The sequence below is a fragment of the Chiloscyllium plagiosum genome, unplaced genomic scaffold (assembly GCF_037043375.1).
Source record: "Chiloscyllium plagiosum isolate Xiang-an unplaced genomic scaffold, Cpla_swu_hap1 HiC_scaffold_14, whole genome shotgun sequence".
Classification (NCBI taxonomy): Eukaryota; Metazoa; Chordata; class Chondrichthyes; order Orectolobiformes; family Hemiscylliidae; genus Chiloscyllium; species Chiloscyllium plagiosum.
This window is the reverse complement of record NW_028270152.1, coordinates 71,987,574-72,214,283: the sequence shown is the minus strand read 5'-3', so window position 1 is coordinate 72,214,283 and position 226,710 is coordinate 71,987,574. Positions and strand designations below refer to the sequence as shown.

The following is a 226,710-nucleotide window of genomic DNA, read 5'->3' as shown; positions in this document are numbered from 1 at the left end:
AAGTTGTTCAGCATTTATCACAACACGTGCCTGCTCTACGATGGGCCACCTTCATTTCCAGGCTCTTGCTGAGACTGAAATGGTTACAAGGAAGTTTGGTTTGGAAAGGAGCATCAACCCCCATCATAAATGTCAGGTCTCATCACTTACCATAAACTAAAAGCCATTAATACATCAAGATTGTGTTTGTATCTGCGCAAGCTTAGTGACAGTCAGACTCAGGAGGAAACAATACATCAGCTGGCAGCTTTTGATTCCCTGTCAGGCCCTGAATAGAAAGCATTGATGGCATTGGAAGGGATCTACATAAATCAAACAGCAGGAGAGCAGCTTCCCATCAACTTCCTGCTTGATTTACTGGAGTTGTATAAATTAATTTCTTAAAAGCAACTGCATGCACAGGTTATGGCACTATCAATATAATTGTTTTATTGGGTACAGTAATAATAAATCTGTAACATGCCCTTCCCCCACTTCCACTAGCTCAGCATCAGGCTCTGCATGACAGAGCAAAGCATCCTCTGATTGGAAGAGCAGGTCAGAGTCATACAGCATGGAAACAGACTCTTTGGTCCAACCAGTCCATGCTGACCATGTTGCCAAACTAAACTAGTCCCACTTGCCTGTGTGTAGTCCATGTGTGTACCTGCATCCACGACTTCCTCTGGCAGTTCATTCCACACACCCAGTATAAAAGTTACCCTTCATATTCTTTTTAAAACTTCCTTCTCTCACCTTAAAAATAAGACCCCTAGTTTTGAACACTTCACCCTGGGGAAAAGAGCCTTGCTAGTCACCTTATCTATGCTTCCTTTTAAAATTTTCCTATTACACTTACCTGGGTTTTGTACAAAGGCACTTGAGGCCATGAAGGATCACATGGTTGACAATGGACCATGAGGAACCCCTGCGCTAGTCACATTCTGGCCTAGGGACCTTGAAGGAACTCTTAGTGAACAACAGGTCATGTATTGGATAATCCTTTTGTAGATGGTGCACACCGCTGCCAGTGTTGGTGGGACATTGGTGGATGTGGTGTAATGTTAATCAAGCAGTTGCTGGTTGGTATGAAGCTTTGTGCATGGTGTTAGGGCTGCACCCATCCAGGCAAGTGGGGAATATTCCATCACGCTCCTGACTTGTGCCTTAAAGATAGGGTAAAAACTTCAGAGAAACAGATGAGATACCACAAAATTCACTGTTTCTGACCTGCTCGTGTCAAGATTTGTTCTGAATCATTCCACTTAGCATAGAACCAGTGACAAAACACAGGAGGGTGCTCCAGTGTAAGGATTCGACTTAGTCACTGATGTGCTGCTCCTGACATTACCAGAAAACACCTGGCAGAATTAAATGCTGTTTGATAATTGTCCTGCAAAACATTCTTGGACATTTTACTATTCTAAAAGATGTCCCAGACCCAAATTGATAACATCTCCTGACCAAAATTAAGCCCTCAGTTCAAAAGACAATTTTCCAATCATTGCCACCTCTTCCTAAATGTACAGTGCTGGGACCAGACACTGCACTGTTATTGCTGCTTTTGGATAAGGCAAGCTGAAGTGGATTGAGAATAGGACATGTGTTTTTGGCCCAGGACCACAGGGACTAGCATATTTTACTAATGGAGGCACAAAGCAGCCTTTCTTTTCCTGTAGCCACTAAATATAAGTTATTGCTGCAATCATAAGATATAAATCCACTTGTGACAATGACAGCCTCATAATTAAACGCGACAGTGAGTTACTGAGTTTAGCTTCAGACCTGGAATACCAATCTTGTCTCTGCATTCTGATACTTAAAAAGGAAATCACAAAAGAACCGGAGCATAGCTTCCCTGTGTTGATCCAAGGGACTGATGGCAGGATAAAGGGAGAGATATACACACACAAGATGATAAGCTTGGAAAAAGTCACAATCACACAGAGTAGCCACCAACAGACAGAAAGGAACAGGCTGGGTTGTATCCCATTCCTGGGTCCCCAGCTTTCACTCGTCACCTGTGTGGGCTGATATGATCTCCACTGCAGTGTACAACTGACCTCAACCTAGGAAAAAGAGGCAATCAATCAGTCTGCAGTTCCACAGTGAGCAGTTTAGCCTATTGTGTACACAGGTAAGGACAGGGTAAGAGTCAACTGGGATATTTCTCCATGGAGAAGTGTAGTCCAAGGCTCTGTGATGGGTCAGACAATATAGAGGGCAGCGCTGAAAATGTGTTGCTGGAAAAGCGCAGCAGATCAGGCAGCATCCAAGGAGCAGGAGAATCGACGTTTCAGGCATGAGCCCTTCTTCAGGAATCCGATTCCTGAAGGGCTTATGCCCAAAACGTCAATTCTCCTGCTCCTTGGATGATGCCCGACCTGCTGCGCTTTTCCAGCAACACATTTTCAGCTCTGATCGCCAGCCCTCACTTTCTCCCAATATGGAGGGCAGCTACTATACAAAATAGCTCCAGAAGTAGGTAGGGCAGATTCATTATCAGCCATTTCACTCATCCAGAACAAGCCCCTGGGAATCTAGGGAGTTTCCTGTGCAGTGTCTAATTCTTGATGGATTAATGTACCATGCTTGAAAAACCAAAAGGAGGGTGATGAGGAGGCTATTTTCCCGGTTTTAAGATGCATCGCTGGAGATACATTTTCAGTGGGAGTTGAGTAAGAGGAAACCAGAGTTAAACCCTCACTATTTCATAGCTCACCCCACCCCCTTTCTGGACCTAAATTTGCCTCAGTGCAGTCTTGGGAATAACTGACAGAATGGGATCACAGCCAAAATCATTAATGCAGGATTTGATCTGTACCCTCTAAAATCTTCATTCTTTTTCCACTAAATTTATATTTAAAGCTCTGTGCTCACACTCTGAAGCTAAATTAACCAATGCCAAATAAAGGTAGTTTACAGGCTCAGCCCTTACCATCAGCTTTCAGATGATTTAACAAAAAAAAACAAGAAAGGTTCTGGAGGGGGGTACTGGGCCCAAAACGTTAACTCTGTTGTCTCTCCACAGATGCTGCCAGACCAGCTGAGTTTTCCCAGCAATCGGTGATTTTGATTTCAGCTTTCAGTTGATGTTAGATTCTCCATTTAGTTTGCAATTAAAGTTTTGCTTCATTGCCTGACAGTCTGAAGCGTGCATCAGATGTTTATCTAGACAGAAACTGGTTTCCACATTATCTGAAAACATCAAATTATTTTTGTGGCTGCAGGATTCCTTTCCTATACAAGCACCATTCATTCTGAAACCAAATTACATTGTATCCCTTTCAGCATTCCTTTGTTTTAAAATGGTACAAGGGTGGCTCTTTACCTGAAATTCTTCATGCATGTGTCTTTTTTCCTCCCCCGGTCCTTGGATTGTGTGTATCACTAGCTAGGACAGCATTCATCGCCCATCTCCCAAAATGTTCTCCAGAGGTGGTGGTGAGCTGCCTTCTTGAATCATTGCAGTGCACTTAACTTATGACATTATGGGTTTATGCCCTGAGGATTTGGGCTCAATGACGAGTGAAAGCACTTGTCTCGTCCCAAGGCAGGATGGCTTGTGACTTGGTAAGGGTCTTGCAGCTTGTGGTGTTCACACACCACAGGACAAGGGCAGCAGTTGTGTGTTGACATCACTGGTTTGGAAGGAGTCTTGACAAGTCGCTACAGTGTATCGTGTAGATGGTACATACCGCTACCACAGGCATTCTATCATGACAGTAATCACAGCTATGACTCCATTCAAGTGTCCTTATCAGTAAATATCACTGGATCAGTGATCAAAAGCAGGAGCAATGGGCCACTTTCTCTCCCCACCACTCCGATTTAACAGTCCTGGGCAGTTCTCTGACAACAAGCCCAAAAATGTGTGATGCATTGCTCAACAATATCTCACAAACAAGGTGGAACTTCCAATTGAAAAAGGAACCTTAAAAATTAGACCAAAAAAAGGGTCACACAAGAGAACTCCTGTAATGTGCCAAAAAACTTTTATTAATATTTTATAAAAGGAATTTGTGTCGCATAAAAAACTTTTATTTAACGAAACATAACAGGAAATATAAAAGAAACAACTGCAAAGGAAAATGGAGAGTGAATTTGAACACCACCAACACAAGAGGATGAGGGCAGAGGTGGGACAAGGGAACAAAGAAGTGGGTCTATAATATTAGATATGGCTGTCAGCCCAGAACCCTGTGCATTCACAGTGTCTGCCTGTACCTTTACACAAAGCTTTCCTCAGTGGAGGGGCCCAACAAGTTGGTACCCCTCTGAACCTCATCATAGGCGCAACTAACTAAACACCATCTCGGCGATGTAAATGACACAATTGAGATGCGAATGTCATCAAAGAGACACGGTCCTTGCCTTTACCTACAGGAGCCATAGTTTTCACTGGGCAACCCCACCCCAAAAAAAAAGGACATATTTCCTCTTGTTGGAATCAGAACAAAAATTATAAAAACTAAACATTAACTTATTCTTGGGTTGAGCAAATATCTTCTGCCAAAGCGAGGGATACCTGTCCCCAAACATTCTAAGGACAGTACAGCATGGGGTTAGATTCAGAGAAACGTTCTCTCTACATTGTCCCCAAACACCCCCAGGGCAGGTCCAGCACAGAACTGAATATCGGGTAAAGCTCCTCTATGCTACCACATTAATGCACTTCTACACCAACAACAGAATCAAGTCCCTTACTGCATGTGTGACATTTTATTCATCTCCCACACCAGCAATTTTATAGCCTACAAGAGTGACTATCAATTTGTACCATGCAGTTTACTTGTGCCCAAAAGGGAACCAGGCTAAAGGTGCCCAAACTAATTTCACTTATGGTCCTTCACAAAGACCAGGTCTGGGATTCAGCTCTAAACGCAAAAAAATTAAAGAAAACAACATTTTTCCCCAGCTTAGTGAACCAAGCACTTTTTAAATGGCCCCATGTCAAAAAAATTGTGTAAGTGGGGATGGAATGTCCAGCGCAGAAGAGAGCATGTGCACATGTGTCAGTTTGAGAGCGATGTGTTGCATTCCAATTACACCTATAGCTCATGAGGGAGGACAAAAAAAGTTTGTTCCCTTCTTCAATCCTGTCCTGCTGTGTTTCATCAAGTTTGAGAATACAGAAGCCACAATAGAACTTCTGGAAAAAGGGATCCTCTTTTCAAATAAATGAGAAAATGCTTCCAGTTCCAACGAGCAAGACAACTCTTCATTTAAAAGGAAAAAAAGTCAGCCTCTGTGACGGCAGAAGTCAAATCAGTCTTTGAAAATTTCAGTAGATTTTGAATTTTTTTTTTAAACAAACAAACACTTAAATTTTGCATAGCTTGCCAACGGTGATTGATTTAGGCCTGTGCCTTAAAACCAGATAGCAATTGTTTGGGGGCTGCCAAAGGATATCATTCAAAATATAAATGATTTAGTGACTCGAGACTGGACTGTGCTGTGAGAGCCTGGTGTGGTCATTTGATGCTTGTAGTTCTTATCGGAGGGGAAACAAAGAAAACAAACACTGAACAGCTTTTCTTTCATTATAATTATTTGATATTGAAATAATCCCTGAAGTTATCAGGTATAATAACTAAAATCCTTTAAACATTTGATTAATCTGGAGAAGTACAGCACAAAGGAAGTAGTTAGATTACGGAATGTGCCGAGCCCCCTCATGCCCAGTGACTTCTACATGGCTTCCCTGATTCCCAGAATTCACAGCGAGCTGGCATCAGTAAAAACAAATCCTTGCCGGTTTCCAAATCGCCTTTACATTAAAAAAAATCAACGTTCATTTTTCACTTTGGTGCCTTTCTTTCTCAAAGGCAGTGACTCATGCTGGGTTAGAGTTCCACAGAACCTGTTCCTGTGCCTAACATTCATACTGGAAGCCTGGACTACAAGCATCAGTGGGCTAATTGACCAGGTGGGGTTTGGGGAGGGGAGGGAAGGGGAGGGGGGTTTGAACCCAAACATAACTTGGATGGCCTCCCCTTCCCCCATGATTGATCAGCCTGCCAATACTCGTTGGTCTCTTTCCAGCAGGGGTCATGACACCAATTAGGAGTGGGAACAAAGGCTGAATTTCCAACCCCCCTCCCTCAACCCAGGGTCACTGAGGCCAATTGGTACCCTACTTGAGATTGCATGTGAGGTCTTTGTGGACCACATGGTTCAGTTAGACACTGAACTATGCACTCATCCTCTGGGCCACAGTATCAAACTCAATTAACTGACAGGAAATTCAATTTGTAAAGTCCAGCCAGCTTTCAGAATGTTGATTTCTTTTTGTTTTGAACACTGAGGGAATCAGGTAAAGGCTATTCAGCCACTTTTAGGGGGTTAGTCTGCAGGTATGGACTTGTATGAAAACAGACCTCCTAAACAACAAAATTCACAAATCTGAATGAAACTCCCAATGACTCCTTCCCGTCACTCGTTACCTCACTAGTTCTACACAGGGTCTGGGCAGCTGCACCATCCTTTCAATACGGAGAGAACTTCTGTCGCTCAGACTTCTTAACCCCATTGGATGAGGAGATTTTGGCCGTATAAGCTGATAGGCTCCCAGAAGGCCCCGAAGTGGCCGCAGACAGTGCCAGGAAAGGTACGCTTTTCATGCCAAGGAGGCTGGAGATGGGAATGGCATAGGGGGCATTCAGCAGAGAGGATGGGAGGGTGGAGCTCATCGATGCCAGTGGGGAAGAGGCAGGGTTGGTAGGTTGAGAGAAGGTCATGTTGAGGTCAACTGGGGTCGTGATGGAAGCATTCTGGGAGGTGGTTTTAGCCATCTCTAAACTGTAAAGAAAGAGAGGTGGAGAGAGGTCAGGGTTATATTAGGTGAGAGGAATAGAAAAAGATTTGAGTTAAGGAAGGGTGGTGAAGGATGACAGTAAAACAAATGTACGGATACATTATGCCTCAGGTTCAATACTTGCGTATTGAATTAAACATACACACACACGCACAAACACCACTAAATACATGCAAGGGAACCATCACAGCTTGACAACCTTTGACCAGCTAAAACCCATGTTACCAAGAACACGCAGAATGAAGCCAGACTCGAGGTTCACAATACCTTCAATGTGTACAACTTGATCAAAGTTCCACTGAGGTGACTGTTTGCTGGAGACACTGGCTCCAAAGAGCAAATCCCAGTGCTTTCCCCAAAGCACAGAAGGTGCAGGCTTGTTTAGGGAGATGCCGAGATTAGATTAGATTCCCTACAGTGTGGAAACAGGCCCTTCGGCCCAACCAGTCCATACCGACCCTCCAAAGAGCAACCCACCCAGCCCCATTCCCTCCCACTTTTGAACAGGTCATCTCCTAGACCACCTATACACTGGTGAAACCTACTAAATTTGGAGGCTAAGTCAAAACCAGAATCCTCCTCCCTTTCTACCAATTGAATCTTCTTTAACCCTCCTCTTTTCTAATTGACCTACATTAAACTCTATTTTCTATAACACTAACTTTTGAAGCTGTCATCTCCCTCCAATTTTACAATATTCAGGCTTTGTTGAAAACAAAATTTCTTAATTGGTCTTAGAACCAACTGTATGTCATCTTGCTGGCATCTTGTGGTGTGGGCCTTTACCTAGGCTTCTTGATAATACACACCGACCGTCATCAAACTGAGCACTGGTTAGGTAGAGGAGTGTGCAGACAGCCAGCACATTAGATGATCAGCCAATACAGGGTGCACAATGCCAAAGGCTGAAAGGAAGGAGGTTTGCACTAATTGTGACTAACACTGAGCTTGAGGCTTTGATCTGTCTCAGGTGTCCCATGCCAAATTCCCCCGACTCCTATATTGGCCCAACATGGCCTAGGGAGAGGAGATACAAACAGGAGGATAACAAATGAGTGGGAGGAACAGTGACTGGTGCAACCTAGAAATGGTACCAACATGCTTTACTGATGAAATGTGGTGATTCAATGATTTGGTGCACTCCATTTGTAAAGAGTTCAAAGAGACTGCAACGTCCAGTATCTGAAAACTCGCAAAAAGTCTTCACCAAGACTTGGTGAGTAGCCTCATTGACCAACATAGTGTCTGATCTGAGCTGAATTAATTGATCTTAGGCGCATGGCAGTGGGTAATCTCCTCCAGCACTAATTCAGGGTGGATGCAGAAATTCAGCCAGGGTTCCCAGTCCTATTACCCTCCTGTCTCTTAAACCTCACCACCTGCTGGATCCAGTCAGTGGAAACACTCAGTCAAATCAGGCAGGGCTGAACCTCATTATACCCATGGTCAACTAGCCCTTTGGCACTTGCTGCCTAGCTTGCACAGGTTAGGCCATTTACGTGGTTTACCAGAGGTTGAACAGTACCCGTGGAACCATACCCCAAGCAAGATAAAAGGAGAGCAAAAGTGAAGAAACCAATAAAGGTGCTGTCACAATTCATCCTGAACATCAGTGCAAGGAGTGACAGGATACTAGTGTCTGATACAATAATCAGGGCTGGGAAGAGCAAGAGTAGAAGCCAGTGTTTTCAATTAAGAAAGAGAAAGGAACAGTGAAGAGTGATCCAACTTCACCTCTCTCCTGTCTCCTGATAATTGAGGGGAGAATGGCATTGACTGTTCTCTGGGTGGTGGTTATGGCACCGGTTTATCTCAGGATACATGAAAAAGCATGGATCAGATGTCAAAATTAATTACCTACTCCAAACATGACAAGCTGTGGATTTAGATAAGCGAGTCCACTTAGTTCTACACTGTTTCCATCACTATTCAAATAGCTCACTGCAACCCACTACTAAAACTGTGCTGGCAGACAACTACAATGCGCGGTATTGTTCTGGGGTAGACCTCCAGGTTTGCTTACCATGCGTTTATGAGGTACTGGGCCAAGTTGACATTCAGGGGTCCCCCTGTGATTGTAACAAGTCGCTCGGTTGAACCGTCAACCTGATTGTCAATCTTGATTTGAGCACCTGACATCTGCCGGATTTCATTAATTTTACTGCCCTGCCTTCCGATGATGCAGCCTATTAACTGTTGAGGAAAAACAGGCATGGATTAGTCAAGAAAATGCAACAGCCTATCCTGACAATTATTTAATTCTTACATTTTTCATTTAGAAAATAAACTAAACAGTTCTTGTGCTCTACCAGACACTGAAAAAAGCAATACGCATCTCAGTCAACCTACATCATTGGTGACATTAAGTTACTCAACAGGTAATGAGGAACAGCAAGTTAGATACAGAGTAAAGCTCCTGCTAAACAGCCACCAAATACTCCCAGCAGTGCAGGATATAGTCAAGCTCCCTCTCTTCTTTTAAAGTGAAATATTTCAAATCTTTAAAATATTTCAAACTCAATCACAAGAGTGCCCATAATATAACCTGACATTTGCCCCATTCCTGATAAGTGTCTGATTAAGACTGAGCTTTTTGAAGAAGTAACAAAGAGGATTGATGAGGGCTGAGTGGTAGACATGATTTACGTGGACTTCAGTAAGGCATTCAACAAGGTTCCCCATGGGAGACTGGCTAGCAAGGAATACAGGGAGAACTAGCCACTTGGATACAGAACTGGCTCGAAGGTAGAAGACAGAGGGTGGTGATGGGAGGGTTGTTTTTCAGACTGGAGGCCTGTGACCAGTGGAGTTCCACAAGGGTCGGTGCTGACTCCACGGCTTTTCATCATTAATACAAATGATTTGGATGTGAACATAGGAGGTATATAGTTAGCAAGTTTTCAGATGACACCAAAACGGGAGGTGCAGTGGACAGCGAAGGTCAGATTACAACGGGATCTTGATTAGATGGACAATGGGCCGAGGAGTGGCAAATGAAGTTTAATTTAGATAAATGTGAGATGGAAAAGCAAATCACAGTAGGACTTATACACTTGGTGGTAAGATCCAGGGGAGTGTTGCTGAAAACCAAGACTTTAGAGTGCAGACTCAGTTTTTTGAAAGTAGAATCACAGGTAAATAGGATAGTGAAGGCAGCGTTTGGTATGCTTTCCTTTACTGGTCAGAGCATAGAGTATAGGAGTTGGGAGGTCATGTTGTGGCTGTACAGGACATTGGTTAGGCCACTGTTGAAAACTAAATGCAATTCTGATCTCCCTCCTATTGGAAGGATGTTGTGAAACTGGAAAGGGTTCAGAAAAGATTTACAAAGATATTACCAGGGTTGGAGGATTTGAGCTATAGGGAGAGGCTGAATAGGCTGGGGCTGTTTTCCCTGGAGCGTCGGAGGCTGAGGCTTATAAAATCATAAGGGGCATGGTAGAAGAAATAGACAAGGTCGTTTCCCTGGGGTGGGGTCCAAAACTAGAGCGGAAAAATATAAAAAGAACCCAAGGGACAACTTTTTCACGCAAAGGGTGGTGTATGTATGGAATGAGCTGCCAGAGTAAGTGGTAGAGGCTGGTACGATCAGTGTTTAAAAGCCACCTGGATGGGTACATGAATAGGAAGGGTTGAGAGGGATACAGGCCAAGTGCTGGCAAATGGGACTAGTTTAGTTTAGGATATCTGGCTGGCATGGATGAGTTGGACCAAAGGGTCTATTTCCGTGCTGTACATCTCAATTACCCTAAACAGAATTATTCTGGTCTAAAATTTGGAGCTAAGAAAGTTAGGGAATTGAAACAAAATCTGGTCTTTATGGTATTTTGCCTAGATCTTTCACCTCAAGAATTATAACTGTGCATTTCTGGCACTTTGTCTGCTTTACCAAGATAAATTTGTTTTTCGTCTTAATCATGTTACAGCACAATCTCTATAGCTTATCTCGCTGAATAGCAAAGAACAGCACTAACGCTTGGATTGGAAATAATCAGAGACAACGGAAGTCCAAGTGCAAGAAGAACAGCTCTACTGGCAAGACCCAAGACCAGCATCAACTTTTGGTATTTCCTCACTAAATAATTTTCCAAACAAGACAAAAGCACAAGTTATTGGAGGTAGAAAAGTTAGTGTTTGAGGGGAATGGGCCGTCCTGAGAAATGCAACTATTGCACTATTCTAATTGAGAACTCACCAACTAGAGGAAATATTTTTTCCATATCCACCTTGTCAAGAACATGCAGAATCTTAAATTTAATCAAACTACCCCTCATTTTAATGCCAGTGAAGCCAAGTCCAACCTATCCAATCTTCCCTCATAGGACAACCACCTATTCATTCCAGGACTTAATCTAGCAAACATCCCTGAACCACCAACTCATTTACATCTCTCCTGTTTAAAAAAAAAGATTTTACGACAAGCTGGCTCTGCCTTAGAATACAATAATTGTTAGTTATCTAAAATCTCCAGATTCTTTCATTTCCTGTGTCTTAGAATCTGTGGGTTTTAAAAAAACATCTTCCGAATTACTGAGCATTCACAACTATTTGGTGTAAAGAATTCAAAAAACTCATGTTCGAGTGAAGCAATTTTTCACTACATTCTTAAATGACTGGCCCCCTATCCTGAGACTGTGATCCTTCGTTTCACATGCTGTAGCCAGGAAACATTTATTCTGTCATATCTACTGGAAACATTTTAATAACATTGGTCAGTAAAAGATGGAGAAACAATATTCTGGCCTGTTCTAATTAACCCACTCAGAGGGCAGCCATCTCATTCTGGGAATCAATCTAGTGAGCTTTCATCAAACATCTGTCAAGGCAAGTAGTCTCTTCTGTAAGTACAATCACAGAAGTGTATTCTAGGTATGGTCCCACCGAACACTTATGATAAGCGAGACCACTTGAAATCAGATTTGTTTCAGCATTCCAAAGCAGTTGGAGTATCAAAGTTTATGTACCATTTGTCTTCCCAATTGGTCATTGCATTGGCACTTTAACTGTTAAAAGCACAAGAAGCCCAAAATCTTGATTTTAGCCAACACTGGCTGGTCTAACCTTTTAAAAGAAAATTCTAATTCTTCCAAAGTGCTATTTGCTATTTCACCTCATTAAACTACATTCTTAACATTTATTTCACCCATTTAAACCTTTTTTTCTGCCTCCTTGCATCTCCCAAATGGTTTAGTTTACTACCTACCTGTTTAAAAAAAACCACTTAATTGGACTGAAGTTGACATATTCCTGAAGAAAGGCTTATGCCCGAAACGTCGATTTTCCTGTTCCTTGGATGCTGCCTGACCTGCTGCGCTTTTCCAGCAACACATTTTCAGCTCCGAAGTTGACATATACCATAAAGAGGAGACCAGAGTACTGTTCCCTGAAGTTCTCCATTTCACTCACCGCCATCCTGAAAATGTTTTTTTTCCTGTCTATTTCAGAAGCTTTAACCTTGTATAACAAGCTCTTATTTAGCCAATGCCTTTTGAAAATCAAATGATAACATTAACTGGTTCCCCTTTATTGTTCCTGTACTTACAACCTGAAACAGATAATGCACTCTGGCAGGGCAAAACCAGTGCATCCACTATTATTAACACTTCTCATAAACCATAGCCGAGCTGTCAGCTCCAAAATAATGCCAGGTTTTAGTCCCGCTAATTTCTCCAGAACACTTTCTTCATCATAATTTTCTTTAAGTCCTTCATTCTCATGAGACTCCAACTGTGGGCTCAGATCTCACCCCAGTCACTATTTAAAAGCTGACACTTCAGGGGAGCATTAAGGGAGGCTTTTTTTTTTTAAATCCTCAGTTGAAACATTAGCTGGACCCAACATGGTAACAGAAACGACACTTCAAATACTTTTTCATTACAAAGTAGCATCAGATGTACAATTCTGAAAGGTGCAATATAAATACAAGTCTTTAAAAATGATGTGAATGCTGGGATGTAGTGTCCAAGCTATGGATTCCTAACTGTACTGTACACCCTATGGATATGGAAGCCTGACTTGCACAACAGCACTCAAACCTCCAACAGTTAGTGTCTCTCCAGTATTGTCCTGTCATCCATTTTATGAAACAGACACCTCTTCATTCTGGTTTTGAATTTCAAAAGCCTTATGGTGTGTGTTGTCTGGTTGGCATTCTTTTCTGCCTTTGTCACTTGATACTTTTGAGTTTTGAAGAGAGCATTGTGTTGCCCTGCTGACTATTTATAAGCAGAGTCCTTGCAGGGGCTGTGAATCCACCTCACATTCATCACATGCCTGGAATTGCAACTCAATTCCAACTGACATGAACCAGAGAACTGTCCTTCAACAGGACAGCAGCAGCAACAGACCAGAGGATGACAACATCAGCCTCACAGCAATAAGTCATTACCCAACATCATAAACACGAGTCCAAATGAGGCATTGTAATAGTGCCTATACTAGATATAAGTGAGGTCCTTTCATTGTGAAGGGACAGTCTGTATATTATATGACATATAATCTCCCTGGTTGTCGGTTCATAAATTGGGAAATACTCACTATACATAAAACAGTGCAATATATCCACTTCATTTCCACAGAACTACAAGTAAATTATAATAAGTTATAACTGTCCCATTTAAAGAGGTACCTATGCAATTGCATATATGAAATTATGTGTGAGGCATAATCACTATTTGTAGTAAGAGGTACAGTCACCCTTGTTCCAATGCATTGTACAGTTACCCTATAGCCTTTCACTAGTATAAACCTACACTGCACCATGGTACGGAGGTTCCTTTCACCACTGGACTTTTTAAGCAACCCCGTACCGCTTTTGAAGCTATTGCCTGAAAATGAAAAATGTGAAAGAAAAGATCAGAGGTCACCACTCCAGGAATGGCTGCAGATTAACTTAGCCTTGGAAGGGTTCAGTTAACCTCAATGAACAGGCAGGGTATGCGACAGCAAGCTGTGCAGCAAGTGCCTGTGCTGCATCACCTCTCTGTTAGTGAAGATGGCTGAGTGCTGCCTGATTAATGCTGACTGATCTGAGATTTAATGCAACCACTGGCTCAAGGAGGGCGATTTGTCAATCAAAGCTTCATACTGTTACTGATCCATCACTAACAGATGGTGAGCTATCTCTGCTGCCTCATCTCACATTGAGTCAGTTTTGCTATACCGCAGTAGTTTTGTTCTTGTGCAATCCCATGTTACAAGAAAATTGCGCAAAAGCAGCAGCATTTAAAATAACGGGATTGGAATCGTGTTATAACCAATACACGCTTTAAAACTTGGCACTTTAGAAATAGTGTCCCCATTTTATCAATCGTGTTATAGCAAATTCATGTTAACGAAATCTGCATTATAGTAGGATGACCTGCTGGCTCTGTGGCAGGATGGGGGAGAAATCTGTAGCAAGTGCTCTTTTCTTTTCCCCTGTATTTATTTGGAAGGGTAGAGACTGATCTCCAAATCTTCTGGATAACGTCCAAATATGTGGAAGATAAGATTTATCAGTTGTGATGAATCCATTGGTAAACATCCTGCTCTGTTCGCCCTCATTTGATTTTTGCTTTCTGTGCAGTGTTGTTAACTCCAGCCCATCTTTAGCATTATCCTCTGACCACACACCACTCTGTCTATCCTTCACTCACTCCATCTTTTCTTGGATACTGCATAACTGAGCAGGTTAATAATATATTAGATAGTGGTTAACAAATCACATTTGACATCAGTTGGGTATCCAGAAGACAACTCGGGACTTGCTAACACAACAGGTTCAGTTCAACCAACACTGAATATTTAAAAAGTATTTGATATTTCCGAAGGATGGGAAGAAATGAAAATGACATTGTACAGCTCTCAAAAGAAAAATAATTTTGATTTAAAAGATCAAGATACAGTATTGTTACAGTCAAGTAGTAAATTCATTGATAGTATTTGTAGGCCCCATTACTACACTGTTGGATAGCACATACATCAAGAAATAACATGGTCTTATGAAGACAAATTGGAGGAGTCAAATTGGCAAACACAGCTTGGAGAAGGAGTTTACACAGTTATTTCAGATAATTATTTAAAATGATGTGTGCTGGAACCAACCATTAAGAGGCTATTTTAGGCCTGATAATGTGCTCTATGAAAGCACTAATGACCTCATTGTAAAAGGATCTTCTAGGTAAGAATGATCATAACATGGTAGAATTTCACATTCAGTTCAAAAGTGTTAAAAGTCGATCTGAAGCAAGTGTCTTAGATTTAAATAAAAGCAATTACATGGTATGAAGATAGAGTTGGCTGAAGTAGATTGGGAAAATAAATTGGAAAAATAAAAAGACAGCAGAGAAGCAGTTAAATATTTAAGGAAAACTTTTTAAATCTCAAAGATATATTCCATTGGGAAAGAAAACTTATGAAAAAGGTGCATCATCCGCCATTAATTAAGATCAAGGATGGTGTCAAATCAAAAGATGCAGCATGCTACAAAAATTGGCAGCATTCTTCGGCAAAATTTAAGAAATTAGTAGAGAATTACTTAAAGTGCGAAATTGAAGTACAAGACAAAAACAAATGAAATGTAAAAAATACAGTAAAAGCATTCACAAGATTATTAAAAAGAGTGTGTTGGTCCCTTAAGAGGGGGAGATTTGGGAATTAACAATTGAAAAACAAGAGAATAGCAGAACCTTTGAACAAATATTTTGCATCTGTTAGCATAGTAAGACACAAAGCAACAAAATTGTAGAAAATCAAGAGGCAAAAATGGAAGAAGGAACTTAATTAATGATCACCAGAGAAAAAAATACAATAAAAATAATGGGACTAAGAAGCCTTCCAAGTCTTGTGACATGAATCTTAAAAGGTTTGAAGGAAGAGGTTGCAAATTTTGTAAAGGATCAGTTGTAATCTTCCAAAATTCTCCAAATTCTGGACCAGTCCCAGTCAATTAGAACCAAATATTAACACCTCAATTCAAGAAAGAAGAGAGATAGCATGTCGAAATTCAATTAAGGGGAAGGGAGTAGCAAGGTATTTAGAAAATTATGAAACATATCAGAGTCAATATGATTGTGAGAAAGGGAAATCATATTCAGCAGTTAATACAGTTGACTGTAAGTAGTAGGGTGGATACAAATGTTTTAGAATTTCCAAAAGGTATTTGATAAGAATAAAAAAAGTGATCAAATAAAAAAAAACTTACCGATCAAGAGCTCATGCTATTGGGATGATATTTTAAAATAGAGGGGGGATTGGCAAACTTACAGGATTCAGACTCAGGAATAATTGGCAATGCTCAGATGGGCAAAGGAGTGGAATGTCATGTATCAGTATTGGTACCTGAACTATTTTCAATCTATATCAGTGACTTGACTGAAGCAACAGAATGGACTACAGACAAAATTTGCTGATGTTATATAGATAGGAAGTTATGAAGATACAAAGGTTCTGAAAAGGACTCTAGATAGAATACAACGCAAGAGGCCTAACAGGAAACACAGATGAACTCAGGGCATGGTTAGGAACACGGGACTGGGATATCATAGCAATTATAGAAACATGGCTCAGGGATGGACAAGGCTGGCAGCTTAATGTTCCAGGATACAAATGCTACAGGAATGACAGAAAGGGAGGCAAGAGAAGAAGGGGAGTGTATTTTTGATAACGGATAGCATTACCGCTGTACTGAGGGAGGATATTCCCGGAAATACATCCAGGTAAGTTATTTGGGTGGAACTGAGAAGAAAGAAAGGGATGATCACCTTATTGGGATTGTATTAATAGACGAGGAGATCTCGGTTACCTGTAAGAATAGTAGGGTAGTTATGGCAGGGGATTTTAACTTTCCAAACATAGACTGGGACTGCCATAGTGTTAAGGATTTAGATGGAGAGGAATGTGTTAAGATTTTACAAGAAGATTTTGAGAGTCAGTATGTGCATGTACCTACTAGAGAAGGTGTAAAACCTGACCTACTCTTGGGAAATAAGGCAGGGCAGGTGGCTGAGGCGTCAGTAGGGGAGCACTTTGGGGCCAGTGACCATAATTCTATTAATTTTAAAATGGTGATGCAAAAGGATAGACCAGATCTAAAAGCTGAAGTTCTAAAATGGAGAAAAGCCAATTTTGAACAGTATTAGGCAAGAATTTTCAAAGGCTGATTGGGGGCAGATGTTCACAGGTAAAGGGACGGCTGGAAATTGGGAAGCCTTCAAAAATGAGATAACAAGAATCCAGAGAAAGTATATTCCTGCCAGGGTGAAAAGGGAAGGCTGGTAGGTATAGGGAATGCTGGATGACTAAAGAAAAAGAAGGAAGCATATGTCAGGTATAGACAGGATAGATCTAGTGAATGCTTAGAAAAGTAGAAAGGCAGGAACATACTTAAGACAGAAATCAGGAGGGCAAAAAGGAGACATGAGATAGCTTTGGCAAGTAGAGTTAAGGAGAATCCAAAGCGTTTTTACAAATACATTAAGATCAAAAGGGTAACTAGGGAGAGAATATGGCCCCTCAAAGATCAGCAAGGCGGCCTTTGTGTGGAGCAACAGGAGATGGGGGAGATACTAAACGAGTATTTTGCATCAATGTTTACTGTGGGAAAGTACATGGGAGATATAGAATGGAGAGAAATAGATGGTGACGTCTTGACATCCATATTACAGAGGAGGAAGTGCTGGATGTCTTGAAACGCATAAAAGTGGATAAATCCCCAGGACCTGATCAGGTGTACCTTAGAACTCTGTGGGAGGCTAGGGAAGTAATTGCTGGACCTCTTACTGAGATATTTGTATCATGGATAGTCAGAGGTGAGGTGCTGGAAGACTGGAGGTTGAGTAACATGGTGCCACTGTTTAAGAAGGATGGTAAGGACAAGCCAGTCTATAGCCAACTATAGACCAGTGAGCCTGACATTGGTGGTGGGTAAGTTGTTGGAGGGAATCCTCAGGGGACAGGTTGTACATATATTTGAAATGGCAAGGACTGATTAGGGATAGTCAACATGGCTTTGTGTGTGGGAATTCATGTCTCACAAACTTGATTGCGTTTTTTGAACAAGTAACAAAAAGATGATTGATGAGAGAAGACCGGTAGATGCAATCTATATGGATTTCAGTAAGGCGTTCGACAAGGTTCTCCATGGGAGACTGGTAAACAGGTTTCGATCTCAGAATACAGGGAGAACTAGCTATTTGGATGCAGAATTGGTTGAAAGATAGAAAACAGAGGGTGGTGATGGAGGGTCGTATTGAAGACTGGAGGCCTGTGACGAGTGGAGTGCCACAAGGATTGGTGCTGGGTCCACTACTTTTCATCATTTATATAAGTGACTTGGATGTGAGCGTAAGAGGTATAGTTAGTAAGTTTGCTGATTACACCAAAATTAGAGGTGTAGTGGACAGCAAAGAAGGTTACTTCAGATTGCAACAGGATCTTGATCAGATGGGCCAATGGGCTGAGAAGTGGCAGCTGGAGTTTAATTTAGATAAATGGGAGGTGCTGCATTTTGGGAAAGCAAATCTTAGCAGGACTTATACACTTAATGGTAAGGTCTTAGGGAGTGTTGCTGAACAAAGAGACCTTGGAGTGCAGGTTCATAGCTCCTTGAAAGTGGAGTCGCAGGTAGATAGGATAGTGAAGGTGGTGTTTGGTATGCTTTTCTTTATTGGTCAGAGTATTGAGAACAGGGGTTGGGAGGTCAGCTGTTGCAGCTGTGCAGGACATTAGCTAGGCCACTGTTGGAATATTGCGTGCAATTCTGGTTTCCTCCCTATTGGAAAGATGTTGTGAAACTTGACAGGGTTCAGAAAAGATTTACAAGGACGTTGCCAGGGGTGGAGGCTTTGAGCTATAGGGAGAGGTTGAATAGGCGAGGGTTGTTTTCCCTGGAGCGTCAGAGGCTGAGGGGTGACCTTATAGAGGTTTACAAAATCATGAGGGGCACGGATAGGATAAATAGACAAAGTATTTTTCCCTGGAGTGGCAGAGTTCAGAACTAGAGGGTGTGGTTTAGGGGGAAGAGGGGAAAGATACAAGAGACCTATGGGGCAACGTTTTCTCGCAGAGGGTGGTACATGTATGAAATGAGCTGCCAGAGGATGTGGTGGAGGCTAGTACAATTGCAATATTTAAAAAGCATCTGAATGGTTATATGAATAGGAAGAGTTTGGAGGGATACATGCCGGGTGCTGGCAGGTGGGACTAGATTGGGTTGGGATATCTGGTCAGCATGGGTGAGTTGGACAGAAGGGTCCGTTTCCATGCTGTATGACTCTATGACATAGACCATAGAACAGTACATAGCACAGGAATGGCCCCTTCAGCCCACAATGTTCCACGTAACATGATCCAAATTAGACTAATCCCTTCTGCCTGCCCTTCAGGGTCCATATTCGTCCATTCCTTGCATATTCATGTGCTCAACTAAAAGCCCCTTAAAAACGTCCTTATTGTATCTGACTCCACTACCATTCTTGACAGTGTGCCCCAGACATCACCACAAAAAAAACTTGCTCTTCATATCTCCTTTGAACGTTTCCCCCTCTCAGCTTAAACGCATACCCCCTAGTATTAAACATTTCATCTGAGAAAAAGATTCTGACTGTCAACCCTATCAATACATCTCAATTTTACAGACTTCTATCAAGTCTCCTCTTAGCCTATCCACTCCATAGAAAGGCTAATTTTTCCAGCTTCTCCTTATAGCTCAATCCCTCTAATCTCGGCAGCATCATGGTAAACCTCTTATGCATCCACCCCAAAGTCCTCATTCTTCTTCTTCTTCATGTGTAATATGACCAGAATCGAACACAATAGTTTAACTGCAGCTTAACCAAAGCCTTACAAAGCTGCAGCATGACATCCTGCCCCGACCAATAAAGGCAAGCATGCTATATGCCTCCTTTACCACAACCTAGTTGCATGGCCACTTTCAGGGAGCTATGGACTTGAACACCAAGATCGCTTTGTACATCAATGTTGTCATTAACTGTATATTTTTCCTTAACATTTGATCTCCCAAAGTGCAATACCTCAGTTGCCTGGATTAAACTCCATCTGCCATATCTGCCACTGATCTATATCCCATTGTATCCTTTGACAACCTTCCATGCTAGCCACAACTCCACTGATCTTCGAGTCATCGGCAAAGTTACTCACCCACCTGTCTACGTTTTCATCGAAGTCATTTATATAAGTCACAAACAGCATGGGTCCCAGTACAGATTCCTGCTGAACACCACTCATTATGTACCTCCAGCCAGAAAAACACCTTTCCACCACTACCCTCTGCTTTCTGTAGGCAAGCCAATTCTGAATCTGAGCGGCCAAGTCACTACGCATCTTGATCTTCTGGATGAGCCTACATGAGGAACACCTTGTTGAAAGCCTTAGTAAAATTCATATAGACAGCACCCATTCTTCTACCCTCAACGATCATCTTCATCACCTCAAAAAATTCAAACAAGTTAGTAAGACATGACCTACGCTACACAAAGCCATGACGACTGTCCCTAATTAGGCCATGCTTTTCCAAATGTGCATAAATCCTATCCCTCAGGATTCTCTCCAATAGCTTCCCAACCACCAACGAGAGATTCACCAGTCTACAGTTTCCTGGGTTATCCCTATTCCCATTCTTGAACAAAGGAATACTAGCTACTCGCCAGTCCTCCAGGATCTCTCCCATGGCTAACGATGACACAAAGGTCTTGGTCAAGGCCGAAGCTATCTCTTCTTACCTCTCCCAATAAACAGCGTGGGGCCCTGGGGGACTTATCCACCTTAATGCATTTCAAGAGACTCAACACCACTTCTTTCTTGATCTCAAAATGCTCTAGTATATCATGCGCCACAATAATTTCACAGTCCTCCATATTGTTCTCCTGGGAAAATACTGATGCAAAGTACTCATTTAGGATCTCGCCCACATCCTCTGCCTCCAAGCAGAAGTTGCCTCCTTTATCGTGGAGTGGTCCTACCCTCTCCCTAGTTACCCTCTTGTTTTTAAGTGTACAGAATGCCTTGGGATTCTGTTTAACCCTACTTGCCACAGTCATTTCATGACCCCTTCTTGCTCTCCCGATTCTCTGCTGGAGTTCTTTCCTTCTTTCCAAATGAACTGGTTACTTTGATAAGAACAACAGAAAAGCTAATAATTATTATTTAAATGGAAGATTATATCAATCAAGAGAGAAACCTGGATGTCCTTGCGAGTCTATCAGAAAAAAAGTATATGTCAGTATAGCAAGGCAACGAGAATGTTGTGGACACATGGTTTACTGTGCACAGTTTTGGTTTCTTTCTTGAGGAAGCAAAAGACTTGGATGCAACTCAGCAGGTTCACCAGGACCAATTCCTAGGATGAAGGGACTTGTTTTGAGGGAAAGTTTAGCAGGTTGGGCCTTTACTCAGTGGAGATAAGAATGAGTGGTGGTCTTATTTAAATACAAGAGTTTATTAAAGGGTTCGACAGGGTAGATGTGAATATGATCTTTCCTTTTGTCAAGGTATTTGGAACTATGGAAATGGTTTCAGAATATAGGATAACCCCTTAAAGACAAAGATGAGGATGAATTGTTCTGAGGACGTTAGTCCTTGAAATTCACTTCTCCAATAAGCGATGGAAGCTAAGTCATCAAATATCAGTGTTAGGTAAATTTTTTGATCAATAAGGAAATGAGTGAAAGGGCAAGAAAGTGGAGTTAAGATCACAACCAATCACAACAGTCATGATTTTACTGAATGCAGAGCCATGGACCAATTCCAAGAACGGAAAACCCCAGGCCCATCAGTCATGCAAGGACCCCAAAAGCTCATAACCAGTGACTGAAACTTTTTGGATAGACAGTCATACTCCACGAACAATTGCAGAATACAACAAATGCAGAGTTTGAGGGGCTGAAATGTGTTATTTCCTTTTCCTTAGATTTTATGATTACTTACATCATTTGGAACCAATAGCTCCTGAGATGTAGCCTGACCACTGTTGTCCAAACCTGCAGGAGGAAAGTAGTAACCAATTAATGCTATGGACAAAGGAAAATGCAGCCATACACAGAATGAGAGCATGCAAACGTGTGACAGAAAGTGAAAGCTAAGTAGGAACAGGGAGCAGACAGGAAGAAACAGAAATTATTTAGACACACCACTCAAAAGAAGGATGCAGCGCAGTTTCAATCCATCAGTGGCAGAACACAAATCTATTTAATGGCCAGAGGAAAGATTCAAATTCAGCTAGGTTTTCCTAGCTCACAGTAAATTGACAGAACTCAAATCTTAACAACCCATCAACATTTCCACCGAGCTGCAGACTTGCAACCTCCAAGGTTCTCCACCAGCCTCATTGTCAGAAATAATAAGGGCAAAAGAGTTTTAAGGCACTGTCACCAAAAACTGGCCACATACAATGCACCCCACATTCGTAACAAAGGACTCTTTAAAAGGTCTTTGGATTTAAGAAGCCCTTCAACTCCACATAGCTCCTAACAACTATTTCTCATTCATCCATTAACGCCCAATCCCATTCTACCAGATAACCCATCAGCATAACTAAAAAAACTTTAACAATATTTTGAATAATTTTACACTAATACATCTATAGTCTGTCTTAAATGCCAAGTTTTACACAGAACCGTTAAAACATTTACTATATCTCTAACATTCTGCATTGTCAGGACAGCTTTTATCCCACACTCAATAATACTTGTACTAGAGGACAATTACTGCCCCACTCTCTCCAATGCTCTGTACTAACAATACTGTTAGAATTCCACTCTAATACTCAGTGCTGTCAGGACAGTTACCACCCACACACCCATTTTTAATACATACCTGTAAATGAAGAGGATGACTGGTTTACGGTGTTGAAGGAAGCATGCTGTGCAGCCAGCTGGTGAAGTTTGGAGAGCTGCAACATCAACCAAATACCAACCATTAAAAGTAGCATCATGATTGTAGCATGCACAGCTTGCAACTATCTCATTATCAAACTTTTTAAACACATGCATTACCGACTCAACACCATTACCGCTTTGCACAAAGAATGGGTGCACAATGAATCCCGAGAGAGAGATAGGCTCCCAGCATTTGAAACAGGAGGGGACCAATATGCCTGCCCAGGTGGTGGCAGCGGGATGGGGGCCAGGAGGATGTTACTGCTCCATTTAAAGCTGATGTGTCTGGTTTTTTTAGTGGGCTCTCGGAGATGTGGCATCAAGAAACACTCCCTGCAACAGTACCCACTTAGGCTATTCCGGTTAGTCAGCTAACCGATCTTAGTGAACTCCAGTACAAGATGGAATAACCAATTATTAAAATTAACTAAGATATTTTAAACCGTGGACTTTTTCCTGCTCAATCCTCTCTCTATTCTAACCAATAAAGAGGCCTCAGGCCTAGTCACTGAAGTATTTTTTTCTTTGCTAGTATAGGAATTGACAACAGAGCCAATCAGGATTCTCCGTGCCATCTGGCAATGAAAAGCAGTATTGTGACAGTGGGCTGAATCCATCAAACTCATTCCACAAGAGACCCTTAAAAGCCATGCAGTGGAGACTCCTAGCCCATACCAGATACAAATTCAGCCCTCAGGCTCAAATGCCAAAGCATGATATTTGATTTTTTTTTTAAGTCTAGTTGCTGCAGGATTCTAGAAGCTTGTCTCTGATTCAGAGAAAGCAGTGTGCCAGAGTCCAAATAAAAACAGCCCAATTATAAAAGCATCAAGTGTCCAACTATCTGGGCTGCCCTTCCTCCTCTGCTCGGTCCTTTCAATAGAAATCTTTATTCAAAGATGAAAGCTTGTGACAAATTGTCATTTTGGGAATGGTGTTCAGCTGTAGAGGAAAGAAAGCAGGGATTTGATTTGACAGGGCTTGTGAATGAAAGCGTGGGCCCATGGAATTCACTCCTCAAAAGGACAGCATTGTGTGGATTTTTTTTTCTCTTGATGCCGGCCTTCCCTTAATTTGCTGGCTCACTCTGGATGCCAGAGGCTAAAAGGAGACTACTGGCAATGAATGAGACTATTCAACTGTGGAAGGAAGTCACAAATCTTGACATCACCCAAGATGACCATCCTGGTTCTCAGGATAATTGACAGCAAACACAAACAAGTGTGCACTCGTGCGTACAGAAGAGTACAAAATATGATTGATCATCCTACGAAGAGATTAGTTAACAAGATAAATGCTTGATCACTTCCTTGATCAGACGTGCAGCAGACCCAGCAGCAGCTTGCTCAATGACTGAATGGACAAATACACTGTCCAGGAAAGGGTTAGGGCTGTGTATTCACCCACAATGAGTAGTTTGAAGCTCCATGTTTAAATTGAGAGCCCAAAGGCCCCATGGAGAGAGGGGAAGGGACAACTAATTGAGCAGATCCTCATTCCCAGCTGGTTCTCAATACAAAGTTTTCTGTACAATAAGCTACAATTATTTGAATTTCACTTACATCTGGATGAGGGACTGCAAACTGCCCCTGGACAGTGTAGGCCTGAAAGAGAATTTTACAGAATAAAGCACTGTTTGAATATGTCTTCCTAACAGCTATGATAGAATCAGCAATCTAGCCAGAATTAAGGGGCTCGTGTCCCTCATCACCCCAAAAGCTCTGAAAGTTACCAGAAAAACTGAGGCACAGCTGACTCTTATACTTTAAATGAAAATGTAGAACTCAGGTCAGTGTGGCATAAATAAAAATCTTACACAGCACAACTTTAGTTGGCAGTATAAAAATTCAAGTCCCACTCTAGAGAACTGGTTAAAACAAATCTAAACATTCCAGTACTGTTCCGAGTGCTGTACTGTTGAAGGTGTTGTCTTTCAGTTCATACCTTAAAGCAAGTTCTATTTGCCCTCTATTTGTGGATTCAAGAGCAGAGAAGGATTCAGAAGCAAATTATGCGCTCATTAACACATTTGTTGTTTATTAGATATTGTCATGTGCAAATAGACAAATCAAACATCCTATACTGCACAAAACTCTACATTTCAAAAGGTATTTCCTGTAGATGTCCTAACATTCTGAATATGTAGGGTGTAGGTTTGCTCGCTGAGCTGTAGGTTTTATATCCAGATGTTTCATTACCTGGCTAGGTAACATCATCAGTGGCGACCTCCAAGTGAAGTGAAGCTGTTGTCTCCTGCTTTCTATTTATATCTTTCTCCTGGATGGGATTCCTGGGGTTTGTGCGCAGATTCCTCAAGAACAAACCATGACAAGCAGACCAAACACAGCCAGAAACCCGAACCACCTTACCATACAAAGTCATTTCAGAAATGACAGCCAGACTACTAAGACCCCTCTGAATCCTAGTAGCACACAAACCCACCAACACTCTCAAAAACTAACAAACTTAAAGACCCAGTACAACCCATGAACAAAACCATCATCTACAAAATTCCATGCAAGGACTGTGACAAACACTACATAGGACAAATAGGAAGAAAGTTAGCCACCAGGATACACGAACACCAGCTAGCCACAAAAAGACACGACCCTCACTCCCTCGTAGCCCTACACATGGATGAAAAAAAACCACCATTTCGACTGGGACAACACATCTATCCTGGGACAGGCTAAGCAAAGACATGCCAGAGAATTCCTAAAGGCCTGGCACTCCAACCACAACGCCATAAACAAACATATAGATCTAGATACCGTCTATCAACCCCTCAGAAAACAAACAGGAAATGACATCACCACAAACCCCAGGAACCCTATTCAGGAGAAAGATATAAATAGAAAGCAGGAGACAACAGCTTCGCTTCACTTGGAGGTCGCCACTGATGATGTTACCAAGCCAGGTAATGAAACGTCTGGATATCAAACCTACAGCTCAGTGAGCAAACCTACACCCTAAACCTCAACCTGAGCTACAAACCTTCACAAACCTTGCAATTCTGAATGTGTTTTTCAATACCACTACCGTTCATCCATAGTTGTGAGGGGCATTAGGTCAGAGCATGAAAGTAACCTGGCACTGTCAAATGCAACAGTACGGACCAGCAGGTAGCTTTATATTTAAAGCACAAAATTCAGTTGCAATAGGAGAGTAATCAGAGTGGCAAAAAACCGCCTCAAACACTTCAAATTAAATTGCTCATTAAAGTGAGTCAACACTTCAAATTAAATTGCTCATTTTAATTCACCCTACTTCTCCAGCTTCTGTTTGTTCCCTAAAGTCTCAACTCTCAAGGAAGGGATTCCAATTAAACTACAAAACAAGTGAATTGGCCATCATACAAACAGTTTACTTAAAGCACTTATTGAAAAAGCCCCCGCTCCAATAGATGCCACTTAAGCCCCAGCTTTACAAATTGAGCATTGCAAGTGCAGAGCACACAACAAATCTTAGCCCACAGAGTGAGGTTAGATACCTGATGATTCAGTATCAGGTGACACTCATTTTTCACAGAATCAGAAGGAAGCCAGCAGACTTGGTACACTACTCAGAGTGGAAATCTTACACTGGAGTCAGTTCCAGGGCAAACACAATTTCAATGATGTCTGAACATGATTACACAACTGTACAGATTAAGAATAAAAATTGAAGCCTAAATTCAACTATTACTCTGGCTATTTAAAAAAGGTCAACACCTCAAAGCAGAGAGGGATTTTCATACAAATGCAAAATAAGGTTCGCCTATCAAAAATTGAAGTTTTTCAACCGATCTTGGATTGATCACTCTGCCTCAGTTAAAGGATGATCATCCAAGAGACTAGTCAAATCCCACTTCATTTGCTGAACCTGTGTAGATCCCAAACTTGTGCATGAGTGACTATGCCATCAGTACCTGCTGCAGCTATTCCCTCATGCTCAAACTTGACCTGATCAAGGTTTGTGCCCCAATATCTTGCGTCAAGGCATGAACCTCTTGCCTAGGCAGCACCTGAGTTCTGTCTTAAAAAGGAAGGGGGAGTCCACTGAGATATATCTGGTCACCTTTCAAGTTGACTCCAGGTGACACCACAGGTTACTTTGTTGTTAGTAAGGGAAGAAGAAATGGGTACATGCGTAGACCAGGAGTTGGTGGTCAAGTGCCAGTCGTACTTACCTGCCCACCGGAGAACACAACTGGTCCAGGTCCAAGACTGGGACGGTAGGGAATAGTGGCACCCTTGGGTGGAGACTACACAGAACAAAAAAAAACAATAATTAGTACCATAACAGCACAAAAACAGGTGGTGGCCATTTGGCCCCATCAGCCTGTTTTGCATTTAATCTCCTACCTCAACACTTTGTTCATGTATTCAGTAGACCTCAATGCCTTAGTGTTCAAAAATCTATCCACCTCTTGTATAAACTCGACCACAGAGCAACACCACCCTCAGTCATATAGACCATGAAAAAGGCAGTGATCCCTGTCACCATGCAAAGATTTCAACAGAATAAGAGGACACAGGCCTCAAGCCTGCCTGTAGGTGTTTACCTTCCAGGCACAGCACCAGAGATTGGCTCATTCTAATGTAGAAATATCTGCATTTTGCAACATGTTGGCTTTAGTCTAGTCTCAAATAGGTTCTTAGCAGTTTCAGTCTGCAGTTCCTCCATTACTAAAGCTAATTTTGTCTCAAAGCCACCTTTTACCCCAGCAAGGAACTATCTAGAAAGACCCAAGCTTAAGAACTCTTTTCAAAGCAGACAGGGCTTCACACTGAAAACAGTACTTTATTTCAGAGGTAACATCTTTCCCAACTCCAGCTTCCAAAACTTAATTTCATCAGGACTACCTTCCAGAACTGAGATGAGGAGAAACCTCTCCAGCCAAGGGTGATGAATCTGTGGACTTGGCTTCTGCAGCCATCTGTGGCAATGAGCATATTTAAGACAGAGGTAGATTGTTGATTAGTAAGGGAATCAAAGGTTATGGGGAGAAGATAGGAGAATGGGGTTGAAAAATTCATCAGCCCTGATCAAATGATGGAACAGATGTGATGGTCAAAGGGCCTCATTCTGCTCCTACATCTTGCAATCTTTCCCATCTGTCTATTAGTCTTTCTTTAAGTCATTGCCACCTCAGTTCTGAGTTTTCTCTTCATTCTCCTCAAGTTGAAGGTACAGAATTCCAACTGCATTCCAACAATAACCAGAATCAGAAGTCACTGCAGTCTGACACCAGTTCATTCTTTTCCAGCTGTATCTTTCTTCAACCCTTTCTCCTCCAACCCATAGGTTTTTAAAAGAGAAAGTTAGGTATCTGTATATCAGTTTTGAATCTTTGTGCGCTGTGCCAAAAATTGGTCTATCAGCAATTCGTATGTAATGACTTAATTTATATTGTATTTGATACTTCTCTGACCTGGCCTCAGCTTGTAGAAAGTTCCACTCAATTCATCTTCTTAACCATTCCATTGTTTTTACAGACCAAGATTATTTCAGCCCTTTAAATTCCCAAACTAAAGGGAAGTTTCACTCCACCAGTAATATTACTGCTGGGAATAGAACACAACAAGATCAGGCACCAAGTAACAGCAAACACTCCCTTGCAGATATAGCACCATATTGCAAAGTAAACTTCCCTCTACTCTTAAACTGAAGGTAAAGCTGCCTCTACACTGTCCCCAAACACTCCCAAGTCACGTACAGCAATGTGTTTGATACAGTAAACCTCTTTCTGCACTGTTCTATCAAATACTCTTGGAACATTTAACAGCACAGAGTTAGACAGAGCAAGGTTCTTCCATGCTGTCCTAAACACACCAGTCACAGAACAGGTACATAACACTTCAAACGGTTTCCCATTCTTTAGGGCTTCTCCTTCCCAAAAGTTAAAATACCTAGAAGCACAAGACAATTGCAATGTTGCACGACTTCCTAAAGATCGCCCAGGTCAGCAAGCAGGAGGCTTCTGCCACAAACCAGTGCTGTCCTGTCCAATTCCAAGATATGATTTTACCTCCAGAATAACTGCACAGATCTGCCTGATGCAATGAATGATGGCATCCTGGGTCCCAGAGATGGTGACTGCACGCTCAGTCGAGTTCGGCAGCAAGTCTCCAGCTACCTGGACCTGAGCTCCAGTAGACTGTAGAAACAAGAAAATTGAGCTCTTTTAAAAACAAACATTCTAACACAAACACACATCAGAATATTGGGCTGGCAGGAACAGCAATCTCGGTATTTTGATTCAGCAAATCTCACATTGCTCTCTCCTTTTAATGGGCTCTGGTGTCAACTCCTCATTTCTACCAGTAACAGATCCTGAATTAATTTCTTGGACCCTCTTGGGAAATGGGAGAACAGAACTGTCACCCTGTATCAGGCAGCAGTCAAAGAATCTGACAGCACTGAAGCAAACCACTTGGTCCACGATACCAGCACTGACTCTTTGATACAACTATTTAATTACACCAACACTTTTCCCATTGCATCTCTTCCCTTTCCATATCTAATTCACATCTGTAAATTATTGAATCCGCTTCCACCACCCTTTCAGGAAATTAAATCCAGATAGCAACTCCTGGGTAAAAATTCTGAACTCCACCCTGCTTCTTTTGAAGAGTGGGTCCTCTGCTTCAAACCAACAGTGAATATTTTTTCCTTACTTACTCATGAACCCATGATTTTGACACCTCTTAATACTCCCCTTAAATCTCAATGAAGGAGATGGGGAGAGCAGCAATAATCTGGTTCATTCTGATGCCCTTGTGTTATTTTCTACCTGAATTAGAGACGCCGGTGTTAGACAGAGATATCCAAAGTTAAAAAATCACACAACACCAGATTATAGTCCAACAAGTTTATTTGGAAGAACTGGCTTTTGGAGCGCTGCTCCTTCATCAGGTGGCTGTGGAGAATAAGATTGTAAGACACAATTTATAACAAAACCTTACAGTGTGATGTAACAAATTATATATTGAAAAAGACCTGGATTGTTTGTTACGCCTCTCACCTTTTAGACTGACAATGAAATCAACATGGTCATTCTAAAAGGTGAGAGACTTAAACAATCCAGGTCTTCTTCAATATATAATTTCAGTTACATCACACTAAGCTTTTGCTATTACTTTTGTGTCTTACAATCTCTTTCTCATATTGTGTCTGCTTGGCACCCAGTTATTATTAGACTTGGCATCAGTTTACGGAGTATCAGTACGGAACAAATCCTCTGTAATTGCTTTGACGGCACAGAACTAGAAATGAGCAGTCCTCAGCTACAGCCAGATTCCTACATTTGGTGCTGGTCAACAAACTACCCAAATGACTCACCTCTCTGATCTCCTTGATCTTAGACCCTCCCTTTCCTATCAGCGAGCCACACTGACTTGCAGGAATCACCAGGCGTAGTGTTACAGGGGGCTTGCTCCTTGCAATATCACTCATGCTGGATGTACTGAGATCCTGGAACCAAAGGATAGACAGAACTATCATGGTGTACAAGGTTAGCAACAATGGCTCATTGGCATTGAAGGAGGGAAGGACTGGAAAAACAGCTGATACTTAGTATTGGATTTGTGCAATAATTAAGTGATTCACATAATTGCAAAGACTTTTCCAGAATGTTACTGTAAACTTGGATCGAGATGGTCATTTAGAGGGGGTTGTAATAGAAAGAATAAACAAAAGAGATAAGGAGGCAATTCTATGGCATGTGACATCTGCTGTTAAAATAAAACCTGAAAGAAAAAGTCTACATTTAAATAGAAGTTTAAAGTACAGAATTCAGCAGAGTGGCAGGGGTTACAGAGAAATAGAGGGATTTAAAGATCAGAGTTACAAAATTTGAACTTCTGAAAGCCAAAACAAGACAGGAAGGAAAAGAGGACAATGAGGGATAGCATATGAGAACCAGTTCTGTTCCATGCACACATGAAAACTTCAAAACGCGACTCAAACTGCCATTCTTTGAGCGACACACTAAAAAATCTGCACTTCATACAGAATCCACAGTTCACACAGTTTAAATTAGTTAGCCCATGCAGAGGTCCATACGTCCTAGACCCTCTGCATCTCACTATTCCAGCCACTCTGCAGGTTGCTTCACACGACAACACACAATGTGCACATACCTCCTCAAGTTTGCCTGTGATCATTGTGAATGCTTTGAAGACAGCCTCCATTGAGCCAGTGATCGTGATGATGCGTTCAGGACATGAGCCTTCAGATACATTGATACGGGCACTGCTCTACAGAAAAGAAACAGGACACATGTACCTGGATAAACAGTGTAAAGTAAACAATATCCCAGCTTGTGACTCACTTCCAGGTAAGTAATTCCAATTCCTCTAGCCTGTAGCTCACATTTTGGTATCCATTACAATATTCCAACTTCAAGTCAGAATTTGCAAAGGCACTCCCCGACATCTGTTATTCTATTTAAAATTATCTTTATTTAAAATCTTTGGTTAAAAGTTGGTGGTCACGAGCCAAGTAGTTATGAAAAGACAATCTAAATCAGGTAGTGAGAACCAATAAAGGGGGGGTTAGTTCCTCTGGCCTTACCCCAACAAACCCATTTTCATGCTAACATTGATAGGATTAACCAGTGCATATATCAGGTGACGAGAAGTCTTATGTCCAGAGAGGGTGCCCTACATCTTGAAGTGTAGCACTGCTGCTCTACAATATGCAACAGACCTAGCAGCCCAGGACTAACACTGCACTACCAGCAACAAGAGGTTTGCAATCTGTACCCTCATGGCTCTGTGCCAACAGTTGAGCTCCCAAGCCTCTAACTACTAAAGAAAGTTTAAAAAACAGAGGACTCACCTCCTCCCGCATTCTCTTTATTGTATCACCTTTCTATGAAATAAAAGCATGAGATAAGTGAAGTCATCAAGACAGTCCAGGAATATCCAAGAAATAAATCTGTTCAATGTAGTGGAATCGAAACGGGCACTTACCTTTCCAATGATGCTGCCAACCTCCTGCAAGGGAAAAGGGGGAGAAAAAAAATAATGATCAGATGAAGAAAAAGTGTATTTAGAGCCTAGCAGGTCAGCTGGATTTTGTGATGCCATATAGGGACCAGGATCAAAAGGAGAGCGATTTAGGAGATTTGAAGACTGCCCAAAGTGGAGGACAGCTACCATCATGAACCACTGGTTGACAATATTAACTGCACAGGACAATTATAAGTCAACCAAGTTGTTGCACATTGTATGTCTGAAATAGATGAGGAAGACAACTGAGTTTTTGACAGTCTCACAGCTGTTTTTACTTTTACCAGCTTTATCAAACTAGTGTGGAACTGAAGACATGATCTTTAGAATATCATCACAGTACCACATCCACAAATTACCATCCAAATTAATTCCAAAAGCACTGTGCTTGGTAGAGTGCCCTCATCCACATGTGCTCTCATCAGCAACAAGTCAGCACAAGTTAGCGGATGATGCTGGAAGCTAAATAGAAAACATGGGTGAGTGTGGGCACTTGTGGACCTTCGCATCTCCTCAGTCAGTTACCTTGCCATGCATGAGCAGTCGGAGTGTCAGTGTAACATGTAGCCCTCCATCAGAAGTATAATCCGTTTGATCCATTGTTGTCTGCACCTCAGTGTCAAGGGGCATCAAACTGTCACCAAGCATCAAGAGACCGTTCCTAATCTGTAAAAAGAAAAGCTTCTGAAATAAAAGGCTGAGATTAACAGAGAAATGCAAGATGGAACAGAATTAAAGCGCGGGTTGACGTGAAAGTTTATTTAGGTGATCCATTCCCATTGAATGAGCTAATATGGCACATTGATCACAATGACAGTGGTCAAGAGAGGACCACATCTAACCTCAAATTTAGAGACATGGCAGGGGAGGATACACCCTTTATTGGGTGGACTAGACAGGGCCCTTTATCTCCAGCACAACTAACTGAAGTGTTTACAATACCCAGAATAACATTAGTCTAACACCCAGAACAGAGGCTTAAGGATTCACACAACTGCTATTCGTTTATTACAAGCTGACAGAGCAGCTGTATAGGCCTACACCCTTTTGATCTCCTTCAGCTGCTGGACACAGCTTGTTTACTAGAATGTCAAGCTTATTTTAACATGGCCGATGATAGGCAACTGGGAGCACAGAGTTTCCCTCAGATTGACATCAAACTTTCACACACACCACTACAGAACAATTGAGATTTGGAGAGGTCAGAAAGCATTCCACCAGTTTCCTTGTGTGTGCTCAATCATTGGGAAAAGCAATAGGGGTAACAGGAGGGGCGAGCGTGGGGGAGGGGTCGGAGGAGGAGGAGGAGGGGGGGGGTCGGAGGAAGGAGGAGGAGGGGGGGGGTCGGAGGAAGGGGGGGTCGGAGGAAGGAGGAGGAGGGGGGGTCGGAGGAAGGAGGAGGAGGGGGGCGGGTCGGAGGAAGGAGGAGGAGGGGGGGGTCGGAGGAAGGAGGAGGAGGGGGGGGTCGGAGGAAGGAGGAGGGGGGGGGTCGGAGGAAAGAGGAGGAGGGGGGGGTCGGAGGAAGGAGGAGGAGGGGGGGGGTCAGAGGAAGGAGGAGGAGGGGGGGGGTCGGAGGAAGGAGGAGGGGGGGGGGGGTCGGAGGAAGGAGGAGGAGGGGGGGGGTCGGAGGAAGGAGGAGGAGGGGGGGGTCGGAGGAAGGAGGAGGAGGGGGGGGTCGGAGGAAGGAGGAGGAGGGGGGGGTCGGAGGAAGGAGGAGGAGGGGGGTCGGAGGAAGGAGGAGGAGGGGGTCGGAGGAAGGAGGGGGGGGGTCGGAGGGAGGAGGAGGAGGTCGGAGGAAGGGGGGTCGGAGGAAGGAGGAGGGGGGGGTCGGAGGAAGAGGAGGAGGGGGGGGTCGGAGGAAGAGGAGGAGGGGGGGGGTCGGAGGAAGAGGAGGAGGGGGGGGTCGGAGGAAGAGGAGGAGGGGGGGGGTCGGAGGAAGGGGAGGAGGGGGGGGGTCGGAGGAAGGGGAGGAGGAGGGGGGGTCGGAGGAAGGGGAGGAGGGGGGGGGTCGGAGGAAGGGGAGGAGGAGGGGGGGTCGGAGGAAGGGGAGGAGGAGGGGGGGTCGGAGGAAGGAGGAGGAGGGGGGGTCGGAGGAAGGAGGAGGAGGGGGGGGTCGGAGGAAGGAGGAGGAGGGGGGGGTCGGAGGAAGGAGGAGGAGGGGGGGTCGGAGGAAGGAGGAGGAGGGGGGGGCGAGGACGAAGAGGAGGAGGGGGGCGAGGAGGAGGGGGCGAGGAGGAAGAGGAGGGGGGGGTCGGAGGAGGAAGAGGAGGGGGGGGCGAGGAGGAAGAGGAGGAGGGGGGCGAGGAGGAGGGGGCGAGGAGGAAGAGGAGGGGGGGGTCGGAGGAGGAAGAGGTGGGGGGGGCGAGGAGGAAGAGGAGGGGGGGGCGAGGAGGAAGAGGAGGGGGGGGCGAGGACGAAGAGGAGGAGGGGGGCGAGGAGGAGGGGGCGAGGAGGAAGAGGAGGGGGGGGTCGGAGGAGGAAGAGGAGGGGGGGCGAGGAGGAAGAGGAGGGGGGGGCGAGGAGGAAGAGGAGGGGGGGGCGAGGAGGAAGAGGAGGGGGGGTCGGAGGAGGAAGAGGAGGGGGGGTCGGAGGAGGAAGAGGAGGGGGGGTCGGAGGAGGAAGAGGAGGGGGGGTCGGAGGAGGAAGAGGAGGGGGGGGCGAGGAGGAAGAGGAGGGGGGGTCGAGGAGGAAGAGGAGGGGGGGTCGAGGAGGAAGAGGAGGGGGGGGTCGAGGAGGAAGAGGAGGGGGGGTCGAGGAGGAAGAGGAGGGGGGGTCGAGGAGGAAGAGGAGGGGGGGTCGAGGAGGAAGAGGAGGGGGGGTCGAGGAGGAAGAGGAGGGGGGGTCGAGGAGGAAGAGGAGGGGGGGTCGAGGAGGAAGAGGAGGGGGGGTCGAGGAGGAAGAGGAGGGGGGGTCGAGGAGGAAGAGGAGGGGGGGTCGAGGAGGAAGAGGAGGGGGGGTCGAGGAGGAAGAGGAGGGGGGGTCGAGGAGGAAGAGGAGGGGGGGTCGAGGAGGAAGAGGAGGGGGGGTCGAGGAGGAAGAGGAGGGGGGGTCGAGGAGGAAGAGGAGGGGGGTCGAGGAGGAAGAGGAGTCGAGGAGGAAGAGGGGTCGAGGAGGGGGGGGTCGAGGAGGGGGGGGTCGAGGAGGGGGGGGTCGAGGAGGGGGGGGTCGAGGAGGGGGGGGTCGAGGAGGGGGGGGTCGAGGAGGGGGGGGTCGAGGAGGGGGGGGTCGAGGAGGGGGGGGTCGAGGAGGGGGGGGTCGAGGAGGGGGGGGTCGAGGAGGGGGGGGTCGAGGAGGGGGGGGTCGAGGAGGGGGGGGTCGAGGAGGGGGGGGTCGAGGAGGGGGGGGTCGAGGAGGGGGGGTCGAGGAGGGGGGGGTCGAGGAGGGGGGGGTCGAGGAGGGGGGGGTCGAGGAGGGGGGGGTCGAGGAGGGGGGGGTCGAGGAGGGGGGGGTCGAGGAGGGGGGGGGTCGAGGAGGGGGGGGTCGAGGAGGGGGGGGTCGAGGAGGGGGGGGGCGAGGAGGGGGGGGGCGAGGAGGGGGGGGGCGAGGAGGGGGGGGGCGAGGAGGGGGGGGGCGAGGAGGGGGGGGGCGAGGAGGGGGGGGGCGAGGAGGGGGGGGCGAGGAGGGGGGGGGGCGAGGAGGGGGGGGGCGAGGAGGGGGGGGGCGAGGAGGGGGGGGCGAGGAGGGGGGGGGCGAGGAGGGGGGGGGCGAGGAGGGGGGGGGCGAGGAGGGGGGGGGGGGGAAGAGGGGGGGGAAGAGGGGGGGGGAAGAGGGGGGGAAGAGGGGGGGGGAAGAGGGGGGGGGGGGAAGAGGGGGGGGGGAAGAGGGGGGGGGGAAGAGGGGGGGGGGAAGAGGGGGGGGGGAAGAGGGGGGGGGGGAAGAGGGGGGGGGGGAAGAGGGGGGGGGGAGGGGGGGGGGGGAAGAGGGGGGGGGGGGAAGAGGGGGGGGGGAAGAGGGGGGGGGAAGAGGGGGGGGGGGAAGAGGGGGGGGGAAAGGGGGGGGGGAAGAGGGGGGGGGGGAAGAGGGGGGGGGAAGGGGGGGGGGGAAGAGGGGGGGGGGGAAGGGGGGGGGGGGGAAGAGGGGGGGGGGAAGGGGGGGGGTAAGAGGGGGGGGGGAAGAGGGGGGGGGGAAGAGGGGGGGGGGGAAAGGGGGGGGGAAGAGGGGGGGGGAAGAGGGCGGGGGGGAAGAGGGGGGGGGGGAAGAGGGGGGGGGGGGAAGAGGGTGGGGGAGGAAGAGGGGGGGGGAGGAAGGGGGGGGGGGAAGAGGGGGGGGGGGAAGAGGGGGGGGGGGAAGAGGGGGGGGGGGGGAGAGGGGGGGGGGGGGAGAGGGGGGGGGGGAAGAGGGGGGGGGAAAGAGGGGGGGGGAAAGAGGGGGGGGGAAAGAGGGGGGGGGGAAAGAGGGGGGGGGAAAGAGGGGGGGGGGAAAGAGGGGGGGGGGAAAGAGGGGGGGGGGAAGAGGGGGGGAAGAGGGGGGAAGAGGGGGGGGGGAAGAGGGGGGGGGAAGAGGGGGGGGGAAGAGGGGGGGGGAAGAGGGGGGGGGAAGAGGGGGGGGGAAGAGGGGGGGGAAGAGGGGGGAAGAGGGGGGAAGAGGGGGGGAGAAGGGGGGGAAGAGGGGGGGAGAAGGGGGGGAAGAGGGGGGGAGAAGGGGGGAGGGGAAGCGGGGGGAAAGCGGGGGGAAGCGGGGGGAGCGGGGGGAAGCGGGGGGAAGCGGGGGGGGGAGCGGGGGGGAAGCGGGGGGGGGGAAGCGGGGGGGGGAAGCGGGGGGGGGGGAAGGGGGGGGGAAGCGGGGGGGAGCGGGGCGGGGGGGGGAGCGGGGGGGGGCAAGCGGGGGGGGCAGCGGGGGGGGCAAGCGGGGGGGAAGCGGGGGGGGAAAGCGGGGGGGAAGCGGGGGGGAAAGCGGGGGGGGAAGCGGGGGGGAAGCGGGGGGGAAGCGGGGGGGGAAGCGGGGGGGGAAGCGGGGCGGGGGGGGAAGCGGGGGGGAGAGAGGGGGAGCGGGGGGGGGAGAGAGGGGGGGAGGGGGAAGCGGGGGGGGGGGGAGGGGAAGCGGGGGGGGGAGAGGGGGAAGCGGGGGGGAGAGGGGAAGCGGGGGGGGAGAGGGGGAAGCGGGGGGGGGAGAGGGGGAAGCGGGGGGGGGAGAGAGGGGGAAGCGGGGGGGGGGAGAGGGGGAAGCGGGGGGGAGAGGGGGAAGCGGGGGGGGAGAGGGGGAAGCGGGGGGGAGAGGGGGAAGCGGGGGGGGGAGAGGGGGAAGCGGGGGGGGAGAGGGGAAGCGGGGGGGGAGAGGGGAAGCGGGGGGGGGGAGAGGGGGAAGCGGGGGGGGGAGAGGGGGAAGCGGGGGGGGGGGGAGGGGGAAGCGGGGGGGGGGGAGGCGGGGGGGGGGAGGCGGGGGGGGGAGGCGGGGGGGGGAGGCGGGGGGGAGGCGGGGGGGGGAGGCGGGGGGGGGGAGAAGAGGGGGAAGCGGGGGGGGGCAAGCGGGGGAAGCGGGGGGGGAAGCGGGGGGGAGAGGGGGGAAGCGGGGGGGAGGGGGAGCGGGGGGGGGAGGCGGGGGGGGGAGGCGGGGGGGGGAGGGCGGGGGGGGGGGAGGCGGGGGGGGGGAGGCGGGGGGGGGAGGCGGGGGGGGGGAGAAGAGGGGAAGCGGGGGGGGGAGCGGGGGGAAGCGGGGGGGGGGAAGCGGGGGGGGGGCAAGCGGGGGGGGGCAAGCGGGGGGGGCAAGCGGGGGGGGAAGCGGGGGGGGAAGCGGGGGGAAGCGGGGGGGGAAGCGGGGGGGGAAGCGGGGGGGGAAGCGGGGGGGGAGAGAGGGGGAAGCGGGGGGGGAGAGGGGGAAGCGGGGGGGGAGAGGGGGAAGCGGGGGGGAGAGGGGGAAGCGGGGGGGGAGAGGGGAAGCGGGGGGGGAGAGGGGGAAGCGGGGGGAGAGGGGAGCGGGGGGGAGAGGGGGAAGCGGGGGGGGAGAGGGGGAAGCGGGGGGGGAAGGGGGAAGCGGGGGGGAGAGGGGGAAGCGGGGGGGAGAGGGGGAAGCGGGGGGGAGAGGGGAAGCGGGGGGGAGAGGGGAAGCGGGGGGGGGAGAGGGGAAGCGGGGGGGGGAGGGGGAAGCGGGGGGGGGGGAGGGGGAAGCGGGGGGGGGGGAAGCGGGGGGGGAGGCGGGGGGGGGAGGCGGGGGGGGGGAGGCGGGGGGGGAGAGGCGGGGGGGGGAGGCGGGGGGGGAGGCGGGGGGGGAGGCGGGGAGGCGGGGGGGGGAGGCGGGGAGGCGGGGGGGAGGCGGGGGGGGGGGGAGGCGGGGGGGGGAGGCGGGGGGGGAGGCGGGGGGGGGAGAAGAGGGGAAAGCGGGGGGGAGAGGGGGGAAGCGGGGGGGGGGAGAGGGGGAAGCGGGGGGGGAGGGGGAAGCGGGGGGGGGAGCGGGTGGGGAGAGAGGGGGAAGCGGGGGGGAGAGGGGGAAGCGGGGGGGAGAGGGGGGAAGCGGGGGGGGAGAGGGGGAAGCGGGGGGGGGGGAGGGGGAAGCGGGGGGGAGAGGGGAAGCGGGGGGGGAGAGGGGGAAGCGGGGGGGGAGAGGGGAAGCGGGGGGGGGGAGGGGGAAGGGGGAAGCGGGGGGAGGGGGAAGGGAGGGTAGAGCGCGGGGGGGTGGGGGAAGGGAGGGTAGAGCGCGGGGGGGGTGGGGGAAGGGAGGCTAGAGCGCGGGGGGGGTGGGGGAAGGGAGGCTAGAGCGCGGGGGGGGTGGGGGAAGGGAGGCTAGAGCGCGGGGGGGGTGGGGAAGGGAGGCTAGAGCGCGGGGGGGGTGGGGGAAGGGAGGCTAGAGCGCGGGGGGGGTGGGGAAGGGAGGCTAGAGCGCGGGGGGGGTGGGGGAAGGGAGGCTAGAGCGCGGGGGGGGTGGGGGAAGGGAGGCTAGAGCGCGGGGGGGGTGGGGGAAGGGAGGCTAGAGCGCGGGGGGGGTGGGGGAAGGGAGGCTAGAGCGCGGGGGGGGTGGGGGAAGGGAGGCTAGAGCGCGGGGGGGGTGGGGGAAGGGAGGCTAGAGCGCGGGGGGGGTGGGGGAAGGGAGGCTAGAGCGCGGGGGGGGGTGGGGGAAGGGAGGCTAGAGCGCGGGGGGGTGGGGGAAGGGAGGGTAGAGCGCGGGGGGGGTGGGGGAAGGGAGGGTAGAGCGCGGGGGGGTGGGGGAAGGGAGGCTAGAGCGCGGGGGAGGTGAGAGGGAGAGTTGGGGAGCTCGGTTGGAGCTGAATCGGGGAAAGGAGGCAGCGCGGAGAAGAGGACGGGCCCTCAGCAGCGGGTCTGAGTGCGTGTCCAATCTGAGGAACGGAAGCCGCCTCTACGGCCCCCAGCTCTCGTCCTTCACGAGGCCGAGAATTGGGAATCGCCGTCGGGCATTTACCTGCGTCGCAATCCGCTCTCCGAAACCGTTCTCACCTACACCGCTTCCACCGAGCGCTGGAAATTTTTAAAAATCGTTTTCAGAGCAACTTCCGGCTGTCGAGAAACAGCTCCTGACCTCGCGGCTCCACTGGACTCCGAGCGCGATCCCCTCCAACCCCTCCCGCGCTGCTGCCCCTAGCGGCCAGGACCGGCTGCCAACGGTACTGCTCCTCGTGGCCTGGACGAGCCTCCAGTGTTACTGCCCCTAGTGGCCAGGATGAGCCTCCAGCGTTACTGCTCGAGCTGCAAGGCTCAGACTCCGCCGTTGCTGCCCCAAGCGGCTAGGAAGCGCCTCCAGCGTTACTGCCCTTTGCTGCTACGCCCAGCCTCACGCTATGCTGCCTCCAGCGACCAGTAGCTGTTCGTCTAATTGCAGCCCGAACTGCTGTATCTGGCCTCAGTCCCCCAAGCAGAGAAAAGTAAGCTATTCCCTATATTTCTCAATGTGTGGCTTATTACAGCAATAAGTTACCCATTAATCGATATTTTGTTCTAACATCCCCTACCCAAAATGTATTATTAATTCTTTAAAAATTTAACTGAATGGGGTGGTCAGGCAGTTTTTTTCCGTTTCTTTTCGGAAAGTGTTTGTTGACACTCCTACCTCAATATCATATGATAGTAGTTTAAACCAGCTCAATCTCATAGGGATGACAATACACAACCAAGATCAGGCCAGAAACCTGAGTGGTGTCATTACGTGTCCACTGTCAATGGCCTTTTGAGGAAAGGCAAATTGCCCCCTCAGTGAAATAAGCAACTTGCCTTCTTCCCTTTTACTCAAACAAAGCGATTCTGAACTAAAAACTAGCAGACACCATTCCAAAATGGGTTGCCCCAGAACAGGATTTTTCCCCTCTGAGGATCATAAATCTACGAAACAAGCACAGGGTAAGCTGGAGAAACTCAGCAGATGCCATCTGTGGACAGAGTTAAATGTTTCAGTCCAAGACAGCGACCCGGTACAAAAGACAAAAAGGAGTTTTTAAAAGAGTAGTGAAAGAGAAAAAGAAATGTAAAATGGGTGTAGATTATGGTGTGAAAGAGAGGGAAGGGGTCCTCTCAACTCAGTGCAAAGTAAAATTCAACACTGAGACCTTGAGGCTGTCAAGTGCCAAAGTGAAAAATGAGGTATTGTGCTTTTTGGAACATTTCAGCAAGCCCAGGACAGAAATGTTAAAATGAAAGAAAGGTGGTTTATTTGCAAGCAACTGCAAGGTCAGAATTATTCTTACAGACAGCATGAAGTCTGTGTTTGGTCTTGCCAATGAAAAGAGGAGACCTCGGTGTAATCCTTTTCCCCAGAGGTGGGATCTTTTACTACTTTAAATCAGAGGTAGATTGGCTCCTTGGTTTGTAAAGAATCTGAGGTAATGAGGCGTAGTTGTGAATGCAGAGTTGAGGCCATGAACATCAGTCATGTTCTCACACAGTGGTAGTTGTGAATGCAGAGTTGAGGCCATGAACATCAGTCATGTTCTCACACAGTGGAATAGATGGATGTTTGATGACTGGAGTGAACATGATGGACCAAATGGCATACTCATGCTTCTAATTCATGTGTTTGTATGATTGTACAGTTAAAGCAAATGGGACTCACTTCAGATTCGTCCTCCATCAAAATTTGCCAAAGCTGCAGTTCCACAGGTTCTGGGTCTTCATTCATGGCTGTTTTTCATGGAGTCAATACCAGTGTTTCCTCTCAAACTCTGTAACATCACCCAATCTGTGCATAACCATGCTCCCTTCTGGTTTGAAAATTGCCTGTTTCCTTGGCTCATTTTCCACCCTTTGTAAATTTCAAATCATCAAAACCAGGCACCAAAGTCCCATTCACCCTTTATTCCAGATTATACCACATCTCAGTTGTAAACTTCTTATTCTCATTTCCATATTCCACCATGGAGTGTCTCCTTCCCTATTTCAGCGTCCTCTTTCAGTTCCACAGGGTGTTAGGATCTCAGCATCCTCCAATTCTGGTCTCTTTGACTGTCCTTGCCTTTGAATTGCTACATCATTGGTGCCCCCAGTTTCCTGGATCAAAGGTTCTGAAACAAATAGCTCTGTGCCTTTGATACCTTGTAGTGTATCTCAGAATGTGCAAAGTATCTCTTCTGTGGCTCTGTGTCAAAATCTGTTTGGAAGTGCTGTTAGGTTATTTACATGTTTACAGGTGCTATATAAATGCAAGTTGCTTTGCTGTAGTCATGAGAGAGAGGGGATGTTGAGAGGGACCCTCACTATTTCAGATAGGAAGTAAAAATGCTCTACAGGAAGATTGGTTGTTGGTTTGGCCAGCAATAGTGAAGGAACAGCAATATATTTTCAAGATGGTGAGTGGCTTGGAGAGGAATTTGCAGGAGAAGGTGTTCCCATGTATCTGCTACTCTTGTCCTTCTATATTCTAGAGATCATGGGTTTGGAAACTGCTGTCAAAGGAGCCTTGGTGAATTATTCAAGTGCAATGTGTAGATGCTACTCTGTACAGCAATATGATGAACGGAGCGGATGTTGAAGGTGGTGAATACGGTGCCAATCAAGCATGCTGCTTTGTCCTGGAATGTATCAAGCTTCTTGAGTGTTTTTGAGAAGGGGATGCTCTTCAGACGGTCGGTGTGGACTCATGGGCTGAATGGCCTGCTCCACAGTGTAGCAATTCTAAGTCCCAATCTTGTGACCGAACATTCAGGCTGACAGTCCTGCTCAGTACTGAAGGAGTGCTACACTGTTGGAAGCCCCATCTACCTCAACATAGATGTCACAGCAATATTTTTCTTTAAAAATACTGAAGTTCTTGCCAGTGTTCTGATTCAACAGTCATCCTTCAACTAGACCCAAAAAAATTATTCTCTCACAGGAATCACTTTTTTCTTGAGAGGAGAGTGGAAAGAGTTTCACGCACACACAAACTGACTCCCACAATTTCCCCCAATGGTGACTACACGGACATCCTGATGTCTCGAAGCACACTTTACAAACTCATGGTTTTTTTCATAGTTAGATGAGCTGATGAAGAGGCAGCACCTCGAAAGCTAGTGCTTCCAAATAAACCTGTTGGACTATAACCTGGTGAGGTGCGATTTTTAACTTTAAACTGGAAACACACAGGATGTGTATGGGGGCAGGAGGAGAATGGGAGAGAATTGCATGTTTACAGTGTCAGCCTTTAGGAGCAGTGATGGTATAAATAGAGGGTTTTGTTTAGAATAAACCTGCGACTTCTCAATGACTTAAATGAACAGAACTGTAGAAAAGGTGGCAAGCAGAGTGCGGCACTGCATAGGAGCTGGATGGGGAGGATAACATGAGGGGACAGCCAGAATCCAGTGAGTGAATGGCTCATTGCATTCTCATTATCTTTGTTAATGTTGAAGATTCATTGAAATCTCTAATAAGCTTAATAAGTGACAACTCTAATCACAAGAGACAGAAATAAAAATAGAAGTCTGTTTCCATTCGGACATGGGAGCGTGGGTTGCAATTCAGACATTTCTGTACTGCTCACAAGGGTGGCTCAGTGGTTAGCACTGCTGCCTCACAGCACCAAGGACCTAGGTTTGATTCCCACCTCAGGCAACTGACTATGGAGTTTGCACCTTCTCTCCCTGTCTGCATGGATTTCATCCCACCATTTAAAGATGTGGAAATTAGGTGGATTGGCTATGCTAAGTTGCCCATGGTGTCCAAGAATGTGCAGGTTAGGTGGATTAGCCATGGAAATGCAGGCATAGGGTAGGGAGTGGGATGCTTTTCAGAGGGTCAGTGTTCTCAATGGCCTGCTTCCACACTGTAGGGAGTGCTTTATTTAAAACCAAAGAGCTGGTAAATCTCTGCAGAGAGAGAGACTGGTGTTAAGTCCCTATGCTGATGCTAAACCTAAAAGGATAGACAGATAGAGACAGAGACAAAAGACAGAGCTCAGAGAGAGAGAGAGAGAGAGAGAGAGAGAGAGGCACAGACTGACTTCTATAGTGTGCGTGCCTATGGAAACTGGGTTGAAATGAGGCAGAATTGTCCACAGTTGCTGCAGTCTAATGGGCACCTAATTTCCATCATGTTACTCAATGCCCAGAAACAGCATCAAACTGCATGGGCTTAAAGCTCATCGGGGCCTATTTCCTGTTCAGTTTGGAGAACCAGTCACCATACAGATTGAGACAACCATTGACAGGTACCTGTCAAAGACACTCACCCAACACTGAGCCTTCCCTATTGATGAGGTCCCCACATTACTCACCATGTTTTCTAAGTGGGGAAGGGAGGGGAAGAGTCTGGACAAATTGTTAATTCAATCATTAGCAAAACCCCAACACCAAACATCGCTTCCTGATCTTCTTCCCCTCCACTGTCCACCACACCTCACTGTTCTTTTGATCCATTAGCCTTTTAATTAAGTTTCAGCTAGGTATTCAACCAACGAGGGCATCACAGCCACATCCAAACCCAGCTACAACTAACCCCTACCCTGTCAGAGCCAAGGTCAATAGATCTGGGAGCAGAAACATAAGCGTAAACCTTTCAGTTCCTGGAGGCTGTTCTGAGGATGCTCTGTTTGCTCATCCTTGTTCCACATTCCTTTGATACAATAGTCAGGATCATAGACTCATCACAGCACAAAAGGGACAGCATTTGGTCCATCAAGTCTAGATCAACTCTGGACAACAACCTAGTCAGTCTCACTAACCAATTTGGTCCCCAATGTCCCCATCCAGTTTCATTTGGTGAGTTCCAGATCATTCTCACTCTGCATAAAACATTCCTCCTCATATTTGCCCCCTACACCTCTTTACACAAAATTTTAAATCTGAGTTCCCTACTCCTTATATCATCAGCTCTTTGAAAGACCAATCATAACATTGATCAAGTCTCTCTTCAATTTCCTTTCCTCCCCCCAGAACTGCAGCCTTTTCAATCTAACCTTATGGCTAAAACCCCTAATTGCTGTAGCCACTGGTAAACCTCCTCACCTTCTCAAGAATACTCAATTAAAATTGTAATGATCTGAACTTGGTGCAGTTCCGTTCTTGGGGCCCAACCAGAATTTTATAAGTGTTCGCATCAGGAAGCCTCAGGCATTTTCTTCCCCAGTCGCTGCCCTACAGCTCCACCCATCCTGTGGGCTCCAAGTATAGGGACAGGAACAGAAATCACAGACACTGGTACTGCTCCTTGCCCAGAACCCAGATTTACACTCCACAACCCAAAACCAGCTCTCTGCAGCCTCCCTCCCTCCCTCACATTGTTTCCCTCCCTCCAACCTCCCACATGAAGGGGGATCATTTACCCTCCCGAGCCAACTCCACATTGAGTCAAAGGGACCACCAAATGGAAACCACAGACCAAGTGGGACAAATGTTTTTATGTGGACATCGCAAGCAAGGCCAGCATTTGCTGGCCCTCCCTAACTGTCTTTGAAATGAATGCTTTGCTCAGCCACTTCAAAGCTCAGTTAAGAGTCAACCAAATTGCTTTGGGTTTGGAGTCACATGTAAACCAGGCCAAGTAAGGACATTGGTGAACCAGATGAGTTTTCATAACTACTACCAATGGTTTCACGACTACCGCTACCTAGACTCTTTTCAATTACCAAATTTTAAAATTTAATTGAATTGAAATTCCATGCTGCTGCAGTGGAAATTAATTTTCTCTCCCAGTATGGTCAACTCAGGTTACAAAGTGAGTTCAATGTGGAGGATATTGCAGCAGTTGGCTGCCTGTGATCTGTTCAGTCAAGGCAGCATCATGTTACAGTTACTAACAGAATCTCTCGGGGCAGAAAAATTCAATGACATGAGGAGATCTGTCTGCGGCACAGACAGCTAAATCTTTCCTACTCCCACTCGTCCTTTGCACAACTCATTCTCCCTTTCGATCACTTCTTAGACAAGCTGTATTCAGGAGCAATTACATTCAGATACCAGAAGAGAAGATGGGAAGCCACAAAACAATCATTTCCACAGCAATGCCTGAATTTTCAAACGTTAGAGGGCCCAGTGACTGTACAACTTAACAAATATAGCACCTTTCATACAGTGAAACATTTCCCAAGCCAGTTCACAAGAGCATTATAAAAATAACATTTGACATCAAGCCACATAAAGAGATATCGGGTCAGATGACCAAAAGCTCAGCCAACGAAGCTTTTAAGGAGCAGCTCAAGGGCGGATAGCAATAGAGACAAAGTATTGGGAAGGAATTCCAGAATGTGGGGCTGAGGCAAAATCTAAGATACACAGGTATTCCAAAGTGGTGAGAGGCCAGAGGAAATCATGGAGATAGGCAGGTGCAAGGCCATGGTGGGATTTCAAAACAAGGATGAAAATGTTAATTGAGGTGTGTTACAAGAGCTACTGTAGTTGAGTGAGCACGGGCAATTGATAACTCCGGGCTCAGCAGCTTTGTTTTTGGGTAACCACAAGGTTACAGGAGGTAGAATTGTGGCAGATCAGCTATGCCTGCACTAGAAGAGTCAAGACTCACGGCAATGTAGGTGTAGATGAGCATTTCAGCGACAGCCAAGCTGTGACCAGGGATTTTGGGTAATAGAACAGAGGTAGAAATAGGTCAGAAGCTCATCTCTAACATCAAATATGACACCCAGGTTTTAATTAGAATAATTACAGGCCATAAGATTGCTTAATGTAAAGACTGGGCTCACCAAGAGTATAACAACCTGTCATAACCATGTTTCTGGTTGGTAGAGACAGTCTCTCACACATCCAGGCCTAATCAGCACATGATGGATGATAGGCAAATAATAGTGGCCTTGGGAGAAAAATAGGTTGCTCCTATCAAGTGACCTTGGAGCAAAAGTTTGTAAAGACTGTTTCAGAAAGAGGAAAAACCCACAGATGCTGTGTGCACGCGTTTTTTATGCTAGAACGCAGGAAATACGAGCTGGAGTGTGGGTCTATTCAACCATTGAGCAAGCTGTTTTATTATGGCCTCTACGCTACTGTCCCACACTACTATCCAACACCCCCCCAACCCGCCGCCATCACAAAACAACTCAAATCTTTTATATCTAGAAGTCCATTGGTCTCGGTCTTCATGACTGTGCTTCCACAACGATCCAGGATAAAGAATTCTAATAGTTCACTTCACTCCCCCTCATCTCAGTCCTAAATGGCTTGCTCCTTACTCTGAGACTGAGTTCCATGGTTTGAAACCCCTCCTACTCCAGCCAAAGAAGCATCCTTCCTGCATATACCCTGCTAATCCCTGTAAGAGTGAAGATACTGTTGAGGAGTTGAACTGTGTTGTGAACAGACTTTCATCCTGCCATGATCTTTCTGATACTGGTGGAGTTTTAAAGGTGGTCTTTCAAGCATATCTATCACCCACCCCCAACTTCAGTTCTTTCATTTGGGCTGAGTTATCCCATTTTGCAGGCTCAGCATTTTGTCACGTGAGTGTGGGTGGGTTGGTGGGTGTGGTGGGAAAGAAAAAGGCAGAGGCAATGTGTTCACTTTCCTTCCCAGTGAGAAAGCCCACTGTACTGAGCCCCAATCAGCAGAGATTGGCGAGATGTTTCTTTTCAGTGACCCTGATACTGAAGTCCTGCCAAACAGAAGACCAACAGCTTCTGGGTTCTACAGACAATCACTCATAGCCTACTGTTCAGGAGATCCAATGGTGAGAAGATAAGTCTTTTACTTTATTTTATAGAATCCCTAGAATGTGGAACAGGTCCTTCAGCCCAACAAGTCCACACTGACCCTCTGAAGAATAACCCACCCAGACCCATTCCCCCACCCTATTATCCAACATTTATCTCTGACTAATCCACCTTACCTACACATCCCTGAACACCATGGGCAATTTAGCATGGCCAATTCACCTAACCTGCACATAGAGTCATAGAGATGTACAGCACGGAAACAGACCCTTGGAATGAGGGGAAACTGGAGCACCCAGCAGAAACCAACACAGACACTGAGAGAACGTGCAAACTTCACAGGCAGTCGCCAGAGGCTGGAATCGTACTGGGTCCCTGGCGCTATGAGGCAGCAGTGCTAACCACTGAGCCACCGTGCCACCCTATAAAAGGATTCTATTCTTCCACTTTCAGGTCTCCCCAGCATTCCCCACACAAACAAATACTCATATACACAGAATCAATGCACCAGTTTGGAGAAAATGGAAGCTTCTCCATCCCAAAAAGCAGCAGGCTAGTCACCAGGCAGGAAACCAGTCACTTTCTCACCTACTGGGAGGTAGGTAATTGAGCTGGTGACACATTGAAGTCGTCAATTAACTTAAAGACATTTATCTCTGGTAAGTCAAGAGTTCCTCATTCTCTCCACCTCAGCAGCTGAGGGACAATGAAGAGACTACCTCTGTAGGCCAAATGAATAATCATTTGACCTTCTTGACACTTCCAGTGAGGGCAAGATTGTGCCCTCTAATATCTTCCCCCAAAACCATTCATAAAATTGGAGACTGACACCTTGACAGGCTGAACAGGACCCACTGTGTATACAACCTTACTCCTATTTCTGTCACATAATGCAATGATTTTGATCGGTTGAATGGTCTACTCCTTCCTGCCCTATTTTTTATGATCCAAAAACATTTATGTACAACAGAACTCTGTGTGCAAGGACCATTACATCATCAAATCTCCAAAGCCAAGACAACGTGACCAGTCATACTGTTGAACGGGAGAGGATTAAACTGTGGGTGTATTAAGGTCAAGTATTCTTTCACTACAACACTTGTGTAGGAAAAGCTTCAAAGGCCAATATGACCATTTGGCCCATCAAACTGTTTCCTCCCATAGTTTGTATTTTCAAGCCCAGTCCCAATGGTAGCAGTATTGTCACCGGACAGGTAAACATCCAGGTAATATTCTGGGAGTTAGTTCAAATCCTACCATAGCACATATGGAATTTTAATTATAAAAAACCTAGGATTTAAAGCTTCATGATGATTATGAAATATTGTCAATTTCTCTTAAAAAAACCTGTTTGTTTCGCTAATCCCAGTAGGGAAGGTAATCTGTTGTCCGTACCTACTAGTTTGTCCTAAATGGAAGTCCAGACCCACAGCAATGCAGTTGACTTTTAATTACTATCTCAAATGGCCTAGTGAGCCATTGTGTCCTATCAAACCAATAAAATATTGCGGTCATACTGCAAGTGTTTTAAGTAGGCCATGATTCACAATCACGTTCTCCAGGACAATTAGGGATGGGCAATAAAAGTTGGCCCAGGCAGCAAAGTGCACATTACTGAATGAACATGTAAAAACATGCTCAAGGCAGGTTAGAGACTGCAGTAGACCAGCCTCCCACAACCCCTCTCAGTTCATCTTGGCCAGTGACACTGCCACATTGGACTACGACGATGGATTTTAAGCTAGAAGTGCCAAAATGTATCCCCATATGTAGCCACTCATCCAACTCTTCACAGCTCTCTGATACTGGGCCTGTATACAGGGTCCCCAACTGGACAATACTCTAGCTGAGGTTTAACTGCTCTTTATTAAAGGTTTCACCTGGAGTATTGACTGAAGGAAACATCAGGAACAAGAAATGGAGTTATTAAGATAGTAAAATATTTGATAGGTACCCTGTAAGAAACATTAGTCACACTGTTTTTAAGCTTTAGGTGTTAAAGGGAGACTGGAAACAACAATTACACAGCAAGAGTTGCTTCACACTGCAGCATTTGAGAGACTGATGGAAATTAGCACTGTCTGGTTAATATCACATAACTGGAGCAGCCAGTCCCCACTCCCCTTGTTTCCTGGCACTGTAATTGTAGCTCACTCTTAAATAATCCCTCAGCTTTCTGAGGGCTAAGGCAGCTTTTGCCTGATTTGTCTAATTCTGCTCCCGTCTGTTTAATTATACACCAACAGAACAGGGCACCAGGGCCTGTCACAACCTCCTGTGTTCAGTGGAATCTGCAAGAGGAACAGCAGGAGGGGGAGGGTTGTAGCAGTGAGACATATCCAGGGTGAGAGAAAGAAGAGATACACAAGGGAGAGGGGGAACAAAAAAAAGAGGAGAGATGCTAGGGGGAGAAGAGAAGCAAGAGATAAGGGGACGGAACAGAGGGGGGAGGTAGAGGAGGGGACAGAGAGAGAGAGACGGGGAGGGGAGGGGAGAGGCAGAAAGTGATAAGGGGATGAAGGGGCTGAAGAGGGAAGGAGTTGAGAGGAGGTGAAGAGGGAAGGTGAGGTGGTGGGATGATGCTGAGGAGCAAGGTGAAGGAACTGAGGGGGTCGAGGGGAATGGGGAGGGGACGAGTTAGAAGAAGGGATGAATGTGGGAGTGAGAAGAGGGAGTAGTGGAAAGAGGAGAGTAGGGCAAGGGAGCTTGTGTGAATCCAGTTGGTGCTGATAGCAATGGGGTTCGGAACGCATTGGGTCCCTCCCTGAACACAGAGAGATTATGGCACCGTGAGTAGAGGACTCAAGAGGTTTGCTAACTTTGAGCAAGTGAGGGAAGAGCACTGGTCAGCAGTATGGAGCAACCTTCATCTGGGGCTGAGGCTATTGTGCAGACTCAGCTAAAAGCAGTCAGTTCAGTACAAGCAAGCACCTTTGCGGGCCCATTCTTTAAATCATGCCGACGAGTCATTTATCTCGGGAAAATTTATCGTTCTTCACGATTTCATCATCCCTACACCATTCCAGGATTCTCTCCAAGCAGTTTGCCAATCACAAAGTACAGCTCAGGGTCTTCCTGCATAACCACCAGAAGCTGCACTGTCTCAGGACATCTGAATATGTCAATACCAAATTTTGGAGAGGTGTCACCGCTGGCACTGTAGAAAATACAACAGCAAGCGCACAGCAAGATCCCACAACGGGATGTCAACCTTTTCTTTTTGATGATGTTGGCGGTGGGGTGAATTATGGTCTAGCAACCCGATGTCAACACAACCTGTTCGCCTTCGAAGTACTTCCGTGGACTCCCCTACAACAAAAAGGAGGGCGCCTCGGTCTAACGTGCCATCGGAAAGGCAGCACCTCCGACAGTGCAGCACCCACCCTCCAGTGCCTTCCTGCAAATCTGTCCTCAGGCCCCCTGTTGTGTTCAACACAAAACTACTGGCTCTGAGGTGGCACCTCGTTCACTCATAACGTAAACTTTTGGACGGTCCACATGAAAAACGCCGCCAGGAAATGCCTACCCACTCCCACCCATGGGGCTACCTCTTGTTCGAAACTATGACCGACAGCAATCAACCCGCTCTCCAAGCGTTAAAACCCGGGGGGGTCCACACTCTTCACCAAATTCACCCCGCTTTTTCTAAATTCCGGAATGTCATGATGAATTACCACGGCGAATCCAAGCCCCTCCAAATTGCAGTCCCGAAGTGACCCGGTTTATAGATAAAGCGTCACGTTGACGGTACACAGACCCGACCGCAATGACCTTTGGGGCTTATCAGCTCGGGTCAGTGTGTCTGAGCTGCCAGCTGCCACCTTCCACCGATTCATTGTAACAGCAATGGGGCTCAAGTGGTCTCTCATACACACACACAAAATGGAAACGGGTCCCAATTAGAGCTGGTAGGGAGGAGGATCCTGCTTCTGATAATCCCTGCCTCCCCCTAGACCCCTCCCCTTGATCTGCCTTGCTCCCACCCCCAAGGCAACAAAGGACGACTCCTCCCGGGACATCTGCTCCCATTGACGATTAGAGCCGATGCATAGCTTTAGCTTAAGAATCTGCGATGGATGGATCCAACATTTATATTCAGCAAAAAAAAAGGCTCTCGATTAATACCATTTCTGTTCAGAGAGAGACTAATGAGTGAGCAAAAAAAAACAAGCGATTAAAAAACAAAATGGGGCTCTGCAATTTCACTTCTAACAAAAAAAAACTTCCAGGGGAAGCGTATCAAATCAGAATGCCATTGCGGCAGGCGATGGTGCCCCACAGGATTTAGCGAGTGCCTTTGCCGCAGTTCAACAGAACCTTCAGAGGGGAGCGGCTCAGAGACTAGGTCCCACAGGAAGATGAACACAGCCTGTGCTCAAGCGACTCGATTCGCACAAGCCCTGAGGGGTTGGAGGGGGAGGGGAAGAAACAGAGCGGGTTTCGGGAGGGAATTATCCCAAAAGGTACGGGCACCTTTGACAACGGTTTCAGATCAAAAGGAGGGGAGGGAATGCAGAGAGATCCGAGAGGATTGCAGGGCTGGAGGAAGTTACGGGGATACCACACGGTCAGGCCGGAGGATGTCGGAACACGAGAGAATGAAGGAAGGTTTCTTTCCCTCCCATCCCCCTCTCCCAGATCCAATCCCACTCCATCCGGGGCAGATCCCGTCCTGTTTTACCCCACTCCGCAGACTGTGCCTACCTTCGCTTTCGAAAACAACACAGGCAATTCCTCTCTTCTGCTCGGAAGATGCTGTTTGATATCCTAAACTTACTTCCTGGGGTTCAGTGAGTTTCACACCATGAGGCAATACTGAAGAACCGGCGATGACGCGTCTTACTCACATCTACTGTTCCGCTGAAATTAACAAAGAGAGAGAGAGAGCAATAAAAAACCCTCCCCCACTCTCAAAAGATGGGCGGTCGCTGAAGTGCCAGCTTTCATTAACCCTTTAGGAGTCAAACGCGACGCCAGTCTTGTCGGCCACATCAATCCTACAATGGCCCATTTAATCTGCTCAATAGTGTGTGTGATTGTGGGGAGGGAGGTGGTTCGAAACCCCAAATCACAGACTGGGTGTGAACAAAAATAAACAGCAAAACGCAAAACAATTTGTAGAAATGGAACGGCACCTACATTTAAGAACGGAACAGAACAGATCTTGAGAACAAAAGAACCATCTGCAAATAAAATTGACAAAGCAGTGCGAGGGTGCCATCAGGATATTGAAGGAAAGAACCAGTTCAGACTTGGACCATAAAATGGAGGAGCAAACGTAAGCCGTGTCAGGTCTGTTCCACAATTCAATGAGATCACGATTAATCTGATAATGCAGAACTCCACTTGCCCGCTTTATCATCATTACGATTGATTCCCTTACTGATTAAGAAAAAAGCTATCTCAGCGTTGAAAATGCTCAACAGCCCTCAAAATGGTAACGAATTCCACTCATTCACCACCTTCAAAAAAAGTCCTTAACTCCATTTTAAATGGATGACCCCTTATTCTGAGATTATGCCCTCTGGTCCTAGACTTCCTCACAAGGTAAGACAACCTTTCTGTATCTATCCTGTCAAGATCCCTGAGAATCAAGTATGTTTCAATAAGGTCGCTTCTCCTTCCAAATTCCAATGATACTCAATCTCTCCTCAAATCAGAGCCCCTTCACTCCTGGGATCAACCTAATAAAACGTCTCTAGGCTACCTCCAATGCCAGTATATCTTTTTGTAGATAAGGGGCCCAATATCTTGCATAGTATTCCAGCTGTAGTCTCCCAATGTTTATAAAACTAAAATACTGTGGATGCTGGAAACCTGAAACAAACAAAATTCTGAAGAAACTCAGCAGGTCTGGTACAGAAGCATAGAATCATACGGTACAGAAAAGACAATTTGGTCCAGCAAGCCTGTACTATGAAAAATACAGAGATGGAAATGTGTTGCTGGAAAAGCGCAGCAGGTCAGGCAGCATCTAGGGAACAGGAGAATCGACGTTTCGGGCATTAGCCCTTCTTCAGGAAGGAGCAACAGAGTTGACATTTCAAATCTGATAGGACTCTTATTCTTCTTCTGAAGAAATGTTAACTCTATTTCTCTTGTCACAGATGTTACCAGGACTTCCTATTTTATATGCTGTTCTTTCTAAAATAAAGGCCAATATTCTACTTACTTTCCCAGTTGCCTGCTGAAGTTCGATACTAGCTTTATTGTGATTCATACACAAGAACTTCCAAATGCTATAACTTTCTGCAGTGTTCCTTCATTTAAATAATATTCAACTCTATTCTTCCTGCCAGAGTGCATAACCTCACATTTTCTAACACTATTCCATCTTTCAAGTATTTGCCCACTCTGCCCACTCACTTAACCTGTCTATGTTCCTTTGTAGACTCCTTGGGTCATCTTCACTACTTGTCTCCCTGCCTATTTTATAGCTGTAGTATTGTATACTGATTTCAGTCATCCAAATCATTTATATATTGAAAATAATTATGATTCCCAGCACTGACTCTATAGAGTCACAGAGTCCTACAGCACACAGACAGGCCCTTCAGCCCAAACCACTCCATGCTGACCAAAATGTCCATCCACATTAACCCCATTTCCCTGCATTTGGCCCATATCTTTCTAAACCTTTGCTATCCATATATTTGTCCAAATGCCTTTTGAATGTTGTTAGTGTTCCCCCTCAACCACTTCTGCTAGCAGCTCATTCCATATGCGTACTACCCTCTGTGTAAAAAGAGTTGCCCCTCAGGTTCCCTTTTATTCTTTGCCTTCTAACCTTAAACTGATGCCCTCTAGTTCTCAATTTCCCAACCCTGGGAAAAAAGACTGAATGCATGCACCCTATCTATGCCTCTCATGATCTTATATATTTTTATAAGAGCCCCCTCAGTCTCCTAGGCTCGAAAGAACAAAGGACCTAGCTTGTCCAACCTCTCCCTATAACTCAGACCCTTGAGTCCTGGTAATGTTCTTGTAAATTTCTTCTGCACTCTTTCCAGTTTAATATCACCCTTCCTATAGCAAGGTGACCAAAACTGAACACTATACTCCAAGTGCAACTGCAACATAACTCCCTAACTTTTATATTCAATGCCCTGACTGATGAAAGCCACTGTGCCAAAAGCCTTCTTCACTGTTCTGCCTACCTGTGACTCCATTTTCAGAGAACAATGCACCTGAACTCCAAGATCCCTCTGATCCACTACACACCTTAAGGCCCGACCATTCACCATTAAACCCCTACCTTGATTTGACTTTCCAAAATGCAACAGCTCACTCTTAGCTATATTAAACTGCATTTGCCATTTCTCGGCCCACTTCCCCAGCTGATCAAGGTCCTGCTGCAACTTCTGATAACCTTCCTCACTGTCCATGTTACCACCTATTTTAATGTCATTTGCAAACTTACTAATCATGCCTTGGACATTCTCATCCAAATCACTGATATAGATAATAAACAACAATGGGCCCAGCACTGACCACTGAGCTACACGACTAATCAGAGGTCTCCAGTCCAATAAGCATCCTTCCACGATGATCCTTTGCTTTCTGCCATCCAGCCAATTGTGTATCCATTTTGCCAGCTCCCCTTGGATTCCACGAGAAAGTGAGGTCTGCAGATGCTGGAGATCAAAGTTGAAACTTTATTGCTGGAACAGCACAGCAGGTCAGGCAGCATCCAGGGAACAGGAGATTCGACGTTTCGGGCACAGGCCCTTCTTCAGGAATTCTTCTGGCCCCTTGGATTCCATGCAATCTAACCTCCCAGAATAGCCTACTATATGGAACTTTATCAAAGACAATACTGAAATCCATATAGACTACATCTATCACCCGCCCTCATCAGCCTTTCTGGTCACTTCATCAAAGAACTCATAACAAATTTGTGAGGCATGATCTCCCACACACAAAGCCATGCTGACTACTCCTAATCACACCCTGTCTTTCCAAATGCATGTATATCTTATCCCCCAGAAACTTCTCAAGTAACTTATCCAACACAGATGTTAGACTTAATGGTCGATAGTTCCTAGGATTTTCTTTGCAGCCCTTCTTGAATGAGGGCACAACATTCGCTACCCTCCAGTCTTCCAGGACCTGACCCGTGGCTAATAATGATGCAAAAATATCAGCCAGAGGCCCGCAATTTCTTCTCCAGCCTCTTGCATGATTCTTGAATATATCTGGTCAGGACCAGGAAATCTATCCACATTCATACATTCTAATGCATTCAACACCTCCTCTACTGTGATATGGATTGTCCTCAAGATATCACCACTAACTTCTCAAGTTCCTCAGTCTTCATGTCTTTCTCCATGGTAAAAACAGATGAGAAATATTCATGGAGGACCTTGCCCATCTCCTGCGGTTCCACACATGCATGTCCACTTTGGTCCTTGAGGGGTCCTATTCTCTCTCAAGTTATTCTTTTTTCCTTTAAATACATAAAGCACTTCTTTGGATTCACCCATATCTTCTAGGCCAAGGTTATCTCGTGCCCCCTTTTCGCCATCCTGATTTCCTTCTTCAGTAAATTCCTGTATCCCCTACGTACATCCAGGAATTCCCTTGATCCCATTTGCCTGTACCTGAGCCATGCCTCCTTATTTTGGACAAAGCCTCAATATCTCTTGTCATCCATTGTTCACTATTTCAGCTAACCTTGACCTTCACCCTCACAGGACCATGTAGACCTTGAATTCTAGCTATCTCACTTTTAGAGGCCTCCCACTTGCCAGAGATCTCTTTGTCTGCAAACAAACTACACCAATCAACCTCTGCAAGCTCCTGTCTTGAACTTGAACCCGTGGACCAGTTTTGTCCCTCTCTATAACTATTTTAAAATTAATAGAACTATGATCCCTGGTCCCAAAGTGTTCCCCCACTGTCACCTCAGTCACCTGGCCTGCCCTATTTCCTAAGAGTAGATCGGATTTTTTCCCTTCCCGAGTAGGACCCTTGATATACTGCTTGAGGAAACTTTGCTGAACACACTTAACAAATTCCACCTCATCTAAGCCTTTAACCCTCTGGCACTCCCAGTCTACGTTAGGAAACTTAAAATCCCCTACTATGACAACCCTATTGCTCCTGCAAGTCTCCTCAATCTCCCTGCATATTTGTTCCTCTAATTCCCGTTGACTATTTGGGAGCTTATAATACAACCCACATAACGTCACTATCCCCTTCTTATTTCTTAGTTCCACCCACAAAGCCTCACTGGATTTCATCTCTGATTACTGCTGTGGTACTTGCCTTATTCAAAATGCAACTCCCCCTCCCCTCTCTCCATCACTTCTGTCTCACCTAAAGCACCTGCACCCGAGTACATTAAGCTGCCAGTCCTGTCTCTCCCTTAGCCATGTTTTTGTAATTGCTATAATATCTCAGTCCCACGTACCTATCCACACCTTGAGTTTATCAGCCTTACCTGCCAGCCCTCTTGCATTGCAATACATTCCTTGCTCCCTGTTGTGTTCCAGCCTGACCTGTCTCTTCAACTTACTACTTCTGATTACTGTATCTCCTTCCAGCCTTGCACGTGCCTCCCTGCTGTTGAGGATTCCACCCCCTGCCAATGTAGCTTAAATCCTCCCTTATAGCACCAGCAAATCTGGCTACCAAGATATTGGTCCCCCTCCAGTTTCAGGTTGTTATCCTGAAAATGCCCCCTCTATCCCAACTCTCTATCTTCAGCTAGTTGGATAATCCTCTAGTCTTTTATTCATGCTAATAGATATTTCTAAATCAACCCTTTTAGATACAGTCTGTTCTGATATATTCCTGCATTATAAGAAAATCACGTAATAGCAACACCATTTAAACCAATGGGGCCGGAATTGTGATATAACCAATACAGGTAAGGAAAGTTTGCGTTCTACAAATCATGGTCTAAATTCTTCAATTATATTATAGCCAATTTGCGTTGAAGAAACACGCGTTAAAGCAGAACTGACTATATTATATAATACATGTCTAGGGCAGAGGGGACTTAAATCTGAATCTATTGACCCAAAGTTAGGACACTACCATTGTGCAATAACATCCCTCTCTCCATGCTCATAGAGTCATAGAGATGTACAGCACGGAAACAAACCTTTTGATCCAACAAGTCCATGCCAACTAGCACTTGGCTCACATTCCTCTAAACCATCCCTATTCATACCCATCCAGATGCCTTTTAATTATTGCAATTGTACCAGCCTCCACCACATCCTCTGGCAGCTCATTCCATATACACACCACCCTCTTCGTGAAAATGTTGCTCAGTAGGTCCCTTTTAAATTTTCCCCTTTCATCCTAAACCTATGCCCTCTAGTACTGACTCCCCCACTCCAGGAAAGGATCTTGTCTATTTACCTATCTATGCCCCTCATGATTTTATAAACCTCTATAAGGTCACCCCTCAGTCTCTGATGCTCCAGAGAAAATAGCCCCAGCCTATTTAACCTCTCCCTATAGCTCAAACCTGCCGACCGTGGCAACATCCTTATAATCTTTTCTGAACCCTTTCAAATTTCACAACATCTTCCCTTTTGCCAACAGTGGCCTATCAAATGTCCTGCACAGCTGCAACATGACCTCCCAACTCCGATACTCAATTCTCTGACCAATAAAGGAAAGCATACCAAACGCCTTCTTCACTATCCTATCTGCCTACAACTCCACTTTCAAGGAGCTATGAACCTGCACTCCAAGGTCTTTGTTCAGCAACGCTCCTGAGGACCTTACCTCAGTAAGTTTGGAAGCCCTGCCCTGATTTGTCTTTCCAAAGTGCAGCACCTCACATTTATCTAAATTAAACACCATCTGCCACTTCTCAACCCATTGGCCCATCTGATCAAGGTCCTGTTGCACTCTCAGGTAACCTTCTTCACTGTCCACTAATTTTGGTGTCATCTGCAAACTTACTAACTAGATCTCCTATGTTCACATCCAAATTATTTGTATAAATGATGAAAAGCAGTGGACCCAGTCCCAATTCTTGTGGCATTCCGCTGGTCACAGGCCTCCCAGTCTGAAAGGCAACCCTTCACCACCATCCTTTGTCTTCTACCTTTCTGCCAGTTCTGCTAATTTACCATCTCCAACACCATGGGCTCTTTATGGTATAAAAAGGCTTACATGCAATATCTTATCAAATGCCTTTTGGAAATCCAAATATATGATATCGACTGGTTCCTCATTACCTCCTCAAAGAAGTATAATAAACTTGTCAGACATGATTTCCCCTTCATGAAGCCATGCTGACTCTACCTGATTTGTACTAAGTATTTCTTAATGCCCTGTTATTACACCATTTATAATAGACTTTAGCATTTTCTCAATGACAGATGTTAAGCTAACTGGCTTACAGTTATCAACCTCTCTGTCCCTTTCTCTTTTTGAATAAGAGTATTATATTGGCAGTTGTCCAGAATTTAAAGATTTTTGATAGATTACCACCAAAGGATCCATTATCTCTGTAGTTATTTCCTGTAAAATCCTAAGATATAATCCATCAGGCCCAGGAGAGTTATTGGTCTTTAGCCCCACTTGATTCTCTGGTACATTTTCTTTAGTGTGAGTTGTTGTATTTATGTTCTCACCCACTTATCCATGTGTGTACATTTGTGTCTCTGTGTCTGTTTCTATGTGGGGATTATTGTCCCAATGGGGGGGAGGGGTAGTATTAATAGTCCATGGGGGAGAGGTTGTTAGTGTCCCATGTAGGTAGATGTTAATGTCCCATCTGGCAGAGGGGATTAGTATCCCATGTGTGGAGGGATGGTTAGTGTCACTGTCCAGTGTGAAGAGGGGTGTGTTATTGTCCCATAGAGGGATGGTTAATGTTTCATAAGATGGTTAGTGTCCAATATGGGAGGAGTGTGTTAGTGCCCCATGTGGGGAGGGGAGTAACTGTCCTGTGTCGGGCAGGGGAATCTTTGTCCTATATGGGGAGGGGTGTGTTAGTGTCCTGGGTGGGAAGGGGGTGTTAATGTCCTGTGTTGGGAGAGGGCTGATAGCATCCCATTTATGGGGAGTTGGTGGTTAGTGTCCAGTGTCAGAAGAGAGGGAGATATAGTTCCAGAAAGTGTCATCGACAGTGCTATCAAGCAGCACCTGCTCAGCAATAACCTGTTCAGTGACGCCAAGTTTGGGTTCTGCCAGGGCCATTCAGCTGCTGATCTCATTACAGCCTCGGATCAACATGGACAAAAGAGTTGAATTCCTCAGGGTAGTGTCTGAGAGCCAATCATCTTCAGTTGCTTGTCAGTCACCTTCACTCCCTCATAAAGTCAGAAGTTAGGATGTTTGCTGATGATTACATAATGTTGAGTGCATTTACAACTCCTCAGATACTGAAGCAGTCCATGTTCAAGTGCAGCAAGGCCTTCACAAATCCAGGTTTGGGTTGACAAGTAGCATGTAATATTCATACCATACAAGTGCCAGGCAATGACCATCTCCTGTAAGAGATAATCTAGCCATCACTGCTTGACATTCAAGTGGTATACTTCTGCTGTTTTTCTGATAGATTGTTGTGTAGCTTTTCACCTTTACATTTTTCCCTTAAGAAAGGACTGCGTAGTGACATTGTGGATGGTGTTGCAAGTATTGTTGCTCTTGTTTGTTGGTACTGACTCATTGGTTGGGAGCTGTAAGGATTTGGAGGCTGATTCGGTTCTGACAGGGGGATGGAAACACCCCTTCATGACCGTATCCATCTTTATACTGGCCAACAGTTGGTGCTATGTAGAGAAGCTTTTAAAAGATTCCCACTATACAGACTGGAGTTACAACTTTTGTTGCCATTCACAGGAACACATGGGGATGGTGGAAGGGGGGATTAGAACTCTTTCCCTTCTGTATTATAGACTGACACAGGCTAAAAGATATAGTGTACAATACCCACCACCATCCCCTGCAGAGTCACATTGACCAGTTTTGTTCTCGATTTCATGATGTAAAGGCATAAGAGGCCATTCAGCCCCAAAATCCTATTCAATCCGATTGCAGGTCTGCTGTACCTCAACTCTTCTCGACATCCCTCAAAACACTTGAGTAGCAAAAAAATCAATCAATTAATCCTTGGCTAGCGAAGGTGAACATTTGCAATCTTTCAGAGGAGTCTTCCAGATTTCCACAGCTCTGCATGAGATAGTGCTGGATCCCCAGCAGACTGTGGAATTCCCTTTTGTCAGATAGGCTAACAGATACAGAAATGCCTCCGTCTTAATTCTGTTCAACAATAGGTGAAGTCGGAACATACCCATGCATATACTGTTCAGGGGACTTGCAATTTTCTGCTAAATCTGATTGTGAAACCTTCCCGAGCAGCAACAAAAGAAGCTACAGGGTCATCTTGAGGAAGATATGAAGACCAGAAACATCAACTCTTGCATTTGGCAAATGCCTATGTGGAGAAAGTGAGGTCTGCAGATGCTGGAGATCAGAGATGGAAATGTGTTGCTGGAAAAGCGCAGCAGGTCAGGCAGCATCTAGGGAACAGGAGAATCGACGTTTCGGGCATTAGTCCTTCTTCAGGAATGAAGAAGGGCTAATGCCCGAAACGTCGATTCTCCTGTTCCCTAGATGCTGCCTGACCAAATGCCTATGTGACCCAGTCCCCTCCCTCCATTCAAACCAGACCTTTTCTTGTGGAAACCCAAGTCACGTTTTGTGATCCCACAAGGGAAAAAAGAATCAATGATGTTGACAGGGTAAGATAAAATAGGGTGGGAGGAGCATGATGTTGAGCCTGACCCGTTGGACAATCTATGCTATTAGTTCTGTGTAACTGAGTCTTCCAGTCAGTGAAAGCTTGGCCACCTTCCAAGAGTTACTGTGGAGCCTCCAGCAATTAAAGATTAATGCCTTGGACACTGCTGGAAGCAATGCAGGAGAAAAAATAATTGGTGCATTAAAGAGATTGAAAGTTGTTTTTCTATTCTCATAGAGCACTTAACTTTATCAGTTACAAAAATATTGAAGATGGGGCTGGGGACAAGGAGAAGTGCTGCTTGATAAATGAGTGGTTGAAGACGGAAGGATTGTGATCAAAACTTCCAGGATTATGTTCGGAGGTAGCCACGTAGAGAAATACCTCCCTGTCATAGACAGACCATCAGGAATGTAACCTTCTCAGTGAATCATTAACGTGGCTCACAATTTTTTCCCAAAAGAATAATGAACTTCGGGAATAGATGCCATGGGTGTTGATTCACTGAAATTATCCCCCACCCCCCAAAGTTCTGTACCTGTACGTCATTCTATGTACAATAACATTGTCCAATTTCAAATCTAGGATTTGGCCTTTTGTGTCTCATTGAAATACTGACATGTAACAAATGTGAGCTTTTAGGAGGCAATGCTAAAAAGAGAAAGGAAGACAAAACGTTTTAGTACTAAAACATAAGAAAGCCAGCTTTAGAAAGGGAATAACAATTTATACAACATGGGAAGAGTGGACTGATAGATTGGACAATGGTTGAAGTACAAATGCAGCAGGAACTGTGAACTGTTTTAGTTAATTGATTAAATTCAAATAAGGTAAGTTGACTCTGGTTGGTCAGGGGATTGCCATGTGGGTGCATCAGTGAATGGCTGTCTCTATTACCCTTTTTTCTACTGAGGATAGGACATTGTATGGACGTTTATAAACAAAGAACGGAACCCTGAGTCTGAATACATGTAGCCTTGAATACATACAATGAATTACATGATGAGGCTGATTGGTAATCATAAAATACTTTCTGGTATTATTCTTAGCTGAGTCAGAATTATTTAATAAATGTTGTCCAATCACAGAATCACATCTAATGTTGGATACTGTGTTCTGATCTTTGCAAGCACGTGTTTGACGAGCACGTTTGGCATGCTGCAATATAGTGAACTCCATATCGTGTATCCTCAAAACAATCAGCATCTTCTGCTCTCACTGTATAAATTGCTTTATATAAACTTTTTACTGTTGGTTTTCCTGCATTTCAATCCTGATGAGTGCAAGCCAAAAAGCTTCAACTTCATGTCTCTTTTTAGACATGTTTTAAGTTAAGTACCACCAAACAATTATTTTTACAAGATGGTTACATTTTGGGGCTGTCAGTAAATTAGGGTAACATAAAGGCAGATTTGAATTTCACCGACAGCAAACTGGATTGTTAAGATTAAAGGTGTCCCTTAGTTGTTTTCGTGGGAAGGTATTCACACTTGTAGACAATGGTAGATTGTGTTAAAAGTGAATAGACTGTTAGTCTCCAAGTTTCAGGTATTGAGAATGCCAGACTATAATTTTTTTTGCTTTAAATTAGTTACTTGAGTCCAATAGTTGGAAACTAAAGGTTAGCTAATGAACATTTCTATCATGCTGCCATGGAGATTGACCTTGACAGAGGAGGGGTCTACAAAAAGCCATTTGTAGGACTAGGTTATTGGCTTTCCAAAAGATATCCCAGAAGTTCACAAGTTAATCTGCCAGAATCGAAGAGGAAGCCAAATAGCAAAGTTAACAAGAACAAGTTTCTATGGTTTACCTTGCGGGAATGCAGATGGAACCTCATGCTCAAATTGGAAAGGCCAAATTTTTAAGGATTTAAAATGAGGCTGCAAGATTTGCTTAACTTGAGCTGGGGAGATAATGTCCCGGAAGCTGCTAGAAAGAAAGACTATTGGCAAAAATATGACAGAACAATTAGAATTTGAACGTGAATTCCACATTGATTAGACCCAAATACTCCATACAATGAAGGTGATGAAGGGTGATTTAATTGGATTGTTTAAGATAACTAAAAGAGTTGAAAGGGCAGACAGAGAGAAATCATTTCCTCTGGCAGGAGAATCAAGAGCAAGACTGTGTAAAATTAAAGCCAGACAACAAAATGATAATGTCAGGAATCATCTCTTCACACAAAGAGTAGAAGAAACCCTAACCTTTCACTTTGCAAAAAGCCTTGGACCCTGCAGGTCAATTCAAAATGTTTAGACTCAGAAAAATTGATTTGGGTTGCCAAGGCTACTGAGGAGCAAAATTAAGTGGCGGTACAAATCGGCCAATATCTAACTGACAGCCTACTCTTGGTCATACATTCCTAAAGGAGAGAAAACTGGACAAAGAATAAGTAAGAAAGAGGAATTGTGTGGATCTATTTCTGAAGGCGTTAATGAAAGGATATTTGTCCTAACAGCTCAATAAAATTGCCACATTGCATCCAACTCCCAAAAAGGAGAACTCTTGCATTTATATATTGCCTTTCATGACCTCAGAATGTCCAAACTTCATAGCTAATGAAGCACTTTTGAAATGTAATTACTGTTGTAATGCAGGGAATGCAGGTGTACAGCAAGATCCCACAGCAGGAATTAGATTAATGACCAATTTTAATCAAAGGATTAGTACTGCCAGGAGAATTCAAAATAGTCTTGTAGGCCCTTGTGGAGCCTCGGTTTAGCATCTTACCCAAAAGACAACACCTCTGATAGCATATCACTCTCATCATGTTACATTGGACCATCAGTTTAAGCTGTGTGCTCAAGAGGGATTGACCCCACAAACATTTGACTCAGAGGCAGAAGGCTGAAAGTTTCCATAGAACAGCCCTGTCCGCACCACTCTATTCTCTCACCCTTTCTGAACAGGAATGCAAGAACATAACGCCCAGGAGTCAGGAGACAGGAAAGACCATCTTCCCCCACGGAGCATGTAACCAGCTTGCAACATAGAGTCATAGAGATGTACAGCACGGAAACAAACCCTTTGATCCAACACGTCCATCCCGACCAGATATCCCAACCCAATCTAATCCCACCTGCCAGCACCTGGCCCATATCCCTCCAAACTCTTCCTATTCATATACCCATCCAGATGCCTTTTAAATGTTGCATTTGTACTAGTCTCCACCACTTCCTCTGGCAGCTCATTCTATACATGCACCACCCTCTGCGTGAAAAAGTTGCCCCTTAGGTCCCTTTTATATCTTTCCCCTCTCACCCCAAACCTATGTCCTCTAGTTCAGGACTCCTCCACCCCAGGGAAAATACTTTGTCTTTTTATCCTATCCACGCCCCTCATGATTTTATAAACCTCTATAAGGTCACCCCTCAGCCTCCTCTGCTCCAGGGAAAACGCCCTAGCCTATTCAATCTCTCCCTATAGCTCAAATCCTCCAACCCTGGTAACATCCTTGTAAATCTTTTCTGAACCCTTTCAAGTTTCTGAACATCTTTCCGATAGAAAGGAGACAAAAATTGCACGCAATATTCCAACAGTGGCCTAACCAATGTCCTGTACAGCCACACCATGACTGCCCAACTCTTGTACTCAATACTCTGACCAATAAGGGAAAACATACCAAATGCCTTCTTCACTACCCTATCTACCTGCGACTCAATTTTTAAGGAGCTATGAACCTGCACTCCAAAGTCTCTTTGTTCAGCAGTGACTGGAGTGGGTGAATATTTTAGTTTACAAAGGCACATAACAAAGTTTTATTTTAGAACAACGGCTGTGAAAGCCTCCTGATGACAGCATGAACTGCATAAAATGCTAAACAGTTGGGCGGCAGTGTTAAATGGGGGGAAATGAAGGCCTTGATCCTCATTAACAGGGTTGTTTGTTCCTACTTTCACCATGGAAACATCATCAAGCTCATCTCTTCAATTCTGGGGAGTTTTGTCCCAACTGAAGCAGAGTTCCTGTGCCTAATTCTCAATGAAGCCTAATTCCCTCTTACCCAAGTCAAATAAGCATCATCGAGGCCACAGCTCACACTCCTGGACAGGGCACAAATTAAGAACTAATTGAACTAACGACAATCATTTCTATCTTTCTATCCACTAAGTAAAGCCACTGTTCTCTCTGAACATTGACCTTAGGGGATCTCGTTGCTGGTCCAAACTTCCATCCCTTTGTCCTCTCAAGCATAATGCCATTGTGCAATTGCATTGTCCCTCAAGCTTCAAATGATCATATTCCAATCAGATTTCATTCTCTCAGCTTTCCTTCCTTTTATACTGCCACCAATTGAAGCTGGGGATCAATTACTCCCTGATTCACCCGGTTAAAACAAAATCTGGGGATCAATTAATCTCCAAAATTTCTGATTTATCAGTTTAAAACGACCTTGGCAAACACATTGAGGTGTCAAAAGGTAAAAACAATGACTGCAGATGCTGGAAACCAGATTCTGGATTAGTGGTGCTAGAAGAGCACAGCAGTTCAGGCAGCATCCAAGGAGCAGCGAAATCGACGTTTCGGGCAAAAGCCCTTCATCAGGAATAAAGGCAGTGAGCCTGAAGCGTGGAGAGATAAGCTAGAGGAGGGTGGGGGTGGGGAGAAAGTAGCATAGAGTACAATGGGTAAGTGGGGGAGGGGACGAAGGTGATAGGTCAGGGAGGAGAGGGTGGAGTGGATAGGTGGAAAAGGAGATATGCAGGTAGGACAAGTCATGGGGACAGTGCTGAGCTGGAAGTTTGGAACTAGGGGAAGGGGAAATGAGGAAACTGCTGAAGTCCACATTGATGCCCTGGGGTTGAAGTGTTCCGAGGCGGAAGATGAGGCGTTCTTCCTCCAGGTGTCTGGTGGTGAGGGAGCGGCGGTGAAGGAGGCCCAGGACCTCCATGTCCTCGGCAGAGTGGGAGGGGGAGTTGAAATGTTGGCCACGGGGCGGTGTGGTTGATTGGTGCGGGTGTCCCGGAGATGTTCCTTAAAGCGCTCTGCTAGGAGGTGCCCAGTCTCCCCAATGTGGAGGAGACTGCATCGGGAGCAACGGATACAATAAATGATATTAGTGGATGTGCAAGTAAAACTTTGATGGATGTGGAAGGCTCCTTTAGGGCCTTGGATAGAGGTGAGGGAGGAGGTGTGGGCGCAGGTTTTACAGTTCCTGCGGTGGCAGGGTAAAGTGCCAGGATGAGAGGGTGGGTTGTAGACAGTTCCTGCACCTCCTCCCTCACCTCTATCAAACCTGCACCCACACCTCCTCCCTCACCACTTCAAACCTGCGCCCACACCTCCTCCCTCACCTCTATCCAAGGCCCTAAAGGAGCCTTCCACATCCATCAAAGTTTTACTTGCACATCCACTAATATCGTTAATTGTATATCCAATCCCTCTACACCTCCATCCGTCATGACCAGTGTCTCCAAGCCCTCCGTTTCTTCCTCTCCAGACATCCCCAACAGTACCCTTCCACCGACACTCTCATTCGTTTGGCCGAACTGGTCCTCACCCTTAACAATTTCTCCTTTGAATCCTCCCACTTCCTCCAGACCAAAAGGGTAGCCATGGGCACACGTATAGGCCCCAGCTATGCCTGTCTCTTTGTTGGCTACGTAGAGCAGTTGATCTTCCGTAATTACACCGGCACCATTCCCCACCTCTTCCTCCGCTACATTGATGACTGCATTGGTGCCACCTCGTGCTCCTTCGAGGAGGTTGAGCAATTCACCAACTTCACCAACACATTCCACCCTGACCTTAACTTTACCTGGACCATCTCTGACACCTCCCTCCCCTTCCTGGACCTCTCCATCTCCATTAATGACGACTGACTTGACACTGACATTTTTCACAAACCCACCGACTCCCACAGCTACCTGGATTATACCTCTTCCCACCCTACCTCTTGCAAAAATGCCATTCCGTATTCCCAATTCCTCCGCCTCCGCCGTACCTGCTCCCAGGAGAACCAGTTCCACCACAGAACACACCAGATGGCCTCCTTCTTTAGAAACTGCAATTTTCCATCCCACGTGGTTAAAGATGCCCTCCGACGCATCTCGTCCACATCCTGCACCTCCGCCCTCAGACCCCACCCCTCCAACCGTAACAAGAACAGAACGCCCCTGGTGCTCACCGTCCACCCTACCAACCTTCGCATAAACCAAATCATCCGCCGACATTTCCGCCACTTCCAAAAATACCCCACCACCGGGGATATATTTCCCTCCCCACCCCTTTCAGCCTTCCGCAAAGACTGTTCCCTCCGTGACTACCTGGTCAGGTCCACGCCCCCCTACAACCCACCCTCCCATCCTGGCACTTTCCCCTGCCACCGCATGAACTGTAAAACCTGTGCCCACACCTCCTCCCTCACCTCTATCCAAGGCCCGAAAGGAGCCTTCCACATCCATCAAAGTTTTACTTGCACATCCACTAATATCATTTATTGTATCCGTTGCTCCCGACGCGGTCTCCTCTACATTGGGGAGACTGGGCGCCTCCTAGCAGAGCGCTTTAGGGAACATCTCCGGGACACCGGCATCAATCAACCACACCGCCCCGTGGCCCAACATTTCAACTCCCCCTCCCACTCTGCCGAGGACATGGAGGTCCTGGGCCTCCTTCACTGCCGCTCCCTCATCACCAGACGCCTGGAGGAAGAACGCCTCATCTTCCGCCTCAGAACACTTCAACGCCAGGGCATCAATGTGGACTTCAGCAGTTTCCTCATTTCCTCTTCCCCCATCTCACCCTAGTTCCAAACTTCCAGCTCAGCACTGTCCCCATGACTTGTCCTACCTGCCTATCTCCTTTTCCACCTATCCACTCCACCCTCTCCTCCCTGACCTATCACCTTCATCCTCTCCCCTAATCACCCATTGTACTCTATGCTACTTTCTCCCCACCCCCACCCTCCTCTGGCTTATCTCTCCATGCTTCAGGCTCACTGCCTTTATTCCTGATGAAGGGCTTTTGCCCGAAACGTCGATTTCGCTGCTCCTTGGATGCTGCCTGAACTGCTGTGCTCTTCCAGCACCACTAATCCACACATTGAGGTGTCAGGCTCCCTACATCAGGGTTACTCAATACGGGGCAGAGTTAAGCTGCCTCCCTCGCTTGCGGCTGTGATGCGAACAATGAGGCACTTTTTACTATGCACTGGGTTCTGTGTTTGGGGCCAGGCACAACACAGGGCCTGAATTCGACTGCTGTGGATGCTCATTGAAGAACACGATATTCCTGACACTGACTGACTAAACATCAACTCTGCCTGTAGAAAAAATGCTGAGCTGTGTTCCAAGCGGAGTTGCTCAAACAGCAGCGGCAGAGGCTATCATTCAGTCCACCCTACCTGTCTGTGAGACTTCCCGAATCACACCCAGCCTTCTGTGTTTGCTCTCCTCTCGGGCACTGGTTAGTGCTGGGCCCTGTTTCTGACTCCCAATGCAGCAAACAAACACACAGCTGACAACAGACAATACACTGTGGGCAACGCCATCTGTCATTGAGTGCTTGACCTCCCCACCTCCCCCCTCCCCCTGCCAAGGAAAGAGAAACAGCAAGAGAGAGACATCTGTCCTCTACTTCCCTTCTTCCTGACAGGGTTCCCAACAGAGAAGCTCAATTAGATTTACAGATAAACCCATTTCAGCGGAGGCCAGCTTAGTTTTCATGTCTTGCCTCAGGCATCAGTTTATTAGTTAAATTCTTGAAGGTGGGTACAAATCCTTCTCTACAACTTGCATTTATATAGCACCTGTAATGCAGTACATTGGTCCAAAGGGATTTGATTATGGCTTAATCAAACAAAATCTAACACTGAGACACACAGGGAGGAGGACAGCTAACCACAAAACTGGGTTGGAGGGGGAGGAATTGAGGAGCCTCTTAAAGGAGGAAAGGGAGGTAGAGAGGTGTAAGGACAGAATTCCAGAGTTTGTGGCAAAGTGGTCACCAATGATAGAAAAGTTAAAAAAATGGGATGTTCAAGAGGGCCCTCAGTACTATTGACCTTCAAATACCAGAAGACCAAACACATTGAGAGATTTGTGGCTGATCACACCAGTATGATATTCCTCCCTCCCTTAATTAAAACCCCAGTAATGACATACTCCCAGGTCAAATTGCAGAGAATGGAGTAATTCACAAGAGATCAAAAGAGAAGTGAAAAAAAGAATCAACTCGATCACAGTGCTTAGAAGCCTCACAACGTTCTTCAGCCACAATGGAATTATCTCTCATGCAGCTACTCTTTGCATGTGGATAGACATGGCAGCCATGTTTTTTGGTTGGCCAGGATGCTGGGGAATCTGCACTTTTACCAAACCCCAGGCTCCATTCTAGAACCACAGGGTCTTCAACCTCAACCCAAACAGACTCAATTCACTTTCATTAATTTGATATTTCAAGCAAAAGATGACCAGTTGAACAGTGCAGCCCTCCCTCAGTACTGCACTGGAGTATCAAAATGGACCACAAGTGGGGTACTCCCACTTGTCAATTCCAATTTCAGACCAGAGAAGTGTAGAACACTCCGAGAGTCTCATAAATCTCTGTGCAAATTCACTCCCTGTCTGCCTGAACTGAGTAGGATCTAGAAACAGGAGTATGCCACACCATTTGAGATCAGGCAATCAGTTCTTCAATGACATTCCCGCCTAACTATCTCTACATCCCTTGATGTCATTAGTCTCCAGAAACACATTGATTTCAGTCTTGAACCTGTTCAGTGGTTGTGTCCATAGCCCTTAAGATAGGGAATTCCAAAATTCACTACTCTCTAAGTGAAGAAATTCCTCCTCAGTTTTAAACAGTCTACCCCTTATCCTGAGATTATATTTCTTTTTATTATTCATTCGTGGGATGAGGGCGTCACTGGCTAGACCAACACTTATTGCCTGTAAGAATCAACCACATTGCTGTAGGACTGGAGTCACATATAGGCCAGACCAGGTGATAGTTGACAACAAATTCTTGGTCATCATTTGACTTTTAATTCCAGATTTTCATCAAATTAAAATTCTACCATTTGCTAAATTGGGATTCAAACCCAGGTCCCCAGATCATTGCCTGGGTCAATGGATTAACACTTCAATAATACCACTCGACCATTGCCTCCCCTAGAGTCACTGGCCATCCCCTCTCCTAGAGTTACCAGCCAAGAGAAACATGCTACCTATGTCTCTCTTTATTTTGTAGTGAGATTTGAACCCATATTCTGCATGCTGAAGAGGCACTAATACAACATCTGAGGGAGGCCCTTGGCTCCATCTTGGGCCTATCTTGAGTTAGCTGATTTTATCAGCTAATATGTGCTGCAGTTTGTTCCCAGTGCAGCTGGCTTAGGGCCTGCAGTCTCCGGTCCCCATTTCTAGTATCATTGTTTAGATTAAGCAGGTGCAGCACATGTTAAAAGAAAGAGCAATTCATTTTGTACCATTTACAATCAAAGGGAATTCACTTTACAACCAATTAATTTCTACTAAAGTGTAGTTGCTTTATAATGTAGGAATGACAGCAGCCAATTTGCACCCTTACAATGTGAACCCCAACAAATAATTCTGATCAATTTAGTTATTTTAATGCACATGTTTGTGGCATAAACCTTGGCCAGGGCATCAGGGTGAACGCCCTGCACTACTCCATAGTAATCCACAAGATTGTTAATTTCCCCCAAGTACAAATGGTTTAATCTCTCACCCAAAGGATTTCACCTTCACCAACACTTCCTCAGTCTAGCATGCCTCATCGAATAAAAAAAAACAAAAGAACTGTGGATGCTGAAAATCAGAAACAAAAACAGAAGTATCTGGAAAAAACTCATCAATCAAGCTGAGTTCTGAAGAACAGTCACTGGACTCCACACGTTAACTCTGCTTTCTCTCCACAGATGCTGCCAGACCTGCTGAGTTTTTCCAACAATTTCTGTTTATGCATCATAAAATGCTGGAAGTATTATTTGAACACACAGCTTTACTCAGGCACATGTCCAATCAAGCCCGGTCTATCATGAAGGAAAGGATATGAGGATAGAGGATACAGGTGTTCAGTATAAGTCTTTATATTTCTTCAGCAGGATTGCAAGGAATTCCTCCTAGGATTTAAACTTCTTTGAACTTCCATTACGAGCAGATAAATGTGTGATTCAAACCACCTCTTCATTAGCTTTATATTGTTTCTCTGAGAAGTCACCCTGAACAATTCCTGTTGCTCCTGTTCTGTACTTGTGCTTATTGGGTACAGCCCCTGGAGAAGGCCTCTCACTGCTGTGCATGAGAATATCTGTCAGGAGACTGTTTCCACTCCACTTCTACCTCATACATAATTGACGACTTTACATTTCCTCTCTTTGAGTGCGGCTTCATGTTCCTAATCAATCCTCTCAAGAAAGACATTCTGGGAATTTTCTGTCCAGACAGTGATGCCATTCCCTAACTTCTGGTGTGTGTGGCAATTATGAAATGTTCCCTGATGAACAGGCTGTTCTGATCCTGGCTTACAAATACCTCAGGCTTTTCACTGCACTGTATGATGTACAATGTGTGTTTCTCTTTGATCTGATGTCTCTGCTCAGTCAGTAATTGGTTAAAACAAAATGGTTACCACGCTACTGGATTGAAGCATCCAGACTCCCACATGTTCTCTTTTATCATCATGTACTGCGTTCAGTTCACTGGTCTAGATTAGAATTTAAGTGCATAAAGAGTGGAGCTGGAAAAAGCACAGCAGGTTAAGCAGCATCAGAGGAGGAGGGGAGTCAAAGGTTCAGGTCAGGACCTTTCATCATGACTGGAGGAGGGGAAGGGGGATGCAAAATAAATAGAGGGAGGGGTGGGGTTGGGGAAAGGTGACTAGGATGGCGATAGGTGGATGCAGGTAGGAGGAGGCTGTGATTGGTCAGTGGGGAGGCAGCGGATTGATGCGAAGGAAGATGGGCAGGTAAAATCAGGTTAGCAGGATGGGGGCGGGGAGAAACAGGGAGGGCTAGGCCTGAGATGAGGTGGAGGGGCAGGTGGGGAGATTTGAAAGCTTGTGAATTCAGGGTTTAGACTGCATGGTTGTAAGCTCCCGAGGCAGAAGATGAGGTGTCTTCCTCCAATTTGTGTGTGGCCTTTCTGTTGACAGTGGTGAGGCCGAGGATGGACGTGTTGCTGTGGGAGTGGGAGGGGGAGTTGAAATGGATGACAACTGGAAGGTGGGATTGATTAGCATGTATAGACCATAAATGTTCCTTGAAATGCTCCATGAATTTGTGTTTGGTCTTTCCGATGTAGAGGAAACTACATCAAGAGCAAGGGATGCAATAAATCAGGTTAGAGAAATTGCACATGAACCTTTGCCAGACTTGGAATGACTCTTCGGGGCCTTGGATGGAGGTGAGGGGGAAGATGTGGGGGCGAGATTTGCACCTCCTGCAGCCGAAGGGAAAGGTTCTGGATGTGGAGAAGGGGTTGGTGGGAAGTGTGGACCTAATGAGGGAGTCACAGAGGGAACAGTCCCTGCAAAAAGCAGATGGGGTGGGGTCAGACAGCAGGTGACAGAAGTGGCACGCCTCCCCCACCTCTGTCGAAGACCCCGAAGAGTCATTCTAAGTCCAGCAAAGGTTCACTTGCATCTCCTCTAACTGGATTTAGATTAGAATTTACACTCTGCCACAAGCTTCCACTCATTGCATCTATCTCCATCAGTATATCCTTCTCATTTCTTTTCTCTTAAAATGTATCTCAAGTTCCATCTACACTGTTCCAAGCAAACACTCCCAAGAGAGGTACAGAACAGGCTTAGATATAGAGAAAAGCTCCTTCTGCACTGTTGCCGTCAAATACTCCCATGATCGGTACAGCATGGGGTTAGCTACAGTGTGAAGCTCCCTATTCCCTTTTAGCCTTTAAAGGAGGAATGATATGAGTGGAGTCAGAGAAAATGGGTGAGAGTCTTAATGAGTACTTTGCATCAGTGTTCACCGAGGAAAGGGACATGGCGGATGTTGAGGTTAGGGATAGATGTTTGATTACTTTGGGTCAAGCCGGCATAAGGAGGGAGGAAATGTTGGGTATTCTAAAAGGCATTAAAGTGGATAAGTCCCCAGGTCCAGATGGGATCTATCCCAGGTTACTGAGGGAAGCAAGAGAGGAAATAGATGGGGCTTTAACAGATATCTTTGCAGCATCCTTGAACACGGGGGATGTCACAGAGGACTGGAGAATTACTAATGTTGTCCCCTTGTTTAAGAAGGGTAGCAGGGATAATCCAGGTAATTTCAGACCTGTGAGCCAGACATCAGAGGTAGGGAGGCTGCTGGAGAAGATACTGAGGGATAGGATATATACTCATTTGGAAGAAAATGGGCTTTTTAGTGATAGCCAGCATGGTTTTGTGCAGGGAAGGTCATGTCTTAGAAACCTAATAGGAGTCTTTGAAGAGGTGACAAAGTTGATTGATGAGGGAAGGGATATAGATGTCATATACATGGACTTCAGTAAGGCGTTTGATAAGGTTCCCCATGGTCAGCTGATGGAGAATGTGAAGTTGCATGGGATCCAGGGTATTCTAGCTGGATGGATAGAGAACTAGTTGGGTAACAGGAGACAGAGAGTAGTGGTGTAAGGGAGCTTCTCAAAATGGAGACCTGTGACCAGTTGTGTTCCACAGGGATCCATACTGGGACCACTATTATTTGAAAAATACATAAATGATTTGTAGGAACGTATATGTTGCCTCATTAGCAAGTTTGCAGATGACACTAAGATAGGTGGAGTAGCAGATAGTGAAGGGGACTGTCAGAGAGTACAGCAGAATATAGATAGGTTGGAGAGTTGGGCAGAGAAATGGCAGAAGGAGTTCAAGCTGGACAGATGTGAGGTGATACATTTTGGAAGAAGCAATTCAAGAGTGAACTATACAGCAAATGGAAAAGTCCTAGGGAAAATTGATGTACAGAGAGATCTGGATGTTCAGGTCCATTGTTCCCTGAAGGTAGCAACGCAAGTTAGTAAAGTGGTAAAGAAGGCATTTAGCATGCTTTCCTTCATCAGATGGGGTATTGAGTACAAGAATTGGCAGGTCATGTTACAGTTGTCTCAGACTTTGGTTCAGCCACATTTGGAATACTACGTACAGTTTTGGTCACCCCATTACCAAAAGGATGTGGATGCTTTGGAGAAGGTGCAGAGGAGGTTCACCAGGATGTTTTCTGGTATGGAGGGCACTAGCTGTGAGGAAATTTGAGTAGATTAGGATTATTTTCATGGAAAGACAGAGGTTGAGGTGGGACGTGATTGAGGCCTAAAATCATGAGAGGTGTAGACAGAGTGAATAGCAAGAAACCTTTTCCCAGAACGGGGAACTCAATTACCAGGGGTCATGAGTTCAAAGTGAGAGAGATAAAGTTTAAAGGAGATATGAGTGGGAAGTTCTTTACACAGAGGGGGGTGGGTGCCTGGAGCGCATTGTCAGCAGAGGTGGTCAGGTCGGGAACGATAGCGTCATTTAACCTGTATTTGGACAGATACATGAATGGGTAGGGAGCAAAGGGATACAGATCCTTAGAAAATAGGCGGCAGGTTTAGATGGAGGATCTGGATCAGCGCTGGCTTGGAGGGCTGAAGGGCCTGTTCCTGTGCTGTACTTTTCTTTGTTCTTTCTTTTTTCATTATGCTTTCATAGTGAGATAATGATTTACTGTTCTCCGTTACATTAGCTGCCAGTTTCCTTTCCCAATTCCTCACCATTCCTAATCTCTCCCTTTCTCCCCTTAAAGTTCTCAGTTTATCAATTATCCCTTTATATTTATCAGACCATTTGAACTGGATTTTTGTACTGATCTTTCAGTGAGTTTTACACCCATATATGAGTGAGATGGAGCTCAGGAGGGACTTATGACAAATGATACTTTACAGCAAATAAAACTTCATTTAAATGACTTGTTACAGCCCACAGTCTAAATTAAAAAGCCTCTGCAAACAAACTCATTCCTGAAACTGTAACAACATCTCCTGACAATGGCAGGATTAGTCACTGGACAGGAATAGTCACTATGTGCAGCCTTAATCTTTACTTATCCACGACACTTCAGTCGTGCACAGCTCCCAGTTGGAATGTATTCCAAATCTTATTCATTTATTTTCATATATCCTACTAATTTGATCTGGTAGTTCCTTTTGAGCTAATTAATCTGCATTTAGTACCTCTTTCATCCCACTGAAGTTTGCCAATTCCCAGCTGCTGGCTCTTACATTTCATCCTCCAGGGGAAGTATTGTACAAACATCCCCCAATCCCCAAAAGAGCCAAGGAACATTCCAGGATATTTAATAATTAAGCCCTGTTAAGTGGCTGATCCATCCTCACTTTCTCAGTACCTCCAACAATCCATCTTCAGTCTCACCCACTGAACTCTTGAGGGGGCCTTCCCTCCTGCCAAACCATTCCCTCGAGCCAAAACCTTCCTCCCTCTAGAGGATCTTGTTTACTCATCCCTAATCCCTCTCAAAGCCAATTACTGCTTTCCCAGTATCCACATTAATTTTCTGCAGAGCTTGTATTTCTGAGTACAACAGGAACATTAATGGTCTTTGTTAACCCCTCAGCTTTCTTCTTACATGATATTCTGTGGCTTAACATCAGTCCTGAATTTCCTTATTCTGTGGATCATCTTAGTCGAGAGTGTAGTGCTGGAAAAGCACAGCAGGCCAGGCAGCATCCAAGGAGCTGGAGAATTGACATTCCTGATGAAGGGCTTATGCCCAAATCGTTGATTCTCCTGCTCCTCGGATGCTGCCTGACCTGCTGTGCTTTTCCAGCACTACCCTCTTGACTCTGATCTCCAGTACCTGCAGTCCTCCTTTTCTTCTGTGGATCATCTTATTTTGTTTCCAAACTGATCTAATTTCCAACCATATCTTGTAAAAAGGAAGAAAGAATTACATTTCTATAGCACCTTTCACCAGATACCCCAAAGTGCATGACAGACAATGGAGTACTTCTGAAGTGTGACCACTGTTGCTATAGACGTAGCCACATGAAATTAACCATTTTTGTGAGATTGACATGTCAGCCAACCAATGGAGACAGTTATGTGATGGAGAGCTCTGCGGATATGTCCAATCAGAATTGTCATTTCCACAACATTCTCCAATTTCAGGAGATGTGGCAAAGCAGGATCTGTTGATATTTTATAATCAAATTGTTCAGCATCGTTATCTGGAGTAAGTTCAGGACTTGAACCCAGGCCTCTTGGCTCAGATTTAGGGGCATTACCACTGTACCACATGACCCCTTTAGGTCTAATCCTAATTGTCCTTGAACTGAGTGGCTTGCTAGTCCATTTCTGAGGGCAGTTAAGAGTCAATCACATTGCTGTGCATCTGCAATCACATATAGATGAAACTAAGTGATGAGAGATTTCCTTCCTAAAAGAATATGGGTGAAGCAGGTGAGCTTTTAAACAATAATTGACAATCGTTGTCATGGCCATTGAGCCTACATTTTAGGTTTATTAATTAATTGTTTGGTAGTAGAGAGTCTAAACATTGCTAAAAGGAGAAGTCAAAGCTTTTCATCTTGCAGTTATCAGGGCTAGGATGCAAAAAATAGACTTGAAAAAGGAACACCAATGTATACAGCATGAGATTTATTAATTCAATTTCAAATTCTGCAATAGGCAGCTTTTGATTCTGCCAGAAAGAAAAAAAAAGAATGCAACATTTGAGAATGACTTACTTGCACACTTTAAAAATGATCAACTGGCATATTCATTGTATGACATTGTTCTTACTGATTTTTCCCTCTGGGATGATTCCAGAACATTAGCCTGGTCCTTTGGTTTATAATCCAGTGACATTTCCACTAGGCTATCTGATAGACCCCAACAACAGGAATCATGGATATACTTGCAGCTAGACAAGCACTGGGTATATTCAGGGTGGCACGGGGCTCAGTGGTTAGCACTGCTGCCTCACAACCAAGGATCTTGGTTCGATTCCACTCACGGGCGACTATCTGTGTGGAGTTCGCACATTCTCTCCGTGTCTCCGTGGGTTTCTTCTGGGTGATTTGGTTTTCTCCCACAGTCCAAACATGTGCAGGTTAGGTGGACTGGCAATGGGAAATTGCTCATACTGTCCAGGAATTGTGCAGCCAAGGGTCAGAGTCATAGAGATTTACAGCACGGAAACAAAGCCTTCAGTCCAACTCGTCCATGCCAACTAGATATCCCAATCTAGTCCCATTTGCCAGCACTTGGCTCATATCCCTCCAAATCCTTCCTATTCATATACCCATTGCCTTTTAAATGTTGGAATTGTACCAGCCTCCATCACTTTCTCTGGCACCTCATTCCATATACGTACCACCCTCTGCGTGAAAAAGTTGCCCCTTAGGTCCCTTTTACATCTTTCCCCTCTCATCCTAAACCTATGTCCTCTCGTTCTGGACTCCCCCAAACCAGGGAAAAGACTTTATCTATTTACTCTACCCATGCCCATTATGGTTTTATAAATCCCTATAAGGTCATCCCTCATCCTCTGACGCTCCAGGGAAAACAGCCCCAGTCTACTTAGCCTCTCCCTATAGCTCAAATCCTCCAACCTTGGCAACATTCTTGTAAATCTTTTCTGAACCCTTTCAAGTTTTGCTACATCCTTCCGATAGGAAGGAGAGTAGAATTGCATGCAATATTCCAAAAATGGCCTAAGCAACATCCTGTGCAGCTGCAATATAGATATCCCAACTCCTATACTCAATACTCTGACCAATAAAAGAAAGCATACCAAATGCCTTCTTCACTATCCTATCTACCTGCGACTCCACTTTCAAGGAGTTATAAACCTGCACTCCAAGGTCTCTTTGTTAAGCAACACTCCCCAGACCTTATCATTAAGAGTATAGGTCCTGCTCTGATTTGCTTTTCCAAAATGCAGCACCTCGCATTTATCTGAATTAAACTCCATCTGCCACTCCTCAACCCATTAGCCCATCTGCTCAAGATTCTGTTGTAATCTGAGGTAACCCTCTTCATTGTCCACTACACCTCCAACTTTGGTGTCATCTGCAAACTTACTAACTAATTCTTATGCTCACATCCAAATCATTTATATAAATGATGAAAAGCTGTAGACCCACCACTGATCCTTGTGGCACTTTGCTCGTCACAGGCCTCCAATCTGAAAAGCAACCCTCCACCATCACCCTCTGTCTTCTACCTTTAAGCCAATTCTGTATCCAAACACTAGTTCTCCTTGTATTCCATGTGATCTAACCTTGCTAACCAATCTCCCACAGGGAACCTTGTCGAACACCTTACTGAAGTCCATATAGATCACGTCCACCACTCTGCCCTCATCAATCTTCTTTGTTACTTCCTCAAGAAATTCAGTCAAATTTGTGAGACATGGTTTCCCATGCACAAAGCCATGCTACATATCCCTAATCAGTCCTTGCTTTTCCAAATACATGTAAATTCTGTCCCTCAGGATTCCCTGCAACAACATGCCCATCACTTACATCAGGCTCACTGGTCTATAGTTCCCTGGCTTGTCCTTACCACCTTTTTAAAATAGTTTTACCATGTTAGCCAACCTCCAGTCTTCCGGCACCTCACCTGTGACTATCGATGATACAAATATCTCAACAAGGGGCCCAGCAATCGCTTCCCTAGCTTCCCACAGAGTTCTAGGGTACACCTGATCAGGGTTCTGGGGATTTATCCCCCTTTATGTGTTTCGCGGTTAAAAATCACACAACACCAGGTTATAGTCCAACAAGTTTAATTGGAAACACACGAGCTTTCGGAGCGACGCTCCTTCATCAGGTAATTGATGATCACCTGATGAAGGAGCGTCACTCCGAAAGCTAGTGTGTTTCCAATTAAACCTGTTGGACTATAACCTGGTGTTGTGTGATTTTTAACTTTGTACACCCCAGTCCAACACCGGCATCTCCAAATTATGTGTTTCACGACATCCAGCACCTCCTCCTCTGTGGGTTAGCCTCGGTGGATTAGTCATTGCAAATACAGGGTGATAGGGTAGTGGAGTGAATGGCCTGCTTTCACACTGTATGGATTCAATGAGTTATGAAGCTTATATTATGGTCCCTTGTCTTTGCCACTTCCCAACAAATTAAGCCTCACCCTACAAGCAATCCACAGCTCAGCAACCCATCACTAATTTTATAACAACATACTGAATAAACAAAATATTCAGAGAAAATTAAAAATAGTGCACCTTCTTTAATGCCACTATGGTTTTTCTCTCTTGCTGTTCTCAGCAGATTACCTCCGGAGATTCCAGGCTAAGCCGAAGGTACCAGAGCTTCCTGGTAGTTTCACAACTTTATCAGTATCAAGGGCTGCAGCATGATCCCCGACACAAACATCTGGATCCAATTTCCACACCACAACCAGGAGGCAATGAAAGAATGTGTGCTCCTTGACCTTGCTAAGAGCAGGCAGGAGCTACGTGGCTCAGGAAGCTCAGAATCGCTTGCAGCCATGAGGCTCTACCAGTCTCAGGATAATGAGCAGCTTCTCAAAGAGAAGCAGCTCATGTTTTATTCAGGTGTCGAACAGGCTTGGCCTTGAAAAGCACAGAGGGAAAGAGAGAAAGAAAGAGAGAGTTATGCGTGAAATGTTCTCCTGAAAAGTAAGCAGACAAGAGGACACGTGGAAAATCGTCATCCTGTGAATCTTAATCTTCCCCCTTTGGGAAGAGGGAGAGATAATGAGAGACAACACCAGCTTTAATTTCAGACTGAGCAAACAAGAAGAGCGTATCAAAGACTGACCCTTAGTCTGTGCCCAATTGGCATGTTGTGGCAGGTAGCTAACCAGATATATATATATGTGTGCATGCATGCGCGTGTGTGTAGTGAACACCAAAAGATAATAAGAATCCAATTACTAATTGATGCATCATGATCCCATGTGCAAATTGACCTGTCAAATAAGGAAAGTCAGGCTTGGCCATGATGCCCCCTCAGAGCAAGTACAATGCGTGCATCCAATTATGCTCGTACACAAATGAAAACCTTGCACTTCTATAGCGCCCTCCAAGAACCCTGGCTCTCAAAGCACTTTGCAGCCAATTTTGTTTTCACAATATATTCACTTTTGTAATGCAGGAAACACAGCAGCCATCTTGCAAACAGCAAGATCCCACAAAGCAATGTGATAATGGTGTATGAGGGATAAATATTGGTCAGGACAATTGCATCATGGAATCTTTTACATCGACCTGTGCAGTACTTAATTTAGCATCTCATCTGAGAGGATAGGAGCTCTGGCAGTGCAGCACTCTCTCAGCACAGATTGGAGTGTCAGCCTTGATTTTTTAATTAAAAATTGCTTGAATCCTGTAGTGGTATTTGAACCCAGCACCTTGTGTTGGAAGGTTTACTTAACGGGCCATGGCTGACTCTAGTGGACAGGGTGGTTACTATATGTTAAACAGTACAGCTTCCTTCTGTATGCCGTCTTTAGGGAGGGGGAAATAATGTGACAGGCAGAGCACTCAAGTACATTACAGAAGCAAAGAGAATTCTTGATGCGCAATGAACTCTAAACCTTCCTTTCACATCCCATAGAAAAACCACTATCCTCATTCTAAATTTCACAGACTCCCTTGCTGAGGACCAGTTTCAGGACCCCAGCATTGGACACTTGTTTATTCAAAGGAGGGTGTCCAAATAGTGTCCAAAATATAGGATAAAGAAACCTGAAATTTAAAAATAATCAATGCTGCATCTTACATCAGTGATCCTAGGAGATGTCTGTTGTTATTTAAGGGTGTGGATGGAGGTTGCTAGCCTTGTGATCCACTCTGTGTTTTGAAGTATTGGGGGGGAGGTTGCTAGCCTTGTGATCCACTCTGTGTTTTGAAGTATTGGGGGAGGGGGGGGGAAGGGATGGCTGAAAGGGAATAAGTCAATGACCTGTGAGTCTCAAGTGGAAAATTGGAAGATATGCATTGACTTGCTCTTCATGAAGCAAGGATCACTCTGTGCCAGATGCATCTTCAGCACTAAAAGGTTGTAAATGAGATTAGTTCCTATCTCAATATAATGGAAGGCGAGAAACCCAGCCAAAAGCTCCTCTCTATCATTCCCAGCTGACTGAAGCCAGGTTAATGTGGTTCCCACATTCAATACATACAGAGGAAATTACAGACCCATTACTCTTGTTTCCATTCCACACAAAATAATTCAATTGTCAGGATCAAGGTTGACCAACCTTTTTGCATGAGATTGTGAATTTTTCAGAATTTCATAAAGATAAGACTTTCCATAACAGTAGGCATTAATTTCAGAAAAAAAGTTCCAAAACAACAAATTGATCATTTAAATGAGTCGCTAAAAAAAGACTGTTAAAAGTGACAAGCAGCAGAGATAACTAATAAAATCTTTTCTTAATGATCCTTCTGGTTAAGAAGCAGAATTAGGGAGAGAAAAAAGACAAGGCTCCCCAATCCCAGGGTTGCCGTTGGAACCAGAGCCAAGTTCAGAAGCGGAGATTAATTAACACTGACCTTCTTTCACTACTTTTGGCATACAGTTTGAGCTGGCCTTGTCAAAATGTAAATAAAAGTGGGGGTGGAGCTTGTTGCCTTTCAATGTGGGTTTTCTTCTGCTACCACTCTACCGTGTGGATAGTTATTTTGGGGGTAGGCAGAGGTGCTAGGGAGTTGAAACTTTATTGCTGGAACAGCACAGCAGGTCAGGCAGCATCCAGGGAACAGGAGATTCGACGTTTCGGGCACAGGCCCTTCTTCAGGAATGAGCAGAGAGTGTTCAGCAGGAGAAGATAAAAGGTAGGGAGGAGGGACTTGGAGGAGGGGCGTTGGAAATGTGATAGGTGGAAAGAGGTCAAGGTGAGGGTGATAGGTCGGAGTAGGATGGAGGCGGAGAGGTCAAGAAGAAGACTGCAGGTCAGGAAAGCAGTGCCGGGCTGGAGGGATTCGGCTGAGACAAGGTGGGGGGAGGTGCTAGGGATAAAAGCAGCATGGAGGTACCCTTTCTTGCTCTCACATCTAATCATTCACTCACTCATTCATCCATTCACTCAACTCCTTCAGTCACTCAATACACCACATCTCCTCACAGATGGTCCACCTGACTCTCATTGCCCTGTCCTGTCTGAATCTCACCCCTACTAACATCCAGCAATCAGACTGAGACCCCTCAGTTAGCCACACAGGGCCCTTTGGAGGAGGCCACATTATGATTTTTGTGCCATGTCTTCAACAAGCCTGATCAGGAGTGTACCAAAGGTCTATCCACATAACAACAACCTTGCCAAAAAAATGTAATGGCAGGATAAAAATCACAAACAAGGAGTTCCTTCGTTGTACTGGGCACAACAGCAAGAAAACCACCCTCTAGAAAACTCAACATCAATGGGCCAGCCATTCATTCTTCAATGATGATTACAGAATTCCCAATACGATCTCCAGTGGGGAACTTCTTTCAGGACAAATACATTCACTTCACCTGCATACCAGATCCTAACCAATTGTTGTGTCAAAAAGCTCCCCCTCAAGTTGCTTTTTTTGCTTCTTTTGTCAATTACTTAAATCCTTCCACCATTTGAAATGCTTTCTTTCTATCTATTCTGTCCAGACCCCTACTTCCGGGACATAAGCTTTGGTTTTGAGGTTTTCTCCAGGAATTGTTAGCCACAGAGCATGGCCAAACAGGTCGATTACCAACCTGTAAACCATTTCAATACACTTAATGGCAGGTGTCAAGTGTGGGAGAGTCTCCTGGTCAACCATCTTGTAGAAGATGGTAAACCATTGCAATACTTTAAGAATAAGCATGGTCTGATCCAATTGAAATACATAGTCCAATGTTCGGAAATGTGAACAGGAAGGAAAAACAGATTGAAGGGCTGCAAGACTTTATGGCGAATGGATGTGAATTACATTGAGATGCAGATCAGCACTGCTGTAATTGTGTGGCTACCAGGTTAATATCTACATCTCTAATCACCTATTGTCATTCTTAATTTTGTGCTTATAATTTGAAGCCTTCACCTCAGTTAATTTGGACATGTAGTTCAGAAGTGGCACACTTGCCTTTGCCTCAAGGGTTGAGAGTTCAACTCCCACCCAGAGATTTGAGGACATATCTAGGCTGGCACTCCCAGACAGGCCATCTATTGGGTGAACTGTGCAGCCTTTTTTACAGGCTGTGGGGGGCCCCAGTTCCTGACCATTGATACTTCCAAGCTCCTGCTTGGTCTCCAATGTATCACCCTCGGTCATTGAACCCTGACCTTGCTTCCCTCCCAGCACCCCTAAACTTACCTTACTATCTGGCTCCACCAATGATCATTGTGAGAAATGTCTCCAGTCGCCAGAGTGGCCACTGCTCCTAGTAGCACTGGGTCAAGAGAGAGAGACAGACAGAGAGACAGAGAGAGAGAGAGAGAGAGAGAAGCGCACAAATCATACGGTTTGGTTGACCAGCACTTATAAGGAAGGGGTAAAGGGCAAGCCTCTATGTAAAATTGCAGCCTATAGTGTTAATCATCATTTGGTGCTGATTTGGGAGCTTGCTCTGCACAGATTGGCTACCATGTTACCTACATTACAACAGTGATTATACTTCAAAAAAAATATACCATGGGGAGGCAATGCCGAATGGTATTATTGCTGGACTATTAATCCAGAAATTTAACCAATATTCTGTGTGTCAATCCTTTCTTGGCAGATAATGGAATTTGAATTCAATAAAGAATCTGGAAATAAAGGTCTAATGATAATCTTGAAACCACTGTCAATTATAAGGGAAAACTCATCTGGTTCACTAATGTTCTTTAGAGAAGGAAATCTGCCAATCTATCTGGTTTGGTGTATATGTAACTCCAGACCCATAGAAATGGGGTTGAGTCTTTACTACCCTCTGGGCAATTAGGGATGGATAATAAATGCTGGTGCACATCCCATGAGTGAAGAAAAACATTGGCGATTGCTTTGTGATAACTGAAGTCATGGAGGAGCCATAAAGAAATATTTGCAAATGTATTTTGGTCAATTATTTCTCAATGTTGAAAGCTGGTTACTTCAATTCAAAGAATTCTAAGAAAAACAGGCTCAGGAACTCTCATCTCTCTTTTCATAGCTCTCCCCTGCCCTGATGGCTGGAGGTAGGGAGGGGTGAGTGCCAGTGGTTTGCTGTTTACGAAAAGACTGCGGAGTCAATGATTGTAGCATGAGGTCCACAAAACCTCTCCAGGAGGAAAACAAGTTCTGGAAAATGGCAGCATTGTGTACTATTTTGTAGAGGCAACAGCCGGCTGTTTGCTTTGTAATCTTCATAATGGAACAGTTGTGACAGGAAATCTAAAAACCGCTTTCAGATTTAATTGGGTTCCTCAGGCACAGTGCAAAGGAAAGCTTATAAGAGTGAATGTTTCACAGGACATTGCTTTCCTCTGTACTCTCTATTGCCTTATTTTATGCTCCCTGAACTTGACTCTCTGCTCCCCTTACTTGCCTCCGTGGTTTCTGCTCCTGCCTCCATGTTTCCTGTATTTGCCTCTATGCTCTTTGTTCTTGACTCTGTGCTCCTTGTTCCTGACTCCCAGCTCCCTGTTCCTGACTCTATGGTCCTTACACTTGCTTCCATGATCTCTATTCCTGCCTCCGCGCTCCCTGTATTTGCCTCTATGCTCCTTGTTCCTGACTCCGTGCTCCCTGTACCCGACTCCGTGTGCTCTATACTTGCCTCCATGCTCCCTGTGCTTGACAATTTGTTATAGAAAGGATGTGAATGCTCTGGAGAGAATGAAGAAGCAATTTGTTAGGATGGATTAAGGGATGAGAAACGTCAGCTATGACTATTCTCCTTGGAGAGAAGACTGAGAGGAGCTTTGATAAAAGTTTTCAAAAACTTGAATGGGCTGGACTGAATAGATAAGATAAAGCTGTTTCTGATGGTAAAAGAAACAAAAAACAAGAGGGTGTCATTTAAAATTATGTGCAAGCAAAGCAATGGTGATGCTAAAACAGCTGATATAAGGTTTGATAACAAACCACATAATTATATCCCCTATGAGGTGCCTTAGACAACTTCACTGTTTTAAAAAGGAGCTCAAGAAATTCAAATTTCTTTTGCATGTCATTAAGTAAGAATTCCATTCCGTTTTTGATGACTGGATTCACTTGAGGTCCTGTTTTCAGTCAGAAAGAGCAAACTATCGTAGATACTGGAAATCTGAAATACAAACAGAAAGTGCAGCAGCACCTGGGTCTGTGGAAACAGGAACAGAGTTAATGTGATCCTTTTCTGAGCTCAGATCACAATTCCTGTCAAGGAGTTTAACAGCCAGTACATGTCTGGCCCCTGCTGCTCATAAATAAATATTAAAGTCACGATTAGCCTATGCTGAGAAATGCATCTGAAATGTTTCAGAAATGAATTGTTAATTTCCAGCCAATGACAGATAGGAACATATTTATGTCCCTTTCCTATTGACTCTCATCCTGCAGAATAACAGTCAATTTGTTTTACCTTTACAGAGAGAATTTTATAACAAAGGACCAATCTCCTCTCTGTCTCAACTGTTTCCCGTCCACACACCTTCATACTGAAACATGCATTTATATGGCACCTCTAATGTAATAACATGCACCACAGTACTTCAGAGGTTCATTATCAGACAACATCTAACACTGAGACACTGTTGTATTGTTATATCATTCATAAAGAGCTAGAAGATGCACAGAAGGTGCATCCAGGGTGTCATATGTACTGCCACACTGCAGTCAATGCTAAACAACAACTTGTCAGTTCACTCACCACATGGAAAGCAACATGAAATATGCTCGAGGAGGCTTTGGCATCTTGAGTCTAAAAGCATGAATGTTTTGAACTTATGGAAATATCAAGTCACAACATGGCTGCAGCAGGTGTCAGTGAGTGAGATTCAAACCTTAAAATGGATTGAACATTGAATTAGATTGAGAAAAATCAACCCAGAGACAGAGAGAGGACAAACTGAGGGAATCACGTGAAAAAACAAATGGCCGCCACTGCAAATGAGTGTGCAGCCCCAGCTCTTGGTGAATGAGAGGCTGATGAAAGAGCAATTTCAGTGGTTTAAACAAAATGTAGACTGACATTCAAATAGATTTCTGGAAGGCATTGGCAAAGAAGAAAGGGTCAGCTACATTCTCTTTGGGCACGAGAGAATGCTTTACATTTTTTTAGTAGCTGGTGGGCCAATGAGGATAATTGTAAGAAATCCAGAGAAAGGTTTTTTTGAAAGATTCAACACACATCTCCAGTCAAAATTAAAGCATGGGATCCAACAATATGAATTTCAATTCCTGAGACAGGAACCAAGTTAGGCAGTTGACATTTAAAACAAAAATTAAGAATTTGCATTTTTCTGACTGCATTTAAGGAAGCAGTTGAAAGACTGATAGATCAAGTTACTGGTGCTCTGTACAGACTGTAGCACAATGCAAAGGGCAAACCCACTGTATCACAAGCTAAAGACACTACCAGAGCACATGAGGCCACAGAATAAACAGATGATGGTACTGACTGCCGACATAGCTAGATCTCAGTTAATTCAGGGGAAAAGGTTACCAATCGTTGACACAGTGAAACAGCAACCTAAGAATGCACATCACAAAGGGATAGAATTGTGTAGAAGTTGTGGATGATATGCATTAGAAAATGACTTGCACATGGATCAAACTGCAGAGCTACTGTAAAACCTTAATCCCTGGGGAAGGACGTGCAGAACAAAGATCAATGGTGGTAAAGGAGACACAGCAACAGGGGAAACAAAACAAACCAAAACACCTAGCTGCTGGAAGATGACAATGAGTCTGAGAACGTGACAGACATCGGAACCATATAACTATAGAAGAAATGTTTGGATTCAGATCAGGAGGTGTAGCATAGTGATAATGTCAAAGGGCTCGCAATCAGGCTAATGGCCTGAGGATATAGGTTCAAATCCTGCCCAGTAGATAGTGAAATCTGAACTCAGTTTAAAAAAAACTGGAATGAAAAGCAAGCCTAATGTCAACGCTGCTGATTGTGGTAAAACAGTTATTTTGGAGCTATACAAGACTTTGGTCTATAGGTGGAGGGACAGATAGTGTTGAAGAAGCAGGGAGGCTGCAGAAGCACTTGGGCAGGCTAGGAAAGTGGGAAAAGAAGTGGCAGATGGAACACAATATGGGAAAATGTGACATTATACACTTTGATAGGAAGAATAGAGGCATAGACTATTTTCTAAATGTGGAAAGGCTCAAACATCTGAAGCACAAAGGGTCTTAGGAGTTCCTAGTTAAGTTTAACATGCAGGTTCAGCTGGCAGTTAGGAAAGCAAATGTAATATTAGCATTCAGTTCAAGAGGGCTAGATACAAGAGCAGAGATGTACTGCTGAGTCTGTATAAGGCTATGGTCAGGCAATGTTTGGAATATTGATCAGTTTTGGGCCCCATATCAAAGGAATGATGTGCTGGCCTTAGAGGGGCCAAAGGAGGTTTGCAAAAATGATCCCAAGATGAAGGGCTTGTCAAACAATGAGTGGTTGAGGACTCTGGACTTTTACTCAATGCAGTTTCGAAGGTTGTGGGAGAATCTGATTGAAACTTAGAAGCAAGGATAGACTGGATGTGCAGAAGATATTTCCACAGGTAGGAGAGACTAAAACCTGAGGGCACAGCATCAGAGCTGAGATGAGGAGGGATTTCTTCAGCCAGAGGATGGTTAATCTATGGAACTCATTGCCACAGCTGGCTATGAAGGTCAAGTCATTGACTATATGTAAGACAGAGATAGATAGGTTCTTAATTAGTAAGGGGATCAGGGGTTACAGGACAAAGGCAGAAACTGGAGTTGAGAAATTTATTAGCCATGATGAATGGTGGAGCAGGCTTGATAGGCTGAATGGCCTAATTATGCTCCTATATCTTATGGTCTTTGGATAGGCCACAGCTTACATGCTGTGGGCAGTCCTTGTCATAACATTACAGGAAGGATGTAATTGCACTGGGGGAAGTGCAGAGGAGATTCACCAGACTGCTCCCTGAATTGGAACAGTTGGGCAAGGAAGAGAGACTGAATAAGCTCAAGTTATCTTCTTTAGGGTTGAGAAAGGACTTGATTGAGTTGTATAAGATTATGAGGTACAAACACAGGGTATAAAAAGCAGGGTCAAAGCAGGGTTAAAGTGAAGAGCAGAGGTTGAGAAGGGATCTAAGGAAAATGTTTTTTCACCTAGAGGGTGGTGGGAATCTGAAATGCATTGCCTGGGAGGAGTAGTTGAGGTGGGAAACCTCACAACCTGTAAAAAAATACTTGGACGAGCACTTGAAATATCATAACATGCAAAAAGTGCCAGAATATGGGACCCATATAGATTTAGAGTAGTTTTTGTCAATGCAAAAAGATCTCTCTTGTACCTGTGTGATTCTGTAATTCGAGATAAAGATTCCCAGAAACTTAAGACATTCAAAGATGAAAGTTGTCGACCTAGAAAAACTAAAAGTGAGCAAGGCATAATGTGACATTTTGAAGACGAACATGTGAGAAGGGAAACCACTGTCTGTACAGTTAACAGGGAGATTCTGAATCTTGGGTCAACACTTCAAATTCAAATAGAAGAACTTGAAAAAGAAAAGAATGACAGTGTTGTGTTCAGACTGCAAGTTTGTGAACAGCAGATTCAGCTTGACACTACCTCAGAGAACCATTTACTGCAAAAAAATAACAAAGAAGGAAATACTGGACTATTTAAAAGAGAAAATCAGAAATGCAAGAAGTCAAGCGGAGCAGGCACAGCAGGAAGTTGGAAAAACTGGTGTGAGACTGGTGCACAGAGTGGGTTGGAAGAGAAAAACAAGCTGCAGAATCAGAGGGCAGAGCTTGAGCAGAAGCAATGCCAGACCAAAAACCGACTGCTGCATATTGCCTTAGCTCAGAAGAGGCACATTTTCACAAAAAGTATTTTTGCAGAACGTTTAACAGACTCTAAAGGCATTCAGGTTAATTATAACAGTAGATTGTTCATTTTCTTTAAATTAGCCAAAATATAAACAGAATTATTTGTTATGTGAGCATTCCCCTCAGAATGCCACATTTACTGCTGCACTGCAGCCAGCTAACAATGTACAAGTGGACTCACCATGAGAGATTAGATGAATGTCCAACATTTTGAGTGTAAAGGTGTGCTTATTTCAAACTTACTGGAACCAGAAGACATAAGTGACCCTCTTAGAGAATTTGGAAAAGTAACAATCACCTCTGTATCTTAACTGATTGTCCTTCATACACCTACCTCCATAACAAAATATGCATTTACATACTGCCTTCAACATAGCAATAAAATATCACAAGAGCACCGTCAGACAAAATTTGACACAGAACCACATAAAGTGATAGCAGGGCAGATGACCATAGTCTTAGTTGAAGAGATGGGAATTAGAAGTTGTGCCTTATGGAGAAGACAGCAAGGCAGAGAGGTTTAGGGTTGGATTCCCAGAGCCTAGAGGCTAGACAGCTGAAAGGAAAGCCTCCATTTGTGGAGAAATTAAAACTAGTGATGCTCATGAGATCAAATGAAAACACTAGCGTTTTCAGAGGGCTGTAGGGCTGAGGAAGTTTGAGAATGACAGTGATGGAGGGAATTGGGAAGTCAGGGAGTTGAGGGGAAATGGCAGGTAGAGAGGGAGTGGGGTCATGCAGGAATTTGAAGATAACAATGAGAATTCAAAAACTGGGAGTGGGAGCCAATGTAGATCCACAAACAGAGGAAGGTGTATGGCGCTCAATGTGAATTAGGAAACGGGCAGCAGAATTTTGGATGAGTTCAGGTTTGCAATACCTTGACAGCTCAGATTGAAGCTGAGAACACCTCTTTGAATACACTGAGTATCTCCCTCTGTGTTTAGCTACAGACTGCCCCTTGCAATGTGGCCAGTTGACATGTGATCAAGCTTTATTCTAATAAGTCAGGTTTCACCTCAGCCCTGTTATCAATACCAGTGGCTCTGCCTTGATTACCATCAGGGCAAACCCCTTAAGCTCCTGAGCTCCACTTCATTCAAGAACCTGATGCCAATGTTTTGCAGAAAGGATACAATGCCTTCTCCATTGCCATCCCACCCATTTAATGTCAACGTGCATTTATTCTTTGTTTTCCTCCCACCAAGCATTGTATTCAAAAGTCTCCATCTCATTGCCTCATTCTCTCCACATAGACCTCACCAGATTTCAATGTCCAGAGTGTGGTGCTGGAAAAGCACAGCTGGTCAGGCAGCATCCAAGGAGCAAGAGAATTGACATGTCAGGCATAAGCCCTTTATCACGCTCCTGATGAAGGGCTTATGCCCGAAACATTGATTCTCCTGCTCCTTGGATGCTGCCTGACCTGCTGTGCTTTTCCAGCTCCATACTCTCGACTCTGATCTCCAGCATCTGCAGTCTTCACTTTCGCATAGTTGATTTCAATGTCCATCCATCTTTCATTCTCCTTCATGTGTTCAGCTAGTTTCCTCTTAAGTACACCTTAGCTATACACCTCAACTATTCCCTGTAGTGGCAAGTTCCACATTGCCATCATCTATGAGTAAAACGGTTTCTCCCAAATTCCCTATTGGATTCATTGTGAGCCCCTAGTTCTTGTCTCTCCCAGCAGTGGAAACATTTTGTCCACAAATATCCTTTCGAACTCCTTCATAATCTATGTAATTTTTTTCAGTTCATCCCTCAATCTTTTCCCTGCCAACAAAACGTCCTGAAGTTGTGATGGGCGATATGGCAATGTAAATCTGTCCTTGCAGCTTTCTATTTCAGTCTGTTCCTCAGTACCAACACCAAGAGAACTATTTGTTACTGATAGCAATGGGGCAGTGATTGGTTTGACACCAGATTATGTAGAACAGCAGGTTTCCTGAGACACCGGTCTTAGCACTTGGTTTTCAAGGGCTGGCTGAGATACAGCTGCATTAATATAGTGCTCCCCACCAACCCCCAAATCCAAGTGTGAACAAAGCATCAGGAAACTGGCATTGTGCCAGCAACTATCCTTCTTGGTACCCTCGTAATGTTTGAAAGATAAAGAGGGGTGAGACACTTATTTAAGCTACAACTCCGCAACACTTATTAAATGATTAATGAACAAAGCAATATCAATGAAACATCTCTATTCAGAATACGTCGCTAAGCTCAGCTAGCTGTTGCATAGAATCTGCATCTTCTACATTGTTTCTCTTTGATACTTTCCCAGCTTCTGAAGTAATTGGTTAATCCTCCTTAGAAATTTTCAACCCATTCATTTGGAAGTTTCCAGGAAGTCTCAAAAACCCCAGCTGAACTCTCAGAAGAGAACATTTAGATCAAAGTTTAAATAACTTTGATAGAACTAATTTATACATACCACAGAAATGAGCTTGCTTATCTTCTTCCTGGGACAAGCTGTCCATGTCTCTTAAATATTGTCATACATAATATGATGAACTAGGAACTAATTAACCAGGGGCCAGTGTGTGCAAGTGTTCTAGTGGGCAACATTCAGGGCAGCGCTGGAGAGTTTGGTTTATGTGTGACAATACCAGTCTGAACAATCTTCTCGCACAAATAGCATGGCATGTTCAAAATTAAACAAATAATCCTTTTCTTTCCAAGCTTAAAATTGTGATTAATTCAAATATCATGGAACAAGACAATCAGAACACAACAGCATGATTAATTGACTCTCGGTGACTCCCCCAGTTCTTTCAGCATTGTTTCCCTTAAAATTATCGTCATGTATCATGTCATAATTGGCTGATCTGTGACCTTTAACCCTCAACACTGGAGTCATTGTTCCTTTTTCACTGTTGGAATGTATTTCCTGCTTTCACTGACTACCTTCAGGGTATACTTGTCCTTTGAATGTCTTCTGGACTGTCTTATACCAAAAGTCCAACACAGCGATCTTCCATATAATAAAATACAACTGCACACTGATCTTTGATAGGACTTAACAAAAGTAAATAGAGCAACAGCAAGACACATTTGAAGAGATTATAGGGGTGAGATCCATCCAGCCCCTTAAACTTGTATCTCAATCAGATGATGGCTGATCCCATATATAAATTTAATTTAAGCTTCATAGCTCGTGATACTCATACCTAACAAAAATCTAAAGATTGCAGTCATGAAAATTATGTCTGCCAGCATTAACTGTCTTTCAGAGGAAGTGAGTTCCAGATTTGCAAAGTGTCTGTGTAAAAACATGCTTTCCAATTTTGATTCCAACTGGCTTAAAATCAACTGATTTTAAAACAATTTCCCATTAAAGGAATTAGTTTCTCTCTATCCATCTGATTGAATCCTGTTAACATTTTTAACCTCTCCTTTGCATTACCCCTTAATCTTCCAAACTCAATGGGATACAAGCCTGTGCTCATAATTTAACTCTTTTAGTCCTGGTACCATTCTAGTAAATCTGTGCTGTAACTACGCCGAGGCTAATATAACCTTGCCGAGATTCAGTGCCCAGAATGAAATGCAATACTTGTTAACAGCCTGACAAAGCCACTGTACAGATGAAGCATCACTTCCTGCCCTTTGTTACACAGCCCCTCAAGATAAAGACTGTTTTGTGCCACACAGCAGTCATTTCTAAACAAGGTCTTTATTGAGGTGCCTGTAAAATGGCTGCTTTTAGTCTGTGCATCATGATAGAGGTCACAGGACAAATCTGGAAGGGCATTTGTATGAGATTGCATTTCAATCTAAAAATTCCTCATCTTTTCATAACAAACAACAAAAAAAAACAAGCCGAGTTACCCATGTTATCCAGTAAAGAATGAGCATTCTCATGCATTAGCAATTCATTATTTCCATCCATCTCTTCACATGTATTGTGTACAGTCTTTACATTCTGCTTGTATTTTAATGGCATGTGTGCCTGCTGTCATTGGTGGTTCATCTCAATGATATTCTTTCCCTGGGGTGTGTTGTTCCCATGTCTTTTGTTATTGTTTCACTCCATTTGTTAGATTTCTGTGAACCCCCAGGGTCTGATGGTAGATCTGTGGACTGTGCAGTTATTGAGTTCCCATCTTCTGGATCAGCTGCCTGTACTTGAGGAACTGCTTCTCCAGTTGTGTATATATGCCTGTGGTTGCAACAGAATAGCTGGCTGCTCACTTTCACCATTTATGTTTGCAGTGACAACAATTCCATAGCAGTCTCAAATTGTCACTGGGCTTACTCTTGTTGACAGTGTGTTGAATGCTTGTACCCTGACTAGCTCTTAACTCTGCCAACCCATTGTCAATCTTGTCAAAATAAAATATTGCTTTCTATAATTTCATCCTAATTTATTTTTACACTAGCACCTGTTAGTACTTTTGGCTTCAGTAGTTCTTTTGGTATTGAAAGAGTAGTTTGGGTGTGATGCAACAATAGTCTTTGTACTAGACTACTTTCAATGTTTCATGCGGTGTGTTTCTCAACTTGACGATTGTCTTGTATACATCTGTCTTAGATTTCCTCAATTTCTTGTGATTCCTTTGGCAATTTTCATTGTTGCCTCTCCATTTGACTGGAAATAGCATGGAGATGATGTGTGGTGTTAAATTTCCTGATCCTTTTTGAGTCAGTGGCTGAATTTTTCACTCGTGAACTGAGGACATTGACACTCATCACAGTGCTTGGGAATGCCATAATGGTTGAAGTGTGCATTCAGGCATTTGACCGTCTCAGTAGTCGTCAGTGAAGTCAACTGGACCACCTTCCAGTAGCTAGAATAGTAGTCTAGAGTGACATATCTTTAGTGTCGAGAGTGTGGTGCTGGAAAAGTACAGCGGGTCAGGCAGCATCCGAGGAACAGGAGAATTGATGTTTCGGGCAAGAGTCCTTCATCAGGAATGAGGCTTGTGAGCCAAGGGGGTGGAGAGATAAATGGGAGGAGGGTGAGGGTGGGGCTGGGGTGAAGGTAACTGAGAGTGCGACAGGTAGATGAAGGTGAGGGTAATGGTGATAGGTTTGAGGGGAGGATGGAGCGGTTGGGTGGGAAGGAAGATGGACAGGTAGGACAGGTCATGAGGGTGATGCTGAGCTGGAAGGTTGGATCTAGGATAAGATGAAGGAGAGGAAAATGAGGAAAATGGTGAAATCCACATTGATTCTGTGTGGTTGGGGAGTCCCAAGGCAGAAGGTGAGGCATTCTTCCCCCAGGCGTTGGGTGGTTAGGGTTTGGCATGGAGGAGGCCCAGGGCCTGCACGTCTTTGGTGGAGTGGGAAGGGGAGTTGAAGTGTTCGGCCACAGGGCGGTGGGGATGGTTGGTGCAGGTGTCCCGGAGATGTTCTTCGAACCGTTCTGCAAGCAGGCGTCCTGTCTCCCTAATGTAGAAAAGATTGCATCGGGAGCAATGGACACAGTAAATGACATGTCTGGAAGTGCAGGCAAAACTCTGATGGGTGTGGAAGGCTTCCTCGGGGCCTTGGAAAGAGGTGAGGGGGGAGGTGTGGGTGCAGGTTTTGCAATTCTTGCAGTGGCAGGGCAAGGTGCCAGGAGGGGAGGGAACAGTGGGTTGGTGGGAGCCATGGACCTGACAAGAAAGTCGCAGAGGGAATGGTCTTTATGGAAAGCAGATGGGGTTGGGCAGGAAAATATGTCTCTGGTGGTCGGGTCATTTGTAGGTCGTGGAAAAGGCAGAGGATGATGCAATGTATACGGAGGTTGGTGGGGTGGAAGGTGAGGACCGGGGGGCGGGGGGGGGGGGGTGAGATTCTGTCCAATTTGTGGTTGGAAGGGTGCGGTTCGAGAGCAGAGGTGCGGGAAGTGGATGAGATGCTGGAGATGCCCGAAACATTGATTCTCCTGCCCCTCGGATGCTGCCTGACCTGCTGTGCTTTTCCAGCACCACACAATCGACTCTGATCTCCTACCTGATATGTTACTAGTCCATGTGAAAGTGAAGAGGTCTACTCCCAGCTTTATCCATGGTCAATCAGAGATGCCATATTAATTGCAACAATAACCTGCTCAGCTTGATACTCATTACAAACACTGCACTGGCTCATATGATCCTGGCTTTCATTGCTCGTGTTAGTCTAACAGTGTTGCTTTCCTCAGACTTGACTTGATTCCTTGGTAGCTTGCAAGATTGCACTTTAGCACCTGTCCTTTCAATTCCTTTTGGGATAATGATTCCACTTCCTGTGTACATCATCTTGTGCTGTCAATTCATCCCTGTATGGCTAACACTCTGGTATGAAAATAGGGGTGACATTGATGTGTTTAGGCTATCCTGTTATCACTACTTCTTGCAACACTTGGGAGAGTTGCAGTTTGTTGGGTGGCTTGACTGAGCAAAGTATTTGTCTGTTAGAGTCAGCATCCCTGTTGAATTGATGACTTCCAGGTCATTGTAAGCTGTGTCTTCACATTGAACCTGGAAGATTTTGCCATCTATTGTAACATCCTCTACTTTCTTCATTGGGAGCGCTGCTCACACGATATCTACAATGCATATCTGCTTCCCTTGCTGGTTATTTACATCCATCATATATCTTTATAAACAGAGTACCATTCTTTGAAGAGGCTAAATGAGCAGAATTAATGGCTTAAAGAGAAGGCATTGAAGCGGCCTGTGGTTGGATCCAACTATCACTTTGTCTCATGGAATAAAGGGAGAACTAACCATTTGGATACAAAACTGGCTCAAAGGTAGAAGACAGAGGGTGGTGGTGGAGGGCTGTTTTTCAGACTGGAGGCCTGTGACCAGTGGAGTGTCACGAAGATCGGTGCTGGGTCCACTACTTTTCATCATTTATATAAATGATTTGGATGTGAGCATAAGAAGTATAGTTAGTAAGTTTGCAGATGACACCAAAATTGGAGGTGTCGTGGACAGCAAAGAAGATTACCTCAGATTACAACGGGATCTTGATCAGATGGACCAATGGACTGAGAAGTGGCAGATGGAGTTTAATTTAGATAAATGCAAGGTGTTGCATTTTGGGAAAGCAAATCTTCGCAGGACTTATATACTTAATGGTAAGGTCCTAGAGAGTGTTGCCGAACAAAGAGACCTTGGAGTGCAGTTTCATAGCTCAATGAAAGTAGAATCGCAGGTAGATAGGATAGGGAAGAAGGTGTTTGGTATGCTTTCCTTTAATGGTCAGAGTATTGAGTACAGGAGTTGGGAAGTCATGTTGTGACTGTACAGGATATTGGTTAGGTCACTGTTGGAATATTGCGTGCAATTCTGGTCTCCTTCCTATAGGAAAGATGTTGTGAAACTTGAAAGGGTTCAGAAAAGATTTACAAGAATGTTTCCAGGGTTGGAGGATTTGAGCTATAGGGAGAGGCTGAACAGGATGGGGATATTTTCCCTGGAGCATCAGAGGCTGAGGGGTGATGGTATAAAATCATGAGGGTCATGGATAGGACAAATAGACAAGTCTCTTCCATGAGGTGGGGGAGTCCAGAACTAGAGGCCATAGGTTTAGGGTGAGAGGGGAAACATATAAAAGAGACCTAAGGGGCAGCTTTTTCACGCAGAACGTGTACGTGTGTGGAATGAGCTGCCAGAGGAAGTGGTGGAGGCTAGTATGATTGCAACATTTAAAAGGCATCTGAATGGGTATATGAATAGGAAGGGTTTGGAGGAATATGGGTAGGTGGGACTAGATTGGGTTGGGATATCTGGTCGGCATGGACGAGTTGGACAGAAGGGTCTGTTTCCGTGCTGTACATTCCTATGACTCTACGATTCTAAAAATATGGTTAAATGAAAATATTCGCAAGCAAAGAAAGTGGCCGGACACACTTTCTCTATCTGAAAGTAGCACTATTTGATTTATGTTAGTATCTTGGATGCAAAATACAACCAGTTGTCCTTGCTACATTAATGACGTTTTGAGTCTGTCTTGCTGACATCACACTAAAGGGTGAATTGATTATTTACATAGAGTATTTCAGCACTGGTTTTGCTGTCACTACTTGCTTGATTTTACTGAATGCTGTTTCTTGTTCTGCATCCCAATACAATTGCACATCCTTTGTGGAAACAAGTCATTTGGTCCAACAAGTCCACACCGACCCTCCGAAGAGTAACCCACCCAGACTCATTCCCCTATCCTACTACTCTACATTTACCCCTGACTATTGTGCCTAACCTACACATCCCTGAACACTACGGGCAATTGAGCATGGCCAATTCATCTAACCTGCACACCTTTGGATTAAGGGAGCACCCAGAGGAAACCCATGCAGACCATGGGGAGAATGTGCAAACTCCACACAGATAGTCGCTCAAGGCTGGAATCAAACCCGGGTCCCTGGCGATGTGAGGCAGCAGTGCTAACCACTGAGCCGTCATGCCATCATGAATGAGAATAATGTTGGGATTCAGGTGAAGGCCTTTTGCTGTCAGTGCTTCACATATGTACCTGACTTTGATCATCTTCAATTGTAAATCTTGTTTTATTCAGCTTCAGGTTCAATCTGGTGAGATCTGATTAACATTTTTTACATTAAATCTTGATAGTGGTCAGCAGTGGCTTCTTCTGTTGTTTCTCTGTATTCATAAACTGGATGATCTACTATAGTTCCACTCTCGGAAGACTACTGTAGATCCATTCTAGGAAGTTCACAAGCTGTCACATTGTCTCTATTGATATTCTTTTGGAATCATGGATATGGACAACAGTAAATGTGCCATCGATATCTCTGGAAAGACATCCAGAATGTGGTTAGAAAGCTGCTTTGTTTCTCCAGCTTCAATTGGCAGTAACCATCTTTCACATTTTGGGAAGTTAAGATTTTTGCCTTTGGACATTGTGGCAAAATACCTTCAGTGGTTGGTGTGGAGTAGTGAGCAATGTTCCCTCAAGCTGCACAGGCGTGTGGACATTCTACCTGCACCAATTGGGTGCTGATACATCGGCTTCCCCTTCCAGAAGCTTCTGCCATACTCAGGGTTTGTGCAGCAGAGAACAAAAAAATGAAGGAACTTTAAAAGGGAGATCCCTTCAGCTCCTTAGGTCGATCCCTACTCTCAGCTTCCCTGAGTTGCTTCACTGCTGTCATGATGCTAATCCATTCTGAAGGAGTTGTCCCTTTCTTCATTACTCCCATTCTTTCCAGTTCTTCCATCTGGTCTCTTAGGACAGCAATGAAGATATGTAGAATTTCCCTTGGTAGATGCTAAATTGGTCTTAGACTCTCACATATTTTGCAATTATATTCTCCAGAAAGTTATCCTAAACTCGTAAACACAGAGTTATACTTCTCTAATTTCTGTTCGATGGTCAATGCTTTAGTGTGCTGCAACACATTCTCATCTTTTGTGGCAAATTGAAGTTACCAATCCCCTGACCGAAGGGGATAGATTTTGTTTGCTGTCTAAGATCTAGAACTCCAAATCTTTGATCTTGTTAATGCAATGAGCTCTCATTGTAAATTGGGAGAAAGTGAGGACTGCAGATGCAGGAGATCAGACTCGAAGAGTGTGGTGCTGGAAAAGCACAGCCAGTCAGGCAGCATCCGAGGAGCAGGAGAATCAATGTTTCAAGCATAAGCTCTTCATCAGCATATGCTCAAAACGTCGATTCTCCTGCTGCTCGGATGCTGCCTGACTGGCTGTGCTTTTCCAGCACCACACTCTTCGACTCTCATACTCTCAGCACGAGAATGATGCTATTATTTAACCTCAACCTTACTTTTGAGGGCTTCTTTGGGTTTTTACGTTTTTACTTCATACACTTCTGTGAAAGTCATGATGTTGCATGATGCACCACTGTCTATCTGGTACTTGATATTCAGGACTTCTGCAGTCATCACTCCAGCACTCACAAACCAATTTTTAAATATCTATCTGTTTGAACTACTTTGTGGCATGGAGTAGTTTGATTTGTCAAGGTCTTCAGGTGATACCTCTCCATGGACACTGGTACTCACTTGCTGTGTTTTCTCCTGGACAAACATTTGTGTGTGAAATGATTTAGTTTCCTGCAGTGAGAATACTGCTTTTTCAAAGTTGCATATTCCTTCTTTTCCTTTGTGTGATATCCTCTACAGCATTTGCATTCAGTTCTTTGTTCACGATTATTCTGCCTATGGGGCCTGGAATATCTTTCAGCATAATGCAAGGTCTACTCTGTTCTGCAATGAACATGTTCTAGCTGCTGACCTATAACCTCAGCATTTCACATAAGTTACCTTCCTGAGAGTATCTTTCTTCTCTCTCAGTAGACGTGCTCTTAATGCAGAATATTTTATGGGCTGTCCAATCCCATCTTTAATAGATTAAATTTTGGTGGCGCTAATTCTTAGGATTCTGTGACCTGAGTTAATGAAGTCATGAAGAAGAGTCATTGGACTCAAAACTTCAACTCTGTAGCTCTTTCTGCAGGTGCTGTCAGACCTGATATTTCTCCACCACATTTTTAAACAAAAATTTCGAACTCCAGTGTCTCCAATATTTTGCTCTTACTGATCCATGGATTCTTTTTCATCTTGGGTCTTACTATTAAATATTGTCCATTTCAGTTGCCCTGGGGAAGTGGTGATGAGCTGCCCTTTCAAATGACTGCAGTCCATGGGTTACTGTTAGGATGGGAATTCCAGGATTTTGACCCAGCAACAGTGAAGGTATGGTGATACAGTTCCACTTCAGGATGGTGTGTGGCTTAGAGAGGTCCTTGCAGAGGGTGGTGTTCCCATACTTCTGCTGCCCTTAATACTTCTGGACAGTAGAGATTGCGGGTTTGAAATGTGCTTGTGAAGGAGATATGGTGAGTTATTACGGTGCATCTTTTTGGTGACTTTATATGCATCAATGTTGAAGGTATTGGATGGAGTTGGATCAATTGGGCTGCTTTGTCTTGGATGATGTCAAGCGATTTGAGTGTCATGGCTATATTCACCAGGGCTGAAATAGCTTGAGGACATCCTGAAGGTGTGAAAGGTGCTACATATATAAAACACAACTCATGCCTTGCACCTAAAAGGCTGTCTTCGAACACAACAGGAGCTGGAGGTCAAGGATCACTGTGGAGCTTGATCTATTGCAGACTGTGAGGAACATCTGGACTCTGAGAACATATGAGACCAAAATACTCTGAAGTACCCTGTACCCTGAAGGTAGACAGCAAAGCCAGAAAATACATTTTAAAAGAGTAAAAATCAAATAATAACTCTTGCATAGACGTTAAAGGCCACATGTCAACTCTCAATCAGTGAACTGATTAGAACATTATGATCTTGAGGAGAGGGAGACAGAATTGATTCACTGTTTATAAATCCAGTGAATGTTTTCTGTGCAGTTGAAGGACCATGTTCAGTCTTGCCCCATCTTTAACTGTAATCTTACATGACCACAGTCTGGGCTCTGACTCCAATAGTTCACTCGACAAAGGTCAGCTGATATGGTGAGCTATTCTGTTATAGGAGGATCATATTCAAATACCTCACACTAGCTCAATGATCAGGATGCAGATTCCCTGGCCCTTCCTCAGATGCTTGGAGGTCAATTGTATTTCCCGAGGAAGTACACAATGGCTCAAACCCTCCTTTGATCATCAGGAATGGAATTTGACTCATATCACCAGGTAAGAAATAAATGATAGCAGAACAGATGTTTCTACCGTTTCTACCTCAAATATTTAATTCTCTACTGACACACTCCATATCTTTCCCAAATCCAATCTCAATCTTCTAACCCCACCTCCAATCAACCTTTCTCAACCCCTTTCAACCCTTTCCCAATCCTAGCCCTCTCCCAATCTCATTTCTCTACTAATCCCAATCCCATCCCTCTCCCAAACACCACCCCTCCCAATCCCATCCCTCTCCCATCCCCATCCCTCTTCCGAAATCATCCCTCCCACATCCCATCCCTCTCCCAAACCTACCTCTCCCAATCCCAACACCCACCCCTGTTCCAAACCCACCCTTCTCCCAGTCCTCTCTCAACTGTCTCCCACTCCCATCTCCAACCCCAGTCCCTGTATGTTAAATAGAGAAATAATTTCAGTCTCATTCTTTCTCAGGTCTTCAATATGTTGCAGCTCCTTCCTCCCCCCCACTCCATGTCAACCACTCCGACAGTAATCGCATTTCTTCCAAACGCAAGCTTGCACATCCAACTAGCATTTAATTGAAATCAACCTTCCTTTTTACAACCTCAGAGGATTATGTGCACTTTGACCTGAGACTCAGCACGTAGTTCTCACCACATAAAAATTAGACAGGGTTGATTTTCAGGCTGCAGTGGACACTGGGTCCCGGAATGCAGTCAGCTTATTGCCCAGAGCCTGCTCCATCCCTGTGTTGAGACGGACACTCATCCGGTTTCCCCTCTGAAACTAACTGTGGGGAGAGGGATACCAGATCTCCATGGCAACTGACTGGTTCAGAGATTTCACGAGTGTAGAATCTATATTCTAGGCTCTGTGTGAATGAATATGGCACCCTTGTGGACTGCTCAACTCCGGAAGCAGCCACCGCTCATAGCGGCCCATTGAGCACTAGAGTGTTGCTGGTTATTATAAAACAACTTCTTCACATTCTACAATCCTACAGGTCCTCCCTTAACACACTGACCTTCAGTAATTGGCTGCTCCCTGACCTCTTCCCCAACTCCCAGCAGCTGGGAGCCTGCGGCTGAGGCAGGGGTGGTGGGGGGAGCCTTCGTGCAGTGCAGTTTGATTGCAGTCACCCTCACAAAGAGTTTGACAACTAAATGTCAAGCCCCTTGTCTGAAGCAGTCTCTTCACAAAGACTGCTTTGTATTCAAGACTCCCACTCTGTTCTTAAACGAAGAAGGCAGTACTTCGACTGACAGCCTCAACTTAACTGCTTTAGTCTAGGCTCACCACCTGATGTGCTAATTCTGACTCTGAAGATCGAGTAACACAATCACCTAGTTTGCAGGTGCGGCAGCTGGTTATGGAAAGCAAACAGAACATGTTGCTTATTGCATGGGGAATGGATTGTTTTGCTTCAGTGGTATAAGGCACTGGCAAGACTACATCGAGAATGTACAGCCTTACTGAAGAAAGTACATCAATGCATCGGGAACAGTACAGAGAAGGTTCACTTAACTGATTCCTGGGATAGTGGGGGAGTTAGCTTACAAGGAAAGATTGGACAGACTGAGCCTGTATCCACTGGAGTTTAGAAAAACTTTCCTAAGAGGTGATCTTATTGAACATCCAAGATTCTGAGGGGATGCTGAAAAGATGTTTGCCCTTGTGGGAGAGATTAGAACTAGAGGATAGTTTGAAAACAAAGGGAGAGTGAGATGTGGAGAATACCTTTTCTTTCAGAGATTCACAAGTCTGTGAAATTATCTTCCTCAGAGAGCAGTGGAGGCAGCATAGTTGAATAATTTGAAAGCAGGAGCAGATAGATTCTTGACCGACAAGGGGGACAAAGAGTATTGGAGGTAGACAGGAACATGGAGGTCAGGGGCCACAATCAGACCACCCATAGTATTAATGAGGGGCTGAATGGCCTACTTCTGCTTCCAATTTGTATGTCCTTCTTTATGTGGATTCAAGTCTGATTCAAGAGAGACTCGAGCACAAAATGTAGACTGCACAGGGTGTGTCACAACATATTAGAATTCTGTAGAAATCCTGTTGTTTCATCCTGTTGAAACAAAAGGAATCCCAAATCCTAGTTATTTAATAAAACAAACAAAATCAAAAGTTTCCACAACTTAACACAGAAGTATTTTGACTAGGTAAGAGTCAAACAAAGCAAGTGCTGCTCATTACCTTAGCTAACGCTTAATACTTTAAAGGCCAGAACAACATAGATTAAACATGAATTAACAGGCAAATTTCAATCGATTATAAACAAGAAATTATCCACTACCCTGTCCCTTTAATAAAAATAAAGAACTGTGGATTCTGGAGATCCAAAACATGAACTGAAAGCAAACTGGAGAAACTCAGCAGGTCTGGCAGCAGCTGTGGAGACAGAAACAGTGTTAAAGTTTCAAATCCTTTGACTGTTCTTGAGAAAGTGCAGCTTCAGGCGAGGAAACAATGTGAACTATCTGCTTTCCTTCTTCTGTCTGCTTTAATTTTGGCTGCGCAAATATAATCCAATGGAAATCTTTATATTAATTAGATCTCTGTTGGCATTGCTCATAGGAAACCAGATTATATCCCTTGTGCAGGCAATGCAGAGAGAGTATCATTCTGCTGTTAAGGTAAACCGGAGTCAGTGTAAGGTACCACTTGCTGACGGTTATGTAACTTGTATCTGTGGTCAGAGGCAAATTACTTTTCAGGCTGAAGGTCACGATTCTGACTTTACATCCTTTTTCTCAAGAGAGCAAGGATAAAGTCAATTCAAAAATTAATCACGGACATTCCTGCTCCCGCGTCAAAAGTCAAATATTTTTAATTGCTGAAGAACTTTATACGTTAAAAATTACTTCACTTAATAGAAGTGCAACATGAGAATAAGCAGTGTGATACAAAGCGCAGGAAAGGTCTTAGATGCACAGCTTCTACTGTGAAGTCACATTACATTACTCATCAAGTCAGATGTTTTGTAAGAATGTGCCAACTCATTACTAACAGCGCTTACCAGCATTAGGACTTTAGGATGGGCAAGCACTGGAAAAATGTCAGGGTGTATTATAATATTGCAAGCTCTCTGTCATACTGGAACAGTATAACAGACAGACTCTACACACGTTTACTGCAGCACAGACAATGAGCACACGCAGTCTCTGGGACGACTGGGAATGGGAGATTCTAGCTTCTGGCAGCTTTGGGGAGTCAATTCTAAATTAGAAAGTGCAAGAGGGATCTCAATATCTGGTGGCTGTCGGGGAGCACTGGAGTGGGGTTCATAGGAATTTGGTTACAGGGCAATTCATGGGTAGAGAGAAAAACAGCGGCGAAAGTGAGGACTGCAAATGCTGGAGATTAGAGTCGAGAATGTGGTGCTGGAAAAGCACAGCAGGTCAGGCAGCATCCAAGGAGCAGAGAGAAAAACAGTATCCAACTGGAACAGGGATGAAGGCCCAGGGGTATTGGGCTATCTTGAGGTGGCAGGAAAATGGGACCCAATCCACCCAATATTGGAACTATTTGGAGTAGAAATGATTAACTCTACAATTCAATGGAAATTTAGCCCCTCACCCCACTCTACAGCTAGATATTCTCCAATTACCTTCCTGAATACAGATCCAGTTGATGTTTTCCTGGGGTTGCTTGGAAAGGTGGGGGATGTGATGGTAGGTATTAAATAATGATATGACGTGACTCGGCAAGCGGATTAAAGAGGAGATTACTGGAGAAGGAAGATTTTGCTAATCTGGGACAGCTTGTTCACAGTGGCATCATCTCCTTTTTGAGGCTGCCCTTGTTTATTCAGCAACCCACGCTAATCAGGGCATACAAATTCAGCGACATAGGATTAGCAAATCAGATATTAGGTCAAGTAGAGGTCTTTCACATAGCATCAAATGGTTCAGCAATTCCTTGAACCTTAGGCAGTTTAGCAGGATCTCAAAGCTTACTGTACATCAGTGATCTCACTTGCGACGAGGGCTTGTGTCAGCCGTTGATCAACCTGATGCTAGATTCCTTTCATGATCTTGCCCCTCTCGACTTACCTCCAAGATATCTGTGCTGCTTCAATTCTGGCTGATCCCCAATTTAAAAAACTCCATTGCAGGCCTAACTTTCAGCCACTGACCTCCCAGCAGCTCCTCTGCAAATCTTTTCTGAAGAAGGGTCACTGGACCCGAAACATTAAATCTGCTTTCTCTCTCTCTCTCCAAAGATAGTGCCAGACCCGCTGAGTTTTCCCAGCAATTTATGTTCTTATTTCTGCAACTCCCCCCCCCCATCTAAACCTCTCTCTCTCTCTGTCTCTCTCTCTTTTAAAATGCTCCTGAAAGATTTCCTGTGCCGAGTTTCTGTTAATCTAATCCAATCCCGCCCTTAAGTGGTTCAAATTTTGTTGGACAACTTCTACAGGGTTGGAATTTGTATCACGTCAGAAACGCAAGCTGCCTACTTTGGCATCCCACCTCTTCTGAAGCTGGGTTTAGGAGCCTGACCATCAAGAGGCTGGGGTTGAGAAATGGGGGGCAGGGAGGAATTATGGGGGTTTGAGTGGAGGATGTGGTCAGATTCCTGAATCTCACTTGAGAGGTAAGCTCATTTTGGGGGGAGGTGGGGGGCTGCAGGGGGATCACCTCAAATCAGGTTCAGACGTATGCTCTTGCTCTTCTCATGCTTTGTCAGAGGTTTTTTGCTAGCACTGACTGGGTTTGAAGGAGACAGCTCCCTGCGTTTTGTTTAATTGCTTCTCTCCATAAAGGGAGACTGCCGATGAGGTCACCGCAGTCTGCCTAATGCTGAGCTCATTACTATTTCAATCCAATTTAAAGTTGGATCATTTTCGGTCAGCTCTGATTTTATAGAGGGCACTGCTGGTGCAGTCCTTCTCTCGTTCATCAAAGTGCACTCCTGGAATGAGAGCTTGTCATTCTGATCGCAAGGAAAACTGCCAAAGTACATTAACATTTCCAAACCTATGCACCCCAGAACCTCCATCTGTGGGAAAATTGGGGATGGGCAATAGATACCAAACTAGTGACACAACAGACTGAAAATAGAAATGGGAACCGTGGAAGTCCAACAAATCAAAAAGCATCCAGCGACAGAGAGGGCAGGTACTGAGGTCTGTCATCCAATTTGCAGGAGCTAATGCAGGAATTAAGAAGTACGAATATAAGGGTATTAATCTCCGGATAACTGCCACTGCCACACAATAGTGAGAGTAGAAGTAGGAAGATGGCAGAGGACATTGAACGGTTTCAGGCATAGTGCAGGAGGGAGAGATCAGATTTCCGGGGCATCCTGGGATAGGAGTCAACTAAAGGCAGCTCAATGGGACTGGGACCAATATGCTCATGGAAAGGTTCACCAAGGTTTTTGGGAAGGGTTTAAGCTTAATTGATAGGAGTGGGATTCTTCTTTCACCACACAGTGAACAGCTCTGGTCTGGAATTCTTTGGCTGGAATTGTAGTAGAGATAGATCTAAGGCATTCAAGAGGGCAAGAGATCATTATCTCAATAGAATCATTGTGGGAGGTTGTGGGTAAAATGCAATGGATTGGCACTAAGTCATGATATTCATTTTGAGAGTGGTGCAGACCAAATGGGCTGAATGGCCTCCCTTTGCACCATAACAATTGTGACTGGCACCAGGATGTGGAATAGTAGAATAAGGTGTGTAAAGTGGTTGTGGAACTTTGAAGGACATAGTGCCTTATCAGACAGGACATAATAAGGAGGAGTATGAGAAATGCTTAGTACACTTTATATGCAAACACACAAATGTGGTGAAAATGGTTGGATGGGCAGTGAGCTACCAGCACAATAGAATCATCAGAATATTATGTGCAAATAATAGAAACATGGTTTCAAAATAGTGAAAGTTGGGCATTTAAGATTCTTAGACACAAAGTGTTTATAAAAGACAGGGAAGGAAAGAAGTTTACAGTACTGATTAGAAGAGGCAAGATTCAGAGACCATTTTCTTAGAGCTGAGAAACAAAACTGGGCATGATGATGTAGCCCACAGTCCCTCCAACATTGAGAGAGACAGGGGAACAAATCCACAGGAAATTGGACAGATGTGAAGAACTACATAGCCAACTAGAGTGTGCTTACAGTCCTCATTCCAAACTCTGTTCCTTACCTGTCATCTCTCTCCCTGGCAAGTCTGAAATTAAATGAACCTCCATGTCAATATTTGACTCTGATCGAGTTTCCAACTTCAAATTTGTGCTAAGACTCCCTATTTCCACCTATGTAACATTGCTTACTGTAGTGATTGGAATGAGGTTAGTAAGGTGGATCTCATTGAGTTCCCTGACTGGGGCTGTTAACCTGGGCCAATTGGAGAGCCCTGGCTGACAGATATAAACAGGAGTCTTGGGGTTCTCCTCACTCCAGGCACTGGCTCTGAGCTAGCTGGTCAGAGTCCATATACTGTGCATGTGTAAATAAAAGGTGACTAGGCCGATGGAGTTATTTCACTTACCTTCACCCTGTCTCAGATCACTTGCTGCTGAAAATCTTTTCAACAATCTTTTCCTAGCTATAATCAGTTCTGAAGAAGGGTCACTGGACCCAAAACGTTAACTCTGATTTCTCTCCACAGGAGCTGCCGGACATGCTGAGCTTTCCAGGATTTTCTGTCTTTGTTTCTGATTTCCAGCAATCTTTGATTATTTTTTCCTCCAGAACATTAGACTGGGTTTCTGGATTATTAGTCCAGTGACATTACCACTATGCCACCACTTCTCCGCATAACACTGCATTTTATAATGCTCCTGTGGAGCACTGCTGAAGCTTTTCTAACGTAAAAGGCACTGAATAAAAAAGTTGCTACTGATGATGGTATCGGGGTGCTTTACTGACCCAAATAACAATTGAAATAACATTTAAGTAAGGAAAATGAAAGGACGGGATTTCTGAAATGTGTTTAGGTAAACATCTTTGGTTCTTGCTGAATCTAGTGCCGAGGAATGAAGTGGGCTAAGTTGATCAAATCTCTAAGGGGAAAGATTTGAATTAAAGTTGTTGTATATTGTAAGAGATTAGATTAGGAATGGAGAAGAGAGAAGGAACACTCTAAAGTAGAACTTTTAACTCAGACTGTGAGGAGGGGGGATTAGTCAGAGCAAAATGAAACTAAAAACTGACAGGTAGACCTGTAACGGAATGATGGATGAATTTTAAGAAGAGATTTCATCTCCAGGTCAGGTAGATAGCAACAAGGGCAAAAAGATGGGGGAGCCAAAGCCTAGGCTTCTAGAATCACAAGGAAGATCAAGAATATCATTAATCAAAAAATAATGAGATATACTTGTTCATGTGAACTTTTCACATGAACAAGATGAATATCTCTTTGAGAAAATTTGATAAGGAGAGACTAGGTTGGTTAAGATTATATTCAATGGAGGATTATTCTAACAGGACCTGACAGGGTAAACGCAGGAAGTATTTTCCCGATGACCTGGCAGTCTAGAACCAATGAACATAGGTTAAGAATACAAGGTAGGCCATTTAGGTCTGAGGTGAGGAGATGTTTCTTCACCCACAGAGTGGTGAGCCCACGAAACTTGCTGTCAAAGCAGTCAAATCCAAAACATTGAATGTCTTCAAGAAGGAGTTAGATACAGTTCTTAGGACTAAAGGGACCAAAAGGGTATTGGGAGAAAACTGGAGCAGGGTACCGGATTGGATCATCAGCCATGATCATATAGAATAGTGCAACAGGCCAAGGGGCTGAATGGCCTATTCCTGCTCCTATTTTTATTGATTCACTCATGGGACATGGGCATTGCTGACTGGCCAGCATTTATTGCCTGCCTCTCGTTGCCCTTGTGAAGGTAGTGATGAGCTGCCTTTTTGAACCATTGCAGTCCACCTGTTGTAGGTTGACTCACAATGTCATTAGGGAGGGAATTCCGGGTTTTTCACTCAACAACAGTGAAGGAACGGTGATATATTTCCAAGTCATGATGGTGAGTGGTTTGAAGGGGAACTTCCAGATGGTGATGGCGTTCTCATGTATCTACTGCTCTTGTCCTTCTAGATGGAAGTGGTGGTGGGTTTGTTAGTAGTTTATAAGGATCTTTGGTGAATTTCTTTGGTGTATCTTGCAGACAGTATACATTGAAGAGAGGTTGTGTAGGTTCGGATTGTTTTCATTAGAAAAAGGGAAATTGAGGGGGTCCTGATAGAGGTCTACAAAATCATGAAGGGTATAGACAGGATAGATAGAGATAAGCTTTTTCCCAGGGTGGGGGATTCAATAACGTGAGGTTACATGTTCAAGATGACAGGTGAAAAGTTTAAGGGGGAATATATGCAGCGATTGGGTGGTAGGTTCCTGGAATGTGTTGCCAGCAGAGGTAATAGAGGCAGGCACAGTAAATTCATTTAAGGTGCGTCTGGACAGATGAATGAGTAGGTGGGGAGCAAAGGCTTACAGATGTTTAGGAATTGGGCAATAGGTTTAGACAATGGATTTGGATTGGCTTAGGCTTGGAGGGCTGAAGGGCCTGTTCGTGGGCTGAAAATTTTCTTTGTTCTCTGTGTATTGCTGCTAGTGGTGCTGAACATTGTGTAATTATTGGTGAACCTCCCCACTTCTGATCTTGTGGTGGAGGGAAGGTCAGTGATGAAGTACCTGTAAGTTCCACCCTAAGGAACTCCTGCAGAGATGTCCTGGAGCTGAGATGACTGACCTCTAATAACCATAACAATCTTCTTGCATGTCAGATATAATTCCAACTAGTTTGACGTTGATTCCCATTAATTTCACTTTTGGTAGGGCTCTTTAATGCCACACTCTGTTGAATGTGGCTTTAATATCAAGGGCAGTCACTCTCACTTGACATCTGGAATTCAGATCTTTAGTTCATAGTGAATCAAGACTGTAATGAAACCAGGAGCTGCTTGGCCCTGGCAGAATTCAAACTGGGCGTCACGGAGCAGGTGCTGCTTGATATCACTGTCTATGACACTTTCCATTACTTTACTGATGAGCGAGAGTAGACTGATGGGACTGAGTTAGGTTTTTCTTGCATTTTGTGCACACGGCATACCTAGGCAATTTTCTACCTTGTCAGGAAGATGCCTATTCAATCTCTCCCTATAGCTCAAATCCTCCAACCCTGGCTTATCATTGTAAATCTTTTCTGAATCCTTTCAAGTTTCACAACACCCTTCCGATAGGAAGGAGACCAGAATTGCATGCAATATTCCAACAGTGGCCCAACCAATGTCCTGTACAGCCACAACATGACCTCCCAACTCCTGTACTCAATACTCTGACCAATAAAGCAAAGCATACCAAATGCCTTCTTCACTATCCTATCTACCTGTGACTCCACTTTCAAGGAGCTATGAACCTGCACTCCAAGATCTCTTTGTTCAGCAACACTCCCTAGGACCTTACCATTAAGAGTATAGACCCTGCTCTGATTTGCTTTCCCAAAATGCAGCACCTCGCATTTATCTAAATTAAACTCCATCTGCTACTTCTCAGCCCATTGGCCCATCTGATCAAGATCCTATTGTATTCTGAGGTAACCTTCTTCACTGTCCACGACACCTCCAATTTTGTATCATCTGCAAATTTATTAACTGTACCTCTTATGCTTACATCCAAAGCATTTATATAAATGATGAAAAGTAGATGACCCAGCACCGATCCTTGTGGCACTACACCAGTCACAGGCCTCCAGTCTGAAAAACAACCCTCCTCCACCTCCCTCTATCTTCTACCTTTGAGCCAGTTCTGTATCCAAATGGCTTGTTCTTCCTGTATTCCATGAGATCTAACCTTGCTAATCAGTCTCCTATGGGGAACCTTGTCGACGCCTTACTGAAGTCCATATAGAGCACATCTACCACTCTGCCCTCATCAATCCTCTTTGTTACTTCAAAAAACTCAATCAGGTTTGTGAGATATGATTTCCCACACACAAAGCCATCGTGAGTATCCCTAATCAGTCCTTGCTTTTCCAAATACATGTAGATCCTGTCCCTCAGGATTCCCTCCAACAACTTGCCCACCCCCAACGTCAGGCTCACTGGTCTATAGTTCCCTGGCTCATCCTTACCACCTTTCATAAACAGTGGCACCACATTAGCCGATCTCCAGACTTCCAGCACCTCACCTGTGACTCATCGATGATACAAATATCTCAGTAAGAGGCCCAGCAATCACTTCCCTAGCCTCTCACAGAGTTCTAGGGTACACCTGATCAGGCCCTGGGGATTTATCCACCTTTATGTGTTTCAAGACATCCAGCACTTTCTCCTTTGTAATATGGACATTTTGTAAGATGTCACCATCTATTTCCCTACATTCTATACCTTCCAGTCCCTTTCCACAGTAAACACTGATGCAAAATATTCTTCCTCTCTTTGTTTTCCTAATATTTTAAAGTATTTTTTGATAAGAAAACTTATCTTCAAGCAGCTAATAGCCAGAGTGAAGTGGGCTGGAGGCCTGGAGTGGTGTGGAGCGGCTGAGAGCTGGAGTGGTGTGGGCTGGAGGCCTGGAGTGGTGTGAGGACAGCCGTTGGACTGGGATCCAGCGGTCAGCTGCTTGCGAGGCAGGTCAGGCCACATGTGGAAGCCCCTGCATTGATCTACTACAATGTAATCTTTATCTATAATCTGTTTATCTGACTGTAATGTTTATCTTTTTAACTATGTCTTATTTCTAACGTATACTACGAATCATTTTAAGATAATGCAACTTCTTTTTCTTTTTTATTCCTCGTTCTCTGTCTAAGGTTTATACTTAAGATGGCACAATGTAAACTTTTCATTGTACTCCCGTATTTGAGTACACGTGACAATAAAACCTAATTCTAATTATAGATGGATCATCTACTCAGCACTTCTAGCTGCAGCTTGAATGTGAATACTTCTGGCTTATCTATTACACTGATGTGCTGGTCTCTTCGATCATTGACGATGGGGATATTTGTGGAGCCTACTCCTCCAGTGAGTTGTTTAATTATCCACCACCATTCACGACTGGCCATAGCAGGGCTGCAGAATGTAGATCTGATCTGTTGGTTGTGGGATCTTTTAGCTCTATCACTTATGCTGTTTGCAATTAGCTTCAGCAGGTTGACACCTCATTTTCAGTATGCTTGGTGCTGTTCCTGGGATAGTCTCCTGCACTCTCCATTGAACCAAGGTTGATTCTTGGTTTGACGGTAATGGTTGAGTTGGGGATTTTTTTTTAAGATTCCTTACAGTGTGGAAACAGGCCCTTCGGCCCAACCAGTCCTCACCGACTCTCCGAAGAGTAACCCACCCAGACCCATCTCCCTCTGACTAATGCATCTAACACTATCGGCAATTTAGCATGGCCAATTCACCTGACCTGCATATATTTGGATTGTGGGAGGAAACCGGAGCACCCGGAGAAAACCCACGCAGACACTGGGAGAATATGCAAACTCCACACAGATAGTCACCCAAGGCTGGAATCAAACCTGGGACCCTGGTGCTGTGAAGCTGCAGTGCTATCCACTGAGCCACCGTGCCGCCCATATGCTGGGCCAGGAGGTTGCAGATTGTGCTGGAGTACAATTCTGCCACTGTTGTTGGCCTAAAGCGTCTCATGGATGCCCAGTCTTGAGTTACTATTTCTTTTTGAAGTCTGTTCCTCTTTTTCTTTTCTTTCCCTTTCTTTTTACCCCCACACTACCGCCTAACTGTGGTAGTGCTTATTTTTCCCCCAGCACCCATGTTGTGTGTGTGCAGGTGTGAGACACAGTGAACGACGCAAGGTGTACAACTCTTTATTCAATTTCCACCACCAGGAAGAAAGAAAACACCCAAGTGGCCAGTGACAAGCAGTGCTCTTCACATCAAATGACAATGCTGTGTGATCAAACAGTGAAGGGGAGGGCAGGGATTAAATCAAAACAGAGTTGGAGGGGGAAATAATACACTCCATTCGCTGCGGTGCCCATCTCTCCCTGAACAGCTCAAGGGTGTTGGTAGACACTGTGTGCTCCTTCTCCAAGGACACCCAGGCTCTGTTAACATGGTGATAGTGCCACTTAGCACTATTCCATTTAGCATGGTGATAGTGCACACAACACAATGGAGGGTATTCTCAATGTGAAGGCAGGACTTCATCTCCACAAGGACTGTGCAGTGGTAACTCTTACCAATACTCTCATGGACAGATGTAGTTGGCAAATTGCTAAGGATGAGGTTAAGAATGTTTTTCCCTCTTGTTAGTTCCCTCCCCACCTGCTGCAGAGCCTGCTATGTTATTTGGGACCCTACCAGCTTCATCAGTAGTGCTGCTGCTGAGCCTCTCTTGGTGGTGGACATTGAAATCCCCCACCCAGAGTACATTTTGCGCTCTTGCCACACTCAGTGCTTCCTCCAAGTATTCAACATGGAGAAAGGCTGATTCATCAGCTGAGGAACGATGTGGTGGGGTCCGGAGACAATGTTGAAGACTCCCAGGGCAATGACCTCCCAACCGTATACCATTGTTGCTGGGTTTGTCTAGCCAGTGAGACGGGACATATCCAGGGATGGTGATGGTGTCTGGAACATTCTATAAGGCATCATTCCATGAGTATAACTACATCAGGCAGTTTGATGACAGCTCTCCCAGGTTTGGCACTAGCCCCAGTTGTTACTGAAGTGGACTTTGCGGGGTCATCAGGGCTGTTTTTGCCATTGTTATTTGCACTATCTAGGTTGATTCCAAGTGGTCCACCTGGTTTCATTTCTTTGTTGAGACTTCAAAGTGATGGATACAACTGAGCGGCTTGCTAGGCCATTTCAGAGGGCAGTTGAGAGTCAACCACATTGCTGTGGGTCTGGATCACATGTAGGCCAAACCAGGTGAGGATGGCATATTTCCTTCCCTTAAGGGCACTAGTGAACCGGATGGATTTTTCTGACAATCAATAATGGCTTCAAGAGCATCAGTAGATTCTTAATTCCAAACACTTTCTTATTGAATTCAAATTCCAGCATCTGCCATGTCAGGATTTGAACCCAGCTCCCTCGAATGTTAGCTGAGTTTTTGGATTAGTGGGATAATGCCATTTGGCCATCACCTCCTATTTTCTATGAATCATATAAAAGGATGGTTTCAAAAAAATCTGTCACTTGTGGATAAATAAATTACCTTGAGGATTGGTAACAGCTGATCATGGTAAAAAGTCTTTATTTCAGACTACAGTATGGTTGACAGTGGGGTTTCCCCAGGGATCAGTGCTAGGACACTACTTTTCTGATACAATACTCATGGAGACAGAAGAGAAAATAGAACTGACAAAGATAAGGAGAATAGAATGGCAGTTAGTATAAAAGGAACCCAAAAATCTTCTATAAATGTGCAAGTAGTAACAGGTAGAGTCCTATTAGAGGCAAAGAGGATAATGCATTCTTAGAAGCATCAGTCAAAGGTAGAATCCTTAATGAATGCTTTGCATCATCATTTACTGAGGAAGCTGGCAAACACTGAGACATGGGGAGATGGATGGGGTGAAAATTAGCAGACAGGAAGATGGCTGAGTTTAACGTGCAGAAATCACCAGGTACAGATGGCTTGCATCCCATGTGTTTCTCCCTGGAGGTGGTGGTGGTGGTGGTGGTGGTGGTGGGGGGAGGGAGTTAAATTTGGTAGTAAAAATAGGACAGTGGCACATGTTATTCAGGAATCAGGGCATGGAGACTTCAAGTAAATGCAGAAGAGATTTAAGACCATAAGACCATAAGGCATAGGAGTGGAAGTAAGGCCATTCGGCCCATCGAGTCCACTCCACCATTCAAACATGGCTGATGAGCATTTCAATGCCACTTACCCACAGTCTCCATGTATCCCTTAATTCCTTGCGAGATTAAGAATTTATCAATCTTTGCCTTGAAGACTTTTAACGTCCCGGCCTCCACTGCGCTCCGTGGCAACGACGTCCACAGGACCACCATTCTCTAGCTGAAGAAATGTCTCCTCATTTCCGTTTTAAATTGACCCCCTCTAATTTTAAGGCTGTGCCCACGGGTCCTAGTATCCCCGCCTGATGGAAACAAATTCTCAGCCTCCAACCCTTCTAAGGCATGCATTACCTTGTAAGTTTCTATTAGATTTCCCCTCAACCTTCTAAACTCTAATGAATACAATCCCAGAATCCTCAGCCATTCATCGTATGTTAGGCCTACCATACCAGGGATTGTCCGTATGAATCTCCGCTGGACACGCTCCAGTGCCAGTACGTCCTTCGTGAGGTGTGGGGCCCAAAACTGGACATGGTATTCTAAATGGGGCCTAACCAGAGCTGTATAAAGTCTCCGTAGCACATCACTGCTTTTGTATTCCAATCCTCTTGAGATAAATGACAACATTATATTTGCTTTCTTAACCACAGACTCAACTTGCAAGTCAACCTTTAGAGAATCCTGGACTAGTACTCCCAGATCCCTTTGTACTTTCACTTTATAAATTTTCTCACTGTTGAGAAAATAGTCAATCCCTGTATTCTTTTTTCCAATGTGCAAGACCTTGCCTTTGCTCACATTGAATTTCATCAACCATTTCTTGGACCACTCTCCTAGACTGTCTAAATCTTTCTGCAGCCTCCCCACCTCCTCAGAACTACCTGCCTGTCTGCCCAACTTTGTATCATTGGCGAACTTCACCAGAATGCCCCCAGTCCCATCATCCAGATCATTAATATATAAAGTGAACAGCTGCGGCCCCAACACTGAACCCTGCCAGACACCACTTGTCACTAGCTACCATTCCAAGAAAGAACCTTTTATCCCAACTCTCTGCCTTCTGTCAGACAGCTAATCCTCAATCCATGTCAATAGGTCATCTCGAACACCATGGGCCCTCATCTTACTCAGCAGCCTCCCGTGAGGCACCTTATCAAAGGCCTTTTGGAAGTTTAGATAGATAACATCCACTGGGTTTCCCTGGTTAACCTACTTGTTACCGCTTCAAAGAATTCTAACAGGTTTGTCAGGTACAACCTCCCCTTACTAAATCCATGCTGACTTGTTCTAATCCGACCCTGCACTTCCAAGAATTTAGAAACCTCATCCTTAACAATAGATTCTAGAATTTAATCTAAAACCGAGGTTAGGATAATTGGCCTATTATTTTCCATTTTTTGTCTTGATCCTTTCTTGAACAAGAGGGTTACAACAGCGATTTTCCAATCATCTGGGACTTTCCATGACTCCAGTGATGTTTGAAAGATTACAACCAACGTCTCCGCTATTTCTTTAGCCACCTCCCTCAGAACTCTAAGATGTGGCCCATCGGGGCCAGGAGATTTATCAATTTTTAGACTTTTAAGCTTTTCTAGCACTTTCTCTTTTGTAATAGCTACCATACTCAACTCTGCCCCTTGACTCTCCTTAATTGTTGGGGTATTACTCATGTCTTCCACTGTGAAGACTGACACAAAATATTTATTAAATTCTTCAGCTATTTCCTTATCTCCCATCACTAGTTTTCCTGCATCAATTTGGAGCAGCCCAATTTCTACTTTTGCCTTTCTTTGTTTCTTATGTATTGAAAGAAACTTTTACTATCATTTCTAATATTACTGGTTAGCTTACCTTCATATTGGATCCTCTCCTTCCTTATTTCTCTCTTTGTTATCCTCTGTTTGTTTTTGTACTCTTCCCAATCTTCTGATTTCCCAGTGCTCTTAGCCACTTTAAAGGCTCTCTCTTTTTCTACGATACATTTCCTGAATCCCATTGTCAGCCATGGCTGTCTAATCCACCCCCACCCCCAGATAATCTTTCTTTTCTTTGGGATGGACCTCTGTACTGTATCCTCAATTACACTGAGAAACTCCTGCCATTGTTGTTCTACTTTGACAGAAGTGTGCAGGATTATGCCCATTCTGGATGAGGTAGACAAAGAGAAACTGTTTCTATTAGCTGGTGCTACAAAGACCAGGGAATGCAAATATAAGATTTTGGGTAAGACCTGCAGGAGGAATATGAGAAAGGACTGCTTTGTTTGCAGACAGCAGCAAACAGTAATGATTTGGAACTTATTGCGAGGGTGGAGGAAGTGGAGAATTCCATTGATTTTTAAAGGAAATTAGGATGGGCACTTGAGAGAAATAAGCTCACAAGGCTACAGAGATTGAGTGAGAGAACTGACTGGCTTGCTATCAAGAGCTGGCCCATCCTCAATGGCCCAAACAGCCTGCTGTGGTTCTGTGACTCCAGTACAAAAACACATTGATCAGCTTGCAAAAAGTACCTCGCATCAGCCTCCTGCCGGGAGTTACAAACCCCTACATTGGAACCATCGTTGTTGCATTTTCAAGACTGGCCCTTGAACAAAACCCTGGTTAGGCAATGCACACCTGCTATCCCCACATTTTTCCCAAGCTCACTCCTCCATTGGGGAATTTGTTTTTCTATGAGCCCCATGAAAAGCCTTTCTGATGTCTATCACTTGAAAAGGGACTATATAGTTCTAAGTTGTGGCTGATTGATTTGCCAAGAATCACATTCACAATAAAAAGGAACTTGCATAAATAAAGCATCTTATCAAACACAGAAACAAAATGATAGCCATTTTTAGGAAGTGAAGCACTTTGAAGCAAAGTGAACGCTTTTATATAGCTTTTACAGAATCCAGTTTATCGCATTTAGATGAACAATTAACCAATCCTTATTCCCTGTTGCTCTCTCTTTCTGTGCACAGGATCTTTAATACTGCACCAAGTCTAACAAGCTCCAGTTTAATATCTTATCCAGGGACAGCACTCCTGCCAATGCAGCTCCCTCAGTTTTGAAGTGTTAGCCTAGATCACAAAAAAATTCTGGTACAATTGCCGATTTCACAACATCCCTGCCAAGAGGCAAAAACTGACAATTCATTACACCATAATCTGCAAATCTTTAAAAGCTTTGCTTGAAGATCTTTGTCAAGTATCCTCTGATGATTCAGTAAATCATATCTTCTGAAATTATCAACATGACCTGTCACATCTATAAATCCATTTATTTTGCACCAGTTTTAAATGTGAACACACCTTATCGCAATACTGTCCGATGCACAGATACTGTGTGAAGAGCTGCTTTGCGGTGCCTCAGTTTGTGACTTCAGTTTTCATGGACTGGGTGGTCAGAGCTATCACAAACCAACAAGGCAGGAGGAGCAGGCTTGAGACTTGTTGTCTTGAGAGAAGATTTCAAAACAATGCACCACAAGAGGTGCAACACTGAAACTCAGATAAGGAGATCCCAGTGATTCTCAGCAAGGCAAGTACAGGCCCATCATGGCTGGACACAAATCATTAAATCTTTAAGAGACTTGACAAGGAAGGCCTTGTAACCATCTCCTTAGTGCTCCCCCTACCTTTCTGTTCATACATGTTACTCCCACTCTGAGTCTGGTTTAACCTCAGTATAGAAGATCTGTAGTGAAGTGACCACAGGGACCTCAATAATCTCTGACACGAATTAACCCAAATAAGAATGGAAAAGGAATGGCACCAAGGCAGATGGGGAGTTTAGCATCAAGTCCCATGAGCTCAAATCCTTTCATCTCAAAGCTTTTTCACAATAAGGCATGTGATAAACTATGGCAGATAGCAGCCCACACACAAACAAAATATTTCAGAAAGAGCTTCTAACAAAGGAATATATCCTAAAGCAGTCTGCAGAGGCATAAACACACTCACAAAGTCAAACTAACACATGTCAAACCTCATTATTTTCAGTGCACTGCACAAGCTTACAAACTCTCGTGCTGAGCATCATTCACACACATGCTCTCTTTGAAAAGGACAGTGTACTCATTGCTCTTCTTTTGACTGGAGCTGCTTGGCTATTTTGAAGGCACTGACTGACCTTCAGTGGCTCATTGAAGGGGCCATCCTGAGTGAGAGTCTAACAATGAGGGAACCAAACTTTACTATATCCTTACACAGTCTTCAGGCAGTGGTCAAGACTGCAAACTGAGAGTAACATTGTTCATCCCTAACCCTTAGCCATTGAGTTTAAAGGTAGCGTGATCACCTCATCAGAAACATTTGCATTTAAAGGGACCACAGCCTCTTGAAAAGGACATCACTGTTTAAAGGGAGTGCATCCCTTCAACAGAAAAATCACCATTTAAAGGGGCAGCATCCCCTAAACAGAAATTAGATTAGATTACATTACAGTGTGGAAACAGGCCCTTCGGCCCAACAAGTCCACACCGCCCTGCCGAAGCGAAACCCACCCATAGCCCTACATTTACCCTACAATTTAGCATGGCCAATTCACCTGACCTGCACACCTTTGGCCAATTCACCTGACCAGAACACCTGGAGGAAACTCACGCAGACACGGGGAGAATGTGCAAACTCCACACAGTCAGTCGCCTGAGGCGGGAATTGAACCCGGGTCTCCGGCGCTGTGAGGCAGCAGTGCTAACCACTGTGCCACCGTGCCACCCACTAATGCCACCATTTAAAGAGATCGCATCCTCTGAACAAACTGTCACCATTTAAAGGGATTGCATTCCCTCAAAAGAAACATTGCCCTTTAAAGTGACCACATCCCTTCAACGAATCATCACTATTTAAAGGGAATGCAGTCCTCAACAGAACCAGTGCTGCTCAAAGGGACCATGTCCCCTCCACAGCTTAAAGGGACTATGACTTCTCAACAAAGTTCATGACGACTTAAAGGATTTGCCCCTTCTGCAAACTCTTCACTGCTTAAAAGGAATTTGCTGCCCATTAAACCCAACTCTGTATATGTTATGCAAATGCACCTCCACTTAAAAAGAGCCACACCTTCAGCAAATCCCAATCTGTTTAAAGGGACAGCACCTCCTTTATCAAAACCCTTTCTGCTTGAAGGAGCAATACTCACCAATAGTAAACTTCTTGCTGTTCAATGAATCAGTGTACACCTCCAGCAAATCTGCCCATATCTTCAAGAGTCTACACACTCTCAACAAAACAGCCTGTGCTTAAAGGAACCAAACATTCACCTACCCCTCCCCTCCCACTAATGGGGTTATGTAGAACATTAACATCTGTTTCATCTAATTAATTAAAAATACCTCTTCTTAAAGGACCTTGCCCATCCACATCAAGCTCCCTCCACTTAAAGGGTCTATTTTTATATTCGCTCTTGGGATGTGGGCATCACTGGCTGGTCAGCATATATTGCCTATCCCTGAGAAGATGATGGTGAGGTGTTTTTTTGAAATGCTGCAGTTTACGTGCTGTAGGCTGACCCTCAATGCCATGACGGAGGGAATTTCAGGATTTTGACCCAGTGACACTGAAAGAACGGCAATATATTTCCAAGGCTGGATAGTGACTAGCTTGGAGAGGAACTTGCAGGTTGGTAGTGGTGTTTATGTGGCAGGTCCGGTTGAGTTTCTTGTCGATGGTAAACCCCAGGATGGTAATAATGGGGGAGTCAATGACAGCAACACTATTGAATGTCAAGATGCTCTCTTATTGGAGATGGTTATTGCCTAGCATTGTGTGGTGTGAATGTTACTTGTCAGCTGAAACCTGGGCATTGTCCAGGTCTTGTTGTATTTGGACATGAACTGCTTCAGTATCTGAAGAATCGCAAATGGTGCTTAGAACTGTGCAATCATTATGCACATCTTCAGCAAAATGCCTCTGCTTAAAAGGAGGCAAACATCATCTGTTTAAAGGGTCCAATTGCACCTTCAACAAACACCTCCTTGCGCAAACACCTATGGTTTAAGACTCTGCACCTACCCTCAGCAGACCCGCTCTTTGGTTCTAGGGTCCTGCCTATCCTCAGTAGACACCTCTCTGTTTGAGCATCCTGCTTATTCTCAGCAGACCCCCCCCAACGCCACCGCCTCTAGTTTGAGGGGCTGCGCTCACCGTCAGCAAAGCCTCTACTAGTTTACTGGGGCCACAGTCAATTACAGAAACTACTTTGCTACTTAAAACAGCTTTGACGTTGTAGAGGGCAGTTCCAAAATGTAGCAATATTTCACTCCTGAAATGTTTTTCTCAGATTTTTCTTCTTAAGTTTCAAATTTTTTGATCCCTGAACCCCTAAATCCATTTAAATGGTTTTGTTAGCTGTTCCCCTCAACATCTTGAAAGGTTTCATCTAACCAGACCTTAAGTTTCGAAATTCCAGAGATTATAACATTTTCTTATTTAATTTTCCCCTCATACCATTCTGATAAATCAGAGCTACAAGACAAATATGTTCTTAAAATGTGGTGCCCAAACTTCATAGAATCTCACAAAAGTGCTTTGTGTTTCGGGTCCCCACTCTTCCCTTGAATTCCAGTCGTCCAGTTTTCCATTAAACATTTGATTATTTTCTGTACTTATCCACAACATTTTAATGGCCTTTCTACCACAAGTCCCCAAATCTCTTTGGAGCACCTTCAAGCCTTTTTTTTTAGCTTTTCACCATTTATAGAGCACTTTGTTTTGTGAATTTTTTTAGGTGCAAAGTACATAATCTCACATTTGCTGTGACTGAAATCCATTTGGCACAGTCTTGCCCACCCACTTAACTCTATTGACATCACTTTATAATGTTATGTTTCTAGCGACACTGTTTAGAATGCCTCCTATCTTTCCAGCTGCCCCAGTGGTTTCTTTCAATCCCATCATCTGAATCGTTCATAAATTTAATGTTTAAACAGTGAGGCCCCAACACAGATCCTTGTGGGACACAACTAATCACATCCTGCCTTTTCGAGTACTTGCCAATTATCCCTCCAGCCTGTTGCTCAGCCAGTTTCCTAAACAGATCACTAATTTGCCTTCCGTTCTATCAACTTTAACTGTGTATAAGATGTTCTTTATTAGTGACTTTATTAAATACCACACAGACAGTCTATGTTCGTCTCCTGTTTCTTATGGTCTTGGGGTCTAGCTTGAATTAACCTTCCAAGTACTGTTTCCTGAGTCCATGCTCTGGATAGGGTTTAATGAAAACATGGATAAATGTCTGAGGTATGCTGTGGTGTAAATGTGCCCCAGTGGTTATACAATAACTCTGTGCTAGAAGATTGGAATTTGTAGTCTTACCATTATGTAATTATTGTTAATAATCACTGTTTAAAGGAAACAGACAGCACTGTGGTTCAATGGTTAGCACTGCTGCTTCAGAGTGCCAGGGACTTAGGTTCAATTCCAGCCATGGGTGACTGTGCAGAGTTTGCACATTCTCCCAGTGTCTGCTTGCTTTTCCACCAGGTGGTCCAGTTTCCTCCCACAGTCCAAAGATATACGGGTTAGGTGGATTGTCCCATTGTGTCCAGGGAAGTGCTGGCTAGAAGGATTAGCCATGGGAAATGCAAGGTTACTGGGATAGGGGTGGGGGTCTGGGTCTGGGTCTGGGTGGGAGTCTCTTTGGAGGGTCAGTGTAGGCTTAAAGGGTTGAATGGCCTCTTTCCACACTGTAGGGATTCTATGAAACTGCGAAGTTTGACATGAACTTCTATGAAGAACAGCAGAATCCACATTAAAATACAGGGAACTTTCTCTGAGAACTTTTTACACCTTTGTAAACACATTGCCTGGAGACCCCTGCTCTGTTTACATAATCAGGTGACACTGACTACATCAGAAGAGCATTGCTACATATTATGCTGATTCATTGACAATCTTTGTGAAAAATTTGATTAGTGGGGTAGCACGGTGGGTTAGTGGTTAGCACTGCTGCTTCACAGTGCCAGGCTGATTCCAGCCTTGGGTGACTGTGTGGAATTTGCACATTCTCCCTGTGTCTGTGTGGGGTTTCCTCAGGTATGCCAGTTTCCTTCCACAGTCCAAAGATGTGCAGGTTAGGTAGATTAGCCATGGGAAGAGGGTGGGATGCTCTTCGGTGGGCCGGTGTGGACTCGATGGGTTGAATGGACTGTAGGGATTCCAAGGTTTGTCAGCAAGACTGACTCTCTCCAAATCTACAGAAGCAGAATACTACAGATGCTGGAAACATGAAATAAAATTTAAAGATGCTGAAAAGTATTCAGCAAGTGAGACAGCATCTCACAGAAACACAGAATTATTGACATTCAGGATGAGGCCATTCAGCCCACTGCTCTATTATCTAGAACCAATCCCATCCCTTTTTCCACATATCCTTGTACACTATTTCTATCCAATGACCCTCTTGAATGCCTCAGTTGTACACGTTTCCAACACATTTCCAGACAGTGCGTCCTACACCCTAACTACATGCCGTCATAGAGATGTACGGCATGGAAACACACCCTTTGGTCCAACTCATCCATACCAACCAGATATCCCAACCCAATCTAGTCCCACCTGCCAGCACCCGGCCCAAATCCCTCCAAACCCTTCCTATTCATATACCCATCCAAATGCCTTTTAAATGTTGCAATTGTACCCGCCTCCATCACTTCCTCTGGCAGCTCATTCCAGACACGTACCACCCTCTGTGTGAAGAAGTTGCCCTTTTGTTCTATTTTATATTTTTCCCCTCTCACCCTAAACCTATGCCCTCTAGTTCTGGACTCCTTGATCCCAGGGAAAAGACTTTGTCTATTTATCCTATCCATGCCCCTCATGATTTTATAAACCTCTATAAGGTTGCCCCTCAGCCTCCAACGCTCCAGGGAAAACAGCCCCAGCCTGTTCAGCCTCGCCTTATAGCTCAAATCCTCCAACCTTGTGAAAAGTTTTTTTTCCCTCACATCATCTTTGCTTCGGTTGCACATCTCTTTAAATTTATGCCCTTTTATTCTATTTTTCTTTTATAAGCTAGGACAGCTTCTCCCCATTTACTCAATCCAGCCTGCTCATTATTTTGTAAAACTGCATCAAATCTTCTCTCAATCTTCTTCTCACCAAGGAGACCAATCCCAACTTCTTCAGTCCGTCCTCCTGGCTGAAATATGAATCATCTATGGAGAGAGAAACTCAGTTCATGCTTCCAGAACCTTTATCAAACCTCCTAATGACAATTAGGTAATACAGATGGATTGAGCAACCTCAAACTTATAAATGCATGCTGGTTCTCTCTGATCAGCTCAATTATTTTCAAGGTCTTCAGTCACTTTGTTCTTAGTTGGGAATTGGAGTACACCCCCGACCAGCAGGGGAATTAAGGGTGTGAATACAATACTAAAGAAGATTTGGTCATAGAGACATAGAGATGTACAGCATGGAAACAGATCCTTCGGTCCAAGCCGTCCATGCCAACCAGATATCCCAACCCAATCTAGTCCCATCTGCCAGCACCCAGTCCATATCCCTCCAAACCCTTCCTATTCATATACCCATCCAGATGCCTCTTAAATGTTGCAATTGTACCAGCCTCCACCACTTCCTCTGGCAGCTCATTCCATACACGTACCACCCTCTGTGCGAAAAAGTTTCCCCTTAGGTCTCTTTTATATCTTTCCCCTCTCACCCTAAACCTATGCCCCTCTAGTTCTGGACTCCCCACCCCAGGGAAAGGACTTTGTTTATTTATCCTGTCCACGCCCCTCATGATTTTGTAAACCTCTATAAGGTCACCCATCAGTATCCGATGCTCCAGGGAAAACAGCCCCAGCTTATTCAACCTCTCCCAGTCGCTCAAGTTCTCCAACCCTGGCAACATTCTTGTAAAGCTTTTCTGAACCCTTTCAAGTTTCACAACATCTTTCCGATAGGTCATTATCATATTGCTGATTGTGTGATCACACTGTGCTAAACAACCACCTGATGAAGGAATGCGCTCTGAAAGCTAGTGCTTCCAAATAAACCTTTTGTACTAGAACCCGGTGTTGTGTGATTTTTAACCTTGTCCACCCCAGTCCAACACTGGCACCTCCAAGTCATGTACATAAATCGGCATTTTCCCTTCAGAACGAGTAGTGACTTCTCTCAAAGTGTACCTGATTGGCTGTGGTCATGAGAGGCGCTACAGAAACGCAGGTTCTCATGTCCACGGATACCTGATTATGGGGCCGATTTTAACCCAGAGTGAGCAAATGGGAGTTACAATTGGGTTCAGCTCTCAAGCACTCCTTTGTTTGATGCAGCCTCCCCGCGGTATTTTCCTTGTTTATTTTTAAAATCGAACTCTCGTCCAGAAATGGATTTGGAGCTGAACGAGTCAACATGAAACGGCCTCAAGGTTATTCCAGGTTTGGAGTGGGGGAAGGAAGGTTGCACTGACAGCTGGGAGGCTCAAGGGTCTGGAAGTCCGCGTACCCCCCTCCCCCAGCCATGCCGAGATGAAGGCCTGTGGCGTCTTTGTATTTAGCAGCCTAAAGAACAATCTTTCTCTCCCTCTCTCTCTCTCTCACACACACACACAGAAACGGCCACTGCCAGTTAAGCTGCTAGTATTTCTTTCTAATTGAATTTAGCCTTGCCTTCTCGCTCTCTCACACACACACGCACAAAATGCAGGGATTGCAGGAAGGGACTCAGACAATGTGCCACACTGCCTTGCACATTCACTCTTGAGCGAGAATAGTCCATTGTACTTTAATGAATAAATCCATTCAACACCCACCCCCATCCCCTCAATCCCCGTCTGTTTGCAAGAGACACACAGCAAGGACTGTGAGAAAACAGAAAGCCTGCTTCAGGAGATTCTCCTCGCATTATAGACAGGGCGATTAAGCCTCCATCGAAACTGTTTCCCTGCAGGAATGACATGTGCTTCCTTCTTTTTCTTAACCAAACAAGGGTCTATTTCCACGTTGTACATCTCTATAACTCTATGTAAAGTCTAAGTTTCTCAATGGCAAGAATGAACATGGTTGCAATGCCAAAAACTAAGGGGCGTGGGGAGAGTCAGCTTGGCAGGGTCTGTGTGTCTTGTCTAAAATAGAGACAAAAAACCCCTGCAGATGCTGGAATCCAAAGCAGACAGGCAGGAGGCTGGAGGAACACAGCATCAGCATCAGACAGGCAGCATCAGGAGGTGGAGAATTTTGGGTGTAATCCATAGTTCTGAAGAAGGGTTACACCTGAAACGTCGACTTCTCCACATGATGCTGCCCGGCTTGCTGTGTTCTTCCAGCCTTCTGCCTGTCTGCTTTGTCCAAAATAGAGACAGCCTTCACCCATCCCCCAACTCTCATTGATTTCATTCTCTCCGTCATTTCCGCTGTTTGTGCTTCAAGCAATCACTCTCTACCGTGACAGGCCAGGGAAGAATGTCACAAGATTTGATCAGACATTATAGCATTTACTCCCTGACAGCAAAATACTGAACCAAAACAACATGGCAGCTAGCTCCCTACATGGGAGATAAGCTTTGGTAACACATTGCTGGCACCCTCCACTGTATTTATCTGGTTCTGTCAGACCATAAGTAGGAATCAGCATTGTCCTGTCAGAATCTTTACCCACTCCCTAAAAATTGTTCATTGAATCTGCAAGAAGCTACTTGGTGGCCATTTTGTTCAAGAAGTCATTGCGTCATTTTTGTGACGATGCAAAGTACAGCTAATGCTGTTGGCATTCAAATCCCCACGCCTTTAAAAAACCTGAAAGAACTGCAGATGCTGTAAATCAGACACAAGAACAGAAATTGTTGGAAAAGGTCAGCAGGTCTGGCAGCACCTGTGGACAGATCAGAGTTAATATTTCGGGTCCTGTGACCCGAAACATTTGTTCTGAGGAACGGTCACTGGACCTGAATCTTTAACTCTACTCTCTTTCCACAGAGAAAATGAGGTCTGCAGATGCTGGAGATCAGAGATGGAAATGTGTTGCTGGAGAAGCGCAGCAGGTCAGGCAGCATCTAGGGAACAGGAGAATCGACGTTTCGGGCATTAGCCCTTCTTCAGGAATGATTCCTGAAGAAGGGCTAATGCCCGAAACGTCGATTCTCCTGTTCCCTAGATGCTGCCTGACCTGCTGCGCTTCTCCAGCAACACATTTCCATCTCTCTTTCCACAGATGCTGCCAGACCTGCTGAGCTTTTCCGGCAATTTCTGTTCTTGTGTCTCCAAGCCTAAAGGTTCAGTGGCATACAAAACCTAATATTTGGTCTGTGAATACACTGTAGGCCTATTAGCAAGTGAAGAAGAAAGGAATAAGTTAAAATTTGGCTGGCAGACTCAAGTTTTTGAACTCCTGCTAAAAGCACGTTATGAATCTTATTTGAGAAACCAACTGAGGATAAAGACCCTATATTTCTCATCACATCTGCAGATTATTTGAAATCTGCTTTACAACCAAATTTCAATGTGTAGGCACTGTTAACCAGGAAAAGACCTCTGAACATTTGTGCACAAGTTCACATAAACCACACACAAAAAAGGAGATTAATTCATTTGAGGTGGTGCTGGCAGGTGTAAAAATGTTTGCCAAGTCTGGGTGGGGTGAGATCTCTAATTTTCAATCTTTGCCTAAACACAATGTTGGAACCAGTGACCAACGGCACTCCCTTGATGTGAAGTGTCAGTACAGACTATGTGCTGAAGTCTGCAGTGAGGTTTTATCAAAGATTGACTGGCTCTCTCAAAAAGATTCCTTATTCTGAAACACTTTTCATCTCCAAGATTCATGGGTCTGATTATGATCAGCAATGCAGACTTCTATAAACTGCCTTTCCCTCAGGTAATTACTGTCCCAAAAGTATAGCTTTCCAGAGTCCTTATTTAACTAATATTCAATAACATCCTAGTTCAAGCTTTGGCCAGTTTTGGGAAGACATCCAACCCTTTAGTGTCTCTGGCCTATTCACACAGTTTTCCAGATGCTATAAAAATGTACTTTTCATTTTGGACTCATCAGGAGAATTCACAAGAAATACAGGGAAACCGATTTTTATACAGTAGGAGAATGTTGATTAGTAAATTCTCCATGGTAACACCTCTGTTAATCAGAGACCACTTCCCAACTATTTTTGCACAGCAATCTTTGATGCCTCGCCTTGTCTAATGCCTTCTGGAAATTTAAATATCATATATCCACAGGTCCCTCTTTTCAACAAGTTGCTTCCTACTTCATCAAAGTACTCCAAATATGATTTCCCTTTCACAATACCATGTTGACTCTGCATTGCATTGGTATTTTCTAAATGCCCCACTATATTCTCCTTAATAAAAGATTACAGCATTTTCCCCTTGATGGTATTAAAGTAACTGACTTAGCTTGAAGAGTTACATTTGGTATTTTTCAATCTATTTTTCAGGATTTAGAGCATTTTGAAAACTAAAAACCAATGCATCTACTATCTGAGGAGTCACTTGTTTTAAGATAGTAGGACTTATAAGTTTTTAGTTCTAATAATTCTCAGTTCCATTTCCCTGGTGAATGTAATTGTTGTACTTCCTCCCTTTTACTTTCTGATTCACAATTATTTAGTCATAGAGTCATAGAGATGTACAGCACAGAAACACACCCTTCGGTCCAACCCGTCCATGCCGACCAGATATCCCAACCCAATCTAGTCCCACCTGCCATTACCCAACCCATATCCCTCCAAACCCTTCCTATTCATATACCCATCCAGATGCCTTTTAAATGTTGCATTTGTACTAGTCTCCACCACTTCCTCTGGCAGCTCATTCCATACATGTACCACCCTCTACATGAAAAGGTTGCCCCTTAGGTCTCTTTTATATCTTTCCCCTCTCACCCTAAACCTATGCCCTCTAGTTCTGGACTCCCCCACACCAGGGAAGAGACTTTGTCTATTCATCCTATCCATGCTCCTCATGATTTTACAAACCTCTATAAGGCCACCCCTCAGACTTTGATGCTTCTGGGAAAACAGCCCCAGTCTGTTCAGCCTCTCCCTATAGCTCAAATCCTCCAACCCTAGCAACATTCTTGTAAATCTTTTCTGAACCTTTCAAGTTTCACAACATCTTTCCAATAGGAAGGAGACCAGAAATGCAAGCAATATTGCAACAGTGGCCTAACCAATGTTCTGTACAGCCTCAACATGAGCTTGCAACTCCTGTATTCAATACTCTGACCAATACCAAACACCTTCTTCACTATCCTATCTACCTGCGACTCCACTTTCAAGGAGCTATGAATCTGCACTCCAAGGTCTCATTGTTCAGCAACATTCCCTAGGACCTTACCATTACGTGTATAAGTCCTGCTAAGATTTGCTTTCCCAAAATGGAGCACCTCACATTTATCTAAATCAAACTCCATCTGCCACCTCTCAGCCCATTGACCCATCGGATTAAGATCCCATTGTAATCTGAGGTAACCTTCCTTGCTGTCCACTACACCTCCAATTTTGGTGTCATCTGCAAACTTACTAACTATACCTCTTATGCTCACATCCAAATCATTTATATAAATGATGAAAAGTAGTGGATCCAGCACTGATCCTTGTGGCACTCCACTGGTCATAGGACTCCAGTCTGAAAAACAACCCTCTACCACCACCCTCTGTCTTCTACCTTTGAGCCAGTTCTGTATCCAAATGGCTAGTTCTCCCTGTATCCCGTGAGATCTAACCTTGCTAACCAGTCTCCCATGAGGAACCTTGTCGAACACCTTAGTGAAGTCCGTATAGATCACGTCTACTGCTCTGGCCTCATCAATCCTCTTTGTTACTTCTTCAAAAAACTCAATCAAGTTTGTGAGACATGATTTCCCACGCACATAGCCATGTTGACTATCCATAATCAGTCCTTGCCTTTCTAAATACATATACATCCTGTCCCTCAGGATTCCCTCCAACAACTTGCCCACCACCGAGGTGGGCTCACTGGTTTATAGTTCCCTGGCTTGTCCTTACCACCCTTCTTAAACAGTGGCACCATGTTTGCCAAGCTCCAGTCTTCCTGCACCTCACCTTGACTATTGATGATACAAATATCTCAGTAAGAAGCCCAGCAATCACTTCCCTAGCTTCCCACAGATTTCTAGGGTACACCTGATCAGCTCCTGGGGATTTATCCACTTTTATGCGTTTCAAGACATCCAGCACTTCCTCCTGTGTAATATGGACATTTTTCAAGATGTCACCATCTATTTCCCTACAGTGTATATCTTCCATATCCTTTTCCACAGTAAATACTGATGCAAAATACCCATTTCGTATCTCCTCCATCTCCTGCCGTTCCACACAAAGACCGCCTTGCTGATCTTTGAGGGGCCCTATTCTCTCCCTAGTTACCCTTTTGTCCTTAATGTATTTGTAAAAACCCTTTGGATTCTCCTTAACTCTATTTGCCAAAGCTATCTCATGTCCCCTTTTTGCCCTCCTGATTTCCCTCTTAAGTATACTACTACTGCTTCTATACTCTGCTAAGGATTCACTCGATCTATCCTGTTTATGCCTGACATATGCTTTCTTTTTTCTTCTTAGGCAAAAACAATGACTGCAGATGCTGGAAACCAGAGTCTAGATTAGAGTGGTGCTGGAAAAGCACAGCAGTTCAGGCAGCATCCGAAGAGCAGTACTTCCTTTATACTCTTCTAAGGATTCACTCGATCTATCCTGTCTATACCTTACATATGCTTCCTTCTTCTTAATCAAACCCTCAATTTTTTTTAAGTCATCCATCATTCCCTATACCTACCAGATGTTTCTTTCACCCGAACAGGAATATACTTTCTCTGGATTCTCGTTATCTCATTTCTGAAGGCTTCCCATTTTCCAACTGTCCCTTTACCTGCGAACATCTGCACCCAAAAAACTTTTGAAAGTTCTTGCCTAATACCGTCAAAATTGGCCTTTCTCCAATTTAGAACTTCAACTTTTAGATCTGGTCTATCCTTTTCCATCACTATTTTAAAACTAATAGAATTATAGTCGCTGGCCCCAAAGTGCCCCCCCCTCCACTGACACCTCAGACACCTGTCCTGCCTTATATCCCAAGAATAGGTCATGTTTTGCACCTTCTCTACTCACTCAAGGGTAGTAATATCTGGATTGCTCCCAGTGCTATGAGCTAGTGAGGGCAGGAATAGGAGGATAGAGCAGATGAATGCGTGGCTGAGGAGCTGGTGTATGGATCATTGGAATCTCTTTTGGAGTAGAAGTGACCTGTACAAGAAGGACAGATTGCACCTAAATTGGAAGGGAACTAATATAATGGCAGGGAGATTTGCTAGAACTGCTTGGGAGGATTTAAATGAGTAAGGTGGGGGGGTGGGACCCAGGGAGATAGTGAGGAAAGAGATCGATCTGAGACTGGTACAGCTGAGAACAGAAGTGAGTCAAACAGTCAGGGACAAGGTAGGACTAATAAATTAAACTGCATTTATTTCAATGCAAGGGGCTGAACAGGGAAGGCAGATGAACGAAGGGCATGGTTAGGAACATGGGACTGGGATATCATAGCATGGCTCAGGGATGGGCAGGACTGGCAGCTTAATGTTCCAGGATACAAATGCTACAGGAAGGATAGAAAGGGAGGCAAGAGAAGGAGGGGGTGTGGCATTTTTGATAAGGGATAGCATTACAGCTGTACTGAGGGAGGATATTTCCAGAAATACATCCAGGGAAGTTATTTGGGTGGATCTGAGAAATAAGAAAAGGGATGATCACCTTATTGGGATTGTATTATAGATCCCCAATAGTCAGAGGGAAATTGAGAAACAAACTTGTAAGGAGATCTCAGCTATCTGTAAGAATAACAGGGTGGTTTTGGTAGGGGATTTTAACTTTCCAAACATTGACTGGGACTGCCATAGTGTTAAAGGTTTAGATGGAGAGGAATTTCTTAAGTGTGTACAAGACAATTTTCTCATTCAGTATGTGGATGTACCTACTAGAGAAAGTGCAAAACTTGACCTACTCTTGGGAAATAAGGCAGGGCAGGTGACTGAGGTGTCAGTGGGGGAGCACTTTGGGGCCAGAGACCATAATTCTATTAGTTTTAAAATAGTGATGGAAAAGGATAGACCAGATCTAAAAGTTGGAAGTTCTAAATTTTGACGATATTAGGCAAGAAGTTTCGAAGCTGACTGGAGGCAGATGTTCGCAGGTAAGGGGACGGCTGGAAATTGGGAAGCCTTCAGAAATGAGATAACAAGAATCCAGAGAAAGTATAGTCCTGCCAGGGTGAAAGGGAAGGCTGGTAGGTATAGGGAATGCTGGATGACTAAAGAAATTGAGAGTTTGGTTAAGAAAAAGAAGGAAGCATATGTCAGGTATAGACAGGATAGATGGAGTGAATCCTTAGAAAAGTATAAAGAAAATAGGAGTATACTTAAGAGGGAAATCAAGAGGGCAAAAAGGGGACATGAGATAGCTTTGGCAAATAGAATTAAGGAGTATCCAAAGGGTTTTTACAAATACATTAAGGACAAAGGGGTAACTAGGGAGAGAATAGGGCCCCTCAAAGATCAGCAAGGTGGCCTTTGTGTGGAGCCACAGAAAATGGGGGAGGTACATAAATGAATATTTTGCATCAGTATTTACTGTGGAAAAGGATATGGAAGATATAAACTGTAGGGAAATTGATGGTGACATCTTGCAAAATATCCAGATTATAGAGGAGGAAGTGCTGGATGAAGTGCTGGATATCTTGAAATGGTTAAAGGTGGATAAATCCTCAGGACCTGATCAGGTGTACCTGAGAACTCTGTGGGAAGCTGGAGAAGCGATTGCTGGGCCTCTTCCTGAGATATTTGTATCATCGATAGTCACAGGTGAGGTGCCGGAAGACTAGAGGTTGCAAACGTGGTGCCACTGTTTACGAAGGGCGGTAAAGACAAGCCAGGGAACTATAGACCGGTGAGCCTGACCTATGAGGTGGGCAAGTTGATGGAGGGAATCCTGAAGGACAGGATGTACATGTATTTGGAAAGGCAAGGACTGATTCGGGATAGTCAACATGGCTTTGTGCGTGGGAAATCATGTCTCACAAACTTGATTGAGATTTTTGAACAAGTAACAAAGAAGATTGATGAGGGCAGAGCAGTAGATGTGATCTATATGGACTTCTGGGAGACTGATCAACAAGGTTAGATCTCACGGAATACAGGAAGAACTAGTCATTTGGATACAGAACTGGCTCAAAGGTAGAAGACAGAGGGTGGTAGTGGAGGGTTGTTTCTCAGACTGGAGGCCTGTGACCAGTGGAGTGCCACAAGGATCGGTGCTGGGTCCTCTACTTTTTGTCATTTACATAAATGATTTGGATGTGAGCATAAGAGGTATAGTTAGTAAGTTTGCAGATGACACCAAAATTGGAGGTGTAGTGGACAGCGAAGAGGGTTACCTCAGATTACAACAGGATCTGGACCAGATGGGCCAATGGGCTGAGAAGTGGCAGATGGAGTTTAATTCCGATAAATGCGAGGAACAACATTTTCGGAAAGCAAATCTTAGCAGGGCTTATACACTTAATGGTAAGGTCCTAGGGAGTGTTGCTAAACAAAGAGACCTTGGAGTGCAGGTTCATAAGTTCCTTGGAAGTGGAGTCGCAGGTAGATAGGATAGTGAAGAAGGTGTTTGGTATGCTTTCCTTTATTGGTCAGCGTATTGAGTACAGGAGTTGGGAGGTCATGTTGCGGCTGTACAGGACATTGGCTAGGCCACTGTTAGAAAATTGCCTACAATTCTGGTCTCCTTCCTATTGGAAAGATGTTGTGAAACTTGAAAGGGTTCAGAAAAGATGTACAAGGATGTTGCCAGGGTTGGAGGATTTGAGCTATAGGGACAGGCTGAACAGACTGCGGCTGTTTTCCCAGAAGCATCGAAGTCTGAGGGGTGACCTTTTAGAGGTTTATAAAATCATGAGGGGCATGGATAGGATGAATAGACAAAGTCTCTTCCCTGGTGTGGGGGAGTCCAGAACTAGAGGGCATAGGTTTAGGGTGAGGAGGGGAAAGATATAAAAGAGACCTAAGGGGCAACTTTTTCATGCAGAGGGTGGTACATGTATGGAATGAGCTGCCAGAGAAAGTGGTGGAGGCTGATACAATTACAACATTTAAAAGGCATCTGGATGGGTATATGAATAGGAAGGGTTTGGAGGGATATGGATTGGGTGATGGGCAGGTTGGGATATCTGGTCGGCATGGACGGGTTGGACCGAAGGGTGTGTTTCTGTGCTGTACATCGCTATGACTCTACTGCAGACTGTCTGTAAGGCCACGCTTAAAATATCTGCTTATCTGTTTCTGTGCTGTGACCTCTCCCAATAGGTTCCTCCAAGATTGGTTGTGAATTTTACTCTTTGTTCATTTTCCCAGATGCACTCCAATGTCCAGTGAGACATGAATTCAAACAGCAAAGACAGTAACTGTGCAGGTTCACTGCTGTGTCAGTTAGCAATGTGAGTTTCTTTCTTTCTCTCTCTCCCACACTGACCTCACCTTGTGCTTCCTTTTTCTGTACCTCTCCCTTTTAAAAGTGTTGTTTTGATTTTTTTTTCTCCAAAGTTCCAAAACAATGAAACAGCATGTAATTCTGGGATGTTACTTATATCTTCTATACCATGAAGACATGTAAAATATGTCAATATATTTTCCATTTCCTTATCTTTCAATACTAATTGCCTGGAATCACTCTTTGGAGGATCAAAGCTCAATTTACTTAAGTGTTTCCTTCTTAAATTCCCATTGAAACTCTTCATCACTTGTTTTTATATTCCTAGCTTGCTTTCCCTTATGCTCTAACTTCTCATTCTCTCTTATTGTTTTAGTCATTATTTGCTGTGGTTTATGTTTTGATTGATCTGCTACTCCGCTTTGTGGAATTCTGTGCTTTCTCTTTCAAGTTGATACTATCTTTTATTTAGTTACTTAGCCAAGGATGGTACATTCTTCCCTTGGAATTTCACTGGAATGTACCTTTTCTAAGTGTTCTGAAATATCTCTGAAATGTCTGCCACTGTTACTCTGCTGATCTATCCTGATACTCAATTTCCCAGTTCACTTTAACCAATTCTGCCTTTATGTCCTCAAGGTTTTTATTAAACCTTTGAGCATTACTCGGAGATCCACTCCTCTCTCTCTCAATTTGAATGTGGTATTCAATATTATTATGATCACTGTTACCTAGAGAACCCTCACTACAAGGTCATAAATTAATTCTAGCCCATTGGACATTATCAGACAATGCATAGCCTGCTTTTTTGTTAGATCTGAAACACTGTTCTATAAATATTCCATGGAACTTACTGTTCAGGCTACTTTTGCCAATGTGATTCATCCAATTCATACACAGATCAAAATGCATTACTGCCATACAAGCCCCTTTTATTTTCTTCTAGAAATTCTACAGTATGATTACTGTCTTGGGAATGGGGAGGGGGCTTTATGCCACTCCCACAAGCAACTTCCTACCATTCCTATTTCTTATTTGTACCCAAACTAATTCTACATGTTGATCTGTAGAACTAAGATCATTTCTCTATTACAAAAGGGTTATCCTTAAGTAACTGAGCTATGTCTCCACCTTTTCCTAGATTCCGATCCTTTATAAATATCATGTAGCTTTGAATAGTTAAGACACAGACTTTGTCATCATGCAATTATGTCTCTTTCATTGTAAATAAAAACAAATATATTACCAATGTCAATTCATCTGTTTTGATACGAATGTTATCTGCATTCAGGTACAGAGCTTTTAGTTCTTTTGTTTTGCAATGTTTAACTTTGTAACCTCGTCTTATCTTCAATGTGTTCTTAGGTTTGCACACTCTCTTCTTGGCACAAATTGATCATTTCTTTTGTTGCTACCTTGCTTGCCTTCTCTATTCATCACATCTTCCTAACCTTTATCCACTGCACCCACTATTAAAGAATTAGTTTAAAGATTTCTCGGCACGATGGTTCCACTGGGTGTAAGTTTACTCATCCACCTTGTAGCCACCACTTTCATCTATATAAATATGAACTTTGGACTTGTTGGACCATTGCAAAGGTTTAGGATCTTCCCCTTCTACTACTCCATACCCGCCTCACTTGTAACCACATTGCCCTGTCCTTGCAGTGACCAAATTGAAAGACCCTATCCTAACAGCTATTACTGCCTCCTAGAACAAAAGATCTAGGTAACACTTGCTGGAAATTTGCTTGCCCTGGATTACACTGGTGTCCAGCACCTCCTGCATTCTGGAATTGTAACACATCAAACACAATAAAGCTGGCAAGGAAGATCATTAGGAAATTATTTTTTCCTAATTATTAAATTCATGCCTTTACATCCAATCACTTATTGTACTAAATTAAACTTGAGTAATCCAATTAAAATACTACTCAGGAATAAAATAAATAATAGAATTTCCAGTTTTTGACAGGAGACTAAAGAGAAGATACTGTTTTGAACCAAGAAAAAATTGTGAAAGATATTTGTAATTTAAAAAAAAAGAGATTACTAGAATACATTGGTCTATATTAATAATATAGCCCTATCGAAGTAGTGAAGGGGAAATCTAGATGGAATGGCACCACATGGGTTTGTTCAGAGCAATTTTACCCATAGTCTATTGATTGGTTTTTCAGTCATGAACATTGTTGTGGGCTCAGGCAGGTTCAGCATAGTGATAACCATTTGAGTGAATCCTGAGCAGATGACTATAGCATTGGGTCTGGGCAACAGCAGAAACACCCATACTGCAAAAGGAAAGCATCCATCTCCCTTTCTCGATTCTGTGTGGGGAAGTAAAAGTAAATCCCTTGTAGTTAGATACCCTTCACTACTTTGTGAGCTACTCTGCCTACAAATTGTCTGCTGGAAGGTAAAAGGGAAACAAAAACCGCTATCAGAGGCACTGAAAGGACAAATCCTCAACCAGTGAAAGAAAGACTGAGAACTGGTGTATCCAATTGGAAGGAATCAAAAGAAAACAATTCATTGATGTCTATGATTCAGATTGGTTCCACAACTGTTCTTCTGACTTTTGTTTGCTTCCCCACTCTCAATTTTTGTATTGAGGGGTTGTGTTTAAGTTACAAGGGTATAGATTTGCAATTCAACTTCAAACCTTTTTGACATTGTTGTAATCAATCTATTTTTTAAACAATTATCTTCCTGCTAAAGGGGAAAGAAAAACTTAGTGGACACATTATTCTAACCTGAATTAGATAGTGAGATAAAATTGGGCATTTGGGTGGTTTAATCAAATTTTCACATTTGTAATGACCCCGGGAGCAGATGGGCCTTGATTTCCAATGCATTTTTCTAGTCAATCATGAAAATAGTTATTTAAGGGTTATTAAACAATTGTTTCTGTCTATTCTCAAACACAACACACACATTCCCCTGTAACAGTTACTCAAGAACCGATCAACTCATTGCTTTCCTGGTCTCATTTCTGGAAGTTTTGTGCCCTAGTCCCTCCTTTTTTAATTTCAAAACTTTACTTCATTCACAAAAAAAAACTTTGCATACATACACACACACATTGTCACAAATGTAGATCAGATCTGTACAGTTGCATATCAAATCAACAAAACAAAAATATTGGACTTTGACTCTAGCCAATTCCCTTTATATATATATATATATATATATATATATATGATTTGGAGATGCCAGTGATGGACTGGGGTGTACAAAGTTAAAATTCACACAACACCAGGTTATAGTCCAACAGGTTTAATTGGAAGCACACTAGCTTTCGGAGCACCGTTCCTTTTAAACTCTTATATGTACAATACCAATATTTACAAATATTTGAGACACAGGGAGGGACCGATAGCTGAACAAACCTCCACTTACTCTCAGTAGGAAAGCCTCAGTCTTTCCTCATTGTGCTTTGGCAACAGCTACCCCAAACTTTAGTGCGTCCCTCAGCATGTAGCCCTGGACCTTGGAATGTGCTAGTCTGCAACACTCATATAGCCAACTTTTTGTTTTGGAAGACTGACATGGTTTGAGCAGAGCAAAGAGAGTCCTTCACAGAGTTAATGGTCCTCCAGGTGCAGTTGATGTTGACCCTAGTCTTATCCCCATAAGTCCAGCTGCCTTCTGGAAGGAGTGTGCTGGAGGACCCGTTCCTTGGTCTCTCCCCTATACTTCATCTCATTTCACAGAGTGACTACTGTTAGAACTTGGTCCCTGGTCTCTCCACTTCAGGTTCACCTCATTCCATGAAAGTAAGCGCTATAAAACTCATTGCTCGGTCTCTCCCCTACAGATCTTCATTTCTGGAAGGTGAGTGCTGTGGGACTTGCTCTTCAGGAGCAGTTCAGAGTAAAAATATTCAGAAAATGATCAGTTTTAATCAGATCTGGCCCAAGAAAGTTGGTATCAAAAATAGGCAAACAAAACTGTCACTGAATAGTTGCCTTTAAACAGAATACAGTTAGAGTTACAATCAAGCTATACCCAGATGAGAGTGAAGGGTAAACAGATCAAACAAAACCAGAGCTCCCCAGTATAGCTGACAGCATGGTGAAGCAGAATTCAAGCACACAGGGGTGAGTGAATTTCCTCCAAAATGCCCTAGAAAATTCAATCAGGGCAACAAATGGGGGAAAAAAAATCACCCCTGCAAGTAGAAATGATAGAATTGAAATGTTGCTCCTCTAATCATAGGCTGATAGGTTCATTCTGATTTGAGGTGTAGCAGGCAGTGAGTGAGTGTCATCAAATGAGTGGAGCTGCCAGGGACTGTCTGATGGGATCAGTTAGTTATAAGAGGAAGCTGAGGAGGAAGTGAGGGGGGAAAGAGGGAGGAGAAGATTGCGAGAGAGGTAGGGGAAGATGGCTGCAAGGGAAGATAGATGTAAATTAAGAGGAATTTCAAACCTGACAAATAAACAATTGAAAGATTCTGCCAGTTATAGGCTATTGAAGAGCAGCTAAAAGATGTGCAGGCTAGGTGGATTGACAATGCTAAATTGCCCATATTAATAGGTGCATTAGTCAGGGGTAAATGTAGGGGAATAGGTCTGGGTGGTGGGTTACTCTTTGGAGGGTTGGTGTGGACTTATTAGGCCGAAGGTATGTTTCCATACTAGAGGGAATCTAATCTAATCTCATTAGTTAGCCTAACATTTACGGTGGGGAAATTGTTATTTACAATCAAGGATATGGTAACTAAATACCTCAAAAATGTTCGGTTATCAGGGAGAGCCACGATAGGTAGGTCATGCTTGACAAACCTCGTGGAAGCTTTTTGATGAGGTAACCAAGACAGAGGACAAGGGATTATCTACAGATGCTGTTTATATCTGGTCAGCATGGATGAGTTGGACCGAAGGATCTGTTTCCGTGCTGTACATCTCAATGACTCTAAGTCATATGACAAAGTCCCACAATAAGAGATTGTTAACTAAGGTAGAAGCCCATGGAACAGAGGGCAAATTACTAACACGGCTGAGAACTTGGTTGAGTGGCAGCTGATAGAAAGTAGGAATAATGGATACTCAAATTGGCAGGATGTGACCAGTGGTATCCTATATGGTTGTGATAGGGCCTCAATTATTCACATTATTTATTAATGACATGGATAATAGCATTGAAAGTCATATCCAAATTTGTTGATGACACAAAGTGAGATGGCATCATAGACCGTGTGGATGATAGCATGATGGACAAGGATAGTAGAAACATAGGAACACCACCACTCCAAGCCATTCACTATCCTGACTTGGCAATATATAGTCGTTCCTTCACTGTTGCTAGGTCAAAATCCTGGAATTCACTCCCTAATTGCATTGGACTGCAGTAATTCAAGAGGCACTTCACTATCACCACTTCTCAAAAGCAACTAGGAATGAGCAATAAATGCTGGCCGGCCAGCAATGCCCACTTTTCACAAATGAATTTAGAAATAACATTACAAAGGGATATTAATTGACTAAGTTAATGGGAGGAGAAAGTGAGGTCTGCAGATGCTGGAGATCAGAGCTGAAAATGTGTTGCTGGAACAGCGCAGCAGGTCAGGCAGCATCCAGGGAACAGGAGAATTGACGTTTCGGGCATAAGCCCTTCTTCAGGAAATAATTGTAGCAGATGGAGATTAATGTAAATAAGTAGGAGGTTATCCATTTCAAACCAAAAAAACAGTTCAAGGCACTTTGAAGATGGTATGAAGTCTATGACACTGGATGTCCAAGAGACTTGGGGGTTCAGCTGTGTAGTTATTTAAAAAGTCAGGAACAGGTAAAGAAAACAAAATCAATCAAGACAGCTAATGGAATGCTGGGGACTGGAATACAGACGTTATGCTGCAGTTATACAAAACCCTGGTTTGATTCTATTTGGAGCACTGATAGCAGACCAGAGTGCCACACCTCAGGAATGAAAAACTGACCTTGGAGAGTACAACATGGGTATACAAGAATTAAGTCTGGATTTCAGGGCTGTTAGGAGGAGTGATGGTACAAATTGGGCCTGTTTTCTTTAGAATTTAGAAAGTTAAGGGGTGATCTTCAAGATATTAACATGAAAAGGCAGGGTAGATAAAGATGAACTATTTACACTGATCAGAGATTCTAGAACTAGGGGCATAGTCTAAAGGTTAGGGACAGACCATTCAGGAGAAACATTAGAAAGCATTTCTAAACACAAAGGGTGGTCGAGATTCGGAACCCTCTTTCACAAATAGCAGTTGATGCTAAATAAGCTACTAATTCTAAATCTGAAATAAATTTTTGTTAAGCAAGGCATTAAGAGGTATGAACCAAAGGCAGGTATATCGAGTTAGTCCACATATCAGCCATGATCTCATTGAATGGTGGAACAGGCTCGAGGGACTGAATGACCTACTTCTGTTCTCAAAGACAACAGTAGCAGACGAAACATATCTGAAGATACAAGGGAATTAAGAGTGGAATTTGCACTTGTATGGATATAATACTCTAATTGTGTTTCGCTTTAGGGATTGTGCTACAGGACTGGAACATGGCTAACTCTTTTGCACAACAGGTCAGACAGTTTAACCTTTATGTTAGCATGCTTTCAGAAATTTTATTCCCAGGCAAAGTTGTCACTTGGACAAGTGTGGATTAAGGAAAGCCAACAAGGATGTTACAGAAGTGATATGTCTAATAACTTTCTGCAGCTTTTTTTGATGAGTAATGTATGAGTAAGGCATGTATCTGCATGTCCAAGAAGCATTTGATAAGGTGCGACTTCCCAGCAACTCTGAAGCCTATGAAGTAAAACAGACAGTGCCAGGATGGAGAAAAATTTGCCTGAGTGGCAGGAAGCAGAGAATAGTGCCGAAAGGTGGTGTTCTCAGAGTTGATAAAAGGTTGTTAGTGGACATCCACAGGATTCAGTGGCTATAGGACTTTTCTTGATATGTATTCATGTCTTAGACTCAAGTTTACAGGGCACAATTTCAGAGCTTGCAGATAATCTGAAAACAGGAGAACATAGGTTATTGGAATGGGCAGACGTAGATGAAATTTAATGCAATGACCATTTTGATCAGAAGGACAAGAGGTGGCAACACTAACAAAAGGACATTATCTAAAAGGGTGCAGATATACACACACACAAATTGTTGGATATACACAGCAAGTTAAGAAAGTGCTTAATAACACATACAGGAAATGCAAAAAAAAAGCTTTAAGACATTGGTTTGGCTTCAACTAGAGTATTGCCCAATTCTAAGCATCGTCCTTTAGGGATTATGTGTAAGCTTATTAAAGAGCACAGAGGGGAAAAAAAAGTTTGATATCAAAAAATTGTTGAAGGACATCAGTATTTATGGACAGACTGGAAGCTTTTCTTTTGAGAAGATTGAGGCATGAATCAATAAAGACTTCAAGATCATGAGGGATCTAGACAGAGAGACAAAGTTTCCACTGATAGGCAGATTGAGAACCAAAAGCCAAAGATTCTAGGCAACTGGCAAAACGACCAATATGAATAACTATTTTTACCCAGGTTAGGATTAGTAATGTACTGCCCAGTGTGGAGGAGACAGATGCAATTGTGGCTTTCAAAAGGGATTTGGGATAGTGCTCAATTCAAGTTTTTGAAGGGTTGTGGGGAATTGAGACAAGTGGAGTTACACTTGCAGAGGGGGCACAGGCGTGGCAGACTCAACGGCCTCTTTTACTGTAACCATTCTCATTCAAATAGGCTGTAAGATAGTTTGGAACATCTTAGAGTTGACAGAACTGTTGAGTGAGTGCTATTTTTGTTTTTTTAAAAAAAAAGGCAGGCCAAAAGCAAAACAAAGTTGGGGCTAATAATACAAATACACAGTTTGACTCTGATTTTGTAATCTTTATTTGTTGGGTTTCCAGTAATAAAAATATGTCAGCTAGATTCTGTACAAGGCCTAATATTTTTGTTTTTTTTTTTTACAGACTCCCTTTTTGTGCTCGCATCACACACTCCTAAATTACAAGAAAACGCACAAAAGATTTGAGACACCCCTGGCAACGTGAATGCAGCCCCGGTCCCTGCTTGTCATTTTTTAAAAACACTGACAAGCAGCCCCTATTTCTTTAACATATGTATGTATAAAATTACTTTGAAAATTCACTGGAGGTGTCCTGCCGTTAACAGACCACATTATGGCTGGGCAGAAATTACTCTGTACCTCTCGACCAAACCCAGCAAGAACAAATGGAAAAATAACAAAATCAATTCTTTAAAAAAAGCACCATCCTTGACATTACGTGCCTCGATACCAGTGCATGCAACCAGCATTTCCTGTATGCTAGCACCACTTAGTGGCAGATACTTGTATTAGGACCATTTGGCTCAAGTCAGCAGTTATTGTCAAGGGGAAGAGGCAGAAGATTAAACCATTAATTCTGTTATTAAAAGATCTTCCTGCATTCTCCTTGAAGAATTACTTCAGTGACACTACTGTTCGCACCCAGACAAGCCCACAAACACCACTACACCATGATTTCACACACAGCTTTGAAACTGTTCCAATGCAGCTGTTGTTGAGGCTGAAGTCCAGAAATGCCATTTTGAAGAACGCTGACAAGGATGGCTACTTGCTGTGCTCAGCCCACTCAGGGCAAAAGCTTCTAGATTAATGATGTTTGCAAGCACATTTATTATGGTTTAAGATGCATTGAGGCGATATTTCTTTCCCTGAAGAGTTTTGGCTCATGAGATGGAAGACAACAATGGAGACATGGAACATATTGGTTTTTAGGAATTTAGAGTCAGCACTGGAGACTCAGATCAGGTCCTGTATCATTCAGATAGAGGAAGGGATCCCTCTTAACTGTCTTAAAGTAATTGCTGTCCTGCAATTGGATGTTCAATGGCCTTGAAGCTTGCAATCTGGTTGCTGATGCTTAGGCATTTCAGTCTCAGTAACCTTAGGTCCCTTTATTCATTGGTTTGTTTTAAATGCTGATGGACAATTCTGAAATCAGAGCAGATTTTTTAAATTTTGTCCAAATGAATGGGAATTAACTTAAACACATTTAATCACTGTTTGTAGCCCAAGACTTTGTGGTAAACAGAACGCCATTACCTGTTTGTACTGCATTAGTGTGACATTACCAGCATAAACCACTTGTGCAAGCCTAGTGTCCCTCTCCACCAGCACACAAGAGAGGCTTTTGACACTGCCACCCAAGAGGATTAGCATTCAGATCTCAGCTCAAAAGCCAGCATGTGCTCCATTAATCATCCCCTCTCCCTGCATTGCCAAACACAGTCTCTCACCCCGAAATACATGATTATTTTGTTAAATATACAAAAGAGAGACAGATGTTGAACACTCCAACCAGGTCGTATCCTTACACAAATTTAATTTGCACCAGGATTGGACTGGCCTCAATATTCTATCCTCTTCTAAATTGTTGTTTGAATACAATACTTATACTGACTTTATACCACATTGACTAAGAGTTTAGGAGATCACAGCCACTGACTGCTTAGATTAGCACCAGACTTTATTTCATCTCAACTTATTCCCAGCTCATTAGAGGCAAGAGATAATGCATTAAACAGCCACGTGGAAAATCTAAAAGCTATGGTCATTATGCCCATGTTTCAATGGCTCCGTTGACTTATTTGCTGTTGTAAGTCACTGGTAACATTCCTATCTGGAAGTGAAAAATGGATGAAGGTATGAAGTGTGCTTAGAAGAATGCGCCAGAGAAAGCAATTGCAAAAAAAAAAAAAATCAGAAAACAAAGACACTAGTGAATTATGGTATAAAACTATCTCACATCAGCATCTTCAAATTTAATCTGCTACTCCCTCCAAATACTTGCAATGAAAATTAATTCAAATTGTCACCAACAAATCAACTATCAGTCAGAAATCGCTGAATTAAAGAGAGGGGCTATACATTATCATGAGATACCTGCACACTGGAGATTACTATTCCTTGAGGTAACCATTCCTCTATAGCACTGTTGTAAGATTCGAGAGAGAGATGGAACCTGATAGAGGTTATAGTATAGACGTTTCATATCTGGTATAAGCCAATGATGGGATGAAAGCCTGCGGCTTTTTCATTGAGCTGGATTCAAACCCAGGTTCTTGCAAAGGGGACAATTCATCACCATTTTATTATGACAGGCCAAAACGATGTAGGAAAAGTCAAAAGGAACCCTTACTGCCTTTTCTAATGTTAAGGTGATGCATATCAGTTACATTTAATGCATGTCCCATGTAATTTGCAATGTTTCCTGCAAGCAGTTGATTATATAAAAGGGAATAATTCCAGCATCCCTTCTTTCTCAGCTAAAGAACTCAATAAATGCATTGTTAATGCAGCACACAGCATCCCTGCAGGTAATCTCTTCAGTTCTGTGAAAAGAACTACTAGCAGTTCTCCTTCATGCAGTTGGACACATTGAACAAGCTGAGAATGGACCATTCACACACCTTGATTGTAAGAGTGTATAGACATTTGGATATGCAACTGAGAATGCAAACACACGTTTTAAGTGTGCAATTAATTTTTAAAATCAATTTTGACACTGAACAGCCAGAATTCCCCAGTTGTGAAAAGAGCAAGAGTTTCAACAGTTGTGTAAACTCAGAATTCAGAAATGGTCATTCACAACCCTCCCCTATACAAGCATACCTTCACTCTCCAGCAAGGACACTTTGCAAACTGCAAAAACTTCAAGTTAGCTTAACTTCTACTACCTTCAATTAATGTCAAGGTGTCTCAAGCAACCAGGCAATGGACTGTACTTACTTTCTTTCTCCCTCTCCTGAGAGGTGATGATAAAAGTGAGTAATAACATTGTTAAAGGAATAGAAACAAAGGACTGCTGACACTCCTCGAAGTACATCTTGATTGTTGATGCAGGCTGAATCTAGGCAAGGTTGCACCACCCATAGCCTTGAGAAATGCTGGGGCACAGTTGCTTTTGTTCACTTGTCACACTGAAGTTCGATAAAGGCGATTGGCACATCCGCTGCCTCAGGATTCTGATTAACGAATCAACACTTACTGTACCCAGGAGGCCATGGCATCTAAAGCACATATTATTCTGCAACACTGACTGAGGTGCTCCTTAATGTTAAAATACAAGCAGCAATGAGATGCATTTAAGCAGGACATGGGCTCAGTCCAGAAATTTTATCTGTTACGTGAAATGATGAAAATCATAGCCCAAATCTTCATTGTGATCACCCTAAATATATGGTTCTCTTTATAAACCTTCCATTTTTTTTAATATATACACTCACACATATAAACAAATGTGTTTTAGAAAATCCATTAAAAAAAAAAACAAACTGTTCTCAGTTTTTCTAAGTGCAGTCTCTTCAAGCTGCAATACTGCATGAGGGTCAAAAAGTAGACCTCACAAAAGCTTGTTGCCACTGAGGCAAAATTATTCCACAGCCCCACAGTCTGCAGGAGCTGACCAGGCTCTGTGATTGCACACAAATAGATGGGAAAGTTACAAGTAGATTTTTTTTTTTGCTTCTTCTTTGTCTCCTCGCATGTACGTGTATGTCACAGGGCTGAACTCACGGTCCCTGAAGTAAAACATTCATTACTTCTGCTATCCTCTGTCACCCTCACTGTGGGGGCATTCCTCATGCCTGGATCATGGTGTGTGCCAGGTCCATCAATCCAGCTGGTAGGATCATTCATTCAGGGACAGGATAATATCATCTTCCAAGTCAGAGTTATCCGTGGAATCCGCTGGACAAAGTGGAGAGGAGAATTAATTACCGTTAGTTAATTACAAAGACCATTAAAAGTGAAAGGGACTCTAACAGACATTTAGTTAGAGCTCTACAAGATTGGTTGAATATTTATATAGGGCCTTTCCTGTTTCCCAGCTTACCAATTCTCCTGCCAATCTCCTAAAGCCACCACCCTCTGAGGAATAGTGATCATATATGCCAGCATCTAGTTGAGACTCTAACACTACTCAGATTCAACTATTTCAATATGTTCCTGTTCAGCCCCTCATCTTCCACCCTCCATAAACTTCAAGTTCAGCTAATATTTTGCTAGCCTTAAAACAACTTTGCACCAACGTCCCATTCTCCCAAAGGAGGTAGGCTGGTCGGCGGTTTAGCAGGAATAGGGCTAAGGGAACAAGGTTCGCCCCTGTTCAAGGTGAATTCGGTTGGGGATGTGAGTGAAGTTAGAATAAGAAAAATAAGAAACTCAGGTTTAAACATAGGGGAGCCTTCAACTAGTGGGTTAGTTGAAGTGAAGGCAATAACAGAGTTAACTGAATTGACACATTGATTTTTGTAACAAAGTCTACAGGCTCCTCACACTTATTGTTGGAGGTGGAAAAGAAAGAACAGAGGTGTTTCAGAAGTATCATTTGTAGTGAAAGAAACTAGATGTTCTCTTTCCCTCTCTGGATGCTCTGATTGGGAAGCAGTTTGAGATGGACATTATTACTCAACAAAGTTTTAAGTGGTCTAGTCAGAATTGGTAGTGAATGATGAAATAAGAGTGTTAGTCAAAGGCTTTAAATCTATATCCTTTAGTCTTAAGGCAGTCAAAATGCAGGATACATCAGGAAATGATCTGGATGAGAGAAAGCGGAGACAAGTCATGAAAGTTAGTTGAGGTGCAATTTAGCAAATCAATAAACATTGCAGTATCATGATGAATTAAAGGTCGGAGGCAAGATAGTTGGGAATTTGACAGCGTTAAGTGACTTGAGGGAGTGCATTTACTATGGCTGGACTCAAAGTAGTGGGCTTGGGAAAGTGAAGGAGAATACGGATAGAAAATGACACAAGGAAATGATCAGATTGCACTATCAGCAATAATTACAATGTGAGTTGCAAGGCTGAGAGATTGATGGGGCAGCAAATTGAGAATTTCTACAAAGAGGGAAGTTTAGGAAGGAAAGAGGGCAGTGAACTAAATGGAGAGAGTTGAGATGGAAGTGATATTTATCCAGGATGAGTCACCTGGTGCAGAGGTTGAGATAGGAAATCAGAGAAAATTACAAAAAGGGAAACCTGGACAGGGTGGGCAATACAGATCAAAGATTTGAAGTAAATGCGATGAATGGAAAAGGCAAGATTCTCAAAACATGGAGAAGTTGCCATAAGATTGGGGGAATTAGCAAAGAAGTGACTTGGAGATAAAGGCCACACCATTGCCATGACTGCTTGACCAGGTGAAGTGGTTGATTATGTAGCAAGTAAAGAAGTTTCATTAAGGAGAAAGGTGTCTTCAACCTTCAGACATGTCTGCCAAAGCCATATAATGAACATAATCAGTCACAAATACTTCAGGTCTTTCTTCACAAATCAAGCAGCAAAGGGGAACAATAATAGTCAGAATCCAGAGGCTCAGTGTTTACACTGAGGGGGCATGAAAAGGACAATCTCTGGCAGGTTGAGAGGAGTAGGGAGAAAATATATGATGCAGTAGTTGAGGTTGCTGCTCATTGAGATGCTGCAATGAGTAAATTGGTGGACCTACTGGAGGATGCCAAGAGAGGGACAGAGGAAAATTCAGGAATTATTTGAAAGGAGATCAAACCTGGAATGATGGCAACAGAGCAGAAAGATGGTGATTACTCAAGAATTGAGGTATGTGTTAGATCGTCAGGGGATGCACCAGTTTCAGAAGCCAAGCATGGCCAGAGAAACACAGAAGGGTGCCTAGACTGAAACAACACATATGTATCCTGCAACTCTCATACTGGAGGTGAGCAAGGTATGGAAATTCAATGTCAGGCTGACTGGATATAGATGGAGTTTATCCTTAAACAAAGTTTTGAACAACAGCAATACCACAACAGCCACGAGGCCAATGCTAGAACCAGCTGTACAAGGCCTGGAAGACTCAAATATCCCTGCTGTCACCACAGCCATGACTGCTGCCTCCACACATAAATCAACAATTCTTGTACTGCGCTTGCATTCTTTTTATATGGCTTTAACTATCCTGGGAATGTAACCAAAACATTACTTTTTCAAAAGCAGCCATTTTTCAGTTACAGTTGCGCTCACCAGTAATTCATTTAAATTACCTGGAACAAATTCTGTCCTCAACTCACTGAATTTGGCCATACTTCAATGAAGTATTTTAACACTAGATTGTTCCTTGCCCTTTCCCAAAGCTGACTTATAACAGTTTGATCACTGCTTCCTAAACATTGCCTGACTAGACACTTTAACTTCATTCTGCAGAAATACATCCCAGAAATGTCCTCGTCTTTGTTTGGCTTGAAATATGCTGCACTAAAAGGCAGAGCTACACGTTTTTTGGGATTATTGCACATATAAATGGAATTGACTTACAATCTCCAAGAATGTCTGTATCTTCGTCCTCCCATTCATCATCTTCCTCCTCCTCCTCCTCCTCCTCCTCAGCTTCTTCTTCACCATTACCCAGTAAAGCTTCTAGCTCCTCCTCATCAGATGGAGTGAAGTCACGTTCTCCATCCTGGGCTGCATTTGCTTCACTTTCATTATTTTCATCCTCCCCATCCAGCAATGGGTCAGTGTCCAAGTCATCAAGGTCATCTTCAGAATCATCATCGTCATCATCATCGTCGTCGTCATCCTCCTCTTCCTCTTCCTGTGACAGCAATATCGTCTTTAGTTCTGTATAATACTCAGTGATACTTTCTTCAAACTGACTATTGTCAAAAAATGACAAAATATTCACAGCACCAGGGGGGCTTTCAGCCCTTGAGCTGATTTTTCCCTTCTTCACTCAAAGGGTGGCGAGATCAGCTGGTATACCACTTAAAAGCAGCTACAGCAACACAGACCAGTGATTAAATGTTGGGCAACTTTACTGTGTGGTTCAGTAAAATACTGCACAGAGTTGTTTTTAAAAACAGAAGGATAAAGTCTGGGCAGGGCACTTTGCCCACTCACCAAAGAGTGTGATCAATCCTGGCCTATGCTCAGGTCTTAGATTCTGCAGTTTTGTCAAAATCTCAGAGAAAAGACTAAATTGAGGCAACTTTGGTCACTACTGCGATTCTCTGTATTCTTTCCAATGAAGTTAAGATGCCCAAAATAGTACATTGAAAAGATGTAATACCAACAATTACACTGGCAAGCTCCAGGGAATTCTCTGCCTCCTGGATTGGCCATTTTTAGATTTCAGCTCAGTCTGGCAATGAAACCAGCCTTAAAATGAATGTGAACTTTAATTAATATTACTGTACTGCAGTGATTCAACACTAGTGCAGCTTTTTTCATCTAATTTGAGCTGGCACATTTCTACTTTTGGTTTTTGTCTTTACTGTCCTTCCCAAGTACATAAAGGAATATATCTCTCATCAGCAAAGAACCATAACACTTTAAAACCAATCGGAAATTGCCTAAAGTTTTGTTTTATGCCACCCAGGAGGTAGGACACTCATGCACTGGGGACTTGTTCAGTTTAGATGGGGAGGAAGAATACAAACTGACAACCTGGCTTCCCATGTTTATGCTGTTTAAAATGTCTGTCAGACTCTGCCACAGAACCATGTAGCTATGAAAAGTGCCCACTGATGAAAACAGACATCCTCCACTGGATCCGTTGCATTCAGGGATCTCAAAGATGTCAGACATGAAAATCCTGACTCTTGTTTGGCCACAAACGGCCACATGCCTGATGTGGCCATTATTTTAAGGTTAAAAGGCTTAAGTGACAGGTTTTTGTTTCTTGACCACATCCTTAGACCTACTGGATAACACCGATTAGTAATTGCATTGTTTAAAACAAACTGAAAGGATGTGGCTCAAGCTAAATACGTGGGAAACAGCAGCACAGACCTGATCCTCCTCTTCATCCTCTTCTTCTGCAAGCCGCTGACGCCCCACTTCGTACAATCTGCAGACAGTGTCCATTGACAGGGCATCCATGCTGCTGCCTTGGTTCTGCAATATATTGTGCAAAAATAATACAGAACTGCATCCCATAAAACCAAACCACACTAATAGGCAGGAATATCAGCTTTTATTTAAAACTACAGCTTTAAAAATCCTACAGTACATTTATTGTGGTAAAATAAATAAGACATTTCATGAAATGTGATCAGGTGACAAACTAACAACAAACCACACAAGAGATGTTGTTCAGGTGGGGACCAAAAGCTTGAACAAAAAAGTGAGTTTTAAAGGAGTGCCCTAATGTAGTGGATGAGAGTATAAATAGCTGAAAGCAGACAGTAATAGTGAAGGAGGAAGAAAGGAGAAACTTGCAGAACCCAAGGCTGAGAGTGCTTAAAAGCAATGGAGGCACAATATAATGGAGCAATTTGTTAGGGAGGGTGTGAATTACATTTGCTTTGCTGTTGTCCCCATGAACCTGTCTGAGGTTCAAATCTCAATATTCACCACAATTTGCCCAAATTAGCCCTCATCAGGTATTACTCTGAACAGCCAATGCGAACGTGGAGAATATCACATTTGATCTTGATTTGTCCTTACTATATGTCAAATCACTTCCATTTGCAGCAATGAACAATGAGGGTAAGTGAGAATTTTCTCCAACCAATCCAAACTACCTCAACACAGACTAGTTGACTTGCAAAATTCAAAACGTTTGAATCTATGTATAGCTGATGGTGATTTGACATTCTGACTAATTTTGACGTTGACAAATTTTGACATGCAAAACAGATTTGGCACATCAGCTGGCAATTACATTACTGTCCTTTCACTTTCAAACCTTGGGTTTGAATGTTGCCTACAATGATTAGTGAGTGTCTGTTCATTGGGAAAACTGGAAAGGGCTGAGAGCGCTTGGGCTGTTTTTTTCATACGATGATTCTCCGATATTGGTTTCCGTCAATTCAGAAGAGCTATCAGGAGAAAGATGAGGGAGGGCAGGTTGAGATAAAGATAAATAGCTGTGGAGGAAGATTCACCTTGCTCTGAACCTGCTCCATATCTTGCTTGGCAGGACCCATAGCTGATGATAATTAAAGATAAAAAGGGAGCAGAATCTCATGCAGTGAAGCTCCTCACTTCAAACGGTGTAAAAATAAAGAAACTAAACAAATGTCTAGGCTGACTAGATCACTGAGTGTTGAAGAGTTGGCAGTTAAATCAGGTGTGGTAATCAATTTGTATTTACAGTGAGATATCGACACCAGAAATTCTAACTTATTTCAAATGGACCACTCAAAGATTGAAGGATGAGTTTCCTGGGGATTTCGTGTAGCCTTAAGTTTCAAAGTTTGATCCTCAGCCTCTAATGTACAAGGGGTATGCCAAGTCTGAGTCAGGAGCAGGCAGCTGAGAGAATTAGCCAGGGAACTTGTTGCTGAACTATTTAGTACCTCGGTGAAATATACATGTTGCTATACATGACTGTACTATTCTTCATAGTCTGTCATGCAAGATGATCCTTCTTTGAAGAAATAATAATATTGATGCCCTCGTTTCAGCAGAGAAAATATATAAAAAAAAAATTTCTTCCTGCGCCCACATAGACAGCCAAGAGTGAACATGTTCTTCATACTGTAGACCAGAGCCTGAGCCTACCTCAATTACAGCCAGATAGCAGTCCTTGGTATCTGTGCAAAGGTCGAAAATGTTCCTCTTCACATCAAGAGTTGCTTTAAAAATAATATAAAATTTCAATTACCATTTTGCTGCAAATTACGTGACGACATTACCTCAATCACTCAATACAGAAAGCTAAAGTTGGTCAGCGAGTTGGTTCTCCTATTAATCCTTGTCTCTCTCAAAATTGAAATAAAGACAAAGTGCTGTCCAAAAAAAAAAATCAGCATACATTGGCAGCGCTGGGGAGGAGAAAGAGGGTGAATGTTGAGAGTCTAATGATTTTTCTCCAGACCCAGGAGTCATATTGGCATTGAAACTTTAACCGAACCTGTTTTGACAGACACCGTTAGACTTGCTCTGTTTTTGAGCATCTGCAATATTTTACTTTTACTCGGTTGAGATATTGACCTAGAACAGTTGATTAAATGTTGGCTTTAAAGAGAGAGGTGGCAAACTTAGCTCTGCTCAGCAAGTTCCTGGAAGAAGCCAACATTATGCTTATAAAATAGAAATTGCTGGAGAAACTCAGCAGATCTAGCAGTGTCCATGCAGAGAGAAACACTAAGTCTGATACTCAGAAGACGAATCTGTTATCTGTTTAAGATGCAAATGCATCAAATATCTATACATAAGCAAAATAAATACTTCGATGAGAAGAAACTACAAAGGGCAAGGAACTTGTACCCTAAAGGCAACGCAAATAAGTTAGCAACATCAAACAACTGAAAGGTAACTGTTTCTATCTTTTACAATGCTAACTAAAAGTAACTAGCTACACAAAATTGAATGCATTTCAAAAGGGGGCGACCTGAAGTTGGCGCTCAGCTCTCTCACCTATTGGTTTGTAGTCAGTAGCATCAAACGTCCTGAAAGAGGATCCAAAAGGACTCTTCATCCGCACTTCTATCAAATCATCTTCATCATCTGCTTGCAGCATAGCTAGAACACAAAAAAGTATTAGAGAAAGAATTCATTCACATAGCCTCATAACTCAGTGCTGTGCAGACTACTTGCAATGCAATGACTTAGGCAGGCAGATTGCAACAACCAGTCTGCGCAAGTTTCCTGAACCAACCTACGAGTTTGCTGGGAAATGACATCATAGAAACCTTTATCCCAAAGAGTGTTTATCCTCTTTCTGAAATGAATCATAATACTGACAGCTAAGAGTAATTGAATGAGGATTGTCTATAGACAGATACATTGTATTTATGAGCTCAGTGCATAAGATAATCCTAGAGCAGCACACTCCTGGTACGATTCCAAACCAGAACATTCACTGACTACAAACATAAGAAATCAGTGTCCACTGAATATTCTCCTCCAAACAGGCCTGTAAATACACAGGAGTAGAGGAAATTGGAGGCCAATCAGCAAACGTTCCAGGAAACCCTTCTCTGACTCAGTTACAGGTACCATAGAAGACCCTTACCCAGTAAGTAATAACTGACCAACCCTGGCCATCAATAGGTGCATTAAAGTTTCAGGACCACAATATCTTTGATTCACCAGGTTTCAATATCTTGTTTCAGAGGGCAATGGCACTCTTTAGGCCAAAATAGATCCTAATATTTAATTTTACTAACTTGATCAAAGCACTCTCATATGCATCTCCCCCTCTAAACCTACAACTCTCAAGCATCTTAAACAAAAATTATGCTACTGGACCCACTCCAACTCTTATTTTAAAAAATCCCTTTTTCTAAAACATAAAGCTCTAACAATTGGAAACTTATCCGAGGCATGGAATCTTAGTTGAGGTGCTATTCACTCCATCACCCTTGCACTGCCTTTTCAAAACAGCAACTTAATTAGTCCCATTCATTTACTATTTCTTTTATTCCTACATTTTTTCCACATATTTATTCAATTCCCTTATCAAAGTTACTATATAGAGTGATAGAGTTATAGAGATGTACAGCATGGAAACAGACCCTTCAGTCCATCCAGCTATCCCAACCCAATCTAGTCCCACCTGTCAGCACCCGGCCCATATCCCTCCAAACCCTTCCTATTCATATACCCATCCAAATGCCTCTTAAATGTTGCAATTGTACCAGCCTCCACCACATACTCTGGCAGCTCATTCCATACACGTACCATCCTCTGTGTGAAAAAGTTGACCCTTATGTCTCTTTTATATCTTTCCCCTCTCATCCCAAATCTATTTGGACCCCCCCACCCCAGGGAAAAGACTTTGTCTATTTACCCTATCCATGCCCCTCAATTTTGTAAACCTCTGTAAGGTCACCCCTCAGCCTCCGACGCTCCAGGGAAAACAGCCCCAGTCTATTCAGCCTCTCCCGATAGCTCAAATCCTCCAACCCTGGCAACATCCTTGTAAATCTTTTCTGAACCCTTTCAAGCTTCACAACATTTTTCCGATAGGAAGGAGATCAAAATTACACACAATATTCCAACAGTGGCCTAACCAATATCCTGTACAGTCACAACATGACCTCCAACTCCTGTACTCAATACTCTGACCGATAAAGGAAAGCATACCAAAACGCCTTCTTCACTATCTACCTGCTAACTCCACTTTCAAGGAGCTACGAACCTGCACTCCAAGGTCTCTTTGTTCAGCAACACTCCCTAGGACCTTACCATTAAGTGTATACATCCTGCTAAGATATGCTTTCCCAAAATGGAGCACCTCGCATTTATCTGAATTAAACTCCATTTGCCACTTCTCAGCCCATTGGCCCATCTGGTCCAGATCCTGTTGTAATCTGAGGTAACCCTCTTCGCTGTCCACTATACCTCCAATTTTGATGTCATCAGCAAACTTACTAACTATACCTCTTATGCTCACATCCAAATCACTTATGTAAATGACAAAAAGTAGAGGACCCAGCACCGATCCTTGTGGTACTCCACTGGTTACAGGCCTCCAATCTGAAAAACAACCCACCACCACCTCCCTCTGTCTTCTATCTTCGAGCCAGTTCTGTATCCAAATGGCTAGTTCTCTGTATTCAGGGAGATCTAACCTTGCTAATCAGTCTCCCATGGGGAACCTTGTTGAACGCCTTACTGAAGTCCATATAGATCACATCTACTGCTCTGCCCTCATCAATCCTCTTTGTTACTTCTTCAAAAAAACTCAATCAAGTTTGTGAGACATGATTTCCGACGCACATAGCCATGTCGACTATCCCTAATCAGTCCTTGCCTTTCCAAATACATGTACATCCTGACCCTCAGGATTCCCTCCAACAACTTGCCCAACACCGACGTCAGGCTGGTCTATAGTTCCCTGGCTGGTCCTTACCACCCTTCTTAAACAGTGGCACCATGTTAGCCAACCTCCAGTCTTCCGGCATCTCACCTGTGACTATTGATGATACAAATATTCAAAGTTTGTGATTGTTAGCTGTCTTCCTGTTTGTCCTATATAGTGTTTTGTGCAGTCCTTACATGGGATTTCGTACACTACATTAGTTTTGCTCATGTTGGGTATCGGGTCCTTCGTTCTGATGAGTTGTTGTCTGAGAGTGGCTGTTGGTTTGTGTGCTGTTATGAGTCCTAGTGGTCGCAGTAGTCTGGCTGTCAGTTCGGAAATGCTCTTGATGTATGGTAGTGTGGCTAGTCCTTTGGGTTGTGGCATGTCCTCGTTCCATTGTCTTTCCCTTAGGCATCTGTTGATGAAATTGCGCGGGTATCTGTTTTTGGCGAATACATTGTATAGGTGTTCTTCTTCCTCTTTTTGCAGTTCTGGTGTACTGCAGTGTATTGTGGCCCTTTTGAATAGTGCCTTGATGCAACTTCTTGTGTGTGTGTTGGGGTGGTTGCTTTCGTAGTTCAGGACTTGGTCTGTGTGTGTGGCACAAAACACTACATAGGACAACAGGAAGACAGCTAACGATCTGCATCCATGAACACCAACTAGCCACAAAACAAGACGACCAGCTATCCTTAGTAGCCACACACGCAGATGACAAGGAACATGAATTCGACTGGGACAACACTACTATTATAGGACAAGCCAAACAGAGAACAGCCAGGGAATTCCTAGAGGCATGGCACTCATCCACAGATTCAATCAATAGGCACATCGACCTGGACCCAATATACCGGCCACTGCAACAGACAGCTGGAACTGACAACTGGAAGCGACAGATTCAAACCACTACAAATGCCGGAGGAAAGATCACAGAAGCACTTCACAGGAGGCTCCCAAGCACTGAGGATGTCACCTAGACAGGGGACGAAACGTCTGCAACACAAATTCCCAGCTCGTCGAACAGAACCACAACAATGATACAAATATCTCAGCAAGAGGCCCAGCAATCACTTCTCTAGCTTCCCACAGAGCTCTAGGGTACACCTGATCATGTTCTGGGGATTTATCCACCTTTACGTGTTTCAAGACATCCAGCACTTCTGTAATATGGACATTTTGCAAGGTGTCATCATCTATTTGCCTAGAGCCTATGTCTTCCATGTCCTTTTCCACAGTAAATACTGATGCAAAATACTAGTTTAGTATCTCCCCCATTTTCTGTGGCTCCACACAAAGGCCTCCTTCTGATCTTCGAGGGCCCTATTCTCTCCCTAGTTACCCTTTTGTCCTTAAGTATTTGTAAAAACCCTTTGGATACTCCTGAATTCTATTTGCAAAAGCTATCTCATGTCCCCTTTTTGCCCTCTTGATTTCCCTCTTAAGTATACTCCTATTTTCTTTATACTCTTCTGAGGATTCACTCGATCTATCCTGTCTATACCTGACATATGCTTCCTTCTTTTTCTTAACCAAACTCTCAATTTCTTTCGTCATCCAGCATTTGCTATACCTCCCAGCCTTCCCTTTCACCCTGACAGGAATATACTTTCTCTAGATTCTCGTTATTTCATTTCTGAAGGTTTCTCATTTTCCAAACATCCCTTTACCTGCGAACATCTGCCCCCAATCAGCTTTCGAAAGCTCTTGCCTAATACAGTGAAAATTGGCCTTTCTCCAATTTAGAACTTCAACTTTTAGATCTGGTCTATCCTTTTCAAACACTATCTTAAATCTAATAGAATTATGGTTGCTGGCCCTAAAGTGCTCCCCCACTGACATCTCAGTCACCTGTCCTGCCTTATTTCCCAAGAGTAGGTCAAGTTTTGCACCTTCTCTAGTAGGTACATCCACATACTGAATCAGAAAATGTTCTTGTACACACTTAAATTCTTCTCCATCTGAACCCTTAACACTATGGCAGTCCCTGTCTATGTTTGGTTAACCTGCTCCCACCAATCTTTCAGGGAAGGGACAAAGATCAAAAGAAATAAGAGAAAGCAGGCAATTTGATCACCAAGCCGGCTTCAACTTTCAATAAGAGCATTGTGGATCCATCTATGACTTTAATTCTACTTTCCTGCCTGTGCCTCATTAACTTTGACTGCCTTGTAGATTAAAAATCTGCCAGCTTTGAATATAATCAATGGTACAGCTTCTGCTACTCTCTGTGGAAAAGAATTCAAGGAAATTCCTCCTTACTCTCATCACATATTCTTAAACTTTTTCCTTGGTTCTAGATTTTCCAGAATGAGTGGGGAAGAGGACAGAAGAGCCTGCCAGTATCTACCCTGTTAAAGTCCTCAGATTCTTGTATCTCAATGACATTGTCTCTCTTACTTTTAACTCCAAAGACTACAGGTCTAACTTACCCAACCTATCCTAAACAATCTCTCAATTGAAGAATCAGCTAGTGCACGCTTTCTGAACTACTTCCAATGCAACTCTCTCTCCTCCATAAGTAAAGCAATTAAACCTGCACAGCACAGTAGTCCACATGTGGTCTCATCAATATGCTGTGCAGTTGCATCAAGATGTCCCTTCTTTCGTACTCCATCCCTGTTGCAATAAAGGCCAACATTCCAGCTATCTTCCTAATTGCCAGCCACGTGCAACCTTGAGATTCGTGCTGAAGAATACCTAGATCCCGCTGTGCTACAGCATTCGGTATATCGCCACTGAAATAATATTCTGCTTTGCTAGTCCTCTTGCAAAGTGGACAACCCCACAGTATATTCCATCTGCCAAATTTTTCCTCATTCACTCTATACTTCCTTAAGACTCTGACTCTTTACTCAACTTGCTTTTCTAAATTCCTTTGTACTGGTAGCCAAATTTGGCTATCTACCCCCTTTGTTCACATCATTAATATAGATCATAAGTTGCCCAGACCTCAGAAGAGATCCCTGTAGCACTCTACTCATTACAGACTGCCAACCCAAAAATAATCCATTTATCCCAACCATTTCCCTTTAGATAGCAAATTCTTCTATCCATAGTAATTAGTCACACCCAACACCATGCGCTCTTCTCTTGCGCAATAAACCCCTATTGAAATAATTCTAGAAACTCAAATACATTACATCTACTTCTCCTTTAATTGCCCTGTTTGCTACATCCTCAAAGAACTCAAAACAACTTTGTACGACATGATTTTCCAGTCACAAAATTAATTACATGCCCTGTTGCTACCTCCTTCATAATGGATTTTAGCAATTTCCCAATGACAAATGTAAGGCTAGCTGGTCATTGGTTTCTTGCTTTGTGTCCCTCCTTTCTGGAATTGAGGTGTTGTACTTGAAGTTTTCCAAATCCACTGGAACCTCTCCAGAATCTAAAGAGCATTGGAAGATTACAACCAACACACATAGCATCACTATATTGACCCATTTCAAGACTATGATATATAGGCGACTTGTCAGCCTTTAGACCCATTAGCTTTCCTATTACTTTTTCTGTAGTGATAGCTGTTTTAAGCTTCTCCTGCTCTTTTGTTCCTTAATTTGCTTCAATTCATGAGACACTTTCTGTGTAGAGATTCAAAGCACCTGTTCAAAACCTCAACCATTTCCTTATTTTCCATTAATTCCCTAAATCAATGATCACTTTAGCCAATTGTCCTTTTTTAAACTTGTAGGTTTTACTGTGAGATTCTATATTTCTTGCTAGTTTTCTCTTGTATTCTAACTTCATCCTTTTTCCCCCCAAAGGACAACAGCTGCTGTGTAAAATAATTCCTCAAGTTCTCGTCAAACATATTAAGATGGTGTACTCAGGTAACTGATTCACCTGCCAATGAAATTTGTTTTTCTTGATTTATTTAATCAAAATAGTTCAATTTTGAGGATCTTGTCAATTCCCCATAACCTCAGCTGCTGTTCCTTATAAAATACAGCTTTTGCAACTTATTCCGCTATATACAGGTTGCTCTGCTTCATCGCACACTTCTTTAACACAAATTCACAGTAACGCAATTGATGAACTGGGGACACTTTCTAAAGCACAAACTTTTAAAACGTGCGTTGGCTGTAACGTGATTACATTGCCAACATTAAGTGCTGTTTCTAAAATGCAATTTTTCTATAACAGACAAGAACACAACCATTGTGTTATAGAAGAAATACTTGTAATTAATATCTTTTAGCCATTCTGACTGATGCACCTGGACCAGGGTCATGAAAAGTTTTAAACTAGGAATGATGAATCAAAACTAAGCACAAGACTCCAAATATGTACCAAGTATGTGCAAAACTCGCAAAGTATGTGCAATGTTTTATATTGGAGTTAGTGTTGATGCATGGCGAATATCACTATTAACAATCCTGAATCTTAGGATAATGTTGCTGCGATTCCCACCACGGCAGATGGTGATATTTGAATTCAAAAAGAAAGTGACCAAATAACCACAGCTTAATGTCATAGAAACCCATATAGTTCACTAATGTCCTTTAGGGAAGTTAATCTGTCCTAGAGAAGTACAGAATGTGCAAGGGGGATCTTAAAAGGAATTAAAGAGCAAGAAGGAGGCATAATTAGATAACAGCAGGCATAATAAAGGAAAATCCCACATTATTTTACAGTGCATTACAGGAAAAAAACAGAAGAAAGAGTAGGGCTCAAAGTAATCTTGCGTGAAGCCAGAGGATATAGGTATGGTTTTAAATGAATAAAATGTATTAGTGTTTACTCATCAGGGACCGACGTGGGTATAGAAATCAAGGAGGTGACTATGCTTCAATTAAAGAGATAACACAGACAGGAGGTTCGGAATGGTCTGGTTGGTGGACAAGTAGATAAATCTCCAATGCTGGACGAAATGTATCCTGGGCTGTTGCATAAGGCATGACAGTGTGTTTAAGACCAAGTTATATTAGAACTGCATAAAACATTAGCTGGACCACAGCTTTTGTGCAATTTTGGAATCCATATTATGGGTGGGATGTGATAGCAACGAAAAGGGCGCAGAGGAGATTTACCAGGTTGTCGTCTGGGCCGGAGAGTTTTAGTTATGTAGAGAGATCTGATAGATTGGTGTTGTTTTCCTTATAGCAGAGGAGATTGAGGGGGTACATGACTGAGATGTATAAAATTATGAGCACAGAAAGGGTAGACATGGATTTCCCCTTTGGGCAGGGATCAGTGACGGGGGCATAAATTTAAGGTGAGGAGATATGCAGAGGATGAGAGGATGTGACGTTACCCAGTATTTGTGAAACCTTTACACCAGCTACAATCTCCTTACAAACGAAGTCCAGTGTCACATCAGGAAGCTGATTCGATGAGCAATAGGGAAAGAGGGAGTGAGGGAAGACAGTTAGTTGGGTGACTAACCTATTTGACTACCAAAATTTGCACATTAGCTACTTAAACTGATTTTCCTTTACAAAACATGCACGTATCAGAAAGTCCCACACGAGTGCATACCCCCCATTCTCCAACCATCCCAGATATGAAGCAGACATTCGGTCTGGTCTAGAGGACCTTAGGAAGTGAAGCTTTCCAGAGACAGGTGAATTTCAAACTTCCATACTTTCTTCCAACTCCATAAAAACACAATCTTTTATCCCTCTCCCAAAGCTCCTACCTCCATATATAACCGTGCCTGTGTTGTTGAAGACTATTCGACACTGGTCTAATGCTGGGACTGTGTGCAGAAGGTGGAATGTCCGCAGATCCCACTGAAATGAAGCCTTTGTTAAGGATTTCCTCTGACATTGTTAGATTATAAATACAATATTATTAAAAGCTTCAGCACAGTAGGATTAATTATATTCGGGGTGCATGCCACTTAAGTGTACATAATATACAACCTCTACCTAGAGCCAAACAAGTATTTGGAGGACACCCTCCCAACAAAGTAATTTCTCTGCACAGGAGGAGTTATGGTAGCCGACTCAACAAATACTCTCAGGAAAACCCATGCACTTGAATCCCCTGGTCACACAGACCTTCTGCTTGTCGAATATAGCCATACTAGTAAATGCTCTCTTGTAAGTGTCAGGCCAGATACAGTAATAGTACTCTATTGTTCAATCTCCACAATTCTCAGAACAATTATGCTAAGTTCTTGACTATTAATGTTCTGCTTGAATTGAACTCTTTCCTTCATAGAGGGCAATAAGTCATTTAGTTAAAACGTAAGTGAACATCACTACTTGCAAATTTCCCTCAAAGATACTTACTCGTTTGAACTATAATTGCTATTCCTTGAATATCACTGGGTCAAGGTCCTGGCACTCCCTAACAGCACTGTGGCGTACCTACACCACATGCACTGCAGTAGTTCAAGCAGCAGCTCACACAAACACACTCGAGGGCAAGTTAGGATGCGTCATAAATGTCAGTCTAGTCAGCAAAGCTCATGGATGAATATAAAGAATTACTACAGGATTTAAACACGAAAAATTCTGGAAATGATCAGCTGGTCAACTGCTAAAAGAGTAAGGTTTCACATCAATGATCTATTTCCAGAAGAAATGGTTATGACCTGAAAAGACTTTACCTACTGCTATGCTCTTGATGTGCCAAACATGCAGTTTTCAGATCATATGTCCAGTAACTATTACATTTTAGCTTGAAATTCAATAAAAATGCTTCCTTGTTAACATGCTTATACCAAAAGAATTTTTACTATGGTGGTGTTTCAATAGCATTCTCCTGATTGCTACTCCTTCTCTCCAGTATCCACAAGTCACAATAGACAACAGTCTGAGCAAACAGACTGTCCCCTCATAACAGTTAAAAAATCCTGGTCTTCAGAATTGACTGGGAGATTTGTCTAAAATATTCCCTAAAATCACTGACCACTTATTGTACAACACCCCAGTTCCTCTAGTACACAGTCGCTCTTTACTGAAGGATACAATCTCTGTATTGATGATGACTTCCAGACCATTTGGATGGAACACTCCACTGATATTCATGTTGAACTTATCAAACTTGTGAATGGCCTGTGTTGAACGGATATCCCACAACACTCCGTCATTTAACACCAAATCATCTGTGGGGTTAAAGGTTGCACAATTCCGCTTGTAGTTGTTAGCTAGGTCAGGATTGTAGAGAGTGAGGATATTTTGGCCTGTCTGGATATCGTATATCTATGGACAGAAGAAAAGACAAGCTTTTTTTCAATAATAGTGCGTATTTATCCTGTGTGTAGAAAGTGAGAGATATTGATGCTGCAGAATTTGAACATAATTTATGAATCACCTTTTCTCAACTTTTCCATAACAACATTCTCCAATCTTAATATCAATAGCACAATAGTATCATACTGTCTGCATCTCTCTGAACCACCTTATGGAATTTGAGAAAGTTGCTAATTTACTGCTGCCTTGCTTTGTGTTGAAGATTTAAACGCTTGAGGAACTGGATTGGGACAGAGCTTTGGCAAAACCTACCTTAGAATTTACATCGCAACTTTAAAATTCAACCATTCAAAAAGCTCTAGGTATAGAAATGGACACTGGGCTAAAAGATTTTGGAAGAAGAAACCATAAGACTGGTCAAAGATTTAGGTTTTAAGTATGGTCTTAGAAAAAGTCAGCTGACGCTAATAGGTTAATGGTGGAAATTGCAGATCATGGGACCAAGGTGGCTGAAGGCACAGCCATTAATGGTGAGGCAAAAGGGGATACAGTATATGCATGAGGTCAGCGTCAGAGGAACGAACAGTTTGAGGAAGGAAGGATCAGCATCAGAGCGGAGATAAATTGGAGGGCAGGATTGAGTGACAAACAAGATTTTCTTTTATTCATTCACAGTTTCTGGGCATTACAGGCTAGCTCAGCATTTACAACAATTCCCAACTGTTGTGGGCCTGGTGTCATGTGTAGGCTACACCAGATAAGGATAGCAGATTTCCTTCCCTGACGGACATTATAGAGATGTAAAGCATGGAAACAGACCCTTCGGTCCAACCCATCCATGCCGACCAGATATCCCAACCCAATCTAGTCCCACCTGCCAGTGCCTGACCCATATCCCTCCAAACCCTTCCTATTCATATACCTATCCAAATGAACCAGATAGGTTTTTCTAACAATTGACAATAGTTTCTTGGTCATCGTTATACCCTTAATTCCAGATTTTTATTGAATTCAAATTTTCACTATGGCAGATGTGAATTTGCACCTAAGACCACAGAACATTACCTGGGTCTCTGCATTAACTGTCTACCAATAATAGTCATTGCTTCCCCTAGATTAAATTAGGCTTTCTACAGCGTGGAAACAGGCCATTCGGCCAAAAAGGCCACACCGACCCTCCGAAGAGTAACTCACCCAGACCCATTTCCCTCTAACTAATGCACCTAACACTAAGGGCAATTTAGCGTGGTGAATTCACCTGACCTGCACATCTTTGGACTGTGGGATGAAACCAGAGCACCCACAAGAAACCCATGCAGACATGGGGAGCATGTGCAAACTCCACACACAGTCGCCCAAGGTTGGAATTGAACCCGAGTCCCTGGCACTGTGAGGCAGCAGTGCTAACCATTGAGCCACTGTGCTGCCCTATGGCAGCAGAGTTTTAGATGTTTTACCGAAGTCGCAGGATGGGTTGCCAAGCATAACAGCACCAGAATAATTAGGTCAGTGGGGATAAAGGCACAGATGAGGATTTCAGATGGGCAGAAAATACAGGGTTGACTAGGACACAGAAGTTACAAGGTTTGTATTGGCCTGTGATACTGTCTGGGGAGGGAATCGAATTGGTGATAAAAGTATACAGTCTGCTGTGAAGCCCAAAGATGATGGTCTCAATTTACACAGTGCACTATTAAGCAGCAAGCCATTGGACGGTGAGCAAAGGGAGGCATGGGTGATTTTATCCAATTGCTAACTCAGACCAGATCACCTAACAAACTATGAGGCACACATTACTTGACAGTTGAACCTTTTACCTACTGGGGTATTAGCAGATCAAATGACCAAGATTCCCATTTATCTTCACATATAAATCAAAGCCAAATTACTCACATGAGCCACTTCCTCCTTTGTCCCAATGACTCTATCCTGAGAGAGTTTACTGAATTCCACATAATGATCGTCTGTGAATGAGTGCCTGAAACATTGGGAACACCATTGCCAAATTAATTCCAACAACACAGATCCAAAACAAACACCCAAATACCTCAAGGTCTAGTGCGGATCAGCTGTGTTTAGAGACCTCATCAAATTGCACTGTATGGCTCTTCAGGACAAAAAACATTTCTTCTTTGCAGCATAACACAAGCCTCTTTTACCCTACAATTCATCCAGGCTTGGTACTCCATTTTCATCTCACATGACAAGGTTAGCAGATACATGGGAACACTACCAAGTTCCTCTTCAAACCACTCTCTAGCCTGACTTGGAAATATACTGCCGTTCCTTCACTGTCACTTGGTCAAAATCCTGGAATTTCCTTCCTGATGGTATTATGGGTCTATCTACAGCTAATGGACTGCAGTGATTCAAGGTGGTGGCTCAAGGGCAACTCGGGATTGGCAATAACTGCTGGCCCAGCCAATGACACCCACATCCCACAAAAGAATAAAAAAAAACCTCATTCACACACTCAAACTGGGAACTGAACCACTTCAGTGCATCAGACATTGGTACATTCCAGCACCTCTCTAATCTTTCAAACTAATGTAGCAATTAAAGTCTATTGCATAAAGCCACCAGAAGTATTAGCACCTTTCCCATTTTAAATAATCACAGGATGGGGACATGCACTTTTTAAACACAAAAAATTCAGACTTTATTTTAGAATAAAATAATGACAACTTCTTTTCCTATCTAAAGCAAAAAATTCCAAGCCACATAGAGACACAGCAACTGGTCTCCATATCCTTAAGATGGAGAAAACACAATCAATCTCTTCTGCTGGCTGTCCAACGATGCTTACTAGAATGTGAATTGTGGACATTAGAGAGGTGACAGCTTGAGATGATACCAGATTTAGTAAATATTTGCAAATTCAGCATGTGGATTATTCTCCACATATAATTCTCTTTAGCACAGTTCAGTGCATCTGTAATTAAATCACAACGCAACCTCAAATTGTACTGGTCAGCTGAGAAGTATAGGGATTCATCCCATTCACACACCTGTCTTTCTGTATTGTTCCACTGTAATTCAAAGCTAGAAAACCTCACCTAAAATGACACTTCAGCGAATAAAGAAACTGTAGGCCTGGCACTTCCAACTCATACTTGTGAAAAATCATCTTCACTTACTTCATGTCAAAGACGGACTTCATTCCCCAGAGAGCAGAGAGAGGTTGGCCCCAACTTGCTGACGTTAATAACAACGATCCATCCTGCAAGTGCACAGAAATTACAGAAAAATTAAATATCGGACATGTACATGGAGTAATACTGGTCTTGATATACAATCTCGCAGTCAAAATTATTACACATTATCTGGCTATTATTTGATGACTAAATGCAAGACTTTGCCATGAGCAAACTGGATGTCACAGTTACCAAAATAAAATCAGTGACCACACTTGGAAAAGTGTTTCATTAAATGTAAAGCTCTACTGACATTCTAAAATTAGAAAGGTGCTACAGAAATGTATTTTGTGGACTTCTGCCACTGGCACACCCATCGCCCTGGTCATTGTTGGATAGCCCCATGAACAGTATACTGAAGGAAGCACAGTCAACGCCAGAAATATGGGCCCACAATCATGATTAATACTAGACTAGGATTCTGATTTTGGTTGCAGAACAGGAGTTGAAACTGGAGGTGAAATTTCAGGTCAATTATACAGGAAGCCAGGGAGGAAATCCAAAGAGATAGTGCACAAAAATGCATTGATGGGACACAAAGGTTAGAAGTGGGGCAAAGAGGAAGGGTAAAATTAAGAGAAATAAGCCAAGCCAGTTATAGCCGGTCATACGCTTCAGAATAACCAGAGCATAACAAATCCATCAATTAAGGGCTTTACATTATGAAGCATTCTGGTAAAGGTGCCCAAAAGCACAATCTCTTGTTATCCTGGCCCAGCTTGTCAGAGATTTCTACTTGGATTTGATACAGATTCTGATTGTCCTGCTGCATCCTACCAAACTGGGCATCTTGTGGTTTAGGGGCCTAACCAGCTGGTGTCTGTTAGAACACATGACTGAGGCAGGACTTAATGAATAGTGCTCAGGACTGGGAACCCCAAACTATGCGTAGCATCAATAGCCTCGGATTAGACATTCAGTACAGGCTGGAGATTGAAACAAGGATCTCTGCTTTGCAAATCTCAGCGATTCACAGTTGCAACCAACAGAGTGGATAATGGATATAGGCACACAAATCTAGACCGACATTTGTGCAGTGCTGAAGAAATGTTGCATTGTTGGGAGATTATACCTTTTGGGTGAGACATTAAAACAAGGCCATTTTCCCTTTTGTTTTGATGGACGTAAATGACTCAGTACTTCAAAAGAACGGGGAGAGTTCTCCAATCCTGCCTAATATTTTTCCATGAACTAAAATCACAAAAATAAAGACAGCACATTTCTGTTTGCAGGATCCTGTATTTCTACATTTTACATGGAATTATTTGGTCATAAAACATTTTGGGACATCCTGAAGTCTGAAAAGTACTGTGCAAAATGCAAGCCTTTTTTTAAAAAGAAATTTAAATGCATATCTTTCCCAGACCATAGGCCTGATAATAATGCACCTACCTTAGATGGCTCTAGGTGCGTTATGGCGGAATTATGACAGGCATATGTACCCTCTTCTTGGCCACTAAATAAATTGTAGAGCTTTAATTCTCCGGTACACGTCCCCAACATCAGAAAGCGCTCTCGTGCAGAGAATGTACAGCATGTAAAACCACTGCCTTCCTCATCTGATTCTCTGAACACAGAAATGGGTCGGAACCTGCAACAAGTGAGCAGGACATGAAACTCAATTTGTGTTATGAATATTTGAGGAATAAATACATTATGTAGCATGAAACCTTTCAATAGGAGAACAGATATGAACTACTAATTCTATGATTCCATTTACACCTGAAGAAATGCATAATTTTCTTCAAGTTTTATTCCATGCACTGGAATAACCCTCAAACAGGCTCAGTGGTTAGCACTGCTGCCTCACAGCGCTAGGGACCCGGGTTCAATTCTCACCTCAGGCAACTGTCTGTGTGGAGTTTGCACATTCTCCCTGCGTCTGCGTGGGTTTCCTCCAGGTGCTCCAGTTTCCTCCCACAATCCAAAGATTGCAGGTTAGGTGAATTGGCCATGCTAAATTGCCCATAGTGTGAGGTGCATTAGTCAGGGGTAAATCTAAGGGAATGAGTCTGGGTGGGTTGCTCTTCGGAGGGCTGGTGTGGACTTGTTGGGCCGAAGGGCCTGTTTCCACACTGTAGGGAATCTAATCTAAATAAAAGAAAACATATGCACCTCATGTTTTGATGGAATTACTTGAGGGAGGGCCCCGGAGTGTTCTGTTCATCAAGGTGAGAAATATTACTGCGAGAAATGGAACACTCAATTTTGTGCCAGGTCAAATTGTACTCAAAAAATCCAAGCTGTTACATCAAATACTCCCCTGTCCCTGGTCAGATAAAAGATGTTACTACCAGAAAAAACATTCCCTCTACTCTACCCCAATAACCACCAGGGTAGGAACTGTTTAGACTCAGTGTAACACGGTCTTTACATTAAACCATTCATCACTACTGCAGCAGATATCAAAAGTTAAATACAGACAATTAAATACACAGATTCAAATTGTTTTTTGGGTTGTTGAGTACATAGGAAAATTTCTTCGATGAGACTTCAGCCCCAGCACTCAGCAAACACTTTCTAATACACCAGTTTTGATACCAGCGGCTATGTGGCAGGTTGATCATTTAAAAGAAATTTAAATGCACACTGGTCACTATAATGGATTGGGGTTACCCAAAGTCATTTTGCTTAATTATTTTCAATCAAGAGAGACATGATAAAACGCGATCTGATGCCAGATCCCAGACATAAAAAGTTCTTACTGAATAAACTCTTGTACAGGGAGAAGACTTTGAGAAACATGGGTATAATGGCATGGGCTTGGAAGCCCGGAGCAGGACTCTAGCAGCAGTGTTGCATGGGCTGGGAAGCCTGGAGCGGGATTGTAACAACAGGGAAAGAAAAGTTGGATTAGTGGTGCTGGAAGAGCACAGCAGTTCAGGCAGCATCCAAGGAGCAGCGAAATCGACGTTTCCGGCAAAAGCCCTTCATCAGGAATAAAGGCAGAGAGCCTGAAGCGTGGAGAGATAAGCCAGAGGAGGGTGGGGATGGGGAGAAAGTAGCATAGAGTACAATAGGTTAGTGGGGGAGGGGATGAAGGTGATGGGTCAGGAGAGGAGAGAGTGGAGTGGATAGGCAGGTAGGACAAGTCTGGACAAGTCATGGGGACAGTGCTGAGCTGGAACTAGGGTGGGGGGGGGGGGGGGGGGAGGGGAAATGAGGAAACTGTTGAAGTCCACATTGATGCCCTGGGGTTGAAGTGTTCCGAGGCGGAAGATGCGGCATTCTTCCTCCAGGCGTCTGGTGGTGAGGGAGCGGCGGTGGAGGCAGCCCAGGACCTCCATGTCCTCGGCAGAGTGGGAGGGGGAGTTAAAATGTTGGGCCGCAGGGCGGTGTGGTTGATTGATGCGGGTGTCCCGGAGATGTTCCCTAAAGCACTCTGCTAGGAGGCGCCCAGTCTTCCCAGTGTGGAGGAGACTGCGTCGGGAGCAACGGATACAATAAATGATATTAGTGGATGTGCAAGTAAAACTTTGATGGATGTGGAAGGCTCCTTTCGGGCCTTGGATAGAGGTGAGGGAGGAGGTGTGGGCGCAGGTTTTACACTTCCTGTGGTGGCAAGGGAAAGTGCCAGGATGGGAGGGTGGGTTGTAGGGGGGGCGTGGACCTGACCAGGTAGTCACAGAGGGAACGGTCTTTGCGGAAAGCAGAAAGGGGTGGGGAGGAAATATATCCCTGGTGATGGGGTCTTTTTGGAGGTGGCGGATGATTTGGTTTATGTGAAGGTTGGGAGGATGGAAGGTGAGCAACAGGGGCGTTCTGTCCTTGTTACGGTTGGAGGGGTGGGGTCTAAGGGTGGAGGCGCGGGATGTAGACGAGATGCGTCGGAGGGCATCTTTAACCACGTGGGAAGGGAAATTGCGGGCTCTAAAGGAGGAGGCCATCTGGTGTGTTCTGTGGTGGAACTGGTCCTCCTGGGAGCAGATACGGCGGAGGCGGAGGGGAATACGGGATGGCATTTTTGCAAGAGGTTGGGTGGGAAGAGGTGTAATCCAGGTAGCTGTGGGAGTCGGTGGGCTTGTGAAAAATGTTAGTGTCAAGTCAGTCGTCATTAATGGAGATGGAGAGGTCCAGGAAGGGGAGGGAGGTGTCAGAGATGGTCCAGGTAAATTTAAGGTCAGGGTGGAATGTGTTGGTGAAGTTGATGAATTGCTCAACCTCCTCGCGGGAGCACGAGGTGGCGCCAATGCAGTCACCAATGTAGCGGAGGAAGAGTTGGGGAGTGGTGCCGGTGTAATTACGGCAGATCAATTGTTCTATGTAGCCAGCAAAGAGACAGGCATAGCTGGGGCCCATACGTGTGCCCATGGCTACCCCTTTGGTCTGGAGGAAGTGGGAGGATTCGAAGGAGAAATTGTTAAGGGTGAGGACCAGTTCGGCCAAACGAATGAGTGTGTGTTGGTGGAAGGGTACTGTTAGGGACGTCTGGAGAGGAAAGAACGGAGGGCTTGGAGGCTCTGGTCATGGCAGATGGAGGTGTCGAGGGATTGAATATCCATGGTGAAGATGAAGCGTTGCGGGCCGGGGAAACGGAAGTCTTGGAGGTGGAGGGCGTGGGTGGTGTCTCGAATGGCGTCTCGAACGAGACAAAGAAAAGTTGGACTCCAAGTTAGAATAAAATTTTTTAAAAAGCTGAGTTAATGTGAATGGCGCCTACAGATGGTGACGGTACACACCTTTTACTGTATTTTACACATAACAATAAAATTATTCAATTCATATAATGTGGTCAGGATTAGGCCAGCTTTAACAGCCATTCCTACATATTCACTTAATCTTGGATTTCCATCAGCATTATCTTAAAACAAATTGGCAACAGTCAGCATGAAGACACTGTTCCATGAGGTATTGTGTGACAGTGGTAAATATCCATATCTCTAGGCCAGAAGTCCCAGAATCAACTCCCATCTAATATGGACGTGCATCATACAATTAAAAAAACTTCAAGATATGTAGTGCCAGATTACTTGACTAGCGGTCATTGTAATCATGGCAAACAGAGCTATTGAATTCATTGTGCTTGGCCACTTAATGTTAACTTCATGACTGGGAGGATCTAGGTTTCTGACCTCGTAGTTAGCTGACAACCGGAAGTGACAAAGTCTGGAAACCAGAGCAGATTTAGCAAATTCTGTCTTCTGAGCCCAGAGCCGAAGTGGGAAATTTGACAGACTGTCAGCCATGCTTTTGAAATTAGAAAGTGATATAATGGTGGAATGTCTACCATGCTATATTGATCTAATTTAGAATTCTACACACATTATGTTAGCTAACAAAGGGAAGTGACTAGTGTTGGAATGTTATGCCTAGTTTAAATTTATTTTTTTTTTATTTGCTGACCCCAAATCTACACTATTATACGGTTCCTTGAATAGTGGTCATCATCTGGTATGGAGAAAGTGAGGACTGCAGATGCTGGAGATCAGTGTCGAGAGTGTGGTGCTGGAAAAGCGCAGGTCAGACAAAATCCGAGGAACAGGAGAATCGGCGTTTCGGGCATAATCCCTTCACATCAGGATTTTACTGTTTCAGCTTCAGCTATAGAGCTTGATACTGGGGTAGAAGAAATTAATGAAAAGGAGCAAAAACACATATCTGCACAATGAGAGAAGCTGGTGGGTGAGTGAGAGGCTGTTAAGGGCTAATCTCTCTCGAAAATCTAATTTTTATTTATATTTAGCATCCAACTAAAAATTACCGCTTAACAGAGGTAAGTTACCTTTTAAAAGAAGTTACGCTTTCCCAGGCTTAAACAGGAAAGACAAGCTCTGACAGCTGTAACTAGTAGACTTTTCAAAGGGCACACTCATTGTTTTTCCCAAGAGCATCTATACTGCTAGAGTGCACAAAATGTGAAACCGGGAGTTGGAAGAGGCAAGAGGAATATAAAGTAATTGAAATATCTAAAAAAACACAATTGATATAATAGAGATGACAGGAGATGTCGAAGCTGCAGAATGAGGAACTTCAGTTTCTGAGCTGGAGGACAAACTACAGACAAATCAGGTGAATTGGGAAGGAGAAAATTACCTGGACACTATATGGCTTCTGGATCATTCATACCCCTGAGATTAGTGCATCACATTTAGCTAGTGGTCAGGGACTGGAGAGCACAATAAAAGTTAGGCAGTCAAGGGGATTGAGAAGGTGGGCATGGAGGAGCTTTACTAACGGTCCAATAGGTTGGAGGTTCTTGCAGCTTGTGTGGATGACAGCAAAGGCTGCAGTGTGATGAGATGACTGACTATAGCACCACAATACAGAAGGCATACAAAAGTGGGATAAATGAAAGGAACAGGGTAGTAGTATGCGATAGTTCAGTCACAGGATAGACATTTCTCTGCAGCTAACCGTGTGAATTCAGGGGTTATTTTGCCTGCCTGGTGCAATGGTTCAGGATATCTGTTCAAAGCTGGACAGGAACGAAGAGTGGAAGGGGGTGGATCCAGTTGCAGTGCTTCATGTAGGTACCAATAACAAAGACCAGGAAAGAGGCCTTTGTTAGGTAGTATGAGCAGCTAAGTGCTAAATTAGAAAGCAAAACCTCAAAATGTACAAGAGCCAGGGGCAAGGAGTAATGAAAATTGGGGAGCTGCATAGTTGAAAGACTGCCATGTGAAAAGTGGATACTGATTCATGGGCCATTAGCATCAGCACTGAACAATGTGGGGGCTATATTTTGGGATGGACTTCACCTGGGGGAAGAGGAGGGGAAAATAGGGAAAAGATCGTGCTCGACAAAATTGAGTGAATTAGAGGGAAGTGCCAACTCAATAGATTAGGATAGTAATAAACAATAATAATGAGTGTATAGCAGGAACGAACAGAGCTTCCAAACTTGACTGTGTCAACAGATAGGACCAGATTTTATAAAAACGGGTGTGGATTGGTGGTGAGACACCAAATTAAAAGTTCTGCATTTGAATGCATAGAGGATTTGCAATAAAACTGAAACTGTTAATTCAAATACAAGTTTAGGCTTGGCCTGGTCTCATTAGAGAGAGATGGCTACCAGGAAACAAAAACTGGGGCATGAATACCCAGGGTTCTGTGGCATTCACGGAGGTCAAAGTTCTGGGAAAATGTGGCAGGGTGCTCTCCTTAATTTAAGGCGGCATTAGTATTGTAGAGCGAGAGATCACCTGCGTTCTAAAGTTTGAATGGAGTAGGAAACAGCAAAAGACAAGACTTTGGTGGGAGTTAATTATACGCCACCAAACATAAATAATAATGTAAATCACAATAGAAATAAGGAAGCTAGAGGTTCATCTAATAAGAATATAATAATCCTGGGTGACTTCAATTTACATACAAACTGGAAGTATTAATAAGGCTGTGCAGGACTTATTTTTGGAACATATGCTTGACGTTTTTCCAGAGTAGTACGTTGAGGAACCAATTAGGGAGAAGTTTACATCAATGTTTGAGCAATGAAAATGACTGTTTAATAATCTTATGAAGTAGGTTTTAGAAAAGAGTGACCAGAACATGACAGCATTTTGCACTAAGTCTGAAAGTGAACTTAGGTGAGAAATTAGGGTCTTAAATCTGAAAGGAGACTATGAAGTTAAGAGGGGTAAACTGGAAATGGCATATTGGGAAACTACATTAAGAGGTATGACAATAAACATTTTACTAATTACTAACTTTCAAAGAACTCATACATAGTTTACGACAAAAAGTGCAGAGTAACAATGTAGTGTTACACTGCAGTTAAAAAAATCAACAATTATCTTAAATCAAAAAGGTAGCTGGGAATGGGACAGGTAGATGAAGGGGAGGGAGAAGGTGATAGTTCGGAGAGGAGGGTGGAGCGGATAGATGGGAAAGTCGACGGACAGGTCAAGAGGGTGGGACCGAGTTGGAGGCTTGGGAATGGGATAATGTGGGGAGAGGGGAAATGAGGAAACTGGTGAAATCCACATTGATCCAGTGTGGTTGCAGGGTCCCAAGGTGGAATATATGAGGCGTTGGGTGGTAAGAGTTTGGCGATGGAGGCAGCTCAGAACCTGCGTGCCCTTGGCGGAGTGGGAGGGGGAGTTGAAGTGTTCAGTCACGGGTTGGTGAATGGGTTGGTTGGTGCGGGTGTCCTGGAGATGTTCTCCGAAACTCCCTGCGAGTTGGCGTCCTGTCTCCCCAATGTAGAGGAGACCACATTGGGTGCAACGGATACAGTGGATGACATCGGTGGAGGTACAGGTAACTTTCTGTCGGATGTGGAGGTATCCTGTGAAGCCATCCCAAATCAAGAATAAATGATAATTGAAGTGATGGGAAACTATGTTCACTATAATTTTAATTGGGAAAATAACTCCTAACTTTAGCACTACCACAATGCATTTACAAAAAGATTCCTCTTGAACCGTATTAAGTGCAATGATTATTTGGAGTTAAAACAGCAAAAAAACACTGCTGACTTCAGGCTAAGGCAGCTTGTATCAGTGTTAATATTGCTCATGATTACAGGAATCATTGTAATGCTACAAACTACTGTGATTTTACTACACATTATGCACAACAGACAAACCGCAAGAGTCAAACATGCTCACTATAAACAGCGGGGACTATAAGCATAATTGTTTTGTGCAAGGCAACATTCTGCCACTCCTCAGTCAATAAACTACACATTACCTGCTGAAGATGAGATGCCGGTCAAAGCAGCCCCCATCCACCCCTCCGTATTTAGGGAAAGCAGACCTATGTGTCACACGACTAGTGAAGTTCAAAGGTGCCTGCCGTCTCTGCTTTGGTTCTGGGCACTGGTGAGGAGTAAAGAGGGAAAAAGGAGGGCAGGTGACAACAGGGTTCTTGCAACGGGCATGCTGTTCCCGGAGGTATTCTGTTATGATACTGTCCAAGGAAGGTGGTGACGGGAGATGGCGGTCCAGTTGCTTTTTAATAGCCGGCGTCTGGTTGTAAGCCCCATAGTCTGACTTCTGTCGAATTAGTCTCTGCTTCTTCAGGTTGGTGCCATTGCATGGAGATGGCTTTTCCTTGGAAAAACTTATCTTGCCAATAATTGGCGAACCATTGGGACAGGAGAGCCCAGAGGTGGAGGTGGCTCCTTGTGTAGCTGCCACCTTTGCTTGGCAGGATGGCGGAAACGCTGTTAGGTTGATGGTTCGAGATGATATGCCATTGGCTAATCTGGGAGTCCGGGGTAGGCTGACAGGGGAGGTGCCAGGGGCGGTTGTTGTGAAGGCTGGAGAATGTGGTGGTGCAGCTTGGATGGCTGGTGTCCTGGGAAGGTCACCCTCCTTGGTGAGCATTGACGCTGTATCGTGCAGGCCATGAGACACCAGATGGTTGCGGATAAGTAAGAGCAGCTCTTTCTCAGAGAAGGTGATCCGTGTTTGTGCCACCACATCTGCCTTCTGAAGCCGGGCCAGAGATACATCGGAGCCAATGGACAGCGGCTTCCCAGAGACACGTTCAATCAGTTCAGAGGCATACTTGCAGAACTTGACATGCTCGTGTCGCTTGTCCTGAAGCACAGGCTCCCTCATCAGTTGCTGGATCTGGCCACTGGTGAACAGGGGCAGCTTGCTGATGATCTGCTTCACAGCACTGCTGCGTGACAGACCCACCAGAGCCTTGCACGCCAAGGTGCGGATTTGATCTGCATCTGTGATAGGTGTCTTCACAGTCAACAGGGACAGTAATACCTTGATGCCATTGTTGGCCTGCACCACATTCCACATTTTAGTCAGCACACTCTCTGTGCTCTTGGGGTTCTGCAGGTTTTTCCGACGAGGGGTTCCAGAGTTGAACTTGCCGATGCTGGAGATACGCTTATCAGGACCACAAACACAGTTGATAATGACTTGAAGAGCAGATTTCTGTGTCTCAGCATCATTTGCAAAGATATCCCCCTCAGCAACTCCAAGGATAATGCTCATCCCTACAAAAGAAAGCAAGGCCCTTTATTGTAGGATACAGTTTAATAGATTTGTAACCTCTAAGTTTTACAGCTCACAAACAGTTAACTAGCCTGCTTTCTGTCACCTCCCTTTCTTGATTAAGTGGTGTCACGATGGTGTTTCTTCAGTCTGCTGGGATCTTTCCAAAAATTAGGTAATTTTGGAAAAATGCAACTTCTAAGGACTCAGGATGAAAGCCACCAGGTGCAGGAAAGCTGTCCACCTTTAGTTCTAATAATTTCCCAATAATTGAAATATCCTCCCTTCCTTTCAAGTCTTAATTTTCAGTTCGGCCTGGGACTTGCCTTTTGGAATCTTCTACAGTGCAAAAAAAGGTACAAAATATCTGATCAAGGTTTCTCGCATTCCCTAGTTTTCCATTACTAATTCCTCGGTTTCACCCTCTGCTGGACTAATGGTCGCTTCAGTTTCCTTTTTCTTTTGTAAATACTGTTTTTATACTTCTAGCAAACTTTCTCTCATACTCTGTTGGAGTGCAGTCAAGGATATTAAAGGAAGTAGCTAAGAGAAAACATGTGCTGAATGTACCTTTCCAAGAATTCAGATTCTTTAAATCCATAAAATCCCAGAGGATTGAAAAAAAATGCCATTGCTCACCCTTATTCAAAAAGGAGACAACAACCAGTTACACAGTTAACTATAGGCCTATGAGCTGAACATCCAAGATGGTCATCTAAAAAATTATAAAAGGTGCAATAGTGGAGCATTTAAAAATTCATAACATAAGGAAGCAGTCAGGTTGGCTTCATGAAGAGGTCATCACACTTGACAACTTTATTAAAGTTCTTCTAGGAGGAAAAAGCTGGATAGACAAAAGGTAATTGCCTGAAGTAATACACTTGAAAAGGTGTTTGATAAGCAAAATAGGATACTTAACAAGTGCTCATCACGTTGGATAGTATATTAATGCAGAGGACTGGCTAAGTAAAGAACAGAGTTGGAATAAAGTGGAACATTTTCAGGCTGGCAACCTGTAACTTGTGGTGTGCCATGGGGATCAGTGCTTAGGCTACAATTATTTGCAATATATATTAATGACTGGGACAAGGAATGTACCATTGCTAAGTTTGAAGATAACCCAAAAATAGGTGGAAAGGCAAGTGGTAAGGAAGACAGAGTCTGCAGATGGATGTTGACCAGTTATGGCCAAAAAGCTGGCAGATGGAATCTAAGATGGTAAGTGAGAGATTATGCACTTTGGCAGGAATAGGAGAGGAGTGAATAGAATAAATTTGCTCTGTAAACCCACTGCCATTATGAAGTGAACAAACAGAACTCACTTCAAGCAGGACACAATTGAGTTTGGACAGTCTGGTTTCACTTAGCACCTAGATCTCACTTGCATGATTAGTCTCATTTTACTAATGATGGAAATTTTTGATTCTGGACGTTAAGCTTTGAAAAAGTGACCATGAAAAATACACTCACCCACCGCAGTCACAGTTGAGGACCCTTCGTCCATCACATCTACAGGTTCTGCCAGCAAAAGCTGAGTTTTGGAAACTACAGTGAGAACAGCCAGCACGTCGAGAGCACAACGCACAGTGTCATTCCTGAAGGAAGGAGAGAATAGAAAATTAGCGTATGTCACACTTTAGATTTCAGAGATATCATCATTCACAGCAACATTTTACATCCCGGATAATTATAGTACACTCTATAAACCTGTACAAAAACATCTCATCTTGGTAATGCAACCAAGCAATAAAATTAATGGAGACAAATCATCTGCAGAATTCTTTTAAGGGCTAGACATTAAATGCCTTTTTAAAAAATACAGCATTTATAACACAGTAGCACTATGCCAATGTTTATACCAACAACACACAAGGTGCCTCCCACTTTATTTCATAGCATCCTATCAGCATACTCCTCTATCCATTTCTTCACGTATCTATTTTGTTTCTCTCAAATGGATCTATGCCAGTTACCTCAACACTCCACACGGTAGACAGTTCCACATGCTAACCAAAGTAAACCTCCCGAATTCCTTATGGGATTTTGAATTGACTTTTATAGGCCCTAGTTTTGGATTTCCCCATGAACAGAAGATCGTGACTACATTTATCCTGTTAATAACTCTGAAGACCTCTATCACATCACTTCTCAGTCTTCCTTTTTCTAGGGAAAGCAAGCCCTGGCATTTTGATTTTTCCTAATGCAGTTGAATAAGTTGTCCAGGAAACCTAATGGTACTCCGAATAGTGCCTTAGAATCTTTTACATTCAGATCGGACAAGGATGGCCTGGATAGATGAACCCTCACTACAACACTGCATCTGAAAGATGACACTTCAATATTCAACACTCCTTCAATGCTGCACTAATGTATCACCCCAAAAGGTGCTCAAAGCTCTGGGACTTGAATCCATGGTGTACTGGCTCAGGAGTATGTGGTACTAATTGAAGTGAACCAACCACAAAATTTGCACATACTCCATAATGCACGTTTCGTTAATGCGGATTCACTATAACACAATTGACGAATTGGGGACACTGTTTCTATAGCACAATCTTTTAAAGCGTGTATTAGTTATAATGCAGTTCTGATCTCATTAGTTTGAACTGTGCTTCTATTACGTGATTTTCTTATAAGACAGTTGCACGAGAACAGAACTATTGTGTTCTAGTAGAACTGGCTGTAGACTTGAAATCAGTGTCCTACTCCATGCTCAAATCCACTAATTCAGGAATGACTTCTAAACAGTACATTACAAGCTTGTTGCTTAGTAAACTGTTTTGTTTCTGAACAGATCCCAGATTAAATACAATTTCAGTCACATTCCCTTTTAAACACAATCCAATCTACATATATTTAAAGTCATAGAGCTGTACAGCATGGAAACAGACCCTTCGGTCCAATCCGTCCAACCAATTATCTAGTCCCATTTGTCAGCATTTGGCCCATATCATTCTAAGTTCTTCCTATTCACATATCCATCCAGGTGCCTTTTAATCAAGAGACAGACCTCATTAAAACATTAATGAAAAAGTCTACCCACTATTATTGGTTTAAAAAAACAGTAGGGTTATACTTTAAAACTAGCCACTTAACTGCTCCCCTGCTGTGAGCTCCCCCACACAGGTTTTTCCAAGGTCAGCTGTGAATTTTGCTGTTTGTTTTCTTTTAAGAATAAACTCCAATGTCAAGAGATACTTAAAACTAAACAGTAAAGTCAGAAGGCTACGCAGGTTCACTGCCTGGTCAGACGGCTGCGCAGGTTCACTGCTCTGTTGCTTGCACCTCCTACATAGTATCTGCTTGCTCTCTCTTCCTTATTTTTAAAAGTGCTGTTGTTTTGATTTCTCCCCCTCCCCCCCAACTTCCAAATCAGTGCAACAGTTTATAAAACAGAAACTGTAATCACTGCTTTGATAAATGAGAAAATTGGCTTCAATACTGAAAATACCTCAAAAAAAGAGCAGCTGCTACAGCCAGAACTACTTCCCATTTTCCAGAAGACCTTGGAAGACCCAGAATCATTTAACAAGCTTCAGCTAGAGATTCAACCATCATTTTGGCAAGTGAAATGGCCAAATGTGACAGAGGTGTTGAGATCCTTTCTTTACAGATATGAGTTAATTCATGAGCCTGCATCAAGATTTCAGAGATATTTACAATTTGTATCATACGCTTCTCAAAACAGAATTCACAGGCGAGAGAGACAGGGAAGAGAAAAAATATAATATACCAGGGAATGTGTAATTTTAGTGTACAGGTCTATTGCCTCCAACATGAGTCACAGCCTTCAGAAAACACACCCCTCATTTTCAGACATCTCTCCTCCTCATTTTTCAAAACTTTCCTCTTAACCTCGGTCTCTAAATTCTTCCCCAATTCTCCTCCCAAGTCCTACTTGGAATAGAAATTTCCTTTGGGATGTTTTTCCAAATTAAAAGGAAGTTGACATAAGAGACCTAAGGATCAACTTTTTCACACAGAGGATGGTACATGTATGGAATGAGCTGCCAGTGGAAGTGGTGGAGGCTGGTACAATTGTAACATTTAAGAGGCATTTGGATGGGTATATGAATAGGAAGGGTTTGGAGGGATATGGGGCCGGGTGCTGGCAGGTGGAAGTAGATTGGGTTGGGATATCTAGTCGGCATGGACGGATTGGCCCGAAGGGTCTGTTTCCATGCTGTACATCTCTATGACTAAGTGTAAATTTTTGAGAATCATCTAATCAATGTCCTATGAAAGTAGACACGCTCCATTGTCTGATAAGAACTGTTCAATCTCACCAAATCTAGTTGAACATAGTGATTAGTCAGTGTATTAAAGTAGCAACCATGGAGTTTGAAGTAAATGCTAATACTAATGACGAGATTAAATACTTCACCATTTTCTTCCTTAGAATACATATACTAAGTGTTTTTGAGTGCAGTACTTTGCATTGTTACAGGCAGACAGGAGGTGCTGATCGATCGTTTATAAACAGAGTGGTTAATAGGATCTTCACTTCCAATTGTTGAGTCATGCAATCCCCTAGAGGCCAACTCCAAGCTAAGAATGTCAGAGAGACAAGTTTGCCTTTGAGATTACAAACTTAACCACAACCAAACCACTCCTCCATCAGAAATAACATCTGTTATGCTCAGCTGTCTCTTTGTCCTCACCAGAGGATGCTGGTAAATAACTGCCACAACTTTAACAGGTGGTCAGGTCCTGATACCTCCAATATATTTTTTTTAAAAGCCTCCGAGAATTGAATTGAATCTGCCCAGTTAGTTACTTTCTTTCAGTCTGCTAGTTAGGCTGCACCCAAAACCCATTCTCTAGCCTCGTGACCACCTGTTAAATTTGTGGCAGTTATTTACCGGCATCCTCTGGTGAGAACCAAGAGGCAGCTAAGCATAACAGATGTTATTTCTGAGTGGTGGTGGTTAAGTTTGTAATCTCAAAGGCAAACTTGTCTCTCTGACATTCTTAGCTTGGAGCTAGCCTCTAGGGGATTGCATGACTCAACAATTGAAAGAATAATACTTATTCTATTATTGCACTGCAAACTGCTACTAACAGACGTTCTTTTTTCATTCATTCATGGGATGTGGGTATTGCTGGCTAGGCCAGCATTTATTGCCCATCCCTAAGTGCAGTCAACAATATTTCTGTGGATCTGGAGTCACAGCCAGGCCAGGCTGACTAAGGATGGCAGAATGCTAAAATATTTGTGAACCAGATGGGCTCTTAGGACTAAACCAGAAATTACTGTAGCAGGTCTGCGAGCATCTGTGGAGAGAAAGCAGAGTTGACATTTCAAATTCAATGACCCTTCTTCAGAACAGTTCTTAAGACAATTGAGAGTGACTACATGGCTGCCATTAGACTAACCTTTAGTTCCAAGTTTTTAAACTGAACTCTAACTTTACTACCTGTCATGGTGGGATTTGAACCTAGGTCCACAGATCATTAGCCTGGGTTTTTGGATTACTAGGCTAGTGACATCACCAAGGTTCCCTCTAAGCTGTGTAGCTGTTTGGACCTTGGAAGACCCTGCAGCTGCAATGATAATCAGATGGAATGCTGACTACCATGTGTCCTTGCCCTTTGCGGTGTCATCACCTGAAAAGAAACGATTTCTTACTTTTTTTCAAGGTTAACCGTAAGACTAACTTGCACCTTACCTAGCCTAGGTCAGTTAATTCAAATGAAGCCTTGGACCTTCTTAGTCTATGGAGCCCAATCTACTAGAGCAAAGGCTTGGATTTCCCTTTGGTTTCTGTGACACCCTGGACTGCCGAAACAATTCACCACATTCCTGACAGAGCCATTCTCAAGATGGTCAGAATTGGTAGAGGTGATCAAAAACATGACCATCTTTAGGGGTAAAAATCACTTCTCATTTTCTGTTCAAAAGCAGAACTATTAGCAAGGGACTTGTTGGCCCTCTAATCAATATCTCGTGAATTTACCCAACAGATAAAGGCCATTAGTTCCTATTAAACTGCACAGATTGATTTACTCACATTTTACAATTAGATCACAGATTTAGGTAGCAGGTCTTAATCATGTCTCGTGCCAGAAACACATTCAATTGTCACTTGAACCTACACAATGCTTATACTTCACGTACTGCTCGTCAAATTAATCCACAAAGCCACATTTGATATCCTTTCTTTCCAAGGTTCCTTGTTTTACTGTGTCAAATTGCATTTAAACTGTTCATCAAGTTGATTATGGTCCTTTGGCTCAATTTTGTCTATTCTTCAACCTTTGCACTTCCCTCTGAACATCTAAACTTTTGATCAGTCCTCCAAATATCTCCATGTTAACTTAGCAATCACTTTTTGATTGTATATCTACAAAGCATCTTACAATACCTTTCTAAGAGAAAGTGAGGACTGTAGACGCTGTGATCAGAGCTGAAAATGTGTTGCTGGAAAAGCGCAGGTCAGGCAGCATCCAAGGAGCAGGAGAATCGACGTTTCGGGCATGAGCTTCCTGAAGAAGGGCTCATGCCTGAAACGTCGATTCGCCTTCTCCTTGGATGCTGCCTGACCTGCTGCGTTTTTCCAGTAACACATTTTAAGCTACAATATCTTTCAGCCTTAAATATGCTGCATAAGTACAAGATGCCATGCCAATTTTGGTTTCTTCTATAAGATCACCAGATGATAATGAAAGAAAGCAAGATGTACTCTGTTTCCTTAAACAAAACTAGCTGAAACAAGCTAACCACTATTCAAAACCATTGCGCATCATCTCAGTTTCAATCTGGCCTGACCTCCTGCAACCTAAATCGTCTTTAATACCAAAGTTGTCACCTTAATCTATCACTACTTATCTTATTTCTCCAAACCTAAATCGCGGGCAAAAGCGGTCTGCAGGTTCAAGAAATGAAAATACCAAGAATGTTACGCTTCTAAAGTTCCTAACCCGATAAAACAATAGCTCTGTTATCCTGAACATAATGGTAGCCAAACTAAAATGGTTATTTCAAGCAAATGTGAGCTTATGTCTAAATATATGGATGCATGTATTTGCCTATACAATAATGGAGGGAAAATCATGGCTTGAGTAATGCCCATACTGAAGGCCTAAGACTATTGTTTCCATCCTTGAAGCCAGTTTGAACTTTCTTTCAGGGCTCCGCACAAAGCTAGAAGCAGAGAAAGATCAAGGAAATGGAGAATAGGCAAAGTGAAGATTTAGTTTTCAGAAAATGGGGTACGAATGACTTAAACAGCTAGGCTTATTCAAAACCAACAGCGAAATGAATTAACTCGCTTCACCTCCACTGTTCAGCTGATAAACGGGAATTTAGTAAAAGGTGGTAAACTTGAGAATAACATCTTCACAGTCACATTTTGCAGTGATCCTTCAGCTGAAAATTTGGAATCATGAGTCAAAATCTACCTGCCATAGTAAGTCCTCCAATCACAAGCGATGGATATGAGCTGTAACAAAAGTTGTACACAAGAGAGCTTGTGAAAGACTTCAGCGGGCTCCCAGAATAGCCTTGCTGGGCCATATTCAATCAGAAACTCCATCATCTCCATAACCTGCTCATGGGTATAGGAACAGGCCTTAAAAAAAAGAAAAGAGAAAGATTCAAGACAAAGTAATTAGTTCTAGTAGCTCCAACAGCAGCCACCTCAACACCGAGGCTCCAATCTGTCATAGCAGGAGGGCCACATTCAGGTCATAGCAGTCATAAAATCCCTACAGTGTGGAAACAGGCCCTTCGGCCCAACAAGTCCACACCGACCCTCCAAAAAGTAACCTACCCAGACCCATTTCTCCTCCACTATTGCTCTACATTTACCCCTGACTAATGCACCTAATCTACTCATCCCTGGACACTATGGGCAATTTAACATGGCCAATTCACCTAACATGCACATCTCTGGACAGTGGGAAGAAACCAGAGCACCTGGAGTAAATCCATGCAGACACGGGGAGAATGTACAAACTCCATACAGACAGGAGCCTGAGGCTGGAATTGAACCTCGGTCCCTGGCGCTGAGGCAGCAGTGCTAACCACTGAGCTGCCCCCTGCAGAAATGTGCAGAAACTGGTTGACCACTTCAACAGATGTTTTTCTGATGGATCACCATTTGATCAAGAGAGGGATTGCCAGAGCATAAAAAGGCCTTTAACCCAACTGATCTAAAACAGATATTTGAACAAAATATGATGCATGTAAGGAATATCTTAGAATCAGAGATTTTAGAGTGTAGAAAGATTCCCCTCAGCCCATGATATCTACACTGGTCATCAAACATTCATCTATTTTCATGTTATTTTCCAGCACTTGGACTATAGCCTTGTTTGCTAATGCGTTTCAAAAGTTCAGCTGAATAGTTCTGACAAGTCTCAAGAGTTCCCACCTCTGATTTTTTTTTAAGACAGTGAGTTCCAGATACCCACATCCCTCTGCGGTTCACTCAAATCCACTCAATCTCCAGCTCCTTGTCTTAAAACTGACTCATTCAGCCTGCTGCTAATTTCTCCCTACCTGGACTGTCTTAAGCACTTAATCGGGTACTCTAAACACAGCATTCCCTGTTCTAAGGAAAATAACACCAGCCTATCTAGTCTCTCTTCAAAGCTGAATCAGTCCAGCCCAGGCAAAATCCTGGTAAGTCTCTTCGCTACCCTCTCTATTGTGTCAGTCTCTACCACCTCTGCTGGCAACAGGTTTCAGGCACCCACCACCCTCTGAGTAAAGAACTTTCCACACATCTCCCTTAAACTTTTCCCATCTTACCTTGAACTTGTGACCCCTAGTAATTGAGTCCCCGACTCTGGGAAAAAGCTTCTTGCTATCCAAACTCTTTTCCTCTTGTGATTTTGTAGCTCTCAAATCAGGTCTCCCCTCAACCGCTGTCTTTCTAAAAGAAAATAATCCTAATCTACTCAACCTCGCTTCATAGTTAGCGCCCTTCATACCAGGCAACACCCTGGTTGAACCTCCTCTGCACCCTCTCCAAAGCATCCACACATCCTTTTGGCACTGTCGCAACCAGAATTGTACTCAGTATTCCAAATGTGGCCTAACTAAAGTCCTATTTAACTGCAACGTGACCTGCTGACTCTTGTCCTCAATACCCTGTCAGATGAAGGAAAGCATGCCGTATGCCTTCTTGACCACTATCAAATTGAGTTGCCACCTTTAGGGTGCAATGGACCTGAACACCCAGATCACTCTACATAAATTTTCATCAATTAAATGGGCACTGCAAGACGTTTGAAAATAACACGAATAAAGCATAAGCAATACTCAATACTGACCACAATTAGTCTATGAGCACAACACACTCTTTGAAAGTTCTGGAAAAAGTGTGGAGTACTTTCTCTCTTTGCAGAGCATAGTGAAACCATATGTGGTTAAATGTCCTCAAACATAATTCTATTGTCATGTGACCTTCCTACTTGCAACTAATTCAGAAATATCCTTCAGCAAATATTAGATGCAGAACACATATGGTACAGGTTGTGTGTTCATTTTAACGAGCTGCAACCTAATCTTATGCGCTGAGGACTTTGGTTCAAATTCCACAATTAATAAAATCTGGAAGTGAAATCTAATCTCTGTTTGGCAACCATGATTCACTGTTATAAAAATTCACCTGGCTCACTAATACCCTTTCGGGAAATAAATCTGTCATTAACTAGTCTGGAATATGTCTGACCCTAGGGCCACAGAAACGTGGCTGACTCTTAACAGCTCTCTTGGTAATTAGGAATGGGCAACAAATACTGGCCTTGCCAGTAAGGTCTACATCCTATGAACAAACAAAAAAAATTGATAGAAATATAGCCTTTTTTTATTAAAAAAGCAGTGCAGAGTTACAGCTTCCTTCTGGAGAGTAGGTTTCCCCATTTAAGAGATGAAAATGGAGATCTCAGTCCAAGTTATTGCCACAAATTTGAGTACCTTCATCATTAATGCCCATCTTTTGTCTTTTTGCGACAGTTATTTTGCAATTTTATCATAACAGTACACTCTTCCCATGTTTGAACTGGTTAATTTTTTGGAATGGACTAATTTTATTTTAAAATTAAACCTGAGCATTCCAGACTTCTTTCTGATCTGTGCTCTTTTTGCAGCTCTATAGTTTCCATTCAAAAGGCTACATTACATTAAATCGAATCAATGCTCTTTTGACATAAACTTCCTCCTTCCTAGGCCAATCTTTTCTTTACTTGTTGCTGCTAGCTGTAACTTGAATTTATCAATTCAATCTTTAGACAGTTTCTATTATAACCCATTCTTTCCAGAATCTGCGGAACCCATCTCGTTCCTCCTGCTTCTACAATACTAACAGACCTACACTTTATCATGATTATTTCCTGTTTTTGTATTCTGCATCACTTCAATGTGAAGGTATTCTGTATAATAGAGGCCATGTTTCAAACTGATCATTTGATTTTCTTGGGTTTAACAGACTGTTTCATTACACATGCTCACGCAAAGGTGGGACTAGTTTGGTTTGTGAAACCTGGTTGGCACGGACGAGTTAGACTAAAGGGTCTGTTTCCGTGTCATATGACTCCATGACTATTAGCAACATAAACAGCTTACATTTTGGAAAGCTCCTCCAGATACATGAAAACTCCTCTTCAGTGAGCAAATGATCCACAAAGGGATAACATATCATACACGTGACTCAAAGCTACTACTTCTGCATGGGTGGATCTGCATTAATTCTATTCCCATCCTGATTCCACAGACCTCCAATAATCTTCAGTGGTCAGCAATCAGAGAATGAGTGTTTACAAATCATTGCGCCACAAAATGAATGATTTGCTGTTTTCCATGTGACAGTAAAAACAAAGATCATCATTTCAAAATGAATCACACATGCTAAGTAGGATGACTTTGATGAATGATAACTATTGATTTTAAATATTTGCTATAGGTTCTGTTGGAATGTCAAAGGAGGCAACAATTAATTCATGAAGCTTTCAGAGCAAACCACTAAACCTGTTACGTGGTTTGGTGCCAAACTCTCCACCCATCCTGAAAATACTGACAGCTCTATATACAGCATCGTTTCTCTGCACACACCTTACACGGTGGGTGAGGGTGAATAATTGCACCGCCTTCTGTTCGTTGCAACGATCTTTTCACCTGCTCCAGTTTAATTCCCAAATGTGACTCGAAGTACCTACGTAGAGCCATACATGTGTGCTTGGCAGTCTGGCGACTGGCAAATATCTCGTCGTCACTAAGCAGTGCACCCTGATCTTCAAGGTTTAAGATTTCCAGTGTGCTGATCTACAAGAGTCACATAGAACAAAGTTAAATTCAGGTCACAAGGACGATCGGCACATGATCAAATTTAATTATGTAACAGATGAATTCTACCCAGCCCTTTGGTTTGGCCTTTTAATTTGATAATGGCTGATCTACATTTCAATCGCATTTACATGCCTTAACTCCACATCCCTCAATACTCATACTCAACTAAAAAAAAAATCAACTTAAAAGCATCAACTTCTGCAGAATCTGTAGCCTGCTGGGAGCAAGTGTTTCAGACTACTGCTACTGTATGTGAAAAAGCAGTCCACAAATTCCACCTGGATGACGTGACATTAAAACACGTCCTCAGCTTTGTCCACCATCCTGCACTTACCCAACAACTCAGTTTAACATTTTAAGCGTCTCAATCAGGTCACCATAACAAATGTTAACTTGCTGATCCAAAAGAATAAAATGAATTTGGTTACAGGTTTAAGGAGGTACTGATTACTCAATAGCCATTTTTATAGATCCCTTTACAGATTTTCTCTCAAAAAATGGTTTGCATGTTAAAACATCATCTTCTGCTGCCTCAGGAGAGATGCTCCCCTCTTGGCAATCTAGGACAATATTTTATTTCTTGACCCATTTATGTGGATATTTGCACACTATTACCCTCAGTGCATTTCTTTCAGCTCCAAAGACATGAGAAGAAATGTTGCTCTACCAGCCCAGAATCAGCTTACAGGATGAATAAAAATTTGCCAAAAAACATCAACTTACCAGGTTTACCACTCGTCGGAGACCATCTTGTAAATCAAAAAGCTCCAAAATAGAGCGAAAAGCGAATGAGATAGAGAAAAACAAGGTGGCATGACAGCGGCCTGACTCATGAGAGCATTCCAGCAGCCACAGGGTGTAGCTGACAACATCGGACAGTACGTACTGTGGTAACAAGCACAGCTAGAGAGAAAAGAACAAGAATCAACACATTGGATAGGAAATAAATGCTTGCAATAAATTAAAAAGGAACGACTGGCATTTACATAACAGTCTCAGGATGTCCCAAAGCACTTTGCAACCAATGTAGCAATTTTGAATTATATTTAATCTTGCATTGCAGGAAACACAGCAGTTGATAACACACAAACAGCAATACCATAATAACCAGTTAACTTGTTTCCAGTTGTTGGCTGGAGGATAAACATTGACCAGGATACCAGTGAGATAATGACAGCACTTCCTCGAATAATACCACCATGAGACCTTTCACATCTGCCTGACAGTAGAGACAGGGCATCAGTTTAACAACTCATCTGAAAGACGAGACCTCGACAGTACAGTGCATGCATACTGGATTCTCTGCCTAAATTTTGTGATTAAGTCCCTGGACTGAGATTTGTATCCATACCTTGTGGATCAGAGGCAACAGTATTAACTGAGCCACAATTATACAACTTGCACTTATATATAGCAACGTTATCAATCAAAATATATAAGAAATCTAAGGGCTCATTAGGACAGCTGATGAAAAGCTTGGTCAGAGGTAGGTTTTAGGGAACTCAAATGAAAATACAGGTGGAAATGCAGACACCTATGGTGGGATCTGCAAATGTTAAGATGCAAATGTTGAAGGCATGTCTGTCAACAATGGGCAAAGAACACTATGGCTACTAATGTGTAGTATCTTCTCTGTCAGAGATGGTTATCTTAAAGACTGAATTCTCAGGTAAGAGAAGAGAAACATACAGGTGAAATAATCAGCCCACTGTGGATTAGTCAGGATCCAGCCCAAAAAAAAACTATCAAAGTATTTTAATATCCTATGCATTTTATTAAGTTTAGCAAAAGCCACTCATATTTCAATATGAATGAAGGCAATCAGAACACAGTGCTAGACTCACCCGTTCCATTGCGTCCTGGTTGTAAGCCAAATAATACAAACACAGGGATACTCCTGTGGCAGCCATGGAGGGCCTGGGAATCTCCAGCAGTTTCTGAACTCCTTCATGAGCCACAAACTCAGCTGCAAATTTTTTGTGTAACAAGAGAGAGGCCAAGTACTGTAGAGGAGGAAAATAGTTGTCAAACATTTATAAACCATGATCAAAGATTGCAAACCATGGGGTTGAATGGCTCGCTTAATACACAAGTGCTATGGCACTACATGGTATGTTCCCATGAAGCCGACATCACAACCCATACTACAAAGATGGTCAATGAGACATTTGCTATCTCGCTCCTTCCCAAACTAGATTGTACATTGAGCAAAAGTTGCAATAAATTAGAAAAACAATGCCCCTCTATACCACCACGTCATTCCCATCACCTCCATGTTTTCCTCCTTAAAAGCACTGATTCATGCTACAGACAGGGAATTCATTCAAGAGACCATATAAATGGTACAAACATTGTGGCAAAGTCTGTTGTATGCTCCAGCATATTCCAGCAAAGGTCACAAGAAAATCAAAATTGAAAACACTTTGATTTTCTTCTCCCACGTTTTGCCCGGAACTCTTGGGTTCCAGTACAACTAGCCATGCTAGGATCAGTTACCTCTGTGTAGGATGGAACATAAGGCATCTTTAGTGCACACAAAAAGCAAGTTGACAGAAATAAATGAGCCAAGGTAGATACTCAATCATGATGCCACTAAATGATGGAAGTTCCTAGTCAATTTCTAATCTGTTCTGAGGGTTGATCGGCAGTTGGCAAGTAGCACTTCTAAGTTTGAAAATCAGACCAAGAACGTCTGAGCTATGAGTTGGAAAACTGACCAGAGTTTGTCACTCTAACATAATTGATCATGTGGGAAGTGCACATGGATATTTAGAATTCTTTGAAATTTCCTTCTTTAAAAAACAGCCTTTGAATAGCTTTAAGGCAGAAATACAGAGATCCTCAGTAAGCAAAGTGGTGAAGGATATCATGGGATTGGTGGGAAATATGGAGTTGAGGCTGTAATCAACTCGGCCTCTTGATTTCATTGAGCAGTGAAGCAGATTCTAGGGGTCAAGAGGGCGTTCTTGCTTGTAGGACAGGGTCAAGCTCATCTGTGAGAAGCGGATTGAATCAGTGGTCAGCCAAGCAAATCAATACATACAAGCTACATGGGCAACATGGTGGTATAGTGGTTAGCACCACCACCTTGCAGTGCCAGGGACCTGGGTTGGATTCCAGACTTGGGTGATTGTCCGTGTGGAGTTTGCACATTCGCTCCTCAGAGTGCTCTGGTTTCCTCCCACAGTCCAAAGATGTGCAGGCTAGGTGGATTGGCCATGCTAAATTGCCCATAGTATTCAGGGTGATGCAGGCTAGGCAGATTAGCCATGGAAATACAGTTATAGGGTCAGGAGTAGGTCTGGCTGGGACACTCTTCAGAGGATTGGCGTGGACCTAATGAGCTGAATAGCCTGCTTCCGCATTGTAGGGATCCTATGGCCCATTCCTCGATTTGCTCCCCGACCTTCCTGAAGGTATTAAAGGTAGGACCCAGCTAGTATCTCTCTATTAAATCATTCAAATAACCATCTAACTTCTGCAATCTGACATATCAATCACTGGAAGTAACAATAAACCGGATTCCGAGCCTCAGTGACTCCGTTTTACATCATACAATTCAATTACATATCAAGTCTTTAAAGAACTACACAAGACCTTTTCTTTTTAACACCAACAAGCACAAAAGTATCGCATGAAGAGAATGCCCCAGCAACCCAAGCTTAACGCAATGTTGTCATACCTTAAGAGCTTCAAAAGTCAACTGGACATCATTAGTCTGTTTCAGGTCAATGTAGTACATCAGCAGTTCTCGAGCACCGAGCTGCATGAACACAGCCAGCAACTGGCATAAATCAGAAACAACACAAAATTAGAAGGCTAAACTGTAACTCTCTTTCTCCGACTGGATTGCAGTATGTGGTCAGAATAATGAAACTGCTCCACATATCTGACACAAATTCAACATAAAACTGAAGATCTAGATTGCTAGTTGTCACCTCTCATTTTGGGGACAAGGTAGGAATAAAAAAAAAGATACTCGGCTCCATGATTTTCCAGTGAAATCTACTGATAGAACACCAGCATTTCACCTGGAACCTCATTCCAGCGCTCATTGCTTCCTCACGGTCCAATCTATTCAAACTGGTGAAGCCATCAACATTCACTCTTGGCCCCATAATCCCGAGCAGTTATATGCACTTTCACCCAGCACAAAATACTAGATAATGACCATGTCTAGCTTAAAGATATTGAGGTTAACTTTGGCAACCCTATTCTCAGTCATGGCTAAGATCAGCTAACTGCTCATGGACCATATAACTTTGGGCTTTTCATTCGCTGACTGCTCATTACAGGAACACCACCTTCATTTTCCTCGAACTCCCAGATAACAATTATGTTCACAATGGATAACTAAACAGACTGTACTTCACTTGGCTACACTCTTCTCAATACTGACACAAAGAAGAATACTGCAGTTTTTCTAATGTCAAGTACATACTTTGGTATTGCGTCAATTTTTAGATCACAGATTGCTTATCTTGTTTGTGTTACAGACGCACACAAAAAAGCCAAACAAAATAGTTACTTTCAGCTAATTGCTTTTGATTCAAATTTGAAAACACCTCTTCACAATGTTCTCTAACCAAAGAACAGAATTCAGTTTTACAATTATTAGGTTCAGTTTCCTTAAAATAACACAGCACAATTTATGGAACACTTTTTCATTAAAAACAAAGTACTGGAGAAACTCAGCTGGTCTGACAGCATATGTGGAGAAGGGAAAACAAATATTACAGTTGAGTCTGACACAATTCTTAGTTTTGCATTACGTGGTTTCACACACACACTTCCAAATAATGATTTGGAGATGAAGGAGCAGCGCTCCGAAAGCTAGTGCTTCCAATTAAACCTGTTGGACTATAACCTGGTGTTGTGTGATTTTTAACTTCCAAATAAAACACTGTCCTAGAATAAGCAACTCCATGGAAGATTGGGTAAAACACCGAACCACAATCCATGACAAAAGAACTTTAGAAAAGGCAATTCAGCCCAACGTAACTGATTCCTCTGATACTCCAGTTCGTCCCCTATATTTGAATGTTATTAATGCTTCCATTTCCACTAACCCATCAGATTGGTTATTCCATACGTTTATGTCCTACCTAAGTTTTACATTTAAATTAGTTATTGTTACATTACTTCAAATTACCCAAGACAAGTTGGAAACAATATCTTGGGTTACCTTATCTGAGCTGCTTACACAATACAGCCTAGAAAGCAAGCACAAGTTTCTTTGAGCTGTGCACATGGCTTATTCCTTCTATATTTGGTTTTCTGTAGTGTTACCTTTTTCTTGATGTAATAGGGTTAGAAACAAGCAAAACAAAGGAGGCCTTTGGAAAATGACATAATTGGAAGTTCAACACAGGCAACGGAAAAACATAACCTCAGTGGAAGGAATACAGAGGATCACATTGGCCTTTTACACAAAAGTCAAGAATGTCTTTGGAGAACTGATCAAGTTCTGTATCACATTACTGCAAACTTAGATCAAATTTTGATCATCTCTCAAAGGTACAGCTTACTGAAGATGTGTGGGGGACATAGGACTGCATCAGGGTGGTGACCAGAAGAAATGCGCACACAGTCAAAAGAAAACTGTGTAATCTTGCCCAGAAATGAAAAACTGAGGAGACGCGGCCTATATTCTTTCAGGCTACTTGAAAGGCAAATTCAACAAAGCATACAAAATTCCTATAGGGTGCGACAGACAAGATGGATGTATCCCCTGGCTGAGGGGTCTAAAACCGGGAGGCAGAATTTCAGAAACAAATGGTCGGTCATTTATGATCGAGGAGGAGGAGGAGGAATTTCTTTACTCAAAAAGGGTAATGACTGTATGGAATTTTCTACTTCAGAGTGCTGTGGAGTTATTGAGCATATTCAATAAAAAAAGGATTGGTTTCTCAAAGAGAATATGTAGAGGTGAGGGAATTGTGCAGTAAAATGGTATTGAAGTAGGTCAGTGGTGATCTAATTGATTGGCAGACCAGATTTGAGAAGTCAAATGTCTACCTTTTTCTATTTCCTATCAGGACCTCAACCCCTCAGAGGAACTACATAGTAGAGCGCATTGGTGGTGTGTTTTCTGCTGAAATCTAGCATGGACTAATGGGATTAAAGGCTGCTGGCTTCAAGAATTCTGCAGGGATGAATTTAGCAGTGAGCCCAGGTCTAATGTGCATTGATTAACAGTACAGAACTAAAGGGAAGAACCTGCTCTTATACAGTGCCTTTCATAGGCTCAGGACACTTCAAGCACTTTACAGTTAATGAATTATGTAGTCAATGTTGTAACATAAGGAAACGGTTCCAAACTGACAAACCGGATGACATGACTGCAGTGTGAAATGAGATTTCTCACTGGGTAGCAGGAGATGCTCTTCTAGGATTGGAGGGGAGAACGCTTTTGAGAGGAGGGAAGTTTGTTCTAAATGTAAACATCTGAGCATTCACTTTGAAATAATCGCTGTCAGTGGGTGCGCTATATCATTAATTCGGTCACACAGTCATTAATGAAACCCAAATCCTGGCAGTGAAGCAAAATGCTTCTGTCACAAGACTAACAATCAAGAGGCCTGTGCTAATAATCCAGAGAACAAGTTAAAATCACAATATTTGAGTTTGAGAACATTAAACTAGATATATTTTAGAAAACTTAATTTATTTTAAAAAGACACTGGTATAGGGAAAAGTCACCATCACGCAGTCAGACAGTGCTAAAAGTCTACTTGAATCATTAATGCTCAAGACATGACTCCAATCGCAGGCAAACAATTGACTTTTAACTAGCTACTGAATGGGCCTAGCAATCCAATCAATTGCTTCAATCTGGACCAAATTTACAGGTTAACCAGGAACTAAAAATAAAAGGCAGTCATGCTTGAAACACTCAAACCCCAACCAAGAATAACGTGGGTGGGTGGGTGGGTGGGGGGAGAAAAATCAGCCTTATTGCTCACCTCCTGATACTCTCCTAAGGGTGTTAAGTACTGAAGAATTAACCTTTGCTCGATGGCAGAGGTCAAAGGGAAAAGGTTATAATTATTGCCAATGACCCAAGATGACATTTCTGACCAGCTGTTTGACTGCTCGTTGCATATTCGTTCAGGGTCCAAATTGGCAAAGTTGAGTCTTTGTTTGGTTGCTTTCCTTACATCCTCCCTCTCAGTCCTTCGTCCATCCTTCCCCTTTACACCATCCTCGCTTTCTGTGCTCTTGATAGTGGAGTTCATCCTGCTGCTGGTTTTATGTGAAGAAGTTATCTGGAAGGACACATCGTCAGCACAGTCCTCACCATCCTCAATTTTCGATGTGTCACCATAGTCCATGTCCACCGCCTCCTCATCCATTGGAAGAAGTGATGTGAAGTGCGGCTTCCGTGGGCTCTGCCATTTCATTTTCTGGCTGCTCTCCAAATCCTGAACCTGCAAGTCTCGTAAGCGTTGTAGCATTACTGGCACCTTTAAGCAAATCAGAAGTAGATCATTAATGAATTACATAAAAGACAGAAAGCTCCCGATCTCATTTACGAGCAGCAATAGTACAAACCACTGTAATTGGCTTCATCTTAAAACCAACTTTCCTTGCTTCTTCTCCTGACCCTCCACTTTCAGAAAAGGTTCAGAGAGGGAATTGGCAAACAGAAACATTTAAAACATTGACAGCTTCAGATCAAATCTGGATCTTGAACAGGAATGTGGATCCACAAATAGTAGTAGTAGTAGTAGTAGTAGTAGTAAGAAAATGGCCTGGGGAGTGGGGAAGAGGTCACATCCCAGAGTGGGCTGTGGAGAATGTTGTTTCTGTAGTGATCAGGAGGATTAGGCAGCAGGTTGTTTGGGAAACAACATACGTTTTCTTCCATAAGTTTTAACGTAGTTCACTAATGTAAAATATTCAATTTAGGGACTATAATATTTTTTTTTAGGATTACGTTCTGCAGAATTTTATAGTTTTATCATTCCTCCCATTAACATATAGCTCCCATGGCAACCAATTTTTCATCTCAGTGCTTCAGTTGTAGTTGTGATTTGCAGGAATTCAACCAGAACTTTAATTGAATCATTTAGCAAAAAGAGGACTTTGTATGGCAAATCCACTGGCTATTGTATTTGATGGAATAATGAAATACAAATGCTGGGCTTCCTGAAACTTAAAGTGGCAACATCACATTCCTTACCATCTGAGAGTTTTCCTCCCGATAGTTGGCTGCAATATCCTGGTTTTCCATGGCCCCAGCAAGGAGACCAGTGGCATAGGTTCTCAATGGTTGGTCACTTTCCTTTGCCCATTTGAACAGGTTTTCAACAATTCCCTCCTAAAGGGAAAAAAAAAAAGAGGATGTTCTAACTACCTTTGCAATCTCAGTCAGCAAATAACAGCTTATGAACGGACATCATTGACACTAAAATTAATTAAATAAAATGAAAACAAAAATCATACTTGGCTTAATTCTATCAAACGCAGGGACTTAGGGGTAGAAGCTGAAGGTGGAGTTAAGGCAAATGATCAACTGTGATCACATTGAATGATGGAGCTGGTTCGTAGGGCACATTCTGCTCCTATATCTTATGTGGTGTATGGAGCTTAATGTCTCGTACAAGATCATTTGTTGTGTGAACTGAGACAGCATGAGTGAGGATTTATCATGTATGGTAGAAAGTTTTAACAGGGGGATGAAAAAAACTCATCACAGCTAAACCTAATTGAACTGTTTATAAATCAAAACTGTTTGAATTTTACAGTTTAATTTAAAAAAAATCAAATCTGTTTAGATGTTAAGATGCCCATAAACACTTCAAATCAGGAGAGAGTGTACTTTAATTAACCCAGTATATGGTAAAACTAAGTGCAGTGCCTTTCATCACTTAAATACAATAAGGCTGGTTTTATGATTACTTTACAAACTAGGATACAAATCAATAAACACCCCAAGTCTGATCAGCATCCTTTGTCCTACCTTCTCCTGAAACACAACAGCAGTTTCCAATCCTGGCATGATATCCAACAGAAGACGGCAAGCTGAAGTGTTGACCGGAGGATCTCTACTGGTCATCACATATGTATTCACCAACTGTCCAGAGGTATGAGAAATGGATTAAGGAATGGTGAGATTATATTACCAAGTAAAACAAACAAGTATATGCTTATCTATTTGTAAAGACGTCATCGGGTTCTTTAGCTCTGTAAAATAGTTGCACCACTGCTGAGCCCATTAGATAAAAGCAATAAGAGAGTCAATTGTGTAAGTGAACTCAATGAGGTAGACTCCTCTAATAAAAACTGAAAGAACTGTGGATGCTATAAATCAGACAAAAACAAATTGCTGGATAAGTTCAGCGGGTCTGGCAGTATCCGTGGAGAGAAATCAGAGTTAATATTTTAGGTGGAGTGACCCTTGCTCAGATCTGATTCATATCCAATTGTTTCATTTTGCCCAGATTAACATAAGCTGACGTGTTTGAAAAGTGGTAAATTCAAAGCTGCATAGATTTAGAACCATTGGCCTTTATTTTAAACAGCAGCAGAACCTCTACATACGAAGTCCCTCTCTCCAACACAAGGAATGGTTAAAAATATCAAAATCTGGTAATCAGATTCTTTCTCGTCCTCTTTGAATTTTAAATTGTGGCAATCAGGCCACACAGGAAAAGCCAATAAAGGCAGATGACGGCCTAGTTAACATATCAAGGCTCTAAAGTACATCAACTTCATGAAGCTCGAACATGAATATTTAATACAAACGAAACAAAAGTAAAGTTGAAGCTTGGCCTGAGGGATTCCCAGCAGTTTCTTAAATAGTCTCATTTAGCACATTACAGGTTAGAGAAGTAGAAATAATATATCCCCTCAAAACAAAACGGTGTACAATTGCTTTCTAATCTCTCCTCACTCACTGATCATTTAAATTGACGAGCCACCCCAAAACAGGAAACAACAGCCTTATCAGAAGGACAGTCAGGTGCTTGATTTGCTCATTCCTCTAAAGAAAACTGAATCTCCCAAATAGTACCTCATTTCACCTGGATTATTTAATAGGAGTGGGCAGTGAAGTGGAGTTGAAATCAAAAATGCATTCCCAGCAATCATATCTTAGCCTTAAACTTCCCTTTTATCCACTCCCACAAACCCCAGCACATTTGCACACACGCTAATGTATTTTAAAAATAAAAACAAAGTGCTGTCAGTACACCTTCCAATCAAAGCTTCTGTTCGCACCAAAATCTCAGTCTCTGTAGTACCGAGATGAAGTGAACACACCTTGCCACAAGATCATAAGACATAGGGGTGGAAGTCAGGTACAGCCCGAGTCCACTCCACCATTCAATCATGCCACTTAGCCGCACTCTCCCCATATCCCTCAATTCCTTGCAAGATTAAGAATTTATCAATCTCTGCCTTGAAGACATTTAACGTCCCAGCCTCCACTGCGCTCCATTGCATCGGATTCCATAGGCCCACCACTCTCTGGCTGAAGAAATGTTTCATTTCCGTTCTAAATTGACTCCCCTCTAATTCTAAGGCTGTGCCCACGAGTCCTAGTAAACCCCACCTGACGGAAACAATTTCCCAGCGTCCACCCTTTCTAAGCCATGCATTATCTTCTAAGTTTCTATCAAATCTTCCTTCAACCTTCTGAACTCTAATGAATACAATCCCAGGATCCTCAGCTGTTCATCATATGTTAGGTCTACCATACCAGGGATCATCCATGTGAATCTCTGCTGGACTTGCTCCAGTACCAGCATGTCCTTCCTGAGGCGTGGGGCCTAACCAGAGCTTTATAAAGTCTCAGTAGCACCTCACTGCTTTTACATTCCAATCCTCTTGAAATAAATGACATTACATTACATTTGTTTTCTTAATAATGGACTCAACCTTTACAGAATCCTGTACTAGCACTCCCAGATCCCTTTGTACTTTGGATTCATGAATTTTCTTACCGTTTATAAAATAGTCCATGCCTTTGTTCTTCTTTCCAAAGTGCAAGACCTCTCATTTGCTCACACTGAATTTCATCAGCCATTTCTTGAATCATTCTCCAAAACGGTCTAAATCTTTCTGTAGCCTCCCCACCTCCTCAAAACTACCTACCTGTCCACCTATCTTCGTATCATTGGCAAACTTCACCAGAATGCCCTCAGTCTCTTCATCCAGATCATTCTTATATATAAAGTGAACAGCTGGGGCCCCAACACTGAACCCTGCGGGACACCACTTGCCACCAGCTGCCATTCCGAAACTATAGTCCCACTTGTCTGTGTTTGGCCCATAACCATCTAAACATTTCCAATTCATTTTTTAAAAAAAATGTTGTAACTGCACTTACACATATCACTTTGTCTGGCAGCTCATTCCACACGCTCATTGGCCATCATGTCCCTTTTAAAACTTTCCCCCCTCTCAAAAATATGTCCCCTAGTTTTGACCTCCTTTATCCCTTAGGGTGAATAGCAAAGCTTTTTTCCCTATCTATTTCCCTCCTGATTTTATAATCTCCTGTGAGATCACTCCTCAACCTCCTACACTCCATGAAAAAGGCTCCAGCCTATCCTCATAACTCAAAACCTCGAGACCCATCAACTTCCTGGTATATCTTTTCTGAACCATCTCCAATTTCATAATATCCTTCCTATAAGCAGGGTGACCAGAACTGTACACAGTACTCCAAAAGTGGCCTCAATGTCCTATACAACCTCAACAAGATATCCCAATTTGTTTGAGCAATGAAGACATACGTGCAAAATGCCTTCTTAACTGACCAGTCTACCTGCTGTGCAACTTTCAAATAACAATGTATCCGAACCCTAGGTCTGTTTCACAACACTACCCAGGACCCTACCATTAATTGTACAAGTCCTGCCCTTGTTTGTTTTACCAAAATGCAATATTTCATATTTATCCAAATTGAGCTTCATCTGCCATTCCTCAAACCCATTGACCCAATTGATCACAGTCCCTTTGTAATCTTAGAAAACCTTCTTCAATGTTGACAAGACTACCAATTTTGGTGTTGTTTGCAAACTTACTAACCATGCCTCCTAAGTTCTCATCCAAATCATTTATAACCAAACTGCTGGTCACAGTTCTCCAATCTGAACAACAACCCTCCACCACCACCATCTGTCTCTAGTCAAGCCAATTTTGAATCCAAGTGGCAAGCTCACCCTAAATCCCACATGATCTAACTTTACTAGTTAATCTACCATGCGGAACCCTGTCAAAAACCTGAAAATCCATGTAGACAACATCTGCTGCTTGCCTTCAACAATCTTTTTGGTTATATCCTCTAAAAATTCAAATTTGTGACACGTGATTTCACACAAACAAAATAATGCTGACTATTGCTAATCAGATCTTGCCTTTCCAAATGCATGTAAATCCTATCTCTCAGAATCCCCTCCAAGAACTTAGCCACCACTGATGGCAAACTCACTGGTCTATAGTTCCTAGGCTTCTCCTTACAACCTTTCTTAAATAAACGCACATTAGCCACTCTCATCCTCCAGCACCTCACCTATGACTGTACATGATACAAATACCTCTGCTAGGGACTCCATAATTTCTTCCCTATGAGTTATTAAAAATCTTAATGTGAATTTAAAAATAATTCTTGCTACCTGCGCAATAAAATGCAGTTACTTTCAACTGTTCACCTTGACTGGTTTTAGAAAGAGGATGGAACAGTTCCATCGAGAGGGATGAGCTTGATGAGAGAGATCAGATCCAATGATGATGGAAACAGGTTCAATAGGAACAGCAGTCTCCTGAATAAATTAATTAATTACATAGCTCTAACAAAAAGATCTGATTAAGCTCCCCTCCCCCTACCTCTCCCTCACCTTCGATGGTTTGCATTGTCCTTAATGGGCTTTACATGGAAATGATTCAATTTGAAGACATAGAGTGATTTACTGGTAGTGGCTAATAAAGAGAAAAACTACAGGTGGCATGGTTATGGTTAAAAAAAAAAGCTGTTTGCATCAGGAGGCCCAGGTACAGGTCCTATCTGCTCCAGATGTGTAGTAACATCTCTGAACAAAATGATCTGAAAGTATCACAAAACAGCTGCCAATGTACAATACGCAAAATGGTCTCCTCCTGTGCTCTCGGTCAGGGTCATAATGGAACATAAGGTAGACATTCGACCCACTGGGTCCATTTTAGCTCTTTGGAGAGCAACCTGATCAGCTCCAAGTGCCCAAGCTATCCCCAAAACTACGTTGTTTCTCTTTAGTGCGTATCCAATTTCCTTTCGTGATCATTGATTGCTTCCATTCTGATCATTCCCCCAATAGGTGAAATGGATCATTGTCCAGTTCTAAATGGGATGGGCTTCAGTGAAATGGCTCTTCCTCATCTGTAATTGTGCCTTTGAAGTTAGTTGCTCACTAGATTTGCACTACAGAACAGTGAGCATACTTACTGCATTCATGAAATCATCATTTTTGAAGAGTATTTTTAATAGATGTCCCAATCGACATTCTGGATCTGCTCGACCTGCAAGAAATACATTAAGAATATAATCAAAAGTTTAAGAACTTTTTTTATACTAGATTTCAGCATCAAGTTGCAATTTCAATATCTGTTGGTTCAGGTCGTCAGAGTTTTATATAAAAGTCATGCCAACATTTCAGAAAGATCTCAGGCAGAAGTGATACTATTGCAGAAAAGCCCAGAAAATGGTGTGCCATATTAGTTCAATGACATGCACCTTCCTCTTAAATCATTAAAATGCAAAGTTGCAAAGGTGTAGAAAAGTGCTGGATTTCTGGATCCCTGGAATGTCTCTCTTCATGGTATGACGACTTTGAAAACGTGGGAAGGGCAGGACAGGATGAGTACTGTTTTAAAGTACCAATCTCCAACTGAGCATCTGCAGGTTATGAGATGATGCAGAGATGTGTTAGGTATGACTATATCTCAGTTATACAACAGCAAAAATAAAAATTGGACATTGGAGAAATTCTGCTGGCCAAGTGATTTCCAGAGGTTGGTGGGTCTGGAACCAGCAGCTTAAGTGACAGACTTCAACAAAAGGTTTCAGTCAAATCACCTCACCATTTAAATTATTCCACACTAAATTTCCAATTGCACTACTGACCACCACCACTCAGAAAGTTGGCCACAATACCAGAATTTAAATTTTGTGTTTCTTTTCATGTCTCACTATCATTCATTTCATCTTTTGCAGTTCCAGTTTTATAGATGTAACCTCGTCTGCCTTAAAGCCACCGCACTCTTTCAAGACTATGCCATTTACTAAGGGATCTCAACTCATCTTTCAACTCTATCCCCACATTTATCGATTCTCTTAGTATCCAAAGTTCACACATCAGTTTTAAATATACCTGGTGACTGAACATCCATTGATCCTGGGACAGCAAATTTTAAAGATGAACAATGTAGTGAAGGAATTTATCCTCATCTTGATCCTGAATACTCACTCCTAATTCTGAGACTATGATCCTTAGTTTGAAGCAATCCAACATTGTCTCAGCACATGCCTCATCAAAAACTCTTTAATATTGTATGTTTCAACAAGATCACCTTGTATCTTTTTAAAGTCTAGGGAATGTAGGTAGCCTAGTTGACATGGTAAAAAAAAAAGTACTGTAAATAAATATTTTTCAATCAACCTGTTCAGAGATGTTAGTACACACCTCTGGCGTATGTAAGACTTGAACCCCGTCTCCTAGCTCAGAAGTAGAGGTTCTAGCACTGCACCAGAGCTCCAAAGTATTACTAATGCAAGACATGACAAAAATTCCACTCATTTGCAGGAGTTTTAATACCAGGCTCCTTCTAATGGCAGACATTGGTTGGTGCACTATTTGCACTAACCAGCTTCTGTCATTAGGTGGAGTCCAGTACCTCAGCATAAATTCAAAATGGAACCAAGACAGAAACAGACACTGAAGATTTTAAAGGTAAAATCAGGGGGCAGAAATGGGAGCCAGGCTGGGAAGAGAAGAGCAACTGAGGACAGGGTCAGGATCCGGACAAAGATCAGAGTGACTGAATGCTGCAGTGCAAGGTTGAAGAAATGTTTTTAAGAGCAGGCAAGTAATACAACAGGAACTCTGTGCAAACAACATTAAACTTAAACTCTCAATGTTAAAACAAGTATATTGTCACTATTTTATTGATGGCATTAAAGTGAACTTTAGCACAGATAAACAGGGTTTTCATATATTCCCTCCCCCATGTCAGGAGACACAAAAGGTACAAAATACTCCAGCTATGACTGTACTAAGTCCCAATACAACTGCACTGAGACATACCTTAAATTCTAATCTCTATTATAAAGACAGAGTAACCCCATGTTTCCTGAATTGTTTTCTTCGCCCTTGCGTTTAATTTTCTACAACTTGTATACAATGACATGCAGTTCCCTCCAAATACTCATTACCTGGTATTTAAAAAGAAATCTGCTTTAACGTTTTTCATGGCTCCACATTAACATTTGACCTGTCAATATTCTTGCTCAACCTGTTCATATCCCGACGCAGCTCCATGTTCTCCTTACAGCTTACTTTCCTAACTAACTTATGCTTTCTTTGCAAATCTGGATACATTTCAGTTTCCTCATCGATACAGATTTGAAGTAACAGAGGCCCAAGAATCAATCCTTGCGTCACCCCATTAGTTTTAATATTCCACTTGAAAATAACTGTTTCATCCCATTTCATTTCTCAACAACGAACCAACCCTCAATCCATGCCAATATATTAGCATGAGCCCCAGTTGTGAAAGGAACATCTTTGACACATTATCAACTCTTTCTTTGAAAACTCAAATACACTACACCAACTAATGCCACCCCTCATCTATCTTGCAAGTTACATCCTCAAGAACCTAAAATTTATCTTTCCTTTCCATGAATCTCTGATGACTGTTCAACTATCAGAAGGTGCCATGACTGCAATCCCTAGTTACACACAGCATTTTTCTGATTACCTAAATATGGCTAACTGTTTTCTTTTCCTTCCTTGAAAGCAGGGCTACCGATGCGATGAATGGTCAAGTGCCACTGAGAAACAATGGATGTGCAGCACATTTATACAGCATTTCACAGCACATAATTTGGAGGTGCTGGTGTTGAACTGGGGTGTACAAAGTTAAAAATAACAACACCAGGTTATAGTCCAACAGGTTTAGCTGGCAGCACCCGATGAAGGAGCAGCGCGCTGGAAGCCAACAGATAAACCTGCTGGACTATAACCTGGGATTGTGAGATTTTTAACTTTTCACAGCACAGGTCCCATAGAAATCAGCGTTATGTTCTTCACAGAGTCCAGTTAAACAATCATGGAACTGCTTTTAGAAGGTGGCACTGCAGCAGAACCCACTGAACTTTTATTTCTATTCCAAGCAAAGATGTCACCAAGCACCAAAGACAGGACAACTTCAGTTATCCGAACGACATGGTCGGGGAATATTTTGTTCGGAAAATCGAATGTTCAGATAACACAGTTTACCCAAGCATCAGGACCTCGAGATCTTGTTCGGATAATCAAGGTTGTACTGTACAGCATTCAGTTGTCCTGGAGGCAAATACTACCTTGCCATATACAATGTTCAGCACAATCTAGTCACTAAATAATCACATGACAGACCATTAGCATACAAAGCTTATTTATTGGTCTTGACCATTGCCGCACAGTTCAAAGGCACTCTCTTCACAGATAACGCTAGTGAAATCTGACCAGGTGGTCAGTTGATGCCACTACACCTATTTAAATACAAGATGTTAAGCTTACCAGGATGCCTATCATCAAAGGGATCAGGGTCAGCCTTATGGTACTCTTCAGTTTCTCTCTCAATTAGGTCTGAAATCCTGAAACAAAAACAAAACAGTCTTTTCAGCACAGTAACTCCGTACCATCTTCAGGTTATTTAGCTATCCTACCATCCCCATTTAATTGAATAAAATGGAATTAAATTAAATTAGTGCTTTTCAATCAAATTTTTTTATTGAGTTTTAATAAAACATTCTAAGAAAAAGAATTTTGCTAATGCCAATAGAATACAAATGTAGTCTAAGAAAAGGAGACAAGTGCACTATATTTTACCTCCGATTTTTAACTGATAAAATGGCTCAAACACAGACTATTTCAAAGATGCACATTCATTCAACTCAGTCGTACTTCCAAATTCAGTAACATCAACACTTGACCTGCTTCAATGTAATCAGCCAAATTACCCAATTTTTAAAATGAGAACTTTGCTGCTTGGAAAGCTGGCAGCTTTTATTGGGAAATGGAAAATCTTTCCACTTTGGGCAGTCAGTGTTTGCATCAAATACTAGTATGTGCAGTTTTTACAAATTAGATGCAGAATAAAGATGCCTACAATCTCCACTATTGGCAATAAAACACTGACATTGCCAGCAAAGTACTCACCCCATGAACAGAAAGGAAAATCTCTGACAATCCCCCAAAACTATGACGAGTACATCTCAACTCCTTCCTTCCCCCATTTCACCATCCCAACATGTCTGGCTGAATTTTACAAGGTGACCAAATGTGTAGATAAGTGCGCATTTGACAATACAGATTTCAGTAAGGCTTTCAGCAAGTTCCCAGGTAGGCAAGTGTTAAAGTTTCTTTAAAAGCACATGGGACCCAGGGTAACTAGGCAAGATAAATACAAAATTGGTTTAGTGGCAGGAGACAGAGGGTAGGGGTAAAAGACGGTTTGTGTTACTGGCAGTTGGTGTGCAGTGGAGTACCACAGGGAACAGTTTTGGGACCTTTATTGTTTGTGACATAGATAACAATCATTGCGGGTGAGGGTCAGATTACAAGTACATTGGCGAGTTCCTGGGCTGCTTCTCCATGAATCCCTGAAGGCAGCAGAGCAGGTTAATAGGGTAATTAAGAAAGCAGGGGCATACTTGCCTTTGTCAGTTGTGGCACAGATTATAAGAGCAGGGAGATTATGCTGGAGCTGTACAGGACTTTAATACTGTCTGCAGTTCTGGTCACCACACTACAGGAAGGATGTGACTGCAAGGGAGTGCAGCGTAGGTACACGAGGTCAATTCCTGGAATGGCGGGATTACCTTACACGGAAAGACTGAAGCGACTGGGCTTGTATACCCTTAAGTTTAGCAGACAGAGGGGATCTGATTGAGACATAAGATCATGAAAGGATTGGACACTCTGGAGGCAGGAAACATGTTTCCGCTGATGGGCGAGTGCCGAACCAGAGGACACAGCTTAAAAATACGGGGTAGACCATTTAGGACAGAGATGAGGAGAAACTTCTTCACCCAGAGAGTGGTGGCTGTGTGGAATGCTCTGCCCCAGAGGGCAGTGGAGGCCCAGTCTCTGGATTCATTTAAGAAAGAGTTGGATAGAGCTTTCAAAGATAGTGGAATCAAGGGTTATGGAGATAAGGCAGGAAGAGGATACTGATTAGGAATGATCAACCATGATCATATTGAATGGCGGTGCAGGCTTGAAGGGCAGAATGGCCTACTCCTGCATCTATTGTCTATTGCAATAAAGGGGGTAAAGGGGAGAGACAACAGGATGTTGCCTAGCATGGAGCATCTTACCTTCAAAGAGAGGCTGGATATCCTGAGGTTGCTTTCTTTGGAGCAGTGAAGGTTGAGGGGAGACTTGGTATTGATGTATAGGATTATGAGACATGGATAGAGAAGGTAGAAAGCTGCTGTTCCCCTTAGTTGAAAGGTCAATAATAAGGGGCATAATTTTAAGCTGAAAAGCAGAAAGTTTAGATGGGGACTTGAATAGTTTTTACACCCAGGGGGCTCAGGAATGCACTGCTTGGGAGGATAGTTGAGGCAACCTTTACAAAGTACTTGAATGAGCACATGAAGTGGCATGCTTAACGTTCAAGGCTATGGACCCAGAGCCGGAATGTGGGACAAGTGTAGATTAAGTGTATTTTTGGTAGTACAAACTCAAAGGGGTGTAGAGCCTCTTCCGTTTTGTATGAATCCAATGATGATCCCCAGCACACACACACAGCCAACTATCGCAGTGAATCACATCGTTCTTATCTGCAACATGCAACTTTACAATCACAATGCTTTAAAATCCCAAGATATACAAACATTCTATATTTTGATTTCATCTCAATTTCAGCCTCTACCACTCCACAAGGAAATTTAACAAGTTTAAATTGCTTACTTGGTTAAGATAGGGACAATGTTCTGCCCGTTGCTGTTCTCCCTCTCCCACTGTTCCAGTAGTGAGGTGAGCTCGGCTTTGGAATCAACATTTGCAGTAACTGAAGCCATTGCTGAGCCTGGTAAGAGACCAGAGGAAACAAAAACTGTTAGACCTCCGTAGCATCACTTACTACATCTCCATTACACTCAAATCAAAGAGTGATGTCTGAAGTGAAATTTTAATTCAATCCTCCACATAGCTGTTAAACAATGCTAGACCAGGAGATCACACAAAATGTTTGATGCCCCGATTATGCTAGCAGTGTGGTACTAGTAAAATGCTACACAGTTGCAAAAGCTTTGGGATTTTCACGGTTAAAAGGATTATGCAATTTACTGTTGAAAATTGTTGGCTTGGAGTGCATTAGTCTTCATCTGTGACTTTTCCCAGGCAGAGTATGTTCAAGAGGCAGCAAGCTGATCGCATCTTTTCCCAATTCCCCCAATCTCACATAAGTTCAATTTGGTCAAAGTCAGCTTAAAATAGCAACATTGATTTATTGAATTTAGTGGACTAAATCAAAACAAGGGTTCCTCTCTAATCACGGTGTGTTAAGACTGGATCATCTGTTGCACTATACTTTAGCAGGAGTCAGTGACATTCAATGCTTAGGTCATGTCCGTCTCCCAGCAAATTGCAAAAGAAAGTATGATATCAATGTTATAAAATAGCTCTGAAATGTATTGCAGTACACCCTCCTTTGCCTGTTTCAGAAGTTTCAGAGCATTCCTGCTTGTGGGTTATGGATTGAAGAGCTTTGCCACTACTCCTTGACCCCATGCTGTTCATGTAAAAGCATTCACCATACTCTAAGAGGGGAAACTGCAAGGGTGAATAGAAAGATTCTAGGTGGAGCACTTCAGTTCAGTCAGGTGCAAATAAAATGGCACAATTCCAAGACAACAATCTCATTCTAAAGTTCATAATAAAGGTGCCAGCATTTGAGCTTTTTTTTCAGTCTGCCCTACTACATCTTAAACTTGTATAACATATTAAAATCGCTTCTGAAAAATCTACCCACCGACCCAGTCATCACTACTTAATTCTCCATGCTTACAGATGAAGCAGCAGTTAATTAACATTGCAGAGGAGTAAAATAGATTGCTTTAAATTACTCTCAACATGGGTTGTAGACTCAAACAACTGCACTTCATTGCAATGTTATATCGCACAAAATGCACCACAGCTAAGCACACAAAGACAAATGTAGAATTGTAGCTTTACCATTTAGATAACACCAGGCTTGTACATATCATTATACTCTATCAAAACTGCATCAATTACTACTAAAGCAATAATTTATACAGCAACTAACTACACTAAAAATGCCAAGCTGCCTCACATGACCGAAATAAAACAAAAAGTCAATCTCACCCATAAGAAAGTTTATTAAGACAGCTGGTCGAAAGCTTGAGCGCGCTAGACATATGGGGAGGCTCATGGAAAGAATCAGAGTTTAGGTCTTCATAGCCAGAAGGGAATAGCAGAGTGATGAAAATTGGGCATGTATGAAAGGCCAGAAGTAGAACAGCTAAAAAGGTTATGAAGGAAGGTTTGCACTGATTGAGGAGTAGGCAGGTCAGATGTGCTCAGGCCATAGAGGCACACACCAATGAAGAGTTTAAAATCAAGATCAACAAGCACAAGGGTGAAAAGTGAAGGGAACTTGGTTTGAATTACATGGAGTTCAGGACAAGCCCAAGTTAGGGGGTGTGTGGTGGCTGGTCAGCCAGGATTGCACTGGAATAGTCGTAGAGGAACTAGAACCATGGAGGGGGTTCAGGAGGTGAACTGAGACAGGCTCACCTCCTGTAATCCTTAGAGTTGACAGCAGGCAGGTCTCGGTGACAAACAGCATATGGGATTGAAGACCAGCTCAGGATCAAACAGAAAACAAAGATGCTTTCAGCTGCCATGGCTGCTGTTTAAACGAAGGGTAAATCAACAAGATAAAGGCTTACATATTTGAAAACAACCAGCAGGACTTGACACTTCATTTGGTGCTACCAAATGATCACAATTTATTTTAAAGGACCCTCTCTTCTATACTTAAAGTTGTGGGTTCCAGTTCCAATTTACACCTTAAGAACATAATTCAGACGGACAGTGCTGTGTTGCTGTAGTGTCTCAGACAATACGTCATACAAAATGTACAGGGAAGGCAAAAGACTATGAAATATTCAAACAACAACAAGGCATTCATTCAATCACCAATATCAAACAGATTAACCAGTTACTTTTCTCATTACTCTCTGTGGTACTACATTCTGCTCAAACTAGCTACCATTTCTTCCTACATATCAATAGCAACTATACTTCAAAAGTAATTAACTTCCTGTGCCAAATGTGGAAGTTCAGCAATGTGGAGGGAACCTCCGCATGTTTCTCCCCTTGAGTTAGCAGCAAGTCTGTTGACTGGCCCATGTGAGCAAAATGAATGATGGCTGCATTCCCAAAGACATACTTATAGTGGACTCAGTATTGACACCAAAGCAACAGGACACTCACCTAGAGATCACTAGTTAATTAAAACTAGAGTCAATGCATGGGAACTTCCTACTTCTGACCAGAGTATCAGCAGACATGCAGTCAGGAAGCATGTGGACAAAATCAATGACAAAAGTAATGACCAGATGGTGGAAGAGTACCCACAAGGAACAAATATCAGTTGACACAAGCCAACCCTATTCTGCTATGCCAGCTGGGGAGGGGCCATAATTGGCCTCTAAATCACAACAGAACACATTCAATCCAGAAGCAACATTCAAAAGCAACACATCGGCGACAGCATAAAAGCAAAAGAAAAAGCATATCATATGATGATGATTAGTGGGAAGCCAGAGGATTGGGAATCCTTTAAACACCATGAACCAGCAGGAGATAACTAAAAATAGCAACAAAGGGACTGAAGATGAAATATGAGAGTAAGCTAGCTAATAACATAAAAGAAGATTGCAAGAGTCTTTTTTGATGTCTGAAAGGTGAGAGAGAGGCAAACATGGGCATTGGATTGTTGGAAAATGACGCTGCAGAAGTAGTACCTCACTCAGAGACGATATTACAGACAATACAGAGAATCCCACAGAATAAAGATGAGGTCATGTTTCCTAACAATGACCATCATGTTGGATACACAGAGCTGGAGAAATACAATTAAATAAACAGCATTGATTCAGCACTTACCCTATGTTCCAACAGTAGGTTACTGTCATGCACGTCACAACAGGAAATGTAGCAATTATTTCCAGCGTCAAAATCATAATTTATAAATGGTATTGCTAGAGGGACTCAAAATGAAATCATATCGCTATGGAGTTTTGATTCAGTACCCATGTGAAGTGAAAGTAGAAATTAAATAGCAGACTTAATTGTTCCAAACTCAAGCTATGTCTGGGGAGAGACGTGTCATGTAACAACAGAATGAAGAGCTGGTGAAGGAGTTTAACTGGATGAATTAAGAGCATCATAGGAGAAATAGAATATTGCAAACTTCTTGACTTCAATATGCTAAATAATCTAAGTTAGAGTGAGGAACTCAGCATCAGACATCAACAGAGCTAGATAAGAGAACTTTGATTTTCTACACCTTGAATTTAGAAATTGGAAGGTAAAAATCAGTCACATTGTTTAAAATAATAGATGGATTTGAAAGGGTAGAAGCTACTTCCTTGTGTGGGGCAATACAGGACAAGAGGAATAATCTTATAAATAATGCTATATTTGATATCAGGAAACTTTTCCTTTTACTCACAAAGTATTCTTCCCACAAGGTTTCATACATTGTTCTAAGTTTGAGCACGATTAGTTGCTCCAATATTTGTTGTTACTTAAGGGGAACAAGCAACATGTATGAAAAGTAGATGAAGGTCTAGATCAGTCATGATCTAATAGAATGATAGAGCTAGCTGTCAGCACAATGCAGTGCTAGAGTTCAATCAGAATACTGACACGTACACAAATCTAAGCACCAATTACAACCACTCAATTTACTGAGATCTCAGTTTTGGGACAATTGGGAGCCCTTTGCTATACATTGGAAAACTCTAGTCCAACGTGCCTCTTCACCAATAACAGATCAATTAGTAGGTCAAATTAATTATGCATTCCTTCCACCTTTGACTCAGACCCAACAACTGCTCAGGATCAATCTCCCAACTCCAATGCAAGGCAAAGAATAACCACTACTCCAGTTAAGTTGCAGGGCACAACCTGCCAAAAGGTCAGAGCTGAGTTCATCATCACTTGAGAATTCCCACTGACAAGGAATTTTTGTTTTGCAATTGTCAGATGAACTTCAAGATCACTAAAGGGAATAATCTGTATGAAAGTGGGAAGAAAATATCTTTAGGTACCAAAAGTACACACTGGAGTTGATGAAAAGTTGCAAAAGGAGAGTTAGAATGAGAAATTATCCAATCAAGGCTTCCACAGTCAAACACTAGAAAACCATGGCAACATGAACATGTCATTTCTTTGACAAGGAAGGGAAGAAAAGGTATCTGTTTTGGTTAATAGCTATAGCAAATGAATAAACATCAAGCCTATGCCAAATATCAAGTGCCAAAACCACTGAGGTTTTGTGAGGCGGGCTTGTAATGTATAGGTTCCCAGCGGTGTTATTGATAAACTGTGGATGATCGTCCAAAGGGTTTGAAATATGGAGTAGGAATAAAGGAAGTGCCCAAGTTGAGAATGGGTTCCATTCTGGAATTCATTCACAAGTTAATTTGTTCTCAAATTGGAGCACAGTAGAAAGCAGTCATCCGTATGTACAGGAAACATTCATTCAGCTGTCTTTAAAATTTAAAAGATATATGGAACCACATTCGTAAATACGAGCATTTGTAAATCAGACATTCATAAATCAGGGATCCCCACTGAGTCAAAACTCAATTACCACCATCACAACAAATGACCATGTAGAGGTCTTAGCAGAAGTATTTATTTGGTGCTGTGTTAGGCTGAAAAATGAGGTTTCTTTTAGACACAGGAGAGATAATGTTGCTGTCTCATAGAATAACCCACAATATGCAACAGAATAAGCACACTCCCAAGACCAGATCTAATTTTCTTAAAGAATTAGACCAACAGAAAGGTAAGATGAAAGCAAGACAAAGTAATGATGAGTTATGTTTTGAGATGCTAAATTCAGAGTTGAGTGCTGGTCAGAAAATCATGGTGAAAATTGAGAATGTATGATTGGAGTTAATGTAAAGAGATTAGCTGAATTCACATACCTAATGAAAAAGGACACCTGAAAAGGGAGAGCATAAGCAACCTCCTGTAGTCCAAATATCTCCTACATCCCAAACTGAAAATCAGGAAGAAAATGAAAGTCAACAAGAAACTGAAAGTTCACTAGTATTAGAGAATCCAACTGCAGATCAAAGGGAGTCAGGATCTTGACAACAAATCAAAGCTATTGTCACAACCATTAAGTGAAGTTGCTAGTCTACCTTCAGGTTTGATATATATATATATTGAAATTCACACCCAAGATTTTAAAACAAATTATCCTAGAAGTGTGGGAGCTGCTGGTTGAGCCAGCAAATATTGCCCCCCTCCAACATGAGATGCCCTTGAAGGTGCTGGTGAACTGCCTTTTTGAACCACTGCAGTCCATTTGGTGTACATAGAACCACAATGCCACTAGGAAGGCAACACTGCAGAAATGGTAATATATTCCAGGTCAGGCTGGTGAATGACTGAGGGGAATTTGCAGGTCGTGGTATTCCTGTGGACATGCTGTCCTTGTCCTTCTTCTAAATACTAGCGGCCGTGGGTTTAGAAGGTGCTGTCTCAGGATCCTTGGTGAATTACTGAGCTTATCCTGTTGATGGTATACACTGCTATTGAGTTTCAATGATGGAAGAAGTAAATGTGGTCTGGATTAGAGTGGTGCTGGAAAAGCACAGCAGGTCAGGCAGCATCCGAGGAGCAGGAAAATCGATGTTTTGGGCAAAAGCCCTTCATCAGGAATAGAGGCAGGGTGCCTGCAGAGTGGAGGGATAAAAGAGAGGGGAGTGGGGAGAAAGTAGCATAGAGTACAATAGGTGAATGGGGGTGGGGTTGGAGGTGATAGGTCAGAGAGGAGGGTGGGGGAAGGTAGCAAAGAATACAATGGGTGAATGGGGGTGGGGATGAAGACGATAGGTCAGAGAGGGTTGGGTGGATAGGTGGAAAGGAAGATAGGCAGGTAGGACAGGTCATGGGGACTGTGCTGAGTTGGAAGGTTGGAGTTGGGGTGAGGTGGGGGAAGGGGAAATGAGGAAACTGGTGAAATCCACATTGATGCTCTGGGGTTGAAGTGTTCCGAGGGGGAAGATGAGGCGTTCTTCCTCCAGGTGTCAGGTGGTGAAGGAGTGGCGGTGGAGGAGGCCCAGGACCTCCATGTCCTCGGCAGAGTGGGAGGGGGAGCTGAAATGTTGGGCCACAGGGCAGCGGGGTTGATTAGTGCAGGTGTCCTGGAGAAGTTCCCTAAAGCACTCTGCTAGGAGGTGTCCAGTCTCCCCAACGTAGAGAAGACCGCATCGGGAGCAACGGATACAATAAATGATATTGGTGGATGTGCAGGTGAAACTTTAATGGATTTAGAAGGCTCCTTTGGGGCCTTGGATGGCGGTGAGGGAGGTGGTGTGGGCGCAGGTTTTGCAATTCCTGTAGTTATTTGCCACTTTAGATTAGATTACCTACAGTGTGGAAACAGGCCGTTCTGCCCAACTAGTCCACACCGACCCTCTGAAGAGTAACCCACCCAGACCCATTCTCTCAAACTAATGCATCCAACTCTACAGGCAATTTTAGCATGACCAATTCACCTAACCTGCACATCTTTGGACTGTGGGAGGAAACCCACGCAGACACGTGGAGAATGTGCAAACTCCAGACAGTGGCCAGAGGCTGGAATCGAACCCAGATCCCTAGCACTGTAAGCTAGCAGTGTTAACCACTGAGTCACCGTGCCGCCCTTAACCTGGATACTGTCCACGGCTTGCTGTATTTGGATCTGAAATGTTTCAGTATGATGAGTCTTGAAAGGTGCTGAACATTGTTCATGGATGATTGCACATCCTGGCTTCTAACCCTGTGATGGAGGGAAGCTCAAAATGATTGAGCCTAGAATACTATCCAGAGGAACTTCTACAGAGATGTCCTGGGGTACAACCACTAACCTCTGACAATGACAATCATCTTTGTTTGTGCTCGACATGATTTCAACCAGTGGATAGTTTTACATGATTCCCATTGACAGTAGTTTTGCTAGGACTAAATGATGTCACATTCAGTCAAATGCTGCATTGACATCAAGGGCAGTCACTCACACCTCTGATGTTTTCTCAATCTGTTTAGGGATGTTATTACACATTCTAGACCTTCTTCTTCCGAGATACCACTGTACCACAAAAGACCTTTACCTCAGCTCTAGAGTTTAGCTCATTTATTCATGTTTGAACCAAGACTGTATTGAGATGCAGAGTTGCCCTGACAGAGTATAACTGAGTGTTAGTGATCAGCTCATTGCGAAGCAAGTGTTGTTTGACAGAACTTTTGATGACCTCTTCCACCACTGATAATAACTGATGCGGTGGTAATTGGCTGGTTGGATTTGTCTTATTGTATGTGTACAGGACATACCTGGGCAATTTTTCGCATTATTGGGTAGATGGTAGGTATCACATAGCATGATTAAAACTGGCTGAAAGACTGCATCTGTGATGCTAGGGACCTCCACAGGAGGCTCCAAGATGAATCATCCATTTACCACTCTTGGCTCCTTATCTTTTGGACCAAGGTGCTAGGATTCCCCATCATTGAGGATCGAGATATTTGTGAAGTCTTCTCCAGTTAGTTGCATAATTTTCTACCAACAACTGGATGTGGCAGGACTGCACAGCTTAGATCTGACTATTGGTTGAGGAATCATTTTGCTCTGTTTATCATTTCCTGCTTAGGCTTTTCAGTATTTAAGTAACCATGTTCTGGCTTTACCAAGTTGACACTTCATTTTTAGGTATACATGGTGCTGTCCTGCACTCCCATTGAACTCATTCCCTCCTGAACTCTCCACTGAATCAGTGCTGCTACCTGGTTTGATGGTGATGATAGACCTTGAGATTGCAAGTTGTGTACTACTCTGCTGCTGATGGATCACATTGCCTCATGGATGACCAAGCTTGAATTGCTAGATCTGTTTGCAGTCTGTCCCATTTAACTAAATTAAAATGCCACACTCCATGACAGAGGGTATCCTAAATGTGAAGATAGGACTTTGTCTCCACTGCTATTGATATTGTCGTGGATAGATGCACGTGACAGGCCAATTGTTGAGGAGCTGGTCAAATACATTTCTCTCTTGTTCTCTCACTCCCTACAGCAATAGCAGTCTAGCAGATTTCATCAGGACTTGACCAGTAGTGGTGGTTCTGAGCCACTCTTGGTGATGGACATTGAAGTTCCCCCAAACAGAATTCATTCTCTGCCCTTGCCACCCTCAGTGCTTCCTCACCCATGATTGACCTAATGCCATGAGATCTTATGGGTGTAGTCAATGGTGAGGATTCCCAGGGTAACACCCTTCCAACTGTATCCTGTCCTGCCAGTGGGAAAGGGCATAAGCAGGGATGGGGTGGTGCTGTTGTTGCAGTCTGGAACCTTGTGTGCAAAATACGATTTGACAGTACAACTGTACAAGCCTGTTGCTTGACTAATCTGAGACAGCTCTATTGAAACTACCCTCCCAATTTTGATACTAGATGCCAGGTATTAGTAGCTGAAAATGTGTTACTGGAAAAGCGCAGGTCAGGCAGCATCCAGGGAACAGGAGAATCGACGTTTCGGTCATAAGCCCTTCTTCATTCATTCCTGAAGAAGGGCTTATGCCCGAAACGTCGATTCTCCTGTTCCCTGGATGCTGCCTGACCTGCTGCGCTTTTCCAGCAACACATTTTCAGCTGTGATTTCCAGCATCTGCAGACCTCACTTTCTCCTGCCAGATATTAGTAGGTTTGTGCAGGATGGCCAGCGTTGAGTTTGCCTTTGTAACTTGCAATGCCTAGATCAGTGCAAGATGTTCCACCCCAGCTCACTCTTGATAATTTTTAAATAGTTTGTTACAACTGAGGGGCTTGCTCGGTCATTTGAGGACAGCTCAGAGTCTATCACATTGGTACAAGTCTGAAATCACATGTCCAAATAGGACAGCAGAGTTCCATTTCTGAAGGACAGTAGTGAACCAGACAGGTTTTTATGACAATGATGTTATTATGGTCATTGTTAGACTTTAAAACCCAGATTTTTTGTTTGAAAACAAAGACAGAAAGAGAAAGAAGCCGGAGAATATGATACATTCGTTAAAACTATTCTAGTCAAAAGTTCTCAGACAAAACATTCGTACATATAAATTACTGAAGTAGCATCAGTCAAAATACTTTTGACTGATGCTACTTCAATAATTTACATGCAAAATATCCTAGAATACAGTCTGTCTAAACAATTAATATCGGAGACTCAACAAGTTGGTCTGAATATTGGTTAGAGTAAAAACAAGTGTGCAAACTTAACTGTTGAATCTCAGGTATTATATGTTTAGTCAGATTGTATTCTAGGATATTTTGCATGCACTGTACACATTAATGCACAAATTGCTTTAATTGGAGAGGACATATATATGCTTGCAGGATCTGAGCATTTTGCTGCATGGGGGCCTCTATTTTTGGTGATAAGGTTATTTCATTAATAGCTACCTGCAATTGATCAGGTTTTATGCTATACAGATCTTTCTTTTAAATCTCTCCTTTTAATGTTTTTCTCTTTAAAATTGTATATTTTTAATGTCCTCACTTCAAGTGCCATTCCTGTTGTAACATCCCTTACTTCCTTAGCATCATTGCAGCTCTCCAGTCATTGCAGAATCAACAAGGCACAAGGTTTTAGGCATGCACACTGCATGAAAGAGAGTACATGAACAGGTGCATTTGTATACAGTTCCAGATACTATCTTGAAGTGTGCAGCTATTGCGCAACATCACTTCTGGTCACGAGCACATTCAAAGCACAGGAAGCCCTGAATTAGCCAAATAAAAACCACACGCAGATTTCTGTAGCTGCTAGATGCACATTACAAGAACACAACCACGTACACGTTCAGAAAAGATCGCTCCAGTCACTTTGGTCACCCAAGTGTCTATGAAACATCACAAAACTGCTTATAACCCTGTAACAAATGTCTTTTCTTTGTCAGCTACGTATTCAACTCTAAGTTTATCTCTGCAGCCAGGCCCCTCTGTCTGCATGCAAGCAAGTCAAACTATCTTTTACTTGTTTAATTTAAAGGCTAATCTCATCTCATGGCAGAGTAAATTAATCTAATGCAAAAAGTACAACACTGAGCAGCCATTTAATACACTCTTAGTGACCACATCAAATCTGATCCATCTTATTAGAATCTTCCATGCTTCCCTTGAAGGCCCTGAGAGGAATTCAGTTCCATGGGTCCCAAGTGATAGTGTTAATACTCAGTGTATTCAATTGTGGGAACATCACAATTGCAATCCAAAGTTCTCTCACATGCACAAATGGGCACTTCTCGCAGAAATCAGGAGCTGGAAAACTGGATAATGTTCCTTCCAGAGATCAGATAATGTAAAACATGGAGAACAGACTCCCAAAATGTTCTGGTCTATAAGGCTAAACTATTCATGCTCCTATGCAATCTAGAGGATGAGTGGTCACAATATCAAGGACTAAAGAACAGAGGTGTCTAGATAGCTTAGTGTGTGCATCTTATTGCCAGCACTGCAGCGTTGCCACAAGCTAATCTCCTCTGCATTATGTGTAATTTCTGTCAAGGCAAAGCTAACACATCACAGGGCACAGCATATACATAATTGTTGCCAGTGCCCGCCGGGATTTAACAAAAGCAAGGCTCGCGGGAAATTCTTCATTCATTAGATAGTTCAACAAGCAACTGTCTACTCCCCAAGAGCCTGATCAAAACAAAAGGCTACATTCTTAAAGGGGCATGGACAGCAATTCCAGTGCTGCTTGTAAACTGCAGCTTCAAATCACCAACTCCCTTTCATTTTATATACTTGCTACATTTCACTAAGCTTGCTTGAAGCTACAATGCAGACTGAAATTAAGCATACTGGAGCTAAAGTGCTTTTTGTCACTTGGCACAGATCCGCCTACTGGGTCACTTCCAACATCTTGTGGCAAGGCTCTCCACTTTTCATCTCTTGTCTACCGACATAAAGGCACAGGAAAACAGTTGACTTTTGAATTTTCCTTCTGTGAAGTGACAAGGTGGCTTATCCAGATTTTAGGGCTCAGTGCTAAACAATTTCAGAAGCTCATTTCAGTCACTACCACATACCCTCAATGGGACACAGATGGCTGATGCCTCATCTTGACTGCCAGACAACTTAACAGCATGGGTGTATCACATGTCACTTAAGTTTACTCAGTCAAATTTCATTTAAAAAAAATCAACAGATGACATATTAGTGAAAAGGTGAGCACCTTTACAATTGCCACAACCATAAAGTTAGTTTAATTGGGTTCAACTTCACAACAAAACATTGCATAGAGCAAGTTACTTTAACCACAGCATCTCCTGCACCAGTTGGCCAAACTGCACACCTGATTTTTGCTGATCTCCCAACTCAAGACACACCATTGTTCAGTACGTCACATATTCCTCTTGCACTAAGAATTTCCACAAGTTACGACCCTCAGACTGTCACCTCCTCCCTTCCCCTTTACCAGACGTGCAGGCTTCTCTCTATCCTCACCATCTCTTCCCCATTCCAATCCCAATCACCCCCCCCCTCCCACACACTCAACTGCGGCAGCACATCCATATGATGCAGGAGCAAAAATAGAGCATCAAGTCTGCTCCAACATTCAACGAGATGCTGGTTGATCAGATCATCCTCAACTCGGCAAAGAGCAACTAAGTTTACATAGTGACAAACTTAGGGAATGGGCCAAAGTTTGGCAGATGGAGTTCAATGTGGATAAGCATGGAGATAAACTTGAGAATGCTTCAGTGCTGAGGGATCTGGAAGTCCTTGTGCATGAATTGAAGGAAGTTTGTCTGCGGTTACAGTAGGTAATAAGAAAGGCAAATGGAATTTCAGCATTTTATTACTTAAGTAATGGAGTACAAAAGTAAGTAAATTTTGTTTATAACTGTATATGGTATTTGAGAGACCACATCTGCATATAGCTATGGTACCTGTACTTGAGGAAGGATGTTGGAGTTTATCTCTAGATCAGTTACATGGCTGGTCTTGAGGAGAAATTGAACAGTTTAGAGTTTAAAAAGGATGTGAAGAGATCTAATAGTTTCCCCTTGTGGGGCAAACTAGAATGCAAAGTCTTAGGCTAACGAGTAGCAGATTTAAAACTTCTCTAGAAGAGTCATGTATCTGTGGAATTTACTGTCCCAGAATGCAGTGAATATCTGGATACGGAATAAATTTAAAGAGATAGACACAGCTTTAATTAGTAATGGGTTAGAGTTATGGGGAATGAGCAGGAAAGTGGAGTTCAGGCCAAGACGAAATCACCCATGATCAGACTACATGGTGAAGCAGGGGTTATACAGTCAGTGATGTACAGCATGGAAAAAGACCCTTCGGTCCAACCCGTCCATGCCGATCAGATACCCCAGCCCAATCAAGTCCCACCTGCCAGCACTCGGCCCATATCCCTCCAAACCCTTCCTATTCATATACCCATCCAAATGCCTTTTAAATGTTGCAATTGTACCAGCCTCCACCACATCCTCTGGCAGCTCATTCCATACACATACCACCCTCTGTGTGAAAACGTTGACCCTTAAGTCTCTTTTACATCTTTCCCCTCACACCCTAAACTTATGCCCTCTAGTTCTGGGCTTCCTAACTCCAGGGAAGAGACTTTGTCTATTTATCCTATCCAGGTCCCTCACAATTTTGTAAACCTCTATAAGGTCACCCCATAGCCTCCGACGCTCCAGGGAAAACAGCCCCAGTCTGTTCAGCCTCTCCCTGTAGCTCAGATCCTCCAACCGTGGCAACGTCCTTGTAAATCTTTTCTGAACCCTTTCAAGTTTCACAACATCTTTCCGATAGGAAGGAGACCAGAATTGCACGCAATATTCCAACAGTGGCCTAATCAAGGTCCTGTACAGCCGCAACATGACCTCCCAACTCCTGTACTCAATACTCTGACCAATAAAGGAAAGCATACCAAACGCCTTCTTCACTATCCTATCTACCTGTGATTCCAGTTTCAAGGAGCTATGAACCTGCACTCCAAGGTCTCTTTGTTCAGCAATACTCCCTAGGACCTTACCATTAAGTGTATAAGTCCTGCTAAGATTTGCTTTCCCAAAATGCAGCACCTCGCATTTACCTCGAATTAAACTCCATCTGCCACTTCTCAGCCCATTGGTCCATCTGGTCCAGATCCTGTTGTAATCTGAGGTAACCCTCTACGCTGTCCACTACACCTCCAACTTTGGTATCATCTGCAAACTTACTAACTGTATCTCTTATGCTCGCATCCAAATCACTGTTTAAGAAGGGCAGTAAAGACAAGCCAGGGAACTATAGACAGGTGGGCCTGACCTCGGTGGTGGACAAGTTGTCGGAGGGAATCCTGAGGGACAGGATGTACATGCATTTGGAAAGGCAAGGGTGAGAGGGGAAAGATATAAAAGAGACCTAAGGGGCAACTTTTTCATGCAGAGGGTGGTACATGTATGGAATGAGCTGCCAGAGTAAGTGGTGGAGGCTGGTACAATTAAGAGGCATCTGGATGGGTATATGAATAGGAAGGGTTTGGAGGGATATGGGCCGGGCGCTGTCAGGTGGGACTAGATTGGGTTGGGTTATCTGGTCAGCATGGACGGGTTGGACCGAAGGGTCTGTTTCCATGCTGTACATCTCTATGACTATTTATGTAAATAACAGTTCTTATGATCCTACTTATCTACAGAAACCATATTGATTAAAATTCTGTCTACCCCAGCCTCAATAGATTCTACAGTGAAGAATCCTAGAGTTATTATCCTCCGAGAAAAAAAAGACCTCATCTGCCTCAAATTGACAACCCCTGCTTCCGGCTTTGTGCCTTTGCCCATGGCTCTCGCATAACTGACAAGATAAGAGTCCGTTAGAACCCCTGACAGAATCTTGTGGGTTTCAATGAGGTCTCCTCTCATTCTGCTAAACTCAAGTACAGGGCTAAATACTTCCAACATATCCTCATGAGAAAATTCCTTCCAATTTTTATATTTCTTTGAAACAAAATCTAACATGCCCTTCGCCTTTCCTGTTACCCACTCAACTCGGATGTTAGCATTTTGTGATTCATGGACCCTTTAAGGACCCCAAATCCCACTGCATAGCTGCTTTCTACACTTGAATTACATTCAGCTTCTCTATGCATCCGGCCAGAGTGCACAACTTCACATTTTCCCACATCTTATTCCATCTGCCAACTCTTTTGCCCACTCATTTAATATCTCTGCATCCTTCTGTAGACTTGCCTTCGTACCTATTTTGTGTCATCCACAAACTTGGCTACAGTATCATAAAAAATGCTAGTGTATACCGCATCCACACACTGTAGCTACTTCTTCTAAAACTTTTAAGATGCAACCCATCAGCTCAAGGTACCTCGTTAAAAATATTCCAAAAAAAAGTGGGGATTAAATAAACTTTGCCATCTTGTCGACTGATAGATGTAAAGTTTAGATGAGGTTAGATGTTAACAAATTGCACTGAAGACAATGGAGCCTTCTTTACGCCACCTCCCACCCCCACTCTCCACCAGCCCCAGTAGGCTCACCTCTGAGACGCGGGTTTGCAGGGGTGAGACGAGAGACAGGGTAGTAGTCTCCAGACTGCCGCCCCCGCCCGCTCTCTCCGGACCCCTCTTGACCCCCCACCACCAAACCCCTCTTGAGCCTCGCCCCCTCCCGACCCTCGACACCTCACCCCGCTCTTGACACTCACCCCCCCACACCCCCCCCACCCCATCCTGCTCCCTCCCGAACCCTCGGAGCAACACCCCATGCCTCCTTCGGACTCTCGCCCTCTCGGAGCAAACCCCGCCGGCCTCCTCCGTAACCCTCGCCCCCTCGGAGCAAACCCCCCCCCACCCGACACCTCCGGACCCTCGCCCCCTCGGACCAACCCCCTCACCGACACCTCCGGACCTGCGCCCTCTCGGACCAACCCGCCGCCCCCCCCACCGACACCTCCAGACCACCCCCCAGACCCTCGCCCCCTCGGACCAACCCCCCCCCCCCCGAACCCTGGCCCATCGGACCAACACCCACCCCCCCGACACCTCCGGACCCTCGGATCAACCCCCCCCGCCCCCGACACCTCCGGACCCTCGCCCCCTCGGAACAACCCCCTCACCGACCCCTCCGGACCCCCCCCCCCCCCCACCGACACCTCCGGGACCCCCCCCCCCCAAGACCCTCGGCCCCTCGGACCAACCCCCCCCACCCCCAAGACCCTCGCCCCCTCGGACCAACCCCCCCCACCCCCAAGACCCTCGCCCCCTCGGACCAACCCCCCCCCCCCCCCGACACCTCCGGACCCTCGCCCCCTCGGATCAACACCGCCCCGACACCTCCAGACCCTCGCCCTCTCGGATCAACCCCGACCCCTCCGTACCCTCGCCCTCTCGGATCAACCCCGACCCCGACACCTCCGTACCCTCGCCCTCTCGGATCAACCCCGACCCCGACACCTCCGTACCCTCGGATCAACCCCGACCCCGACACCTCCGTACCCTCGGATCAACCCCGCCCCCGACACCTCCGGACCCTCGGATCAACCCCGCCCCCGACACCTCCGGCCCCTCGGATCAACCCCGCCCCCGACACCTCCGGACCCTCGCCCCTCGGACCAACCCCGCCCCCGACACCTCCGGACCCTCGCCCATCGGACCAACCCCGCCCCGACACCTCCGGACCCTCGCCCCCTCGGACCAACCCCCTCACCGACACCTCCGGACCCGCCCACCCCCCACACCGACACCTCCGGGACCCCTGCCCCCCAAGACCCTCGCCCCCTCGGACCAACCCCACCCCACCCCCAAGACCCTCGCCCCCTCGGACCAACCCCCCCCCCACCCCCAAGACCCTCGCCCCCTCGGACCAACCCCCCCCCACCCCCAAGACCCTCGCCCCCTCGGACCAACCCCCCCCCCCTCGACACCTCCGGACCCTCGCCCCCTCGGATCAACCCCGCCCCGACACCTCCAGACCCTCGCCCCCTCGGATCAACCCCGCCCCGACACCTCCAGACCCTCGCCCCCTCGGATCAACCCCGCCCCCGACACCTCCGGACCCTCGCCCTCTCGGATCAACCCCGCCCCGACACCTCCAGACCCTCGCCCCCTCGGATCAACCCCGCCCCGACACCTCCAGACCCTCGCCCCCTCGGATCAACCCCGCCCCCGACACGTCCGGACCCTCGCCCCCTCGGATCAACCCCGCCCCCGACACCTCCGTTCCCTCGGACCCTCGTATCAACCCCGCCCCCGACACCTCCGGACCCTCGGATCAACCCCGCCCCCGACACCTCCGGACCCTCGGATCAACCCCGCCCCCGACACCTCCGGACCCTCGCCCCCTCGGATCAACCCCCGCCTCCTCCGGACCCTCGCCCCCTCGGATCAACCCCCGCCTCCTCCGGACCCTCGGATCAACCCCCGCCTCCTCCGGACCCTCGGATCAACCCCCGCCTCCTCCGGACCCTCGCCCCCTCGGATCAACCCCCGCCTCCTCCGGACCCTCGCCCCCAGGTATCCCCCACTCCCACCCCTGCAGCCTCCCTCCCCACCCCCCAGGCATCCCCCACCCTCCACCCCCCCGCAGCCCAGGCATCCCCGACTCCCCAGGCATCCCCCTCACCCCACATGCCTCCCTCCCCAGGCATCCCCCTCCCCCCGCATCCTCCACCCCCACCCCACAGGCAACCCCCACCCCCCGCAGCCTCCGTCCCCCATCCCCACAGGCGTCCCCCACCCCCTGCAGCATCCGTCCCCACCCCCACCCCCCAAAGCATCCCTCCCCACCCCCCCCAGCCCCAGGCATCCCTCACCCCCCACAGCCTCCCCCCCAGGCACACCCACACACCGCAGCCTCCCCACCCCCCGCAGCCTCCCCCCCAGGCATCCCCCACCCCCCGCAGCCTCCCCCCCAGGCATCCCCCACCCCCCGCCCGCAGCCTCCCCCACCATCCCCCGCAGACTACCCCCCCAGCCTCGCCCCCCAGGTATCCCCCACCCCCCGCAGCCTCCCCGCCCCACTCCCCGCAGCCTCCCCCCCACCGCCGCCATTCCCACCCAGGCATCCCCCAGCCCTCGCAGCCTCCCTCCCCACCACCACCCCCCAGCCTCCCTCCCCACCCCCACGGCACACCCCACCTCCCACAGCCTCCGGCCCCACCCCCGCGTCCCCCACCCCCATGCCCCGCAGCCTCCCCCCCCCAGGCGTCCCCCATCCCCCGCCGCCTTCCCCCCCCAGGCGTCGCCTACCCCCGGCAGCCTCACCCCCACGCCCCGCAGCCTCCACCCACACCCCTCCAGGCGTCCCCCACGCCCCGCAGCCTCCCACCCCACCCCCCCAGGCGTCCCCCACCCCCCGCCGCCTCTCCCGCTGCCTCCCCCCCACCCCCCGCAGCCTCCCCCCCCGCAGCCTCCCCGCACCACCTCCATCCCCCGCAGCCTCCTCCCCCAACCCCTCCCCGCACCACCTCCATCCCCCGCAGCCTCCTCCCCCACCCCCACCCCCCACCACCTCCATTCCCCGCAGCCTCCTCCACCACCCCCTCCCCCCACCACCTCCGTCCCCCGCAGCCTCCCCCCCCCCCCACCCAGGCATCCCCCACCCCCCACAGCCCCCCCCGCAGCCTCCCGCCCCACCCCACAGGCATCCCCCACCCCCCGCAGCCTCCCTCCCCACCCCCAAGGCATCCCTCCCCCCACAGCCTCCCTCCCCACCCCCACAGCCCCAGGCATCGACCCCCCCTCCCCACCAGGCGCCACCCCCCACACCCACCCTCCCTCCCCCCTGGCACCCCCTGCAGCCTCCCTCTCCCCCCCCCCAGCCCGGCACCCCCCGCAGCCTCTCTCTCTCTCTCCCCCCCCGGCACCCCCCGCAGCCTCTCTCTCTCCCCCCCCGGCACCCCCCGCAGCCTCCCTCTCTCTCTCTCTCTCCCCCCCAGGCACCCCCCGCAGCCTCCCTCTCTCTCTCTCTCTCTCTCCCCCCCCCAGGCACCCCCCGCAGCCTCCCTCTCTCTCTCTCTCTCTCTCCCCCCCCCAGGCACCCCCCGCAGCCTCTCTCTCTCCCCCCCCCAGGCACCCCCCGCAGCCTCTCTCTCTCTCCCCCCCCCAGGCACCCCCCGCAGCCTCTCTCCCTCCCCCCCAGGCACCCCCCGCAGCCTCTCTCCCTCCCCCCCAGGCACCCCCCGCAGCCTCTCTCCCTCCCCCCCAGGCACCCCCCGCAGCCTCTCTCTCCCTCCCCCCCAGGCACCCCCCGCAGCCTCTCTCTCTCAGCTCCCTCCCCCCCAGGCACCCCCCCGCAGCCTCTCTCTCTCTCTCTCTCTCTCTCCCTCACCCCCAGGCACCCCCCCGCAGCCTCTCTCTCTCTCTCTCTCTCCCTCCCCCCCAGGCACCCCCCGCAGCCTCTCTCTCTCTCTCCCTCCCCCCCAGGCACCCCCCGCAGCCTCTCTCTCTCTCTCCCTCCCCCCCAGGCACCCCCCGCAGCCTCTCTCTCTCCCTCCCCCCCAGGCACCCCCCGCAGCCTCTCTCTCTCTCTCCCTCCCCCCCAGGCACCCCCCGCAGCCTCTCTCTCTCTCTCTCTCTCCCTCCCCCCCAGGCACCCCCCGCAGCCTCTCTCTCTCTCTCCCTCCCCCCCAGGCACCCCCCGCAGCCTCTCTCTCTCTCTCTCTCCCTCCCCCCCAGGCACCCCCCGCAGCCTCTCTCTCTCTCTCTCTCCCTCCCCCCCAGGCACCCCCCGCAGCCTCTCTCTCTCTCTCTCTCCCTCCCCCCCAGGCACCCCCCGCAGCCTCTCTCTCTCTCTCTCCCCCTCTCTCCCCCCCCCCCCCAGGCACCCCCCGCAGCCTCTCTCTCCCCCCCCCCCCAGGCACCCCCCGCAGCCTCTCTCTCCCCCTCTCTCCCCCCCCCCCCAGGCACCCCCCGCAGCCTCTCTCTCTCTCTCCCTCCCCCCCAGGCACCCCCCGCAGTCTCTCTCTCTCCCTCCCCCCCAGGCACCCCCCGCAGCCTCTCTCTCTCTCTCTCTTCCCCAGGCACCCCCCGCAGCCTCTCTCTCTCTCCCCCCCAGGCACCCCCCGCAGCCTCTCTCTCTCTCTCTCTCCCCCCCAGGCACCCCCCGCAGCCTCTCTCTCTCTCTCTCTCCCCCCCAGGCACCCCCCGCAGCCTCTCTCTCTCTCTCCCCCCCAGGCACCCCCCGCAGCCTCTATCTCTCTCTCTCCCTCCCCCCCAGGCACCCCCCGCAGCCTCTCTCTCTCTCTCCCCCAGGCACCCCCCGCAGCCTCTCTCTCTCTCTCCCCCAGGCACCCCCCGCAGCCTCTCTCTCTCTCTCCCCCAGGCACCCCCCGCAGCCTCTCTCTCTCTCTCCCCCAGGCACCCCCCGCAGCCTCTCTCTCTCTCTCCCCCAGGCACCCCCCGCAGCCTCTCTCTCTCTCTCTCTCTCCCCCAGGCACCCCCCGCAGCCTCTCTCTCTCTCTCTCTCCCCCAGGCACCCCCCGCAGCCTCTCTCTCTCTCCCCCCCAGGCACCCCCCGCAGCCTCTCTCTCTCTCTCTCTCCCTCCCCCCCAGGCACCCCCCGCAGCCTCTCTCTCTCTCTCCCCCTCTCTCCCCCCCCCCCAGGCACCCCCCGCAGCCTCTCTCTCCCCCTCTCTCCCCCCCCCCCCAGGCACCCCCCGCAGCCTCTCTCCCCCTCTCTCCCCCCCCCCCCAGGCACCCCCCGCAGCCTCTCTCTCTCTCTCCCTCCCCCCCAGGCACCCCCCGCAGCCTCTCTCTCTCTCTCTCCCTCCCCCCCAGGCACCCCCCGCAGCCTCTCTCTCTCTCTCTCCCTCCCCCCCAGGCACCCCCCGCAGCCTCTCTCTCTCTCTCTCCCTCCCCCCCAGGCACCCCCCGCAGCCTCTCTCTCTCTCTCTCTCCCTCCCCCCCAGGCACCCCCCGCAGCCTCTCTCTCTCTCTCTCCCTCCCCCCCAGGCACCCCCCGCAGCCTCTCTCTCTCTCTCTCCCTCCCCCCCAGGCACCCCCCGCAGCCTCTCTCTCTCTCTCTCCCTCCCCCCCAGGCACCCCCCGCAGCCTCTCTCTCTCTCTCCCTCCCCCCCAGGCAGCCCCCGCAGCCTCTCTCTCTCTCTCTCTCTCTCTCCCCCCCCCCCCCAGGCACCCCCCGCAGCCTCTCTCTCTCTCTCCCTCCCCCCCAGGCAGCCCCCGCAGCCTCTCTCTCTCTCTCTCTCTCCCCCCCCCCCCAGGCACCCCCCGCAGCCTCTCTCTCTCTCTCTCTCTCTCCCCCCCAGGCACCCCCCGCAGCCTCTCTCTCTCTCTCTCCCTCCCCCCCAGGCACCCCCCGCAGCCTCTCTCTCTCTCTCCCTCCCCCCCAGGCAGCCCCCGCAGCCTCTCTCTCTCTCTCTCTCTCCCCCCCCCCCCCCCCCCAGGCACCCCCCGCAGCCTCTCTCTCTCTCTCTCTCTCTCCCCCCCCCCCGGCACCCCCCGCAGCCTCTCTCTCTCTCTCTCCCCCCCCCAGGCACCCCCCGCAGCCTCTCTCTCTCTCTCTCTCCCCCCCCCCCAGGCACCCCCCGCAGCCTCTCTCTCTCTCTCCCCCCCCCCCCCCAGGCACCCCCCGCAGCCTCTATCTCTCTCTCTCCCCCCCCCAGGCACCCCCCGCAGCCTCTCTCTCTCTCTCTCCCTCCCCCCCAGGCACCCCCCGCAGCCTCTCTCTCTCTCTCCCTCCCCCCCAGGCAGCCCCCGCAGCCTCTCTCTCTCTCTCTCTCTCCCCCCCCCCCCCCCCCAGGCACCCCCCGCAGCCTCTCTCTCTCTCTCTCTCTCTCCCCCCCCCCGGCACCCCCCGCAGCCTCTCTCTCTCTCTCTCCCCCCCCCAGGCACCCCCCGCAGCCTCTCTCTCTCTCTCCCCCCCCCCCAGGCACCCCCCGCAGCCTCTCTCTCTCTCTCCCCCCCCCCCCCCAGGCACCCCCCGCAGCCTCTATCTCTCTCTCTCCCCCCCCCAGGCACCCCCCGCAGCCTCTCTCTCTCTCTCTCCCTCCCCCCCAGGCACCCCCCGCAGCCTCTCTCTCTCTCTCCCACCCCTGGCACACCCCCGCAGCCTTCCCGCCCCCCCCAGCCTCATCCCCCTCCTCTCCATCTTCCCCCTCGCTCTCTGGGCCACCCCCTTCCTTACACCACTTTGCCCCGCCAACGCTCTGCTCACCCTTCAGCTTCCCCTCCCTCACGGCCCTCTCCGGTGGCCCCACGTGTCTGCCGGGGCCGGGGCCGGGACCAGTGCGTGAGCCACAGCCAGCCGCGGCTCCCCCTCTCCCCGGTTACACTGAGGCCTCGCTCCGCCTCCCCCCCCCCCCGGCCGGAGGGGGCGGGTGGTTACCGTCTGCCGCCCCTGCTGCTGCTCCAGCCGCCCCACAGAGGCACGACTCCACAAAGGCCGGCCTCCCGGACGGTTCTCACTGACCTGGCTATCGGGCGGCGGTGAGCTCGGTCTGTCTCAGCCTCAGGCCCCAGGCTCCGCTCGGTTCCGCGCTCCCAGTAATGGCGGCGGCGACGTCAACTCGTCGCTGCGTGCGTCCGCTTGGTATTCTGGGGCTTGTAGTCCTGGAGTTTTGGGCATCGCTGCGCACGTGCTCGCGTCCGCTCAGCATTCTGGGGCTTGTAGTCCTGGAGTTTTGGGCATCGCTGCGCATGTGCGGTATCGTCCCTTCCCCTCCACGTGAAAGATCAGCTGTTTCTGGACGGCTCTTGCGGTGCAGTGATACTGCCCCGCTTTGTGGATTTGCTGTCGACTTATCTCTTTGT

General features: G+C 44.3%; 2 protein-coding genes and 1 long non-coding RNA gene across 9 annotated transcripts; 1 reads left to right on the top strand and 2 right to left on the bottom strand.

Moving 5' to 3' along the window:
- Positions 1-3,952: 3,952 nt before the first annotated feature.
- Positions 3,953-51,529, bottom strand: pcbp4 (poly(rC) binding protein 4). 5 transcript variants are annotated; one of them, XM_043708494.2, is made up of 13 exons: positions 51,381-51,529; positions 32,193-32,333; positions 31,629-31,652; positions 31,495-31,527; positions 30,795-30,911; positions 29,995-30,126; positions 28,682-28,810; positions 26,840-26,914; positions 24,234-24,275; positions 22,610-22,685; positions 21,722-21,774; positions 8,820-8,989; positions 3,953-6,780 (listed from the first exon to the last, which is right to left on the bottom strand). In XM_043708494.2, the coding sequence occupies exons 2-13, from the start codon at positions 32,313-32,315 to the stop codon at positions 6,468-6,470; spliced, it is 1,287 nt and encodes a 428-aa protein (XP_043564429.1). In that variant the 5' UTR covers positions 32,316-32,333; positions 51,381-51,529; the 3' UTR covers positions 3,953-6,467. The 5 variants fall into 5 exon arrangements, with proteins under 5 accessions (XP_043564429.1, XP_087850647.1, XP_043564431.1 ...); XM_087994521.1 differs by having other exon boundaries at positions 51,454-51,475; XM_043708496.2 differs by lacking the exon at positions 51,381-51,529 and adding an exon at positions 50,351-50,372.
- Positions 51,530-51,674: 145 nt separating this feature from the next.
- On the top strand, positions 51,675-133,124 carry LOC148147989 (uncharacterized). The gene is made up of 3 exons (XR_015759433.1): positions 51,675-51,968; positions 56,449-56,547; positions 133,058-133,124. It is a non-coding gene; the product is annotated as an uncharacterized LOC148147989 (long non-coding RNA).
- Positions 133,125-140,981: 7,857 nt separating this feature from the next.
- dcaf1 (ddb1 and cul4 associated factor 1) lies at positions 140,982-226,444 on the bottom strand. Of its 3 annotated transcripts, XR_015759432.1 has the most exons (25): positions 206,446-206,548; positions 204,598-204,715; positions 202,198-202,274; positions 198,861-198,934; positions 194,394-194,507; positions 193,614-193,751; positions 192,394-192,894; positions 189,111-189,212; positions 187,273-187,431; positions 186,152-186,331; positions 185,195-185,404; positions 181,537-181,706; positions 175,606-175,730; positions 172,868-174,137; positions 165,626-165,824; positions 164,177-164,259; positions 162,933-163,017; positions 160,815-161,048; positions 159,536-159,629; positions 151,503-151,607; positions 150,645-150,718; positions 148,929-149,033; positions 147,453-147,732; positions 143,908-144,867; positions 140,982-142,110 (listed from the first exon to the last, which is right to left on the bottom strand). XR_015759432.1 is itself a non-coding variant. In XM_043708504.2 (24 exons), exons 2-24 carry the CDS (start codon positions 204,705-204,707, stop codon positions 144,809-144,811), a joined length of 4,548 nt encoding a protein of 1,515 aa, XP_043564439.2. In that variant the 5' UTR covers positions 204,708-204,715; positions 226,370-226,444; the 3' UTR covers positions 140,982-144,808. The 3 variants fall into 3 exon arrangements, 2 of the variants coding, with proteins under 2 accessions (XP_043564439.2, XP_087850645.1); XM_043708504.2 differs by lacking the exon at positions 206,446-206,548 and adding an exon at positions 226,370-226,444 and having other exon boundaries at positions 140,982-144,867; XM_087994519.1 differs by having other exon boundaries at positions 140,982-144,867.
- Between the last annotated feature and the right edge of the window lie 266 nt (positions 226,445-226,710).

Excerpts from the sequence above, each read along its gene's own strand:
- pcbp4 (XM_043708494.2), bottom strand. The coding sequence starts at position 32,315 with ATGCTTGGTGACAGTTTGATGCCCCTTGACACTGAGGTGCAGACAACA. Across the intron at positions 22,686-24,233 it reads TTGCAGTCCCTCATCCAGAT|CTCTCCAAACTTCACCAGCT; the intron begins GTAAGTGAAATT and ends TTGATGTTGCAG. Across the intron at positions 8,990-21,721 it reads AGCTATTGGTTCCAAATGAT|TTAATAGGCTGCATCATCGG; the intron begins GTAAGTAATCAT and ends TTTCCTCAACAG.
- dcaf1 (XM_087994519.1), bottom strand. The coding sequence starts at position 206,497 with ATGCTGTTTGTCACCGAGACCTGCCTGCTGTCAACTCTAAGGATTACA. Across the intron at positions 150,719-151,502 it reads TACTGACTACAAACCAATAG|CAACTCTTGATGTGAAGAGG; the intron begins GTGAGAGAGCTG and ends TTATTTTTAAAG. Across the intron at positions 149,034-150,644 it reads GCTATCTGGCTGTAATTGAG|AACCAAGGCAGCAGCATGGA; the intron begins GTAGGCTCAGGC and ends AATATATTGCAG.